At 41.5% G+C, this 246476-nt stretch overlaps 3 protein-coding genes and 2 long non-coding RNA genes across 6 annotated transcripts; all 5 read right to left on the bottom strand.

Annotated features, from left to right (window-relative positions):
- Window positions 1-19519: 19519 nt before the first annotated feature.
- Window positions 19520-32096, bottom strand: LOC134169995 (uncharacterized). 2 transcript variants are annotated; one of them, XR_009967087.1, is made up of 4 exons: window positions 31899-32096; window positions 30889-30989; window positions 28747-28947; window positions 19520-20316 (listed from the first exon to the last, which is right to left on the bottom strand). It is a non-coding gene; the product is annotated as an uncharacterized LOC134169995 (long non-coding RNA). The 2 variants fall into 2 exon arrangements; XR_009967088.1 differs by lacking the exon at window positions 28747-28947.
- A 10810-nt stretch (window positions 32097-42906) lies between these two features.
- Window positions 42907-80588, bottom strand: FAM171B (family with sequence similarity 171 member B). Its single transcript, XM_062631017.1, has 8 exons — window positions 80309-80588; window positions 56133-56366; window positions 55339-55431; window positions 54893-55051; window positions 52931-53098; window positions 49138-49254; window positions 48241-48364; window positions 42907-47984 (listed from the first exon to the last, which is right to left on the bottom strand). The coding sequence occupies exons 1-8, from the start codon at window positions 80478-80480 to the stop codon at window positions 46679-46681; spliced, it is 2373 nt and encodes a 790-aa protein (XP_062487001.1). The 5' UTR covers window positions 80481-80588; the 3' UTR covers window positions 42907-46678.
- A 2789-nt stretch (window positions 80589-83377) lies between these two features.
- Window positions 83378-84905, bottom strand: LOC134169996 (uncharacterized). Its single transcript, XR_009967089.1, has 2 exons — window positions 84114-84905; window positions 83378-83546 (listed from the first exon to the last, which is right to left on the bottom strand). It is a non-coding gene; the product is annotated as an uncharacterized LOC134169996 (long non-coding RNA).
- Window positions 84906-88772: 3867 nt separating this feature from the next.
- On the bottom strand, window positions 88773-136238 carry ITGAV (integrin subunit alpha V). The gene is made up of 30 exons (XM_062631016.1): window positions 135879-136238; window positions 131279-131406; window positions 119523-119614; window positions 118978-119092; window positions 117600-117661; window positions 115984-116029; window positions 114328-114453; window positions 113582-113626; window positions 113351-113394; window positions 113203-113259; window positions 112694-112746; window positions 111364-111566; window positions 109154-109345; window positions 108997-109042; window positions 108323-108424; window positions 107519-107577; window positions 106223-106377; window positions 104526-104663; window positions 103767-103834; window positions 102417-102564; window positions 101143-101235; window positions 99950-100029; window positions 98286-98366; window positions 97264-97369; window positions 96258-96416; window positions 95264-95377; window positions 94166-94279; window positions 93963-94070; window positions 93283-93405; window positions 88773-93011 (listed from the first exon to the last, which is right to left on the bottom strand). Exons 1-30 carry the CDS (start codon window positions 136034-136036, stop codon window positions 92916-92918), a joined length of 3111 nt encoding a protein of 1036 aa, XP_062487000.1. The 5' UTR covers window positions 136037-136238; the 3' UTR covers window positions 88773-92915.
- A 13735-nt stretch (window positions 136239-149973) lies between these two features.
- ZC3H15 (zinc finger CCCH-type containing 15) lies at window positions 149974-164790 on the bottom strand. Its single transcript, XM_062631015.1, has 10 exons — window positions 164644-164790; window positions 162998-163099; window positions 159445-159556; window positions 155352-155504; window positions 154164-154255; window positions 152919-153101; window positions 152118-152264; window positions 151740-151844; window positions 151379-151505; window positions 149974-150764 (listed from the first exon to the last, which is right to left on the bottom strand). The coding sequence occupies exons 1-10, from the start codon at window positions 164719-164721 to the stop codon at window positions 150571-150573; spliced, it is 1293 nt and encodes a 430-aa protein (XP_062486999.1). The 5' UTR covers window positions 164722-164790; the 3' UTR covers window positions 149974-150570.
- Window positions 164791-246476: the final 81686 nt, after the last annotated feature.

The raw sequence follows: 246476 nt of genomic DNA, 5'->3' as shown, positions 1-246476 counted from the left end.
GTGATGATGCTTCAAGTATCAATGCAACAGCAAAATAATACCAATAAACTTGGAAGAGATAAAACAGGGAAGTAAAGAACCTAACTCCCATGCACATTAATAACATACACAGAATTTTGTTAGGGACCCTCAGCCTCCAGAAGTCTAAAAATAAAAATAAAAAAAAAAACAAGATTCCAAATATGGATTTAGAAATCTTACAAGAGAATGGAACAAGTAAACATTTCAGTGTTCAACAACTCTTAATTTTAAGCCTAAAAAGTGTATGCAAGGGCCTTACAAGCACCCCCCCTCCTGGGGGCCTGTCTGCTCCGTCTCAAGGCCAAGTTAGAGAGTGCAGCTGCAGACTGTCCCCATTCCTCCACAGACATGCAGGGAAGCTCTCAGGCAGCACCACAGCCCAGGATCAACTTCCCTCGCTGTAGAAACCACTTCTAAGCTTAGCCTGTACCATTTGCCCCCTTGCCTGAGCTACACCTTCTGCTGTGATCTAGCTGAGCCTATGCCAAGGGCCCTGTTGATCCAGCCCACCTGCATTCTGATATCTTGGCCTGGCCTCAGTTTGTCTGTGTCCCTGCCCCAGTCACCCTGGGGCTGTACCTGACCCTGAATCCACTCACTGGGCCTGCCTTGCTTACTTCACGGGGTACTTCTGACTGCATTACCTTCTCTTGCGGAGCAGTCAGCACTCACTACTCTGTGACTGTCTAATCTTATATTTTCCCCCACGCATTCGTGAGGGAATATGAATCATAGAACATGATTTATAATGGTCTAATTACAACTGAGAGAACACTTACCCAGCTAACTTAATAAAGCTGAGAGAAAGCATAGAATTTTTTAGGTCAATCTGACATTTGTTGCAAGCAATATTATTTATGACAAACTGTGGTCACATGATCTCAAAATGAATATGGACAAGATTACATCTGTCATCATTGACGTGATTGCTAACATAACAGGAACGCTTCAGCTGTGCCTAGCAAGTGACATAACTGACTGGCAATGCATATGTATGGATAAACCTTTGACTCAGCTGTGATGGAATAACAGGATATCAAGCAGAACAGTGAGCCTTAAAGGGAGTGGATTGTTTACAACAGCTATAAATTTTATAAACATCAAAATAACTTGATAATTGTGGAGTGTGTGTGACACACAGACTGTGTTCTACCCACAACCATTTTGTCTGATCTCAAAAGTTAAGCAGAGTCACGTTTGGGTCTTGTCTGGGGTTAGACAACAATACAGGGGCACCAAGAGGTTTTCCCCAAGGCTGGACAGCCAGGAGTGGCAGGGTGTGTGTGACAGTATGGGCAAGTATCTAGTCCACTGGGCCCCTCCAGTGCTTTGGAAGCATCGGAGATGGAAGGCAGCTGTATGGAGTCCCCAGCAACAAGCTGCACAAACTGCTGAAGGGGACAGTGAATTATTTTGAGCCTGGTGGGCCCATGGCACTTCAGGCCATCAGAGCAGAGATGCAAAAGAGATGGACTCATGATCAAGGGGTGGACTTAACAATGGACACTATTGCCCAGGTTATTCACAAGTGTGAACACTGCACACAGTCTCTCCTGCTCTGGAAGACTGTTACAAGAGATGGAGCCTGACATGGACCAGATGGACACAGCAGCTTTATAGGGACTGGTCCATGCACTAAGATAAGAGTGGAGTGATGGTATATTGAAAATGTGGGATCTGAGCATGACGTGAATGGTATGGAATAAGGGGTGGATAATGTCCTGGGTTCAGCAGTAGCAGTCATTTTCCCCCTTCTTGGTAGCTGGTGCAGTGCAGTGTTTTGACTTTCAGCTCGGGAACAGAGCTGATAACAAGGATGTTTTGGTTTGGCCAAGGACTTTGTGAGCCTCATGCTCTGCCAGGGAGGAGGGGGAGCCAGGAGGAAGCAGAGACAGGACACCTGACCCAAACTGACCAAAGAGGTATTCCATACCACAGCACATCATGCCCAGGAGGTAACTGGGAGTTAGCCGGAAGGGCTGGGAGACTGCAGGGTTGGAAGAGGTATCGGTCGGTGCTTGGTCGGGCTGAGGGGGGGCAAGTTATCGGTCGGCTGGTGCTGAGGTGTTGTATTCTCTTCCCTTGTTATTTCCTTTATCATTATTATCACTGGTGGTAGCAGTAGTGATTTGTGTTATACCTTAGTTACTAAACTGTTCTTATCTCAACCCGTGGGAGTTGCATTCTTTTCGATTCTCCTCTCCGTCCCTCCGAGAGCAGGGGGAGGGCAAGAAAGGGGGGGAAGTGAGTGAACGAGTTACCTGACTGGGTTTAAACCACGACAACTTGAAACTCTAGGGTGAGTACTAGACTAATCTGGACAGCCTTCAGGGGAAATGTATTGAGCTTTTCTAAGGCTGCTCAGTTCTACAGTAAGACAGAATGGTAGTAAGTAACAAAGTAACAAAATACAAATAAGTATTTGTTAATAACAAATAAGTAACAGATACAAATAAAGAGGAAAATGGGGGGGGGGGGGGGTGTAATATTAAAGTGGCCATGAGCCAGAATATAACAGAAAAGGGGTATATGCAAAACAGAGAGAAAATAAGTGTATGGAGCAAAGACAGAAGGAAATGCAATGAGCTAAGCACACATAAACACTGATTACAGAGAATTCAAATTACTTCAGTTCCAGACTTTTATTTAGCAGTAATAACACTGATTCAGTTACAGGTATTAAAAATGAGTTGACAAACAATCTGGTAAACTCAGACAAAACTAACAAATTCCTGCAGTATGGCTGAACTGTATGTAGCTGGTAATCAATTTGGCCCTCAAAACTTTCATTGCTAAACACCTGCAATAACAACTAGCTTGACAACTCAGGGGTGATGCATGACCAACCTATCAATCCTTATTTAAATTGACTAACATGAGTGGCTATTAAAATTTCATGACAAAAACTGAAATCATTTCTCTTACATGTGGCTCAGGCAAATGTGTGGAAAATTTCAGCAATGCTGATGAAGAAGGAAATGGTGCTGGCTCACGATTCTCATTAAAAATTTCTGATAATTTATTTCTGTTCCTTAACAAATTTAAACTAGAAAATAATTCAAATATAATGCAGAAAGGTCTACTTAATTACTTTACAGTGTTCATGTCTATATTTCATGTATGCATGAATTTAATAAATACCACATTATACATATTTTTCTTGCATTCTTTCGTCATATCAGTGCTATCCTTTGCAAATTTAAATAACCTGCAAAAATGTGGAAAAAATAGGGATAAAATACAACTTACAGCTAAAATTAACTTGATTCACTGATAGCTATAATCTTGGAATTCCAAGATAAATTTTATTTCTTAATACTGAATTTATTCCACCTCGAGCAGTAAGTTATTTGTTTCCTGAAGTTAAATGTGAATCTAAGAAACCTGTAGTACTGCCCAGGTTCTGCAAAAGGAATGGAAGGAATTCCATTTTAAATTTCAGTTTATGTCAAAGTGCCATAAGCACTTTTATCTTCCTTATGAAAAACAGACCAAATGAAATGAGAAATTCTGATGGTTTCATTTCTTACAACTCTGTCCTCTGTATTTCTTTGCACTAACAATTTATACATAAAATAGTCCTGAATTTCTCTAGTTTTAAAATAAGCAAGTTAAAAGATTTGGAGAAGCAGCCTGAATTTAGGACTTCTAAACTATGAATATAATCTCTTCCTTCTAGAAACTAGAATATAGATGAGAAAACAACTTGCTGATAATTTTAAAGTGAAACTGGTAATATTTAAAGACCAAGAGAAACAGATGAGTAAAAGGTTTACTGAGGAAATATTTAATCAGCAGAGATTTGGCAAATTCATCTGTAAATGAATCCTTGAATGTGTGCTATTTTCATTACAGAAAAGCAATGTCCCTGCTGCCAATCATTTTGCAGCATTTGCAGTGCCCAACTGCACCTTACTATATATTGACCCAACAGACTTACTGTTTTAGCAACAGCCTCCTGTACTTACAGGCCAGATACTACAACCTTTTCATAAAAATACCGCAGATTTCCTATTTTGATGCCCTTAGGATACTTTTTTTCTTATCAACTTCCAGGTGTCGTCATAACATATATGTAATTCTGATAGAAATCTATGCTGAAATGACTGCTTTCCAGCCCTTACTGGGCTTGTAAAATGCAACAGGTTTTACAGTAACTGCATTTGTTCCTTTCCCTGTGATATAATCATGTGCCACAAAGAAACTGAGGAGCTCTTGCCTGCATTTTCCCAAGCACATTAAAGGAAGCTTTGCTGTGTACATCTCTGTTAGAAATAATAACACTAAGTTACATTCATTTACCACAACTGCCTTCAGTCTACTTCATATGAAACCATAATCACTATCCCTGTTCTGTCCCTTTAGGAAAACCTCCACTCACCCTACCTATAGCATTCAAATAACAAACGGATTTTGGGAAGTTACAGTGTAATTATTCCAAAGACTAAGGTGGTTAATGTCCAAGCCAGGATATTGCATATTACATTATCTGTTACATAGATTACCCAAAAAAACAAGTCCCAGCAACTGGATACTCTTTAATAGCAGATATGTGATTTTACAGGCCCCAAAATCTGAAAAACAAACCAAACAAACCCCAAAACACCCCAAACAATTACTGAAATGAGTAAACATGCTGATCTTCGCTCATGCTTTTGTCACCTTCAAGCAACCTGAATAGGAACAGTATAGTCATGGTTACACTCAGCAACACATTGAAATGCCTGGACTTCATAGCAGTTTCCATTCCAGATGCCAAAAGAACAAAATGAAGTTCATAATGTATGAGGAAAGCAGATTTTTATACTGATGTGAGAGTTTACCACAGTCCATAGATCTCTGCTACAAATGATGCTAGAACTTGTTTCATAAAATAGCAGCCAGCTTCCGTTCTGACAGCGAGTGCAAAGTCTCACCAACTCTGGCCCATGATACAAGGGCAATGCATTGGCTTCTGCCTTTTCTACCTACACATTAATTTAGGAAAAAAGGATATAATTGTTGGTTTATGTTCACAAAGCTAATAAAGAATTGTGTACTTTATGTCAGTCTATATTCTAATCTTTTTTACATTACAATGCCTACAGCAATTGGCTCCAAGGTATTGAACGTTGCCTGTTCTGTAGAGCAAAATGATGTGATAGTTCAAGTCATAAAAATCAGCTTTTTTTCAACACTCCATTGCAGCAGCTACAGTTCAGTATTTGTGAGGACTTTATGAATAAGGAATTTTAGATTAAAAGTCCAGTTCACAGAGCTCTTTAAAGGGTTACAAAAAAAACCATGTCAGCATCTCTTCCTGTCACTGTAAGATCCTCATCACTAGCCTTTTTATTACTATGATTGCTCTTTGAAGTATATTCAATGACGTTTTCTTATTATTTAAAAAATTATTGTACTTTCAACCCCCACAGTCCCTAAAATAATAAAGCACAGAGCAAAACAGGTATAAAAATAAACAGCTTTTAAACTTTCCAAATACAATTAATTTACAGCATGCATACATACACAGCCTGAAACTATGTATTCTTAGATCTTATGAAGTATTCTTTTTAGATGAAACTAGGAAACTTTAAAGTACTTGTATATTTACTTTAAAATCCAAGAGCCTGAGCAGCTATGAATCACACTTCTCCATACTATGGGCAGCTATGGGCTAATTGTTTATATATTAACCTCAGTTTGACTTGCCATACTGACAGCAATGTGGAAATACATGATTTATGAGGTAAAGAAAGTTTAATCCATTAGAAGAAAAATACTAAGTGAAGCACACCACTCTAAAATAAATAAAAGGGCTAAAAAAAATAAAAGAATCTTTCCCACTAGATTTTCATGCCTCTGGATTGAACCTTTCTGGCCACCAGATGTCCACCCACAAAGATCATGAAGGATATCAGCCTATGTCTTAATAAGAGAGAAGGTAGGATGGTTTATGCTGGCTTCTGAGCAAGGGCAAATTTCACCCAGAATATAAATCAGATTTTATGTATGACTCAGTTTCAGGCTATTACCTAATAATTCCTACTGCTGTCAGAAAGATCATGAAACAAACAGATTTTGTCAGGGGTATAGCCTAAATGATTTCATGAGGCCCCTGGCAACCCTATTTTTCTGCACTCCTATAATGCTAAAATTTTCATACCATAGCTGAATGTGAACCAGAGTATTGCTTCACTACTCTGAATGGCAAAAGTGGAGACTAAAGGCCACAGCATCAAAGCTGACCATGAAACCCCATGACAAAAAATAGAGGAAATGTTCCATCCAACTCTCCTGTGTCCAAGCTAGAATTTTTAAAAATCCTGGCATTGTTTTGTTGTTCAGACAATCATGAGATGGTCGAATTCAAGATTCTCAGGACAGTGAGAAGAGCGTGTAGCAAGCTCACTGCGCTGGGCTTCAAAAGAGCAGACTTTGGCCTCCTCAGGAACCTGCTTAGTAAGGCTCCAGGGGATACAGCGCTAGAGGGCAGGGGGGCCCAAGACTCTTGGTTGATATTCAAGGATCAACTGCTACAAGCTCAGGAGTCTTGCATCCCAACTAGAAGGAAGTGCAGCAGGAGGGCCAGGAGACCTCCTTGGATGGATAAGGAGCTCCTGAGGAAAATTCAAATGAAAAAAGAGGCTTATTATAAGTGGAAGCAAGGACAGGTGGCTGGGGAAGAGTACAGGGATGTTGTCCGGGAAGCTAGGGACCAGGTTAGGAAAGCTAAGGCCCAGTTAGAATTAAACGGCTAGGGGTATTAAGGATAACAGGAAGGGATTCTACAGGTACATAGCAAATAAGAAACAGACTAGGGAGAACGTAAGCCCCCTCAGGAAGCTCTCAGGAGAACTGGCTACACAGGATTTGGAGAAGGCTGAGGTTCTGAATGACTTCTTTGCCTCAGCCTTCACTGGAAAAGGCTCTGACCAAACCACCTAAGTCTTGGAAGGCAGATGCAGGGATTGTGAGAATGAAGACCTTGCGTCCACTGTAGGAGAGGATCTGGTTCGAGACCATCTTAAAAATCTGAACGGGTACAAGTCCATGGGTCCTGAAGCCTCTGGCCATCATATTTGAGAAATCATGGCAGTCAGGTGAAGTTCCCGATGACCAGAAAAATGGATATATAACCCCCAGGGAAGGGGAAAATGGAAGAACCGGGGAATTACAGACCAGTCAGTGTCACCTCTGTGCCTGGCAAAATCTTGGAGCAGATTCTCCTGGATGGCATGCTAAGGCACATGAAAATCAACAAGGTGCTTGGTGACAGCCAGCATGGCTTTACTAAGGGGAAATCCTGCCTGACCAATTTGGTGGCCTTCTATGATGGGGCTACAGAACTGATGAACGGGGGTAGAGCAGTTGATGTCATCTCTCTGTCACCTCTGAAGACAGGCTGAGGAAGTTGGGGCTGTTCAGCCTGGAGAAGAGAAGGCTGCGTGGACACCTCATAGCAGCCTTCCAGTATCTGAAGGGGGCCCTATAGGGATGCTGGGGAGGGACTCTTCATTAGAGACTGTAGTGATAGGACAAGGGGTAACGGGTTAAAATTTAAACAGGGGAAGTTTAGATTGGATATAAGGAGGAAATTCTTTCCTGTTGGGGTGGTGAAACACTGGAATAGGTTGCCCAGGGAGGTTGTGAATGCTCCATCCCTGGCAGTGTTCAAGACCAGGTTGGACGAGGCCTTGGGTGATATGGTTTAGTGTGAGGTGTCCCTGCCCACAGCAGGGGGCTTAGAACTAGATGATCTTAAGGTCCTTTCCAACCCTAACTATTCTATGATTCTATGATTCTATTTTAATACTAGGAAACCACAAAAACCCAAAGAACAGCAAGCAATATCATTGGCAGTATATTTTGCATGCTGCACGGTGAGTTCAGAAAACGGGACATAGTAAAAGTGATGCTCTAGTGTGTATGTCCTTTGGCACAGACAGAGGAGAGGGAACTGAACTCACTGTTTTCCTGGGTATCATGATTTAAGCTCAGTTAGTAACTCAGATCGATGAAGCCGCTTGCTCACTCCCTGTCCTGAACCCAGGACACTGCAACAACTTTGAGCAAATCAAGTTACATCTAAAATACCGATTTTATTATTTTGGATTGCTTCTGTGCTCTTAGTCAAAGCACCAGCTTTAAAGCTACTGGTCCATGCACTAAGATAACAGTGATGGTATATTGAAAATGTGGGATCTGAGCATGACGTGAATGGTATGGAATAAGGGGTGGATAATGTCCTGGGTTCAGCAGTAGCAGTCATGTTTCTCCTTCTTGGTAGCTGGTGCAGTGCAGTGTTTTGACTTTCAGCCTGGGAACAGAGCTGATAACAAGGATGTTTTGGTTTGGCCAAGGACTTTGTGAGCCTCATGCTCTGCCAGGGAGGAGGGGAGGCCAGGAGGAAACAGAGACAGGACACCTGACCCAAACTGACCAAAGAGGTATTCCATACCACAGCACGTCATGCCCAGGAGGTAACTGGGAGTTAGCCGGAAGGGCTGGGAGACTGCAGGGTTGGAGGAGATATCGGTCGGTGCTTGGTCGGGCTGAGGGGGGCAAGTTATCGGTCGGCTGGTGGTGAGGTGTTGTATTCTCTTCCCTTGTTATTTCCTTTATCATTATTATCACTGGTGGTAGCAGTAGTGATTTGTGTTATACCTTAGTTACTAAACTGTTCTTATCTCAACCCATGGGAGTTGCATTCTTTTCGATTCTCCTCTCCGTCCCTCCGAGAGCAGGGGGAGGGCAAGAAAGGGGGGGGAAGTGAGTGAACGAATTACCTGACTGGGTTTAAACCACGACATATGCCTTCCTCCTTCATATTCCAAATCCATTTCAAAGCAAAGTTCACACCCTCGATGCCTTGATCTTTCATAGAACCACAGCCACTAGGACTGCTTATTCTTTCACTGCTTATTCTTTCAGGTCAGCACTGTCCAGAGACATTCAAACTCCAAACCTGGAGGTATAATAGATACCTTAATTTGAGAAACACTGCTTACTATTTCTATTGTGGTGCTATAACAACACAACTGTATAATTTCCAGACACCAGATAGTACTTTTAATGACTTTATGCTGCATATTTCAACAGAAATCCTGAGATCTATCTGGGGATCTCAGGATTGTTCTGCACTGTGTAATGTAAAAAGGTCCTTTATAGTGTGGTTCTCCATCAAACATGGGACCAATACTCTACTTTGCAAAGGTGAAACTGCAATAAACATTCACTAAAAACACTGCACCACTCAAGTACTAAATTATCAGCAGTGAAGAGAGATACCCTCAAATGAGAAAACTGAAATAGAGTCATTAAAAAAAAATACACTTTTATTTTAAATGGGATAAGAGTAGACATTCAGATATATTTCTAGAAAACAAAACAAAACTAGACCCCAGTAACCATGGGAACTTCCTAGCACTAGATATGAGAGACAGGGGTTCTCTACACAAGTATTAAGAACACCTTTATCAACAGAAGGTAAAAGGATCACAAAGGGGAAAATGACATTATAATATTAAAGGAAACATCATGCACCATAGCCTTTGGTTAGCCAGTCATTGTTCTTTTAGTGCACTACACAGTATGGTCACAGATAGGCTGCATTTAGTCTATCTTCTGCCTCAGACTCTGGAAACAAGAGGTGGTATTTTCATTCCAGCTTTATGTTTCACCTCTCAGCAAAAACAGACAAACAACAAACAAACCCCCCAAAAAACCCCAACAAAGAATGCAGAAAAGTTTTGATCAAGACAGACTCCCTCTAACCACTGCCAAAGCCATGTGTATTTTAAAACCACCTAAGATCAATAGAGAGAAAATGCTAATGAAAGAACAGCACAGCATTTCATGCTAATCCATCTGCTTCCAGGAGCAGATGAAGCATTCACCTCTGTTTTCCAAGACTTCATAATGCAATATTAAAACTGTATGGTTGTGAACTGACTGATACAGCTCTTGTGGGATCAATTACTCTATGTAAATACACTGAATATATCAGAAACTCCTTGTACTTCAAGATACATTTCTCTGTATTGTAGACAGTGCTAATAAGAAAAGCAGTCCATCCCAATTGATGTACTTCAGCAATTTTAAACCACACTTATCCTTTTGTGTTATCATCAAGTACGTAAAGAATCTTCTTATAAAACTGTTGCAAGACAAAAAAATATTTCCCAGAAGGGAAACTGTATAGTCACAACATCTCATTGCTTTTAGAAAGAAGACAATTATTTGATGGTAACTTTCAGAACATACTGCATCAATCAAGTTCTACCTGAGTAATCATAACTTCATTAATTTTGTCTTCAGAACATGTCTCAGATTTCTTCCCAAAAGGACATTAGCCATCAGTATAAGTTCTTGGTAAATTGCTATGAATCAGATAAGAACACCTAAGTTGTACAGAAATCTTTATTTTCTGGACCAGGATTAGGATGTTGAGGTCACAGAAGGTATTGTCTACAAGATGGCAAGATTTCTTCTATGGCAATTGTTGTTTTGAAAGAATTTATAAATGTGTACAAGCTGGTAGGTGTAGGAAGGCTCATGTCAGTAAGCATTAAATTTCTTTTTCCTTCCAGTGGGAAGCCAGCTCCCTGCTTTCTCTTTATTGCTACTTGAATGCACATCTATGCATTTCTTATGGCTATATCTTCAGATTTCAAGGTATTCTCAATTCTTAATGTAAGTATCATAAAGAAAGGAATTAATTTCTCTACAGAAGTCAACCAGTGGAGAAGAGCTTTACTGTTACAAAAAACAAAATTCATTACAATTAGGCTTACTTTCAAAGAACAGAAATAGGAAAAATTAGATAAATAACTAGTTTGTTACAGACCATATAAACTTACAGTAGATTTAGAAATTATTACAGAGGTTCATATAAACTATGAACTCTCAAGCATTTAAAAAGAATAGTGAGAAGAAAAACGTAAGCTTTAAAGAAAGGCCAGAACTTGCATGAATAAGACATACTGAGGAAGACAGTGTAATGTTTTAAAATACTATAAAGGTGTTCTGCTGAGTGCAATCAGCCTGCATAATTCATAATGCCCTCCAATTGCTCTCTCTTGGACAATTAGAATCAATAAATGCAGTACATATTATAGCATTTAGATGCCTCTATAATCCCTCTCTTGCTCTGTGTACAATTGATCATTTTACATCAAAATGAGCTACTTTACTCAAATATTTAGACATCAGTTAAAGATAAAAATCTCATAAATGTTCAGTCTTCAGGTTTTCCATGTCACAGCTGGCCACTAAAATTACACACAGAGGAAAATGTATTTTTATTTCTGAAAGTCACAACCTTCTCACATTGTCTATCTGCTGTATCTGACAATAGATTTGGCATATGTAAAACAAGCCGAACTTTCTGATCACAATCTCTACAATCATGTAATTTGTGTATAAAATAGTTACCTTAGAATACAAACTGGAAGGCTATAACAAGAGATTCAAGTGATACTCATTGGATACAGGCCTAACATCTTCCTGAATATAAGGTTAAAAAATCCTTTCTTAGATAAGGTGAGCCTCAATCTGATGGAGCAAACTGAACAGGAGCCTCAGAATGTCTACTACTCAGTACTAGCTCCCAATAACAACTTCCTTAAGATAAAAGAAATATTTTTTTCTGGGATTATTTTCTATGTTTTTGTATTTGTTACTTAAATTTTGACTGAAAAAGTGCCACATTAAGTTTTTAACATTAAAAATTTAAAACATAATTGTCATTTGCAGCAATTCCAGTGATAATCTACACTTCTGTTTGCAAACATGTCTTGCAGTAGTTAGTTTGCAGCTGCCTATGAAACACCTTCTGAATAAGAAATATTTGTCCATGTTGTATTACCAGAATAAAAAGAAATAACTAAGATTTTCAAAAAGAGTAAAATTTCACATGCTCCTCATCATTTACCTTGAAGATACAGTCTCTGAGACTTGTATGTAAACCACAGTAAAACATTTAACCTTATTAAAAAAGAGTGAAATGTTTTAATGCTGATTATTTTTGGGTGCCTCAGTTGTATAAAAACAGTTGGAGAGCTTTTTTATCTCTGAAGCAACTCATAAATCTCAGCAAGGACAGAAGAAATAATAAACATCCCTAGGTTTAGGATCTTTAAATATGTAAAATATAACCCACCAGTGGAAGGGGTATGCTTCCTTTCCTACAAAGTAGCCAAACATCTAAACTTCGCAAGCAATCCTGGTGTTTCTTAGAAAGAAGGCTCCTGTGTTCCCTTTCAGTCCCTTGGTATAGAGGAAAAAAGACTCATAAGCTCTTGTGGTGAAGTCTGACACAGTTTCCACACCAGTATTCCACTAAGGCTGCATGACAAGGAAGTGGTAGCTGTAAGGTTAGGCCCAGAATGGGCACTGTGGATAACATCAGTGGCCTCCAAATGCATGAACCTGCAGATGCAAAGGCATCCACACACATACTATTTGAAGAAAAAAAGATGTGAAGGAAGACCTGAGACTCAATCACTTTGCCACCCCATTTGGTTAGCCACTGACTAGGCTACTCTCCTTGGGCACAGAACCATAGAAAAGTTTAGAGTAGGAAGGATGTCTGAAAGTTACCTGGTTCAACTTCCTGTTCAAAATGGAGCTTTATATTAGGTTACCCAGGGTTCTATGCAGCTAAGTCTTACAGATTTCCTGTGAGAGACGGTCCACCAGTTCTCTGGGTAACCTGTTCCCATGCCTAGTTGTTCTCATGATGAAGAGTGACAAGAGGAACTTTCTTGTCTATAAATCCCTTCCAGTATTGCAAAACTGGGACTAGATCCCCCTGAGCATTCTTTTCTCTAGGCTGAACAAACCAATCTTCTTCAATCTTTCTTCATTTTTTCAAGTCCTAAAATCCTCTTATCATCTTGCTAGTTCCCTGATAGATCTCCTTGTCCTCATTTATAGTTACTCCGGTTCTATTGATAAGTTACTCCATGTGGATTTTAGCTCTCAGTTTTGTGGGCAAATCACAAGAAAACTGCATCAGTAAATCTATCAACTGTATACTGAAAAACTTACCTGCGGTTTGAATAAAACATAATAATAATAATAAAACCCCAAAGTCAGGGGGGAAATATTTTCATCCTTTTAGAACTACTTAGTTTCGAATCACTTGTAAACAACAAACCAATACTAATTTCACAAATTACACTGGGAAGTGAAGGAGTGGGCCACAGTGTACTATTTCCAAAGGAGTATTAGTGCTACCATGGTAGTCCTAAGTCATTGTAATTCATTCTGTTCATTAGGGACTGTAGTGATAGGACAAGGAGTAACAGGTTAAAATTTAAACAGGGGAAGTTTAGATTGGATATAAGGAGGAAGTTCTTTCCTGTTGGGGTGGTGAGACACTGGAATAGGTTGCCCAGGGAGGTTGTGAATGCTCCATCCCTGGCAGTGTTCAAGACCAGGTTGGACGAGGCCTTGGGTGATATGGTTTAGTGTGAGGTGTCCCTGCCCACAGCAGGGGGCTTAGAACTAGATGATCTTAAGGTCCTTTCCAACCCTAACTATTCTATGATTCTATGATTCACAGCCAGTGACTAGTTATTAATGTTGTACAAAACAGAACAGCAGCAGAAAAGAAAGTATAGGAGACTTAGATAAGAATTCAGTATAGAATGATGGTTAGGACATGAAATCAGGTGATCACAACTGGAATTTCTAGTAACATAGACTAGCAGATTTATAGAAAGCTATTGTCAGCCTGCTAACATGGAGAAAAGAAATCATACAGCACCGCCCAAAGTATGTAGAATTGTGTCCTTGGAACATGTCATCCTTTCAATTTCAGTACATCCTGAAGCAGATGGAAGGTCTCCTGATGAGACTTTTCCTTCCTCTGTATAGGAGTCTCTCACATCAAAATAGAGTTGCTTCTTTCCTGTCACTCATTGTTCCAATCCTGAAGGGTCAGGATATCATTTTGCCTAGCAGGACATCTCTTTAATTAAAGATATCCTTTTAGGAGATAGTTCTACAGTATCTTCACAAGAGCTAGAATGGGTGGGGTTTGATCAGATATGGCTGATTTTAAAGAAGCATTTCCCCTTCAAATCAACACTATGGCATGTAAAAGGAATGTATTTCAAACTATTGCAGCTTTTGTAGGAGGACTGAGATTAGGGTCACTGACTTGCAAAAGTTTTATTTTGCTATTTATACAAATTTTTACTCTAAGTCACATACTTTGACAGAACAACCCACGGCTTGCACCAAGAGATCTGGATTAAAATGAACATAAAAACTGGAACTGTAAACCTAATAAAGACTATAGACAATAGAGATACCTGCTCAATCTTTGCCTTTGGCATTTGTGCCAAAGTTCATAATTTTGTCCTTTTCCTATAAATAATTAACAGATTTCCTTTTAAATTATTTAGCATTAAATGGAAGGTAGATTCCATTCATTCACTGATTTATGCTTTTCTGAATTTAAGTGGCTGGTTTAAAAACCAGCTGGAACTGGTTGGCTGGAACCGGAACTGGCTGTTTAAAAACCAGCAGGAAAAGGTCAAAAAGAACTTTAACATGTACTGATTTTTTGGATGACTTTACTGGAGCTTTTCTGAATAGTTGGTCAAATTCATAATACCAATGTATTCCCATATTTAAAAGTTTATATTCAGTGATGGATTACTCAAAATGGATTACTCACATTCCAAGTAATCTGCTTTTGAATTCTGTGCCTGAAAAAAAACCCCAACAACACCCCTCCCCACACACGCACACAAAAAAAAAAGCCCCAAACAATAAACCCAAAGCAAAAGTCAGCCAACTGTGACTGTGTCTGCAAGTATTCTGCAAAGCTGCAGTATTTAATTATGAAATTTAATCAGAAGGAGATTGTACGGCTTAATATCTAGTTATGCAATAAAATAATGCAACCCATTTTTTTGTGTTTTTAACATAAAAGTGGCTTGAAAGTGCTGAAGTTTTGCTGAAAAACCTAATCGTGTGCCTTTAATAAGATAAGCTAGCTTTATAATATAGGTCCTCAGGACAAAACTTTCTTGAAAAAGAAACAGATTCTTGTCCTTTAATGAAAGGAATCTGCACAGGACTTAACATTTAATATAATGACATCTAATATTTGACATGGTGAAATACATGACAGCCACATTTGAAAAGTAGGATATTATTATAGAAATTATACACGCAGTCAAGATAAAATGAGAAAAAATGTTTAAAATATTCTGATTACATTAACTGCTAGGCATAATCTTTAATGCAATAAGAGAGAAGCCAGTGGAAACTTACCGGTGATAAAGCAAAACACAGATGTCTTATCATTCTGGTCAAAGACAATCCTGCACTGATTTGCTTTCATAAGCAGTATAAATCTGTGCAGCTAAATAATACTACACAGCGCAGTATGAGTGGCATTTAAAAGTGGCTGTTGTTAGTTAAATAGATAATCCTAATACTGTGCCTCAAAAAAAGCTAGGGGCGATGTGGGGAAACTACCTGGCATTAGTGCTACCAGGACAAATTATTTCAATGACCAACACAAATACACTGAAATAATAACGGCCATAGAGCAAGCAGAGCAGTACGTGAGCAAGACTGTAACCTTTTCTACCTGCAATTATTTCACATACAGCTGCAGGTATTTTCTTTGGACCAGCTGAGAGTCAGTTCTCAGTGTACTCCTGTCTCTGCCCTCAAGTCATTTCAAAAGTGCTCAAACTATTTCTTTCTTCCAGGGAGCACAAAGGGAAAAAAAAAAACCACTCCAAAAAACATATTCTTGTCTCAGTCACAACAGTAAATCATATACTTGCTGTTGATCTTTATTAATGCCCTGGTGAAAATGAAAGCAAAATAGCTGCTTTGCAGAGTAATGACAACATGAACACAACATCTGCATAGAAACTAGCATTCTGGATACGTGGCCAAAGAGGAGGTAAAGAGAAAAGACTGATAATGAGCCCTACTCTGAACCAGTCAGCCATGCAGGACCAAATTCTTGGAATTATAAAACATGGTATGTACCCAGAGACTTCTAAGGGATTCTGAAGACTCGAACACTTCAAAGAGTGGCATTCACAGCTTGCAGAGCTGCACTCCAAATACACAACTCCTTCCAGAATTCCCCAAAGGCACAGACCCAGAAAATACCTTTATCATGATTCTAACTTACTTTGCAAATTGCGTTTTACTGAACAACAGCTCCAGACCATGGAGGATCAATGGTGCCATTTTCAACCTCTTAGAAAAAAAAAAACAAAACCTCCAGAAAACAGAATCAAAATGTAAACTGATGATCCATAACCATGATTTTGCCACAGATTATTGTGCATTTGGTACAAATATCATATAGTTGCTTAATAAACTGCAGACCAAAAAACACTCCAAAGATTTCCAGTATTAACATGAGACACCATCTCTTAACTTCAAATTGTAAGAGAGTTTTTAAAACACTCCAGATGTGCGTATGTCTGCAGGGAAGAAAAGAGGAGCAAACATAATCTATGCACTGTTTGTGATCCTGGAATATCACAGTAAGAAAGAACATTAAAAAAAAAGTGCATGGGTTTGGATTATTTCAAAATGTAATTAACTAGCCTTGACTCTCATGGGGGTATATTTTCAAATCTCTTTGAAAAATAAGCCAAAGGCTTTAGTGGATACTGTTAAAAGCAATCAACAGCTAATAAGAAGAACATTTTTGTTCCATTCATAAAGATCATCAAACTCATAAATTTTAATAGAAGAATGAAGTATCCCTTATGTATTGGTTTAGAGGAACTATAATTATTACTTCCTGTAAACTTAACATGATAAACATTATTTTATCATAAAGTGTTATTAGCTTCCTGGAAATGTCACACATACTAGAGAGTATATATAAACTAGAGAGTTTGTAATATATACTCTCTAGTTTAAGGGAAAGTACTATGGAGGCCAAAGAGAAAACAGATACATTAAGAAGTTAATTAACTGTTACATATATACTCTCCTTTAAGGTATTGGAGAGATGCATTTTTATAGGGCACATTAGGAAATGAAAGGGACACTTTGCGGTACTTAGTGATACTAATGTGTGAAGTTTACCTTGGCAAAGAAAAATTGAAATAAATTAGCCAATACAATTATATAATTATTAAACATAGCTGATATAATTATTTATGTGCATGAAATATTAGCAGCTATATTGTCAAGGAAAACAATCCACCAGAAACAATGCTTTTGAGCTAAATCCATCAAATTTACATTGCACTGTATTTGATTCAGGAACAGAGATTTCCTTTGGTGATGATAAAGGCAACATTCAAAACACTTTCTGCACTTTTCTAAAGCAAAATAATTCTTTTCAGAGGCCAGCACTTTCTCAGACCATTACTGGTTCCTTGCACATCTCACTGCAGTTAAAAGCAAAAGGTGAGTACTCAGGATCATTTCTAGTCCAAGGGGGTCCCAGAGGCCCACATAAGGAATGAACAACCTGCTCAAGACTCTAGACAACCTACAAGGTAAACCCTGAGTACAGTCCTAAGCCAGCAACAGCAAACAAGTTTGAGGGGAAGGAGATAGAAAGTCAACTTAGCACATGTACACTGCACACCACCATGTATAGTAAGCACCTTTTACCCAAAATTCATAATGCAACTCAACACAAGTCAGTCTGCTGTTGACACTGTTGTTCCCCCTGCCTTGCACACTCTTTTCATGCAAAAGCAGTAAGTTAGGTGGGGGTTTTCAATCATTCTGAATCACCAACCAAGATAAATCACTCATTATTACTTTTAAAGAGATGTTTGAGACTATGCAGCATGTGCCCTGAAAAACCCTCTATTACCTCTTCAGCTATCTTCAACTTTTCCACTTCAATACGCTGAGGACCAGCAGAGAACAAGGTACTAGTCTAGGGAGGACACAAGAGCAAGCAAGTGTGGTATCAAGATCTCTAATCTGCCTGGATAGATGTACTGACAGGCACAAGTGGCTTTCCAGCAGCAGGGATAGCATGTTTGCTTGTATCCACTGGAGATAACATGCTAGCCAGAAAACCTGAGTGTGTGTGAGTTCTAATGGCCATTATATACAACAGTCCTAATTTCCTAACTAATGGATCTATATTATTTACCCTTTTAAAAAAAATGAAATAATTTGCCTGCCTTGTAGAAGTAGCTAGCTTTAAGGAAAAACCATACGTGTCAGTGGAAAAGAATTCCATCATACATATCACAAACCAACTAGCTGAACCATTGTTTGGCAGACTGTGAAGCAACTTTTAAGCTACTGTAGAAGCTCTTGAACAAGAATAATGAGTGGATGTTTGCATTTTCTTTTTTTCTTTCTCATTACAACATACCGGTCTATTCTTACAACACTTGCATTCCCTTTTGTGGACTGCTCTTTCTGTTAGTGCTCTAACGTAAAAACATTAAAATGAAGACCTGCCAGCATATTATAGAATTCTATGCCTACTGTTATATCATAGAATCATGTGGTATTAAGAAAATATATACCATATAAATGTGGTATTTAGAAAAGGCTTAATGAAAAAAATCTGTTTAGAACTTAATGTTATGCAGTTGTGTCTATAAAACAATTTAAAAAAAAGATGCACATGTAGAATTGATGAAATATGTCAGTTTAGAAATTACTTTACATTCATATGTTGACAATCAATAGCCTGTTCTTAAATCAGCTTTAAAAGTTCTTTCAACCCCTTAGAATGTATAATACAATAACTGTAATGAGAGACACCTAAATTCATTTGGTCCAACTGGCTTTCATACAGATTTCTGACTTTCCCCCAGGGAACACCAGGAACAGCTGCTTCAGCAATGAAAGCTCTTCCAAAAGTCAGAAGCCTCCTCTTGTGTCTGCTGTAGCCTAACTCGAACCGTTGCTGCCAGCTGTAGTTCCTGGGGGGAGAAGACAATCACTGAAAGAAGCAGGTGCTGGTGAGAGAATGAGATGTTGAATCCTCCTAGAAAATATGTTGAAGAAATTGTGCCCAGAGAGATGGAAGCAGCATCTAGATTTGCCTTTCACTGTGTGAGAACCTTCATCTAAATGTCTGCAGGGCTTGGTCCTATGTTTTGTCTGAAAAGAACTTCTGAAGCATCTCTCATGACTGTAGGCATTTAAGTAATCGTTGTCAGACAAAATAAGCAGAACCTCTTTAATATGCAAAGATGATCAGCAGAGCCAAAAACAAGACAAAGAGCACTGTGACACTGCTTTGGGAGGGAGTGGGCAACAGCATGAGAACATCACACACACTCAAGGAAAATCAGAGAAGAAAGAAGTGATAACCTTGACCTCAAGGACTAAGAACCACCGAGGATTTTATCATCAAACTATACAGCATCAGCTCTGCAGTATCATATGCTCAGTGCTAATTAAGTGCTACAAACCAACAATTCTGTATGATTAATAAAGTGCAAGAATTAATCACTATCAATAAGGCTGGTGTTGATTAATTATTTTAGTAAGATTAATCTTCTAAATATGCAGTACAGCTGTCTGTAACTCCCTATGCTCTATCTATACATACTCACCTGCAACAGCATTATAATAAAGGTGCATTAGATGAGATTACAGAATACATTGGCTAGTCTTCAGAAAATCATTTAAATGCACATCAAGTTGTAAATAACATGACCAATCCCACTAAATACAATAGAATTACTTATCTGAATAGGTGCAGCATTAGGAAGTTTTGCTTATCATGTGAAGTTTTGATGTCAGATCTTACATTATAACTTTTTAATGTTTTGAATAATCAGGAAAAAAAAAAATCACTAGTACCATGGAATAGTAACAGTGACATCACAAAATTCCACCACGAGCCTAAAAACAAATGAACCCTACCCAGTAGAGTACAACCTATTACTTTTATCATCCTGAGTATCTCATGCTACTATGGTCTGTGATGCTATACTTTGATGTCTCAGAAGTCTCATAACTGTAGATGATTTATTCAAAATATCAAGGTAAGAATTAAGAAACTCATTCCAAAAATTTATAAGCAAGCTTTCTGCCCAATCTCTTGAGAATACTTTTTCAGCAGTGTCTTGTTCTAAGCAGGACCAGCATCATGAACTGATCTGAAGACCGAGTGGGCACTGAAGAAGCAAGAGCACAAGTTACAGGAGCAACAGACAGAAAACCACCAATCCCTATCCAGTCCAGCCTGCAGGTCACAGTCCTCATTAGAACTGGGAAGGAAAGTAAGGAGAGTGGCCAGTTACTCCTGGCTGCATGTATTTCTTTGCTCAGTTGCCAGGCTTGCCACGCAAGTTCAACGCACACAGTCAAAAATAGCTGTGGACAGAGCAGAGGCACGAACTGAGAGAGCCACTAACTACACCCTTAAATATTTCTCAGTCTGCAGTAGACGAAAAATATCAAAATGGTAACTGTGATTTTGAGAGAAAGCTGAAACAGTAGCTGTGCTCTAAGAATTTAAAGATTAAAGATGTTATTTTGATTTCTACTTCTTGCTGCTTTGATTTTTTTTGGAAATTCTCCCAGAACATTTCGGGTTGGTCTCTTTACATTTCCTCAATTGGTCTGTGGAGATTTCTAAAATCCAAGCTACAAATTAAGGCATGTATTTTATGATCACATCTAACACTGGGCACTATTAATAAAGGAAAACTTGATGCGCTTGTATTAGTCAGAATCACATAATCCAAAGAGCCAGTCTGGGTTGACTGAAAAACTGTTCTCTGTAGACAGTACACAGACTAAAACACTGAACACTTCTTACAACCTTTCATAGTATTAGGCAAAGTTCTGTCTTCAGAAGACTAAGCGGCAAACCGCTCAGTCCTTCATATTCCCTCATGCTGTAGTTAAACAGAGAGCACTAAACTGGTAAGAAATCACATGAAGTTATCTAGCTTATTGTTGACTAGCCATGAGAAACTAGGTAAGTGATTTGATTTTAAAATTAGTTCTTCCTTTCACCAAAATGCTGAAGCTTAACAGTTTTCTGTTTTCTGTTCCTGGGGGAAACTGGGATAAAAGGTACTCTCAGGCTTAGGAGCAAGTTTCTTTACATGTCCCTCTTACAGGATTTTTTTCATGTCATCTTGACCATTTAATTAATTCCTCATCTGTCTGATTCTATCTGTTATCTCTTCTCTTACTTGTAGATTACAAGCTTTGTAACACAGGGCCAATCACTTCTACTGTATGCTCCCCTCCATGGCACAACAAATGCAGGGCCCAGGAATAAGAGTTTCCAAACACTGCAATAAAACCATTGACAGTCACCAGTTAAGCTGCTTCTCATTGATGAGCATACTATAACAATTTATCTTCTAATGAATAAGAGAACACAGTCAAACCAAAGATTACATTCCACCTTCAGTGTAGTGCTCTGGGCCTTGATTAAAATCTGTCAGGTTCTAGCATTTTAATGAAGCAGTGCAACTATATACAGGTTTTCATAGCTTTGCTCATGCTGAAAATCCATTTACAGACTGAGTAGCCATATGTAATCATATGGTTCCCCATTAAGAAAAGCATCTTTGAGAAGCTTGCTTAGCCAGAATTACAGAAGAGTACCAAATATCCCACAGCTGGAGGAGCAGGCATGAATGAGAAAGCACTTTTCTTTCTCTCTCTGGTAATTAAAAAGTTAGAGCCAGCTCAGCCTCTACAATATGCATTTCAACACTGCACAGCACGATGAGCCCTGGAGTCCCCAGTTATAAAGTATCTATGCTACATCACAACAGGAATAAAGATGTATTGAATATATTCAATAGACATTAATTTGTCAAATAGCTTTGGGTGATTTTTTCTGTTTCCTAAAGAAAGAGGAGGGCTTGAAAGGCTGTAAACACGAGTTTATCATACTCTGCAGCCTTCTGAATTGTGTAACAACTTCTATTTTTATCCCTACCTGATTTATGGCATCATAGAAAGCTAAGCTGCTAACTTAAGTATATGTCAGCAGCATCAGAGGCTCCTTTTCCAGATTTTAACTCCATTCTCACTATGCCCCTCAGTGTCGATACAACAAATGTTTTCAGAAAGCAAACTGTTCTACAGATCAAATAAAGATCACAGCACTCAAGTCTGCAGTCAAGAGAAAGACATTTGCTTCCACGTTCTGAGGGTGTGCCTTCACAATGAAAAGAAACAAAAGTACAGAAGCAGCACCTCTAACACTTTTCTCACCCAAAATTCTATGGTAGGAAGGAAAATATGGCTTATGCCAGCATATCTAACATCTGAACTTTAAACTCAAATCAGTGTTAAGGCACCTCTAGCCTGATCATCTGTATTTTTGTCAGATAATAAAAACAGATGGTGATATTTGATACACAATAATCAGCTAACTTAGAGAAGAGTAGGGTATACATTTTTATAACAAAGTATCTGAAACTGATAGATAAAACTTCCAATGGAAACAGTATACTGGCAATAACACCCATATACGAGGAAAATAAAAATAATTCAAAAAAAGAGCAAGTTAAGGCACATTATAGAAACCACAGTACTTCCAACCTTTATGCTATTGGAATTACATTTGCAAAACAGAATTGCAAAAATGTGACTTTCCCATAGCTAATAAAATGCCAGCAAACTGCTCTTGAATGTCCTGTTCTTAACCTAGAGAATCATTTTGCAGTAATAAATGTATTAGCAAAAAAAAAAAAAAAATTGGAACTAAAGCTCTTCAGGAATTTTTTTATCAAGTGCTCCTTCTTCAAACTATTAATTTTTATTACCTTTAATACTGAGTATTTGGCAGAGAAGCCTTCATTGATTTCCCCCCCAAAAAAAAATAAATTCCTGAACTATCTAATTTCTCCAACACTTTTCACAGAAAAAAAAACTTTTTCACAGTAAAACCCATTTTTTCATTACTTTTTGATTTCAGAAGATTAGAACTTTAAAAAGCTTTATGCTAACAATAGCAATCTTTGATTGCTGATTTCTCTTTACTAACTTTAGAACTCAATTATATTACAGAGATTATTTGCACCCTTCCTTCTGAATGTATTCTTACTTAGGAAAAGAATTACAGCTATCATAATGGTATCTCAGCTGTGCTGAAAATGAGGAAAGAACCTAACAGAACAGGATATAACAAAACTTGCTTTGTTTTGTCTGATGTGTTGTGTATGAGAAAATACACATCAATGACAATGGGTCAACAGTGAGTTCAGCAATAAATCGAGTTAGCTTCAGCTCAGCACATCTTAGAAGACGAAACCTTTCTTTGTGCAGTCTTTAATTGAGCTTTCTCAAATACATAGTATAGTCTGTGCAATTCATACCATATGTGCTATTCATATTATATTCAAAAATAGTCCAGATTGCCCTTAGCACAGGATATTTAGGATTGTGGGATAACCTTGCTTTGGTGTCAATGCAAATTCACTGGATTGTGGTATTCCAGAGCTGAAAACTTTTTGTTGTGCCACTACCACTCTATTTTGTTCATCACTCAGATTGTACACAAATTTCACCTGAGATTAGCAGTATTGCACTATAGGCAAACCACCAAAAGGCAACATGAATGCAACTACATAACACAAGCAACAACTGATGGGCCCCATCTGGTCTTTTGTCAGGCTTACCTTTCTAAGATAAATGGATCACTCATATCATAGAGTAACTGTCACCAGCACAGAGTAACAGTCATTCAGGCTGGAAGGAATTCACAGTTGTTGTGTAGGCCAAACTCCTGCACAATGCAGGATGAATGGAGAAATAATTGTATCAGTCAAATATACATTTGTCTTAAAATATACACAAATATAGTAAATATATACAAATACAGTAAATTTCCCTGCTAGCTTTCATCCCTGTAGATTCTATAAAACTTGGCATCTTCACTATTAAAGACAATAAGCAAAACTAACAGCATCAGTAGAAAGGTCTTCCAAACAAAATGCTAGTCTGCTTGGTAGTCTAGCATGACACCTGTTTCTTTGAGCTTATGTACTGATTTCTCAGCAGGAAGACAAGAACTGAAAGTATGTTTATTTGAACAGCTGAAGAACAGTGCAAAGAGTTTACGGTGGGAAGCCTGTGACCTACAAGAATCTTATCTGCTATCAGCTGTTTTTAAAACCTGCATAAATTTGAAACTCTGTCACATATAACAAAGAATTAGGAATTTCTCATATAAGCAAAAGATCCAAGGTTTCAAACAGAAATTAAAGAAAATAAATATAGTATTTTTTTCCTTTTGTCTCTACATGACTTAGAGGTAATAATCCCTTCCAAAATAATGTTTTCTTGGTCTTCTTCACATCTTTCAGCTGGGGACCAAGCTCAGAACAAATAATAAGCTAGAACGAGGTAAATGGAGTGCAGTATACAATTCATGGTGGACAGGCAGTGCCTAACATCACATTTTGAATTCTTGGTCACAAGGAAGTAGTGCCGAAGAAAATGTGCATGTTCAGCCTGCATTTGAAAGAAAAAACACCACTAGATATAGAAATTTAAAAAAAAAGAATTTGAAAAATTCTTCAGTGGAGAATCAATTGCAAATGTAAGAAAAAGCACTTCTGACTTGAAAACAAGCGGAGGAAAGAAGAGTCCTTAATTTACTGATGAAAACAGTATCATAGAACTTCAGATATGACTTCACACCACATTTCGGTTCAAAAACATTTGTCAGATTTTAAATACAGACCACCATGATGGTCATAAGCAAGCTCTATATAGATTCATTCAAGTGTGGGAAAAAGCATGGGAAAATACAAATGGGAGGAGTAATGAAACTTGTGCTGACCTTTGTTCCAAGTTCCCAAGAATAAATACGAAGCAAACCGTAGCTCACATTGTGGCAAGTTTTATGATGCCCTACATTTGATGTGTTAACTAGGCTGTACTCAGTAACAACCACAGAAATGAGTGAGGATATAACCCCCCTTTAGTTGCTTGGTAATTCTAAGACAAAACCCACTTAAGTGTAAGCTATTTTTTTCACCAGTGCAATGCCCAAGACGTTTTTTTCTTTTCCTCCTCTTTTTCCCTTTTATGGTTGGGATTTTCAACAGAACATCAAACTAAACTAAACAAAGCTGAAAGGAAAAAAGCTGTGGTCTTTTTCAGGAACAAAAAATAGGTCTCCAAAATGCTGTTCCTCACCAGGGGATACATACAGTCTTAGGACTATATGCTTTTATACATGTTAACAATGTTTAAAAATTATTTTTCCTGACTTCACATTCATTAAAGTAGTGTTTCTCAAAGTATACATGCCGTTACCTTGAAAACCATTTATTTCTTAAAAATACTGCAATTTTTGTATTCTACTACTTTAAAAAAACTCATGTAATAAATATTCTCAGACACTGGAAACATAAAGGCATAAAATGAAAAAGCCACTGCCACAGCCCTGCAAAGACGCTCAGCTGTGACAGAGATCTTCCAGGAGCATTGCTGAAAATACTTGAACTGCTGCCAGAAATGCAAGATATGAAATCAGTTTATTCCTAAATGGTGAGATTTTCTAGAAAGGTTCAACCCTCATGAAGCTCACAGGCAGTTAATATAGATAATACAACACAACAGAAACACAGAACGTGGCTGATGTAGATATGAGTGAAAAAGTTTTTCTAAGAATTAAGGGCACATAAACAAATACTTCAAAGAGAAATGACTAAGTTTTTCCCAGAATTAGAAAGAACAAGGAGGTTTAGACTTCCCTGCAGACAGATACAGGATTTCTGCATTATCTTTCTTGCATAATAATTCACTACTGATCGAAATAAAACCTTTGCAATCATTTATCATTTGAGACAGCTCTTCTCTAAACCTGGAGAATAAACTTTTCCAAATCTTTTCTTCACCAAACATGAAAGACACCATCTCCTCAGTCACATCATCTTATTCCATTGTGAAAAGTAGATGTTAAGCCATTTTCATAACACTATGCTTTGTCCCAAGCATTTCCAAGAATGCACTCCTTCTTCTGGATTCTGCATGCTTAGAAGCGAATGAATGAGACAAGGATGTACTGAATCCCCTAACCTATCAGATTCTTAAGACACTACCTAAGAAATAAAATGGACCTAGAAGTCTATCATTACTTTTTCCAAAACCTGTTCACGGTGAGGATTCTGAAATAGGGGCAATAATATTTGCCGCTTTACCACAAAACAAGAAGAGAAACTTTATACAGATACCAGCATAAACAGGGGTAGTGTCACAGGCAGACAAAGTGTCATCATTTCATTTACTTCAGCTCGGTTAACTGGTAACTTTGATTCACCTTGTGATGGCTCCCTAAAGATAGGAAGTTTCTCACAGAGATTTCCTCCCAACTCCCATTATATGAATGTCACTGCTTAACAGTATGACCATGCCCAAGAATGCTTTTTACATGGTAATTTTTACTACATTTGCCATCGAAATAAGAAATAAAAACCAGTATGGAACAACTTCTTACTTACTGCCCATTGTTTTGACCTAGGCTTTTCAGTAATTTTACAGTCTATTATTTAAAAATAGTACAATCCAACAACAAGTCCAGGATGAGGACTTCTTTTATCCTCGAAAAAAAAAGAAAAAACCCAACCAAAACACCATCTCCTAGTGAAAGCCGAACATCAGCTCTTAGGAACTAAAAAGAACTCCAACCCCCTCTTGTGACAAAGGATCAGAAAACAAGTACAGTTTCACAATGTGATAGATGCAGTTTGGAGCAGCTTCTATTCAAATAAAATACCTGTACAAAGATCAGGAGACTGAAACGAAGTAACTTATTTTGAATTATTTTTGGCTAATTTTTTCCCAACTTCGTAACAGATGTCACATGAAGAAAAGCAACACAGCACAGTGACACTATTCTGTTTTGGCTTGCACTTTGGGTAACAGTTATCATGACTTCTTTTAGTCACGATTGTCTTAGAAAGGCAGCTGTCAGATAAAATTGCACAAGATAAGAACAAGAAGTGTTTATGAGTTGGTATGAATTCCTTCAGCCTTGGTCACTTAAAGATTGTTGGTATGCCTTACTGTACACCTCAAGCAGAGGATACGAAAAGCAGTTCCACCTGCTTTATGACATAGAGGAATTCTTCCATGCCGTGCAAATACTCAGGTATAATCAAAATCACTCATGGATATAAAAAGCAGTTTTGGTATAACTTCTTGTTCTGGTGGCACATAATAAACATAGCTTTCATGTCCACCATAATATTAGCAACTTCTCTTTAATCAGAGCACTTCTAGCATAAACTTCCTAAACATGATTTGCAGAAGAGACTAAAAATGGAAGAACATATGCGGCAAAATGCCTATTAAAATTTGACCTGGCCTGATATATCCCTGTATCTGCATCTATCTAGATACATATGTGAAACTACTCACAGACTTTGTATCTCAGGAATTACATTTCAACAGTGAACCCTTGGATCAGATGGAAAGCTTTACTGTGGTCTCTGAGCTTCAGTTGCTGTGAATACATCATTTCTTCTCTTGGTGTCCCCTGCTAGACATACAGGCAAACTAGGAACTCAGTGGGTCTGAGTTATGACACACTCCTACCTATGTCCTCATCTGTCACACTGTCACAAGTCTTCACAAGACTTTCATATCTGCTTACTATTTCCATTCGCACAGCACTCCAGTGTGGACACTTGGCACTGGATGCTGGAGCTATACTTCTGCATGGCTAAAACTCAAGTTCTAGTTTCACATTTAAAGTAATCTAGTGGTCTCAACAGAGGAAGCAAACCATTTAAGGGCCTTTCTGGAAGCATACTAACTCAGCATCGTCACTGAAAGTGTGAAAACAAAGATATAATGAATAGAGATGGGACAAATTGCAGTAAGTTCACTGATTCACTGCTGCATTCACTGGCACTGTCACTAGAAAAAAAGACCCCCACTTCTCCCTTTCCTGAAGTCATGAACAAGTAGTGAGCTCAAGTCTATTACTACAGTGCTCTACTCCTACAGATATCTGTACGTGTTATTAATGGTGTGGCCTAGCAGTTCCAGGCGGTAACAGTACATAGTAGCAGAGCTTCAACTGGCCCTTAGAGAAAGGAGCTGGAACTCAGTGTGCCTGACCTGATTTGTTCTGTGTTGAGCAAAAGCCAGAGAGGATGGGAACTAGTACGAGGTATTGGGAAGACTTTCCTGAAGCAGTAAACAATGTACCGGAAGCAGAAGACAAGCTGCTAATAGATCCAAATTTAGCACTAATGACCTTGGTTCCAGAATTACTAGCTATCAGTGCTGAAAACACAAAGCTCACATTAAGCTGTTTTCACATTCCAAAACTACAGAGAACTGCGAAACCCACATTTACCAACTCTGAGATGTCATGCCTCACAGCATTTTATGAGCTTGCTAATATATTGTACATCATTATAATTTGATATACAACATACTATATGTTGAGATGAGGGAATCTAGAGAAAATTTAAGGCAACTCACATCCTGTTTGTTAATTGGCAGTGTGAAACTGTATCTGTTCAGATACATATTGTGTTCAATTCATTATCACATAATTCCACTGCAGCTTCACTCTTTGCTGCATAAGTAATTATTCTTTCAACATTATGCATCCCCACCTCAGGATACGATACCAGCTGTAATATATTTTAAATGGATACCTGTACATATGCTGTAGTAGAATTAAACCAATCAACCATAGACAACCAGCCTTCCCTGATACTGAAACATACATAGCATATAGAATAGCATTGTTGGGTTATAGTACTATATTCTACCTTAGCAGAGCATCATCAGCTTTTAACTAACCAGACACTCTTCCTGTATTTGTACTTTGTTGACCATGAGGAAGCTCAGAGCTTCCTGTGTGATGGTGATAACATATGTCTGACTTTGTTGTTGGCAGCTGGAATGAAGGGGAAGACAATGCCCTCTGACCTGTGAAACGCAGTGTAAAGCTTATCAGATCCTCTCCAGATATCACTGAAGGAAATGGGCTGGAAGAGCTGGCTCCACATAGGAAATATATATAAAAACCTGTCAGTACTAATCTTTTCGTAATGTCATTAAAAACATACTTTTGCAAATCAGAGTCCCTGCCAGGCAATGTCATTTGTACATACTGAACTGCAGTAAGTAGAGAGGAAGAATTATATACCACACAGTAAATTTAGGTTCATATCACTTGAAGTGACTCAGTAGGTACCAAGATTACTTCACTTTCTGGTGCCAAAATAAATTTTTCTTAGTGATTATTTCTCTGTTCCACTTCTGAAATAGACATTTAAAGGCCATGTATTGTATAAAACATTATATAAAACTTTTCCCACTAAACAGTTCATTTGGGGGTTTTGTTTACCTGCAAGGCTGTCTAGACAAACAGTGGTAAAGGAAGACCATGGACTGACGACCCACAAAAACACCATACCTCATGAAAAACATATTTGCAGGTTATGTTAGGATAATATCCTTACTGCCCTCCCAGATATTGTAGACAGCATTAGTGTATTACGCTTCTAAGAAGAGTCATGCTGGTTTAGATTGGTAAAATTTAAATTTACCTTGCACTAGTTACTAGTAGTTACAGAATCAGTTAAACAGCACCAATACAATTAAATAAATGTACAGATATTTTTAAAAAAGGAAAAAAAAGGCACTGACTTTTTCATATGATTGATAGAAAAATAACACAAAACAATGACAACAAACACAGTTGAAAAGACTATGAGCAGAGATTCAGGAAGCCAAATTCTTCTTTCTGATGGGCTCTTTGTGGATATGACAACACCAGTTCAAAAGGTTATTTTTCAGTATCTCCACTGACATAACAGGGAACATTTCCAGTCATTTCAACTGGAGACGGATCCAAGGGGAAAAAAAAAATTAAAAAAAAAAAAATCTATCATACTCACATTAGGTAGCTGAAAGAAAAAACCCCGTATCTGCAATTGTTGGGTGAGGCATCATCAACTGCAGTGCTTCAAAATCTTTTGACTGAAACAATTTTAATGTGCTGGGGGTTTTGTTACCCCTATACCAGCATTAATATGTGCTAATAGATAATACAGTTTTGTGTCTCATATTCAGAGCCTTAGTCCTCTTAAATGACAGTATATGAACAATGTTTAAATAATTCATAAGTCAGAAAAATCACGCTGAAGATCATGTTGATTGTGTCAATACAAGAATGTTAGCAAGAGTAAATATTATCCCCATACTATTTAAAAATATCTTATTTTCAAGTAACATCCAGACAAGATTATTGACAAGACTGAACACGCAGTGTTCCACTGTAGATCTGCCCCAATTTATCACTGCTGTGCTCCATTCCAGGTATCTGTCAGAACCTAAGCTTCATACCTGTGGTAGCAGGACTTTCTGATTTGGGGTCTTTGATATTTTTTCTTATATTTATAGCTTCTGAAATCACAGCTAGCAGATGTTTGCCAGAAATTGGCACGAGTGTAGCTTTACTCATAAAGAACTATTCAATTCTGGAAGCTCACAGAAGTCAGTGTTACAGAATACCAGGTTGGAAAGGACTTCAAGGATCATCTCATTCAAGTTTTGTTCTGTTGAACAAATTCAAACCCCAAACTTATGAGCATTGCTTAATAATTATTAGTAAAGCAGAAAGCAGACAGATCAGGACTCCACTGTGTCACTATCAATATATACTGAGCCCTGAACTCTCCCTCCTAAAGAGGGAGGATCAGTCTAAACAGACAAGGCATGGAAAACAAGGAAACATTCCTACCATTCGAAATAACCTAACCCTGGACTATCTATTCTATCTGTTCTCACCTCTGGACTGATCTGGATCAGGGTCCTGCGGCTAGATGAGCTTCTTCACCAACACTTTGCCTTCACCATATGGTATGGCAGGCATCATTTCAACCAGGCACGGTGCCAGGCCTCTGACTCCCACTGCCTTCCCCCACATAACCTCACCTCAGCTCCCCGGCACCGCCGAGGGCTCCTCTTCTGACTCTTCCCGGCTTTCCGGGAGCTCTGCCCCATTTCTGCCGCTCCCTAGCACGGCTTAGCGACCTCTGAAATAAAATGCCACTTCAGAGAAACCCAGCACAAGCCAGAAAGACTTATGTCCTTAAAAAACATAAATTGGAGTTAGACATCCACTACCATATTATATCTGTTTACGCTCCAGTAAAAAACTACACAAATGACTTTTATGTTCTGAAAAGATTCGTAACTCAATTCTTTGGAAAACTCATAGAAATATTTAACTTGAAATGATGATCTCACTCGCACAAGACTATGGAGAGTGCAACAGTTCCCCCTAGCGCCTGCGACACAGCACAGAAACCCGCCTCTGGTAAATGTCTTCACAACTGCTTTGCTTTACAAAAAGCAGGTAATAAAACACGTGGCGTTACGAGGCCAACGCTGGGACACACTGTGGGCAGCCCTCAGGAACCCACGCTCGGCCCGGCGACCGCGGCAGAGTCTACCTGAGGGAGCAGGGGTACGGCGAGCCCGGCCTGCGGGTCGGCAGGCCCTCTGATAATGGCGGCCGCGCCGTTGCCATAGGGACCGGCCACTCGCGCGCTGCCCGCAGCCATGCGACCGGAGGGTGAGAGCGCCGAGCTGAGGCTGTGGCGGCAGGACCGGGCGATGAGCAGCGTCCTGCCGGAGCTGGATACCATCTTGCGGCTGGAGGCGAGCAGGGGCGGGCCATCGCTGACGGTGCGGGACGACGCTGCGGGGCAGCTTGGCCAGCAGGGCCTTTCCTCAGCTGGCGGAACTGGCGAGGCCAGGCCGCCCTTACACAGCATAGCAGTGCCGCTTCGCGGTTTCGGTGGCAGGCGCGCCTACGGGCACCTCGGCACCTCTGTGGGCGGCAGTTCTTCCATAACTGCACGGTCCTGCTTTAGTGTGAGGCGCAGCCGTGATTTCTGTAAACGAAAATCGAGGCCGAAGGCTGGGCAACATATACTTACACCAGTTTCTTCTCCATAACGTACTGGAGCTGTTGGCTGGGTGTAGTAGCCGGGTGGAAGCAAATTTATTTATGTATTAGAGCAGGTGTGTTTATATCGGAGCAAAGATAAACATCTTGTTAACAACAGTCACATAAGATCCATTTCAGACTCCAGAACAAACCTCTGCAGCTTCCACAAATGCCTGATGCACTGCAAAAGAAGTCACAAACTGCTGCTCCGGACATAACATGAAGTCTCATGCAGAAGTCTATGCTATCCCATTCTCACATCACTTGTGCTTGTATTACTTCTCTTGAGATGCCATAGGCTGAATCAAACCCCATCAAATTAACAGAAAATTACTAATTTTGCTAGGCTAGGTTGGTTTTTTTTGGCAGAACAAACCCAAACATCTTGTACATTGTCAAAACCTACCTTGTATTTTTCTATCTTAACTAGATTTTGGAACTTTTTACTTTCCAAAATTTTGTATAGGCAAAATAACTTCAGTAGAAACCATCATCTTAACTCATAACTAGTTTCTGGCTATGGAATATTCTGGCATGGTATCAGAACTGTACCCAAGCTGAGTTTCAGAGAACAGATTAATTTGCCAAAGCTGGCTGTTAGCAGAGGAATTTTCTACCTTGTATCATTTTCTCCTTGTGAAGATAAGGAAACCTCAAGGAACACCCTTCAGTGTTTTACTGAAGTGACAGCATTTGCTGATGAGATTAGCCTCCTGAACTGTGAATGAGAAGCAAAATACATTTAATTTACAAGCATCATGAATTCTACTAAGGAAATAATTTTATTATTTCACTTTTCAAAAGACGGTGGAAGGCTTAATTCTTTGGCTGTTGAAAAAGCACTTTTAGTTTGGGTTGGTTTGGGGTTTCTTTTGAACAGGCATCACTAGACCTCTTTGTGATTTTTTTTTTTTTTTTGCTGTTTCTTCTTATATGCTTCTGGAGAAATTACATAAATTGGTACTAATTTCCTGCAGCTACAGCTGTGGTAATAATGTGCACATAACATGTATGAAAACTTGGGCTCACCACCAAGATTAACTGGAGAATGACTTTGCAGTGATGTGTCCACTTTGTAGAGAAAACTTTGCACATATAAGGCTCATTCTAGAAGAATTTAGAAACTCTGTAAGCAACTTGCAACTGCAGCAGAGAAAACAAGACTGTATAGGCACCTTGGAACCCCAAGTAATAACTACAGAGTATTTCCAATTGTAGGAAGATGCTACCAGAATTTTTAAACCAAGATTTTGACAGTGCTATGTCTGTAAGTATATCTTGCAGCTTGTTGGTCGTTTCTCTGCTTTTATTGTAAGCAACTGATTTCACCTGCAGAATAGACACTATGTGCTTTGTAAACAAATATCCATGGTTAATAAGCAAAGGCTTTTATTTTTTAACTTGGCTTTTAGTGCAGTACATCTCCAAACAATTTTATAGTATCTATTTGGGACTGTCCTTTCCCAAATACTAAATTTAGCTACTTCTTTATGATAAAGTGTTAACTGCTTGTTAAGCTACCCTCTTATGGTTCTGTTTTTCCTTTTAGGTGCACTGAGCGTGTTGAGTATCACTCATGTCATGGATGCTTCACTGCTGTTGCCATTCTCTACATTTTTATTTTTAGACAGATGCTAAACAGGATTTCTTTTTTGTATCCCACCCTGACCTATATAGTATTGATCTCAATACCCCTTATACAAATCATGCAGACCTTGCACTGAATTAGACTTGCTTAGCTGTAAGTAGCTACAAAAAGATACTGAAATAAGCAAAAGGAACACCATAAATTAAGAAAACTTGATCGTACTCTGCCTGTATATGTTGCACTGTGGCACACTTACAGGGACAGCAGATGCAAATACATTGTGGCTTACTTAACCTACCTTTCTCATTTCTTTGTGTAGATATGCCCTTGCAGCTAACAGCATGATGCAAAAAGATGGACATAGTAACCAACATAAAATAAGATGATTTGGGAGATTCTCTGAATTCTGCTTGTCCATGGCATACGCATAATGCATGAGTAGTACGAAAATCTTCCCCAATTAAATCTAACTGTACCTTATTAATTGCTCAGTTGTATCATCCAGGACAGCAATCACCATCTGTAAGATGTGTATCCTAAGGCTGGGGTACTTCTGTCAGCATGTTTTTTTCTAAATTAGCACCCCATGAAATTTGCTAAGAGTCAGGCCTAGACCTAGAGCACAGAAACCACAAAACAAAGGAGCTGTGAAAAATAGGTATGTGCAGTTGTAGAGATAGCTATATCAGTATACAGATACTGAATTCAGATTACTATAGTAAGTATATGTCATGGTTTAAGCCCAGCCATAAATCAGAACCACGAAGTCTCTGTCTCACTCCTTCCCTTCCCGCCCCCCCCCCCTCCCCCGAGGGATGGGGAGGGGAATCAAAAGAACGTAACTCCCATGGGTTGCGATAAGAACAGTCCAGTAACTAAGGTATAACACAAACCACTACTGCTACCACCAATGCTAATAATGATAGGGAAATAACAAGGGAAGAGAATATAACCACTCATCACCCGCCAACTGATACCCCACCTGACCGAGCAGTGATCCAGCCCTTCCAGGTAACTGCCCCCAGCTCTGCATCCTGGGCATGACATGCTGTGGTATGGAATACCTCTTTGGTAAGTTTGGGTCAGGTGTCCTGTCTCTGCTTCGTCCTGGCTTCCCCTCCTCCCTGTCAGAGCATGAGACTCACAAAGTCCTTGGTCAGAGTAAACATGATTTAGCAACTAAAAACACCAGTGTTATCAGCGCTGTTCCCAGGCCAAAAGTCAAAACCACAGCACTGCACCAGCTACAAAGGAGAAAAATGACTGCTACTGCTGAACCCAGGACACTATAAATGGATATACTCATGTCTTAGAAGTTGATTTTGTTGCCACACTAGATTTCCAGAAATATCATTTCACGTTTTAGAGAGTGGTCTTACAAACAATGAGAATGTTCCCAAGTTCTAGCTGAAGACTTCAAGTAGACACAGTCTTTGGTCCAGGGTTTGTGAAAGTGTAATTAAGAGATTTCACTTAAGATGGTTAATTGTATTCGGCTTCTGTGCTTATTGGTATCAGTTAGCACCTTCCCAGTATGAGGCATATTTACATCCTCCAAGCAGTTTATAACTTCAGGCACTTCGCAGTGAAGCTTTGATCTGTCTCAGTATACTTTTTGCAAAAAAGAGCCCAGTTTGCCTGAAAGTTGGGGCGCTTTTGCAAGCCTGCAGCAAGTTTCATAATTTAGAAATACGTATTACTCACCCAACCTGTGAAGTTCATCTTTGCTAGTTTTTACCAGCACCGTGAATCATGTTCACACAAGATAGCCCTTTTCAGATTTATTTAACTCAAGCTAGCTTACCTGACGAGCAGTATTTCTTCACCAATGACACGACAGTAGTAATATAAATTCAAACTCCTTGGTCACTTGTAGGACCTTGATTACAATCTTGGTAGTTACTCCCCTTATAAGTCCAGAATTAACACAAGACAGAATCAAAAGAGGAATTAAGCTGAAAGGCTAGCAGAGTCACCACTCATTCCTTGGAGTAGCAAATACATGTGTACTTTTATCATCTGTTACATAAGTAACTTGGTATTTGCAAGACCTTTAAAAATGGGATTTAAATAACCAGTTTACAGCAGCTGGTAAAAATTTAAGTAACTTTCTTTAGCTTGCCAGTGCCTAAAACTTAAAATCTAATCATTCAATACATAAGCAGCATAGCCCCTTAGCAATCAGTGAAGCTTCTCTGGGTTTGCACTTGTAACTTCAGAGGCATCTTTGAATTTCAGACTGCTACAAGCAAGAATAATTGATTAGTCTGTATTTAGCTAAAAAATATTATGCAATATTATGCAACCTTCCTATCCTTTAAGTTTCAAAGGGAATGTATTTACAGTTGGCTACTGCAGCAATTTTGAATGTGTTGTATGTAATCCTCTGACTCGGAAGGATACACCATCCAAACATGAAAACTACCCAGCAGGTTCTCATGTGAATCTTAGCAAACCTGCAAAGCAAGTGAAACCAGAAATTTGTGTATCTGGAAACAGATTATTTCTCAAGAATATATCATCTGAACATGCATAAAAAAAGGTTCAAAGTAGCTTCAGAAAACTTTCTAACAAAGATGTACCAAAGTCCCAAATGGATTTAAGGTTTTTTTAGCAAGCTCCATTTAGGAGAATCTGGTAGAACAGCAGTAGAAAGCTAGTGATTTTTTCCCAAGCACAGCAAGGATTACTTTCTAAGCTCTTTTGAAAACAAGTTTCTGGGAAGTCCAGTGCCGTTTTTTAAAATTACGTTCATAATGCTTTGAAAAGCCAGCATCAGTTTGACTAAAAAAAATAGCAAGTGGCTATAATAGTTCCATAATTCTAAGATACCCAGGGAGCTGAATTTGAGATTGATTTGTGCACAGCAAGCCATTCCTCAACAAAGACAATAAAGGTGTGGAAATGACAGCCATCAACAGAGGTTCTTATCAAGACTACCACCTAAACATAATCATTTAAACTTTAAAACAAGAAAAACAGATTTATTTTAAAACAAGAAAACCAGGAAGGAATTACACTGCAAAACAATTCATGATTGTCGCAATTTAGATAACACAGCTATATTCTTGCTTTTATATGCCACTCAGAGGGTTTATTAGACACCAAGAAACAAATTAGAAGTGAACTGCAAGTTCTATAAAAGAACTGCAAGTTCTATAAAAATTAACTCAATGCTGCTCAATACTATGAGAAATGTTCATATTAAATCTTCTCAAATGATCAGAGGAACTGATTTTGCTAGTATAGATGTTATTTCAGAAAATAGCGATGTACTTGTAAGATTGTCATTCTTATTTGCAAGTTTCTAATCTTCAATCAAAAAAATTACTCAAATATAAAATGCCAAAAGCTTTTATCTTCTTGAAAGACCAGTTCTTATTCAGAGGCATAATAAATTAAGCCAGATTAATTTTAACATTATTGCTGAATTAAATGGTATCAAATGTGCTATTTTCATAGAATCATAGAAAGGTTAGGTTTGGAAACGACCTTAAGATCATCTAGTTCCAGAACACCTCACACTAGATTTATGTCGCCCAAGGCTCTGTGCAACCTATCCTTGAACACTGCCAGGGATGAAGCATTCACCACTTCTTTGGGCAACCCATTCCAGTGCCTCACCACCCTCACAGTAAACAGCTTTCTCCTCATATCTAACCTGAACTTTCCCTATTTAAGTTTGAACTCATTACCCAGTGTCATATTGCTACAGCTCCTGATGAAGAGTCCCTCCCCGGCATCCTTACAGTCCCCCTTCAGATACTGGAAGGCTGTTAGGAGGTCTCTACGCAGCTTCTGTTCTCCAGGCTGAACAGCCGCAACTTTCTCAGCCCGTCTTCATATGGGAGGTGCTCCAGTCCCTTTACTATCTTCAGGGCCCTCTCTGGACTTTCAAACATGCAATAGGAAAAGCAAGATGAAGAAAACTTTTTTTTCTAGTATCAGGTACATTCTGTAAGAGCTGCTACAATTTCCTGATAGTTAATGCTCAAATGAGGAGCTAAGCCTCCAAACAGTACACAAGAACCACTCAGCCCATTTTCAATCATGTACAGATGGCCAAGCCAAAGAATTCCTAAGTCTAGTAATTATTTCCTAAATGGTAATATAATAAATAAAATTAAACATTAGTTTCCTTAAAGTTCTAGATTCCCAGTAAGTGTAATGAAGAGTTAAACCTCCATACCTGCAATAAATGTAAATGTAAAAGCCCTGCTGAATGAGAAACACTTTTATTTCAACCCAGTTGCCAGCTGCTGATTAACCAGAACAGAGATGTGCAGTAAGAACCTACTATTTTTTGAAGTTTTAATCTGATAATCTAAGAAAAATAGGAACATTTTGTTGAAGCTTAGCCAGATTTGTGACTTTTTCCAATTATCTGCCCTTATATTTTAATAGAAATTAAAATGTGATAGCATGTCTTAACTTACAACAAACAAAACTGTATAACCTACTGACACACACTTTAATTCTTGAGTAATCTTTAGTTTGGATTTTGTGTTTTCTATGATGACATATAACAAGCTGAACTTCAGTCAGTTTTGACATATTTGTATTTACAGATCAGCTGATGACCCTGATATCTAATTTTTACATGGAAGTGAAACATGACAGAAAATACCATTCTCTTCTGTTGCATTGGAAATAAAATTCCTGAGATTTATTTAACTTCTTATAAAGTTCACTCCATCTATTTTAAAACAGCTAATGGATTTGAAATGGTTAAAAAAAAAAGTTTATTTAGCAGGCAGGTTGAAAATTAAAAGTTATTCTGTGAAAGTGAGAACCAGTAGTTTACTAGCAGAATGCAGCTTCTCAGAGGATTAAGAGTGATCATCCAACACATGCAGGTGCAATGTAGGAAGACCTTTGCAATGTGCTTGCCTAGACTCTTGCAGGTTTCCTAAACTATAGTGAAAATACTGAAATGTGGCTTTTGTGAAGCTTAGAAAGGCTTGAGAAATACTAGTGTTAGGTACAGTTAAGAATAGGATGTTACACTCTGAAGTTTAGCATAAGCTGTTCTATATCACAGCATTATGTTGTTCTTCTACGTGGATTTAAGTACTTTGAGCTTATTCATAGCTGGAATTGATGCCTCTGTCTTAAGCACTGTGCAGACATACAAAAATATTTTGTTTGTTCTTAGAGCCATGTGAAAGTCTCTAAATGGGAGAACAGAGAAAAGAGAGATTAAACATAGGACCACCACCTGATAAAATATTCTTCTCTGGGTACCCCCTTTCAAATTGCAACAAAATCAGTTTACACAAGGCAGAATCTCAGATGCACTAACCAAGAAACAGGAATCAGATTTAATGTAGATATAGAAGTCTTTCTTCAGCAGATCTGGAAAAGAAACTGTGACTGAATTAGTATTGGCAAACTTAAGAATAACAACATTCTTTTGTCATTGGAATGATGGTGATGACACAAATACACATTTTTAGTAATATTTAGAAAAGAGGTGTTAGGTGAGAGAGGTATATTCCTAAACAACACATAACTCCAGAGACATTCAAATAAAAGATAAAGCACTGATGACTTTTTAAAACTTTTATTATATTGCATAAGCTGTAACGTTTTACAAAGTTATATTTTCAGCAACAGACACTGATACTGTAGTAAATACAGAGATGAAAAGACACCTCTAACAAAATATAAAAAGGTAGAAATGCTTAAAACCAGGATGCTAAATACGAAGAATGTTTTGCAGCAATATCCTTATCAGAGTGGTTTTAAAAATGACTGCCAAGATAGCAAAGTGTTTGTTACATACAGTTTGAATATAAGGCTCCAATGTGCAAGGTGGTGAGCACAGTCCGTGCCATCACTTCACCCACCTTTCAGCATCTCAGAGACAAGCTTTTTATGAACTCTGTGTTGTAAGGATCACTAAAAAGTACAAAGTAAGACGTAAAAGATGTAGCATGGACTGAAGTTCAACAAGTGCTTCAAAGGAACTGTATCAGTTAACTGGGGAATAAAGTAGCAGTACATTTTGGGGAGGGGGAACATAGAAACGTTCAATACGTCTTGAACCAACCAACCAACCAAAAAAAAAAAAAAACAAAATAAAAATCACAGTTTTCAAGCTAACAGTGCCAATACTAAAAACAGTAACAGAGTTTTCCCTTGCTGATCCTAAGAAATATATCTGAAGCCTTTTTTTCTAATCAGAACACCCTGAACACTGTTTTTATAAGAAAAGGAGCTCAGATGAAAGTAATTTAAAGCAGCTTTCATACAAGTTCTTTAACATGTACCTACTGTTAGAAGTGCGGCAGAAATTAATACAAACTAATATAAAAGAATGCTCATTTTTAACTCTGTAGGCATAGTACTATGTTTTGCATAATTCCACTGAATTAAAAACAATACAAATTGTTATATAAACAATGAAGGTTAGTCTCCAAATTGAGATAAAAATTCGTTCTAGAAAATAGTAAGAGTACCTATCTCCATTCACTTTCTGCTTCTAATGGCAACGAAGATTAGCAGCTGAAAGAAAACATTTTTTTCCTTACAATAGTTTTTATATATAAACATATATTCATTTTTGAAGTTAAAATTCCAGTCAGCTTCATATCTGTAAATCCAGTGACTTCAAGATGCTTACTCTTGACTTACGAAGTTGACTCAGATCCCATATGTCACTTTTTAAGAGATACTACTGTTGAGATTGCTAAAGATACGACTTTTTAAAATTTCTTTTCAAAACATAAAATACAAAAAAAAACCCAGAGTTTACAACAATTACCGTCTTCATCAACATGCAGGAGTCAGTACTCCAACATAAACACTAGATCTGCCTTTTAAATTATTATAAAAGCTACATAATTGTAAGTATGAACTGAGGTGAGGTGCTTTTGGCTAACAGAAAGAAAACCCATAATGTGCTTTTCAGATCCTCAGGTGTCCCACTGATAAATCTCATGAAAGAGAAAGGCACTCCAGCAGGCTAATTTGTCTTCAGACTTCCTAATATGCAGTGCTAGACAACGAATGCAGTGTACTGCCTTTTAATTTACGCTGTGTTAGACCAGTAATATTCTTTACCTGTTTCACTTTTTAGCTAACAAGAACAGTTTAGACTGGTGCCCATTCATGTCATTCTCTTTGACACAAATTATTTCATAAAAAACAAAGCAGACAACTAGACATTCCTACATCCTGGATTATTTCTTGTGCATCATCTCCAGCTCTATACTGGTAAATTATGTCCCTAATCCTTGAATCAGCTTTGCTTTGAGGTTTGTAAGTAACAGAATTATTTTCTTTTCTGACAGTACTGTAAAGATTTTTCCTTTAAAAGGAATTTTAAAGTGAATTCCTCTTCCCTCCCCCCCCCCCCCCCCCCAATATGTGACATTTGGTAACTATCTGAAAGTGACTATTGATTAGCTTATTCTAGGTAACATATCCAGATTTATGTGCATACAGCTTCATATTGTTTAGCCTGATCACTTCCCTTAGTTTATGTTACATCAAAGTACTGACCTAAGCAAAGACCTGGAACTGGTACACCCATCTGCAAGAAGAATCTCAACATCATGTACTGCAACCATGGCAGGGAAACTCTTCTGAAGTTTAACTGCCTTTCACTCTAAACATATGATAAAATTTGGTCTTGAGTGGTCTGTATCTATCTAATACCTTTCACTTAATATTGTACGTACACGTGTGGACTTTTTGCAAAAGCTGACAGCTCAGTAAGTGTCTTGTGAAGAACAGAGACATACTTCGTACAAACATTTGTGTTCTGCAAAAAGAATCAATTCCACTGAAGTACCAATACAAATCAGTTTCAAAACAAGATCCAGAAAGAAAGTAAGTATCTCCTTTCCCATTTTCTCTACTCACTCCCCTCTCCTTAGAAGGGGCTTACTTAAAAGTGCTTCAGGCATAACCCATTTCTTATTTTCAAGGTAGTCACCCTCCAGATTCAAAGAAGTCAAAACCTCTGAATGTTTTCTTTGCCTTGCCAAGCGCAGTGTGCCACAAACCCTAACTACCTTTTGTATAGGCCTGATTTTCACACTAGTATTTTAGCACTGTCTTGGTGCTGCAATACTGAGCCAACAGGGAAAAAAAAAAAAAATCTTGAAAAATAAATTCAGTGATTCCTATAAATTCATATATTGAAATAACACATAGTATATAGAAAAGCTTTAATTTGACCACAAAGACAAATTTCATTATAAAATTTTGTCGTTTCCACATATGGCACACATCATGTACTGTTACCTTGGGAATTAAAATTTTTAGAACTCAGTGTAGTTAAACTATTTTTAATGATCTACAAACAAAACAAATTCTAGTCACTAACAGATTTCCAGTGCATAAATTCCAGTGTAAAGCTGGAATATGACAATTGATAATATATTCTGTAAATACTGAATATAAATATGACCTATAATTCTACTGATTTTAGAGTTATAGTTTTTTCAAATCCAAGATTTAATGCTCACGATAGGATCAAGGAAGAATTTCCTGTCATTGTGTGCTTAGAGGCATCAGCTGTTTTCATGTAGCATACAACTGCAGGAATGCTTTCTCTCTATAGAATAGCTTTCTCATATTCTGACACAGAAAGCAAGTAAATGTATGTATTTTTTAATATCAAACTCAACTTTAGAAAAGCCTTTTCAAGTGTAACCAGAAACATAAAGACATTATGTGATAAATGCTAGCAAGTTACACACAGAAAAGATGGCATATGGGTTCTAATTGAGACAAGGGTGCACAAAATCACAAAATGGAGTATAGAAACCTTTAGAATTAGTTTTAAGTAATGTTAAGTTTGATGGCTTTGTAACAGTAGCAATGGAAAATTACTGAGGTGCATGATACATAGAAAAAAAAAAAGAGTACAGCTAGAGAACATACTGAGAATTCTCACAAGATAAATCGTTATAGTTGTGACATAGTTTAAGAAAAACAGTCTAGAAGAACAGGACACAGGGATAAGGAGTATCTGGGAACCGCAGGTGTCCAGGATGGGCTACAGTTAAACTAACTGATAAATAGGAGGATAGGAGGATTATTATGTCTGTGGTGCTAAAGAACCAATTAAACTGGTATGAGCATCTACTGCGCATGCTTCAAAGGCTGCCAGAAGTGATGAAGATTGTTGGAAGAAGTAAACGACCCTCAGAGACCACCACCACAATTCTGTGCGCATGCGGGGAACTGGAAAATTATGTAATCCATACGTAGCCTCATGAATATGTATGCATGCCCAGTGGCTATAAAAGGACGGCTTGTGTGGCAGTTGGGGGACACACGTTAGGAGGAACTATCCCCCGTGTCTCCAGGCACCGCAATGAAGAATACCTGCTTGTCAGCTTGAAAACTTTGTTGGCAAGTTTGTTCCTGGAGTTTTCTCCGAATCATAATCTACAAAGCAAGCTGGCATGGATAGAAGCAACAGCCAAACACACATATATGATAAGAAACAATTAAATCTGACCAGAGACATCAAAAGCAACAAGAAAAGATTCTGTAGGTACACTGGTGATAAAAGGAAGAAAGGGAAAATTTCCTTTCTGGAAGGAAATGGGATACCTGGCTACCTGGCACATGAAGAAAGTTGAAGTACTCAGTGACTTTCCTGTTTAGGTGTTCACCGTCAAGTGCTCCAGCCACACTGCCCAAGTCACAGAAGGCAAACGCAAGAACTGGGAGATTCCTTCCTCTGTAGGAGAAGATCAGGTTCAAGATCATCTAAGAAACCTAAAGGTCCAAGGGACCTGATGAGATACATCTGCAGTTCCTGAAGGAACTGGTGGATGTAGTTGCGAGCCATTATCTATCATATTTGAGAAGTCGTGGCAGTCTGGTGAACTTCCCACTAACTGGAAAGGGGAAACATAACCCCCATTTTTAAAAAGAGAAAAAAGGAAAACCCAGGGAACAGTCTCACCTTGGTGCACAGCATGACCATGGAGCAAATCCTTCTGGAAACTATACTAAGGCACATGGAAAATAAGGACGTAACTGGTGAGAGCCAATATGGTTTGTTAGGACAAATCATGCCTGACAAATCTGGTGGTCTTCTACAATAGGGTGACAGCATTGGTGGATAAGGGAAGAAGAGCAACTGACATCATATACCTGGACTTGTGCAAGGCATCTGACAGTGTCCCACATGACATCCTTGTCTCCAAACTGGAGAGGCATGGATTTAACAGATGGACCACTCAGTGGGCAAGGAATTGGTTGAATGGTTGCAGTCAAAAAGTTGCGGTTAATGGCTCAGTGTCCAAGTGGAGATCAGTGACAAGGATTTTCCTCAGGAGTCAGTATTGGGACCAGTGCTGTTCAACATCTTTGTCAGCAACACGGACAGTGGGATCAAGCGCAACTACAGCAAGTCTGCTGATGACACCAAGCTGTGTGGAGCGGTTGACACTTCGTGAAAGATCTGTTCCACTTTTGATTTGCTTTGTCCACTAAAAGCTGAAATGCCTCACTGATGCACAGCCTTTAAAGGGGCCATTTTACACTGCCATATGTGGAGAGTAAAACAACTGTGACTGATCCAGACAGCCAAAAGCTCCTTTAGAATGATGGTATGGAGCTAAACTCACTTTGCACTCAATCAGAGCAGAAGAGAATCTGGACTACATCTGTACATCTTTTGGCACCATTACTCTGAAGTTTTCAAGTTATAACTGATATTTTCAACATTTCTAATGCTTTTTCTTTGGTGACCAGATACCTACTCTCATGCAGAACAAGAACACTGGAGTGCAAAACTTCCTTCTCTTGAACTCAAATGAATAACACCATGTGCGGTAAGTAATCTGTAGTTTTTAATCATACAAGTTTGAAAAATTAGGTGGTTTTGGCATATACACTGAAAAAATGCATTGAAAGAAATCTGCAATATATTTAAGTTACTGCAGGCGAACATTTCAAATAGAGACATATCAAGTTAACAGTAACATCTCAAAACCACTACTTAGTCAAAGATTTTCTATTATGTTCAACAGAGTATCTAATTCTTTAGTGTTGAAAAGGGAGCCATCAGAACTGACGGAACTCTTAAGAGCAGGGAAATATTAAGCCTCAAAAAATCAAAGCAGCTTTCAGAAGAAACGTGCATCTACAGAAAATATATACATTGATTCCTACTAAAGCAAAGGATGAAAATATTTGGGGCTAGAGAGTAAGTCACGCATCAAATCCAGTGGAACAGCATATAGAAAAAAAAAAGTATTGTGAAAATGCATTTGGTATAGGAAAAATTAACCAGTTACCTAAAAAAAGTACCAAAGGCATGCTAGTACAACAAGCCATCTTCACCTCCGAAATAGATAAATCGTGTAATTAAAGCTGATTCTTTTGGCCAATTTAATCATGGACTTACTTGCACACCTACCTCAAATTTGTTGTACACTTTCATACTTGCGAGCTCAACAGGAACATCATATTTTGTTTGTGAAGCAACTGCACAGCCTAAGTTGGACTGATGTACTGCTAGTACCATTATGGTTACCTTACATACTCTTTTACAACAGGACCAGACAACTGACAATTCCAACATAGCAGATATATTTCACAGTAATGTTTCCTGAGTAAATATTCCCAGAAGCCCAGCTGCATGGGGTATTTCCCAACTCTTAAGAGTACTATAGGGCAGACAACCAAGTGCACCTCACCCCACAATCCACGTACAGGCATTATATATTTGGGTCTTGGGACAGAACCTTAACCAAGCTCTAAGGGAAATATTTATAAAGCTTTTTTTAGGATGATTTATAATCAAACTGCCAAAGCCAAAATGCTGGAACTTATTTTATCAGGGAAACAGCTTCAAAGCCACCAAAAGTCATTCTATATGCTATATGAAGCACATTAAAGAATGCACGTATTTTTCTGTTAGCCAAAGTTGAAGCGATCATTTTGACAAAATGAATATTAAAAATAAAGAATATTCTGATGGCCTTTTCCTTCCTCTATACATATCTTAGTTACATTTCATGCATTCATGACTTTTGGTAAATTTAACTCTGAGTCATAAGTAGTATTTATATTGCACCAAATTTTGCGATCTGCTGTCTCATGCTCAGACCCCACACACACACTTTCAAAGCTTGTTTAACCCTTCTGCAATGCACACCTTAGACAAAAGCAGCTCAGGCTGGCAAAATGTAGGCACATAAACCTTTTATGATCTTCCACTTTTTTTAAACATTAAGAAGAACAACAGTGCCAAATTTTCCTGCTAAAGAAACCTATCTCAAAGGCATAATTTGTCTAAAATTGCATTACCTTTTAATTATGGGACAAACTCTGATTTACAAATATGCAGGGATTAAAGACTATGTCCTGGAGCACAAATGGCCCAACAGCATACAGAAGAAATTCTAACTGACAACAAAGCCAAAACAAGACACTGGGATAAACAGTAACAGCAGCTTCAAATGCTGCCAAAACCAGTCCTTTTCTGCTGGATGTGGACGCTTTATAGCAGATGTAAACAAAGTAAATTAGAGCAGGTGGGCAACATCTTAAAACACCAGGGACCATGAACTGCAGTGGCCACAGAACTTGTACACTTCCCTGTTCTGCCACTACTATATGGAACGGAAACCTTTTGCATGAGGATGGGCACACAGGGAGGGCAGGAATGCCATAGAGCTCCACTGATAAATCCAACAGAGCTCATCTGCTGGTGTCCTGGGACTAACTGATGAAACATTTTACATCATACAAAGAAGAAGTAACAGATCCCTAGAAAAGTTCACATATAAAATACTTTACAGAGATGGTCACATTGATTAGGAACAAGGCTGAGGAACTGATTTAACTAGTCTACCAGTGCATTATAACAATTATGAAAAAATTAAACCGTGTCTACATTTCTCACTGTGCACCCCCAAATGTGCATCCAAGAATGACAGGCTGATTAAAATGTGGGCTTTCCCCCGTACTGACAGCAAAATAAGGAACTGGAAAAATTTAGTAGTAGTATTTCCCGGTTTTCAATCACATTGAATATCAGTTGCCCAGTTGAAGTTTAATAACTTAATCTGTATACTAAAAAAGAAGTAACTTTTCTTGATACTAGAAAACATTTCCCTTGTAAACCCAACAATGCAGAAATACAGAAGCAGCCAAGAGGTCAATACCAGCAGGGAGAACAACAACACAAAATATACTGTGTTTTAATTTATAGGGAGAAGTGGCCTCTCCTCTCTTTTCTTCCAGATACTGGTTTTGCTATCTCTTCTCATGATAGATGGTCTATCCCTCTTTTTAGCAGAAGGGATACCAGATTCACGACTTCCTGATACAGTTTTTCTTTTCAGACCTTCTTCGTCATGTTGTTCTATGACTGGTCCATTCCCTCCATCCATAAGGTATCTCACAGCCTGCTCCTCTGGAGTGCAAACAGTGGTCCCACTTTCACTGCTACTCAGATCCAGGTCTTCCAAGTAAAGAATCTTAGAATGAGGCATAGTTTTAATGAAAGTTTTCTCTCTCTCCAGTTTCCTACCAGGATGATGCTCATTCATGTCCACACCGGAGTCCAGACTGGTATCATTACTCTCTGTTTTTCTGCCCTTTTTCAGATCTATGAAAGAATGCCTCACTTGAGCTATTGGCTTTCCATCCAGGGACACAAACCATGCTCGAGGGTGTGGACATGGTTTTCCTTTAGAGAGTTCCAATAATGTTTGTTCTGAAATACCTTGAAGTTCAGATGAAAACGGAGTCATTACAACTGCTTCATTCAATGTCCCAGGAACAGAGACGGATTCCAGCAAGCTATTAGTGTACCGCCCCCAGTTTGAAGTCTGAGATGGTAAGCACTCTCCACTATCTAACACACTGTTTTCATCTCTGCAGACAGAAGGCTGTGGATGAGAGTGCACTGGCATTTTCGGTAATGTCTGCATGTAACTGTCATGATTCATGGGGTCCATCATGGGGCTATAAACTAACTGCCCTTTTCTTGGCAAAGTTGCTGATTTAGCAGGATGCAATTGTTCTGGGGAGTGGAAAAGGTCAGAGGTTTGAAGAATAGCAATAGGTTGATTGTAAATATGCATCAGGTGTTCTGGGATATGGGAAAGGTATCTGTTTTGGTCTTGAATATCCCTGGGAGCCTGGGAAATAGCATTGCTACTATGCTTCAGCTGCTGTAAATGCCTAAGTCCAGCATTAGGCTCCAATGAATGGGCTGAATTTCTTGACTGACCAGTCTGACAGGATAAATGGTAAGAAGCATCCTCTGTGTAGATTTTAAAATTGTCTCGTGATTTTCCATCTTCTGTGTCTATGGACATCCTTCTTTGAGGGCTGTATGAAACCTTAGATGTGTATAGCTGTGACTTATCCTCCAACTTTAAAGACCCTTTGACAGCACTGATGTGATTTATGTGTGTAGTTGATGTAGTCTGGTCTTTTTTGATGACCTCCGGCTTAGTTGTACTTTTTTCCTTCTTTTTCGTCCGACCACATTTATCCCTAAGCAAAAGAGATGCAGGGTGACTGTAGAGCATACCAAGAAATACTGTACTGTTGACTTCCAGAGCTGAAGATCAGATTTTGTTAAGAACAGTAATGTGCCATCACAAACTTTAAACAAAGTTCTGTAATAACTGTGATTTTTAAAGAAATATTAGGCTATGCATTTTAGTTTAGCTAAAGAAACAAGCCTCAACTTCAAAAGACTGTTTTGTCAACCTGAAATTCCATTTATGCTGAGCTTATTTTTGCTTACCTGCAGTAACAAAGAAGAACAGCAAAAAATCCAATGATAATGACAACAGTACCTCCCAGGATAGCAGTAAGAAACACTGTGTGATACACTGTGATGTCCTTGGAAACCGCACTAATAATGGATTCTAGGTTGCCAAGCGAAAAAAGAGTTAGCTCTCAAAAACAATTCCACTTCATATGCAGAGCTGTAGCTAATAAATTAAACTATACTTTTTCAGTAATTTTGTGTTGCTATGGCACTATGTTTATCCTTTCCTTTTCACCTTGCTATTTCAAACTGAATTCAGTGGTTACAATGTAATACATCTTGAAAGGGTCATCTCAAATATTAAAGCCTTACATGACATCTACTCAGTTCCAGTCAAACTACACTTGTATTAGGTGTCCATTTAGAAATACGGTCCATATTTTCTGCATAGTGCTTCTGTCAGAAAGTGGTATGTTTTTGACATCCTAGTTCTCTGATAAGAAACCCTACATATGAATTTCCAAAACATTCCACAAGTTTACATAAAAGAGAATTCACTGGGGCTGTTCTACCCAAGATTAATTTTTTCACTGTATTTCCCATGATCCTCTACAGTAAGGGATACAGTCCTGTTGATTTCTAGCTCTCCATAGGCACAGCTCCCTTGCAGGCTTCTCCCAAAAAATAGAGACAGTATAAACATGTAAATTCAAATACAGTCTGGACTTTTCCCCCTTAAGTATCTGAACTTCTAGGAAACAGTTACATGCACAAAGGCACACTATCAGGATACAAACAGAAGTTACCCAACTGTTCAAACTGCATGTTGTTTTTCCCTTTCTGCTATTAAATAAAGCAATCAAACTGACAGCTTTACAGTGTATTATTACTTGGGTTAGCCAGTGATCTCTTTGCCAGTTGTTGCAATACCTCTTGCTCCAGGCAGTGGAGCTGCCATCCAGTAGCCTAAGTGTTGAGCAGTGTATGTCCATACTAATTGACCATCTGCTTCCTTTACCATTCCTAGCCCGTGGCTTACCCAAGCACCTGGAAAAAAAAAAAGAAAGACAAAATATTGCACAGGTCATGCAGCATTCTTCTATAGATCAAACCATTAGTGATTAAGCTGTTAGCAAAAATACACAAGGTCACAAGAAAAACAGAATCTTCTTACCTATGCATTATTACACAACCTTAGCTAAACATGCACACTTTCTGTCTTGGTAATTTCACTGCAGGAATCCCTGTGTGGACATTTACTTTGAGACAAAACATCAACATTATTTACCAGAATTAATTAATGTAATGTATTTTCTATAAATATCTTTCACAGGTAAGCACACAAATCATGCAAAAAATCCTGTTCTATGAGCTTAAGCATGTATGAGGTCCAAGACTTAAAAAAAAAAAAAATAAAAAATCAAGGAGCAGGTAATTTAAGCATATGAATAAAAGTTTAACATTAACTAGCAGCACTTCGAGGGAAAGCATTTTAATCTAATAAACTACAATAGGATAAACAATGTTTGTCTTGAATAATTCTCTGCCCCTCCCTACCGCAAGGTAGTAACAGTTCAGTTAACCCAAGGAAGGTCTATTAAGATGCAGATTCCACACCATCTCTTTAGCTATGCAAAAGACAGGTATTACAGTATGCCAGCTTCCACAATTAATAAAGCATGTAGTAGAAAAGACAGAGCTACATTTGAACACATTTATTGTGGCCCATCTGCGAAATTCCAAGGACAGAAAACAACCTCATATAAACAACCTTACATTTTCAAACTGCAAATACTAAGAAGGCACAAGAACCACCAGCTTTCTTAAAATAACACTAAACAAAGCACACAAAACGTATAATTCATATAAGCCCTATAATTTTGATTTTCCTCCAAGATCTTTCTTTCAGCAAAGTGAAAGGAAAAATCTACCATACAGGAGGAATCTGACAAGTGACACATGCCATGTGCATACGCACACACACACACACAAAATATCATTCGGCAGTAAAACTTGCAGCCTTCTGATAATTTGTGACAGCTGGCAGAGGCGAACAGCAGCAGCCACCTAGAGCCCTCAAAGAGGTGGTTTCTCAGTTACTCAGTTACCTGGAAATGCTCTTCTCCAGATTCAGGAGCAAAACCAACCAGAAAAGTCTTCTATCCCTAACTCTTATATGGCGGCAACAACAGGTCCCCAAATTCTGTCCTCTCAACTCTAAGGCAAGATGCTGCTATACTGTAAAACCATTGTTTTACAAGTCTTGAGGGTAGGCTACTTACAGACATATGTAAAACCTACGCAAACCACCACATACAAAAGGCAATAAAAAATTTTAGGTCTCCAGAAGTTCTATCTTAACTGAACAAACATGCAAGAAGCTATATAATCTCTGCTGTCGTCTTCAGCAGATTATCTCTTCCACAGTATACTGCATAGAAAATAATACATAATAAGAAAAACACTAAGATGTGTTTTATGAGTAAGCACATATCCTCTACCATTTACTGCCAAGCAGCGCAATATTGTTCTCAATTTAATGTTGCAATGCAAGCTTGCCATTTTTTTTTTTAATTCTATTAAAATCCACAAAGTACTTCTGGTACTAATGAGGCAAAATACTTAGAAAAAGAAGGAAGCCACATTCAATATACATAAACAAATTCTGCATTTACAGCAGCTGGAACATAATTAGAAAACCTCATTTTCCAGGAACAGTCTTAGTACTATTACACTTCAAGTAACCCCACGGAACACTGCACAAGCAGACACGTAAAAGCAGTTTCTATCTTTTTTTCTGATGCATATAGATTAGTCTACACAACTTCAAACACAGACCTGCTCCCTTACCACTATCATGGAAGCTCTGATTACCATTATGACATATTATCCAAGGACTTCAGTGTTTAAAAGAGTGTTTCAAGATACTGCTGGGGACCATCCCACACACTACATCTAGGATACCAAATCCTCATTATTCAGTGAAACAATAGGCCTCCATTCAGCTCAGGTGGAGGCCTACCGTTACTTACATACTCTCTTGAATGCTTGCTGGAGAGCTGAGGTGTTGAACTGTCTGCAGTCACCAGAACCTCGACTAAGAAATACCTTGCTGTTACTCAGTTATCTTAGAAAAAAGTTGTTTTGCACATCTCAAATCAAAGGTAAACATCAAAGAAACATATTTAAGAATAAACCTCCAGAACAAGAAATACAGTTCCAAATTTTCACTGCAGAGAAGAGATGAGGAAACAGAAGAAAAAGTAGAAGTTAGTTATGCCCCAAAAGTCCCTCTCCTTGTCCACAGCCCTCCTAGTCCTCTCATCAGCAAGCATCAATGAACGCTCCATGCAAACACTACACCTCAATGAGCACCCACTATAAACAATTCACCTCTATCAGAGAACACACCATCTGACAGCTAAGAAACAACTGTTTCAGTTGTATTGGATCAGCATGCCACGCTCCTGCTTTTGCTGTACCAAGGCCAACATGCCTACATAGGCCTGTTGAGTAGGTCCCTCAATACCCACATACACATCTTACACTGGTTTATACTCTAACCTGACCCTGCACTGAGCTGCTCTGTCAACTTTTTGTTTTAATAACACTGTGTAGTAACACCAGTTATCCATTTAGTGAGATAAAACAGCTCAGCACAGGTACAGATGAACAATGGAGCTGGCAAAAGTGGCTGTGGCAGCAAGAAATTAAACCCCCTTGTGCTGTTTCACCATGTCAGACTAAAATCCTTTCTTGAGTCACCCCTCTGAAGTCTTCTAGGTGTATAGATAGATTTAATCTATTCCAAAAGTTACTCTAGTCACTCTCATCCCAAGAGACAACCTAGTCATTTTTATTAACATAATTCAATGTTCTTTGCTTCTTCATTAAGATGATAGATTTGTTTCTTGAAGATGTAAACAACACTTGTTAGAGTCGGCATCCCCAGTTGTACTTCTAACAGTTGAATAACAGCTGTTTAACGTAAGAAGTAAAACACTTACCTCTTCACTCACTTGCATGTTTCAAGCCAAACTGTGATGGAAATTATAAGGTACAATGTAAGACTATCAGTACACTCGTCCTGTATTAGGTGTGTATGCACATCTAAATGGGATAAGTGTATCTACCTCATTACTTACTATGGACTAAAATTAGACGTGAACGGCTGACAAAAGGTTTAGAATGTCTGATCTTCAGGCTTCTCTTCCAACATATACTGTAAGAACAATGTTGTTCCCTTTGATAACTCTTATTTTGCCTTAATTTCATTTTCTGAAATGTTTTTGTTAACTGAAGTATTATCTATTCCAGTTTTAGTGTCAAAGGATCTTTACAGTTATACTCCAGGAAAAAAACATCCAAATCTTTAAGTCTGATTTTCTTTTAAAAAGGCATTTACAAAATTACCTGGCTTAAAATTTAACATCACCTAAAATGTATGTCCCCTGAATCCTTAGCCTCCCATCAAAATAAAAATCCATTTATTTAAAAATTTGTTCAATAGGAATGCTAATGAATTTTACCAAAGCTTTTTGAACTAATGAAAGCAGGGAAATTCATTTGAACAATTCAAGCTAATCAATCTAAAAAAATTTGCAACTATTTATCACCAGCTCAGACATTAGTGCAGTCCCTCTTCCATGACATACAGTGTTATGTGGCCAAAACTATATACATGTGCCAAAAGGCAGAATAACAAATAACTTAGTCCACTTACCAGTTTTCGCATCAAATGCCCATGCAGGTACAGCATCTCCTGATTTTACAGTACTTGTGGGAAGAGGAAGTGTAATCTGAATGGGACCATTTACTTTTAGTTCTTTCCCAGTTAAACGAATGTTTACACATATTGCAGCAAGAGGAGTTAATTCCATGCTTTTGAAACCTATACGTGAGAAATAGCTTGGCTATAATTCTCCATTCATAGTGTATTTAAAAATATATATTTATAATTAAGAATATATCCTAATTGTAACTAGAAGGAGCCCCCCGTTCACATCCAGCTACACAGTAGATATCACAACTCAGTGAAATAAAAATCAACATTTTTCTATTCTGGACTTTCAAAATGCGATTAAAATAAACCCCAGTCATTTCTATACCAAATCTGTAAAAGTGAAACAGATTTTTGACATACAGGTTTAATGATGACTGCAGAAACAACGGTGAGGCAAAATCTGGCTTGGGTGTGAGGGAAGAAGGTTTTTAGCCCTCAGATAATGTGATTGCAAAACAGCTATCCTATGATGAAATACAGATAAAGATTCTTTGTATAACTGCAATATATGTAACACTGAATCAAACTGAAGCCATATATAAATATATGACTGCTGCATTTTTCCTTAGTTGACCAGACCTCTGAAAACTTTCCTGTAAGGATTAACTTTCTACCTTGGCAGTTATAATTAACTGAATAGTTAATCATGAGGCTTGTCAGAACACACAAAGAAAATGTTGCATATACAGAGTTTTACAATGAAGCCTGAAAGTTTGTTTTGTTTTCCTTAACGCTAATTTGCAAATACTTCAGAATGCACCATATGACAGTATGATGAAAGAAGCCGAAACAGAATTATTAAGTACCAGAACACTGTTAAATTGATGCAAGCTGTAAGAAGCTGGCTGTGAGAAAAATCCTGGTGCATCAGATATCAGTTAGCTTCCACCTGCCCTAAAAGAAAGCTTATTCCTCTAGGAGTATATGAATAATTTAGAACACATGACAGATTAAAAGGAAAACCTGAAGGGAAGAAATGCTGTTTATTCTCTTATACTTTACATGTAAAGAGGTGAAATAAAAGTAAGAAAAGTTTTTAAAAAATTTGATTAAAATTAAATGAGCATGACAAGTTCAAACAAGTTATGTAGTGGCTTCCTTATGTGCTGCTATGAATTTAAGAGCCTCATGGCTTCAGTTCAACTGGGAATAGAGGAACAGAAGAAAGATGAAGCTGCACACAGTACTATCTACCAGAGACTGTATTTATGCAAATACTAAAAAAAAATCTGTAGAATGACAAATACTGAAAGATCCGACTGCATACAAGCATGAAACTACTTACTGCTTCTCCAGTGAAACAAATGCACAGAAAAGGTTATTACAGCTGTACTCTGTATACACAGTGACTACTTCATTTAAAACAGGCTCATACAGATTAACTGCCCATGAACTAAACATGAGCTTCCATACAATTTTTATGCTAGGTGTAAAGCTCCTAGGGGCAGCCATTTTAGTGAAGATGCAGAAAACCCCACAGCTGAAGTCAACTGCTGCAGTTCCTCTTATTTCTTTAGGTTCATCTAGTTTACACACTGACCATAACTGTATTTTTAAGGTGTTTACTAAACACCTTATATGTATATAAGTGTGTGTATATATATCTATACACATATATGTTTAGTAAACACCTTATATACATACATATATATACGTGAAAAGCAGATTCTGAAGGAGTATTTCAGTTTAGTAAGATATGCTATGTTCTAATACTGCATGGAGTAAGAGAAAAAGTGACATTAATTACTCACCTGACGTGTTTATAGAACAAAGCTTTAATGCAATGGAAGCAAGTTCAGGCCCTTTTTATTTAAGCATATGTTTTTCTGTTAACACTCATATTCATTATAATTAGAAGATTTCTTCCTTAAAAAAAAATTCTTCAACAACATATTTACATACCTGATTTACTTAGAAGAATTCCTGTTGAATAGACAAAGCTGTCTACTTTCAAAAACTGCTCTGGTACTGTCAGATAGGCAGTAACATTCGTAATATGTCGATTTGTTGGAAGCTTTATTAAAAATTTTGGAAACTGAACACTTGGTCGAGATTTGGCATCTATAAAAGAGTGAAATTTTGTCTCAGCAATGGTAAAATACATAAACACTTATTTTATTACTGTTCAGAAATCCATTTAGTATAAAAACCTGTTTTCACCCATTTTCTCCATGCTCTGTGTACGTCTAGCACTTGTCACAGCCACACGTACAGATGCACACTTAACTGAAAATCTGGTTTTGAGATAAGCATTACATGAAGATGTGAACATGCTTAAATTTTTTTTGTATATGTACAGATGGTTGTCACAAAGTGTTTAGATTATAGTCTGCATAGCCTGAACTTACCAGACAGTTTTCCAGTAATTAAGACAGTATCTTCAAACAGCCACATATTAGCTTGACTTTGTGGGAATAATGAAAGCGTCACAGAAGAGTATACTGTGGAAAGTAATAATATCTGTTACACTGTGAAACTGAAAAAAATCCTGCAAGATATCTGATTCTGAAGGAATAGTGAATAGAACGGTTAAAAAGTATATATGAAGACTAGATAAATAAATCAGTCCTGCTGTCCAGAGCAGGAATTTTAGTGGTTAGGCAGGAAGGCCTTTGTTGTATGTTTGCTACTGTCTTATGCCTTCTAGATAAACAAGTGCCTGGAATTCTTAAGATCCCACTTCTTTAAAAAAAAAACAACAAAAAACCATATAATTTTTAAGAACAAGAAATAGTTAAAAGGAAAACTCATGAGGAAACACTGCTGAAAGGAAGCTGCAACAACAAGGTTATACCCGCTACTCAGGACTCAAAGCACCAGCAGTCCAGGAATTACTAAAGACTGTATGACTTTTGTCAAAACACATTACCATTTGAGTCTAGGTAAACAATTTCTTGGAACACACACTACCACAATATAACCTACTGAGAGTTAAAAAGGGCTATTTTCTGTTTTATAGTAATGAGAATTTTGATTAGTCTAACAGAACATTTGACCTTACATCTGCTTTGACAGGCACCATCTCCCTTGACTGACATCAGTCATTTTCAGTTGACAGTAACTACCCAGACTGCTGAGAAGGAGAGACATTTAATTACTGACAGATAGGGTTTAATAATAGGACTATAAGACGCTTACGTACTTGGCATTCTCCCAGTCTTCCAAGGCAAAGGTGTTAACATGTAGCCATCCTTGTATGATACAATAGTTAGGCTTACTCCTAATTTGTATGGAACGTTTATTAATACTGCTCCATTGCTTCCAGTAAGAGTAGAATTTGTCTTTGTGTAGTTAACAAACACTTCTACAACTGCTTGTCGCAGGTACTGATGACTGCCTATGTCATTTACTTGAACTTTCAGCATAAAAACAGATCCTATTAAAAGAAAGAAAGGAGGTCATAAAACATCATAACTAAGGAAAATAAATTTATAAAAAAATCCTAGAGTTTATGCCTTGGCTATTAATTCACTGTACAGTGTCTCTCTCTCTCAACAAAGGTAAGCTGTGGCCAAAAAAAAGGGGTAATCACACAATTACATACCCCAGAGAATAAGGAAGCTCAAAGGAAGAAGGAAAAGATGATACACAAAGATACCAAAAATTGTTTACCAAGCTCAGAAAATATAATACCTGAGTTAAAAAAAAAAAAAAAGACCACAAACAAATCAAATTTACAAAGTAATTTTTCCCCTTTTTGTTTAAGCTTGAACAATGCATCTGTGACAACGTAAGATTTGATGTGCCTTTGCAAGTGCACTGCACTACTACACAGATAATACAGATGGGCTTGTCATTCAAGTGCAACCCTTGGCTTGGGTCACACATTTAAAGATGCACCTTGAATTCTACAGAGGTGCCTCATGTCTATGTACTGTGGGATGGCACATTTATTATTACATGTGTAAAAAGTAAACAAATGCATCCAGACACTTTGTTTTAATCACCTCCCACCAGATTTACAGTTCTGGCCTAGTTTTCACTGTTCTGTATTGCACCTTCTAAGTAGTATTTGTCTACTGCTAATTAGAGGATCTGACATTCCTTTAGGGTACCTAGAGTGTCTTACAAAGATCATAACCACAATGACTGAACAGTATGTTGAAAACAATAATTCGGCTTGAACAACAGTCTCAAAATGCTCAACAGTTGCAAATAAACTGTCATAGACAGCAGGTGCATTAAAACAGACAGAATACCATGTTATATCCAGTGTGAAACTAACTTATTATCACAACATAAAAGTATCACAAACCACTGTTAAAATGCTTCAAACAACATCAATTTTCCAGTATTTCAGTTACAGACATACTACTATTCAACACCACTGCACTACTTCATACCTGGATTTTTCAAGTACATTAATAATGAACATGCATTTCTATTTAGGTCAAATGTTAGGCTAAGTTTATTTGATATTTGTCTACCTAAAACCATAATCCAATTTAATTAACTCCTCTATAATTGACATTACACCAAGAGATTTCTATCACTGACCTTGATTTAAATGGAAAGGCCTTAAGAGGCAGAGAACAAATAAAAAAAAAAAAAAAACAAACAACAACCCAGTATATAGTGAAGACATGCAAGTACGGCCTCTCTGAGTATTTCTTTAGATCTATTATAAAGGATGCCATATATTCAAGCAAAAAATGAGCTGTACATGAGAAAAGATACACTGGCCTCAATTTGTTACTGTTTACTGCATACACAGCAAAAACTTATCAACCGTGCTCATTTGATTCTCCACAGTGTTACAAAAAAAAAGTCTACATCTCCTTGTGCAAATTCATATATACTTTCAAAAAACAAAAAAAGATCCCAGGGGTACTCAAACATATCTGATGGAATTAAACAGAAAATGCACAATAATCTTAGAACAATGTCATCTGCATTCCTTCTCTCTGCTATGGGATCAGAAATTCCCACAGCGTTCTTCAAAGCTGCCTGAAATAGTGTTGAGAAGATGCAGAAGCACAGTTGTAAATGCAGACTGAAATCCCAGGGAGAAGGTTGCCAAGACAAAAGTCTCCAATGTAGGACACAGTCCTACAGCTGCAAGCCCAGAAAGATTAATTACCTGCATATTACTGTCATATGTATGTAGCAGCTACTCAAGTGAAAAATGCTCACTTCACACTAGCTAACAATATGACAAAGATTACAGGAGACCTGAGCCCAGCTCTCATTGCTTCTGGCCTTATCTTTTGTGCTAACACAAGTCTTCCTGATAAGAGGAGGTATGCCAATCAGCTGGAAGTTGCTCCCTCCCTGCAAGTAAATACATGAGCAAATAATTTACATTTCATAATATCACCCATAATATACTCTGCCAACCAGGCACTTGAATTTTTAGTGCAATTTAAATTTATTAATGTAATTATTTTATATAAATTAAAACCTAATTAAAAAAAAAATTAAATATCTTTCCATTCCTTAACAGTAATAGTGCAGAAGACATGAGCACACACAATATTATGCCTCTGAATCCAAATGCTAGTGGAATAACAATATGTAAAAAAATCCCAGTTAAAAAAGCCACAACCCAACAGTAACAACAATTTTCCTCCCCCACAGCCACGTTTCACTGTTGATTTATATAAAACAACAGTGTACCAGAGCATCCTACAGCAGGCCAGCTGTGACAGCCTAGTTAAAAGCAGAACAATCACAAGGTCCTGAGAGCTTAAGCCTGTGTGTGTAGCCATGGTCCAGCACGTTTGACTGATCCATACCTTGCCGAACTTTATACCCCTTGACCAACTCCCTCCTCAAATAAATTCCCTCACATGACTCACATGAATTTAATTGCAAATTCATCAGGGATATTTAATGGCATCGAGTTATTAACAATGTCATATTAACACTCATGACATCTAATTTGCAGAGAAAGTCCTGCTTTGCTTTTTTTTTTCTACGTATCTTAATGTACAAGTCCTTAAGGGCACTTGTAGTCTCCAATATGATGGTGACTGCAGTAGGATTTTTTAATAGCAATAAAATGTACTGAAAATCATTTCAGATGCAAAAATGAACTGTTGGTTAACTTTAACAAAAGTTGATAAATATAATGTGTTTTTTTCTGGACACCAACACTTGCCAATGGGTATCTCAATATTAAACAGATCTGGCAGAACTTTTACAATTATAAGAAAGAACTCAGTCTTATCTGATTTGATTTGTACTGCCTCAGAGAAAGGGAGATTTGTCCCTTGGCAAGACCACTGGAAATGCCAGCTTCTATGACATTAAAACATTTGCCAATAAATCTTCATACAAATGCAGCAGTTACTTAGACAAAGGGACACTTCTACCACATTCAGCCACTTCAGAAATGTCACAGCCAGGAAAATGACACTTAATTTCTTCAAGCAACAATATCTAGTGCTTGGAATTTGGCTTCACATCATTGCCCTAACAACTGTATCATAAAATTAAGTCAAAGAACTGTTTGGAACTGCAAGCCAGGTACAAAATGCAACAGTACCAAAAAAATAAAAAACAAAACCCCACCAAAAAAAAAAACTCTTTACAATGCCCCTATGTAATTTATTCTTAATTCTTTACATGCAGATAAGCATCAGTATATTCCAAATTACACATATAATTAACTGTGAGATACAGCAGTAAACACACATACACAGGGCAATGCCTGGGAAGCGTGATAAACACATAAATGTATTGGCTTTCCCAAATCATACATGTGGCTATGTAGATATAACTCTATGAGTTCACAATAACAGAAACAAAGCTCGCTAAGGACACAAGATTAGACAAAAAGTTGAAAATGGCGAGAACTCTTGAGCAAAAAGGAGTCACATAGCAAAAGAATTTGTGAAGGTAAAAGCGGGGGGGGGGGGGGGGAGTTGATTTAAGAAAAGCTAGGGCCTGGAAAACATAGAGTTGAAGTACTTTTTAGCTTAACTTAGGTTGTAGAAAGAGAACACTGTTTGTCTTGTCTGTGGAATTTAGTGGCCCCACTAAACATGGGTAAATTGTTTCACACTAGTCTTCTAAAGTACCTTTAGCTTTAAAGAATAATGTGTTGTCTGTGGTGAGATAACAGGATTTAGTGGCCCCACTAAACATGAATGAGTTATTTCACACCATCCTTCTATTTATCAGTTAATTTAGAGACAGAGCCTCCCAAACATCTGCTAACTTGGGATACTCCTTGTCTGCCCATCCTGCAATAAATTTTGCAGGAAGGTCACAATGTTCTAAATCTTTGCTAGTTATTGCTAGTTGCTAATTGCTAGTTGCTAGTAAATTTTTGCTAGAATTACAGATATGTCTGGTTTCAGCTAGTTGTGTGATTACTGGGGCATCCAACTGTGCCAAAGGTGAAAAGTACACTGTGATGAAGACTGCTTACTTCATCCGCAAGACCCCTGCCCACAATCACCGGAGAGCAATGCGCAGAGGCCAAGAGGAGGAGACTTATGATTCCCCGCCTATATGAAGGAATTATGAATATGTGTATGACTAATGCAATAATAGTGAAAGTATATAAACCTGTAACAAATACTAATCAGTGCGCCTCTGGCTATGGTCATGCCCAGAGCTGTTGCTTTTGCTTTATTGACTTTGTCCCTCAATAAAACCTTGTTATCTCATTTAGAGGAGTGAGTTCACATTTTACAAAGTATTCCTACACATTCTGCAGCCCAGGTAGAAGCCCCTTTTCCTATTTATCACCAAGGTCCTATAGCAAATGAGGTTCTACACCTTGAAGCAGGCAGTTACTCTTCTCAAAGACACTGACAGGTACCCCATTAAGCAATTATGGGGTGAAGGGAACAGTAACTGCAATTAAATAATTGATTAGACCTTTCCTTCAGAGATTTTTCTCACCCATGCCAGAAAAGGCACATGCTTACATGTGTTTTATGGGAACTGCCCACACTGTATTATGCTCCCAGCTGAACAGACAGATGAAATGTCTGCTGTGAAATTTGCCTGGTCTTAGCTGATTGAAAAATCATTTTTCCATCTTTTACATTCACAGAACACCATATTTTTCGGCTTAATTAGGGATATGAAAGGTGCACTGAACTTTAAAGAGACCACATATTCTAAGAATATCAGGTTTTACTACACATGCAGTAGTGCAATGCATAGCAACATTGCAGGGGAAGGGGATCAATGAAATATATAATCTACACAGTCAACACACATCTGTCCTTAGTTTAAAAAGGTCACATAAAAGCAATCCTCGTGCCCCAAAAAAACAATCACTACTTCTTAAAATTTGCTTAAATCTACAGTAATGCCAGTAACAAACTACAAAAGCATATCTATAAAAAGTAAAAGCCTATTGTACCTTTAAAGCTCATTAAAAATCCACACACACAAAGATGAGCTGTGCCAGCAACTGACACAGGGATGATTTAGTGCTGAAGTAAGCCCTCCTCACCACAGTGCACCATCAGCCTGTGGTTACCTTTTAGTCTTTATTAAGGTACAATGCATTGACACAGTACAGATTTTTCTGCCTTGCATAGTGCATTAAAATGACATTATAAGTGACCCCTGAACACCAGTGGCTGTTTTATGGCTATATTCTGACAGTTATTGGCAGATACTAGGGTAAGTTCTCTGATCAGTTTTCAACTATGCTTCTCACAGCTATCAAATAATCTGTAAATCTCAATTACCCCTACATCCTAATGCATCGGCTAGCTATTAGTGTTCTTTAATGCTGTCTTATTCCATGAAGTCATTTACAGACCCTACATACAATGGGCATGTACATGTATAAAGACATTTCTAGCTCTACAATAATTCAAATAATTCTATATATTCAAAATTGGTAACAGAAGGTCTCATTTAAAAACTAATTATGCAATTCTTTAGAAAGATATTTATATGCTGCTCCTCTGATTTAAAAAAATAACATAAAATAAATGCAGAAAATATTTTTTCCTCCCCAAAATGACACAGGAATACTACTAAAATAATAAAATTCACACTGCAAATGTTTCTTCCTGTGCAATTTGACCTTTATTAACTACTTAAAGAGTACAATCTATACATTTTATTTTCAACATACTGTAAGTGAAAAGAGAAGCAAAGAACCTCACATAATTCACAAAAGGTCAGAGGAAATTCAGCAAACTACTTAACCCAGGTGTAAAAATCTATTTCTCTGAAGAAGACGTGGTTAGATTTTTGGCAAGAACAGCATAAACATAAGATAAGAAATATAATCTTTCTGCCTGGCTGAAAAGAGAACACAGCTAACAGCTAGCTAACAGCTTCATTCCTGCACATAGTACAAGGTGAAAAATTGTATTACCCCCTTGGAGAATCACTCTGGGAGTTACAACTTTCATCTAGTTAGCAAACAGTCATGTAACCAACTAAAACCATGAAGTGACTAGTTGTCCTGGGTTCAGCAGTAGCAGTCATGTTTTTCTTTTGTGGTAGCTGGTACAGTGCTGTGTTTTGACTTCCAGCCTGAGAACAGTGTTGGTGAAGTCGATATTTTCAGTTGTTGCTAAGTGATGTTTACCCTGACCAAGGACTTTGTGAGGCTCATGCTCTGCCAGGGAGGGGAAGCCGGGAGGAAGCAGAGACGGGGCGCCTGACCCAGGCTAGCCAGGGAGGTATTCCATACCACAGCACGTCATGGCTGGGGTGGGGGGTGACTGGGAGTTACCCGGAAGGACACGGGATTCCGGGTGGAACTCGTTCTCTTGGCCGGTGCTATCGTATTCTCTTCCCTTGTTATTTTCCCTTATCATTGTTGTAGTTGGTAGTAGCGGTGGTGATTTGTGTTGTACATTGGTTGCTGGACTGTTCTTGTCTCAACCCGTGGGAGTCGCACTTTTTTTTTCGATCCTCCTCCCCGTTCCTCCGGGAGTGGGGGAGAACCACGGGGGGGGGGGGGGGGGGGGGGACACGGACCTCGATTGCTGTCAGCTCGGCACCACTCACTGGGAGTGAGTGAACAAGTTACCTGACTGGGTTTAAACCACAACACTAGTAAGGAACACAGGTCCGTAAGGACAGACCCAGCAACAGCAAAACTTGCCCTCATTAAGTAAAATGGCAGCATGATTACTCTAATTCTAAAGCGAATATGGATTGCCCCTTGAAATGCACTTTGGAGAAAGCAGATACTGACTTTTTCCTGCTGTATGTCAAGGGTGGTGTTCCATAGTGTTCAACTGTTGAGCCTTACAGAAAACTGCTTCTAGGCAATGCATAGATACTGAGAAAAAAATAAATATTAGGTAAATTGGAGCCCAGAACTAATCAATATGGTTCCGTCTGGATCCTGTGGAGGTAAAACCACCACAATCTACAGAGTACAGCAGGGCAGCGTAGCACTCCCTTAAAATATTTTAATGCATAACTGAACATTAAGATGTATATTTAAAAGAAAAGCTTTGGCAAAAATTTCTGTAGAAATTAGGACACCACAGTATTCCCATTGCTCTGTTTCTAGTCAAACAATTTCCACGGAAGACAACAGCAGAATCCTCATTACGAAGCAGCTGAGGCTAGATCCTGAGGGGAACAAGGAGTGCCTTTTACACAGAGAAAGGCTGTTACAGTCATCTTACAGAAGACGGTTTAACCCAATCTAGTCAAATCTAGATGTCTCCAGCAAGCACTTGATTCATATATCCAAGAGAAACTGTAACAGATTAGAAATTAGAAAAAATTGCACACTCTATTACTTAAGTGGGAGATTTGTTACCCATCAGGCAATGCTAGTGAGCTTTTCCTGGGGAATTCCGAGAGCTTTTCAAACATTTTATCTTACGTTTACTTCAAATAAAGCATTATTTCAGATATAGAGAAACTTTCTTCAGTAGCATGTGCTGTGATAAGGACACACAGTCTAGTGTATGGTCAGACACAAGTGTGTCAGAATCCTTAAGCATCCGTATATTGTTAAGAAAACAATGGAAATTATTTATTAGAAGTTCATTCATGTTGATACATGCATTATTCCAGCACATACTGCAGTCTTCAGGTGGCCCTTTTTCCCACCTACTATGAAAACCAAAATCAGGACCTCACAAAACATTTCAGATACCATTCTGATTTCTCGGTTCCAAATCAAGGCTAGGCTGCATCTCTTGAAACAACTGGATATGTTTGCTTTTAAGAGCTGAACAAAACAGCAATGTAGGAAACATGTAAACTCAACAATCTTGGGTAAGCTAAAATAAAAACATGTCATCCTTGCTCCCATTGCTTTCTGCTCATTCACTACTTTCTGAAAACTCTTTCCCAGTTCCCGTTTTTCCATACCCTCTTTTCTTGGTGGAGCTCTGCCCAGTCTCCCTCCTCCCAGCATTTACCCCATCCCGGAGTAATCCTTGATGACGATTCCCTGTAATATTTTAGCCTGTGAGATCGCTGATCATGAAGAAGGATCAATATTTGTCTAAAAGATCAGTTTTTTCTAGAAGCTTCATAAACTACGACGAGAGTGAGAAATGCTTTACATTAAATTAAAAGCACTGAAACAAACCCATCAGGATGGGCACTTTAAAAGGAGACTTCAAATCTATCCGACTGAAATACTACAGGGGATTGCCTGTGGCAAATCAGCACCTGATCCAGAGCAAACTTCAGGATTCTAAGTAAATTACTTGGTCAAAACTAATTATTCATTTAGTTCAAAACAGACCAAAAACCCAGTTTCACATTATAATAAAACTGCAGTATGAAGAAGATGACCACCTGCTAAAGTACTGTTAAAAGCATTACATACTTTACAAATAAGAAGAAGGCCTCCTTCCTTTCTGAAAGGGATTTTAGCAGCAAAGAGAAACAAATTAAAAAAATCACACTACCTTAGAAATAGACTGTATTTCTCAGTCAAACATTGTAGGTTACTTCTCAGCAAAAAAATTTATAGACTTAGCACCATTTCTTTACATAGATTTAACACTGAAATTTTACTGCTTTTACACACACACAAGAAGAAAGAAAAAAAGTTGTTTATTTACTTACAACAATTTTGTTTCACTTAGAATAATGTCGTAGTTTAAACCCAGCTGGCAACCCAGAACCACACAGCCGCTTGCTCACTCTCCCAGCTTCCGCCCCCCACTCCAGGAGGGATGGGGAGGAGAATCAAAAGAACGTAACTCCCATGGGCTGAGATAGGAACAGTCCAGTAACTAAGGTATAACACAAATCACTACTGCTACTACCACCAATAATAATGATAAGGGACTCAACAAGGGAAGAGAACAGAACCGCTCACCACCTGCCAACCAATACCTAACCTGACCCAATCAGCAATTTAGCCCTTCCAGGTAACTGCTCCCAGGTCAGGTGTCCTGTGTCTCTGCTTTCTCCTGGCTTCCCCTCCTCCCTGGCAGAGCATGAGACTCAGAAAGTCCTTGGTCAGAGTAAACATTACTTAGCAACAACTAAAAACATCGGTGTTATCAGTGCTGCTCCCAGGTGAAAGAAAACACAGCACTGCACCAGCTACTAAGAAGGAGAAAAAATGACTGCTGCTGTTGAACCCAGGACAAATAATTATTTTCCTTTATACCAACACATACCATCAGGGGTATATATTTGTACTTATGTTTGTGCATATACAAACACAGCTGTTAAGCAAACAAGGAAAGGGAAGTTTGGTTTTTAAAGAGAAGGTAAACCAAAATTACATATTCTTAATAGAAATCTTGCCTTCAAATATTAGTTTACTGCATGTCTCATCTGTACTTAGGCACTGTAATGACTTCCAAACTAGTGAACAGTCATTAGGTCAGTGTAAATCAATAAACTGAATTCCCCACAAGTTCCTGAATTGATTCCTCCAAATTCAGAAGCAACTTAAAAGAAAGGTTAAATTTAACCAGGACTGAATATTGCCAGCTTCAAACTTCAGCTATCACATTTTGATAGAGGATGTACTTGCTTGGTGCTAATTCTTCAGAGAAGTGAGAGTTTAAAAACTCCTAATATTTTTCAAATAGACATTACCTAATATTGAAGCTATCTACCTCTGTCACACTTTTACAGACACAGACTGCAGCACTACCTTCAGTTCATAGAATCACAGAATTGTTAGGGTTGGAAAGGACCTTAAGGTAATCTAGTTCCAATCCCCCTTCTGTGGGAAGGGATGCCTCTCACCAAACCATGTCACCCAAGGCTCTGTATAAAAAAAATAATTACCACACTTCACAAACATGCAAATTTTTTACTGCTTATGATTATATTACTGGATTTGAATCATTTTATTATCTGGGCAGCCTTAGCCTTCAAAATCTGTACTATACCACAGGTAAATTAACATTTCAGCTTTTTCTATTTTAAGATCTGTTGTATGCAGGAGTGGACTGATAAATAAAAACAACAAACATAACAGCTCTCTTCTACAGCTGAGTAATACCATTGTAGTTGGTTACACTTCCAAAGCGAGATCTCAGACCAGATGCAGAAAAAAATGAGTAAGCATAGTATTCATTCCACAAATGCTGACACAAGCCAAATACTGATGAAATTAATGATCTGCAAAATCAACAAAATGACACAGATCATTATAGGCTGTACCCTTCAAGATTACTACTGCACAATCAATAAACACCCTCCTGGAATGATCATGCTTCCAAGAACTATGCAAGAATGTCACCAGGCTAATCCATAAAGCTGCTTAACAACTCACTTATCCAATGGCAATATACCCCTGAACACTTCCAAGTGCACCTAGTAAGACATATAAAATAGACAGAAATCAAGCACTACCCTTCAAACACTTTTCCAGACTACCTAAGAAAGAGCTATGAAATTTGAACATGAAATCAGCTATGACATTTAGATGGTACTTTTTTGCCCGTATCTATTTATCGCTGTGTGCTACACATGTCACTAAAAAACATCCACTAGAGTATTTTTAAGTGCGTATCATGTACTGCTGTAAGGTACTCATTGGGTAACTAGTTTCATGGTGGTTTTTCACTATTAAATGCCTTCTTTGTTCAACTCACATATTAAAATTGGAATGTTTCACCACTCAAGGCAAAACATGAGAACTCACAAGATACAACAAACCAGAATTTCAGTACAGAACTGTGTTTCACATCTTGCTGTACTTGTCTATTGGCATAAATAATAAGAAATTTCAACTAAATTCAGAACTGACACCTGCTAGTGAAGCTCTGACAACTACTGTTACAATTACCATAGCAACTTTGCCTTTTTATTTCCTGCTATTTTGTTGCATCAGCCAGCCTGGTTCTCAAAACTCTGGTTACCATGGAAGATGGAAGCTGAGAAATTCACCTTCCTGTGGCAAGGGACATATGAAGCAGATAAAATTAAATGCCGCAATCTGCAGCTTATTTAGGATTTTTTTTTTTTAAATATCATCTTCTGTAATCATATCAGAGATAAAATATTAATAGCACAAGATCAAAAATAAGTAAAACTCACATATCAATTAAAGATGAATTTGCAAGTGAAAGAGATTTAAATAAGCAAGTATATATCAGTAACAGAGCTCCTGAAGCCTATCAAATAGAACATCTTTGCTCAGGCATTTGCTCAGGCATTTCAGAGGCCATTATAAGTTATCTCAGCTTTCTCACTGTCTAATAATAAACCTGTAATGCTGCTCTTTCATTATTTCTTTTAATGACTGCCTGTATTTTTTTAAATGACTGATGCATTCTACCTTGCATCAGTACTGAGAGAATCAAAAAGTGAGTATTAAAATTTCACACTTCGTTATAGAATACCGGGAAAAAATAGAGAAGGGAAATATTAGTATCTGCATAATATTCTATTTTAAATATGCTACCTGAAATACACTGCATTATATACCCTTAAGACCTATTAGGGGATAAGCAAACAACATGCATTTCCCACTTACCACCTTCACAATCAAAATTTCATTATGTAAACAGAAAACAAATGAAAAAAAATCATTCAGCATCATCTCCTTGACAAATGAGACCATTTCTCACAGGGAATTTCTTCTGTTTCTTACAGAGAAGTTCTAATGATTTGTCAAATTTACCCTTTAATGGTCACTATATTTGGATAGCGGAAGAACATTCCAGTAACCCTATAGCATAAATAATTTTTTTTTATTTATTTTTTAACCTAATGGGATTGGTACAGGATTTGTCTCATGTAATTCTTAGTGGTGGAATTAGCTGAAAAAAATCTCTGCAAGTTCAAACATCCCCTTAATTTGGCAGAGTGGACAAAAAAAGCCCACAGGAAAAGAAAGCAGTACCCTCTTCAAGTATGACATTCAATGACCTGGAGATTTTAACCTTAAGACAGATTTGCCTGTATAACCCCACAGTGGCATAATACAACCTACAAACTAGTAACTCAAATGTCAGTGCATGTTACTCACCACTAACAAAGGAAAACTACTGCTGCATTCAGTGACATTATTCAGTAACATGCTCATCACTATGCTGAAAATACTCTCCCCCAAAAGCTGCAAAATCTCATACTACTGATTAAAGATATTTGAAGTGTTTATCTTTTCACTTATGCAAAAAGGCCCCTAAACCCTTGGAAGAATGCCAGTGTGTAAAAACAAATATGGAGAAAATACAGCTGAAAGGTTGCAGGTCAGCATGTCCTAACTGTAGTCCTGTACATGAGGGATGGGGATTTTTTAATGCACTAGTTAGGAAATACATACTGCAGCAACAAAACAAGAGCAACCTACAACCTAGCATCTCTTTCATACATAATTTTTTATTAAAGTTGAGTTTCATGAGGTAAACAATCAAAAATCACAAACTAACAATAAATGACATTAGTTTTCAGAAAAATGCTGATTAAAATCACTGCAGAGCCCTACTAATTTTAACTAATTAAAATTTCACAGATGCCATAAACAAAGTTTAAAAAAAGAGAGGGGAATGATAGATTCTCTTGCCCCACTCTGCACCAAAACTATGCACACAAATGTTTTGCTAGGTCTCTATCCCTGTCAATTTAATTAGAGGATTTTCTCAACATCCATGGTCCGTAATCCAAAGAAAATCTCCCCTTCAGCCCAATGAGAGCAAGTTTTCTCTCTTGTTCTCACAGGCAACGAAACAAGCTCCTGTGATATTTATCACAAGGCATAATTTATATTATTAATAGCTTCTATTGTTCCAAACATATGCTCCACTGATGTCCTGCATTTACGCAACATAAAACTACCAATTTCTCCTGTTCAGTCACTTAATGAAAGTCTTCAAAACAAAGAAAAACTATTATCCACAATGACCTGAAAAAGTGTTTTATAATTCCACTAGTGTCTATAATAGTTGGAGGGGTCAAGCATCTCCTTATTCATTCCAGCAAAGTAGCCTATACTTTGAAATATTTTGACATCATTGAACTTCTTCCTACTCCAGCTTACATTAGCACAGACAAATTATCAACCAGATTTGCTATCTCATAGAAAATAACTTACATGAGAATGTTCCAGTTTCATTTGAAAAGCTTTCCCATAAAGGTTATTATTAATAAGTCATAATAAATAATTTGGTTTCTTCCCAAATTTCAGAACCGAAAGTCCATGCTACGCACTAGTATTGATTTCAACAGGCTGAGCCAAATGCATACATCATATATATAAAACAACCCCTTATCTGCAGCAGAGAATACAATTCCACTTTCTTCTAATTTACATGCATTAGAGGAGAACAGTCCACCCAAAATGAAATGCAGATGTTTCAAGAGAAACAGTAGCAGCTGACAGACTAGTCACATACAAGCACAAAGTCAGTCATTTGAGGAGGGGACAAAATGTCTGTGGATGATAATGAGCTGAGGATGCAATCAATATGCAGAGATACAAGCCAACAAGAACCTTGTGAAATTCAACAGGGACAAATACAAAATGATGCATCTGACCCCTTCCAGCAATACCTGCAGGAGACTGAGCGACAGTGTAGTAGATCTGCTGAAAACTCATGGGAGTCCTGGTGAGCAAAAAGCTAAACATGCCAGGAGTGCACCTCAGAAGAGATGAAGGCAAACAGCACACTGCAGAGGTACCAAAAGAAGCACAACAAATAGAACAAGACAAGTAACCCCTTCTATTTAGCACTTGCTTGACTACATCTGGAACTGCATTCAGTTTCGGACCCACAGAAGAAGTTAGCCTTGTTAAACCTCACAAAGGAAAGACTTCAGGGGACCTAAACAACAGCCTTCTAATACCCATGAATTTAGCCAGAAGACAAGAGCCAAGTTCTCTGTCAAGACGCGTAGCAGGATAACAAAAGGCAACAGTCAAAAATTGCAGGGATCTGACTGGACATGAGAAGATTTTTTTTCTTTCTCAGGGTAAACAATCATTGGAACAGGTTGCTATCCTGGTTTTCACTGGGATTCAGTTAATTTTCTTTCTAGTAGCTGGTACAGTACTGTGTTTTGGCTTTAGTCTGGGAATAATGCTGATAACACATCAATGTTTCAGTTGTTGCTCAGTACTGCATACCTTGGTCAAGGTCTTTAATTTTCTCGTGCTCTGCCATTAGAAGGGACACAAGAAGTCAGGAGGGAGCACAGACAGGACACCTGACCCTAACTACTCAAAGGGGTATTCCATACCACCATGCATCATGCCCAGTATATAAACTGCGGGGAGTTACCCAGAAGGGACCAATCGCTGCTTTGGTTTGGCTGGGTCCCAGCAGGTAGTGAGCAATTGTACTGTGCATCACTTCGGTTTACTGTTTTTTTGCCTTTCCTCTTTTAGTTTTACATTTTCTCCCCTTGTTATTTCCCTTATCATTATTATTGGTAGTAGTATTATACTGTACTTTAGTTATTAAACTGTCTTAATCTCAACCTGTAGGGTTTACATTCTTCCAATTCTCCTCCCCATACCATCTGGAGGTGGGAAGGGGGAGGATGAGCAAGCAGCTGAGTGCTACTGAGCTACAGCTGTCCAGAGAGATTCTCCATTCTTGGAAGCTTTCATGGCCTGACATGAAACAAATCCCACGTGTGAATTCAGTGTTAACCATGCTTAAAGCATAGAGCACTCCTTATATCCCCTCCAGCCTAAATAATCTCCACAATTTCAGATGCTCACAGTTACTTTAAAATCACAGAAAACACTGAAAGAAAAACCCATACAGAATAAACATCATCTTCACTTGACTGCAGTTTATTTCAGATGCTAATTTTATTACACTTAGCAAACCTGGCTCAATATTTTAGTAGGAGTACAGCATCCTACCAATTTGGGGCTCACAACCTGATGTAAATTCTATATTCTATTATGGAAATGGGATGAAAAGATATACTTTATCTTGCATGGCCTTACTTGGTAACATTTGCAGTCAATGAAAACAGAAATACTGATAATTCTGAAAGTAAAATCAGTTTGACTAATGAAAGGATCAGTCACACCTGCAACTGAAGTAACCTGCAACATGAAACCTGAAAACTACATGGATACTCTAGTGGGAAAGATCAATTGTTGAATACAGGTAAAAGATTAACAAGAAATAAAGACACAAAAGGATGTAAACCAAAAGAAAACATTTCAGGAGAAGCAAACAAACTATCAAAGACCACCTAAAAACTAAAAAAAAAACAAAACAAAAAAAAAAAAAAACCAAAACAAAAAAAAAAAACTCACCCCTAATTCACCTTTTTCCTCCAAAAATAAAATGCCTCATAATGGGTCACTGATGGCTATAACGGAATTGTGTTCAGTAAAGGCACTCAGGCAAACACTCAGTTGTACAGGCTAAAGCACTCATTAATTGAGCAACACTCTACAGACCTTGGAGTGCTTTTGGGGTGCAGTGGTCATGTCAATAATGCACTTCCAAGAGAGTATGCTGGACACATATTGAAGCAGTTCCCAGAATCTCTGTATTTTGCTGCTTCATGACCTCCTAATGCACATGGCTCAGTATGTGCTTTGCACTCATACCTGTAACCACTGCATCATATTCAGCACAAAACCCCCCCCTCCCTCCCACAGCTATTTGCCGGTTAACCTGCTATAGCTACCAGCAGTTCACATAAGATCCACACCAAAACTACCAAATTTTTCAAAATTATACAAGGAACATCAGAAGGTAGAGGGATAAGATCTCCCCCCCCACCCCCCCCCCCAACCCACCAAAAGTAACAATTTATTTCCATGTAATCTCAATGACATGCCACCTCTTGCCTCTTTCACTGGTAGAACTGCACTATCTTAGGTACCATCAACAGTAAATGCAGAATGCTGAAGCAAGAAGGGTAATGTGGAAAGTCCTGCAGTACAAACTGACCTCAATCCATTTCCTTCAACTGTCTCATTTCCAATTTGTAAAGGATAAGAACTTGAAGTCCGATTTAGGTCTTTCAATCAGTGGAGACTGTTTTTGAACACACACAATGAAGCATAATCACAGCTTCGAGAAAGAAGGACAAGAATTCAAGGGGGAAGAAAATAAGGCAAATGAGACAGGAAAGAACATCATTCCCTAGCCCTGTCAATGCCAGCAGGTCACACAGGATAATCCCAGAAGCTACATCAGACAGGAGCACACATATGCTGCCCCAACAACTCCTGTGCAAAGATCCTTTTGTCTGTGCATGCTTTACCCCAAAGCTCATCAGGTGGAAGCATGAATCCTGTCAAGTTCCCATGCTACCTGTATTCTTCTCCCCTCAATTGCAGGGCTCCTTAAAAGAGCTTTAAATGAGACTGAGCAACATCATCTAATGCAAGGTGTCCCTGCCCATGGCAGGGGGCTGGAACTAGATGATCTTAAGGTCCTTTCTAACCCTAACTATTCTGATTCTATGAAAACCAAGCAAGCCTGGTGATAAGCCTGGGAGCAACACACCAGTGTTTGAGGGATGGTGTCGGGAGGTTCTGCAGGGAGAAAACTAAAAACACCAAAGCCCAACTATAACTTAATCTGGCTATTGCTGTAAAAGATAATAAAAAAGTTCCTTATTGCTGTCTACAACCACCTGAAAGGAGGTTGTAGTGAGAGGGGTGTTTGTTTCTTCTCCCAGCAAGCAATGCGACAAGACAAAATGGCCTCAAGTTGTGCCGGGGGAGGTTTAGACTTGATATTAGGAAAAATTCCTTCACCAAAAGGGTTGTCAAGCACTAGAAAAGGCTACGCAGAGAACTGGTGGAAGCACCATCCCTGGATGTATTTAAAAGTTGTGTAGATGAGGCATTTAAGGGACATGGTTTAGTGGTAGACTTGGCAATGTTAGGTTAATGTTTGAACTCTATGATCTTGAAGTTTTTTCCACCTCAACAATTCTATGTACCATAAACTGCAGACCTGTCAGCATTCTGTTTACAAGAATGCATAATATCTTTACAATCAGAGGGCAAGCAGAATTATTTGGAAGGTTATGGCTGATGGTCCAACAGGAGAAGGAGATTTTTCTTCACGTCATCTACAGAGAGCTGATAATTGCTCACAAAACTCACAGCATGCAATAGTGTTTTACTTGACAAAACTACTGGTGCCGTATGATAGTTTTGTGTTCTGCCTAAGAAGCCATGTTTAAGGTAACCGGTGCTTTTGGAGTGTCCTCCACACATACTGGACCATGCCTGTTGATGTTTATCTCCTAGTGACAAGAACCTGCTCACACTACAGTACATGTGTGCTCTCTCATATGGGAGATCTAAGCATTATCCCTTTCTGATCTATGTCCCTCCCAGAATAAGAGCAATACATTCACCAGAGGTTACTCTCTCTGCAGAATGTCTCTTCAGCGTATGTGAACAGATGTGATGGGACTGTACGAGCATATGTTCTGTCTGTGCTACAGCATCAGCCATGGTTTGGAAGACCTGCCCTTTCACAGGGACCCAGCTGTTCTGCTGGATGGATCTGGAGTGCCTATTCCAACTGAAAATAAGAGCTTGAGTGACATATCCCCTACAAGCTAGACAAATGGAAAGAGGGCACTCCTGAAGTTTAATTCATTCTCTTGAGCTTCCTAACCTTAAGTTCCCTAGCACAGGGTGTTTCATCAAATACGCTTTCATATTGCTGCTTGTAAAGCTGCGCATACTCACATCCTCCCCTCATCATGTGCTAGCATGAAAACTGCTTTCAAACTTCATGCTTTCTCTACAACTAGTGCCAGAAAAAAACAAAGCTAAAAATACAATAGCTGCTTTTCAGCCTGCTGAATGCAACTTCTTGTAGACTTGCATGGAAAAATGACAGTTTAGGAGCACATATGAGGTGTGCTGAACCACCTCTGGCAAGATAGGTAGAAGGAGCTGTATCTGGTAGTTTCATTCTACTGAACACAGAAGCATTATTCAAGAGTACACTAACCCCTATGATGCAATGGAGATTCTGGGTCATGGGATCTGGGTGCTCCTACAGCACACCAGATTGCAAATCTATGAATTAGGAATTCGATGAAGTACCAAGACTAATAAAGAGGACTCATCTGCTCTTGTCACATTGTGCCTCAAAGCCCCATTCATTACAAAAGGGTATAACAAATAACAAATATAACAAAAATAGAAATATGCAACTTTCAAGACAACAAAGTAATCTGCCCTATTTTTCTAAGTTTGACAAAAATTGGGTTTATTTCAAGTAAGCTTTCCTCTCAGATCTTTGCCTCCGTCTTCAAAGATTTCACCTACTGAGCTAGTTCACAGAGAAAGCATGCTACAGATCCCCAGGAGCCCAGACAGCAGCTGCATTCCAAATTCTGAAACTGCCTTTTTCTTAGCCTGACAGCAACTCTGTGAATGTTTTTACATATCAACTGGCTTTTGATGATATTCTGCCAACAGATTGACAAGAAGTAATGGAACTGACAAAACAAATAAAAACTGCAAAAAATACCACCTTGCATTAGGTAGCTTCCTCTCATTACTGATTACTCTTATTTCCTGCCACTTCACACTGCATAACCGTGTCCCATTTCTGTGAAAGCTAAATCACATTTCTGCCTTTGTCTCTCTCATTTTTTTCTAATGAAAGCTACTATTAAGTTTATTGAAATCAAGTTTTCTGAAGTACAGAGCATGATGCTGTATGATATATTACAAGCTCCCATGAAGCTTTGAACACAGAAGAGTTGCCTACCTCTTCAGAATTTCTCAGTGCCTTTTTGTTTATATTGATTCTCTTTCTCAAAAATAAAAAAGTGTGTGTTTTTTCATTTGTGATCTACCATGGAAAACCCCAAACTCCTTTTTTTCTTGTGTTAGCAACTGAGTGACCTAAATCATGGAACATGTGGACTAATAAATGAAATTATCTGTGACTATTTTGTTTTCATTATTCACTTCTGTATCAAACTTCAGATGCTTTATCACCAGTGTCCTAATGCCTATCCTGATACTCCAATGTACCATTAAGCCTTAGATCAGCACAGAAAGCTAAGTCACTTAAGAACATCAGCTCCAATAAATCAGGACAAGTCTAAGTCTTACATTCTTTCTCTACTTTCTCACCTAACTGAGAAACCATTCTCACAAATCCCATAGGCTGAGAATGCTGAGAAAACTGAACAGCAAATCAAGGACATTCTCTGAGCTTATTCCCACAGCTGGAGATAGTCGCATTAAACCTTTTTGCTGGGGTGCACATGTAACACTTTTGGAGTTCTATTTCATAATTAAAGAATTATTTTTTACCATATCAAAAGCCAGGTTTGCAAAATTTAATTAAGGTTCTTCATATAAGAAACAACATCGATTCCTAACAAAAGTTTACATCTGATGTATCAAATCAGAAGTTTTACTTTAAAGACTGCAATCCATCTCTTCCATGTCCAAATAGAAAAAAAATACTACAATTTAACCCATTAGCTTTGACAACCTAAAAATAGATCTTTTCCCTGACCAGGTTATATTCCAATACCTATTGGATAAGAAGGTTGTGTTGCCAGCTGTATAAAACAATTAACCCCAGTGCTGCTCAAAGCCCCTAGTTAGACAGCCCTTACTTCTTAAACAGGAACTGTATTCTATGTAATCAGTCAGCCATGAAAACTACTGAATTTCCTTCTTTATAGGAATGCTACAGAATCTCCTATATGGCTTTTAACTCCTCACTAATTTTCTTGACATTTGTATCTGACTGCTACAGAATCTCCAGAACAGAACTGGATTTACTGCTGCTGTACTAATCCCCTGCCCAGTGACTACTACAGAGACACTAAACTGTAAAAGTTGTTCCACCAAGTAACAAACAAGCCAGTCACACAGCACCATTTTTAACTGCATCATTATGTGTTATTGCTCAAATTCAAAAGCAGAACAAGGTATCAAAACCAAATACTCATCTAAATACGTAAGTGCCACCTACGTACCAATATACATGCCATTAGGAAAAATATTTCACAACTAGAAACATTGAAAACAAAGATGAGAAAAACAGTAAGTCACACAGAGATGCATCAGAGAAATATTTCTCTTCCAGTATCTCATAAAAAGGAAGCAGGAGAAAGGTATCTCCTCCTTGAATGATCAGGAAGAATAAGACAATGTACAAGACTTTAAAACAAGCTTAATTAGAAATCTCTTATCTAGAACACTGCTTTGCATTAGATAGCAACTTATCAACACATGCAAGCAAGTTATATTGGGAAATGGGCACAGAATCAATTCCACAGGTAGTATCCAGGCAGTGATTTTGTTCCAACATGAGTAATCTCTTATTCTCTTTTGGGTTTGCCAACAATCACGTATTTCTCATTTGTCTCAACAAACAGAACTGTATAAATATGCACAGTGATTGCCATTCTCTCCTCTCCTTTGTTCAGCACCATTCCTAGATGTTAGCACTTATTTAATTTCACCTGACAAAAATCAAGCTAATCTTCGCATTCTATGCAAAGCCACCTGCCTAGAATAAAATAAAATAGTGGCAAAATATTTTTTTTCCTGAATTCTGGAATGTGAAGCAGATTCGGAATGGTATATAACAAATATGATGGCAAGTCACTCTATGATAACACAATGGTGTATGTTGTCCTATGTGCTGTCTATACGTAACGTGACAGCTTCTGTTTACAGAACTGCTGTTTTTTCCAGAAGAATCTTGCTCATTCAGTGTACGTGAGATCTGCCATGAAGCTGATGCAGTGAAGCATCACTCGATTCGTGGTCTCCATGCTGTTTATTGCACAGTATCTGCATTATAAGGAGAGTAACAATGCATCACATCCAGAATATCTTCAAGGTTTTTAAGCATTAAAGAACACAACATATCTCCTATAAAGATAAGCAAAAGAAAACAAGGGAAACAAAGCCACCTTTGCCTGGATCAAAGCCAGGGCTATATTTACTGAATTCTGTGCTCAAGCCCGCTGACTTGAGTGCTGAGTAGTCAAAGCTCCTGGTGAGTATTCTTTAATCACTTCTGCACACCAGAGCGCAGACTTCTAAACTGCCACACAGAAAATGCGAAAACTCACTATGAATTTAACAGAGAACCAAGACAGGTTCTCCAGCAGTCACCCTAGCCACAGACCCATCCTTCTCTCCCCAGATATTTTTTCCTAAAATTTGGAAGAACAGTTACATCTGTTAGATAACATGAGTCAGAGTAACTCCATAAACTGTGACATAAGGCACATCTCTGCCTTGCCTTTAGAATTTACTTACTTCTTTTGGCAGTGGTAAGTTTGTTGTTGTTTTTAAGGAAGAAGAAACAAGAGATGAACAAAACCAATTCCTATTCAGTCATGATGTGCAACTATCTTCTCTCATTGCTGCATTTACACGGCAGCAATAGAATCTGCACTCCCAAATCTTTGCATCCAGCTGTGCTGACTTTAGCATTTCTTCTCAGACAGCATAATAGTAACACTAACCAAAGTCTGTTAATCCAGGAGGGAACTGATCTGTAAAACTGTGTAATTAGGCTCAACAGAACAGGCACATCCATACAGGAATGTCCTATGACAAAAGGTTGTTAACTCCAGCCTTAGCTCTGCACCTTCCCTATTTTAGGTGGATAAAGCTTCTTCGCTCCAGCAACACTGGGGTCACAAACACACGTCATAAATCCAAAATCAGCCAAACTTCCTCTTACTTCCAGAAGCTACTGCTAGCCTGGCAGTTCCCAGCACAGGACCTGCAGCTGCTTCAGGAGTGGCCTCTTCAGAGCATTCCCCTTAGGGATTACTCTGCTACCAGTCTTCTGCTGGAAAGGCAACAGCAATTTATCCTGCCTACCTTTCGGCTGTAAACCATCAAAAGATAATTTAATGGAAAAAAGACATTTAGTATCTCAAAAATACATGTCTGCAGCCAGGTTCTTCCTTTTTAAAATTTCAGAAATGTTCATTTAGCAAAAAATTACTTACATGCCTTACTGAAATACCATACAAAACCCAAAGGTGCTTAGCAGCTTCTTCAGAATAATGAAAGTTTTGTAGCAGCGATAACCTTGCCTTTTTAAAAGATTAATCACTTCTGGCTTTTACAAATTCTTTATTAAAGAAATTAATCAAGATCATTTAGAAAGCTAACCAAAAAGTGAAATAAAGCTTTCACTTGTATTTAAACATAACACAAACAAATGCTGAGCATAAATTTAAATGATAATTTTAAACATTCATAAATTGGAACTGATCATGAAAGCTGCATACTATAAAACACTTCCAGGACTCCAGTACCTCAAAACCTATGAAGCAAAAAAAGCAAATAAAAGAAAGCAACAGCAATGAGGCACATGTGTCTGCAGCAGCAACAGCAGCAAACCAATAGCATCAGCATCAAACCAGTACCAACAAAGATTTTAGCCAGGGCTGAAGGCAATAAGGTATTAGAGCTTCTTGAAAATAAAGCAGTATGTGAAACTAAAGAGGATCATCAAATTACAAAAACTGTCCCTTTTGGGAAGGCACTCAATTTTTAACCAGCAAAATGTTCACTGCCCAAGCTAGAAATGCTGCCAAATGCTGGGGTTTGCTGCTGGGTGATTCATCGTATATTCTCCTACAAGCACGGTTAGAAACAGAATAATGAAAATAATTAAAATAATGAAAAATCGTCAGTTCAAGAGAAAAAACAAGAACCAAGCTGTCCATCAAATACCCTCCTTTAAAGTCCTATAGTTCAAGCATTTGAAAAAAAAAACATAAAACCAAAACAACAAACAAATAAAAAAAACAACTAGAAACCCAAATCCACACAAGAAAGAAACCAAAGGGCAAATATCAAGGCATTTTAAGAATGTGTTGATATTCTACCAAATCTAGTTTATAGCTCTACATCAAAACATAACTCAAGACCTTTGCTTATATTTCCTAATAAACATACAAACTTTGGCAGCCTTGTAAATTTGCTTCAATTTAGCAAAATACTAACCATATGCCTAAAACTAAAAACAATTTTTACTTCCCTGAATTCAACTGGAAATAGAAACATGCATATATATCATTAAAAAGAAACATAGGCTCTAGTGATGTGCCCAGAGCCTCAGTGATGAAGGATCTTAAATAATTCATGATTGAAACCACTTTGAAATTCTTTAGTGAAAGGCAGCATGTCAAGAAAAATATTGGGCTTTTATCCTATTTTGAGCCAGTAACACTTCAAAATGCACACGTATTTTTTAAACCAGATGGCAGAAAACCTTATCACTTGACCCAGTTCTACAAGGGGTTTGACTGTAACACCAAGGCCTAAAGCTGAAATAAGCGCATTATTTTCATACTCTCAGCTGCTGAAAGATATTTCCTCATTCTGCAGGGGAGACACAAAAACTAATGAGCTCAGCAGCCCCATCTCTCCTTTGATAAGCTTATGACACTTCCCAATGTTACCAGCTAGGTTTCATTTATTTTTATATCGATATAAATAGATATATAGAAATGCATGTGTGTAATATTTTTGTACTTTATATATATATATAGATATATATATATGTACACACACACACACATCTCTCGCTCTGGGGACTCCTGCCAGCAATCGAGAATGGGTAGAGCCCTCCTTCCCCGGAGCCCTTCTGTCTGGCACTTGAGTATCTCCAGAGCTAGGGCACAAACACGACTACCGGTGACATGCTACGGCAGCTGCATACAGATCTTGCGATATTGAAGATGGATCCTGCTCTCCCCGCAGAAGCAGCCTCCACGGCTTCGCTACCTGCTTCATTAAAAACAAAGCCCGGCCCTCGCACGGCAGCGCAACGCCCCGAATGCACAGGCTGGCACCCGATCGAAGCAACACGCCCCTCCGCAACTCGGCAGGAGCTGCGAGGGGGGACGCCGGCCCCGGGAGAAGAGGATCGCAGCGGGGCTGTCCTGGCCAGAAGCAATCTCCACAGGGCAGGCAGGAAACAGAGGTATCCGCCCGGCAGTGGGAACGCGGGGGGCGGGGGCGGAGATCGGTACCTGAGGCCGCCGCGGCGGCAGGGTCCCCCATCGGTAGCGCCGCCAGCTGCTGCAGCGGGTGGGTGGCTTCGCCACCGTCGACGAGAGGCGGCCGCCCCAACAGCAGCAGCAGCAGCGTCGCGGCCGCCAGCCCCAGGAGCAGGGAGGAGAGGCGCCTGCAGGTCCCCAGCATGGCGAGCAGCCCGAGGGCAGCGGAGGCATATTGCGGGCAAGAACGCTAACGGGAAGCCGGGACCTGCAGCGGCTCCGGCAGCGGCGCGACAGGAGCTGCAATGGAGCCTCCCCGCGCACGCGCGCGGCAACAGTCGGCACAGCAGGCACCGGCCCGCCCCGGCTCCCGGATGTGGGGCAGGAGGGGCCGTGGTGTTGCTGAAGCGCGGGTCTGGAAAGGGCGGTGGGAAAGGGGTGGGGTGGTTCGTTTTCTGTAGCAACGAGCGAGAGCCGCGGTAAGGGGAGGGACAGCTGCCGGTTGCAGCCCGGCCTTGAAGCCCTGCGGAGGCGGAGGAGGTGCGGGCTGACTGCTTTCTTGAGGAGCCTCGCCGTTCGTACCTGCTGATGGCGGTTGAGGCCTGCTGCCGGGCAGAGAAGAAGGAGAACCGGGTTGTGGCCTTCGGATAGGTTACCAAGGGAAGGAAACCGCGCCGCGATCGCGACCATTCAGCCCTCCGAGCTGGGAGCACATTAGTTGTTTGTTGAAAGAGTGTTAAACCGCCTTACGCAACCCCAGTGCAGCACGTAGTGTATACCGGGTGGGTGCATATGGTGGCTTGGTGTCGCTGGAAAAGCGCTTTCACTCAGGCACTGGCATAGCTGTATTTTAGTGTCTCCTAAAGCTTTGATTCCACACACTGGCATGTCTTTGCCCTATCTACACATGTTTATTCTCATTAACGGCCCTAATAGCAAACAATCCACATTTTTTAGATTTAAGGATACACATAAATGTAGGTAAAATTGGAGTGTGCTTGCGGACGCAACCTAGGGATCATGGAAAAACTGCTCAAGTTGTTGACAGCAGGTAAGACTGCTGCACCTTACTAAAGACGGAACAGCTAGGTAAATCCAGCTTACCCACAGAATGAAACTGTGTGCATATTTAAGGGCTAAATGTGTGCCAGCACCACCTCACAATGAATTTCACAGTATCACAGTATCACAGTATGCTAGAGATTGGAAGGGACCTCAAAAGATCATCTAGTCCAATCCCCCTGCCGGAGCAGGAACACCTAGATAATGTTACACAGGAATGTGTCCTGGCAGGTTTTGAATGTCTCCAGGGAAGGAGACTCCACAACCTCCCTGGGCAGCCTGTTCCAGTGTTCCGTCACCCTCACTGAGAAGAAGTTTCTTCTCAAGCTTAAGTGGAACCTCTTGTGTTCCAGTTTATACCCATTACCCCTTGTCCTATCATTGTTTGCCACTGAGTAGAGCCTGGCTCCATCCTCGTGACACTCCCCCTTTATATATTTATAGACACTAATAAGGTCACCCCTCAGTCTCCTCCAAACTATAGAGACCCAGCTCCCTCAGTCTTTCCTCATAAGGGAGATGCTCCACTCCCTTAATCATCTTAGTTGCCCTGCGCTGGACTCTCTCCAGCAGCTCCCTGTCCTTCTTGAACTGAGGGGCCCAGAACTGGACACAATATTCCAGATGGGGTCTCACCAGGGCAGAGTAGAGGGGAAGGAGGACCTCTCTCGACCTACTAACCACCGCCCTTCTAATACACCCCAGGATGACATTGGCCTTCTTAGCCACAAGGGCACAGTGTTGGCTCATGGTCATCCTGTCGTCCACTAGGACTCCCAGGTCCCTCTCCCCTACACTGCTCTCTAACAGGTCGTTTCCCAACCTATACTGGAACCTGGGGTTGTTCCTGCCCAGATGCAGGACTCTACACTTTCCCTTGTTATATTTCATCCAGTTATTCCCTGCCCAACTCTCCAGCCTGTCCAGGTCTCGCTGGATGGCAGCACAGCCTTCTGGCGTGTCAGCCACTCCTCCCAGCTTAGTGTCATCAGCAAACTTGCTGATAGTACACTCAATTCCCTCATCTAAATCATTGATGAATATATTAAATAATACCGGTCCCAGTACTGACCCTTGAGGCACTCCACTAGTTACAGGCCTCCAACTAGACTCCGCCCCATAGACTACAACTCTCTGGCTTCTCTCCTTCAGCCAGTTCGCAGTCCACCTCACTACCTGATCATCCAGTCCACACTTCCTCAATTTAGCCGTGAGGATGCTGTGGGAGACTGTGTCAAATGCTTTGCTGAAGTCAAGGTAGACCACATCCACCGCTCTGCCATCATCCATCCACCGTGTTATTTCCTCATAAAAGGCTAAGAGATTGGTCAAACATGATTTCCCCCTGGTGAAGCCATGTTGACTGCCCCTCATAACCCTCTTATCCTTGATATGCCTTAAGATGGCACCAAGGACAAGGTGTTCCATCACTTTCCCAGGGATGGAGGTGAGGCTGACCGGTCTATAGTTACCCGGGTCCTCCTTCTTGCCCTTTTTGAAGACTGGACTGACATTCGCTTTCCTCCAGTCCTCAGGCACCTCTCCCGTTTCCCAAGACTTGGTAAAGATGATGGAGAGTGGTCTAGCAATGACTTCCGCCAGTTCCCTCAGCACCCGCGGGTGCATCCCATCTGGACCCATAGATTTATGGATGTCCAGATTGCTCAACTGATCTCTAACCCGCTAGTGTTGATGAGTGAGCCCATGCAATGATTTCAGTGAGCCAAACCCTCACTGCAGGGACATTCCAGAACTGGACAATACTACATTTTCAGTGTATGAGTGGTGTATATAAACTCCTTGGAAAAGTATAAAACCACTTTATTTGCCTTCTAATAAAATAAATATTAGCTATTAAAAATCTTTCTTTTAGACATAATGGCATATCAGGCCAAATTTTTTTAGTTTTCAGATCAGATAAATTTCTTCAAATGTAGGGGGAAGACTATAAAGGAGTAGAAATTTTCCCACACTAAAAAGAAGAGCTACCAGGTTACAGTCTGTATTTTCAACAGTTCTCTCATAAACTAAAGAAAACAGTACATTTTTTCTTACGATTTAAAGCCATTCTATAATGTAGTTAATTGCCATTAACAATGACTTCATATAGATTTGGGATTGGCATAGAAAATACAGTTCACTTTTACTGGAGTTGCTAATAGTCTGCTGGCACTTTTTGGAACTGCCAGAGAATGGACTGACTTCATCACTTGTTGTTGTGGTTTAAACTCAGGTAATTCGTTCGCTCACTTCCCCCCCCTTTCTTGCCCTCCCCCTGCTCCCGGAGGGACGGAGAGGAGAATCGAAAAGAATGCAACTCCCACGGGTTGAGATAAGAACAGTTTAGTAACTAAGGTATAACACAAATCACTACTGCTACCACCAGTGATAATAATGATAAAGGAAATAACAAGGGAAGAGAATACATCATCTCACCACCAGCCGACCGATAACTCGCCCCCCCAGCCCGACCAAGCTCTGACCGATACCTCCTCCAACCCTGCAGACTCCCAGCCCTTCCGGCTAACTCCCAGTCACATCCTGGGCATGACGTGCTGTGGTATGGAATACCTCTTTGGCTAACTTGGGTCAGGTGTCCTGTCTCTGCTTCCTCCTGGCTCCCCCTCCTCCCTGGCAGAGCATGAGGCTCACAAAGTCCTTGGCCAAACCAAAACATCGCTTGTTATCAGCTCTGTTCCCGAGCTGAAAGTCAAAACACTGCACTGCACCAGCTACCAAGAAGGGGAAAAATGACTGCTACTGCTGAACCCAGGACACTTGTGCATTATGAACCACCACTACCTGCAGCATAACACTAGTGGGAAATGGACAGCCTCCTCAGCAGGTTATCTTCAGTACTTTCCTTTAGAATGGTATCACAGTCTCCCTTTTCTTCATCAGCACAAAAAAATAAAAGAAAAAAACCACCAAAACCCAAAACCACCCTAAGTAAGCAAAGAGCACAAAGAACAGACAAATAAACCAATTATTTGTTTACTTGATATGGAACCCTCCTCCTGCATCTCACAGACAGATTCTGTTTTGATTAGAAAAAATTAGTTCAGTGTCTGCCTCCCTCCTTCACATCACGACACCCAGCTTCTTCATTTAACCTCGTATCTGTGCACAGCAAAAAGCTGCTTCCACACAGCCTCTGTTAGAGCTGAATTCATTTTGGAATCCCTACAACACTGCATCTTCTCAGGTGGAAGAAAGGGGTCTACAGAAAGCTAACTAATGCTTTGAGTAATTTGCTCCCTTTGTTCATGAATTTGTCTGATAAATCTGTATGTGGTAACAGGAGGTGTAGATATATACATAGAATCACAGAATGGTTTGGGTTGGAAAGGACCTTAAAGCTCATCCACTTCCAACACCCCTGCCACAGGCAGGGACACCTTCCTCTAGCCCAGGTTTCTCCAAGCCCCATCCAACCTGGCCTTGAACACTGCCAGGGATAGGGCAGCCACAGCTTCTCTGGGCAACCTGTGTCAGCGTCTTGCCAGCTTCATGGTAAGGATTTTTTTCTTAATATCTAATCTAAATGTACCTTCTGTCAGCCTAAAGCTATTCCCCCTTGTCCTATCCCTGCATATTCTAAGTAAGTGCTTTAAAGAGAAGTCTTGGTGATGGGTATCAGTGCTGAGCCTGCAGCCATGGGCAGACCTGAGCCCTATGTGGATTGTTTCTTGAGCAGCTGTTAAAGCCAGATGAGGGTTTCACAGTCTGTCTTCCCTAGTAACCATGTTAATTTCCAAATGTTCATAGGCTTGGGTAAATCAAGTTTATCCGGGGAGAAATAGTTGAACCAACTTGGCAGCTCCCTCATTTTAAACTAATGTTCTTGATACGAATATGCACGATTATTTATTTATAAAGTTCTGAAACAAATCTGTTAAATGTGCAGTAAGAGTTTCATTGAAAATGGCTTCAAAAGGGGAATAATGTGTGGAAATTAATTGTTTGTACTGCATTTAGATAAATTACTGAGAAGTGATTAAAGCACACAGTAACACCCTGTCGTGGTTTAAGCCCAGCCAGCAACCCAGAAACCACGTAGCAGCTTGCTCACTCCCCGCTCTTCCTCCCCCTGCTCCCAGGGGGATGGGGAGGAGAATTGGAAGAATGTAACTCCCACAGGTAGACATAAGAACAGTCCAGTAACTACCATATTAACACACAACCACTACTGCTACCACCAATAATAATAATAATAATAAGGGAAATAACAAGGGAAGAGAATACAACCGCTCACCACCCGCCAACCGATACCCAGCCCAACCGGAGCAGTGACCTAGCCCTTCTGGGTAACTGCCCCCAGTTTATATACTGGGCATGACGTGCTGTTGTATGGAATACCTCTTTGGTCAGTTTGGGTCAGGTGTCCTGTCTCTGCTTCCTCCTGTCTTCCCCTCCTCCCTGGCAGAGCACGAGACTCACAAACTCCTTGGTCAGAGTAAACATTACTGAGCAGCAACTGAAAACATCAGTGTTATCAGCACTGTTTCCAGGCTGAAAGTCAAAAACACAGCACTGCACCAGCTACTAAGAAGGAGAAAAATGACTGCTACTGCTGAACCCAGGACACACCCATTTCAGAAAAAAAAAAAATCATAATCAGTATTATATTTTCTTAACAAAATTTTCTGTGAAAAGGAATGAAAGCTCGTAAGTTACTTATATCAACTACCCAAGTATTTACTTGAGGAAGTATGTCCAGCAGTAACTCCTGCAGTCTTTAAAGGGTGCTCACTCTTCGAACAAATTACAAACAGCAGCAGCCACTGAGATACAACATGGCATCTGGTATTTTGTCAGGGATGGAAAAGCATGTACACAAATGACACAAAAATGTAAATATAGATTCTGAAAAACTGTCTGAAAAACAGTAACAGGCTCAGACTGCATGTGAAATTGTAAAGAAGTAATGTGGTGTTTGACTTTTTTTTGCTTCTCACATTTGGATGCTATGTTTAAAAAAGAAGTATTTTCAGTTTTTCAGGGTTCTTAGTCACTTGAACTGGCCATTAAAATATATTAACAAAGAACGATGTAACAAAGTATTAATGTATTAGTAATTAACTTACTAAAAGCATACAATAAAATATTATGTGTGTATGCAAAGAGTCAGAAAACCAGGCAACATCAAGCAGCATAACTTAAGTGGAAGCAGTGGAGTTGTGTTCTAAGTAACCTCAAGACATGGACCATCATTTTGTTTAAGAAGGTTATGGCATAAGATGGGAATTTGAAAAACCACTTTTGCCTTGTTGATGTAATGAGACAGCTGTTGTCTCTAATTTCTCAATAATGCATTAATTTGGAACTACTAAACAACAATCACTATGCTGATAACTAACTGAAGGTGTTTTATTTAACAAAACCTAGGTCTGTGTATACTGAACACATGGCAAGAGTCATGTTTTCAATATTGCTGTAATGTTTCCTTATGCACATTAAGTGTAGCTACTGTAAGGTCACTGGAAGCTGTTAATTAAAACACAACTATCAGTTTTTCTTCTTTGCAGTGTCCTTTTTTATTATTTTCTTTAGGTTAACAAATTCTCTACTAGCAATCCAGGGAACTCTGTAGTTCAGAGATTTTTCTAAAGGGTTCACAAGCACAACATTTATTTCTAAGTAAGTGTCCTAGCAATATAAAATAAACATGTCTTTATTGTGAGACAGAATATTTACTGTTACCCACTCACAAAGATCGCTAAATAAGAAGAATGTAATACTAAAGCAAAATTAGTCAAATAATACAAGAAACCCACCCTCCTGAGAATTTTCCTAAACAAAGGACAAAAATTCACTATTTCTACAGTGATGTGGCAGCTATAAAATAAGAAATACTTTCAATATACAAAATTTTTTGTAGGAAATAAGTCTTCTCGTGACACAGTATGATTTGTGACTAGATCTTCTTTCTTGCCTACGATTCCCATTTTTTTTAGACTCAAGTTAGTATTTGCTTCTTTAGCTGAGAATGTAAAAGTTGAATAAATGTGACCTTTTTGTACTTGTGGATTATAATCATATACTATGAAATATCTTCAGGTGAATTGAATGCAACTTTAAAAATATGTCCAGAATTAAAACAAACAAAACCCCCACAACCAAACCAAAACAGAATCCCTATTAATTAAGAGGTATTTTATTCAAAAATTCTAAATAGCAGAATCAACTCAATACTTATATTTTTCAGTTTATCCAATCATAACATTTTGAAATGGTATACATATATAGAAAAATACAATCTAATAAATCAAATTTGAATTAGGATGAGAAGAATAAGTTGGAAAAAAAACCACAGCTTAATAGCTATATATTTGATATCAGTACAAAATTACAGTGCCACAATAGCCGCTTCTTTTTACGAGATTTATAATTTAATAAAAATAAGGTGACTTCAAATGTATATTGCTCTCCTCAAATGTACTGAAGGCCTTTGAAACAAGTTCATAGTTACTGAAAATATTCCCATTTGTTACAAGTGTTTACTACACAACTAAGAAATCCAAAATCCAGCACTCTCGTATGTTAATTTTCTGCCTGTGAAAATAATCCTCTACTGATTCAATGCACAAGCAAAAACAAAAAAGGAAAAAAAAAATTATTACAAAGAAATAGTGTTGCATTTTTAACATCTTAATATCATAACACACACAGGTTTCCTTCATGGACTAGAAAGGGCCTCCTAAACCTGCAAGCCTTTTTGATGATGCAAATGCGACACTAATCTTCATTTACTTTGCAAAAGCCAAGGGTCAAGTTATTTAACCTTAATGCAGCATATTTTCATCACATGAAAGGTTAGATTTCCTGTCTCATATTAAAATTCTACACACTGGAAAAAAAAAAATAGACCAAAATGCTAAATACCATAATCACATGAAACAGTAGTAGTACTACAAAGTCAAACTCATTATTGTATAGGCTCTAGTCAAATTTTCCACAGTGGACCTAAAGAACATTGTACCAATTCTTAGTAACTCAAGAGTTAGTAATGGATGCACCTTACATCATGTTTCACTCAATGTGGGTGATGAAAAACTTGCTATATCATTCATTTATCACCTCAATTTAACACACTGGTTTTGTTAGTGTCCTTAAAAATACTGATGCTTGGAAATCAACAAATGCTATATTCCTTGTTCTTAGGCAAAGAAAAATAAGCAGACTACTAGGCAGTGAACTAGATCTGATCATGTTATATTGCACTTGGGAATTAGAAGCTGAAATTCAGTACCAATGATCCCACTCAAGGCAATGAGAGTTATTAGAGCTCAGCTTCTAATCATGATAGGAACTGTGGGATTTTTTTGTGACAGGAGGCCACAGCCAACAGAGAACTAACAGGTTCTTTCCATCTCTGAAATAGACAAGCTGTAAGGCTCTTCCATGGTCTGCCACAACCTTTTCAATTTTTGTATTTTCATTTTCCTTTTATAAAATCCTATCATTTTTTCAGCATTAAAAGCCAGCAGCACTGAATACAAAGGGTCACATTCAAAGCAAGTTGCATTGCATGTCAGGTTTTCTATGACTTCATTAGACTCTGGAATAGGTCTTTAGTCTGGACCAGAGACAAAAACTGACTAGATTTTCACCAGGGTAATGCTGCTTTGTGACTACTGGTGACAGTGTAAGAATAAACACTGCAGGGCCTTTGCCAGGGTAACCAACAGATTTTTGCAACAATTGGGTTTGCTAAGTGCAACATGAATCTTTAGGATCACCAAGAACATTCTGATTATAGTTGACATATTTTCAAAATACCTGTGAGAGTTTACCATAAAGATTATGTAAGCATCAAAGTTTAGAAATAACTAAATATTAAAAGTCTTTGCTTGGAAAAAATGCTTTATAAAGAGCGAGCATATAAAACTTTCTTAAAGTTTTCACAAGCATTAAGTGAATCAAAGATCAATGTGTAAATAATTTAAAACAGAAAAAATGGGACAAATAAAATGATAAACTTGATACTGATATCTGTGAACATTTCTTCAAAAATTTCAACTTCTGCTGATAAATGTATCCTATATTTGACTTTGCAGTCACTCTTAAACAAAAGCTATCTCCAAAATGTGTAGTTTATGGAAAGAAATGTAAACCTATAAATTAGGTTCCTTATTTTATGTTTTCTAAATATTGTCAGTCAAATTTAGTATTAGATAATACACATTTTGTAATAGAAATAACTTTTTAATAGTGATCATGAGATGCTACAGTAATGGCAAACTGGAGTACTTAGAGAATTTCATAATTCATTGTAAAAGATATATCTCTTAAAATGTTTTCATTGTCTAAATAATTACATAGCTGTTGAATTTATATAATAAAAAATAATGGTGCTGAAACATAACTCTCAAGAGGACTAGTTTTCTGTTACTGTACTTGTAATTCTTCAATACTTGCAGTATGCATCTTATGCCCATAATTTCTGACTCAAGGGCATTAATTTAATTTCAAAATAAATTTCTAAAAGTTTCTTTAAAAGTTTTAACATCATTCTACAATACTTGCTGTAAAAATACATCAGTGTCAGTATGTCAACATGAAATTTATATTGACACAAGTACATATATATTCTACAATCTTACTGCTGAATCTAGAACATGAGATCAAATACTTTCTGAACCCCCATTCAGGAAAACATCCTGTACAGAACCTTCCTGACAGAAATGTTACTTTAAACTGAATTTGATGTGTTATATTCATGTTCTCTAAGTAACCTGCGTTACCATTTACATATGGTACTGTTTTGTTTTGTTGGCTTTTAACCAAACTGGAAATTAGAGAACATGGAGAAGCAACTATTTGCTTTCATTCTCCAGTAAAATGCAAGGAAATAAAAATCATTTAAATAAGTCTTACTTTATATAGCTTAAGTAAATGGAAGAATCTTTCCATAGCTACAGCAGTTGTACCAATAAAATGTACCTTTTTATCCTGAAAATCATCAAAATGAGTTTCCAGTTGCCACAGTAAAATTAAGATGCAGCTAGCGCTGACAGTAACAATGCTATGGGTGCCTTTCATGTAAGCTGAAGAGATCTTGACTGTGCTTTTTTAAATTTATTTTCATTTCCTTATAATGCTTAGACATGCAAGCAGTCTAATGAATTTCAAGTCACCACAGTGTGTACATGTAATGAAAGCACACATGTAAGAATTAGAGCTGTAATCTGTCTGACAGTCTCTTAAACCTTTTAACCTACTAAGACTTGGTAAAAACAATCTCCTTACATATAGATAATCAGTTCAAAGTGTGTGAACTAGAAGCCTGCATAAATAACTGAAGTTCTGTTTTATAATCACATCTTGAGACCAGGATCAAAGCCTGACTCCTGATTCTTTACTATAGTACTAGTGACAATAAGTTATTTTATAAGACAAAAATAAAGTTCCCCACACTGAAGACCTTGAAAATTCAGTGAAGGCAGAATTATGCCCTATATCCTCTCATATAAACTAATTATATATAAACGAATTGTCTAAAACAAAAACATGTAAAAGGGTAAATATTCAAGCCTATATCTGATATATGTAACTGCTCCCTGCCCCCAACTTTGTTCTGTCTCTCTTAATGACTCAAATGCCATCACAGTTCAGTAAGAACGAACTTGACAACAAAAGCCATGTGCAGATTGTAAATTTTGGAAAGGATGCAGAAATGGGAGTTGAATCAAACTCTTCAGATAATTCTGGATTTATTGGGTATTGCAGTATTTATGGGAGAGATGCAGCTTTGAACAAAAAACCCTAGATAAAAACCCAAACCAAAGCAGAGGTTTTGTTGTTTGAAGAGTTTGTCTACATAGAAATCTCACTGGTATAATTACAGTAGGAGTCTTTGTTTTTATATGTGGCTGCATACAGGGAGTTCATAATGTAATTTATTCCCTTTTTGGAATAGAGAGTAAACAAATCTCATATAAGGCACCTTTGTAATAGTTTAAGTATGTCCACTCTCAGGTTTGTGCAACACAGCTATGCATGTTTGCAAGCCAAACCACCTCCCAATTTGCAACTACATGTCTACTGAAATGTACAAAGACAATGTTCTTCTATTCTCTCTTAAATATAAGAAGCTCAATTTTGCCACACCAAGCTAAGAATAACAAACACGTGCTTTAAACCACTGAATTTTTGGTAGGTTTAAAAAACAAACAGTGAAAGAAAATATTTAGTATCTTTTATGGTAATGAAATGTATTGACATAATGAAATGTCTTGTGCAATGAGATGTGTCTTGTGCAATGAAGCATACTATGAGAGAAACACTGAAAAAACAAAATAAAACAAGGCAAATTAACAGTCTCTTTACAAACAAACCCTCCTGCATTGCCAGCTACATACAGACTTCATTTGTCAAGCTCACTGGTCTCTCCGGGCAGGTGGCAAGGCAGGCCTGACAGTAGCAGAAGTACTGATGTAATCTAGTTATGTTTGGCTGGCAGATACTCTAATTTAAACAGTCCCTGTATTACTCCATCCTGCACTTGGACATGGTCAACCACAGGCTGTGAAAATTAATAACAAGTTTCTTACTGTGCATCAGGTAACCTGTCACAAAGTATTCCTTCCATTGTTTTGGAGAAACTGAAATTCAACCTGAGTAATATACAAACTTAGCTTTCAACCCTGTGGAGGTTTATCCTTGAATATAAAGGCTATGAGTTTTCTCATCAGACACATCTGTTGGCAGCCACAGTCCAACATCTTGTCCCTGGCAGTATCTGAATTAATCCATGCTACCAGTAATGCTGTGGAACACCTGTACCCTTCTCTGTGGAAATGCACAGCAGTCTTTGTATCTTGCCCTGAATCTTCTCACTAGATCTCATAGAAAGTACATCATCCCCAGCTTTCTATGGCTCACTTCTGTTTCTGTAAGCTCAGTCCCTCCTGTAAGAGACCTAGGCCCTGGAGAACAACTATTTGTAAAGTCTAGAGGGAAACCACAAGACTGAGCCAGAAGAGGAACAGGCATGCAGATGTGATTGATTCCACTGAATAAGCTCAAAGGAATAAGCACTGAATATTTTTTTGAGCAGGAGGAAAAAAATAAGCAGAGTTAATGGTCAAAGAATATTCTTCAGTTTTGTAAAACAAGCTATATTCATTTTTTTGTGCAACTACCTTTCAAGAGCTAGGAAATGTAGTATACACCAACAAAAATCAATCAAAATGTGTGTAATCCATCAAGTATCTATGGGAGCTGTTGGCTTCAAGAGCAAACACAGAATCTGTGTAGCAATTCATGTAAAGTTGGTCAGTGAATCAAAAAAGATGATGTCTCCTACGTCCCAATAAGCAAAATTATAGCACTACATATTATTTTAATTTTTTTCACACAAAAATCAGTGCAGATGCATTAGTCACATGTATGAACATAAGTAATACAAAAAGGAGGATTTAAATATATTGCTCCTATTTTGTACATGCTGATACATTCCAAGACCAGCAACTTTGCAGTCATGAGTGTTTTTTTCTTTGGGGGGGAAAGCAATGTCCATAACCAAGATGTAGACATTTAAAAAATTCAGAATGTCTTACAGATAAAACTCTGCTTAAGCTTCTGATGTTCCTTCCCCATTCTCATGTGGTTGCAGTTGTTCTCTTTCTTGTTCTTCCTGAGGTGGTCTCACACGTTTGAAAAAGCCCATCTGTGATTCAGAGAACAATAAAGAAAACTGTGCTGTGTTTTTCAAACATACACACATCCTTTCTCTTTCATAATCAGATTTTATTAGATATTTGATTTCCCACCCACCCCACCCCCACTCTCTTTTTCGTTTTTCTTGGCCTCCAAAGAAATGTAACTGATTCAGCTGATTAAGGGACCAAGGTATTTCTGTAAGCTGCTGGTACTATTTGAAGGAACACATCCCTAGTAGGGAAAAGAAAACAATACAAATCCCCAAATATGGTACTTACCCTGTACATAACAAATACTAGAACACCCAAGAGCAATAATCCTGCTAGGACAGCCAAAATTATAACCCACACTGGCACAGGCATAGGCTGTGGTTGAATGCCCCATGTAATGTTTGTAGTAACCTAATAGAAAATCACAATAAATCACACTTTGCACAGCAGTGACAAGCCAACTTCATTCATGCAGTTTCAGTCTGGTATACTTCAATATATTTAATATTTATTAATCATTTAATAATACTTAAATATGACATATTCTCTTTCATGTCTCTATGAAACCCTCCAGGGTTTCAGATGGTCCTTTTGTTCCACATTCACATAGTACTTCATATATATAATAAAGGTCCATTATTCAAGCTTTAAATGCTAATACAGTAGAAGACAATTTTCAAGTAAAATATTTCACTAACAATAACGGTATTAACAAGAACATTAGGACTGTTCATCCCGTTTTTCATTTTAAGTCTTTAAAGCTACAATTATTGTCAACTCTTGGTTTAGGGCAAAAAGTTTTGCTTTACCCTCAACTGTATGTGTATAACTGAAATTAATATGTGAGTCAAATATTTGGCAAAATTATCATTATACCAATCCACAGAAAGTTACTCAATCATCACTGGTTTTGTATTCATTTCAAAGTAATTATGTGTGGTAACTCAAGCTGGATGTAAATGACTTACTACTGTAGAATTGTGGATATCTTCAAAGGAAAGGTTCTTATAAGGAAATTCTATAACATTGAAAGAAGCAGAAGATTTGAGAGAATAGGAGTGATTCTGATTTTCTTTCTGTGTAAGAAAATACAAAATTAATATCGCGTGGATTAAAAAAAAAAATCACTTTTTATGTTTCAGAAGCAGAGACAGAATATTCAGTCACTCACATTCATGAAAGTTTGGGTCCAAAGGCGTGATTTTAAATACAATATTGCACTCTTTCCCCTTTCCAGGTGGCCAACTTGACAGACTATCTTTAAACAATCAGCAGTTCCACAACCCTGCATATAAAAATAAGGAAGGATATTCTGAACATGAAAATATTTGAAAAGTCATTAATGCCATTACCTTACTATAGACAATTTTTTGGCCTCTTTTCCTGGCAAAGCACTAGAAACAAATCAAATGTATTTAATAACCCCTAATATTGAATAATTACTTACAGTCTCCCAAAAGTTTACATTCAGAAAATTATTACATGAGCCACTTGGATCCCAAACATGAAACAGCTGGAAGTGGCTTTAAGGTATATACTTTATCTATGTACATAGCAAAAAAAGTCGGAGGGTGTGGGGGGCAGTTTCTGATCAGTTCACATTACCATCCTCCATATAGTTTTTGACAGGAAAACTTACGGCAATTATCTGCACTTGGTGCCAACAAAATATGCTTTGTTGCATTCAATGGAAGTCTTCAAAATTAACTGACTGCCCTGATCTATAAGCCATACTTAGGACTACACAAGTTCAACTGGCCTTTCTCAACCACATTTCCATTAAAATCCATCAGATAATACTGATGTTAAACCATGAGTTTTATGAAGAAAACAGATCAAAAGAAGGCTTCATTTTATAACTGTGATTTTAGCTATATTATAGATAAAAGCACTGTACAGTGAAAGAACATTTGCCAGTGTAAGTACAATACAGTGAAATTATTGTGAATACTGGATATTAGTCTGTGAATTAGTCACTGATTCTGAATGAAGTGCCCAACTTGACCTTTGTTTTTCAGGACTTGGAAACATAACAGCACAAAATCATAGTCATATGTCTCACTGGCTGACTACCCCAAGGAAAACTGATGCATACTGGGGGAAAACCCAACCAACAGCTCAAGAGCATATGACTTTTTTGTCTGGTAACTGTTTAAATGGAGGACATGGATTTTTTTGAAATTACTCTTCATCCCATGGAACTTTCATCTTCACCTTCATTTAAAAAAAAACTAAAAGTATTATCAACATATCAATGCTGAGAGCTTACCAAAGTATGCACGTCTCCTTCAATGGCAGCTATATCCCTTCGACTGATACGATGATGGCGATTATCTTCCCTGCTAATTGTTTCATTCTTATCATCATCTTTAGAAGCAGAAATCTAGGATACATGAAGGAAAACCAATAAATAATTCTTACATTTAGATACACTTGAAGAATCCTAAATCAACGTGAAGAAAATACATAATTGATCCAGTTTCTCTCTTCCTAACCTAGCTATTCTTCAGACTCTGACTTTACCTACTGCTGTGATTAAAATGTTACTCCTGCCTTTATTAGATCACTGATGCAAATTTCTGTTAAGAACTAACACAGAGCCTTGAGTATTTTAATTATTTTTCACCTCAAACCTTTGTCATGTATAGAAAACAAATACTCCTCGACTGCAATAAATAATTTAACTTTGCAATATGTTAAAGATTCTTCCTCAACATTTCTGGCTTTTACTCTGAAAAAATAGCACTAGTATGGTACTGATGTATCATATACCCCTGTACACATGTACACATGTCCAGACATACACAGGTCCAGGAGGAACTGGAAAAAGTGAAACACCTGTATTGACCTGTGTGGCATTTGGGTGAGGGCCTAGATAAATAAACTAGTAATAAAAAAATATGTGCCATTTTCTTCCAAAAAATAAACCCCAGAATATTTACATAAACAGCACAGAAGCATCTGGCATGTTTTTGTTCATGACCACATTCAATATAATTCCACTGCTTTGCATTTAGAGCTCATACAATACAGTCCTCAAGAGAAAAAAAAAAACAAGACAAATTTATTTTGGGGTTGACAATCTATTGTCTATTTTTTATTTCACCTGCTATATACATTGACAAGTGCTATCAAACAGTGCAGTCTCATTCCTCAGCAACAGATGAAAACTTAACCCAGATAGTGTTAGATATTCTCAGGGATTTGGGTATTTTGAGTGTGGTTTCAAAACAAATATACTTCAAAAGGAAAGTCCTACTTACCTTAATTTTTAATGGATTGATTTCCATATCAGAAGTGCAGTTCATGGGACCATCAATTTCATACTGAACGATATACAACAGTGTGTAGTTTTTGTATTTGTAAGGCCACTGCAGAGTCATCATCACCTTGCTGAATGCACTTGGACCATTGTTTCTTAGCTGATTATGAAAATAAAGGTAACAGATATAAACTAAAAACTGAATGCTGCCTTCTTTGTGCACGTACTTCTTATTTTAAATGATAAGGCCACTAACCTTTCCCCAGCCACTTATGGGAATAGCATCAACTTGACCTGAAAATGGTAGCTAAATTTCAGTCCCCCAACAGGCAAAACATAAAATGACTTCTGTATTCAATAAAAAATACTTTGAAGAAAAGCCATATGGAATTAGGTTTTTTTGGAAGTCTGTTGCACAAATCTCAGCTACTGTATGTGTCTTAGCCAAGAGACTCTGAGCACAGATACATACACCCTTAAATTTCATTAGATAAATGGTCTTCTAAGTTTTAGAACAACTTTTAACTATTCTTATTCACACAGCTCTCTCAGTAAATTTTGCTTAATTAAAGAATCTAGACTAAGGCTGTGATCATTCTTTTAAGGAACTTTTAAATACTTAAATTTTTTCAAGGCAAAAGAATTTACAATAATATTTCAGAACACTTGGAATATCAATGAGGATACTGAATAAATTACAGTATAAGTTACTAAGTTACTTCAAAAGTTTTATCTAGATTTTTTGAAAGGAAGTAAAGGGCTAGGAAGTAAAGGATGTGTAATGATGTAAAAAAAAAAAATCAGCCTTTTCTATTTGGCTGCTGCAAGCACTGCAACCCTTCTTGCAGACACCAGTTATTGACCCAGCATTAAAAAAATTAAATCTTTGTTTCCATGCAAGAACAAATTGAAGAAAAAAATTTGTAATTTACTCCAGAGAAAAGCTACACCAAAAAGATTTAATTTAACACAGAACTGTGTAATTGAAATGAGTAGTAACTGCACACCTCATAGATATGCTGCACTAGAGGCCCAATATCATCTTCTGTTTCTGGATTCTCTTTCGGCTGCCAATTTGCAACAGGAAGGAATATGTGATCAGGAGACGATACACTAAACAGCAGAGCAAACAAGTCATTATTATAAAGTATAAATGATGAACGTAATTCACTAGAAAATCTCACTAGAAAATTAACATGCTTAAAATACGATCTCCAATTTTTCTTCCTCTGCATGAAAAAAACAGAAGAGATCGAGTGGCCTTTATATTAAATGTTCAGTTTTCTTCAGCACATGAAAACATGAGCCTTCTAGTCAGATCTTTTTTTTTCCTGCCCTAAACTTTGGATTCATCCTACAGAATCTAGTAAACCATTAACAGAATTGATATATACAAGTCATCCAAAAACTACAAAGTGTGCAATACTTAGATAATGGAAATATTGATGATGCAGAGACTTATCAGTACAGTGCTGACTAATTCAGCATGCAGTGAAAACAGTGAAGCTAGCAGTAATGCTTTTCAGTTGTGCCAACCCACACCTCTCAAAAAGTAACAAAATTAGACCACAGTAATGAATGTATAATAATACAATATTAATATTATACTTCAGATTGATGAAGCTGAGAGCATTGCAAACTTATCTTCAACAGGATTTTCAACTTTGGTTCTAAAAAGGATTTTAGAGGTTTTTTGGATGAAAACAGAGTCAGTTCACAGAGGAGGAAAGTGACCTTGAGAAAAGCGTGCAACTGCGAAAACGAGGGGCAATTTTTATTTCTTCTCCTAAAGAAACCTCTGGTGAAAGAGGCACAACACTCCTTTTTGGAATTCATTTTGTAATTATTTAGGATTATTTATGATCTGAAAGTTCAACAGGTGGATGGAGAAAAACATAATTTCTTTACAAATTCCCTAAGGCTTCTTTAAAACTTACACAGATGTGAAAGAAAGTTAATTAGATATAAAGATGCAAACATACAAAACTTATCTGAGGGAGACAATTATTAAAACAGTATCAATGCTTACCCTCTAATTTCAACAGCTGCTAAAATTGCAAGGTCAGCCTGATAGAATGCTACTGGACTTAGATTATCATACAGGTTGGAACTGCAGAGAAAATAAAAGTTAATCACTGAAATGAAATAAGCTAAGTATTTAAAACTCCCAAACCTTAAAACAATTGCGTGTAACACCATATCTCTTCATCCACTGTAGGAAAGCACAATTACTAAAAACTAAGAAGCAGATTCCAGCAAATTCTCACTTAAATGCCTGACAGTCCCACCCTCAGCACAGTTTGGAGGTCACTCAGCGAGCGGACAGAAGTTAATAAAGGACAAAGAGCTCATGCTGACTCCATCCTTAGACTGCCACATGTAAAAAAATTCAAATGCCAGTGCTGTGGGATAACAGCATCTCTATAGCTAGCAGAGCCCTAAATTCCACAGTTACGACATGTGTTTTGCTCAGAGACTTGTTGGCCTCAAACTAGTCCCAGGACAGAAAAACACACTAGGGCTACTTTTGATTACCCCTCTTTACAGTGTTTAAACCAGTTTACATCTGATTCCTACACTTGAGATACACCAAGAGATGACAGATATCAAGGCACACAGAGTCATTCATACATAAAATTTCTTTGGACTTTCTTTGTAAACAGAGAAAAAAAAATACAGGGAACACCTATTCTCCTCAAAGTGGAGCTGGGAACAGAATCCTGATCTCCTTAGACACATATGATTATTCTGTCATTTTAACCAGCTTCCTTTGGAAAGATAGAAGATCTATTCTTCACTGCCGCTGTAATCAACAAATACATGCAACTGTGTTTTCTTCCTGACCTGTAAATACCAATATGTGCACTGGCACAGCTTACTAGCTGATGGAGAAGGGGAGAAAAAATTTGAACACACAGCAGTGTGAGATCAAAGAGATATTTAATGCTGCCAAGGCCTTTGATCAGTATGAATCACTGTATCATTAAAGTGGAATGGTAAGTTTAAACTTATTTAATCCTTGTAGCCAAATGTGGATGAGAATAATTTATTCACTAGGAAAAAAAATAAATAAAAGAAGCAGCCCTTAAGTGATAAGAAGATAAAAAAATCCCAAACAAACACAAAAAACAACAACAACAAAAAAACAAAACAACAACAACAAAAAACACAAGAAAAACAACCAAACACCAAAACCTTTTTCAACCATGGGGGGAACAACCAACATATATTGCCTTTTCTGAAAGGCTTATACCTCTCATCCTTAAAATACATAAAATTTGAAATTCTGGCTCTACTTCAGAAGGAATTCAAACACCAATTTTAAAACAGGGCTAGAAACCCAAAGGCACAGTCATTCTGTGGCACTGCACAAATGTCAGATGACAATGATATGCAGGTATTAAAATACAGGGTATTTTAAAATGGCTTTGTTCCTCATTATTAGTATTTCACTTGTGCCATGACCTGTCTAAAAGCTGTAAGCAAAATAAATTACATTCCAGCAGAAAATTACCTTTTCTTACATTTTCTCCTCTATTTTAGAACACAAAATTCATCTAAATGGTGTGTTTATTTTTTAAGCTAGTATGAAGCAAAGACCAGAGAATTAGTCCAGAGTATCTACTTAGTTCACAGTGTATTTACTTCGCATGTTTTCTACCAGGTGAGGTACATACTCCTAGATTTCCATACCTTCGAATTTGCAAGTCAAACTTCACAGAGGTATCCATTTCAGACTGCTGGTGCACACTGAAACGCAGGCCAGCTAATAGCTTTAGAAATAAAATCATCATGGCTCAGTGGAAGCATGATAAAATACATGATAAAAGCTTCTTAATACAACAACAAAATATACTTTATATATATACTTAATATACTACAACAAAATTGCTTGAGGCTTGTAGTCATAAGAGAGCACACACAGAGAACTGGCAAATAAAACTTGTCCACTTCATCAAGATTAGAAATGTATGGTCCTCTTTAGATTTCAGCCAGTGCATCACTACCACAAAACAGAAATGTAATGTTTACAATCATGCTCACCCCCCTTACTTAAGCCATTTCTACACAAAACTGAGTCTCCCTATGTGTTGCAAAAAGCACTGTAGCCTGAAGAAGAGGGCACAGTAATGATTCAAAATTCAGTTCCCAAAGTTTGTTCTATGTCAGTGATGATAGTTACTTCAACATATGTACCGTTCAGCTTGATGTATTTTAAAGACTTTGGGAATAACATTTATTCATCTATTAAAAATGAAAGAAATTTCTCATGAAAGAAAAGCACCTTCAAACTGTTTATAATCATGACTGATCTTCACATTATTTCCTCGGAAAATAAGACTTATTGCATAACATCATCTTAATATCTGCTAGGTCCCACTAATATTTATTTAATTCTTCAAATTCCAGCTACATTTGGTGGAAGTGCAGAGGTCTCAACTAGACAAAACTCTCTCTCAAACCACAAAACAAGGCAGAAGAGAGAAACATCATTAGGTTTACACTAAAAAAAAGGTGTGTTATGAGCTAGCTCTTTGTTATATACTAAAAATACATATCCAATAAATCTAAAGACAAACTGAAGAGACACGAGAAATAAATCTAAAGACAAACTAAAGAGGCACCAGCATTCATTAATTCCACTATTTAATTAACTACTCCTTTTGAGTTATGATATGACTCATGAACACGCCTTTCAGGCTTTAATTTAGCCAAAAAGCTAAAACAAATTACCACTGAACTAACCAAACATGTGGGTAGCTAAATGTCAGCTACATCTAATCTTAAATTCCTGTGAGTAAAAATCCTGCCCAGAACTACAGTGATTAAGAAAAATGCTGACTGTACTGCTTGAGATACCAGACACCTCTTGGACCAAACCTTACCTTAATTCCTGCTTTCATGGGATTTCCCAGGTCACAAACTACCATGCGAGTTTGATTCTCTGTTTTAAATGCACAAGACAGTCTTGCTAAAGCCTGCAGTAAAGCAGAAAAAAGTATTAAGGAATGGCATTCTTTACATCTGGATACCTGGATGAAAGTCTGGAGAAAAGTTCTAGATATGCTGTGTTAATTTTAATATAATTTCTCAGCCCTAACACAGTCAAGCACTAAAATTAAATAAAACCGAAGTATGAAAGTCTCCATGGAGACAGATATTTTTAATGTAAGATAGATGCTCTTTCCAAGGTTATAAAAGAAATTCAATACTCCTACACTGGGTATCACTGATGATTTTTGTGACCTAAAGCATTTCTCCATATGATTCTTTAAAACCTATATGAAGAAACTCTGGCAATCATGCAAACTCTGCATAAGAAAATAAAGATTCAAATGCAAAATAACATGAATTCTTACTAGCTTACTCAAAAAGATGTCTTAAGAGGAGCTATCAGATTTTGAACAAAGCCACATCACAAAGCACTTAGAATAGCAGAGGCAAACTGGAGAATCAAAGCAAGGCATGGTCCAACATGTATGAAGGATGTGGTTGTAGATCAAAGTTGGAATCTTTTGATATAGGGCAAAAAAAGTTTTCCCCCTAAGATTCTGCAACGTGATATTGATTCATCACAGATTAAATCAAATAAAAACAATAACAAAGAAAATCTGAAAATATATTACTTCTGTATATCTGTAATGGGCTAAACCAAAATTTGGACTATAGCCACGTGTATTCAGAGAAAGAGAACTTATACAGACATTTTCTAATACAAGGGAAAATTAGGAAACATACTTTAATATTCTGTGTAGTTAGAATAACTGACTCCCAAGACTTTCTATATACTTAGGTGAACAGAAGAGTAATACCCAATATCACTTTTTGCCTCACAGGTGCCTAGTTCTTTATCTAGCATGAGATGCTAAATCTAAATTTAATTAAGGGTACAATTCAAACAAAGTGTTGAAGCAGATAAACTTGGTGTGTCAAGCTCCAACACACAGATGAATATCGTTTGTTGTTAGCAGTAAGCTCTTAAATTGGAACCATCCAACCAGGTGTTATACAGCCTTGAGGCTTGGAAGAGCCTTACCATTTTTTCAGTGCTTTACTTTAGGATAAAAGCATAAAACCCACCACTGACAGGCCCTCTCCCACAAACTTCCATAGCAGCACCTGAAATCTAACTACTCAAAGAAGACAGTTGGAATTTTACCTCATTGTTACGAACAACACCTACAAAATCTGCTTGGGGTGGAACAATGACAAAGAGCTCTGCTTCATAGGCTCCTTCTCCTAGATTCTGGGCACTGACAATTAATGTCAAGGGATTGTCATCACCAATATAGATCTGCTTCTGATCACTACAAAACAAATGCAAAAATGAACTGTGCGTTCAGGTTTTCAACTGTATTGAACTGGTTGAACTTAGAGAAACAAGAGACATTCTGAAATTGCACAAGACATTAGAGAAATCTAGAGGCAGTACCTATGCTTCAGGAATATCAGGAGAGCTCTACACGATGTTTAAAAAGAAAAACCCTGTAGTATGTATAATCACAGAAATGGAGCAAATATTACATGCTGTTTTTTTAAAAATCTTTTGTACAAAGTTCACAGTAAAACACAAAACCACCAACATTCCTTTAACAAGGAATAAACAATTATGAACAGCTAAATCACTGTGTACATTTTGAATTACATGCCTACTTAGCAGAGGTAGAAAATTCATAATGTTTTGATGGAAGGCTCAACAACAGAATACACCCAAGACCTCTGTAATACATTTTTTCCAAACACAAAAAGAATATCGGTTCAATGTATTTTAATTCCACCAACTACAAGGAAATGTAACTGTATCTGCACTGATATAAAATGCTTCTGAAGTATTTGCATGAATTAGTATATTTGTGAACTGTACTAAATACACACGCATATGCTACAGCTCTGCACTAAGGGCATGGAAAACCCCACCAGATGATGTTACTGAGTAGAGATAATTCACTTAAGAATGGCTTTGGGGCATAAAAAGCACAAAATATCACATCTTATGAAAGAATTCTGAGTTGAAATTTGTTCCTTTTTTCCAGGTTTAGTAAAACATACACCAATACCAACAATTTTTTTCATAAGATATGACAACACAGCTCTACTCTACCCCTTGCTGGATAAAATCACACCTGTTCACATCTTCATGGTGGGTCTGTCTAGTATTAAATGACAGAACAGTGGCACAATTGCAGCTCAGTGGCACAATTGCAGCTAACACTGATTTGTGCTTGCCATGCATGTCCAGCTTAGCAAGCATACACATAAATCCTGTGTACTTACAATGGGGGATAGGGTGGGGGTATGTGCTGTCCCTGTATTACCCGCTAAAAACATTAGGTTACAAAGCGGAAAATGGGTTTTCTTTAAGACAAATAAACATGAGTTTAGATTGTATACACTGAGGAGGTCTACTTATTTCAATACATCATTTTAACAAAAGTATTACAAGCTCTTGAAGTTTAGAATTGAAGTAGGGAAGTTCTTTTTCCCTGTAGTATTTTTCTCATGTATTTACCTTTCTACTGAAACCTTCAGCTTTGGTTTGCAGACGTTATCATCACCACAATCCAGCAGAATATGTGCCTATGCAAAAATCAAATGCATATTGTTGTAAGAATTCCTGCATCTGTTCTAACATACATTTCCAATAATGCTGTTTCACCACCAAATAAAAATTTTCTAAATAGCTGGTTACAAGATATCTTCAACTCAGTCTCAGAAGAGAACAAATGAGTTTTTATAGAAGGAGGTATTGTGCCTTATCCTGACACACTGCAACTGCAGGACTGATGTCTACAGACATTAATTGTGTTTCCTCTGAATAATCTGTTCATTTGAGTTGCATCTCCACAATCCTCTTTACAAACAAGTGCAAAAATCTGTATAATGGGCAGAAACAGAAAAACTATGGTTATTACTGTAGGAGACTTATAGGAATAAATATAATATACATAGAGGAGCATAGTAGGAGCAATGGATGAAATACTTCAGTCCTTCAAGACTGACAACTTTAATACTACTCTGTCTACTCTTCTGCAGAAAACTATTCATTATATGCATGAAAAGGAAGTCCTGTCTAAAAAAAAAAGAAACCTGACACAGAGAGAAGGAAGACAAATAGACAAACATACAATAACCATCAGTGTTTCCATAATTAAAAGACTAAAGTCTAGATACATATTTTGGTATCTTAATTTTTCAGAAGTTCTAAGATGAACCTTAGTATTGAAAGCTGAAAATGTGTTCTGGGTTCTGTCATCACAGACTGTGATACCTGTCTGCTCATATTAGCAGGAGTGAACTGGTTGAGGATAGGCTGCAATCCTGTTGCATCTGCAGCTGTTCTGTAATCCAGACGATATTCCATGAAGATAGTAATGGGAGTTAGTTTGTCTCTAAATTCAGATTCATCCTGAGGAAAACAAAATTTGAATTACAATTAGAACATGTGAAGAAAACAGCAACAAAAAATATCCTTCATAAGTCCCTATAGGCAACAAATAGTCATCCCAAGAACAATACTGAGCAGTATTTTTATTTATTGTTCATGTTGTAATAAGAATGAGGAAGCAAAAACAACACTAAAACTTCTGAGCTGTTTTCACACTAGAAAATTTCTTGTTGGAAAATCTGCAGTGCCAACTTTGAAGATGGACAGTTTTGGCAGTAACATACCTGTTTTACAAACGCAAACTTGGAGCATACAGAAGTATTAAGTCCTAGAACTGTAACAGTGAGGAGCCTAAAGGGCTATACAATCTCACTTTTTCCTGTCAGACAAAATTCACTATGCTTTTAAGATCCCTCACAGATATTTACCATTGGACATGTGATTTTTCCCCTCCTGAAATTAGTACCTTGCACTTGGAGTTGCTGACTTTCATATTCATTTCAAATCATTCTGTTTATCAGATATTGATCCTGCCTTTTCGACATCTTAGAAACCATCTCTTTGCTTTATGCCACAGATTTTTATAACTGTAAACTCTGGTTCATTATTTTCAAAAATGAGAAGAATGAAAATAACTGACCCAGAGCTCATTGCAGGATCTTACTTCAGAAGCTATCTTCTATGAGCAGAAACCTATCGATAATAGTTTTCAAATGGTTCTGCTTTCAATTTAACATAATTTCATAGAGGTCATGTGTCATTACTTTCTTTATGAGAATGTCAGGTGGAAAAGTGTTAAAACTTTACTAATGATCTCGGAGGTGTATTTCCGTATATACCCCACTCACAAGGCCAGTCAAAGAAAGGTATTACCTATCCTCCATGAATCCTTAATGATTACTAGTATTTTCATTAGTTTTGCAGATTTGTTTTGGTTTGGGGTTTTTTTGTTTGTTTTTTTTTTTAAGAAAGAAATAAGTATTGTTTGTTTAATTTATAAGCACTCAGAGATAAATCTAAGCTGCAAGTACGTAGCTACATTTTCAGATGTCTTTGCTATTTCAGCCAGTGTTTCTTCTACTGGGTTACACTTTTTAATTGTGTTAGCATCTGTCCATGGGAACAGAAAGACTGAGAAAAAGCAAGCTTCCTATTTCAACCTTCTCTGTCCCCTTTGTTACTTGCTGATCTTTACCTTGTAGTTGAAGATCCATATTTTTCTTTACCTTTACCTCCAAAGTGAAAACACAACCTCTGCTTGCTGACTTTCACATTCCTTGGAAGTATAACTATAATTTTGTGCCAAGATGACTTGTCCAGGAAGTACATAACAATGCTCAGGATTGAATTTCTGATCCATTTAGTGACCAGGACCTTAGTCACAATAATACTTATTATTCATACTCAGACAGAAGTGATAACCCAGGACAGACATATAGTTTTAGTAATTTTAGTCTATGTGGGGCATGAAGTGTCTCTAGCACTTCTTTTTTTCTTTTTTTTTTAAACACCTAACACAAGGATTCTGTAATAGACAATGCACCAAAAATTATTTGCCTAAAACATAAGTGGCTACTTACCCTCAAAAAGGCATCGAGTTCTTCACAATTCATTTTCCCCCCCTTGGTAATAGTCATGTTCTTAGTGTGGCTAGGCTGTTTACTGTGGAGAAACAGAGCTCTCCTTATAGCTCCTTTCTGCTTAAGTTTATCCAACAGTAGCTCCACTTGGAAATCTGTCCAATCCAAAGCGGTTAGGTTAGGGATATTTCATTCAATTAAAAACACTACAGATTCCCATCAGAAATGGAGCTGAATGGTGATTTCAGTTACAATGAAAACCTAGTATTTAGAACTTTTAAAACTTCCCCTTCCTTCAATATAAGAATCTGTTTCTACATTAGTTCTCTGCATTAGGCACTGTTGTCCTAAACTGGTCTCTGCCTTTTCCTTAAACACTGGAAACATACAAGAAACATTCAAGGCCAGGTTGGGCAGAGTCTACATGGTCTAGGGTGAGGCATCCCTGCCCATGGCAGGGGGGGTTAGAACTAGATGATCTTAAGGCCCTTTACAACCCTAACTATTCTATGAAGAGCCGTGATACATTTATAGTTGCTATAGAACTGCATGAGCAAGTTAAACTTTCCCCTCCCCCAAAAAAAAAAATTTAAAGCAATCTTGCATGTAACACATTACAGCATGTAACTGTATTGCTAATCTAATTACTTTGAATATTTGATATAGATAATGAAATTTAAAATATGTAACAGCCATTTATATGAATCTTGCCAGATGATACCACCTCTATACATGCCATACAGAAAATAAGGAAATGAGTTTAGAATCAGTAGACGAAACCTGATTGTAGCAGGCAGTCTGCCACACTACAAAATCTCTTAGCAGTAACTTAAAAACCTGTTTAAAACAATCTTTTCCTAAGTCTGATCCAGAAAATCTGATGAAAAAAATTAACAGTATCAATCATAAGGTCATGATTTCAACAGAAATATGAGAAGTCCCTTGTTGCTTGTCCATATTTTTCAGGCCTAACAATATACATGCTTGAATATTCTTTTCTAAAACTCCCCTCAACAAGAGTTGATCTCAATTCTGTAATACAAAGGATTTTCCAAGACTAGTTACACCAAGTGGTTAAGCATATGTCTGAAGTCTCAGGTATGCTCAAATCTCACTGACTTCAACAAAACTTCAGCAAAAGACATGCTGAAGGTATATATAGATGTGTATGGTTACCAGACTGGCAGTATGGTGCTGTAAAAGGCAGTCAACGATAATGAAGAACAGTGACCAGTGCTCATGTCTGCAAACAATATATAAAAAGACTTTAAAAGTTTTTAAATTAGCAGAACTTACTGAGTGAATTAGGGAGCTTTCCTTTGCCATCTGCTTTTAAGCAGAACTTTACTTTGAAGCTGTTTTGGAGGAAAAGAAAATATTAATTTCATGCACTTTTTCTCTCATTCTAAAATTCTTTACTATTTTTCTCTGTTCAAAGGTATTCTCTTTTGAGACTCTAGTTCATTCCCAAATGCTATTTTCTACTAGTGGAGAAGACACTATAACCTATTAATAAGTAGACAACAATGCAAAGCTTTGTAATCTTAATACATGCGGGAATAGCATGTGAAGCAGAGTGTTTATTCCTGAAATCAAATGTGCCTCATCTACTTTTTTTGAAAACTAGAAGGAACTGGAATACCAAGTTAAAAAGGAAGTTAGCACTAGAAAGGAAAAGTGGGTTTGGATACAGTACAGGAGCAAGAACCAAAACCAGTTTGCAGAGATCATTTCCCAAATGTGTTTACCATGAGCTCATCTAAAAAGTAAGTTAATGGGTAAAAACACTACAAAAGCTGACTAATCCATTACCATCTTGGGAAGATCTTATTCTACTCAACACAGCCAATTGGCAGTCTCCGCAGGTGGGATGTAACTTGGTAGTCAATCTAGCATCCATTGAGGAGAATGTTGGACCTCCCACTGTTGTCCAAGTTCTTATTTTGTATTTATTGTCTGTTCTTTCAGAAATATCTATGCTTGATTGCCCTTTTTAATTAGCTAACTAGATTTCCTGAATCCTTTCAAAATTGAAAGTTTATGAAAATAAACACCAAAACCATCCCTCCCCGCAAAGGTAAACAAAGATATCATGCATACCAAGAAACCTTTACATCTGACAGCGAACAGGCTTTGTTCTCTGGGTTTAGAATGGTTGGATTAACTTCCAGGGCAGCATTTACTCTAATAACTGGTCTAGCCCTGCAAAGAAAACATCCTCTTGAACAGCATTCAACACCACGTTAGAAAACACCCTCCCCCTCAAATTGTGAAATATACACATGCACACTTAAGACAATATTTAGTGAAACTGCAAGAATAACAAATAATCATTGATTAGAGAAAAGCGGGAAACTGTTCTATGTCCTTTCATTACTATCAGAGGCAGAACACAGGCAATTGTGTTAAGAGGATGTTCTATCCCTTTCTAGCCCAGACAAATTATTTTCCCAAAATGAGCAAGTATGGATGCTAGTATCAGGACTGCAGTTTAACAGCAGCACCCTGAATGTGTCAGAATCTAGAAAACTGTCACTTGGAAAGCCTTGAAGACATCCTATTTATATTATCTCTTAACTATTGAGAAAGATATATACTAGGTAGACTGTAGATTCACTCAGTGAAAACAGCAGTATAGCCTTTTTTGATCTTCAGCAGTTTGGAATGTGGAGTTGCACAATTACAGACTCCCCTTGATGATGCTTGCTTTTGTAACTCAAGAGTGCCATTGAGCTTTGCTTGCATGTCATGTAAAAGCATAAAGGGATACTTACCTATACAAAACAGCTGTGTCAACACCAAAGGCTCCAACAATCAAATCTAGGAATAAGGGAGAAATATTACACATTACAATTCATTTTTTCAAATACACTGTCAGTGAGAGATGGGCTTCTATGAAGTTATTCTAAAGTGACATTTAGAGCAAAGGACCTGGGTATCCATTTTTGTCCACATCTGTAGCTCCTTTCAGCGAGTACCCAAAACTGGGTGGTATAGTGCGAGCAGCCCACTGCCCTTCAAGAATTTGAGATGGGACTGCATTCAAACCATTTGCTCTTCCATTGTAGATATAGACAAGTCCTCTCTTGCCCTCTCCACCATATGGTGCAGCAACTGCAATATCTGTAAACCAAAAGAACAATCACCAACATCTCCAGAGAGAATATATTTGTGCTTACATCAATAACTTCTAATTTTTGATATTACAGTTTCAGTATGTGTCAGTAGGGAGGAAATAAATGTTTAACAAGATCATATATCACAAACTTGGGGAGGAAGAGAATGGCAAGGAATAGTTCTACAAACACTTCTACACTTCAGTAACTGACTTATAGCCAAATCATACGGATTTGAGATGTTTTGGGGAATATTAAACACCCAGAATTGTTGGCACCAAATCACAAAACTAAGAGGGACTATAAGCCCATTTCATTAACACACTCATGTTCCTCCACAGTGTGTGACATTTTAATAATTCTGGAAAATTTAAATCAGCCTGTAACAATGGAAAATACCAAATTCCAGTCGGTCCTGATCATGGCTTGGCAATGTGTTTTATGGACAACTTTCAGTTAGTGTAATTGTGCTGTTGAAGTTTAATAAATTTGGGAGTACTCATTATCAATAACTAATAAAAAGTAATAAACAAAACGCTAATTGAACTATCTGTAAAGACACCTTTACAAGTGTATGTAAGATCTAAATTAAACATTTCCACAGTTGGTTCACAGACGAAACATGAAACAATATACAGAATAATTACATTACATGTTACTTTTTCTGTAAATTTGAAAAAAAATCATGAAAAGAACAAGGACTCAAAAGTTTACCGTTTTGTATTTTTGACTCATCTTTACAAACCTTATGAAAACAGTTAAAAATTCTTATCTTGCACCATACTGTGATGGAAAGCATTTTAATTAATACTCCCAAAATAAAACAGAACAGGAAAAAATAAGATTTAAAAGACTAGACTAAATAATGGCAAAGTAATTAAAAAGGAGACAAATTTTGCTATGATTTTCTCACCTACGGTGTATTTCAGATTGAAGTATGATGGAATCAAAACATTTTTTGGATAGTCTCATTAAGTGACTACATTTCTGGCTATCAGCTGTAACCTTCCCAATGGCTTCTGTAAACCGTTGCAGTGATATTGCATCTTCACACTAACTGTATAATTTTAGCAACTAAAGGTCTAACTCAACCTATTCTGTAATACGATGAATGCATGATTTCATTTTAAAAATAAATTTGAGCTGCCTGGGAATTTGAAATATTAGCATATTATAAATTTTTATCTTTCAGAAAATATTTAGCTTGCAAGCAGAATGAAGAACTAAATATGAGCATTTTCTTGCAGAACCCAAATTCCTACCACTCTAGGCAACAAATCTGGAGTATGATTTGAATAACTAAGTTCTCCCTAGTATTCCTGAAAGTTTCTGTCCCCAAACCACATGATTTTCTGTTTCATTGCTCTTCATTGCCAAATGAAAGTAACAAGAAGCACTGGCAATGGGTTTGAGAGTCTACAGCTTCAGTTGTATCAGACTCAAGACTTCCCATCCACATACTGACTCCAGACACTCAGCTCTTGGTACAGATGGCTGTTGTTGTTATGGGATATTTTCATCAGACTCTTCTATTTTGAAAAAACAAAACCAACCCAAAAATGTTAAAAAAATCTAGACTTTTCTCAGGAAAATCTCTTCTATCAGGTAATTTTAAAAACCAGCTTTCTGAAACAAAACCTTCTTTTCAGTCATCTGAAGGGGAAAATCAGCTTTAAGCAATGGAAAAAGGAAAATTATATTGGAGATGTCCTAACAAGTCACAGTAGAGAATCAGGTATTTCACCAAAGTTTCTACTGTACTTAAAGTAGTAAACTGATAACAGTATAACAGCTAAAATAATCCATGTTGTAGTTTAAATGGTATAGTCTCTGCTCGATGCATACATGTAACCCCTGTTAGCATTCTTGGGAGTAGCATACAAGCATCGAAAGGAGTCTAGACCTTAGTGTCCAACATTCAGTCATGGTTAGAATGCCTAAGGTTTGCATGCAGAATCCACATTCAGTGTGCTGTCTAGACTTCATGTTTGAATAGAAAATACTGATCAATAAATGATGTCCTACCATTGAAGCCATCCTGATCTAGATCCCCCAGAGGTGCAATAGAACTGCTGAATCTTGCAAATATCTCAAAACCATTCAGCTTTGTGATGTGAAACCCTCCAGAGGCTCGTTGAAGGCAAATGGAAACTTGGCCGACCTCTTGAAGTTTCCCATCAGAACTTCGATCCATAAAAAGAGGGGCTCCAATAAACAAATCTGTATAACTGGGACAAAAAAAAAAGATAAGTTTCTTCAGTAATAACATGAAAATTCAGCTTCCTTCTCTTCTGCATCTATTAGAAGGACTAATTCAGCACTGAAGTTAATAATATGAAAGTTACCCATCTTTAAATTGTAACTGAAGGCAAAAACTTATTAAGTAAGCACAAATATACTAGAATTTAATGCATCTAAAGCATATGAATGCACACACGTATTTGTGTAAATAAATACAAAAATAAATCTACAACTTTTTAAAAAATGTTATAGAATCATAGAATAGTTAGGGTTGGAAAGGACCTTAAGATCACCTAGTTCCAAGCCCACTGCAAGGGCAGGGACTCCTCGCCCTAAGCCATGTCACCGAAGGCTCTGTGCAACCTGGCCTTGAAAGCTGCCAGAGATGGAATATTTACCACTTCTTTGGGCAACCTGTTCCAGTGCCTCAACATCCTCACAGTAAAGACTTTATCTAATCTGAACTTCCCCTGTTTAATTTTAAACCCATCACCCCTTGTCCTATCGCAGGGGGGTTGGAACTAGATGATCTTAAGGTCCTTTCCAACCCTAACGATTCTGTGATTCTAAGAGTCCCTCTCAGGCATCCATGCAGGCCACCTTCAGATACTGGAAGGCTGCTCCATGCAGCTTCTCTTCTCCTGGCTGAACAGCCCCCAACTTTCTCAGCCTGTCTTCATACGAGAAATGTTTAAGCCCCTTATCATCCTTGTGGTCTCCATTGGACTTGTTCCAATAGCTCCAAGTCCTTCTCATGTTGAGGGGGACACCAGAACTGCACACAGTACTCCAAGTGGGTTCTCACAAGAGCAGAGTACAGGAGCAGGATCACCTCCTTCGACCTGCTGGTCATACTTCTTTTGATGCAGCCTAGCACGTGACTGGCTTTCAGGACTTCAGGCACACACTGCTGGCTTATGTTCAGTTGAGTGCTAGCAAGAAAGTGCGTTGCACAAATACATGTTAAACCAGTAATGAAGACAGAAATCTAGGAAAAGACTTTAATAAAGTAGGAAAGACCTCCTACTTTTTTTAGGAAAGACTTTAATAAAAGCTTTTTTTTTTTTCTTTCCAAAAACAAGCTGGGTGGCAGCTGGGAGAAGAGGGCACTTACTTGTCCCTATTGATATCTGTGGCAGCAACTGAATACCCAAAATAAGCAGCCATCTGGAAAACAAAATTCAAACCAAACTGGTGAGTTGCACTGATATAAACACACAAACAAGTTTATCTAAAGTTATATAGAAAAGATGTTAGTGAGATGATAATATATACCACCATTTTTGTCGTTATTTTCCTTTCTCTTCATTACTCTGTTAGAAAGTGAACCGATTAGTTACTTTCCCCATTCCCCATTTCATGATGCAGTCCTTTCTAATTCTAAAATAGACAGCATTTCCTTCATTTAAATAAGATTCCTTTTCTAAGTAGTACTACAAAGTGGGAACTCACAGAACACATACTTTAAGGATTCTTACAGACTTTTTATTTTTTATATTTGGCACATAAGCTAATAACATACAAAATATTATATATTCCAGTACCCTAAATACTGTCTCAACATGTCAACTTTCCATAAGAATAGCCTCCCAGTCACCCACTACACTCAATAAAGCTACATACCTGCTCTCCAGTGAAGTTGTACATGGAAGACATGTTTTTCCCATTATAAATAGACACCTGCACATGAAGAAATACACATTTCAGCGCACCAGTTATTTTTGAGGTTTTTTTTGATAAAGTTTAAAATTTAAAAATTTCAAATTCCTACCATGCCTAGAGTTCTTGCTGCTCTTGGGACTCCTGATACAAAGTCTGAAAGATAAAGAAAGACACCCAGATAACATCAGGTCACAAAGTGCAATGACTTTGATTGAACAGAGTAGTTCATTGCTAGTGCTCTAGGCATTTTCCTGTGCACTGCATCAGTTGTTCTACACCATTTATTTGAAAGACCTGCCCAGCCTATAACATGATTTTTTTACTGAAGCAAAGTACTTACCTTCTATGCCATCACTATTGAAGTCTCCAACAGTCACCGAATAACCTGATCAACAGACAAAATTAGTAAACCATTTTAAAAACCTTACTAAACCTTTCATTTCTTTACACTCTTCATAGGTCTTTATGCTTTACCTTTAAACACAACGGAATAAATACTGCCTTTAAGTAGCTTAGACTATGAACAGCTACATGAGTAGAATATAATTCATCACCATCCATGAATTTGAGGTCAGATGGAAATTTTAAAATTATCATCCTGGGATCTGTCTTAGTCTGTCCTTGTTTTTTTCTGAACCCGGTTAGACATATATAGAGGTAAATGATAACTTCCCACTCCTGTAAGGGACTCTCCATTATTTTTCTTCCAAAACATGATTCTTTCACATTTTATTTTGTTTTGGTAGATTATTTAGAAACAGCTGCTTTTCTAAAAAAATAGGTATAAAAAAATAATTTGGCACATAAGAATCATACCTCAGCCATTCCCAGATCCAACTCAAGTCATTGAGCACAAAAAAAATGGAAGTATTTCCATTTCTTTCGTCATCAAGTACTTTTTGAATCAAGCCTATGGCAAGATAACTAAGCTTCCATCATGCATAAATTACTGCATTTTCAGGTATGTAGCTCTTTAGTTATCTGTCAAGTGTTGAATTAATAGTAGTATGATTTAGACTTAAATATGGATACTGCAAGGGATTTTTTCAAGTACAGCTAGGTTTGCTTCATTTTCAAACTACGCACCCAAGTAGCTGTCATCAAAAGCAGCACTGGCAGGTCTGGTTGCTAACTGGTCATCATACTTTGCACTGTAGACTTTGGAGTCATATTTAGCTACAATCTCTGTTACTCGATCAGAAATAAGTTGTCCTAAAGAGAAAGAAACAGCTTAAAATGACAAATAAAATGTGTGCACATTCATTCAGTAAGCAACAGAACTCATTTACAGATCGCCTGCTTCTAAAGCAACAACTTTTCCCCAATACTGACCAGAAAATAGGCAACAGCAGGAGCACTAGAAAGGATATAAATGAAAATCTGTATCCAACTTCAGCAAAAATTTATGCACAGATTTAATCAGAAGCACACTAATAGTTTTCACTGAAAACAGAAGCTGCATGTAAACCAGGATTTAAATGGGTCTGCCCAGTTAGGTAACAGTAAGCATATGCTTACAGTAGCGCAGACCTGAGTCGTTGCTCCTTGTCTAAATATTATAACATGAGAGCTTAATACAGCAGCCAAGAAGCTAATGAGATGAGCATAGTGGATTACTGCCTTCTGTTCTCACTTCACCAGCATCTAAGTGGTGACTTCATCACATACTTTTCTTTGAGTTCAAATTAAATCTTGAATCACAAAAAGTTTTCAGAAGAGAACTTACTTCACATACATACTCATACATGTATGAAGTATAGAGAAACTAATCTTCCAGCATCTCAGAATGTGGAATAAAAATTTGGCACAAAAAATCTAGTTTTTAGAAGTATACTATTGTCTTCTATTCAGAGGCAAAATTTTTTTTTTTCTGTTTTTGGTGGTAGTAGAGAATAAGGTTGTTTTAGCAGATGAGATGTCACTTTTGGCAAAAAGCAATAAAATAAATTCAGGAACATAATCTATATCATACTGTACCTTGAGTTTCAATTATTCCATTTTTATCAGAATTTAAAATGTAGCACAGGAAACAAGCTTCCTGTGCTGCTGTTTCTAAGTGTAAGCTGGCGTAATACAGAAAATCTCTTATAAACTTAGTATTAAAAAAAAAAAAAACAGGCAGCAGAGTTTGGCAGCTATGTCCTGATGGCAGCAGCACCATCTTCTGAACAAAGAGCTATAGCAAAACATGGAATGATCCTGCAAATACTGACTGAAACCCACATTAGCAAAATATATAGGTAACGTTCTGTGTAACGGTGCAGTTAGAGGCAAAATATGCACCATGGCACAAAAAGATCAATATGAACAAATGCAATACATCTTTGCTGTCAAAGAAAAATAATGATAATTCTCTTTGGAGGGTACATTTCTCTTTGAAAATACACACTTCATGCATGCGTCAAAAATTACGAAGCATGTAGATTTTGAAACAAGAAAAATATCCTAATGGAAACTTATCATGTTCTTTTCTGGTGGAAACAAATTTCAGATTTCTGGAAAATGCCTTGAAAATGATCATAGAGTTATTTTTAAAAGACACATCTATACAATTATTACTTCGGTTTTAATCTGTAGTTGCCTTGATTATTCAGAAATATTCTGAAAGACAAAGAATTATTTCTGTTAGTTCTCTTACTGAGGAAGACTGACAGTGTTTGGAGGAGTGCAGATACAAATGACCAAGAGGCTAAAGACTAAAATCAAATAGTCAACTTCTCTGACTTAAATGATGTATCTCACCTTGCCAGTAAAAACTTCCAGGTCCTCCAAGCAGCACTCTGTCTCCCTTGGAGGGCAGGGAGAAAGAAAAAAGAAAACACATGAAGCATAAAGACAAGAGAACATGTCTTATGGGAAGTAAAGTTTATGGGAAGTAACCTCATGCATGTGTATCAGTGTAGCTTCACTGACCCCAATACGTTTTACTTTTTTAAGTAATGATTCATTGAAAATGCATCTTGTAAAATACTGAGATTAAAAAAAATATGCCTTCAGTGACTTGCTTCTCTATTTCACCCATTTAAAGTTCTAGGCAGAATTCTGCTTATATTGCAATAGACCCTTCCTCCAACATACATCTTAAGACAACAGAAATACAATTAGGAGAAATGTTAGGAATGTTACAAGATAATAACAACAACATGTTTTTAGGTTAGTACACAAACCTAATTTCATCTTCTGCCCCTGCCACATTCTGTAACATATCTTTAAAAAAGTTTAATTCAGAAAAACTGTAATGTAATTTCCCTCAGTCCATATTCCTTAGTACAACAGCAATCCACAAACCATTTTATGAAACTTCAACCAGATTAGCTGTCCCAGTGCTGGGAATTTGTTAAGTACTGAAGTGGATCATAAGCTTTGCTGCATAATTAAGCCACTTATTCAGGTTTTAATCTTAAAAACTCCTATATTCACCACTAAAAAAATCTAGGTCAGAGATTTGGAGGTACCTTATACCCAGGCTTGCCCACTCAGCTGGAGTTTTGGATTAGAGCCCAAGGCTGGTTTTAACTGGGACTGGAGTCTGCACAGTAAGGCTGAGAGGTGTATGCAAAATAGACACAGTCCTACACTGCACTTTGCACACTTTCCTCTGGAGGAAAACAAGAGTGTCCTTGGGCTAACAGTGAAGGGATATGACACAATAAGACATTATGAGGTGTGAAGAACTCAAAAAACTTTCAGATCACAAATAGGACTTGTGTGGTCTTAACATGTCCAGACTATGCTAAACAATTTAACTATACAATATAAAAAACTACAGTTAGCGCTCAGATTTGTGCACAGTTTTAACATGCTTGAATTTAAAAAGTAATTGTGAATTTAAAAGAAAAAATAAAAGATCTATAGAAGGCAGGGAGAACATAAAAGTACGAAAACTAAGACAGCAAAAAAAAAAAACCAACACTCTATCTGCTCCCTGATGAGAAAAACAAAACAAAATTCACAAGAACACTGTTTAGTAGTTCCCTTTTAGCAGTAAGTTATTCTTCCTCAGGAAATACACTAGCTATGCACCAATCCCTTCAAAATAAGTGTCTCAAAAGCCTGACTATTACAGATTATTTCATTTGAGGACTAGCTGCAACAAAGGTTTATAGTGGATTATTTGTTCAGGATATGATTCCTACAAGAAGTGGAAGTGTGCTGCTGTGAAGATGTAGGGAGAAACCAGTTCATAATATCTGAGTGGGTTGAAATTCTTTTGCTTATTTAAAAGAATGAATTTGGTCATGGTTCTTTCCCCCAGGAATGGTAGTTCACATTTAGTTTTGTCATAGCTTTGCTTGTATGTGGTTGTTAACTTGTAACTGTCTGCTGACTTGTAGGAATTGATGAAAAATATCACATACCTTTGTAAAGTCAATACTAAATCCACCTTGACAAAATCCCTGTCCATCAGCATCAATAGTGGCTACAAACAGGATGGATAGAAAAAAGAGAGAGAAAAATGAACAGAATAAATATTTTTAGTACTAGATCAGATGATTCTGTGGATACTTTCCAGTGCATCTTCCTAAGTAGCCTTGCACTCCTGAACTTGAACCTTGGAATTTTTTTTTTTCTCCTAAATCCATATTTTTGCTTTATTAACAATTCACAACCAAATGCTGTGCCAATTTTAGGGTTGGCCTGGTGTATACATAACATTAACATACGTCCTAGCCTAACACAGTCAAAGTAAACTGCAACTCCATATTCCTTTGTATTTAATTTTCAAAAGTTTTGGGGAAAAATATTTCCTATTTGTATTCAGGAAAAAAAGGTATTTGGAAAATAGGGAGCAAGTTTTTCTTTTGGTATGGAATGAAAGTCTGAAAGGTACATAATGGTAAGTTGCTTCAAGTATTGGCTTAAAACAAAAACAAACAACAACAACAACAACAAAGAATACCTGGCTGAACATCTCTACATGCTAAGACTGATCCCAGCAAGAACTGTTACGGTGGAGTTAATCTTATGAATATACAACTCCAGAGCAGAAATGTTGAGGCCCCATTATCTGGAAGTGTAACTACTTAACTAGCATGATTTAGTTTAATATATGCTTGTTTAACTTATTTTTATGTTGGACCACACTGGCTTTCATTCCTGCTGTTCACCAATGATCTTCAGCAAATAAGAAAAAAAATTTTTAAAAAATGTATCTTTTAGACTTCCATATTTTAAAAAAGGTTGTAAGTGTCTGAATAAGCTACCAACTCAACTACATGACAGGGATGCAAAGCTTCTGGAAAATAAAAAGTCAAATGTTCAACAATGAATATAATTAAAACAATGCATTGCTACGTATGTATGCATACATGGGAATCAGAACCTACTTGTGCAAAACCTTGGCTTCTAAAATGAGCTTTCTCTTCAAGTTACTTGAATAACAACAATTAAGCTTCAGAAAATTCTAAAGCTGGTCTTTGAATAAGCACTTGCTACATAATATTGCTCAAGTGATTACTACAGAATTGGTCCTTTAAAAAACTGAAATTCTCAATCCCAGTGATACTTGGATCTAAGATTTTCCTCTAACCTACAGTAGAGAATCAAGGTCTGCATCCTGAGCAACAACTGGAGGAGAATCCAGATGTCTGGATGTATCTTAGATTTTCTTCTAATTTCTACGAGGCTGCACATGGAAGGGGGAAATACGTGTAAAACATCCCACTTCAAATGTACACACGATATAACACAAGAAAAATTTCAAACACAAAAGCAACAGAAGGTGTCTACACTTACCTGACCTGCAGGGTGCATATTCCACAGATTTAGATCCAGCAAGCAGGTAACAAGTTCCTACGGGCTCTCTCTCTTGTTTTGTTTCAGTTCTCCAGTGGTACAGTGGAGCACAAGCCTAAGGAAGAGCACACAGCAGTGAAGAAAAACTCCTCTTCAAAATGCTATGGGTGCAGACTAATATCCAATTTATACTATCAGTGCTGGGGCAGACGTATCACTGGTTTGTATCTTTAGAAATAGCTGATCTATCACAAGAATTTCAGAAACAATATATTGTTAAAGCAACAACTGGAAAGAGTTCATGAAGAATTTAGAACATGTTCTAACGTCAGCAAACTAATTCTACTGCTTTCCTCAAAACCAGACAAAATCGCTACAATCTTTGTTTATACAAAGTTCAGAAAAGGTTAGCCAATAAATTCTGAAAAAGACAAGTCATGCTGATTAGTGGGATTTTAGTTACATTCTGAGTTATCTGGATCTTCTCACATTTTTTTTCCATTACAGTATTCCAGAACTGGGGCATTTCAGAGGCATCAACCTACCAGAATTTTATCAGTTTTGGATCTCACAGAGGCTCCAAACCACTGATGAGACTTAAATTCTAGTGGATCATCAGGAGCAAAATCTCTGTTGCCTAAAAATTAAAAAAAAAAAAAGAAAAAACAGAAGAATGATTTCACAGTAAACTGTACAAAAACAAAAACCCTAAATCATTGGTTTTGATGCATACAGAGAAAAGTGGAAAACAGTAACACTGGAGAAACACCCTTTCACAGAAATAGGCTTTAAAAATATCTATTACTCATTTTTACATCTTGGGCCAAATGCAGCTCTTTTTACATATGAAGCAGTAGCACGTTACTGATTTGTTGTGAGAACGCCAAGTTTATGGCATCTTTGACAATGACACAGTAAATACCTCATACTGGAGATATTTGACTTTTAAGTCAGATTACAGCACTGCTCAAGAATCAGTGCCAAAGCTAAATTAGGATTAAGGATTCTGGAAGAAATATTGCCCTAATTAAATTATGTAAATTTACCTTCGGCTAGAATCAGAATAGAAATTCTTCTGTTATTCTACCAAGTGTTAATTTCTATTCTGAATGTCACTGGAGTGTACAAAGAACAGCAACCAGCATTCTTAAAAACTACCAGTAAAGCGAAAGAGTCTTCAGTAACAAAAAGGTTAGAGAGTTTTTCATATAGCTGAATAAGTTAAATAAGGGATAATTTGCCCTGATGTTTTTATGTGAACTGTTCAGTGATCAAGGTTAGTAGAAACAACTTAATGAGTGGCATTCCTGCAAGTATGAATGTTAAAAGTCTTCAAATTATTTAATGTCTCTTATATACTTCCACTGGACCAACACTGGAAACTTTGCGAGCTGAGAGAATGAGAAAATGGATGGAACACTCTGGAAAACATCTGTTTTAAAAGAAGTCATCTAAATGGCTGGTTTATGGTGCCTAAAGATAAAGGAGTCAACAAAGCCAACTGTCATACATCAGTTCCACAAACTGCTGTGGAGAATCCCCAAACCCTGTGAGTCAGACTTGTGACCACTTTAATCGAAACTTCCTTGCTTGTCTTACACCCTGTAAAGAATGTTACTTCCATAAGGAAAATCCCATGAAAAAGACAACAAAAGTGATTCTAATCTGTAGAGACAAGCAAGTATACAGACTGTTTTTTGCTTTTAGATTAGAATGTGGAAATGAATGCCAAGGGCATAGCTTCACAAAGAACTACCATGTTTTCTTATAATTTTATTAAAGGTAACTAAAAAACCCACTTCCTACTGTCATACACCCTCCTCCCCCACTCTCTTATTGAACAACTGCTAAATACAAAGGCCTGATGATTAGCACATCTGCATAGATTTATGTACGCTTGAACATTTGTACTATCACCTTTGCACAGACAGAAATGTAGTCTGGAGACCTGCATGTCACCTTCTCATGATACAGAAAACAAAAACCAGATAAAGATGTATTCCAAATAGGGATTTGTCTTTAGCACACTTCTAAAATGTGTGGTTTATTGATATCTTTTCCCTTCTTCACCTTTAATTCATGAAAATCCACCCAAGGACAGTATTGCTCAAAGAATGCAGTTACATGACTGAGTTTCAGATGAAGCTGCCACCAAAAGGGGCAGCAGTTCCCATTTGCTAATGTCCACAGGTTCCTGCAGGAAATCTCTGTATTGGCACTACTGCCTTCTATTCATTTAGTCCCAACATGAACCACCTAATAAAGAACCCATTAAAAAAAAAAATAAAATCAGCTGAATCAGAGACCAGCCTAGATAACTGCATAGGGAGAGAAGTAGTGCTGTAACCTCCTGGGGAGAAGACAGAAACATATGGATGGGAGCAGTATCTTTTTTGGCAGCATCAGGGACTTAAAATTGGTTTATTCTGCTAGTAACCACATCCAAGGCTATGCAGCCTAGAAAGACAGATTTGGCTTACATCCTCTGTTTGTCTAGCTACTCTTGAATATAAAGAAATCTCTCAGTTTTACCTGCCAAAAAAAAACCTTAAATAACAGAAAATCTGATAATGGTTATGGCATGGCATTTTACACCTTTCTCTACTCATGGAAACTTATACAACAATATTTATGACTAAATTGAAATGTAATATAGCAGTTTTATTGTGTAAAGCAGAATCCTGTTGTGCTAGGTACACTAAAAATGTCTAGGACGTAAACTTCCCATGCAAGTTTAAACAACAGCCAGTGAGTAGAAGGAATAGTTTTGCTACAATAACAGGTAAGCAGCCGCTCGACATTATTAGCAATCTGATTTTATCACAGATGTTAAGGAAATTAGTTAGGGAGTTGCTGATCAGTTTCAAACGGTTGTAGCACAGGAAAATGCATGAAGACACAAAAACTAGATAAAATAGAAAAGTACATACATTAGAAAAAGGCTTTTTGGATAAAAAAATTGCAAACGCTAAATACAGGCCAAATTCGATGCTAACTCTGTCTTTAAAAAGTAACCTTTATTTACTCACACTCATTCAAAATTCTTCCCAGGAAAACACTGTGTAAATGGACTATGAGACTTTCCCTCAGATCTAGGAGAAAAACTAATTTCATGAGGAAATCTGGAAAACACCTTATCATCAAATATCCCCTTGCATTAAGTGAGAAACCATTTGGCTTTCTGATCCTGAATGGGGAAAACAAACTTAAAGAACACTCAAATGCAAGCCTTCATTGAAGCAAATTAATGTTAAATAACACGGTTTAACTATTCTTTAGATCTGTCACGGGAAGATACAAGACTGAGTTCAGCATCTGTGTTTTAGTGTAAGTAAAGGGCCTAACTTATTATTTTAGCATGGTATAACTTTTCATTGGTAGTTAAAAAAACAACGTGTGTTACCCCTACCCTTTAAAAACAGTACCTACATTAAACAAAGCAAATGGTAATGCAGGTAGTATTCAAACATATAGGGATTTATAAATGCAGACCAATATTTTGATGTATTATATGTAAGCCTTACTATTATAACAGTTCTAAAAGCCACTGCTGGTTTTCTTGTATTTCTAAAATTCAGAGTGTCTCAAGAATACCTTAGAAATGTCTTTAAAGCAATGATGTATGCAGCCCTGAGGAGAAGGACTTACGGGGTTGGTTGACAAGCTTACCATGAGCTGCCAGTGTGCACCGGCAGCCCAGAAAGCCAACTGTGTGCTGGGCTGCATCAAAAGGAGCGTGACCAGCACGTTAAAGGGCGTGATTCTACCCCTGTACTCCACTCACATGAGACCCCCACCTGCAGTACTGTGATTCAGCTCTGGGGCCCCAACACAAGAGGGATGTGGACCTGTTGGAATAAGTCCAGAGGAAGCCACAAAGATGCTTTGAGGACTGGAGCACTTATGCTATGGAGACAGGCTGAGAGAGCTGGGCTTGTTCATCCTGGAGAAGAAAAGGCTTCAGGAAGACCTTAGAGCAGCTTCCAGTGCCTCAAGAAATCTGGAGAGGGACTTTTTACAAGGGCCTGTAGGGACAGGACAAGGGGGAACAGCTTTGAACTGACAGAAGGGAGACTGAGATGAGATAGGAAGAAGAAATTCTTTATTGTGAGGGTGTTGAGGCCCTGGCACAGGCTGCCCAGAGACACTGTGGCTGCCCCATCCTTGGCAGTGTTCAAAGTCAGGCTGGACAGGGCTTGGAGCAACCTGGTCTAGTGGGAGGTGCCCTTGCCCATGGCAGGGGGTTGGAACTAGTTGAGCTTTGAAGTCCCTTCCAACACAAACCATTGTATGATTCTATGATTACTTGACTCTTATCCTTAAGGGAAGCTAGTGAGACTAACACTGCTATACAAGTATGTGGGATACTTCATTGGTAAAATAAAGTTTTACATACAGTAAAAAACATTTTATGATTCTATTATTTTTAAAAGGCATTTTAGCAAATGTACTAGGCAGTACAAACTATGATCTGACTATACTCAAGAAAATGTTCAGAATTTTTACAGAGTGCTATGTGTTGGACGAAAATGCAGCTACTACAGGGCCTTGTACTTGATGGATCATTAATTCCAGGATTATGTCATTTGACCACAGGGTATTACTTTATATCTGAAAAGACAGCTAATGCCATGGTTTTTCTTTTGGTCTTTCTCACTGTAGTAGACATCACATGATGATTTTATACAATCCTTTCATCAGGGAAAAAAGGCTGACACGCCAAGTCAACCGCGCTTTGTCTCACCAAGTACTTTCCAGGTGGGGTAATGGGGTTATCAAGGCAGGAATTGCTTTAAAAAGCCATTACATAGGTGTGTTGTTGCTGTTGGACAAAAAAAAAAAAAACAACAAAAAAACATTATCACTTTACTGTGTTACAAAGAACTTAAATTTATAAATTGAAACTAATGTGGAGAGATGCTGGGGATAAATTGTAGAAAAGGGAAAAAATAGTCTAAGCCATTTTCCAAGTAAAATAAAAAGATCAAAAAGTTCTTTCAGTGCTGGATTTTTTGTCTGTCAGCTTTGATTGTTTGTTTTTTTTTTCCAATGTAAATGTTATCACAGAAACAGTGGTGTTGTTACGAAATTACTGCAGATGAGTAAGTTGTAACTTCCTGTTTGCATGAAAAACCTGAACATTTGCCCCTGATCTTGAGTGCCTTATTATCACTTAACTGAGATAAACATGAGCCATGAGGCTGATGAAGCTGATGAAGCCTGGTTCAGTGTCATCATGCTATGAATACTTAGGAGGTCGTAAAATTTAAACAGTCATGGAATTTCCATTAAAATAAACCTCTCTGTAACTTTGCCAATTGAAAAGACAACGAAAAGTAATGTTGAGCCTTTTAGGTAAATGAAAACTTCATGCAGCTAGCCAAAAGAAAAACAAAATATAAGAGCCCTGTTTTCAAAATATGAGAAATTTACATAGTATGAAGGTATCTCCCATCCAAAATCTCAGCTTTAGTTAATGGGGCAATAGGGAGTGAGTACAAGCTTATCTTTACTTGAAACTCCCAACGCTGTTTAGCAATCTTGGTTTAGCCACAGTGTTTTGTTAATGACTCAGGGGGACAGAAATACAGAACTTCCCACTATTGCCCTTCCCTCTTAGGAGGTATGAATCCTACTTTTTTCCCTGGATGGTGCTGGAACAAAAGCATCTTTTCCTTTTGCCTAATATAAGACTTTTTTTTTTCCAATTAGTCATACAGTTGAGATCCAGCCACACACACGCAGAGCCAAGAATATCCATGCAGGAGGATACCTAATCACCAAAGCATGAACATTTTTCCACTGTCAGCTATAACAACATGCAGAGGAGGTTTCATACATTCCGCTGCCCTCTTTTGTATTCGGAGCCATAGCCAGAGTCCAAAGCAGACTTCAGTTATACCAGTACACATGATAAAACAACCAAATACAGTGAGACTGAGGTAATGATAGATTTAGCAAGATAAATATCAAATCATCTTACTACAAATGAATGAATGGTCTTTACAAGATTTATTGCCTTATTGTTGACTAAATCAATAGCCTTTGAGATTGAAATCCTCATACAGATTGCACCCTAATACCAATAAAACGATCACCTAAAAAGAAAGCAGCATATTTTCACAAAATACCAACCTATGCCACACTTCCTTATCCATCTCCTTACTCCATAAGTGGAAAGGATAGAGTAACTGCCTCATTTGCACAAATGATGAAAATCTTCAAGAGACAAATATAAGCCTGTGACACCCACTCCAGTCATAACTTCCCAACACTGGCAAATCTTATGCTGCACAATGCTACAGCACAAAGCTGTGCAAGGCTGTTAAAACACCCAGTTCAAACTAAATAGGTCAAAGATAGATACAGCCATACCAAACTGGTGGTTTAGGCTTCCAGACAAAGCCTCCTATTGTCTAGAATCACCCACTTCGGGATGGGTGGGGAGACAAATCTCACCATAAGGGGAAACATAAGGAGGAATCAGGAGAGGTTTTTATAAATATTTTCCTTTTCAAAGCTTCTTTCTCTTTTTTTTAGCACAGATCAAAATAACCAGTCTTAGAATTTCATCTAAAAATATTTAAGAACAAAACAGTTCTCTTAAATTACTCTGGTGCATCAAAACACATGGTGCGGGGAGAGGAAGGACAGTACAACTATCAAAGTGATAAAACCTTCTACAACAAGGGGCTACACCGAATTCTTTTACAATGCAATAAAAACACACCACAGAGTTGAAAACGTTTGAGATGCTGTTAGTGTATAGTATACAACAGCTTCTGTAAGTTTCCTCAATCCTGAATTTTGATACCTGAAACAGAGAATGAAAGCAGTAGGGAAAGCTGTTTCCAAAAGCAGTACTTATAATTGAGCATCAATGGATTTTACTGCATGTCTCAGAAGAGCAAAACAATACATTGCCTGACCAAGCAGATCTTCCTGTACTAAACCCAAAATCTGCAACTCATTAGCATAGAAATTCAAAATTGTTTTATGAGCATCTTTTCCTTTGTAACAGTTCATAGAGCTGTCTGCATTTCATCAGAGTATTCTAAGTGCAGGAGCTCTTTAAACACTCTCAGTACTACATTTTTCGATGCTGACAAAGAGCTATGCTTTCAAGCATTCTATGCTGGAGCAGGTACGGTTCTAGATCAAAGTTTTCTTTGTAAAACTGGCAGGTTTCTGCAAGAGAAACTTCACCATCACAAAACTGGGTTTGTTACATTTTTATGAAAAGCCATGGGAGCATGAAGGTATGCTATGTCTACCAACACAATTCCCACTTTTCTTGACCAAGGAAGAGCTAGGACCCCAAAGATGAAGAGTAAAATAGTATGAATAATGATGAAGATTGTTTCCTTTTGGAAAACAAGCACATAGAAAATTCAGTTGGTTTATATTTATTTGCTGCATATTGCTCAAATATGTACACTCTGATTAACTCCAACTGATTAGATAGGTCTCTGAAGAATTTTTTGGGTTTTTGTCAGAATGAAAATTCACAGTGATCCTGTTCTCTAAAATTCCATGGCCAAATAATGAAGATATTTATCTATATGTCAGACAATTAGCTGCTATTCCATGTATGCCAAACTATAAAATACATAAAACCATAAAGCACCTAAAAAGCACATTTGACAACCGCTCTGCTCACTGGTTTTGTTGTCTAGCTCAGTGAGCTTTTGATCCTTCTCTTGTACATAAAGACACATTTAATTGCATATACAAAAAATGGACAACTACGCAAAACAAATATAACTCACAAAACAACCTTTAACTCTTCAGTAATCTATTCCCTGAGCAAGACTGTGGAAATACTTTCAATAATATTGAGCTTTGCTGTGCTAGTCTGTGAAGGCTGTGAAAGGAGAAAAGGGAGAGAGAATAGATGTGTCTTTAAAACAAATGGGTTTGGACCTTTGTCTCAAAACTGATCAGAAACAGAAAACATTCTGCTATATTAAGAGCACTCCTTTTACAGTTTTTCCCACAAGAAATATCTTTTTCCTGGAAAAAGCTCCTAGGCAGCTGGCAGATGAAGCCAACTGTTAGGCTTTCAAAAGGAGGAACCACCTCTCCAGTCAGTTGCATAGACAGAGCAGTACTAGGGCTCAGCAAGCTGTAAGAGCAGTTTTTCCACCATTTGCTTTCCCAGATTGTTTCTTCTTTATAAGATTCAGAACATTCCCCTATTGCTATGGATTAAAGCACACAAAAACAAAAGTAAATTTTCAGTCACAAAATTATCTGGTGTGAAGAATGGAGACAAGTGAATACAAATACTTACCCACCTTGACCTATAACTCGTGGATTTTGGTAGTTTGAATATGAAATGTAAAACATCTTGCAAAGGAAAGGATTACTGATCTTGTTTATGCTTATGACAATCTTGAAGAATATACTATCTGGCAAATAAAAAATTCTTCCCCATGCTTGTCCTGAAAAAAATAGAGCCTCCTGCACATTCTGAAACTCTGACAGTTAACTGAGAGAGAAAAAAATCCAAAGTATTTTACATAACAGTTTCACTGGAATTGTGGGGATGCTGTGGCAATTGTAGTAAGAAGTCAAATACCAGAACTTTTAGTTTTGTTACAGTAGCACGTTCAGCTATTGAATTAACTAGATAAACAGGAATAAGGAAAAAAAAAAGTTCAGTGCTTACACAACATTTTTAATTCAGCTCTATTTCTATCTACAGTTGCAGGATAACTGCAGATAAAAGGACTGCTTCATACTTCAGTTTTGCAACAGAATCAACAAAAGCATGCATGTGAGCAAGCTTGCTCTGCAGTTGATTCCTTTTTAAGTTCATGTGCTTCTAAGTGCAAAAGCTAGCCTGAAATACATGCCTACTGATACTTGAAAGCCTTTAAAAAAAAAATTTTTATTCTAACTTTCTGGCCATAGCCATACAAACACATCCAGTACAGCTATATGCACCCCTGAATTTGAGGGCATTTTCTATCACACGTTTGTTTGGCAATTTTCACATAGTCATAACCATGTTAAATCAAATCCAACTGATTGCAATGCTAAAATGCTCAGAAGCCCCACAGCGAAGCATCTTTACATTTGGGAATTGTTAATGTGCTATATAAACATTTTGCCTTCCAAAGCCACCATGTATACCACAATGTCAAAAGCAGTATAATGTACACAGAAACACACACATGCAGACATCTCTACAGATTATTTTCTAGTGTATTTTTACATGAGTGTAACCACTGTGCTGGGAGATGTAGGACAAGGGGAGATCCCTATTCCCCTTCACAAATATACTGCTGTTTTAATTGAGAAAATATGTTGTGCAGGAACAGTAAAAGAACACTTTCAGCCACCAGTTTAAAAATTGTACTATATGGTCTTGCAAGGGTATTTTTTTTGTGTGTTACAGGCTGGTGAGAAGGGCAATACGTATTTTCAGCATGAAAGCTTCAAATTCCATGAATGAACTTCTATTGCCCAGCTTCTTTTCTGAAAGAGCCAAGTTGTTATGCACAGGAAAGAATAAACAAAGTAAATTTGGTACTACAAGAACTATCAGCTTAATATTTCTTTCCTCCAGAGGAGCTGAGGTGAGAGTAAATGCAAATAACAAGCAATGCTGGCATAAGGTAAAGGCTTGAACAACTCCTCCAAAGATTAATACAAAGCAGCTAGTATGGCTACATAATGGCTGTTGCATTTGTCTCACCTATATGACCATGTATCTGTGCTAATATGATACTGAAGCCAAAAGCAAGTGTTTGAAAATAAGACCCAATTCTGTACAGCCACTACCATGCAGCTGAGCTTAGCATGGCCTTTGTACAGATGGAGAAAAGGACCCGTAAAGCTGGAGGAAAGCTTAACTAAAAAAAAAAACAAACAAGTAATGTTTAAGAAGAAAAAATAATTGTGAAAGAAGAAAAACTCTTGCTTGCTGGACCTCTGTAAAACCCTACTCTTGCATTTATTTTGTGATACAATCATGAGACAAGCAAAGACAACCTCACAGAGTCAGAACTTTCCCTTGCTATGTTCACAACACAGAAATGTGGCCTTTTCCTCACACACACAGTGTGGAAGGTGCAGTGGCTTGGCCTTGTCTGGGAGCTGCCAGCTATGCTGTCTGACATGGGGAAGCAGGAGGAGGAATAGGGGCATGCCTTCTAGTAGTTATAAGTTTGCAACTCCACATATGGAGCTTGGCATCAACAGGTAAACAGAGAAAAGCCACAGGTACAAATGTCCTCATTTTCCCAGGTCAGATTTCTCACTAGTTGTACACAGTTAGAAAAGAACTCTGAAGAATACATCTAATTAATTGCACAGAACCTGTGCTGCTTTTTCCATTAACAAAACAGTTAAATAATCAGAGGGAAGGAGTGAGGGATGATATAAAAATCTGCCTTGTACTGCAAAGATAAGCAATACCTCTGGAGGAACACATCATATTGCATAAATGTTGAAGCAGTGATGGATGAACCTGAATTCTTTTAGAGGCTGCGTCTAATCATCTACCAAAAGCACCTCCACATTAGCACCAAAAATCAGTGGTCAAATGTGCTTTCCATTTCCTGCAACATGAATCACAAGTTGTCCCTAACCCTTGTTTCCTTATGAGGTAGGGGCAGGCAGTGGTGGGGGTTTATACTGTGCTAGCAGTAAGACACTGTCATCATAACACAGGGAATCAACCATTCTATTATACACAAAGAGAAAGACATTTTCTTTTGTCTTAGTGCATTTATTATTTTATTACACTGAAACACAATGCCCTTTTTACCCAGAGAATAATTGACAAATGCATTATTTCCCAATTCATTGCCACAAAGCTAGAATGAGTTAATACGTGCCTGAAAAATCCTGTTAAGCCATTATGACCTGCTGGTTTTACTGTTAAATTTCAAGCAGTTAACAAGTCCATTACTCACTGTACCATATACTCTAAGCACAGATGAACAGCAAAGCAGCCTGTCTCCTGCATCTATCTACTCTGCCTGGCATATGGAATGCAAATGTTCACAGCATAAGCAGATAAACGCACTGTAATTCCCACATGAAGATGCATCTAGAACCTACCCATGTGGTTTGTCTTTCCCTACCAGAAGTTTTTTGGCTATTAATTACATTAGTGGTGATTATTAATCAGAGACACAGCTTACTAGAGATCTTCAGTATCTGGCAGAAACATTCCTCTACAGTGAAATACAGAGACTGATAATGACTTATCAGCCTCTATATGTACTACTGTTAGATACTACTATTTTTATTTTGCAAGACAACTGTAACATGTTTCAGAAAAATATATGCAGATTTCAGAAATCTAATCACAGCATTTTGCGGTATATTTTGACAATCGAATTGAACGAAGAGCTTCTCCACTGTATTGTACACAATTTAAGAAGGCCACATAAATCTAACAGGCTTTAGATTGCTAAGTCAAAATTCCAATGGAGGCAACAATGAACTATAACCAGCTAGACCTTAAAAGCACAGGTGTTTCCTGTGCCCTGCCACATAGGTCTTGCTAACCCAATCCCATGACACAGAAAGGTTTTTCCTTCCATGCTGTAGAAAATAGGATTCAACACTAAGTGGCTTGAGCAGAAAAGCACATGCAATGCATTTTCATACAACTTGCCACAGTCTGTGGAAAATACTGTGTGTACGAGAGCATGAAGACTGCGTGAAGTGTTTAAAGTCTGCATTGCTGCTGATCAGCTATAGTATACTTCAGAAATCGGTAAGTAATGCCTCTGACCGGAGGTACCTTGACTGCTGCTATCACAAATAATACGAAGCTATATGAGGAGAAGAATTTAAAAAAAAAAAAATTAGTAAAAACTTCCACAGTTTGAAGTTTATACTCACAGTTTCAGATTAAACTTCCGAGTACTTCTGCCTATACCATTTTTGCTGATACTAAATAATACCTTTCCTCACATGACATGTTCTTAATAGGTAGTAACACCCATATGGTTTGTTGTGAATTAGGTTGCTAAATGTGTTAGGACTGCTGGGAAGTACAGAGGAGAAATATAAATAGATTAAAACAAAAGAAAAATAACATATGCTCACTCAAGCTTTCAGCACATAAGGACAAGAGAATTCTAAAACAGAGGAGAGAAAAAAGAAAAAAGAAAAAAAGAAAAACAAACACCAAACCTTGACAGGTTGCTAGTCCAAGAATGGCTGTATTCACATCAACTACAAAGAAATCCCATGTGATTCTGAATTTCTTCTGCTCCCTCACACTAGGATTAGAGCAGAGACAGCTCATCTCCCCTCACAGCAAGCTACATGTTACCTGTGGAGTCAAATACAATCGGCTGGCAGTTTCTGTTGGAATTCCAGTTACATTTGAGCACCTGGCCTCCTTCTACAATGTTGTGCTGGGTAGTGTTTGCTTTCGGAGCTCCCACCAGAAGAAATACCCTGCAGTAAAAAGAAATAAAACAAAAGTTTCGACACCCAAGGCATACACGTTGTTACTTTAAAACACCTGAAGAGTTACTAAATCAAAAGCCTTGCTCAGTCAACTTTAGATCAGACAAGAACAACTTTGAGTTTCAGAGAAATTCATATTAGGATTCAGGACTTGGGTCCCTTTTTTCTGTAAGCAAAAGCTGCCAAACAAACAAACCCCACCAACATTTACCAAAATAAGAGAAAAATAAATTATTCTGTCCTACTTAAAATGACATTTAAAAACAAGATAAACACTTCTATAATCGGGATTTTTCTTTTTTCCTTTTCAAATATACATATGTACTCAGCGGAACAGGAAATCATGTATTTCTGCAATGTAAAAAGAGTAATTGTCTGGCATTGTTTCTGGTTAATTTTGTGCATAAGAGTAATTCAAGGAACTCAGTAAAAAATGGAAACAATGTACAAACAAAACAGCAGTGCTTCTGAGCTCAGAAGCTACAAACTGGTGAGTCAGCCTAGTACTAGGCAAACACTTTTTAAAATAATCCAAGTACCCAAGTGATGGTCAAGCACAGGTTTGTACATTAATGCATCTTTACTGAAATTCATTACACAGTAATCATCTCTTATTAAAATCTGTTGTGCTTTTATAAATCTCTGCTTATATTAATATGTTACATGCATTCCAAGCAGGAACTGTTGAAGAGATTATGCCTGTGAGGTGGTAAAATTCACAAGTTGCCAAGTAAGCAACAGACCGAAAAAACCCATACCAAACAAGGCTCCTAGCATCTTCCAACAGGCTATTAACATCTTCCAGGGACTGTGACACCTCCAAAATATACTGGACTCATCGGCACTTTCCTGAGGGTAGTAAATTTGAAGTACAGACAAAGACATAGAGAAGATATAAAACTAAATACTTCATCAGCATCCGCTCTGTTGCTTCCATTTAGACTGTTTAAGATAGAAACTTGCTTGTAAGCACAAGTCTTACAATCAGGCACTATGGTTATTTAGTTTTGAAATTGCTGAATGCTGAACAAGCTGCAAGACTGGTTGAAGAGAATGTTTACAGGTAGGCAGATCCAGGCTTACCAAACTTGCTCTGGTTTTCACAGTCATCTCCCAGACTTCACTTTAGTACAGAGCTAAGTTTATATTTCTTAACATGTAAATATCAGGTATAAACAGGTGGTATCTCATCAAAGCTCAATTCATCTGCAGACCAACAGAAGCGCTAGTTCTCAACCATGCAATTTTTCAGAAGCTTAAAAATTTCCTGGTGTGAACCTGAATAGAAAATCCAGGTTAGTTGGCAATCCATTTGTCTTCCTTAGCTGCCATTCAAGATTTCAAGACGAATTTGAAATGCTTTAATCAAAATGTTCTCTCTGGGCATAACAGAAATGCTTAAAAATAAGCATCATAATGCCAAGTAAAAAAACACAGTCATTATTATAATTGCAATCTATTAAACAAGTGGTAGCTTGCCTTCCGCTTTACTCTTACGTCACTAGCTTTTGATAAGCCCCCCAAACTAAATATTTGTTAAAAAAAAAAACATTCCTATTCTAATCATGTACTTTAACAGTTTCTTACAATAATCTTTGATATGAGGTTTATTAAAAAGATTACCAACAAATAAATCGGTATGTGACTCCACAAAGGTTTAGACACTGCTTCTCCCAAAGCAAAAAAAAAAAAAAAAAATCAAGTATCTTTCTCATCACAGAACAAATGAACAGATCGTGGTAGGTCTTATAATAACAGACAAATTAGAGACAGAGAAGCTGCCTCTAGTCCACATATTTTGTGAAAGGGGCAACAGAGGGAAAACTGTTGTTTCCATAGGAATACACCAGCTATGATTTGATATTGTGCACTTCCACATGATGTGGCACAACGCTGCAGATGAAACTGGGAGCGCATTGACAGCTTCGGTCAAGGTGCTTACAGCAATAATCACTCACCAGTGCTTTGCCATGGGCCAATAAACTGGTATTTCCATGTACTTATAAAATGGAAGGCAGACTGTCAAATGCAATTCGTTTAAACCATGTCATGTATGAGAAACCTTTTCTAGTTTTTATAAGGTTATGTTCATCAACTTTGTATTATATGCCCTCTACCAGGCATCACACAGCACCCTGATACAAGACTACTGGAACAGGGCTTTAATACTGGACTCCTAAATATGCTTTATTTTGGTATCCAGCAGGTCAAAATACACTATGAAACAGCTGCTTGAGCATTCAGGAACTAGTAACTCTCCTTTGTTATCAAGCTAGTCAATCCAAGTAGCTTTAGCTCAACTAAATTCACGCAATCTCTAGTACTTATATGGAGAAAAAGCGACAAATACAATTTCACCTAATACCATTAGAGCCTGTTTCTGTAAAATTTGCAAAGCTACTTTGTTCCAATTATGAGCTTAAATTTAAGCACCAGGGGGTGCAACACCAGGAGTTCACTTAGCAGATACACAGTAACTTCTAATTACACACAAAAAAAAAAAGAGAGAAAAACATTCCTTCAAAGACATAAAGGAGTCTTCCATGCTGCCTGAAAACCACTAGTGTTCCTAGTTACTAAAAGAAAAAAGCCATCAGTGTTTTATTTTACAGCCATGCACTTTGAGATCACTACCTATTACAAAAATAATTGAAAGGTTCCAAACAGTGATTCCAATTACAGTTAGTTCACATAGGTACTTATCAGAAAGCAAGGAAGAAAGTTTATCACCCACATTTACCAGTCTTATGATAACTTTTTGCAGCCACACATGCCAGCTTAGAAATAAAGGGAGAGACACAAATAGAATATTTTTCTTAAGTACCAAGACTTAAATAGGATTAAGACAGCACAGAAAGATGTTGCAACACATGCAAGTCAAGACAGGATGACTTTTAATATTGTAGGCAATAAAGAAATGCAAATAAAGCTAGGCTGATATATTGCATAAAGGCTTGCTCAATAGCTATAAAATTTGTTCATAAGGTTTTATGAGTTAGAGAATTCCCCACAGCATGACAGAAGCTAGCAGCCTTTTCAGCTTTAAGATAGGAAAGGAGGAGGAAAAGTGACAAAAGCTGGATCTTAATGTAGCCCACACTTGAGAAATGCAGACTATGCAACACCATGACTTTGAAGTTAGTGCCACAACTATTCAAAAGTCTGAAATACACCAGCCTCTGCTCAGTTGTCATGTAATATGAAATGGGAACATATTCAGAAAGCAGATGCAGAGTGTTTACATGGAACTTCTTTTCCAGAGTCAGCAACAGCTTCGTGACATGCACAGACACAATGCAACCCATACGAGGCACTTCTGCAAAGAGCAGCCAAAAAAGAGGACAGAGGAAATTCTGAGATTTCAATGGGACAAAGCCCATGAGATATAATGAAGCAAAATGCCATACCTTCATCTTTCTACACGCTATTTATCACCACCGGTAGCTGCATAAGCAACGGACTAGGTAAGGCTATTCAGAAAACCTAGCAGTGCAGTTTGTGCCACGATAGGGAGCCTGCTTCCCAGTGAGAGGGCCTCAGCAGGCAGAGCCACTCCAGACCGGGAGCAGATGGAGCTGAGCTGGGGGTGGCGTGGCTCTGCCCAGCAGTGCCAGTGGCTGTGCACACCAGTGCCAGGGTCCTGCCACAGAGACCCCATTTTGTGTGGGCCACCACGGGCACTGGAGCTGCTAGCCCAGAGGGGACAGGCACAGCTCAGCATAGCTCGTTCATGAAATCATCACAGCTGTATCATGAAATCACAGAATGGTTTGAGTTGGAAGGGACCTTAAAGCTCATCCACTTCCAACCCTCTGCTATGGGCAGGGACACCTCCCACTAGACCAGTCTGCTCCAAGCCCCGTCCAACTTGGCCTTGAACACTGCCAGGGATGGAGCAGCCACAGCTTCTCTGGGCACCCTGTGCCAGCACCTCACCACCCTCACAGGGAAGAACTTCTACCTCATATATCACCTAAGTCTCCCCCCTGTCAATTTAAAATCATTCTCCCTTGTCCTGTCACTGCATGCCCCTGTAAAAAGCCCCTCTCCCGGTTTCTTGTTGGCCCCTTCAGGCACCAGGAGCTGCTCTAAGGTCTCCCCGAAGCCAGGGGAGCCTTCTCCAGGCCAAACAAGCCCAGCTTTCTCAGCCTGTCTCCATAGCCGAGGTGCTCCAGCCCGCTGATCAGCTGCGTTCGGCACCGGGCCCGAGCGAACGTCTCCCATCAATGAACCGCTCCGAATCTCTTCCGAGAACTGCCCAGGCGTCATCTCTGCCGTGTGAGCTATAAGGGAGCAGCCCGGCCGCTGACACGGGGACGGCAGCAACCCCGCCAGAGGAGAGAACAGAAGAAAGGAAGGAAAGGAGCCGCAGGGCCAGGGCCCCCTACTCCCAGGGAGCGGCAGCCCCGACAGACGCCGGCCGGTAGCGCGTCGGTGGGCAGAAGAGGGCGGGCACTTACGAGGACGGGTCGGGAGCGAAGAAGTCCACGGCGAAGCCGAAGTAGCTGCCCTGCGGACCCGAGTACACGGCCGGGCGCTCCACGTCCAGGTTGAAGGCGCCGCCGGGGACCAGCGCGCCGCCCAGCAGTGCTAGCAGCCACAGCCACGGCCCCGCCATGGCCCGACCCGGCAGGAACGAAGCGAAGTGACGGAGGATACGGAGGAGCCGCGCGTTTCCCGCGGTCGGCGGCGGCGCGGAGAGGGAAATCACTTCCTCTCGCCCTACGCCCAGCTCCCTTTTCTGCGCGGGACGGGAGAGGCAGGAAGGAGAAGCGGCATCATGTGGTGCCGGAGGCGGGCCTTGCCGTGCGCCGCACCGGGCCCGGCCAGGCTGTAGCGCCACTCCCTCTCGCCCTCCCTCACTGCCTGCTGCAGGCACGGCCGGGTCTAGCTGTGGGAGCGCCGGTGCCCAGCCAGGGAGAGGCTCTACCCCGCTCCGCTGCGGCTGGAGCGACAGGCGGCTGCGGTTCAGATGGACGGGAGGGAAAGCACCCGAGCCCTAAGCAGTTTGTGCTGGATCCCAAGGCCAGAGAAGCACTAAAAGCAAGAGGAGACGGTATGCATAGTTCGTCTTAAAACGTCATCCTTGGTAAAACCTTCTCAGTAAAGCCTTTCTTGCCAAGTCTTGAAACAACTTCTGTTGTGAAAAGAGTGAAATAAGTGTGGACTCATCATTGAGGAAAAAAAACATCGTTTTTCAAATTAATGGAATAGTAAACGGAGTAGTTTAAAGTCACACGGTCCCCACAGAGCCCCGCAGCAGCCCCAGCACTGATAGAGATGCCCAGCAGCAGCTGCAGGGCTGAGTCTGTAAAACCTCCCTCCTGAAGGTCTGGTCACTGCGCAGTCCACCTGGGAAACAGCTAGTGTCCAACTCGAACGCTTCGGACCAAGATTGTGGCCCTTCTGTCATCTGTCACTACGGAGAGTTTAGTGCTGCCATTGCAGTAGCTCAGAGAGTTGTAGGCTGCCAAACTCCCCGTGGCCTTGCCCACCTCAGCCTACAGCAAAGTTCAACATCTGCTTGGTCTAGCAGTGTTTCAGGAAAAAGCAAGCATACTGGAACACCTATGAAGTGGAATTAAATCCTATTAATACTGTTACTATGTTACCAGCATCCACACTATCGCTTTAAGTCTGAACTTTCAGCCTTGCTTCTCATGTGAGCGTGATAAAAAGAAGAGGAATAATGATGTTTCAAGCCCTAAATACAAGCTAAAAAATATCCCATACATATTTACCAAGGGATAGAATCAGAGTCAAGGGAATCCTAAAGAAAAAAGAAAAACATTAAGAAAACAAGTACACGAAGATCTGCAAAGATATGAAAAAAAAACCCAACAAAACAAACAAACAAAAAAAAACCTCAGAAAACACATCATGTTCTAGAGACATTATCCTGAGGCCTTCAACAGAAATGATGAATTCTAACACAATAGTTGTAACAAGAAGATGAAAAGCCTACCAAAAAAAGACTTGCAAGAATTGAAGGTACATCAGTTGGAGTGTCTTTCCAAAAGACTGCTATAACTCTCCCCCAAACTTTTGAAATGGATATGGGACCTACTAGTGACATTTTTGACTTTTAGTCTATGAAAGATCATTTTACTTTGAAATCTATTAAATTGACAGTGCATGGACTTTTACAGGCTCAGTTCTAAAAAAAAATCAGGTAAAGCCAACAAGGTTCAGAGCAAGCAGAATTAGAAGCTGCTTATTTAGAATGTTTTCTTTGGGAAACTATCACTAAAACAATCAGGAATATTGGGTAGGCAACTGAATACAGCCAGAAGCATAGTGTTTGTGAAAAAACTGCTAGTTAACCTTTTGAAGAGAGACATAATTTAACAACCATGAAGTATTCCTGAAGTTTTAACACAATTGGCTTAATTCAATAGATACAAAGTAGCATATTGAAACTTTGAACTAGGTGCCTTTAACATTGCCTGGTTTCATTTTAATGAATTGTTCCTTCAAAGAACCCAAGGACCTTTTTTTTTCTGAAAAAAAAAAAAGGGGGGGGGGGGGCATTTTTCATCACTTAAGGAATCACATATCAGAGTACCAGTTTCCTGTTTTCTCTTGGAGTGCAAATTTACAGTCACTGTTGGGTTTGGTTTGATCTTTCTTTTAATAATGTCTGATCAGCCTACATTCACTGGTACCATGGTATTTAGGCTTGCAAGAACAAATGTGTCATGTATAATTTATCCTAAGGGAAAGGACTGAACATTAATACTGGGTGATCATTTCAATTTCTTTTTAAATACATACAGGAATTTCCTTAAATTAAAAATAACTTCAACACTTATATCTTAATACAGCCAGATTTCGTGTTAACAGGCAAGATAAATTAAGTAGCCTTGAAGTCAACAGAAAATATAATAGAGAAAGAGGGTGAGTGATGGCAATATTTTAAAAGCCAGATGTAAAATATGTAAACTAGGTTGTACACCATGGATTCTTGACAAGCCTACTGACACTAACCTACTGTTAAAAGGCTTGGGTTTTCTTACAAGTTCATTTGGAAAGATTACCCATACAAGGAAAAAAAAGAAAACAAGTATGGAAAGAGAGAAAGGGGAATTCACAATATATTGTTCTCACTGAAAAGGGGCTGCAAGTTCAGTTTTTATGTATAAAATGCTTTAGATCTTGTTTCTTCCCATCTAGAAATACATCACCTCAAAACTTGCACAACCCTGCAGTGCTGCTGCTCCACTGTAAGCAATAATATTTTTCAAATTTATGCTTAAAAAATAAGTACATTTTAAATGTAGGTTTTTCAGCAATCTCATGGTTTTAACACAAAGGGAGAACCGAACCCCCAAATGTTTCCATTTACTCATTCTCATAATTTTCCTGTCCTCAGTAAAGTATATCACAGCTTGACAAATAGCAGCACACAGTGGTTTGTTCAAGTAAATCTGTGGCAGAGCCAGAAAGAACCACCAGGTAATTCTGTGCTCCAGTCACTTGTTCTTGATACCAAGCAATAATAGTAATTCCTTAAGGAAGCCATCTTAAGAATTCTTATTCTATCAAGAAACAGAGGAGTTCTTATACCTAGATTTGATACTTGTTGCTAATTTTCCTGACTTGGCCACCTCTTCATAGATAAAAATAAATAAATAAATCATTAAGGTGAATTTTTATAGTTATTTACTGACTTTCTTGCAACTATTGTACTACAGACCCAATCAATGCAAAACTGTAGATGAGTTAGTACGTTACTAAATTCTAGCAAGTAGGACAATAAAGTAGAGTGGTTTATATGTACTTTGATTAATAAGTCAGTAATTTAGGGAAAAGGAAGATTTTTTCTTGATTATACAACTTCACAACATTACACAAATAGTGAGGGATACATTATTTTTAAGGTATCAGAATTGCATTACCAAATAATAATTTCTGGGTTTCTAAGGATTGGCTGTGTGTAGCACTACTACTTGTTGTCAGCAATTGCTAAATAACAGGCCAGAGGAATAATTCCGGTTTTATACAGTCAGGGATTACTCATCCCCAGGGAAGTCTATCTTCAAACCATTTCCTCTCTTCAAGAAGATAACTGCTTTTTCAACAGCTGTTTTGTGCATATCTGTTCTTTCCATCATTTGACCCAAGGTGAAGATGTCTGTTTTTTTCTGACTCAGCACTCTACTCCACATTCCCACTGATTTTAGTCATCAGTCGCAAGCGGAAGCAGTGTCGTTGCTGCTGTCTAGCCTTAATGCAGAACACAGTCAGAGTCAGTCTAGGCAGCCAGGAAGCATAGGCACCCTATAGCATACCATATATGGTATCATATCAAATGAAGTGCACCAGCTTGGGATTACACTTCTAATCAAAGTAAATCTTGCTGTAAAAGAAGGAAAGTATTTTCTGTTGCAAAAGAGATCAAGTGATTGATTCCATTGCTTGCATTGAACTACTATGTCCAGCAGAATCACGGATGGAGGAATGAAAGCCTAAACCAGACTTGGCAGTTAACTTGAAGCAGGAAACACCCAGTGAAGATATGATTTTTCTTTACTAGCTTGTTTAGTTCTCAGCATGACTAAAATAAACAGCTACTGAGATCATATTACAGAATGTAAACATATGAACTGTATGTTTCTAAAATACAGAAATGCTCTCCCATCATCTCAAGTTTTCAATTTACAGGCTACTGATTAAGATATCCAGTGGTGAAAATTAACCACTAAGAAGTGGGCAGCAGGCACTTTTAACAAGGCACCAAATTTTTTCTTTGCATTTATAATTGAATACAATTATTTTGCAATTCTTTGAGGCCAAAAAAAACTGCTTTCCATTATTCAATAGATGAAACTAGTTTCCTGTTACAAGTTTTTAGTCTTGTTAGTTTTTACTCATACAGGTAGTTAGTAACACATCCAAATAAAAACTGCAAGATGCAAAGCACTTAGCACTTCTGCTAGACATGTACTCAGTTGTTTTACTGCTCCTAAATCTCTGGCCTGTAACATGGATGTAGTATTTCAGAATATTTTCCTTTACAATTATGCCTCCTTTTGACATTACGCTCATCAGCAAGAAGTGGACAAAATCCTATAATTTGCTAGATATTGCAGATGCACAAGCCACCATGGTCCTACTTGCAAAGGCGCAGCAAGACATCCAGCATACAAGCGATAAGCTTCAGCCTCTTAGGGGATACAGTGCTTTACAGTACCAGTGGTGTTAGTATCTGGAGCAAATAAAGGATTACCACTGATTTGTTAATGATTACTGCTATTAGTCACCCAGAAAAGCCTTTGTCAACATGAAAGTTTTAGTACATATTTTGCTCTTGTGACATCCAGACACTTGAACTTTTAAGGAGGCTTAGCTGCCCCAAACTTTTTAAGAACTGACTTGGTTTTTAAGAAGGTCATATAAAGCAAGCCTAACTTGTCCAAAAAGATGGACTTTACATGTTATTTTGGTTTGGTCAGTTGATGCCTTTTATTTATATTTTAATATTAATCTTTCATATTAATTTTCTTTATAATATTAAATCTAAAAAATATGGAAGCATTATTGGGTGAGAATCACAAAGAAACCACTACAGCAATGTTGTAAGCTTGATTTGCCTTATTGCCCCTATGAGCAATTCACCACATCAACAAAATCTCATTCTTTTTTTTTTTTCTGCAAAAGCTTTCTTTAGCCTAGGGCTATAGGAGTATGTTTTCTTTAGGACAATGACTAAACTTTAAAATCAGGTTCTACCTGGTGAGCAACTTTCAGTGGTGTTTGAAATCTTCCAGTTCAAAAGCAAGTGAAGCATATCAGGATTTTTCCTGATTTTTTCAGCACCGATAGCTGTATTCAGTCTTAGTCAGTGTCTTTCCACAAGCCCTTTTTTGTGTTTTATAGACTGCTTGTTACTCACCAGTTTGTTTTTTGGTTTTTGATTTTTTTTACGCTACATCTTTAGAGCATCAAATACAGGGATAACTTTTCTTGATTTACAAAAGGATTCATATTTCTCTAGTCTGACAAGGTGAGTCACTATAAATCATACGTGTGTGTGTCAGGTTTTGCTTCACAGAGCACTTCTGCAGATCTAGTAAATATATCCAGATGTTGCTCAGTAACACCCCCAGAGACCTAAATATTTTTTAAATATATTTTTAAACATCTTACTCTAGAGAAAAGAATCAACAGGAAATAATATAAAAGAAGAAACAGATCAGAAAAAAAACCTCCTGACCTCTGTAATATTCTCTGCAAAATCTCAGTAAAAATGCGTATACAAGATGTAACAGAGGCACAAAAAGCTAAATACCACCCTGTTCCATTGTGGAAACACCAGCCCAGAGGGGAAAGCCTGGGAAGTCACCACACCTACCCCCCAAACCATGGTAAAGGAGTTTTCAGGAGACAGGCAGGGAGAACCTGGGGTCTCATGTCTTCCAGTGGGAAAGGTCTTGGCAGAGCTATCTAGAAGGGGATAGGGAGAATTTGCTAATCTAGAGAAGATAACAGAGTTGGCTTTCTGCCTCAAGTAGGAAAACAAATGAAACATTGAAATCACAGTCTTGCTTTGCTTTTCCATCTCACATGGAGTATCCGTGCTGTTTACAGACGTGTTGCTTTATTTCTGCTTCTCCTACCCTACTGAAAGGGCTAACCTTGCATAGCACCTATGTAACCCACTAGATGAAAATGCTCCAGCTCTCTCTGAGTTACTACTGCAGTACCAGCTTATTTAAAGGCTGATACCATCAGACAGAACCACACTTAGACCTTTTGCCACATCCTAATCTACCCTTCTACTTTTATCCTGCAGAGCCAGTAAATACATAGCAGGCACAATCGACATGAGTGCTAATATTATGCTTGGTTAAGTAAAGAACCATCCTTACCTTCATGGCTCTCTCCTCCACCTTTTTCTACCTTTTGAGAGAAGGTAAATCACTTGCTGTACGCCATGAATTTAACTTTTTATATTCACAAAAGGTCCTCTTGAACACACTACTTTTATGCAGTTCCACAAAGCTGAGAAAGACACCATTATTTGCCCAACGCCTTAATGCTGATTCTTAGTTGCATCTAAATTTCTTTCCCAAGAACCTTTCCTTTCTTTTGCTTCACACTGCTTTCATACAATTCTGTATTTTCTGATGAGACCATCAGCCATAGCAAGTGCATACGGAGCAGGTTCCTGGAACACACATGCAGTCTTTATTTAGAAAGTGCCAAGTGACAACATCTGGCAAAAATACTCATGAAACAGCATTCTTCCTGGAGCAAAGAGAAACAGAACACTTCCCTACAACCAGGATCTGTAGGCACAGAGGACAGGGGTCACTTTCCAATAGGTTTCCATTTATGGAGAATTTTAGGAAGACAAGAGGCATTTTCTAGTTTTCTTCCATTCTTGCCTGCTTCTGGTTATACAGGAATACTGGAGATTACTGCTTCCTGTTATATAGCTATAACCATTCTGTCTTTAGTGCAAATGAGCTTTGATTTAGTAAAAGTGTGGCTGCTTATGTATGATTCACTTTCTCTTCCCTAGTTTTTGAGAACTTTTCACTAATTTTTCCTAGTTTTTTTGGTCATGCATTTTCTAAATACCCAAATAAAGCTCAGTCTTAAAGAGCAGTCATCACTGCTTTAACAATTTACTATTCCAGAAACATAATGCAACATTCTGCCTTGAAGTATCTGTACTCTAGTGCCCCTGTATCACAGTAACACTTCCACATTCCTGCTCCAGGAAACAAAACCAAGTTTAAAACTTACAAAGAATTCTCTGGTTAACACTTAGGGAAAATAAATTCTTCAGACTGCACTGTGCTTAGTAATGAATTCAGACTTTTATTGTGTTGAAAAATAGTAAGATGCAGAGCAAGTAGGATTGAAAGACAATGAGTCAAGAAGAGCCAAGCTCCTTTCCATCTAACACTGTGAATATTCTTTTACACTCAAATACAGAAGCACTAAAAGATTGCAATAAGGCAGATTGACATGGAGAAAGGTATTTCCCTCCCTTTCTGTCTCAAAAACAGTGCTTCAGGTGTTTAACCCCATGGCCTTGATAAAGCAGCTCAGCCATCAACTCTAGCCTTTAGGCTTCAGAGGACATCTTGCAGAACAAGCTTCCTTCCTCTTCCCCATGAGGACATCCCCTTTCTCCAAAAACAAAGAACACCAACTCACCCTCACTTCGAAAGCCATTATATTTTGATCCTCTGTATCCAAAGAATACTGTCCTGTCTGGAATTAATATAAAACCAAAGCATCTTGTTATCTACGAAACATTATACTAGTGACTATGTTTTTGTGGAGTTAAAGAATAAATGTTTATGTCAAGGAATAAAACTAAAGCAAGTGGATCATTACAGAATCAGGTCTTTAACCCTTCTAACAGAGGGTCTAGCCAGGAGGGTGTGTGTTTGTTTTGTTTTAGAGGGTTTTTTATTGTTTGCTCCCAAGACATTAGCCTGCAATTGCCAGGAGGTTGCTCCTATAAAATCCTGCGTCTAGACATGGGTACTGCTGGTGAAAGAACTTTTTTTTGCATCTATCAAAAAGAAGTCTGCCAGTTAATGCACTCATCAGTGACAGAAATAGCAGATGCTTCTGCTTTGAATAAAGAAAACATTTAAAAGCTCTTTCCTTTTTGCTACCTTGGGTAAAAATTCCTCATTCCACTTCTCCCTACCTTCCCGCACATCCAGAGAACAGGAAGTTATTTATGTATAAGCAAGTGTTCTGTAGAATTGTAATTTGGTATTTTTGTGGAAGACCCTGTGTGGGACAAGATCTAGCATGACTATTTATAAAATATAGACATTTTGTACTGGTAAGTAAAAGACTGAATAGCTTGTGGTAAAAGGCTGACACTACTGAGATGAAGTGTAGTTCTGACTCCTACTAGCTTCTCATCCAGTGGAAAAGTTCCTAAAGGTGAAACAAGAGCAGTTAAAGACATTCCTTTTGATCCCTTATAGTTTATCCCCTCTTATTTTGGCTTTTTTAGACAGATCTTTGCTATATCCTTTCTGCCAGGCTTTCCTAATCCTCCTTCTCTCCATTTTATAAATAGAACTCATGAGTGTTTAGGCCCATACTAAGAGCATGCGCTGCCAGGCAATGCTGTGCTTTGCTCTGTGTTTGGGGAGGTAGCCCAAAGGGAGAATGAAGCCAGCTGCTTTATACAGTCATTACTACACTAGTTGAATATGGATCAGAGAGGCCAGTCAGTAGGTAGTGTTTATACTTGGAAGACAGAAAGAAACAACCAAAAGAAAGCAATGAAGAGTAAGGATTAAATGTTACTTGACTAGAAGCTTTGCTGTTATGCGATTTTTAAGGAAGCATTAAGTTGCTCCTGTAGGATTTTCAAAGTGGAGAGCAATTAATCTTTTTCTTAAGTAGTCTACTGTTCCCAAGCCATGACAACTAAACTACTTGACATGTCAGACATTACTAAGACTGGTAGAAAACACTGACTGAAAGCTTGTGATGGATTTGTATTATTCTATGAAGAACAAACTACCATGATGTCTTCGATCCAATCTTTACATGCAATATTCAGAGCACAAGACTGACAGCCTCAGCAACAGACGGTAAACTAAGGAATAAATCAGGAATGGAGATGAAACATGAACAGCACCAAAGATCTCCTAGAATAGCTAGTCTGTTAACATACACTAGAGTCCTGAGAAATGTAAGGTTTAAGCCAATTTACTACAACTATAGAAAATATGCTACACCCAAGTTATATGCTGAGAAGGCAGTTTTATTTCAACACAGATCCAAGGATACAGCATCCATAGGACACATTTCCCTAGTGGCAGACTGTACAAATTATGTTGTTTTGCCTTGTGAGCCTTCTATAATAATTTGCTTCTGCTTCTTTTCATGCCTTTATTATTATTATTATTATTTTGGAAGGGAAAGCTGTGATGCTTTCTTTTCCATTTTATTTTCCTTTTAATTTAGGAGTCCATCTTAGTCTGATTAGGTATACTTAAGGTACATCTCGGGTATACTTCAGGAACTCCTCCTCAGTTTTAAGCCAGACTTGCTCAAATTAAGGTCTAAATGTATTACAACACTCTGTAACCACAAATGTAAAATAGATTACCTCTGAGGTCTCTTTCACTAAACAGAAAGGAAATGCTGCTATTTTATGATTGAAAGATGTGATTACTTTTGCCATTCGTTTCAATAATGTGCTATGAAAGAGCCTACTGTGCTCACATATGAGGGATATAACATCATAGATGAATAAAATATCTTGGCCTTATTGCCAATAGCAGCAACAGCCACTCTCCGTAAAAAGACGGAGAATCTCTTGAAATGCAACAACTAAAAGTGACAGACTAAGCCAAGGTCACTTCTATGCCTCTAAGGGTAGTGTGAGGGAAAGAGAGAAGGGTGATTTGCAGATAGATACCGCTGTAAAAGCACTTAAGGTGTTCACAGCTACATAAAATATGTCTGGTACATAACCAGAGGGAAAAATTAGTATTTGCTTCATTAAAGATTTCACTGATTAAGTCCCATTCACAGCAATGAATCAAGCACCTTAAGAGAGAATTTTTAACTAAATTAAAATTATTTTTAATTAAAATTTCTAATTCTGTAAAAAAGGTTTCTAGCACTGAAACACATCAAGGGATTGTGTTCTTCATATGTAAAATATATCAGCTCCTTTTTTTATATCCGTTTTCTCTACTTGGCATCAAATCAAAGCTAAGGAAGGCACAGGATATCACTTCCTTCAAGTACTTTTCCCTAGGGGTCCAATAATACAAGGGAGAAGGAGTCACGTTCAAAACAAGATGTAGCAGAGCTGTGGAACTGTTGGTTTTCCAAAGGATGCTAAAAATGCATAAGAATTCAAGGGAGAAACAGGGAACACACTCAGAAGAGGAAGCCATCACAGGCTACATCTACTAGAGTAAATTGTTGGAAGCAAAGTACAACAAGCTCCGAGATGTGCATGGGCTCGTGCTTCTCTTACCTTTTGCTTCCCCATGTGTCTGGCTTTTAGAGTGTGATAAATGGGTCTCTTGGTCAGATGCAGTGCAGCTGCTGTTATAGTGGTGTTTGCAGTTCCTCTGGCCTTCCCATAGCTCATTTTTCCAATTCTTGCCCTTTTTTATGTTATTCAGAGAGTATTTCTGCTGAGATACTTCAGGTAGATATACATGAGAAATGTTTGCGTATGAGAGCAATCTTGTTCTCTCAGTTTAAGACTGTAATAATTTCACTGTGAGGGAGACAGAGCTTTAGCCTTGTTAATATTTTCAGTTTAGTCACTCCATCATGCTACAGTTTCAGTAAGTTACTAAAACCACTCCACATAGCACAGAAATAACAAACACTGTTTATGAAACTTCTGTTATTTGCAAAATATAAGCTTATAAAATATTTAAGACTGCATTGCTTATTATGCTCAGGTCATTTTTAAAAAGGGGCATGCACATTACAAAATAAGCAGAAATCAGCATTCAGAATGTCTGACACTGTTTTGACACTTGTTATTCTACACATCTGATGAATGAGCTGTAAAAGAAAATCTAATACTTTGAAAAATACTAATTTGTATGTGTCACTTCTTTATGCACAATTTGCTTAATACACGTAATCTATTATGACAGCGTTGAATTGCAAAGAAAAGTACCACTGGTTCCAAAGCTTATCAACAGCAAAACCTCCCCTTGATAAAAAAAGCAGTTGGGAAGCGTTGTCCATTCCGTTACAAACAACTAATAGGTAATGTGATGTTTCATAGAATCATAGAATAGTTAGGGTTGGAAAGGACCTTAAGATCATCCAGTTCAAATTTTTTCCAGGCCTTTAACAGCAGTGTTGATTGTTACTCAGAGCTCCCCGAGTTTTATAAAGTAGTGGCAAGCATAGAATTCAATCACAGAGGTCTCAAAAAGAAACAAAACCAAAAAAACAACCTATAAGAATTTAAAGCTAACCAATTTAAGCAGTTCAAGCGTGCTACAGAAATGATATTTTAACATACAGCAGAATTCAAAGCCAACAAATACTTTATTCCCACAATAGCAAACACCAAGAATGAAAGGCATGGGTTTTCTGCCATGTTTTTTATATTGTTTTTGTCTAGTAACAAAGGTACTGTGAAGGCTAAGTGCTAAACTAGTGCATTGCCTCAGTGAATGTTAAAGCCATAGTTTTACTATGCCTCGCACACAGTGATCTTTTAAGATAGGTATAAAACTAGACAATGCAAGGAATGGTGGAGGCTGCAAGGAACAGGAATTACAGAGGTGTTCTTCCCCTGGCTTATGATCCTTTCCAGTCTGACCTCCATCCAGTGAGTGTCTCACACCAAGCCTTCCTGCTCCTTTAACTGTGAAACACTAATTTTGACCAATACAAACTGGACGGCCACTGAAGTGAAGATACTGTTATTTTAGAATTCAGATTCTCATTTTTCCATGACTCCCTTTTATATCAGGCTAATCTCAAGAAACTGGCATCGATAGCAATAACTTGGTGGTAAGTCACGCTGAAGTAGACTCAATTCTATCACAGCGTTCATTTCCAATATATTAATCCGTCACCTAGCTTAAGTCAGGCCTTGGCATTCATTTTTAATTGAGCATTAACTGACTGAAACGCCCAATCAGCTGCAAATTTAGGCTTCTTTAACCCACAAGATCAGGAACTTCTAACAGGTTATATTCAAGCCTATCTTCAAACAGAAGGAAGAAGTAGCAGCATATTGCTACTAATCCTCAAAAGCATGCCTGAATACTACACTAACAAAGACTTCTTTAAAAGCAGTCACCCTACTTTCATGGTTAGAAAGCTAGACAGACCAACCAAGCAAAGAGGCTGGAAGAAGTCCAGTTAGAAATGCCAAAGTTGAAAGTGTGAAAACCAAAAAGGCATAGCAAACTACCATTTCCAGACCACCTGAAGTAATCCACCGAAAACTACTGCCTACGAAACCAAGTTTTTCTTCAATTTACAGATACTCAAGATACTCTAATACCATGCAAAGCAGCTGTTGTAATGTTTAAATGATGCATGCATAGAATCCTAGAATAGGGTTGGAAAGGACCTCAAGATCATAAAGTTCCAACCCCTCACACTAAACCATGTCACCCAAGGCTCTGTCCAACCTGGACTTGAGCACCGTCAGGGATGGAGCATTTTCAACTTCCTTGGGCAACCCATTCCAGTGCCTCACTCAAAAGCACACACACGCACTCCTTTCCCTGCTCATTTACCTCTGTGTTTTATTATCTGAAATGAGTTACCCTGTCATTCCTCCACTGTGAAATGCAAATTAACAACACTGACTGGGCCAAGGATTTAACCTGTTTAGATGAGTGAAACAGATCAGATCAGCGTTATATACAACACACCAGCCTCTAAGACACAAAATATAGAAAGCCATTTTCATTCTTCATAATGATTACTTTTATTCCCATTTAAAATATACAACTTCAGAAAATTATGAATCATACATTCCAATGGTTTGCATTCTTAAGTGTCCTGATATCCAAGTATCCTAGTACTGGCCAGTATAATACAATAATCTGTCAGCACTGTTTACAGAGATTCTTCTAAGAAGAATCTATAGATTCTTCTTTCTATAAATAAATATTTGTATCTGATATTGCAGCTCTTCCTTAAACACTTACAAGTCAATTTCAGTAGGCTTCCTTCTCCCAACACTGCTTGTTGTTCCTATAGGAAAAAACAAATGCCACAGACCCCCAAAAGGGCAAAATAATTAAGTCAGCCAATTTAAAAACAGCATTCAAGATTCAAGAGTCAATTTAGTAGTGTCAGAAATAACCAATAAAGCTAATATTACCACCCAAAAGCAGTTTAAGAAAGGTCACTAACAATGCCACAAATCTTAACGACCTTTTAAATAGTAATTTAAAGGCTTTAGGGAAAAAAAATGATTATACAAATGATAGCACTAGCTCAGCAATACTATTGCAGATACTGTTTGTGTGGCAAGGAGGCATAGCCCTTGAAAAAGCCCCACTACTGAGAAATCTTTATGACAGGGATTCAGTAGATTTTTGAAGGGCACATTGACTCCATTTAAGCCTGACAGTTAAGTGCTGCCTACATGGTACACAATGCAGAGTACAACACTGCTCCACTTTGAGGCGACTTAGTACTGCAGAACTTGGTGTTATTTATAGAACACCAAAAATACAAAAGGCATTTTTTAGACTGCAATATCCCTGCTCTACAGAGCTTGAAGTCTTTGCTAATACACAAAACACAGCAGGGAAAGAATGAGACTCGAGTTAACAGTGAGTGATGTATAACATGTATTAAATCAGTTAATGGATGGGTAGGAGAAAAGAACAGCAGGGGAAAAAAAAAAAAAAAATCAGCAGATGAATTTTATGCTGCATTAAGTGTAGAAAAATAATTGCAGTTAACTGTAATTTAACAGAAGTCATTATCACTTCTGCATCAGAACTGAAGAGATAAGTGTTTATTGCTGTATTAGAAAATGAAGGTATTAACAGTTTGGTATGATAACCTAACTTAAACAGAGAAAAATCCATACACGTATTTTAAAGTTGACAGTTTTTATTTACAGTTTTGTTGGCAAAAGGCAGTGGGAAATTTTAAAACATTTTAAAGAAAGGGCACCATATTGTATTGTATAATGTACGACTTCACAATCTTCAATATCCAGCTGATCAAATAAAGCTAATCACCACTTGAAGCATAATATGCATCAGCTTCATTAGAGTATGCTGCCTAAAGAACACTTCGGGCAGTTTCTGAATCATCACAATCACTAATAAAAATGCAGTTCCGGTGAAGAATGTTTTATACTGTACCTGGTATCAAATTGCCCACTTACGCTTTCATACTGGCAAAGAAGTTACACTTCCTACTTTTAGTTGAAAGTTATAATCTTGTTTTCTGCAACTTCAACTGTCAGGTAATTCACAACTACTCTGAATATTTTACTGTGAGCATAGTCAAGACTGGAATAGATGACACTGAAGGAAAATATTCATGGTATATGATGTGCCCATCAGAATCAGCTGGGTAACCATAAACATCCTGTTTAAGAACTCTATTCAAAAAGGAGTAAAAAATTATATAGTCAGTTTTCATTTTGTCACATAGATTTAATTCATCACTTGAGCTTTTTATTCATCCTTCTAAGTCAAGAGTGTTTAGTTCTTCTTCTAGTTCATCCAAGTCCTCTCCAGTGAAAAGATTTTCATCAACTGGAACTGCATCAATTACTCCATTTTCCAACTCCTCATCTCCATCATTATCTTCCTCCAAGTCATTTTGCTCACTGCTGTTTATATCACCACCAGAAGCTTCACTTAACTTATTATCTGCAAGTAAAAATAATTCTTACACATTTCAGTGTCACAAGTTTCTTAATCACTAATTAACAATTCTACTAAACAGGCTTTAAAGTTTTGAAACCGTAAAGAAGTCACTTTATTTGTATCTAAGTAGACTTATATCACTTAAATTGCATGTACCTGATTAATATGCAGGTTTAGATCACCAATTATTAGAACAGGTTAAAAACCCCAAACCTTGGATTGCCAAACTCCTACTTTTGTAACTAGGTCAAGTTTAATAAGCTGCTCCTACTGAATGTCTGCACTTAAAAGACTCAGTATCTTTAAGATCAGCATATACATTCTGCAAGCACACAAAGATCAAGACTTTGATCTAAGAAATTACAAGCTAATGTAAGCTAGCAAGAAAATACGAAGAAAACCTTGGATTTTTGTTCATATAGCATATGTAAAGTACTTAGCATTTTCTACAAGCTTTTTCTTTAATAACTGCATGTAGCACTGATAACAGTTTCACTTCCCTGTCCTTTATAAAAGACAAGATCAAGAATCAAGCAGATCAAGAATTGATTTCTGTCTTTTGGGAAACTCTTATATTAATAATCTTGTATTAGTGATGCCTAAATAAATGAACTTACCATCTTTTTCTATTGAACTGTATGTGCTGAATCGCTCGGGACTAGCCACAGTAATACCAGTATCCTCTACAGCCTTTGGGACGTACAGGTTCAAATCTACATCATTTATACACACGGGGTCTTCCATCTGAAAAATAAACAAAAATGCTCTGTGTGAATTACTTCTCTACAGAAATTCTCATTCCTAAAGGATTTATACAAAAAAACTTTAATCTTCCTTTTGATACAAATTCAACAAAATCTACTCTGCAGTGGTGTTAAATTATGAACCAAGCTCACTAATTGCACTGTAAGAGCTCTCAAAAAGTTTTCAAACTTGAATGCAACTTGAAACATTACTCAAGTTAAAACAGTTCTTTACCTCATCATCTTCTCCTGTTCCTTGAATATAATGGGTGTCATCTGCTTCTTCATCATCTGCATCAACCAGCTCTGGGCGGAATTCAAATACTTCACGTCCACAGATCTATTTATAGGGAAAGAAAAAAAAAGAAAAAACAACCAAAAAACCCCCTCTTCATTTAGGACTTCACAGAATTTAGAATTTCTACTGCAATACACAAAAAAAAAAAAAAAACAAAAACAAACCACAGCCCCCCAGAAAAAAAAGCCAATAAAAAAAAAGAGGGGTGTAGACGGTATGGGGGCAAGAAAAGGAAAAAGCAATTCCAGGCCAGCTATCTTATTACAAGAACTTACACTTTTCTTCTTATGCTAAGAATTGGACTGGAGAACATACCACTAATGCTTTGCCAGCTTTAAAATCTGCTTTCCTCCTCTCCATATCTTGCTCAGCCTTATCAATTTTTTCTTGTCTTTTTCTTCTCTTCCATGCAATAAAACACTCTAGAGTAATTTTGGTAACATTTGGTCCTAAGGCAGCACGCTGTCAAGTAAAGAGACTAATTAATGCTAGAAATTATTTTCAAAGGCTATACCTATTAGAGATTTAATTACTCTTTTCTGGAAACTAATTAAAAACATGTCTTTTTAATTCCATCTTCACTCTCACCACTGTTAAACACACACCATCCATTCAGTTTGACTCAACACACAGATTTCCTTTTAGTGAGACAAACAGACATGAAAATTAACATGAAAAGTGCAGGAGGAAAGAAGCCAATGATAATTGCTCAGGTTCTTCTCAGAGCAACACTGCCAGGCAATATTGACAGAAATTAGCAGAGCAGCACATAAAAACTTCAGGGCCCCGTTCTCTTGGTGTTGCTTCTTCATTACAGAGTTATACAAAAACTATGGAGGCAATGAGCTGGGGATGACAAAGGCCCATAGAAGCAGTTGTAACAGATAAAGGATTATCAACACCTGCACTAAGTATGCAGCCACAGTTTAATCTATTTATTGGGTAGTAGTTTCTAAACAAAAACATGAGTCAGATACTACACATCCTTCACCCTAGCTCACACAGCTATAGAAACATTTTATACTTTGAGATTATTAATTAGGAAGTTATTTACAACTGTATCTTCAAAGTAATGAAAATAAATACTACCAAAAGGTACCTGAATGACAACTTTACCTCTTTTTCTATTAGATCTTCTAAAGAAATTTCATCTTGCTTTTCCTCCTTCTTTTTATCTTTTTTTAATACAAAACCTGGAGGAAGAGCATGGCGATACATGCAGTTGTCTCCTCCACCTGGACATACCCAAAACCATCCATATTTGTTGTTTTCAATAGCATCAAGGAAATATTTGCAGACCTGTTTAAAACAAGAGTTGTCAGCAGCACATTCTTTTTTCATCCCTAGCAACTTACACTAAATGTATAGCTACTACATGTCAGAAGTACATTAACTCAAAGCCAGCTGTGCTCAAAATAGAAGAAACATGTGAAATGCATTGCTACTAAAAAAAGGAGACAAAAGAAGTGCAACTACTTATGTAAAACTCATGTAGCTGAAGAGCTTTCCCCCGTTATTATAATCCCAATTTAGAAAGCCTGGATGACTCAGAAGACTGGCAAGTGCGTACTGTTTTAAAGTCAGCAGCAAATGTAGAAGCATGCTGACAGTCTCTCTCTTCCTGCTCATCAACACCACTGTAGTTTTAATAAATATAATCTGCATCAGATGTTAAATCTCCCAGCTCATGATCCTGAGTTTAAGATGTCATTCTGGAACTTCTAACAAGCAATTCATAGGTCACACTTAGCCATACTGAACTTTAACTTTTGCAAATTTAAGCAGTATTGAAGATATTATCTGTTTGGTATTGAAAACAAGGTGCAATAATTCTTAAGAATGAAAAAGGGTTAAGATATTATACCATTTAGAACACAAACTGAAGAATACTCTTGAAGTCAGGGGTCAGGAACTACAAGTGCCTCAATTAGTAAATTTCAGCTTACAGGAAAGAACTTTAAATTTAAACTTACATGCTTAAATGTCACTCAGTCCATAAATAAGCCAATATATATATATAGCAGTTGCTGGAATGCGATAACAGACCTAACTAATCACAATACTTGAATCTTCTAAGCAAGTGTAATGCATTAGATATATGACAAATTCCTTCAGCATTTCCATTTTGAAAGCACTTCATCTGCATACCATTTGTATTTAACATGAGAAAACACCTTATGATGACTGAAAAAGCTTTGGTTTTTTTTTAAATAAATACATTATTATAAGTACTGTAGACTCAGAATATTGCTATGATAACCCACTCGATCTTAAAGATAATGATAAATGCATCTAATACTAGTCTGCAGTTACTTCTCTCTACTGCAGCTCAGGTAGAGAAAAAAAAAAAAAGAGACATACTATTTGAGTTTTGGGTTTTTTCTTTTCTGCCTCACCATGCTTCTTGTTCACCACTTCTTCCAGCTTCTTCTCATCCCAGTTATCCATTGTATCTAGAAAAAGACAACGGAAAATACCAACAGAAACAAAAATTTCAAATACTAAACACTGCTGTTGTTTTACGCCCTAGTAACAGTTTTAATATGCAATTTTTACATTTTAGTTAATTTACAGAATGGAAAATAAATTCAGGCTTTTATAATGAAGTTTTCAAACTCCCCTGTGCTGCTCACAATACTGTTTCCTCAAAAGCCACAGAAATTCATATTTTGACAGGCATAAACTGTGTTTCACTGAAAGACTAAAAAATGGCATCATCCCACCTGTACATTAGCAAGCATAGACAAGGGAGAAGAAAAAGGTTATGACTGAGTAGAAGAAAAGGTTGAAGGCTATTGACCAAAAAAACAGGTAATAGAATTTGAAGATTGAACAAGGTAATATTAAATTTTATGTGTTAGAAGTTAAAAGTAGGTTCCATCAGAAGAAGCAAGATCACTGATGGCAACAGTAGTAGTGAATCTGTGGAAGCCCATCACATTTGTTTAGGATGACACAGGCTAAAATTCAAATGAAGACTGAAACATCACGAATTGAGGAAAACCAAAAGAAATTATCTTGACTATAAAATCTCTAACCCCTGCTAAGTAAAATCCAGAGCACATAGCAAACAAATGATTTTGGGAAAGAAGACAAGTCAGACAAAATAACTCCAAAGAGTATCCCGAATTCTGCAAATGTGCACATTTGGGCAAACACTAGAAATAATTCTGGAAAGCAACTCTGGTTACTCTTTACATTTCCTCCTTTTGCACTTTCATTCTATAGAACTTGGAAGAAACTAGCAACTACCAGAAAGACCAAACACTATGCAACTTGCTACCTCTATGATGTAAAGTGCTATACAGCAGAATTGAAAAAATACTATCCAGTGTCACTAGGTCAAAATTTTTTCTGTATAAGTTAAGAAGCATGTTCACAAGTATCCTTTAAATGAGCTTCACTGTTGTTCATAATTTTGAACATAGTGGTGTGGGTTGCTTTGGTGACTGAGCAGGCTCTTTAGGATCACAACCACAATACAAGACTCTTAAAAGTCCAGTTTCAGAATCAGAATAGTTTACTAGTAATCCTGTATAAGTTGTATACCTTTTTCAAGATCCTCATCTCTTGCATCAATGTAGACACTTCGCTTTTCACCCTTCCGTTCCAGAGACAAATCATGAGAAAACTTGCACTTGTCTCCTTTAGTGCACTGTCCTTGCTTGAAGAAAGCACAAACTACAGATTTGGGGTCAGCACCTGAGGGAAGAATGTTGTTTTTTTTTAAATATATTTTAATATTATTTTTAAGCAAAAGCTGTATATTAAAAGTTCTGAGAAGACACTCTTTAGGATCTGTTTTTAAAAACTGAAGTTGTTTTAATATGAAACTCATCACAAGTAAATACTTCATGCCCTGAAAATGTCTTATTTAGTTTGTATAGCATTATACTTGCATTAAGTATCAAAGCTGGCACTGCACAATTTAAAGAAATATGAACAGCAGTTTGCCTGAGCAAAGTATTTATTCATATAATGTAACACATACAAGACCCCACTCTGGGCAACTTCCTTCCTACACAGTAAAGTAATTCTCTTCTAATACAAAGTAAAGCATCTCCCAATTTCAGGCTTTCCTTAGCAGATCAACACCACAGTAGAACAAATTCTAATAATCTAAGCTGCACTCATTTACTTTCTTTAAAAACAGAAAAAAATGGTTGCCCATACAGTATGAACTATTCAATCAACCTAATCACAGTTTAAGTAACTATCATCCCACTAAAGGAATTATTTGACCCTTAGGAGGCAAGAGAAGAAATGAGAGCAGATAGAAATGTATTTATGAGACAGAAATCATTACTGCTACCACCAATAATAATCATGATAAGAGTAACAAGGGAAGAAAATACAACACCTCACCACCCGCTGACCAATAACTTGCCCCACCCAGCACGACCAAGCACCGACCAATATGTAGTCCAACCCCGCAAAGCACTAGCCCTTCCAGGTAGCTCCCAGTTACATCCTGGGCATGACATGCTGTGGTATGGAATACTTCTTTGGTCAGTTTGGGTCAGGTGTCCTGTCTCTCCTTCCAACTGGCTTCCCCTGCTCCCTGGCAGAACATGAGGCTCAGAAAGTCCTTGGTCAGACTAAACACTTGAGCAGTAACTAAAAACGCTGGTGTTACCTGCTCTGTTCCCAGGCCGAAAGTCAAAACCACAGCGCTGCACAGCTACTAAGAAGGAGAAAAATGACTGCTACTGCTAAACCCAGGACAGTATCCACCCCTTATTCCATACCATTCACGTCATGCTCAGATCCCACATTTTCAATATACCATCACTCTTATCTCAGTGCGCTCTTATCTTAGGGCATGGATCAATCCCTATAAACCTGTTGAGTCCATCCGGTCCTTGATGTCAGGCTCCATCTCTTGTAACAGTCTTTCAGAGCAGGAGAGGCTGTGTGCAGTGTTCACACTCGTGAATCACCTGGACAACAGGGTCCATTGCTAAGTCCACCCCTCAATCATGAGTCCATCTCTAGGTTGCATCTCTGCCCTGATGGCCTGAAGTGCCATGGCCCCACCAGGCCCAAAATTATTCACCCTCCCCTTCAGCAGTTTCTGCTGCTTGTCACTGGGGACTCCATACCGCTGCCTTCCATCTCTGATGCTTCCAAAGCACTGGAGGGGCCCAGTGGACTAGATACTCGCCCATACTGTCCCACACCCCCTGCCACTCATGACTGTCCAGCCTTGGGGAAAATCTCTTGGTCCTCCCATATCGTCATCTAATTCCATTCAAGACCCAAACCCCACTCTGCTTAAATTTCAAGATCAGACAAAATGGTCATGGGTAGAACACACGCTGTGTGTGCGCGCCAATATGCTGATCCCCATCACAATCAGCAGGCAGGTCCCAAGGGTACCCAAAGGCCATTCAAAACCTTCAGAACTCTCAAATGATGTTGCTGTACTTGTCACTGGGGCTGGTGTAGCTGCTGTGCTTGCCAGCTCTCCCACCACCAGCTTCTCTTTTTCCTAGTCCTGATCTTCCTCCTCTGCCTTGCTGGGAAATGCTGCATGGTCTCCTGCATCCTCCTGGGGCTTGACAGGGGGCTTCCAGGGGATGCTCTCAGCCATTGTGGGGCTGGGCTCAGCCATCGGGCTCAGCTCCTCCACCACCTCCTCTCGCTGCTCAGCAGCTGCCTCCTTCCACTCCTCAACAGCCCCAACCTTCTCCACCGGCAGCCGCTCCCTGCCAGCCTCCAGCCCCGCTCCCACTGCCACTTGGTCCCCGGGGCCACTCTCCCAGGCCACTTTGGCTGCCGACAGCTCCTGGGGCCACCCCCCCTCGGCTCCCTGCAGCCGCACGAAGAAAGAGCCGAGGTCAAGGGCCAGGACGGTGAAGAGCAGCAGGGCAGCCAGGTACAAGTCCATGGCCACATCTGTCCCACCCTGCTGCCAGAGCCCCCCCCATATTACAAGTCATTACCATAAAGTTCAATAAGTCAAGAACCTTAGCCCAAGCCCCACACTTGATTAACACAGCAAATACCGACTCCAAGTAAGGTACAACATTCTGAAACTGTGAGATCAAGAGAAACAACTTTGAAAACCAATAAATCAGCATTGCGATGAGTGACTATTAATCCAGTCAGATCCGTCGTTACCTCAACCCTTCATGCCCCACGTTGGGCGTGAAAAAGAACTGTCATGGTTTAAACCCAGTCAGCCATAAATCACGCAGTTGCTCTCTCACCCCCCTCCCCCCTTTTTGCCCTCCCCCTGCTCCCAGAGGGATGGGGAGGAGAATCAAATGAATGCAACTCCCACGGGTTGAGATAAGACAAATCACTACCGCTACCACGGATAATAATAATAAGAGAAATAACAAGGGAAGAAAATACAGCTCCTCACCACCCGTTGAACGATAACTCACCCCACCCAGCATGACCGAGCACTGACTGATACCTAGTCCAACCCCGCAAAGCACTAGCCCTTCCAGGTAACTCCCAGTTACATCCTGCCCATGACGTGCTGTGGTATGGAATACCTCTTTGGCTAGTTTGGGTCAGGTGTCCTGTCTCTGCTTCCTCCCCACTTCCCCTGCTCCCTGGCAGAGCATGAAGCTCAGAAAGTCCTTGGTCAGACTAAACATTTGAGGAGTAACTAAAGACATTGGTGTTATCTGCTCTGTTCCCAGGCCGAAAGTCAAAGCCACAGTGCTGCACAGCTACTAAGAAGGAGAAAAATGACTGCTACTGCTAAAGCCAGGACAGTGGATCCATAAGAAAGCTTGTTGGCAATCTCAATAGAAAGTCAAAGCTTTAATTAAAACAGTACTAGTCCTCTGAAATAACTGTAAACCAAGAGCTACTTTATTTGGAGAAGACTGACCACTGCAGCTCATATAATGAAAACTGGCCTTTGCTGCTGCTATGTGCCACAATGAGCAAATACCAGGTTTGCCTTAAAGACATACACGGAAGTCACACCTGTCTAGTAAAAAGTATTGCGCATAATTAGTTCCAGGAGATTAATAAATCAGAGAGTTGATAACATTTCATTAATTCCTAAAAAGTATGACTTTTTTCCTCCCACGTGGCAGTCAACTGCAGAGTTTCTCAGAGTTATCAAACACTTTTCATCACCAAACAAGTTTGTTCAATAACCAAGTTCAAGACCACACTTCTGAAATCAAGTCCTACTGTTAATGAGGCAGGACAGAAGTAATTGGAAAACTTACTGTTCTGATTTGAACATGATTTTTATATGAAGACAATTATATTAAACTCCTTGTAATATCTAGATGTTCACACTTCCCTGCAGACAGGCTGCTTTAAACAAATACCATTACACACAAAACCCCATGCCACTCATCCAGAAGCATCCAATTAATAAACCTGAAATCAAAGTAACTACAGCTGTCCTGTCAATATCAACGTACCTTTTGATATTTAATGATCTCAAAACCAAAAAACACAAAAAAAACCTACAACAACAAAAAAACCACACACAATAAAGAAACAAACCAAACAAAAACCCAACAAGTACTGGGTACACGAGAGAGAAAGAAATAGCCATATCTACTTCATTAAAAAAATGAACTGACATTTTTAAAGGATTCTTTTACCTGAAGTAGATACACGAGTAAGAGAACATAGTTGAAGAGAACTTAGTTACCCATACCTTTGCTAATTTTCTGTGCAGCAACCACAGGCTTAAAGAGTTCATTTAATTCTTGTAATTCTTTTTTCTTGTCTTCTTTTTTTAGTTTCTTCTCACTTTCTGACTGAGCAGCCTATAATGAACCCAAATTTGAAGTTATTAATATGAAATTAGAATGCCATTACTCACTTCACCTGAACTGTACGTTAAAAAAGCAAATCATTCTGGTTTATAACGAAGGAGGGAAAAACCTGTGATTTCTAAGTTTCTCAGAACTCATACCCTTGCACAAATGGCTAGTGCCATCTAGTGGTACTGACCTTTCAAACAGAAGATACTGCAAACGTAATTTGTCCGACATGTGAAATACTGGCAGGTCCCGTTATATCACTCAAGTTACCTTTATTGCACCTTTACAGACTAGGAAATCAAGGGAAAGATACTGAGAGTAGGAGAGGAAAATGAGTTACTCTGTCGTGATACATTAACAATGCAACTATTCAAAGCGGTAACCTCCAGATCTGTGCAAAAAACCTGTAGTGCCTTTACATGCTGCTCTTTGCTCTTTTTCTTCATGTATACCAGTATAATTCCAGGAAACTTCTGCAGAAGTTGGAAACTGCTTTAAGAACACTATTTGTCTGAATGGGTATAAATTCAACATATCAATGCTTCATTGAAAACCAGTGGTTTGTAAGACAAGAATATTTATTTTACAGGTACTACGAGCCAAGGACTAAAAAACAAGCTCACCTAGGAAAGGAAAAATTTGTGTCAAAGAAAAAAAAAAAAACTGATTCTGCCTTATCCTTTCTGGATAAGCCAGAAAAGGCCTGTATCTATACCAGAGCCACAAAGAGGGATGAAGGCAGATGAAAGAGGACATGGGACAAATGTAATTAGATTTTAGGGAACTATAAGCTGGTCAGTTTTACCTTGGTGCCTGGCAAGATCAAGCTGCAGATCCTCTTGGAAAGTATACTAAGGCACATGGACAATAAGGGGCTGATAGGCAACAGCCAATATGGCTTTACTAAGGACAAATCGTGCCTGACATTTGGTGGCCTTCTGCAATGGGCCACTGAATTGGCGGATGAGGAAAGAGCAACTGAAATCATCTACCTGGACTTGTGCAAAGCACTTGACACTGGTTCCTCACAATACCCTTGTCTCTAAATGGAGGAGTCATAGATTTAACAGATTGACCATTCAGTGGATATGAAATTGGCTAGATGGTCACACTGAGTTGTCAATGGGTCAATGTCGAAGTGGAGACTGGTGACAGTGACCCTTGGGAGTCACTGCTGCGACTGATCCTGTTCAGCACTGTTGCCAGTGACATGGACAGTGGGACTGAGTGCACCCTCCGCAAGTTTGCTGATGATGCCAAGCTGTGTGGCAAAATCAACATGCTGGAAGGAAGAGATGCCATCCAGAGGGACCTGGACACACTTGAGAGGTGGACCAACCTCATGAAGTTCAACAAGGTCAACTGCAAAGTCCTGTACCAAGATCAGGGCAATCCAAAGCACAAATACAGGCTAGGCAGAGACTGCAATGGGAGCAGCACTGAGAAGGACTTATGGGGTTGGTTGACAAGAAGCTCACCATGAGCTGTTATTGTGCACCTGCAGCCCAGAAAGCCAACTGTGTGCTAGGCTGCATCAAAAGGAGCGTGACCAGCACATTAAAGGATGTGATTCTACCCGATTCTCCCTGCTATGGAGAAAGGCTGAGAGAGCTGGGCTTGTTCATCCTGGAGAAGAAAAGGCTTCAGGAAGACCTTAGAGCAGCTTCCAGTGCCTCAAGAAATCTGGAGAGGGACTTTTTACAAGGGCCTGTAGGGACAGGACAAAGGGGAACAGCTTTGAACTGACAGAAGGGAGACTGAGATGAGATAGGAAGAAGAAATTCTTTATTGTGAGGGTGGTGAGGCCCTGGCACAGGCTGCCCCGAGGCACTGTGGCTGCCCCATCCTTGGCAGTGTTCAAGGCCAGGCTGGATGGGCCTTGGAGCAACCTGGTCTAGTGGGAGGTGCCCCATACTGAAAGGTCCTATTTTATGTAACATGCAGACCCATGTATGTCAACTACAAAAAAAGAGTACTTTAAGAATTGCTTTTGTTTCACCCTAGGGTTCAAAAGGCATGAGGATGACTTTTAAAAACCCTAAACAAATGAGAAGAAGGAAAAAAATAAACTCACAAAAACCCTGAAACAAAACAAGAAAAAAACAAACCCAAAAAAAAACCCAAACACAAAAACCCAAACCAGCCCAAGACACAAACAAAACAAGCAAAAAACAAAAAAAAACACAACAAAAAAAAAACCAACCCACAGTCAAAACCCAACAAAACCTTAACAGCAATTCCATTCGTATCTTGGAACTCAAGTAAAATTGCTTTAAATTTTCTTTTTTTCTAAGGGACAACCCTAACAGAGAACTATTTTATAAGGTAAGAAAGTATGATCCAGTCTAAAAATTAGATTCCAGCTTCCATCAGTCAATAGCTATGAACATTTGAAAGCAAAATTACTGGGGTAGTTTACATAGTGGTATTCCTATACATGCTACAGATTCAGGGATTTCATACAAAAATTTCAGAAAGAACATCTGAGCAACACCAGTGTTTCCAAAGGGACATCAAAGCAGTCCTCCTCTCCACAACAAGAAATTATTAGATCTAATGACCCAAATAGCAACTTTAAACCTGCACTTGACATGTTATTTCACCTTTATGTTACGTACAGAATTTACCATAAATTATTATATCATTAATTTAGCCAATGCAAATATTCCACAAGCTTGTTCATAAAGCAGGAAGCTCTGTAAATACTTAGCAACTAGCTCCCCCTAGCACTGTAGGAGTAAGAGACCTGGCTTGCTTCTCTAATATCGTTTCCATGAAACCCATGCTTTCTCATTAAGTATCTAAGTGTATCTCAGCCACATCACATTTTAATTCATCACACAGAAGAGCAGTGTAAAGACGGTGGCTGAGAATTTCATTTTTTTTTGAAAATTTCACCAAATAGATGCAGACTTGTTTCCACTTTAATTAATAATATACTTCCATAAGCAGAACAAGCACATACAGGCTTATACTTTTTCTAATCTTCCCCCAATTCGAGTTTTATTATTACTAACAGCTACTCATATTTTTAACTGTTGACCATTTCTTAGATTAGGTGGGAGTTACAGAAAAAAAAAAAGGGGGAACGAACTTACAACTGTACATCGCTGACAGCCAGTTTCTAGAGTTTCATTTGAGATACACCTTAATTAAGTTACTATCAAAATACAAAGTAAACAATAAACCCGCCCTTGCTGTGGGTTGTTTTTTTAAAACCAAACAAACTAAACTCCTGTGCTCTGTACTACCTTTACACAGGCACATCCTTCCCATCTAGACAAGTTTTGCAAGAGGACTATTAGTGAAATCTGTGCCAGTCACAACACATTAGACAAGTTACATCTTAACGGTTCTCTACTTCAAGATTAGACGACAATCTAGATGTCTAGTGAAAGACTATTTGACTCTGCGGTGGGAAAACATTACAGAATAAATGCTTACCTGACGTGGATTTTGCTGACCAAATTTAACCTGGTGTGTCACAGCCTTGATGAATTTCTGTTGTTTTGCACCTTTTTTATTCTTTAGGCCAAATGTTCTGTCCTAAATCAAGAGACACAGCCTGAAACTTTGTTACAAAAGGAAAAAATTTGACACTCCTCTCAAGTTTTCAGTTAAACAGACTCTAACACTGCAAACAATCCAAGCAGCAGTATGGACAATATTCAGACCTCTCACACCATTTTTTAATTCTTTTCAAAAGAACCTACTAAATGCTGCCACTCAAGTAACAACTGAGGGAAGTATGAAAACTGAGCAGCAGTAAAGATGCCTTATATTTTCCCATGTACCTGAAATAGCTTATTACTTCTATCTTCAAGTATTAATATATAAATGTTACATATTTGTTATGCAGGTGAGTATTGCCACATGTAACATATTACACTTTTTACTTTCAATTATTTCACACTTTTCATTTTCTAATTAACTTGAAGATAAGACCTTCCCCTATGTCATGTCCAGACAGATGTTTGTACTCCTAAACTCCACTGCAAGAACTTTCCATTTGCTGCCTGAAACAATTTTTCCTTTGCATCTCCATTTTTACTGTCAGAGAAGTTTTTACGCGACCTATCTGTACTTAAGAAAAAAAAAACCAGCCCACTAACACATGAGCATTTGAATCAGAAATTAATTATTGCCTGCAACTCAAATGCCTACATTACATACCTATCCAGGCTATTGACTTGATACCGACTCTTTTCTCCTTCAAGGAAAAAGTAATAGATGTTCACCCAGTTATAAGACCTCTGTTCAAACATACTCTTGGAAGCTCTAACAATCCAAAAATATATTATAAAAGAACGATAGAATAAACAGTTCCAACTTTCCAGAGTCACTCTGTTTTTAGATATATCCCCTATTAACAGCAGTTAGTCCTCAGTTACTTTATGCTAATTTGAAAAGTCTGTAATTTGTAAAATAACTATCTGGGAAAGAAAATACATTACTTGCACACTTCATTTCTGTGCAAATGAAACAGACTACATAATCACTGTGTATTTTAATTACATAATATTTGTTACTAATCAATGCAGATCTTTCTCCTTTCAGCTGCATGTTTTTGTATGTATCTGAATTCAGCAAGAACATCAGAAAATCTAAAGCCAATAGAGGGCAAGAACAGCCACGCTAATATTTTCAAATAACATAGAAACAATAATCCACAGTGCTAGATTTAAAAGAACACTTGCAGTAGACGGATATTCTGCCCAAACAGCAGAGCAGCTACTATCTTTCATGCCAGCAAATGCCCAGGCAGGAAACCCAAGCCCCAATCCAAGAAGAGCAGCGACGGTCGGTGATGTGACAGATGCGGGCGGCACTGGGGCCACCAAAGGAACCTGCGTCCCTCACAGACGCTTCGGGGCTGGACTCGGGCACCAGCGGCGAGTTTTCAGGGCGGGCGGCATCCGCCGGCAACACCGCCCGCGCCACCGCTACAGGGAACGGCGGAAGACTGAGGGGAAAGCTGCCCGCGCCCGAAGGGGAACAGCAAGAAGCGGCAGGCTCCGGCAGTCATTGAGAGGGCCGCGGCAGGAGAGCGCCCCGGCCGGTGCGGGCCGACGCGGCGCTGTTCGCTTTACCTCGATTATCTTCTCCTTCTTCTTCTGGTCCGCCTTCTTGCTGCCCCCCGCCGGTTGCTGCTGCTTCTTGGGGGGCATAGCGGAACGACTGGCAGGACAACGCTAGCTCTCGCTCGGCGGCTCTAAGGGTCGCAGAGCAAAAAACCCACCGCCAGGATAGCGCGGCCTACCTCACCTGTAGTGCCGGCGGGCGCGAGGCACGCTGGGAAGGCGGCGCGGGAGGGACCAATTAACCTCCCGGCAGGCAGCGCGCTGCTGGGTGATGGCCGGGTGCTCTGTCTAACGTCACGGAGGGGCGGGACACCCTAGCTGGTGCCGGGCCGGTGCCGAGCGCCGGTGACAGAGGGCTGGGCGTGGGGGCGTGGTCAGTGGAGCCTGCTGGCCCCGGGAAACTCTGGGGCCGGGGGGCGCTTGTCAGCGATCATGGGCGCGGACTACCCCTTGCCTTCCGTGGGGGTCGTGCCGCGCTGTGAGGAGAAATGGTTGTGTGAGGGGGATGGCGGTCCCCGAGGGACCTCCCCGGTTGAATCTCAGCCCAGCTCTGGGAAAGGCGCCTTGTAGTGGTCAGTGAGTGGTTACCCAGCGGGAACGGTGGCCTGTGCCCCGGTAGGCGGTGTCTGGGTGGAGGTGCCTGAACCTCCGCCATGCTCAGCGCTTGCACCTCCGCCGTGCTCAGCGGCAGGCCTCCCAGCGGGTGGCTGCTGAACGAGCTGGCATGATGAGCCCAAGCCCTGCTGAGCCCAGCAGCTGTCCTGAAAGTAGCAAGTTCAGATAGTGCCTAACGGGTTCAGGGTGGCTGTTGGCCATGCATTGGTAGGGATGAGGGTCAGCCTTGTGGGATCAGACACCCTTAGCACTGCTGCTGCACTTGCAAGGCACTGAAGGGGAAGGCCCGCTATAAAAGCGGTGGTGAAAGGTGGTGAAAAGCCTGCCAGCAGATTTGCAGGCAGCTGGAGGAGCACAATAAGCACCCACACAACCCTGTTTGTCTTCAGAGAGTGCCTGAAAGGTGCTGAATCTACTGGTCCACATGGGTTTCATGTTTTCGGGAGGGAGTGGGGATGTGTAAGGTGATAGTGCATCATTTGTATGTAGCTGTACTGCATACACGCATGCTATTTCTTTTCCAGGGGGAAAGCAACTGCTGTATGAGTATGCAGCACACCGATGCTTATCAACAGCAATGATTTCCTTAGGATCAGACTCTTAAAATCATAGAATACAAAGTTGGAAGGGGCCTCAAGAATCATCTGGTCCAACCTTTCTAGGCAAAGCATGACCTAGACTAGATGTCCCAGCACCCTGTCCAGATGAATCTTTAGTAGAGTCCAACACTGGGGAGTACACCACTTCCCTGGGGAGATTATGCCAATGGCTGATTGTTCTCATTGTGAACAATTTTCCTCTTGTGTCCTGTTAGAATCCCCCAGGAGTAACATCATCCTAGAGAGCCTACAGACTAGACAATCAAATGTCAGGAAAAAAAAACAGATTCTCCCAGGCTACTTCAACAATCAATAAATACAACTTAGGTCAGTTGCTTGCATGGTGCTCTTTTTTTCCCCTCTGAGTTCCACTTGACAGATACGTCTTTCTGTAAAGACTGTGATACCTGGGAATAAAGGGTTAACATTGTGCCTGCTTGCTTAAGCAGTCATTGTGCTTGGTGAAGCAGAACTGTAGGAGTCAAAGTTCCTAGAATGGTGAAGCAGAATTGTAGGACTTACAGCTGCTAGGCAAAATTGTAGTAGATAAGATTCATAACTTGTGTGAGGAACATTTAAGGCATTCTTGTTTAAGAAAGAAAAGGAACAAAAGATAACCAGAGTAACAAAATTTGCAAACTTGACAAGTTTCTGCTTTAAGATACATAAAACCGGCTTGTACTGAACCTGAGGTTTGGATAGGACCAAAACCCTATTGAGTCTGCGTGAAAGCAAGAGCTTACTCACGGTGATGAAGAGGAACTACAGGCCTTCATCCTCACGACCCCCTAACGACCACAACCAGGAGGCACTGTGCAAGCGCATCAATGGGACAAATGCCAGAAAACTAATTATAATACTAGACGGGAATAGGTTTTGCATATGTATTAAGCATGAAGTAATCTCATGTTTATGTAATCAATTTATGTAATATAAACAAACTGAGTGGCAAAGAAAAGGTGCACATACCTGTGGAGGAACAATCCCCCATGCGCCTCAGTGCTGAATAAAAGCATACCTACTTTACAACTTTAACGAGTTGTGGAGTCTATCCGCTTATAAACTGATTCCAAAAAGAGAATTACAGTGCTGAACTCTGATCCTATATTGGGTGCATTGACACACTAGCTAGGATTATGGGGAGAGAATTTGGTACTGCAAAGAGCTCGAATGTTTGAATATTAGCTTCCCACTGCCCTGGGGAACTCTGCTACTACCCCATTCCTTGTAAATAAGTAGACTTCCTGTGTAGAGAAGGTATGCTGTACTTCATATACTTTATGAGAATTGGGCCGGGTTTGAGTGTGTGAAACAAAGGTAGTCTGCCGGAGGGAAGATAGTTTCCTTTATCCTCTTTGTTTTCTTTCAGTGAGCCAAGGTTGGGTTTGGGTTCCACCAAGAATGGCACAAATCTTTCTGTAGAAAGGGTGAAACAAACCCAAATCACCTCCAGATGTCTAAGCAGGATCATGGTCTGAAATATAAATTCCATGGAGTTTCTTAGCCCTGACATACACTGCTAGTTTCTCATACTGTAGCTTGCATGCATGTTCTCTGACCATGCTACAAATGTGATTTTTACTTTGGTTTCATAAGATGGGCTTTCATGACTCTTTTCCACATGTAGAGGAGTTTGTGCAATAGGAGGAAGTGCAAAACTTTGGTACTATGTTCACTGTTTGTGAGAGATAGCCGTTTCTGCTAGAATGACTAGGACTAGGAAAAAAGTGCTTTATAAAAAAGTGGAATGCATAAGGGGATATGTTATCCAAATTTGTTAACTTTTGATTTCTGAAAAATGCTCCAGTATAATAGAATGGTTTGGGTTGGAGGGGACTTTAAGGTCATCTAGTTACAAACCTGCCTTGAACAATTTCAGGGATGGGGTAGCCATAAGTTCTCTGGGCAGCTTGTTCCAAAAATACTAGTTGCTGATAACAGGTTTAAAAAAAAATTAAAATGTTAACTATTTTAAACAATCTCACGAGTGGGTTTGCCTTTACCTGAAGCAGGAATAACGCAGACTGTATTCCCCCCCCCCCAATTCTTTATGTGCACCACAGGAAGTCTGTCCCCCTCTACAGTATGTAAAAGTTCTGACTGGGCTGGGCCAGCCCTGTTGGCAGATCGTCTGGTGTTGACCAACCAGGTGGCTTTTGGTAAATGTGTATCCCAATGTCTGAAAGTCCCACCACCCATTGCTCTCAGTGTAGTTTTTGGCACTTGTTCTGTGCTGCAGTGACTCCACATGCTCAGACACAGCAGCACATGAGGGACTTCACGCAGAGTGATGGGTTCAATGTTGGAATGATGGTCAGGGAAGTCAGGGCCAGTCACTGGTGACCTGTAGGAATCTAAATCTGTTTCACCACAGTAGCACAAATTTCCTTATTTTGAATAAGGTGCTTAAGTCTCACTGTGATATAGTTTCATACTTGTACAATAAGTAAAGATTTTTCTGTTCCTCACCAAATTAGCAGTTTCTGGTAGTCTGCATCCAAAAATATTTGAGTAACAAGGCATAATTTTAAAATGATCACATGGACTAAAGGTAAGAAAACAGGTTATTCTGTAGGCAACAGCAAGCTGTTCTCAAGCTATGCTTAAAGCACCCACAGATCTGCAACATGAAAGATCCAGCTAGTTCAGTGAAGTATCTTAATTTTCAGAATGCTTAGCTACGTAACTATACCAGCCATTTGTTACGTATGTCACTACCAGGGTGCTCAAGAAGGATGGAATATTTTGCTCCTACACAGTCTGCAATTTGATTTCAAGATGAGAATCACAAAGAAGCTCAAGGCAGTGGGAAGTCTAAGAGGCTGATTAACATGTACACTTATTACATTGGGTAAGATTGATAATGTGAGTTACATCAGAGTGATCGGTGTCAGCAACTCAGGGGTCCTAGTGATCATTGCACTTTGTGCGGAGGTGGAATCCCTTGTGATCATTGTGCTGTGTGCAAAGGGTATGATAAGTGTCCCTGTCAATACCACAGGGAGGAGGAAGAAGAAACAAGGGAATAATTTCCCTGGGTCAACCGCAATATTGTGCAAAGAAATGTTTTGTTCATTGTTTAAATTGTATGAATGTTCTTAGAAAAGGGGGGGGTAGGTAACTTAGAGACATGTCCTGTTACAGAACATTCTGAAATCTGTGCGCTGAACAAATAAATACAGAAGGAGTGGAATTTATGGGGGCTAAGATGGCAGTCAGACTTGTGAAAGACATAATATTTCTTCACCCGGAGACAAGACCCCAACAACAGGTGGAGAAGCCTGGGAAAAGAATACAACAGGCTTGGCTGAAGAAGCCCAGGAAAAGAAGACAACAGGACTGGCTGAAACCCAAGAAGCCCGGGAAACCAAAAAGTATAAGAGACTATCCCCAGAAGTTCCCCATGTGTGTCTTGGGTGGAGCGGAGACTCCCCGGCGCACCCAGCGCTGCTTGCTTATTGTCTCTCGATATTAATTATAATAAAAATCAATTAAATCAGATTGGCTAGAGTTTTAAAACAAAGTTGGTGACCTCAACGTGATCTCTGTGTGGCTGCCTGGGACTATAGCTCTTATGAAGGGTGCTCCCACAGCTTGTGGCTCAGGAGCGGTAGCCCCAGACAGTCTCGAGAGATCAACGAACAGAGAGGCAATAACCAAGGAATTCAAGCTCCCAGGAAAACTGCAGTATAAATTACCCATAATTCTTGTGCATGAAGACCCGGACAAGAAAAACAGACTGTAAGTATCATTCGGTTGGGTGGGAAGGCCGGTGTGTGCGTGTGACTGAGACATTTTCCTCTGAGAAGAGACGGAGTGCTTGGATGTAAGAGGCGAAGAGAAGCAAGACAGGCCAACCCAGTGTGGGTGATAAGCAAACTTCTACTTTATTTGTGGCGCACTTTGCTTATATCCATGTGGTGTTAACCACGCCTACTAGTCATAACAGTATTGGTTAGTTCTACACAGCTTCCTTCACATTCTCCTCCCACATCCGGTATCCGGTTACCTGTGAGGCCTACCCCTTGCCTTGCTCGCACAAGGCCTCTAAGGATCCATGGCCTTGCTCTTAGAGCCATTCTGCAACAATTCCCCCCTTTTTCTTTGTGCGAGCAAGGCATTGTGGGTTATTCTGTTCACCTGTTTTATCACACAACTATAAGCAAGTCTAATAGCTACGATGATTAACCTAACAATGATACATAAGTGCAGTACTTCAAACAGCAGTGTTTGACTCAACCTGTAATGCCCCGTGAAGACAACCATCTAGTTATTCCTAGGATATTGCTCATTTACTATTGCTGGATAAGCTGAGCCAGGGTTCTCAGCTGTGCGTGCATCGAATTAGCATAATCAGAGAGACTCATACAAGACATTCCATCAAACTCTTCACATCCATGTCCCTGTTCCAACAACAAAAGGTTCTGCAGTGTTGCATGTCTTACAGAGTCAACATTAAAACAAATCAGAAAGTGCCTTCAATGTAGAATTGTCTGCTTAGCAACTCAGCAACCCAGTCTGCTTAGTTCAGCCAAGGCCTCGGATGTAGCACTTACAGTGATTTGGCATATTATGATTGGATACATGTCTTGAAGACCCTTAGTGACTAACATATAATTGGTTAAACACAGGTGTGAGAACTCAACCTTGAAGGCTTGCCAACAGTCCACAGTTCTCACCAACTTGGTGAATTGCAGCCTCTTATCTTGCTTGCTTAAGCTTCTTCAGGCCTCTCATGGCCTTGCTGTATCTTTCAGGACTATTCAAAGTTTATGTACCAATTATGCACTCTCCCATGAGAACACTTGTCTCCACATCTCTCCCCTTTTGTTTTATCCAGTAACAAGTCGCTACTACAGCAAGGCACACACACATTTACATTAGCAGAGTAACTATTACAGGGTGCAGCAGCATGTTGAAGATGTTGATGGCAGTCAGGGACTAGCCAAAGAAATTTCTTACCAGTGGAATTCTCCCACCCTCTTAATTTGTTCTATCACCTGCTTTATAAGACTACCATTGTATTAGAATCTTACCAGCTTTTGTCTTAGCATTTTCTAGCAGCTACTGCAAATTTGCATACTCTAACATCTCTTTTACAAGTGACAAATCTATACAATACAAGGTGTAGTTTCTTATTAGCAACTAGCTAGTAAATACAGGTGGTTTTATACACAAAATCACAACCTCTAATAATAGCTACTTTACAAGCACACATATTCAGGATGTTACTTTGCCCCCAAGTGATGTTTTGCAGTTACTTGTTCTTTCTCTTCCTCTATCTCATTCTGCTTGGGGTATTCACAGTCAGCTCCTGTTGCTGAGGCATCAGGTTTTTCCATTCGTCTGTCCAGCTCATGGCAAGGCTTCACGAACTTTGCAGGCAGTCGCCATGGACCTGTAGGCAAGAGGACACAAATATACCCCCTCCACCCGGATATCAGTTCTTGAGAAGTAGACAGGTTAGACAGGTTAAATGCAGCACCATTACTCTCTCTCTCTCCCCCCCCCCCCCCCTTTTTTTTTTAAGTCCCTGTAAAAGCTGGCCTGCCTGCTTCAGCAGCAACCATAAATACCCACTGGCAACCGCACCTTTACATTAACCCTTTCATGCCCAAAATGTTAAACAGCTACCCGTTGAAAGCTTTTACATGAACCCAACAACAAGAAAAATACACAGAACACCGTCTGCCCTCAGCACACACACAAGCGTATGGGATCCCACAAGCACACGCCACACAACTACAATATTTGAAGCACAAAATCCAGACAATCATTACTCCATTTACAGTTCCACGTACAGAACGTGGCACAAGGACCCTGTGGAGACTAATAGCAAACCAGCTCCGAGAAGCACCATTGCAGTGCGAGGTGGCAGGCTCAACCTTAGCGGGCATCCCCGCAGAGGCTCTGCCTCCCCCACATCGTATGGGGGCTTTTATACTGACCAAAATGCACACTCATTCCGACACAGGTGGCCAGCCTGGGCTGGAAGAAGTGGCCAGCAGTATCTACAAAGGTCTCCAAGGGTTGATAGAAACCTGGACATACTTATATTTACCAACTTCTACTACATGAGTATCACAGAGAAACTGTATGGGCTCCCCCTGTCAATTGCAAGAAAAAATCATAACATATACAGCTTGAGTATAAGAGGATTTTAACCCATACGTGGTCACTGCTTGTCAGGCCTCCTTAACTATTTTGAGATCAAGAGCTTCCCGCTCTTCAGCCCCCTGCTGTGTAGTAAACACAGGGTGTGCAAAGATGCCCATTGCAGAAAATTCCCCAGTAATGATCGCATCCTTGGTTACCCATTGTTACAGCTGAGCGTCTCCAGGGCCAGTGAGTCTGAGCAGACCGACCCGGGAGACGAAGAGTCAGAGTCTGAAAGCAGAGGATATAAATCTGGCTCAGATTCAGGGGATTCGGGGGCTGATCCTGGGCCGAACTCAGGGTCTCCGTTGCTCGCAGCTGTGTCTTTCTTATCAGATGTCTCTCGTTCGGTATGTAGCCATCTGCAGACCTGACTCCTCCGTAACCGAGTTAAAAAATTCCACTCTAGGGCATAGTGGGTTGGAAAGGCTCGCAGTTCCTTTAAATCTCCCACTAGCTCATGATGTCTATTTTCTACTGCGTGCTTCAAAATGGTGCCGCAATCGATCTGGTGCCGAGGCACCGCCCTCTTTCTTTCGGATTCCTTGACATTTATCATGCGTATCCCTTCTAATATACCTCCTCCGCGGCATCTTTTGATGGAGGGGGAGAAAAGGAAGGGGGGGGGTGGGAAACCCTGTGCTCCCGCGAGTTGGGGGAAACAAGTTGTAATCTTCCCCCGGTTTCAACCGACCGGGGACGTCTGTTCCTAGTTTCTCCGTTGCTAGCGTGGCAGTTTTCTTTTCCGCATTGTATCTTTTTATACAGTTTATTACTTCTCTCCGTGGTTTACCGAGTTTCTTTGCCGTTTTATCATCATTAAGCATTGAGTCAAATAGTTCATCACCAAACTTTCGCCACTCACTCTCCTCAAAAACTGTATTAGGATCTACAAAAAGTCCCTTAGCCTTCCCTACAGCCACTAGACCTGCTAGCTGCTTTAGATTCTCAGGCTCAATTCCCCGCTTTTCTAAAAAGCACTGTAATAAGTTCAGGGCTCAATTCCCCGCTTTTATAAAAAGCACTGTAATAAGTCCAGGGCTACCTCTCGGTCCATTTTCATGGCCGGCCTATTCCGGATCGTCTTCTTCTGGGTCGTCCTGTAACCTCGGTCTCCGGATCGGCCTCCCGACGCAACAGTGTCTGGTTCGCCCCAGCGGCGGATTCCTTTCGGTTAGTCCAAGCACCCGGGTCTGTCACGCCACCGCAGCAGCATTGCCCGTGCTCCCTGGCCGCTGCCGCCGGCGCCGCTCACTCGCCGTTCCGGGTCCCTGATACTCAGTGCCCTGTATTCCGGGTCCCCGCTAACCGGGGCCCTGTATTCCGGGTCCCCGCATTCCGGGTCCCTGCTAACCGGGGCCCTGTATTCCGGGTCCCCGTATTCCGGGTCCCCGTATTCCGGGTCCCCGCTAACCGGGGCCCTGTATTCTGGGTCCCCGCTAGTTGGGGCCCTGTGTTCCAGGTCCCCGTTAACCGGGGCCCTGTAATCTGGGTCCCCAGCAGCCAGGGCCCTTTAATCCATGGTCCCTGTTCAGGCGCCATTTGTAAACGGCGAGAAGAAGCAAGACAGGCCAACCCAATGTGGGTGATAAGCAAACTTCTACTTTATTTGTGGCGCACTTTGCTTATATCCGCGTGGTGTTTAGCCACGCCTACTAGTCATAACAGTATTGGTTAGTTCTACACAGCTTCCTTCACATTCTCCTCCCACATCCGGTATCCGGTTACCTGTGAGGCTTACCCCTTGCCTTGCTCGCACAAGGCCTCTAAGGATCTATGGCCTTGCTCTTAGAGCCATTCTGCAACACTTGGAGATTTGTGTTTGTGCACAATTGAGACACGGACTGAGTATCCTGGACCTGTGAAATACGGGCCAGGGCATAGAGATCTGTGAACTGAGTGTGGACCTCTTAGCGCGTTTCCAATCTCCTGCGAGGGACTTGGCCGCTGAAGGAGGGAAGTGATAGTGATCGATTGAGGGGAAACACACCCGGCGGGATACGGGTCAGAGTAAAAGTCATAACTAACCCAGGAAGGGGCCCACGGAAAGGTCCCACGAAGGGTCTCACGGAGAGGTCCCAAACATAAGACAGGGAGCTAATTACCAGAAATACCCCCAGACAGTCCCTTGGGGGTAAGGGAAATGGGTCAGAGTGAAAGCCATAGATCTAGCCCAGAAAGGGGCCCACCAGAGCTCCCAGGAATAAGACAGGGAGCAAATTAACTTTTGACAATTGGAATTGTCAGGCTTTAAATTCATATGTAAATGGCAAGGAACCCTTTAATCAGGAGGAAAGTGATTATGCCACATTGTGGAAAGGATCCTCTGTAGTGGTTTTGCTATTTCCCCTGAGGGAAAGTAGAGAAAACAAACAAACCGTCATGGGAGCCATTGGATAATTTACCACCCCCCTATCCTTTGTTATCTCCCAATTCTATTCCAACGGCTTCCCCTTTTCCCCCTTCTCCCCCTCCCTCCAGTCGTACTGAAAGTAAGACAAAAATATGGGAGGATAAAAATCTACAAGAGAAAATAGAAGAAAGAGAAGCTTTCTTTCCCCTCCGAGAGGTTCCAATGGGAGGAAATGTAGGAGGGATTGGATTTGTAGCCGTACCTCTGAACACCGGCGATATAAGATTCTTTAAAAAGGAAATGGGCCGGTTATTAGATGACCCTTTGGGGGTTTCTGAACGATTAATTAGATCAATTCTTAGGTCCTAATATTTATACCTGGGAAGAGATGCAGTCAATATTGGGGATATTATTTACTGTGGAAGAAAGATCTATGATTAGACAAGCCGGAATGCGAAACTGGGAGAGACGACATCAGCAGGGTCCTCCCGGAGAGCAAAAATGGCCTAATCAGAATCCCCATTGGAATAATCAAAATATTCAGGACAGACAAAACATGACGGACTTGAGAGAAATTATTATACAAGGAATTAGGGAGGCAGTTCCGAGAGGACAGAATATTAATAAAGCTTTTAGTGAACATCAGGAGAAAGATGAGTCTCCTACTGATTGGTTAGAGAGATTGAGGAAAACTGCAAATGTATTCCGGAGTTGATCCGGCTTCCCTGGTAGGAGAAGCACTTTTAAAAACCCAATTTGTAGCACGATCTTGGGGGGATATCAGAAGAAAGTTAGAGAAATTAGATGATTGGCAAGATCGGGGATTGCAGGAATTGCTAAGGGAAGCCCAGAAAGTCTATGGACTGAGGGATGAGGAAAAACAGAAAGCAAAGGCAAAAAAAAAAGAACTAAAATTGGAAGAAATAATACCTGCCTATACTTTTACAACTTGTCAGTAAGAACTCTTTATCTACCCACTTTGAGCTAGTAATCTTGCTTCCATGTCGTGTCCTGTACTTGTACTTCTTGCATTTGTATGGAAAAAAATCTTAGTAGGCTTTGATTTCTTTCTTGCTGTATAATGCTCCATGTGTATCTTAGCTTGCTTCTTCAAATGCGCTATACAAAAATCTGTGATAAGTAAAGACACCACCTTAGTAGTAGGTGCAAAAGGGGAAGCCTTTAGGGTCCCTGTTATCAAAAACATAGAAATAGAATCTGAAAAGAAAATTTGTATAGGAGATTTTCTGCTAGTGGAGGAGGCAGAGAGTAACCTATTAGGATGAGATTTAATTATAAAGTTAGGAAAAAATTTAGAGGTGGAAAAGGGAGCGATTACTGTAAACTTATATCAATTAACAGAAAAGGATGAAGAACGGATTAACTTGAAAGTCTGGTATAATAAGGGAGAAATAGGAAAATTAGACATTGAACCGTTGGAAGTGGAAATAACAAATCCAAAGGAGCCCATTAGGGTCAGACAATACCCGATCTCCTTGGAAGGAAGGAAAGGATTGAAACCAATAATTGAAGAATTAGTACAGAAAGGAACCTTAGAACCCTGTATGTCCCCGCATAACACTCCAGTTTTACTGGTCAGGAAATCAGATGGGAGCTATCGGCTAGTTCAAGATTTAAGGTTAGTTAATCAGAGAACTGTTACCCGGTTTCCAGTGATGGCAAATCTGTACACCTTATTGAATCAGGTATCGCCAGAACATACCTGGTACAGTATAATTGATCTAAAAGCTGCCTTCTGGGCCTGTCCTTTAGCAGAAGAAAGCAGGGATTATTTTGCTTTTGAGTGGGAGGATCCAGAGACAGGTAGAAAGCAGCAATTGAGAGGGACAGTATTACCCCAGGGTTTTACTGAATCACCAAAAACTTGTTCAGACAGGCTCTGGAAAAATTGTTAATGTCCTTCGAAACTGAGGGCAATGTAAAGCTCCTACAATATGTGGATGATTTGTTGATAGCTGGAAAATTGGAAGAGGAAGTCCGGGAAAACACTATAAGTCTGTTGAACTTTCTCGGAGAAAAGGGATTGAAAGTTTCAAAATCTAAATTGCAATTTACAGAGGCGGAAGTGAAATACTTGGGACACTGGATTAGTAAAGGGAGAAAGAAATTAGATCCAGATTGAGTGGCAGGAATCATAGCCTTACCTCCCCCAAGAACAAAAAGGGAGGGTCGACTGCTGTTAGGATTATTAGGCTATTGTCAACAATGGATAGAGGGATTTAGTGAGAAGGTAAAATTTTTATATGAAAAACTTACACTAAATGTCATAAAGTGGCCTTCAGAGGATGAAGAGAAATTCCAACATATTAAAAACACTTTAATGGGAGCTCCTGTGTTAAGCCTTCCAGATTTGGATAAACCATTTCAATTATTTGTAGATACGAGTAATCAAGCTGCATACGGGGTATTAACCCAGGACTGGGCAGGCAGTAAAAAGCCTGTTGGATATTTCTTGAAATTGTTAGATCCTGTAAGTAGAGGCTGGCCAACGTGTCTACAAGCAGTAGTAGCAGTAGCCTTATTAGTTGAAGAAGCTAGGAAGGTAACCTTTGGAGGATCCCTAGTAGTTTATACCCCACATGATATCCAGGGAGTCCTCCAACAAAAAGCAGATAAATGGCTCACTGATAACAGACTATTAAAATATGAAGCTATTTTAATCCATTCCCCTGATCTGAAATTAAAATCAACAACAGCTCAAAATCCAGAACAACTCTTATTTGGAGAATGGGAGGAAACTTTAACTCTTGCTCACAATTGTATAGATATGATTGAATTACAGACAAAAATTAGACCAGACTTAGAGGAGGAAGAATTAGGAGAGGGAGAAAAATTATTTGTGGATGGATCTTCACGGGTAATTGATGGAAAATGAAAATCTGGATATGCAATTGTAGATGGGAGAAAATGGGAAATAATAGAGTCCAGACCATTGAGTGCAAGTTGGTCAGCCCAGGCATGCGAGTTATATGCCTTGTTGAGAGCGTTAAAAAGACTAAGAAATAAAAAAGGGACTATATTTACAGACTCAAAATACGCCTTTGGTATAGTCCACACTTTTGGGAAGATATGGGAAGAAAGGGGTTTGATAAATACACAAGGTAAAGGGTTAATACATGAGGAATTAATAAGACAAATATTGCAAGCAATAAGAGAACCTGAAGCAATAGCTATAACTCATGTTAGAGGACACCAGAAGGGGCTCCAGTTCAGAACCAGAGGAAACAACCTGGCAGATGAAGAAGCCAGGCGGGCAGCTCTTTTAGTTTTAACTGCTGGTGAACACCTAGAAGCAGGGAGAGAACAGATGAATGAACCCAAAACATACTCTCAAGGTGAGATAAAGGAATATGAAAAATTAGGAGCCAAATCCAAAAACAATAAATGGATATTACCAGATGGGAGAGAAATGTTACCTAAGGGTTATGCTAGAAGAATATTGTGTAGGTTACATCACAAACACATCAGGGAACAAGAGCACTTGTTGATCAATTTTTAAAATTCTATGGTTGTATGGGAATTTTTGATATGGCAAAACAAGAAGTACAAGGATGTTTAACATGTCAAAAAGTTAATAAGAAACAGATGAGACAGGCTCCCAAAGGGGGAAGACCTTTGGCCCACCGACCTTTTGAGAGGATACAGGTTGATTTCATTGAACTACCAAAAGTGGGACCATATAAATACCTTTTAGTGATAATAGATCAATTAACACATTGGGTTGAGGCCATTCCCACTGCAAGGGCTATGGCTCAGGTGGTGACAAAACAACTACTTGAGAATATTATTTCTAGATATGGGATGATCGAAGTAATAGATTCAGATCAAGGATCACATTTTACCTCTAAAATCCTTAAAAATGTTATATGAACCTTGGGAATCCAATGAGATTATCACACTCCTTGGCATCCCCAAAGTTCTGGGAGAGTGGAAAGGATGAACCAAACCTTAAAACATCAATTATCAAAATTAATGATTGAAACTAAAATGACATGGATAAAATGCCTCCCTTTGGTGCTGTTAAATATTAGAACTATGCCAAATTCGACAACTGGAATCTCACCTTTTGAGATGCTATATGGGATGCCCTACACTCAAGGGCCACCAGTAAGTCATCCCAAATTGGAAGATATGACTATCCAATGCTATATCACTATTTTGAATGAAAACATGCAAGAACTCAGAGCCAAAGGAATGCTAGCTCAAAGCACTACTTTGGAATTTTCAATACATAAAATCCGACCGGGGACAGGGTATTGATAAAAAGTTGGAAGGAAGGTAGTCTAACCCCTCGTTGGGAGGGACCATTTCTTGTTCTTCTAACTACCAAAACGGCGATAAGAACTGCTGAAAAAGGGTGGACACACGCGTCACGAGTAAAAGGACCCATAAAGGAATGGAGAGTTGTGACTGAACCTGGGGACACCAAGCTAACCCTCAAGAGGACTTAAACAGGTAACTGGGGGAATCCATATTGACTCCTATAGATATTATATGGGAAAAACAGGTGTAACTGAAAACATTTCCATAAATAATAGAATAAGGGCCAATACCAGTCCACTTCCTATCTGTAAACGTTGCAACCTATATATATATATATATTAGGACAAGGTGTCCCAATTGTTCAAAATATTATTACTTGGAGAGGAGACCAGGAACAATTTCTGAGGAACCAATTACAATTCTTTTGCATTCGATGTGAAACTACAACCTCATTAGAACAGTTGTTGTGGGTCAAATATTATTGCTATAATAGCCGACGGGGAATATACCTCTGATCTACCAGAGAGGGCAAGACCGGAGGGAATCGATGCTGCAGCTGGAGAGGTCTGCCAAGGGCTGCAACCCCTGGGGCTGTGACCGCTGAGCACTATGATCCTGACCGGACCTCTTTTGGTGTTGGTTCTGAAAGGAACCATATGGGGAAATGCCGTGGCTTCTAAGGACATTCACAAGAACTGTAGTGAATGCATTACCACAACTAGACAAGGCTCAAACACTGATCTATCACACCATGTATGAATGTAAAGGAACAATAACCGGCTATTGCATACATAACCAAACCCAATATGGACTTTGTAAAGATGTTTTGATCCAAAAGGAACTCCCTTATGGCAAATGGAAATCCTGGTTGCACCCCAATATTGGGAGGCCACCTTTGTGGATACGGATGGGACTGTGTATGTTGAGCCACCACAAACTGGGGTTATGAATACCATTAAAAATGGAAAATTAAAGAATTTGGAATTAAGATATGGGCTGCTGGAAAAGATCCAGGAGCTATAGTCCAAGTTAAAATTATGGAAAGTGTTAAGGAATCAATACAACTTCACTTATTATTCAATTCATTCTATCATGAAATGGAAACAGGAGTCCAATATGAAATTCCCACAGTTACTAAAAATCTCTTTGTAAATCTCGCTGAGAATATAGCGAAAACACTGAATGTAACCAACTGCTATGTTTGTGGGGGATTACTAATTATTCTTGTATAATCCCATGTTTCACCAGACTGATACATACGGTTGTACAAAACATGCAATTCACTGCCATGCCGTTGGAACCAGAGATAGCAAACAAGGGGGAAACCCCCTTGTTAATGATATTAAAAACTAAACCTCCAATGTTATCCGCGGCTTGCAAAGCAGTCATTAAACTGGAGGCCAAGACACGAATCAATAACTTACACAAAAAAAAAGGGGGGAATTGTGAGTTACATCAGAGTGATTGGTGTCAGCAACTCAGGGGTCCTAGTGATCATTGCACTTTGTGCGGAGGTGGAATCCCTTGTGATCATTGTGCTGTGTGCAAAGGGTATGATAAGTGTCCCTGTCAATACCACAGGGAGGAGGAAGAAGAAACAAGGGAATAATTTCCCTGGGTCAACTGCAATATTGTGCAAAGAAATGTTTTGTTCATTGTTTAAATTGTATGAATGTTCTTAGAAAAGGGGGGAGTAGGTAACTTAGAGACATGTCCTGTTACAGAACGTTCTGAAAGCTGTGCGCTGAACAAATAAATACAGAAGGAGTGGAATTTATGGGGGCTAAGATGGCAGTCAGACTTGTGAAAGACATAATATTTCTTCACCCGGAGACAAGACCCCAACAACAGGTGGAGAAGCCTGGGAAAAGAAGACAACAGGCTTGGCTGAAGAAGCCCAGGAAAAGAAGACAACAGGACTGGCTGAAACCCAAGAAGCCCGGGAAACCAAAAAGTATAAGAGACTATCCCCAGAAGTTCCCCATGTGTGTCTTGGGTGGAGCGGAGACTCCCCGGCGCACCCAGCGCTGCTTGCTTATTGTCTCTCGATATTAATCATAATAAAAATAATTTAAAACAGATTGGCAATATTAGGTTTTTATAACAATAATAGCTAATTTTCTGATGGATCAAGAAGCCATATGTAGCAGCACACAATATTTGGAACCTAAATAGGAGGAATTCAGTCTAGAAATTAGGGTATTTTGCTTGAGCTATTGGAACAACTTGCTGCCTTAAGTCAGTCAAGCTTGTACTAATGCCACTGTGATTCCACTGTGCAAAAAGCCAGGCCATAATGTTTTCCTCTCCTATAAACTGCATTGTGTTTGTGGCAAAAATTATCATATCTCCCAATGTCGTGGTTTAAGCCCAGCTGGTAACTCAGAACCACGCCGCTGCTCACTCACTCTCTCCCTTCTTCCCTCCTCCCCTGCCTGCTCCTGCAGTGATGGTGAGGAGAATCAAAAGAGTGCAACTCACACGGTGTTGTGGTTTAAACCCAGTCGTCATGTTAGCCATGCAGTCCACGTCTCCCACTGCCCTTTCTTCCCCCTCTCCCCCCGCTCCCGGAGGGATGGGGAGGAGAATCAAAAGAATGTAACTCCCGCAGGTTGAGATAAGAACAGCCCAGTAACTAAGCTATAACACAAACCACTGCTACTACTACCAATAATAATAATGGAAATAACAAGGGAAGAGAATACAATACCACCTGTCGAAAACCAGCCCGATCGAGCAGTAAGCCAGCCCTTCTGGGTAACTCCCAGTTACATCCTGGGCATGATGTGCTGTGGTATGGAATACCCCTTTGGTTAGTTTGGGTCAGGTGTCCTGTCTCTGCTTCCTCCTGACTTCCCCTCCTCCCTGGCAGAGCATGAGACTCACAAAGTCCTTGGTCAGAGTAAACATTACTTAGCAACAACTAAAAACATTGGTGTTATCAGCACTGTTCCCAGGCTGAAAGTCAAAACCACAGCACTGCACCAGCTACTAAGAAGGAGAAAAATGAGTGCTACTGCTGAACCCAGGACAGGGAAATAAGGGGAGAGAGTACAAAACTAACAGGGTAAAAGGAAAAGAAAACAATAAATGCTAGTGATGCACAATACAGTTGCTCACCACCTGCTGACTGATACCCAGCTTGACCCAAGCAGCTATCCTGTCTTCTGGGTAACTCCCCACAGTTTTTATACTGGGCATGATGTGCTGTTGTTACTGTAAAAGTTGGTCAGAGAAACTCTCTAAGACTCAGTTTGGAGTTTTAGAAAACAGGCATTCTTTATTGCAGCACTGGGCACATACACAAATTGTTTCAGAAAGGTGAGCACACCCGATACTTGTCGACAGCATATATATATATTTAGAATACTCATGCATATTCATAGCTTTTCTAGGAACTAATTATAATGTTTGCATCCTAATTATGCATGTGGTTTTTTTTCTGGATAGGGGTCTTTGGTGGTTGTTGATAGTCTTCCTCACTGTTTACTGAATGACCTGAGTGCTTGCCCAGACTTGCAAGGTCTTAGTGCCAAGTTAGCAGTTGGTACATCCTTGCTTCTGTTCTCTTCCAATCTTGCCATGCTGGGTGCTGCTCTGCTATCTTGAAGGCTTGCATCCTTGGTCTTATTTACTGTCTTCTTAGTTGTTATCAGTCCCATGATGTTCCTTTCCCCATCAGCCAAATATTTCTTTCTCTCTATGTGTTAGTAAGTTAGAACAGTTTTGTCTATTCTACTATGTTAAAGGCAGACATACTATTGTTAGTTTTAAGGATTAAGGTTACATTTCCCCCCTTGGAGACTTACTGGATATACATATATCCTGTAAGTCTCATTCTATACCCTTTACTCATATTTGATTCTAATACACCATCGTGACCAGCAATTAGAAAATTGAATCATGGGTCTTGCAAGAATAGAGACACAGATGATTATTACTATAATGATCACAAACTAGTTTTTTAACCATATCTAATTTAGTAGCCAAGATGTAAGTCTATGCCATAATTCTTCAAATACCCAGTTAATATCACCTCTAACAGCCTGATGTAATATCTTTCTTTGCTTCCAGATTTCTGCTAGATCTATGGATATTCTGCCATTCTGGTGTGCCAAGAGCCACACAGTTCTGCAATCTTACCTGGAATAGGCTACACACTTCAATCTGTAATGCCTGTATAGCACCTGGGAGTACAACACCCAACGTACATTTTCCAGCCCATCCTGAGGGAAAGGGCCTTCCTAGCAGTATTATTACGCAATCAATACCACCCTTCCCGTTCTGGAGCATTCCAATAGCCAGTTATGGGTCCCTTGATCTGGAGTTGCATTGTCCAGCTACAGCCTGGATAATGTCCTACCAAGATATTGCCAGAGCTAAGGGTTTTACCCAGTACCAGCATGTATTGTCTGAGAACCTGTTTTCCCTGCAAAAATATACCACCAGGAACAAAAGGCAATCAGTAAGGGTGCCCGTATAAGCAGTTCATTTGGACTCAAATGATTCCTTCCTGGCTGCATTTGTAACCTTAACAAAGCAATTGGTAGGGCTTATAACCAAGTTAAAGAAGTTTCTTGACATATTTTAACTGTACGTGGGAGAGTGTTAGGGAATAAAGAGGGTACGTGTAAGTGCCAAGGTGTATGTATGTGCATACCCTAGGTAGACCTCAGGCTAGTGGGGAAGTGGAACATATGAATCAAACACTCAAGTTACAAATAAAATATGTCAAGAAACTTCTAATTGCTTTGTTAAGGGTACGAATACATCCAGGAAGGAATCATGTGAGTCCATATGAACTGATACATGGGCAGCCTTTTGCTTCTGGTGGTATGTTTTTGCAGGGAAAACGTGACCTCAGTGCTTGCGCACACTTGCAAAGTCTTAGTGCCAAGCTAGCAGTTGGTGTGCCCTTGCTTCTGTTCTCTTCCAGTCTTGCTCCATGCTGGGTGCCACTCTGCTGTCTTGAAGGCTTGCATCCTTAGTCCTATTTACTGTCTCCTTGGTTGTTATCAGTCCCATGATGCTCCTTCCCCCATCTGCCAAACATTTCTTTCTCTCTACATGTTGATAAGTTTATAATAGTTTGGTTTATTCCGCTATGTTAAAGACACACATGCTATTGCTAGTTTAAGATTTAAGGTTACTTTTCCTCTTATTCTATACCCTTTACCCATACTTTATTCTAATATCCCATTGTAACCATCAATTAGAAAATTGAAACATGGGTCCTGCAAGGATACAGACACAGATTATTACTATAATAATCAGAAACTATTTTTTTAACATCTAATTTATAGTATAAAATTGAATCATGGGAGCTCTCTGTGTGTAGGTGATTCCCAGCACCATCTTCCTTTCCGGGGTCCTCCAGTGTGGGAGCAGGCGATGGAGGCTTCACTTTGTGAACTGTGATGCTCTGGGACACCTGAGAGAGGGCACCAGAATACAGCACACAGGTGGAGTTTTAGCTAAAATAGTGAGGGCAGATTGCCATGTTGGTAGCATTGTTGCAGAGCTCACACGGTATAGGTGATGCCCAGCACTAGCTGTCAAAGCTTGCTGCTCAGCTGTATAAACGGGAGCTGGAAGTTCACACTCTGAGAGCCTTGCTCCAGCATCTTGAAAAGGAACATCGAAGTGCAGTTTTAGGTAGCAAAGTGGGGCAGATTGTCATGGTGGTGACACCATTGTGGAGTTCACGCTCTGTTGGTGATTCCCAGCACCAGATTTCTGACCTGGCTTGGTTGCCTGTATATGCGTTAGCTGGATGTTCGCACTCTGTGAGCATTGCTCCTTAAACTGGAGAGGGAGCATAGAAGAGGTACTCTACAAGGATAGAGGTTTAAATGGCAAAGCTGAGGGGGATTGCCCTGCTGGTGGCACTGCTGCAGAGCTCACACTTGGTGGTGCCCAGCACCAGCTTTCTGACCTGCCTGCTCAGCTTTAGGAGAAGGCTAGATGTTTACACTCTGTGAGCCTTGCTCCAGGACACCCCCGATTGTGCACCAAAAGAGACACTGTAAGCAGATGGAGTTTTTTGGAACAAACCAAAGGCAGATTATGATGTTGGTGACTATTGCAGAGCTCACTGTGTGTAGGTGATTCCCAGCACCAGGTTTGTTTCTGGGCTCCTTCACTGTGGGAGCAGGGGGTGGAGTCTTCACTTCATAATCTCTGCTCTGGGACACCTGAGAGAAGGCACCAGAAAGACAGCACGCAGATGGAGTTTCAGTTAAAATAGCAAGGGCAGACTGCCATGTTATAGCACCATTGTGGAGCTCACACTCTGTTGGTGATACCCAGCACCATCTGTCTGATCTGGCTCCTCTGCTCTATAAGTAGGAGCTATATTCACACTGAGAGCCTTAATCTACGATCTCTAGAGGGCGCATCAAAGTACAGTTTTAGGTAGCAAAGGTGGGGCAGATTACCATGTTGGTGACACAATTGTGGAGCTCAATGTGTTTAGGTGATTCCCAGCACCAGCCTTCTTTGTGGGGTCCTCCAGTGTGGGAGCACGGGACAGAGGCTTCACTTTGTGAATCTTGCTCTGGGAAGAGAGATGGCACCAGAAAGACAGTGCACAGATTGACTTTTAGTTAAAATAGCAATAGCAGTTTGCCATGTTGGTGGCAGCGTTGTGGAGCTTACACTGTATAGGTGATGCCCAGGACAAGCTGTCTGATCTGGCTGCCCAGCTGTATATGCATTAGCTGGATGTTCGTGCTCTGTGAGCCTTCCTCCTGGATCTCAAGAGTGAGCATCAGAGCTATAGTACGCAGGTGGAGTTTTAGTTAAAGCAGCGAGGGTGGATTGCCATGTTGGTGGTACCGTTGTGGAGCTCACTATGTATAGGTGATGCCCAGCAGGAGCTTTCTGACCTGGCTCCTCTGCTGTGTATGCAGAAGCTGGACTTTTGCATTCTGTGAGCCTTGCTCTAGGATCTTGAGAGGGTGCATCAAAGAGGCACTGCAAGCAGATGGAGTTTAAGATGGCAAAGCTAGCAGGGAGTGCCCTGTTTGTGGCAAGGTTGCAGAAATCACACTTCATTGGGTGATGCCAAGTACCAGCTTTCTGTTCTTTCCCCTCCACTGTATATGCAGCAGCTGGACGTTTGCACTAGGATCTCTAGAGGGCACGCTGAAGAGACACATCATACAGATAGGGTTTTAGGTAGCACAGCTAGGGCAGATTGTCATGTTGGTAACACTGCTGCAGAGCTCATGCTCTGTTGGTGATACCCAGCACCAGCTTTCTGATCTGGCTCCTCGCCTCTATAGGCAGCAGCTGGACATTCGCACTCTGTAAACCTTGCTCCTGGATCTCAAGAGGGTGCACTGAAAAGACACAGCATATAGGTGGAATTTTAGGCAGCAAAGCTACGGCAGATTACCATGTTGGTGACACTATTGAGGGGCTCAGTGTGTGTAGGTGAGTCCCAGCATCAGCTTTCTTTCCGGGCTCCTCTGTGCGAGGAGGAGCAGTTCACTTTGTGAACTGTGCTCTGGGACGCCCGATAGAGGGCACCAGAAAGACAGTAAGCAGATAGAGTTTTAGTTAAAATAGCTAGGGTGGATTGCCATGTTGGTGGCACCGTTGCCGATTTAAAAGTGTGTAAGTCATGCCTAGCACCAGCTTTCTGACCTGGCTCCTCTGCTTTGTAAGCAGGAGCTGGATGTTCGCACTCTGTGAGCATTGCCCCTGGAACTGGAGAGGGAGCATAGAAGAGGCACTGTACGCAGAGGGAGATTTAGATAGAAAAGCTAAGGGAGATTGCCCTGCTGGGGGCACTGCTGCAGATCTCACACTTGGTGATGCCCAGCACCAGCTTTCTGACCTGTCTCCTCGGCTTCAGGTGGAGGCTGGATGTTTGCACTCTGTGAGCCTTGTCCCAGGACACCCGTGATCATGCACCAAAAGAGACACTGTAAGCAGAGTTTTAGGGAGCAGAGCTAGGGCAGATTACCATGTTGGTGATACTGTTGAGGAGCTCACTATGTGTAGGTGATCCCCAGCACAAGGTTGCTTTCCAGGATCCTCCAGTGTGGGAGCAGGGGATGGAGGCTTCACTTTGTGTATCTTGCTGTGGGACACCTGTGGGAGGGCACCAGAAAGGCAGTATACAGTTGGAGTTTTAGTCAAAAAATGTTGGTCAGAATGTCATTCTGGTAGCACCTTTGAGAGGCTCATGCTCTGTTGGTGATGCCTAGCACCAGCTATCTGATCTGGCTGCTCAGCTGTATATGCATTAGCTAGATGTTTGCACTCCTGTGGGCCTTGCTTCTGGATATCGAGAGTGAGACCAGAAAGAAAGGCTGGTCTGGGCATAACCTTTGATACAGGGTTAACCAATGTACAAGGGGGTTGTACAAGGGGGTTGTACAAGGAGGTTAAAGGAATTTGCTTGCTTAAACAAAAGTATTGTCTGCACCTATCATGCCTACTAAGCAGAACAAAGGCACTAACTATTGAAAAGGAAAAGCAGACACCTGGTTCTATTGACAAGGAAAAGCAGACGCCTGATTCTACTGATAAGCAGCTATTGATAAGGAAAAGCAGACACGTGAAGCAGATGGTTTATGGCTGGGACACCGACCAAACCCTAAGGCCATACGTGAAGACTAAAAGGTGAAAAGTTCAAGAAGAGGAAGACTCATTTACTTCATCTTGAGAACCCTGCCCATGACCAGAGGGTGCACTGCACAGGAGCAAAGAACCTTCTAGCTCATTATAATACGAAGCAGGGATAGGACATGAATATGTATAGGTGTATTGTACAACCTTATGAATATATATAACTTTAGAGAATAAATGTAGAGGGAAACAACATTGAGGCACGCATAACTTTGAGGAATTGTCCCCGTGCGTCTCAGCACTGAATAAAAAGCATACCTACTTTACAACTTTTAACAAGTTATGGAGTCAATCCACATATCACTTTCACACACTGAGCTCCTCAATAGTGTCACCAACATGGGAATCTGCCTTAGTTTTGCTGCGTAAAACTCCATGTATGTGCTCTGTCTTTTCAGTGTGCCTGCTCTAGATACGGGAGCAAGGCTCACAGAGTGCGAATGTCCAGCTGCTGCACATACAGCAGAGGAGTCAGGTCAGAAAGCTGGTTCTGGGCATCACCTATACACAGTGAGCTCCGCAGGGGTGGCACCAACATGGCAATCCACCCTTGCTATTTTAACTAAAAGTCCACCTGCGTACTGTCTTTCTGGTGCCCTCTATCAGGTGTTCTAGAGCAGAGTTCAGAATGTGAAGCCTCCATCCCCTGCTCCCACAGAGGAGTCTAGAAAGAAAGCCTGAACTGAGAATCAGCTCCACACAGTGAGCTCCGCCATGGTGGCACCAAGATGGCAACCCTCTGTGATGTATGAGGCATGGACTCCAGATTTGATGCAACCAGAGATGTTTTATTGAGTGAGCTTACAGGCTTTTATAGTATTCTGGCTAGCCATCATCAGCCAACGACTTTACTGATCACACACCTTTACAACCAATCATCTTTGCTTAAGCAACTGTTTTCTGGATAAGGCAAATGCTTGCCCAGACATGTTCTGACATGTTCTATCTGCTGCTACAAGCATTACAAGTGCATGCCCAAACGTGTTCCCCCTGCTGCTGCTACATTGCAAGTGCTTGTACAAACATGTCCTTGCTGCTGCCAAGCATTGTTACTTTTGGCCCACGTTTCCCCCTTTCTTGTTTGCTAAACTTTGCAAAGCCAGCACAGTATGTGTTTGTGCAAGCATCAGTTGATTTACACTTTGGTTTATAAGTCGTTGAATACAATAAAACAAACATGGCAAGCAGATCATAATAATCAATAATGCTATAAGCCCTATTACAACAAAGCCAACTATGTGTCTAAGCCAAGGACCAAAATTTCCCAACCAAGAAAACATTCCGAAAGGGTTCTGATGCAGAGGGTTGGCCAATGTACAGGGGCATTGTACAAGGGCATCGTACAAGGGGCTTGTGCAAGAGGGGATAAAGGAATTTTGCCTGTTTAACAGAAAGCATTGTTTGCAAATACCTGTCAAGCTTGCCATGCAGTACCGGGACAATAGGCTATTGATAAGGGGGAGAAACAGCTATTGATAAGGGGGAGAAACAGTCTCATAAGGGGAAGAAACAGACTGATAAGGGGGAGGAACAGTTACTTAGTTTAAGTGAAGACCAGCTTTGTGGTTTGGACTTTGAGCAGACTCCTAAAGAGCATGTGTGATGGCTAGAGGTGAAAAGTTCAGGATCAAGGAAGACTCATTTACTTCATCTTGAAGACCCCTACCCACAGGAGGAAGACTCATTTACTTCATCTTGAGACCCTCGCCCATGACCGGGGGGGCACTGCACAGGCGCAAAGGACCTTCTAGCTCATTATAATACAAAGCGGGGATAGGACATTAACATGTATAGGTGTATTGTGCAACCTTATGAATATATATAACTTTAGAGAATAAATGTAGAAGGAAACAACACTGAGGCATGCATAACTTTGAGGAATTATCCCCGTGCGTCTCAGCGCTGAATAAAAGCATACCTACTTTGCAACTTTAACAAGTTGTGGAGTCTGTCTGCATATCAGGTTCCACCCTTGGATTTGTTGCAATTCCCCAGACAATTCCTTCATATCCTGAGTGCTTTTGTGAATTGACTTGGAGTGACCACTCAGGTTCATGGAGCACATTCCATCAACATCTTCACATCCACTTCCTTGGGCTAATATAAAATGTCTGTCATTGCCTGATTCTGCAGTGTCGCATGATGCACAGAATCGACATCTGTTAACAACCCTGACAGGGCATCACTAGTGGCATTACTCTATAAAAAAATCCTCATTTTCCAGTTCAGTGCAAAAATATAGCATGCATTCACACAAAACAAGAGTTCTCCAGGCAAACATGCCTGCCATAGCTGAAAATAAAAGGTAGTTTTAAAAAATTGCAAAATCTTGTACAAGTTTAAAAAAAGATGCTATGCATGTAGTAAATTTAGCTGTATAAAACACTGCCATTCCTTTTATGCTATTCTAACAGGTGGATCCAGAAAGTACATTTGCTTTTATCTTGATATTTTGTGGGGGTTGGAATGTATCAAAACTGTCAGAGACCATGGGAAAGAGGCACTACAGCAGGCAACAAAGAGTAACCTGTCCCTGACTGGTACTTGGAAGATGTTGGAACTGGCAAGGAACAAGGACATTAGAACTGGAAAGAGGATGTTGATAAGAAAATCAGTGTCGTGGTTTAAACCCAGTCAGGTAACTTATTCACTCACTCCCCCCCTTCTTTCCCTCCCCCTATTCCCGGAGGGACAGAGAGGGGAATCAAAAAGAATGCAACTCCCACAGGTTGAGATAAAAACAGTTTAGTAACTAAGGTATAACACAAATCACTACTGCTACTACCAGTAATAACAATGATAAAGGAAATAACAAGAGAAGAGAATACATCACCTCACCACCAGCCAACCGATAACTCACCCCCCCCCAGCCTGACCAAGCACCGACCCATACCTCCTCTAACCCCACAGTCTACCAGCGCTTCGGGCTAACTCCCAGTTACATCCTGGGCATGACGTGCTGTGGTATGGAATACCTCTTTGGCTAGCTTGGGTCAGGTGTCCTGTCTCTGCTTCCTCCCGGCTTCCCCTCCTTCCTGGCAGAGCATGAGGCTCACAAAGTCCTTGGCCAAACCAAAACATCATTGTTATCAGCTCTGTTCCCAAGCCGAAAGTCAAAACACTGCACCGCACCAGCTACCAAGAAGGAGAAAAATGACTGCTACTGCTGAACCCAGGACAATCAGATAGACCTTTCAGCTGATGTAACCGCAAGGCAAGCACAGATGTGCTTGGCTAATTGCTTGGAAGCATATAAATATCGTGTAACCTTTGCAATAAACGATCCAGCTTGTACTCTACCTCTGGGTCCATGCCTTCCATCCTCACAATATTTTACATGCTTCTTAAGTAGCCACTCAATGGACCTGTTAATATAATCCAGAAATGTCTAATCAGGTAAGATTTTTTTTTCTAAGTACAAAAGAAAATTATTACAGAATTTTGTTTATGACTCAACAAATTGAACTTTTCAAAGACAAGACATTTGTTTCCTGAGATGGCTAAAAGTCATGTTTCAACTTCATGTTACACTATAATTAACGAAAACTACTATGCAGAAAAACAGAGGTAAACTTCAGCATACAAGCACATTTACAGAAATCACCTAATTTCACTAGTACTGTTTGTGTTCATGTGGGCACCTTAACAAAAGTCCTAAAATAATCTTTATACATTACAAAACAAGAATTTACAAAATTTCCATTTTATTTCCGAGTTATTCGTTCTAAAAATGTTGAAATATAAAAACATACTATTTCCTAAAGGAGTTTACAATAAAAGGCTAACAATCTGGCATGGAAGAGAGGTAAATATATGGAAACCTGCTTTAACAGTCACAAATCAGTTGCTGGTGATTAAAGAACACTTTGTTCTTCAAAGATGGTAGGCACTTCCACATAACCAGAAATGTAAGTTTTCCTACCACTCCTTTTCCCTCCCACACATAAAAATATCCAATGCAATAAAAAACAAAAGTAGGATAAAAGAACGGATATGGGATCAAATAAAACCATTAAGGTCTTGATTACTGTTCATCTTGGGTAAGTGTAAAGATTTTGCCCCAAAGTTTTCCTGACAAGATGGAGTTATTTGGTTTTTAAAAGTGTTAGCTGAAAACCCTCCCTTTTTAACTGCCTTATATATTTCTTTGACTGCTTCATATGGAAGTAGTTGCCATTCAGGTGGTCTATGAGGTTGATAAATCACAGGGCATGCCAAAGCAACCTGCCAGTCACCCTGCTTAATTGCCTCCTTTCTACAAACTTCCCAAATTATGTGCTGTGGTTTTCACCATTACTGGAGCATTTACATCAAAACGTGGAGAGAATAAATCAGGCTCCTTCTCAGGATCTGTTGGGCCTGGATTGAAAGGATCACTATCCTCTTTGGAGTTTGGCTCAGGACCCTTTTTAGCTTGTAACGGAAAAGGGTTGGTTGATGGGGATGGATTAGAGTTCATGGAAGGGTGATCTGCCATTTCCAGAGGTGCCAACAGTGTGGCAGAGGACGAGGACTGCTGTTAGACTTCAGCGTGGCCATAATCTGCCACCAGTTCTCAAGGTGCCATCCAGCAGCCATATCTCCTGCAGCAACAGTGGCTCATAATTGTGTCCCCACAGCTTGCCAGGCTGCTATGTGAAGAGCACCTTCACACAGGAAATCTGGCATATTCTTTTGGATCCATTCAAACAAAGTCACTAACTGAGGCCCCGTCACAGTTCTTTTATGAGCATCAAAGCATTTGCACAGAATTTCTGTACTGTGCTTCTGGTCCTGGGATAACTTCCCTCTCATGGTTCCCGACTGTTCACCTATCCAGTAGGTGATGGGTGTGCTTCTGTAATCCTGGTTCAGTCAGGCTACGGCACCAGTCCGGACTCTGTGAGCCTCCTACTGTAGTCCCTGTTCGAGTGCCATTTGTGGCATATGAGGCACAGACTCCAGATGTGATGCAACCAGAGACATTTATTGAGTGAACTTACAGGCTTTTATAGTATTCTGGCTAGCCATCGTCAGCCAATGGCTTTACTGATCACACACCTTTACAACCAATCATCTTTGCGTAAGCAACTGCTTTTCTGGGTAAGGCAAGTGCTCACCCAGACACGTTCTAACATGTTATTTCTGCTGCTATAAGCATTACAAGTGCTTGCCCAAATGTGTTCTCCCTGCTGCTGCTACATTGCAAGTGCTTGTACAAACATGACCTTTCTACTGCAGCAAATACTGTTACTTTTGGCCCACAAACAGCCCTCGCTTTTTTGACTAAAAATCCACCTGTGTACTGTCTTCCTGGTGCCCTGTCAGGTGTTTCAGAGCATGGTTCTTAAAGGGAAGCCTCCATCTTCTGCTCCCACAGAGGAGGAGTCCAGAAAGAAAGCTGGTGCTGGAAATCACCCCCACACAGTGAACTCCTCAATAATGTCACCAACATGGGAATCTGCCTTAGCTTTGCTAAGTAAAACTCCACTTGTATGCTGTGTCTCTTCGATGTGCCCTCTCAAGATGCTAGGGGAAGGCTCACAGAGTACCCATGTCCAGAGGCATGGTGAGGAGCCAGGTCAGAAAGCTGGTGCTGGGCATCATCTATACACTGTGAACTCTACAACGCTGTTACCAACATAGTAATCTGCTCGAGCTCTGCTATCTAAAATTCCACCTGTATGCTGTGTCTCTTCAGTGCACAGTCTTGAGATCCTAGAGCAAGGCTCCCAGAGTGCAAATGTCCAACTGCTGCATATACAAGCGAGGGAGTCAGATCAGATAGCTTGTGCTGGGCACCACCTATACACTGTGAGCTCCGCAGTGTGCCACCAACATAGCAATCTGCCCTGGCTGTTTTAACTAAAACTCTATCTGCCTACTGTCTTTCTGATGCCTTCTCTCAGGCATCCCAGAGCAGAGTTCATAAAGTGAAGCTTCCATCCCCTGCTCCCACACTGGAGGAGCCAGTAAAAGAAATCTTCTGGTGGAAATCACCTGCACAGAGTGAGCTCCTCAACAGTGCCACCAACATGAGAATCTGCCCTAGCTTTGCTGCCTAAAACTCCACCTGTATTCTGTGTCTTTTCAGTGCGCCCACTTAAGATCCAGGTGCAAGGCTCAAAGAGTGCAAACATCCAGCTAATGCATATACAGGCGAGGAGCCACATCAGAAAGCTGGTTCTGGGAATCACCAACAGAGCGTGAGCTATACAATGGTGTCACCAGCATGGCAATCTGATCCACCTTTTTTCAGAGTGCGTATGTGAAGCTCCTGCTTGTACAGCAGAGGAGCCAGGTCAGAAAGCTGGAGCTGGGTATCACCAACATAGTGTGGGCTTTGCAATGGTGCTACCAACACAGCAATCTGCCCTTGCTATTTTAACTAAATTCCACCTGTGTACTGTCTTTCTGGTGTCTTCTGTCAGGCATTGTGTCTGTGACACAATAATGGTTCATGATGAAACATACAAAAACAGGGCATTACGATTTGGCATGGACTGTGGGAACATAACCTTGAAAATAGGGGAGTTAACATCTCTGTTAGCAAAAGGGAGTCTTATACCAGTTGCCAGACACATGAGATAATGGTCCATGGTGGCTCCTCCTCAAAAATCCCCTAAGTCCCGCAGTCCACTTTGGAAATCCCCAGAGACCCCTTTGTACTAACTGCGCAGTCGTAGCAAATAGCCATAATTGGCCATTCCTTCCAATGTAGGCTGGCCCCCTGCGTTGGAATTAGTGTGCCCTTTTGTTAGCATAAAAGCCTGAGTCTTATGCAATGCAGAGAGGCAGACCCTCCTACTACCCAGGTCAACACTGCCTCCACAGGGATGCCTAAGGTTTAGCCTGCCACCTCACACTGCGATGACGTCCCTTGGAGCTGATTTCCTGATCATCATTACATGGACTTTAGGGTTGGTAAGATAAATACCCACCAAAAATATCCACCCCTGTTTCTTTTAACCTTTGCCAGTTCTTCCTCCCTATCTTTTCCTATAGTAATAAACTAGTTGGTTTTTATCCATTGTGTCTTGTCTCTCTCTCAACCTGGAATGCTCAAACTCTGGAACAAGCGTCCCAGAGCACAGTTTACAAAGTGAAGCCTCCACCCCCTGCCCCCACAGGGGGGCAGGGCCAGAAAGAAAGCCTGTGCTGAGAGTCACCAACACACAGCGAGCTCCTCAATAGTGTCACCAACATAGGTAATCTGTTCTGCTCCCTAAAACTCCATCTGCTTACAATGTCTCTTTTGATGTGAGCTCGAGTGTGTCCTGGAGTAAGCCTTACAGAGTGCAGAAGCACAGCCTCCTCCTAACCCCAAGTAGGCAGGTCAGAAAGCTGGTGCTGGATATCATCAACAGAGTGTGAGCACCGCAGTAGTGTCACCAACATGGTAATCTGTCCTAGCTCTGCTACCTAAAACTCCACCTGCTTACAGTGTCTCTGTGCGAGATCGTGTGTGTCCTGGAGCAAGACTCATAGAGTGCAAATGTCCAGCCTCCTCCTAAAGCTGAGCAGGCAGGTCAGAATGCTGATTCTGGGCATCACTAACAGACAGTGAGCTCTCCAGCAGTGCCCCAAGCATGGTCATCTGCAGTCACTGTTTTAACTAAAACTCCACCTGCATACTGTCTTTCTGGTGCCTTCTCTCAGGCGTCCCATATCACAGTTTGTAAATTGAAGTCTCCATCCCCTGCTCCCACAGGCCAGGTGTCTGTTTGCTTCCCGGGCAGTCTGTTCCCTTCCAGCCTCCCTGCACTTCCTGCTGTTTTGGACCTCCCAGGTCAGGGGGTCCTTGCTCATCCATGCTCTTGGCAGTCCGTACTCGACTCCCTGCACTTCAAACTGGCTTCCTCCTGCGCTTGGAGGACCTTGTCTCTGAAGGCTCGAGAGGTACCCACATCCCCTTCCATCTCCACAACAGTGCGGGCCTAAAATCAGCTCTTCCACAGTCCTGCACTGTCAGTCTGCTACTTGTCCTTTTTCTCCAGCAGCTCATGGTCACTGCAGCCATGGATGTCCTCCTTTTCCCATCTGTCCTGGGTTCAGTAGTAGCAGTCATTTTTCTCCTTCTTAGTAGCTGGTGCAGTGCTGTGGTTTTGACTTTCAGCCTGGGAACAACACTGATAACAACACTGGTTTTAGTTGTTGCTGAGCAATGTTTACTGTGACCACGGACTTTCTGAGTCTCATGCTCTGCCAGGGAGGAGAAGTCGGGAGGAAGCAGAGACAAGACACCTGACCCAAACTAATCAAAGGGGTATTCCATACCACAGCACGTCATGCCCAGTAGATAAACTGGGAGCACGTACCCAGAAGGGCTAGATCGCTGTTTGGGTCAGGCTGGGTATCTGTTGGTGGATGGTGAGCGGTTGTATTCTCTTCCCTTGTTATTTCCCTTATCATTATTATCATTGGTGGTAGCAGCAGTGGTTTTGTGTTATACCTTAGTTACTCTCAGCCCATGGGAGTTTCATTTTTCCAATCCTCCTCCCCATCCGTCTGGGAGCTTGGGGAGGAAGGGTGGGGGGAGCGAGCCACTGCGCGGTTCTGAGTTACTGGCTGGGCTTAACCCATGACACCATCCGTAGCCAGACCCACCTTGTCTGTCAGGTAGGGAAGCAGCAGTCGTGTCTACCCCTCCCACTTGCCTTCGATGGTGGGGGGGTGGGGGGGTGGGGGGCAGGTGCATGGGCATGAAGTTCATTATGTCACGGTCTCTGCTGCCATCTATTGACCTGTTACTGGAGCTTCAGTCCTCTGACGGTGTTTATTTCCTCAGGTGGTCTTTAGGATCATAGAATGGTTAGGGCTAGAAAGAACCTTTAGATCGTCTAGTTCCAACCCCTCTGCCATGGGCAGAGACACTTCTCGCTAAATCATATCACCCAAGGCCTCGTCCAGCCTGGTCTTGAACACTGCCAGGGATGGAGCATTCACAACCTCCCTGGGCAACCTATTCCAGTGCCTCACCACCCTAACAGGAAAGAATTTCCTCCTTATATCCAATCTAAACTTCCCCTGTTTAGGTTTTAACCCGTTACCCCTTGTCCTTTCACTGCAGTTCCTAAGGAAGAGTCCCTCCCCAGCATTCCTATAGGCCCCCTTCAGATACTGGAAGGCTGCTATTAGGTCTTCACACAGCCTTCTCTTCTCCAGGCTGAACAGCCCCAATTTCCTCAGCCTGTCTTCATACGGGAGGTGCTCCAGTCCCCTGATCATCCTCGTGGCCCTTCTCTGGACTTGTTCCGACAGTTCCATGTCCTTTTTATGCTGAGGACACCAGAATTGCACACAATACTTCAGGTGATGTCTCACAAGAGCAGAGTAAAGGGGCAGGATCACCTCCTTCGACCTGCTGGTCACGCTCCTTTCGATGCAGCCCAGGATATGGTTGGCTTTCTGGGCTGCAAGCGCACACTGCCGGCTCATGTTCATTTTCTCATCAACCAACACCCCCAAGTCCTTCTCCGCAGGGCTGCTCTGAATCTCTTCTCTGCCCAACCTGTAGCTGTGCTTGGGATTGCTCCGACCCAGGTGTAGGACCTTGCACTTGACATGGTTAAACTTCATGAGGTTGGCATCAGCCCACCTCACAAGCATGTCAAGGTCCCTCTGGATGGCATCCCTTCCCTCCAGCATATTAACCAAACCACACAGCTTGGTGTCATCAGCAAAATTCCATCCCACTGTCCATGTCAGCAACGAAGATGTTAAACAAGACCGGTCCCACCACCGATCCCTGAGGGACACCACTCATTACTGGTCTCCAGCCGGACACTGAACCATTGACCACAACACTTTGCTTGTGGCCATCCAGACAGTTCTTTACCCACCGAGTGGTCCATCCATCAAATTGATGTCTCTCCAATTTAGAGACAAGGATTTCGTGTGGGACAGTGTCGAATGCTTTACACAAGTCCAGAGAGATGACACCAACTGCTCTACCCCTGTCCATCAGTTCTGTAGCCCCATCATAGAAGGCCACCAAATTGGTCAGGCAGGATTTCCCTTCAGTGAAGCCATGCTGGCTGTCACCAAGCACCTTGTTGTTTTTCATGTGCCTTAGCATGCCATCCAGGAGAATCTGCTCCAAGATTTTGCCAGGCACAGAGGTGACACTGACTGGTCTGTAATTCCCCGGGTCATCCATTTTCCCCTTCTTGCAAATGGAGGTTATATTTCCCTTTTTCCAGTCATCGGGAACTTCATCTGACTGCCATGATTTCTCAAATATGATGGCCAGTGGCTTTGCAACTTCATTCGCCAGCTCCTTCAGGACCCGTGGATGGATTTCATCAGGACCCATGGACTTGTGCACGTTCAGATTTTTAAGATGGGTCTCGAACCAGATCCTCTCCTACAGTGGACACAAGGTCTTCATTCTCGCAATCCCTGCATCTGCCTTCCAAGACTTGGGTGGTGCTGTCAGAGCCTTTGCCATTGAAGACCGAGGCAAAGAAGTCATTCAGAACCTCAGCCTTCTCCAAATCCTGTGTAGCCAGTTCTCCCGAGATCTTCCTGAGGGGGCCTACATTCTCCCTTGTCTGTTTTTTATTTGTTATTTACCGGTAGAATCCCTTCCTGTTATCCTTAATACCCCTAGACAACTTTAATTCCAACTGGGCCTTAGCTTTCCTAGCCTGGTCCCTAGCTTCCCGGACAACATCCCTGTACTCTTCCCCAGCCACCTGTCCTTGCTTCCACTTATTATAAGCCTCTTTTTTCATTTGAATTTTCCTCAGGAGCTCCTTATCCATCCAAGGAGGTCTCCTGGCCCTCCTGCTGCACTTCCTTCTAGGTGGGATGCAACACTCCTTTCCTCCTTAACCACTTGTCCTTCAGTCACCTTTCAGCTTAAGCATGTGCAGTTTCTCTTCTGATTGTACAAGCTCCTTGGACTAGTTTCATCATTCATTGCAGTTGTTTCATATGGACAAAGAGTCTATTTTACAATATGGTTACATCCATCCTATTCTAGCAATGTGGTTAAGTGTTGCAGGCCTTGTTTACAATAGATTAGATATGTGAACAACCAGGTGAACTGAGCCCTCTGACATTTACAGGAGTTAAGTTTCAATGTAAAAATCTTAACTTCTTGTTTCAGGGTGCACACAAATACACGAGCACATTTCCCTCACCTCAGTCAGTTGAGTACATTCAAGACCTGGTATGTCCCAACATGACAGAAGGAGAAATTCCAGGCAGCGTATTAATGGCAGGAGAAGAAATCTTGATCTTCCCTTGTACTTGTATTACCTTTACTCCATCTATAATTTCATCACCTTCATAATGATGAAAGTTTTCATACCTCTCCTGATCAAATGGCAATGTCTAAAGACATCTTTCCAGCAGACTATCTGGACATGTGCCCTTCCCATTGTTCTCAGGTTCCCTCCTCCACTTGCTCTTTGGTCATTCAGCTCCCCTCAACTCTGGTTCGTGCTTTGATCTGCAGGGAGTTAGAAACTTACCCCTGCTTTCAGAAGTCTCATTAAACCTTTGGTCAACACCTTAATTGTGTTTATCTCTCTCCTTTCTTAGCTCTCTGTTTAAAATTGTTCTACCAAGTCCGTTGTTCAAGGTGGATCACATTAGATGCTGCTTGGACTTGTCATAGAGCAGAGGAGGTTTAAAGTTGATTAGATTATGTATTGTGTAACTTGTGTTTGTCGGCACTGAAGAGAAAACTCTGTGCCTGGTGCAGCCCAGTTCCCCAAGGAAAGCAGAAGGGAGCTGGTGCAAAGAAGCTGCACCATCCACCTGCAGACCTCAGTGGAGGAGTTGCATGTGAGGAAAAGCACTGAAAGTCCCAGAGACTGCTGAGGGAACTGTGGGTCTTGGGGAAGTGAGGAGCGAGGTTGCCCCTACAGTGTGGGACCTCAAGGGACTGCTCCTCCTTGATGCCCCATGGCCATGATAATGATGATGAAGACACATCCTCATTCTCTTAGGCCTTTGTGGCTGGGATATCAGACATAGCCAAGGGGGCAAAGACCTGGGTTTTGTCAGGGACATTTGCCAGTGCCCTTGGCCATTGCACTGCAGACAGTCCTGCACTGTCCCACACCTGTGCCTGTGTCTGTTCAGTCTGAAGACACCAAACACACTTCTTCAGCTTCTTATCACCTCAGTATGTCTCTACCTGTACTGGTGTTCTCCCCATTCTTGGCAGCTATTACTTTAACAACAAATCCTGGAAATCCCTCATTTGGATCCTGGCAAAACATGGACAGTTGATGAAAAATATTTCAGGTAATGAGAACATGCTTATCCTTTTAAACATGTGTGAAGTGCCTCATGCTCTCAAGCAGCGTTCCGCTCTCTGACCATATGTACCCAGTGCTAGCTCCAGAGGAGCCTGTGTCCGTGAAGACCACCCCTGGGGCTGACAGCTGTCACACAGCAGCTGCTGCAGACCAGAGCCCATTGGGAGCTGCAGCTGGAGCCTGGGCAGAGGATTTCTATGTTTGTGCGAATATCCACCCCCTAATATGAAGAAATCAGTCTTACAAGCAGTGGGGAAGTCATAATACATTTCTGGGGTTTAGCTCACTGGGTGGTTACTGCAGTGCTTAATGAAAGTAAGCAGTAGAACTGTGCACACTGGACACCAGTTCTGGCAGTCTGATCTCTGTGTTTGAATTCTGCAGCCATGCTGAAGCCTTGTCCACCCCCTGTTCAGGGAGTGCCTCTGGCACCAGTGCTGCAGCTCTGGCATACAATGATTGCGGCTTTGTTCAATTGAGTGCAGTGCAGAGAGAGCAGGGAGAAGTGGACGAAACCCCATGGATGGACTGCCAGGTTATGGACTTGTGGCAGGAAAGAGAGAAGTTTGAAAATGGTTTTGCTTTAAAAATGGAAAATAACATGGTTTCCCAATCCCCATTTCAAAGCACTGATGAACATGAGAGGGGCGGTGCTGTCATGCAAGTAAGGTCTCAGGGCAGAAGCATAACAGTGTCATCACTGGAGTGTTTTTTCCTGTAAAAGTGTCATATTTAACTTCATTATAATTTGTTTTAGTTAGCCAATCACCGTTTATCTCTGAGGAAAGTCCTTGACTGCACAAAAGTAGATACTGGGAAACAGCTCCACTTTTCTGTCCCAGACAGCTTGCTGCAGTCCTGAATTTCATTGGATGAATGAGAAAAAGTTGCTCAGAATGAGCTTTTGAAGTATCACAGTTAGACACATGTCTTGTGCAGCTGCAGAAGGATGTCCACTAGCTTGCTCCACGTTATTTAGCTCCTGTGGTTGTTGCTCCAAACTGGACAAAAGTTCACCAACTTCATTTTAAAAATGGTATAGATATTAAAATCCATATTGGTTTTCGTAGTGACTGTCTGGTGAGGAATCCCATGTAGGTGTTCAGGCATTGAGAAGAAATGGGTCTGATGACTTGACCATCTCAAGTTATACTTGTAACATTTAATTAAAGTGAACATTGGCCTAGATTTGATTTTATCAGGGATTTCTCTCTCTCTCAGAAGGACTGCAGATTTTAAAGCTTATCTGTTCTACAAATAATGCCTTATCTCTGCATGTCCCCAAAAACTAGTACCTGCAGAACACTGTGTCTTATACAAATCTCATTTTTGGAATAAGATCAGTTTCACTTCCATTTTTGTGTGAACATCTAGGCCCTTCCTATGTGAGTCCTTGTGTGGTATTTTGTTGTTCCAGAGTCTGGGGATTCCAGGTTGAGAGAGAGGGGAGACACAATAGATAAAAAACACACCTAGTTTATTATTATAGGAAAAGAGAGCGAGGAAGAGGCAGCAAAGGGTGAAAGTATCTGTGACGGATATTTTTGATGTTTATCTTACCAACCCCAAAGACTATGTGATGACGATTAGGAAACCAGCCCTGAGAGACATCATCACAGTGCAGGGTGGCAGGCTCAACTTTAGTGGATGTCCCAGCAGAGGCATTGTTGACCAAGCTTTTAAGTTGCAGAAGGCTTTTATGCTAGAGAAAGTGCACATTCTAGTGTAGGGGGCCAGCCTACATTGGAAGGAGTGTCCAGTTATGGCTATTTACCACAACTGTGCAGTTATACAAAAGGGTCTCTGTTCGTGGATTTCCAAAGTGGACTTTGAGACTTCTAGGGGATTTACAAAGTGGACTGCAGGACTTTCGGGGGATTTTCAGGGAGGAGCCGCCACGGATCATTACCTCATGTGCCTTGCAACTGGTGTAAGACTCCCTTTTGCTAACAGCGGTGTTAATTCCCCTGTTTTCAAGGTTATGTTCCCACAACCTGTGCCAAGCAGTACTGTTTTATTTTTGTGTGTTTCACCAAGGACCAGAATCAATAGTCACTGACACATGCCACCCCATGGTTCATGGATGGAGCACACAAAATTTTTACCATCCAGACTACAGTTTTGTATAATATATTGTCTATAAGGGAATGAATTAGTGCTGAAAGATAAGGAACACAATATAAAATACATAAAAACCCAATATCTATTACCACTAATAATATAACAGCCTTTTGCAGCCAGTTCCACCCCCATGTCCATCCCTGAAAGAGGTTCCACATGGTGTTTTCTGCTGGCTGGTTAGTGAGGGTCTTCAGGTTCTGTATTTATGCATGTATTGAACTGGAGTAGTCACTTCAATTTGGCAACATAACCCATCAAAGTTTTCACACCCATGCTTATGTACTAAAACCAAAAAAATGCAATTGCTACCTTTTTTTTTGTTTTGTGCTATCAAGGCATCGAGCACTTTGGTTTCAGTTCTTCACAAACTGGTAATAAGTCTCCAGATGAGATGGTGGATAAGCAAAGCAAAGTGGTGATGTCCAGGCTCCAAAACCAAGGTTTCACCAATGCGTTGTCTTGGTAACCTGGAGATAGATGTTGTTACTGCCAAAGACACAGTCCTTGGCTTTCTTTATCCTCTTCTATGCTTAAGGCATCTTAAATCACACATGAGCAGCTTCTTGACATTAGCCTTGGAGAATAGAATATTCAAATACAATAGTTACTATACATATAATACTTATGCTAATGGTGTCCCTGCTTGAGCAGAGGATTTGGACTAAATCATCTCTCGTGCCAACTGCAGGCTGCTTGGTCTGCCGTTCCCTCCTGGATTGCCCTCTTGTAACACAGAAGGCCATACCTCACATCAAGGTCTGGCATGGCATGTGTCCCCACCTCTCAAAGCCTGCTGGGTTGCAGCCAGCTGAGGAGCTAAAGGCTCTTCTTGGTGGCAAATGCAAAGGCCAACCCAGTCTTGCCCTTGGCTATGGTAGGAGGCATTTGGCCAACCTCAGTACTTGCACCTCGTTGTCAATGCAGAGTTTCACCTGCCTCACCCAGTAACAAGTTGTTCCTATGGTAAAGCACATGCAGATTTACATTAGCAGTATAACTACTACGGGGTGCAGCATTATGTTGAAGATGCTGGTGGCAGTGGGGGACCAGCCAAAAAAAAATAAATAATTCCCACCAGTGAGGCTCTCCCACCCTCTTAATTGGTTCTATTACCTGCTTTATAACGCTACTATCGAATTAGAATCTTTCTAGCTTCTGCCTTAGCATTTTCTAGCAGCTGCCATAAATTTGCATGCTCTAACATCTCTTTTGCAAGTGACAAATCCATATGATACAAGGTCTAGATAATTATTAGCAACTGGCTAGTAAATACAGGTGGTTTATACACAAAATCACAGCCTCTAATAATAGCTATGTTCAAGCACACATATTCAAGTCATTACTTCTCAGTTGCCCCCAAGTGATGTTTTGCAAATCATTCCTTTTTCTCTTCCTCTGTTGCATTCTACTAGGGGTCTTCAAGGTCAGCTCCTGCAGCTGAGGCACTGGGTTCTTCAGCTTGTCTGTCCAACTCATGGTATGGCTTGACAAACTTTGCAGGCAGCCACCATGGACCTGTAGGTAGGAGGACATAAACATCCCCCCTCCCCCAGGTTATCGGTTCCACTGGCTCTTCCCATTTCTGTGGGCCCAAAGGATCACAATACCACGTTCGCCTTTAAGCCATGAGGATTTACAAATATGGCAAATGAGGATTGAGCTGTTGACTGAGAGTCAGGGCAAGAACCCGCGAATTTGCTTTGCTTGAGAAGACAGGTTAAAATGTTTCTTTAAAGCAGAGGCATTCAGATGAAAAAGGAATGGGAAGCAGCTGCAGAAGTAAATTGCAGTAGTAACAGTGAAGGAGTTTGCTATGTCATTACCTGCAATTAAAGGGACAAGCAGGTTGGAATGTGACCTAATATAACCAATAAAAACAGAATAATTAGTGCAGCAGCCAATACAGAAGCCCTACGAGCCCCTCTCTGACACCTCGACATGCCCCAACCAACTTGCAAATGTCTGTAAATTTTTCCTCTGACTGGGGCCTACACAGCCCCGCAATCCCCACATCATATGCTAGCTGAAATAAAAGTGCATGAGCAGCCCCGTGACCATCAATCATTGTCCAATTGGTCTGTGAAAGGCACATAGGGTTCCTGAGACGCCCCGGTGAACACACGCGGAAGAAGACATCTCCCCCCCGACTTGATACAGGCACACACCTCCAGGCCCAAACAGCCGCACTGCCAGCCCACTGGAATACCACAGGGTTTCGATCTGAGCTATGAAGCCAAATAGAAACTACATCATTCACAGTGACTGTCTTAAGTCACTATAAATTCCATTCTATAAACAATCACTCCTCAGGCTGTTTCCCAGCCTGACCTTGCACCCATGCACACAAACACTCCCTGGCCTGCTCAAGACCCAGGTGCCCTATCAGCAATTGTTCTTCTTTAATTATCCGCATAGCAGAAGCAGGACTAGCTTGGAATGTAAATCTGCTACTTGTTGCTCCAACTCAGTGTTCTTATCTACCTGAGTAAGTTTCCCACTTATCCCACAGAGTACTCCATGGCTCAGGGGTCCATCCTGGCCTTTCCACTGGCGGTGCATCAGGAGCCGAATTGGAGGGCAGGTTCTTCTTGAACATTATTACACAACCCTATCACAACTAAAATGTGGTGCAATCCGGTAGCTGTGCACCCCCACTACACTGACCCACTCACACTAATATGGAAAACATGGAGCAACCCAGCAGCTGTGCACTCCGCTACCCGGCCCCACTAGTTCTTTCTATACCCAAGTATTTCTCACAGCCTCTCAGACCCGGAATCGCACCCTTATCGCCAGTTATGTTCCAGAGTTTGGGAATTCCAGGTTGAGAGAGAGGCAAGGCACAACAGACAAAAAAAACCAGCTAGTTTATTATTGTAGGAAAAGAGAGGGAGGAAGAGCTGGCAAAGGATAAAAGAAACAGTGACAGATATTTTTGGTGAGTGTTTATCTTACCAACCCCAAAGACTACATGATGATGATTAGGAAACCAGCTCTGAGAGGCATCATTGCAGTGAGAGGTGGCAGGCTCAGCCTTAGTGGATGTCCCAGCGGAGGTAACGTTGACCTGGGTGGTGTAAGGTTCTGCCTCCCCGCATTGCATGAGGCTTTGTGAACTGCGCTCTGGGTTTCCTAACAGAGGGCACCAGAAAGACAGTATGTAGGTTGAGTTTTAGTTAAAATAGCAAGGGCAGGTTGCCATGCTGGTGGCACCATTGTGATCACTGGCTGATCTCACCTTGTATAGATGATGGACAGCACTAGCTTTCACACCTGTCTCCTCAGCTGCATAAGCAGGACCTGGACTTTCTCACCCAGAGAGGTTTGCTCCTACATATTGAGCTGGCGAGCAGAAAAGATAGAGCATACAAGCAGAGTTTCAGGCAGCAAAGCTAGGGCAAATTCCTATGTTGGTGACACTATTAAGGAGCTCACTGTCTGTAAGTGACTACCAGCACAGGCTTTCTTTCAGCCTCCTCCTCTGTATGAGCCTCCTCCTCTGTATGAGCTCAGCCTCCTCTGATGAAGGCTTCACTTTGTGAATCGTGCTCTGAGATTTCTAACAGAGGGCACCAAAAAGACAGTACACAGCTGGAGATTATTTAAAATAGCAAGGGTGGATTGCCATGTTGATGGCACTGTTGCGGAGCACATTGTTTATGGGTTATGTATAGCTTCAGTTTTCTGACCTGTCTTAGCTGCTGCATTAGCGGGATCTGAACATTCACAGACAGCCTTGCTCCAGGATCTCAAGAGACCGCACGGAAAGACACATCCTAGGAATGTAGTTTTAGCAGGAAAGTTAAGGCAGTTTCCCATGTTGGTGACACTATTGAGGAGCTCACTGAGTGCAGAAGATTCCCAGCACCAGTTTTCTTTCAGAGCTCCTCTTCCGTGGGAGCAGCAGATGGAGGCTTGTTTTGTGAACCATGCTCTAGGATGCCTGAAAGAGGGCACCAGAAAGACAGTACACAGGTGGAGCTTTAGTTAAAACAGTGAGGGTGGAGTGACATGTTGGCAACATGTTGCTGATCTCACTGTGTACATATGATGCTCAGACCTAGCTTCCAGACCTAGCTCCTCAGCTTTATGTGCATCAGCTGGACTTTTGCACCCTGAGAAATTTGGTCCTGCATGTCGAGTGGGTGCAACAAAAAGACGCAGCATAGAGATGGAGTTTTAGGGAGCAGACATAGGTCAGATTCCTATGTTGGTGACGCTATTCTGGAGTTTAATGTGTCTAAGTGATTTCCAAAATCAGGTGTGTTTCCCAAGCTCCTCCTCTCTGGGAGCACGGGATGGAGGGGTTATTTTGTGAACCGTGCTCTCAGACTCCTGACAGAGGGCACCAGAAAGACAGTACACAGCAGGAGTTTTGGTTAAAATAGCGAGGGGGGATTGCTGTGTTGGATACACCATTGTGGAGCTCACTGTGTAGCGATGGTGCCCAGCACAAGCTTTCTGACCTGGCTCAACTGCTGCATATGTAAGACCTAAATGTTCACACTCTGAGAACCTTCCTCCAGGATCTTGAGCATCACAGCATAGTGATGCATTTTCAGCAGAAAAGTTGGGGCAGATTCCCACATGGGTGATGTTCCAGAGGAGTTCACTGTGTGGAGGATATTTCCAGCACCAGTTTTCTTTCTTGGCCCCTCCTCTGTGCAAGCAAGGGATGCAGGCTTCACTTTGTGAATCTTGCTCCAGGACACCTGGAAGAGGGTAACAGAAAGACAACATGGAGGTAGAATTTTAGTTAAAATAGAGAGGGCGAACTGCCATGTTGGTGGCACCTTTGCGTAGCTCACTGTTTATGGGTGCTGCTGAACTCCAACATTCCGACCTGACTCCACACCTTTATGTGCAGCAGTAAGACTTTCGCACTCTGTGACATTTGCTTTTGCATCTTGAGCGTGTGCACCGAAAAGACACAGCATAGACATGGAGTTTTAGGGAGCAGAGCTAGGGCAGATTACTATGTTGGAGACACTATTTCGGAGCTAAATATGTCTAGCATCAGCTTGCTTTCCAGTCTCCTCTTTGGGTGCATGGGCTGGAGGCTTCAATTTATGAACCGTGCTGTGGGACAGCTGACAAAGGGCACCAGAAAGACAATAGGAAGCTGTAGTTTTAGTTAAAATAGTGAGGGCAGATTGCCATGTGGTGGCACCATTACTGATGGTCTATAAACAGTGAGCTCCACAACGATGACAACAACGTGACAATCCACCCTCACTATCTTGACTAAAATGCCAACTGCATACTGTCTTTCTGGTGCCCTCTTTCAGGCATAGTAGAGCAAAGTTCACAAAGTGAAGCCTCCATCCCCTGCTCCCACAGAGCAGGAGCCTGGAAAGAAAATTGGTGCTGGAAATCTTCTTCATACAGTGAGCTTCTCAGGACTCTCACCAGCATGGGAATCTGCCCTAAATTTGCTGCTAAAACTACACCCCTATGCTGTGTCTTTCGCTGTGGCCACTCAAGATCCTGAAGCAAGGCTCCCAGAATGGGAACGTCCAAGTTCTGTTTATGCAGCTGTTGAGACAGGGTCAGAAAGCTGAAGTTCACATAACCTATAAACAGTGAGCTCCGCAAAGGTGCAGCCAACATGACAATCCGACCTCACTATTCAAGAAAAAACTCCACCTGCCTTCTGTCTGTCTGGTGCCCTCTGTTATGAATCCCAGAGCACGGTTCACAACATGAATCCTCCATCCACTGCTTACACAAAGAGGAGGAGGCTGAAAGAAACACTATGCTGCTAACCACCTCCAGACAGTGAGCATCTTAATAGTTTAATAAACATAGGAATTTGCACTAGCTTTGCTGCCTTAAACTCAATTTGTATCATCTGTCTTTTCAGTTCAATTGTTCTGAATCCAGGAGCAAGGCTATCAAAGTGTGAAAGTCCAGGTCCTGCTTATGCAGCAGAGGAGACAGGTCTGTAAGCTGGGGTTTGGCATCACCTATACACAGTGAGCTAAGCAATGGTGCCACCAACATGACAATCCACCCTCTTTATTTTGACTTAAACTCCACCTGCCTGTCTGGTGCCCCCGTTAGAAATCCCAGAGCACGGTTCACAAAGTGAAGCCTTCATCCCCTGCTCCCAGCAAGCAGGAGACTGGAAAGGAAACTGGTGCTGGGATTCTCCTCCACACAGTGAGCTCCTCAAGACTCTCACCAACATGGGAATCTGCCCTAACTTTGCAGCTGAAATGCCATCCCTGTGCTTTGTCTTTCAGAGAGGCATGAACCCTTTCTGGTGGCCTCCCTAAGGCGGCCGGTTCACAAAGAGAAGGCTCTATCCCCGGCTGCCGCAGGCAAGGAGCCAGAGCAGAAAGCAGCTGCTGGGCCTCAGCAGCAACCAGGGAGCTCTGCAGCATTGTCACCACCATGTCAGTACACTCCAGTGTTCTTGCCTAAACCAGTAGAAGCAAGGCTCTCAAAGAGAAGCATAAAGCTTCTGTTTCTCCAGTGTAGGAGACAGAGCACAAAGCAGCTACTGGGCATTCAGACAAAGGCTCAATCCCCTGCTCCCACAGTGGAGGTGTCAGTTGGGAAAGATGGTGCTGCGAGTCATGGGTACAGAGTGAGCCATGCTCCAGTGTAAGCACCATGGCAATGTGCGCTGCCTTTGTCTTCTAAAGACCATCTTCCTACAGTGCCTCTTTGAGGTTCCCTTGGCAGAGCCAGGCGTAGCGCTCACATAATCCAAACATCCGGCTAGTACATACACATTCGAGGAGCCAGAGCAGAAAGCTGCTGCTGGGCCTCTGAAGCAACCAGGGAACTCTGCAGCAGTGTCACAAGCATGTCAATGCACGGCAGCGTTCTCGCCTAAAATGAGCAAGGCTCTCAAAGAGATGTATTCAGCTTCTACTTCTCCAGTGTAGGTGCCAAAGCAGAAAGCTGCTGCTAGTCATTCAGCTAAAGGCTGCATCCCCTGCTAAAACGGTGGTGATGGCACTCCAGAAAGCTGGTGCTGGGGATACCTGCACAGCGTGATCTGTGCTCCAGTGTCAGCAACATGGCAATGTGCACTACCTTTGTCATCAGAAATAGATCTTCCTACTGTTCCTCTATGATTATACTAGCGCAGTGCTCACACAATAAAAATATCCAGCTAATGATGCAGGAGAGGATCCAGAGCAGATAAGTGCTGCGTGGCATTCAGCTGAAGGCTACATCACTTGCTACAACGGTGGAGAGGGTAGGGAAGAAAACTGGTGCTGGGGATCCCCTGCACAGCGTGATCTGTGCCCCAGTATCAGCAACATGCCAATGTGCACTAACTTTGTCATCTAAACACTATCTTCCCAGAGTGCCTCTTTGATTATTCTCACTTGAGACAGGTGCAGTGCTCACAGACTCTGAACATTCAGCTAATACATATACAGAGGAGGAGCCAGAGCAGAAAGATGCTTCTGGACCTCTGAAGCAACCAGGGATCTCTGCAGCAGTGACACCAACATGTCGAAGCACCCCAGCTTTCTTGCCTAAAATGGTAGAAGCAAGGTCTTCAAAGAGAAGTGTTCAGCTTCTGATTCTCCACCTGAGGAGCCAGAGAAGAATGCTGCTGCTGGGCTCTCAGATGCAGGCTCCATCCCCTGCTACCACCATGGAGATGGCATTCCAGAAAGCTGGTTCTGGGGATCACCTGCATGGAGTGAGCTGTGCTCCAGTGTCAGCAACATGGCAATGTGCACTACCTTTGTCATCCGAAAAAGATCTTCCTGCAGTTCCTTGCTTGAGCTAGATGCAGTGCTCCCACAATAAAAATGCATATGCATTCAAGGACCCAGAGCAGAAAGCTGCTGCTGGGGCTCAGCAGCAACCAGGGAGCTCTGCAGCTGTGACACCAGCATGTCAATGCAAGGCATCTTTCTTGCCTAAAATAGTATAAGAAAGACTCTTAGAGAAGCATTCAGCTTCTCTTTCAGCACTGTAGGAGACAGAGCAAAATGCTGCTGCTGGGCCTCCGCTGTAACCAGGGAGCTCTGCAGCAGTGTCACCAGCATGTCAATGCATGCTAGCTTTCTTGCCTAAAGTGGTAGAAACAAGGCTCTCAAAGACATGCATTCAGCTTCTGCTTCTCCACTGGAGGAGAGAGAGCAGAAAGTTGCTGCCGGGCATTCAGATGAAGGCTCCATCCCCAGCACCCACAGTGGAGATATCAGGGAAGAAAGCTGGGAATCACCTGAACACGGAGAGCTGTGCTCAGGTGCAACCAGGGAGCTCTACAGCGTTGTCACCTGTACGTCATAGCACACCAGAGTTCTTGCCTAAAATGGTAGAAGCAAGGATTTCAAAGAGAAGCATACAGCTTCTGCTTCTCCAGTGTAGGAGCTGGAGGAGAAAGCTGCTCCTGCGTATTTAGCTGAAGGCTCCGTCCCCTGCTACCACAGTGGAGATAGCATTCCAGAAAGCTGGGGATCACCAGAACAGCATGATCTGTGCTCCAGTGTCAGCAGCATAGCAATGGGCACTACCTTTGTCATCAGAAATAGATCTTCCTACTGTTCCTCTATGATTAGATTCACTTGAGGCAGGTGCAGTGCTTGCACAATAAAAATGTCAAGCTAATGCACTGTCCTGGGTTCAGCAGTAGCAGTCATGTTTCTCCTTCTTGGTAGCTGGTGCAGTGCAGTGTTTTGACTTTCAGATCGGGAATAGAGCTGATAACAAGGATATTTTGGTTTGGCCAAGGACTCTGTGAGGCTCATGCTCTGCCAGGGAGGAGGGGGAGCCAGGAGGAAGCAGAGACAGGACACCTGACCCAAACTGACCAAAGAGGTATTCCATACCACAGCACGTCATGCCCAGGAGGTAACTGGGAGTTAGCCGGAAGGGCTGGGAGACTGCGGGGTTGGAGGAGGTAGCGGTCGGAGCTTAGTCGGGCTGAGGGGGGGCAAGTTATCGGTCGGCTGGTGCTGAGGTGTTGTATTCTCTTCCCTTGTTATTTCCTTTATCATTATTATCATTGGTGGTAGCAGTAGTGATTTGTGTTATACCTTAGTTACTAAACTGTTCTTATCTCAACCCATGGGAGTTGCATTCTTTTCGATTCTCCTCTCCGTCCCTCCGAGAGCAGGGGGAGGGCAAGAAAGGGGGGGAAGTGAGCGAACGAATTACCTGACTGGGTTTAAACCACAACATGCATATACAAGAGAGGATCCAGAGCAGATAAGTGCTGCGTGGCATGCAGCTGAAGGCTACATCACTTGCTACAACGGTGGAGAGGGTAGGGGAGAAAACTGGTGCTGGGGATCCCCTGCACAGCATGATTGGTGCTCCAGTGTCATCAACTGGAGATGCCCAACACCAGCTTTCCTTCCAGGTTCTTCGGCTGTGGGAGTAGAGGCCACACGTTCTTGCTCTACTCACTGTGCTGTTGGGCACACGATAGCAAGCTCCAGAAAGGTTGAATTCAAATGGATTTTAGGCTTGAAAGTGAGGAGCGACAGCAATGATGGTGACACCATTGCAAAGCTGACTGTGTGCTGAAGAGTCCCATCACCAGCTTTCCCTCCTGGCTACTCGGCTGCGGCAGCAGAGGCCAAACGTTCATGCTCTACTGGCTGGTCTGCTGGGCAGCTGAGAGCAAGCTCCAGAGAGGTTACATTCAAATGCAAGTTTAGGCATGAATGTGAGAAGAGACAGCAGTGATGGTGACACTGTTGCAAAGCTGACAGTGTGCTGAAGAGGTCCATCACCAGCTTTCCCTCCTGGCTCTTCTGCTGTGTGAGCAGAGTCCAAACACTTGTGCTCTACTCAATGGTCTGCTGGGCAGCAGAGAGCAAGCTCCAGAGAGGTTGCATTCAAATGCACTTTCAGGTATGTTAGTGAGCAGTGCCAGCAATGATGGAGGCTTTCTTGCCAAGCTGACTGTGAGCTGAAGATCACTAGAGGAAGATTTCCCTCCTCACTGTTTGGCTGTGGGAGCAGAGGTCAAACATTAATGCTCTACACACTGTGCTGTTCGGTAGTCAAAAGCAAGCTCTGAAGAGATGACATTCAAATGGACTTTTAGGCTTCAAAGTGAGCACTGACAGGAATGATGGTGACACCGTGGCAAAGCTGACTGTGTGCAGGAGATTCTGAGGACCAGCTTTCCCTCCTGCCTCTTCTGCTCTGGTAGCAGAGCCCAAACATTCGTGCTCTACTCACTGTGATGCTGGGCAGCCGAGAGCAAGCTCCGGAGAGGTACAATTCAAATGGACTTTTAGGCTTGCAAGTGATTGACGACAGCACAGATGGTGATACCATTGCAAAGCTGACTGTGTGCTGAAGAGGCCCAGCACCAGCTTTCCCTCCTGGCTCTTCTGTTGTGGAGCAGAGGCCAAACCTTCGTGCTCTACTCCCTGTTCTACTGGGCATCAGACAGTAAGTTCCAGAGAGTTAGCATTCAAAGGGACTTTTAGGCATGAAACCGAGGACTGAAAGGAATCATGGTGACTGCTTTTCAAAGCTGACTGTGGCCTTAAGATTCCCATCACAAGATTTTCCTCCTCGCTCTTCAGCTGTGGGAGGAGAGGACAAACCTTCATGCTCTGCTCACTCTCCTGCTGGGCAGCCGAGATCAGGCTCCGGATAGTAGGCACTTAAATGCACTTTTTCGCTTGAAAGTGAGGAGTGACAGCGCTGATGGTGACACCCTTTCAAAACTGACTGTGTGCTGAAGAGGTCCAGCACCAGCTTTCACTCCTGGCTCTTCGGCTGTGGGAGCAGAGGTTAAACGTTCGTACTCTACTCACTGTGATACTAGGGAGCCGAAACCAAGCTCCGGAGAGGTTGCATTCAAATGCACTTTTAGTTAAGAAAGTGAGCAGTGACAGCAATGATGGAGGCACCGTTGCAAAGCTGACGTGTGCAGAATAAGCCCAACACCAGCTTCGCATCCGAGCTCTTTGACTGTTGGACCAGATGCCAAACAATCCTGCCCTACTCACAGTGGTACTGGATAGCCAAGAGCGACCACCAGAGAAGTTGCAATCAAATGAAGTTTAATGTATGAAACCGAGGAGGGACTGAAATGACAGTGACACCATTGCAAAGCTGTGTGCCAAAGAGGCACCAGCACCAGCTTTCCCACCTGGCTCTTCGGCTGTGGAAGCGGAGGAAAAAAGTTCGTGGTCTACTCATTGTGCTGCTGGGCAGCGGAGAGCAAGGTCCGGAGAGGTTGCATTCAAATGCACTTTTAGGTATGAAACCAAGGAGCGACAGGAATGATGTCAACATCACTGCAAATCTGACTGTGTGCTGAAGATTCCCAGCAAAAGCTTTCCCTCCTGGCTCCTCGGCTGCGGCAGCAGAAGCCAAATGTTCGTGCTCTACTCACTGTGCTGCTGGGCAGCCGAGAGAAAGCTCCGGAGAGGTTGCATTCAAAAGGACTTTTAGGCTTGAAAGTGAAGAGCGACAGCAATGATTGTGATGCCGTTGCAAAGCCGACTGGTACTGGAGATGCCCAACACCAGCTTTCCTTCAGGTTCTTCGGCTGTGGGAGTAGAGGCCATATGTTCGTGCTCTACTCACTGTGCTGCTGGGCAGCCAAGAGCAAGCTCCGGAGAAGTTGCATTCAAATGGAGTTTTAGGATTGAAAGGGAGGAGTGACAGCAATGATGGTGACACAGTTGAAAGCTGACGGTGTACTGAAGAGGCCCAGCACCATCTTCCCCCCCGGTGCTTTGGCTGTGGGAGCAGAGGCCAAACGTGAGTGCTCTACTCACTGGTCTGCTAGGCAGCCGAGAGAAAGATCCAGAGAGGTTGCCTTCAAATGGACTTTTAGCTTTGACACTGAGGAGTGACATCAGTGATGGTGACACTGTTGCAAAGCTGACTGTGTGCTGAAGAGGCCCAGCAACAACTTTCCCTCCTGGTGCTTTGGCTGTAGGAGCAGAGGTCAAATGTACATGCTGTACCCACTGGTCTCCCTGGCAGCCGAGAGCAAGCTCTGGTGAGGTTACAATCAAATGGAGTTTTAGGCTTGAAAGTGAAGAGCGACAGCAATGATGGTGACACCGTTGCAAAGCTGACTCTGTGCTGAAGATTCCCAGAAGCAGCTTTCCCTCCTGGCTGTGGGAGCAGAGGCCAAAAGTTCATGCTCTACTCACTGTGCTGCTAGGCAGCTGAGAGCAGGATCTATTTAGGAGGCACTCAAATGCAGTTTTTCGCTTGAAAGTGAGGAGGGTCAGCACTAATTGTGACACCCTTGCAAAAATGACTGTGTGCTGAAGAGGCACAGCACCAGCTTTCCCTCCTGGTTCTTCGGCTGTGGGAACAGAGGCCAAACGTTCATGCTCTACTCACTGTGATGCTGGGCAGCCAAAAGCAAGCTCCGGAGAGGTTGCATTAAAATGCACTTTCGTGTATAAAAGTGAGCAGTGACAGCAGTGATGGAGGCACAGTTGCAAAGCTGACGGGTGCTGAAGATGCCCAACATCAGCTTCCCCTCCTGGCTCTTTGAGTGTTGGACCAGATGAAAACATTCCTGCTCTACCCACTGTGCTGCTGGGCAGCCGAGAGCGACAAGCAGAGAAGTTGGATTCAAACGGAGTTTTAGGTATGAAACTGAGGAGAGACTGAAACGATGGAGGCACCATTGCAAAGCTGACTGTGTGCCGAAGAGGCCCAGCACCCTCCTGGCTGTTCAGCTGTGGGAGTGGAGGCAAAAAGTTTGTGGTATACTCACTGTGTTACTGGGCAGCCGAGAGCAAGCTCGGAGAGGTTGAATTCAAATGCACTTTTAGGTATGAAACCGAGGAGTGACAGGAACGATGGCGACACCACTTCAAAGCTAACAGTGTGCTGAAGATGCCCAGCACAAGCTTTCCCTCCTGGCCCTCTGCTGTGGGAGCAAAGCCCAAACGTTCATGCTGTACTAGGTGTCCTGCTGGGAAGCTGAGAGCAAGCATTGGAGAGGATGCATTCAAATGGACTTCTAGGCTTGAAACCGAGGAGCGGCAGCCCTGCCGGTGACACCGTCGCAAAGCTGAATTTGTGCTGAATATGCCCAGCATCATCTTCCTCTCCTGGTGCTTTGGCTGTGGGAGCAGAGGCCAAACGTTCATGCTCTACCAACTGTGCTGCTGGACAGCTGAGAGCAAGCTCCGGAGAGGTTGCATTCAAATACACTTTTAGGAATGAATGGGAGGAACAACAGCCATCATGGTGACACCGTTGCAAAGCTGAGTGTGTGTTCAAGGTTCCCAGCACGGTATTTCCCTCCTGGCTCTTTGGCTGTGAGAGCAGAGGCAAAACGTTCATGTCCCAATCACTGTGCTGCTGGGCTGCCAAAAGCGACCTCCAGAGAAGATGCATTCAAAGGGGCTTGAAGGTATGAAACCGAGGAGGGACAGGCATGCTGGTGACACCATTGAAAAGCTGACTCTCTGCTGAAGAGGCCCAGCACCAGCATTCTTCCTGGCTCCTCGGCTGTGGCAGCAGAGGCCAAACGTTCGTGCTCTACTCACTGTGCTGCTGGGCAGCCGAGAGGAAGCTCCAGAAAGGTTGCATTCAAATGGACTTTTGGGCTTGAAAGTGAGGAGCCACAGCAATGATGGTGACTCCGTTGGAAAGCTGAGTGTGCCCTGGAGATGCCCAAAACCAGCTTAAGTTCCAGGTTCTTGGGCTGAGGGAGTACAGGCCACATGTTCGTTCTCTACTCTAATATATGAGACTGCATTAGAATGAAACCTCTCCAGGGCTTGTTCTCGCCTACCCAGCAGCAGAGTGAGTAGCGCACAAAAATTTGTCCTCTGCTCCCACAGAAAAAGAGCCAGGAGGGAAAGCTGAGGCTGAGATTCTTCAGCACACAATAACATTAGCAACAGTGCCTCCATCATTGCTTTCACTGCTCACTTTCATACAAGAAAGTGCATTTGAATGCAACTTCTCCAGAGCATGAACTCTGCTGCCCAGCAGCAGAGTGAGTAGAGCACAAACGTTTGCCCTCTGTTCCCACAGCCGGAGACGAATGAAAAAAGCTGGTGCTGGGCCTCTTCATCACACAGATTTTCAATGGTGCCTCCATCTTTGCAGTTTGTCCTCGGTTTAATACCTAAAAGACAGTTTGAATAAAAATTGGTGGTCGCTCTCAGCTGCCCAGAAACGCAGCTAGTAGAGCATGAACTTTTGGCCTCTGCTCCCGCATTAGAAGAGCCAAAAGGGAAAGCTGGCGCTGGGATTCTTCAGCACACAGTCAGCTTTACAACATTGCCTCCATCATTGCTGTCACTGCTCACTTTCATACCTGAGAGTTTGAATGAAACCGATCGGAAGCCTGCACTTTGCTGCCCAACAGCACTCTGAGTAGAGCATGAACTTTTGGCCACTGCTCCCACAGCAGAAGAGCCGGGAGGGAAAGCTGGGGCTGGCATTCTTCAGCACACAGTCAGCTTTGCAACGGTGCCTCCATCATTGCTTTCACGGCTCACTTTCATACCTGAAAGAGAGTTTGAATGAAACCTCTTCGAAGCCTGCACTCTGCTGCCCAGCAACGCAGTGCGTAGATGCAGAAGGTTTGGCTTCTGTTCTCACAGCCGAAGAGGCAGGAGGGAAAGGTGGTGCTAGTGATCTTCAGAACAGAGTCAGCTTTGCAACACTATGTCCATCCTTACTCTCAGGGCTCACTTTCCTACGTGAGTTTGCATTTGAATGCTACCTCTCAGGAGCTTGCTGTCTGCCGCCCAGAAGCACACTGAGTAGAGCACGAACTTTTGGCCTCTGTTCTCGCAGCCGAAGAGCCAGGAGGGAAAGCTGGGGCTGGGAATCTTCAGCACACAGTCAGCTTTGCAACGGAGTCACCATCTGTGCTGTCTCTCCTAGCTTTCAAACCTAAAAGTGCATTTGAATGCAAGATCTCCAGAGCCTGCTCTCGGCTGCCCGGCAGCATAGTGAGTAGAGCACCAACGTTTGGGTTCTGCTCCCACAGTAGAAGAGCCAGGAGGGAAAGATCGTGCTGGGCCTCTTCAGCACACAGTCAGCTTTACAAGGGTGTCAGCATCATGCCTGTTCACTGCTCACTTTCATACGTAAAAGTCTATTTGAATTGTACCTCTCCGGAGCTTGCTCTAGGGGACCCAGGAGCACAGCGAGGAGGGCACGAACGTTTGCCCTCTGTTCCCACAGCCGAAGACGAATGAAAAAAAGGTGGTGCTGGGCCTCTTCAGCACCCAGCTTTGCAACGCTGCCTCCATCATTGCAGTTTCTCCTCGGTTTAATGCCTAAAAGACAATTTGAATAAAAACTGGAGGTCACTCTCAGCTGCCCAGCAGCGCAGTGAGTAGAGCACGAACGTTTGGCCTCTGCTCCCACATTAGAAGAGAAAAAAGGGAAAGCTGGTGCTGGGATTCTTCAGCACACAGTCAGCTTTACAACGGTGCCTCCATCATTGCTGTCTCTGCTCACTTTCATACCTGAAAGAGAGTTTGAATGAATCCTCTCGGAAGCCTGCCCTCTGCTGCACAGCAGCACTCTGAGGAGATCATGAACGTCTGGCCTCTGCTCCCACAGCAGAAGAGCTGCTTCTGGCAATCTTCAGCACATAGCAGCTTTGCAACTTTGTCACCAGCAGTGCTGTGGCTCCTCGGTTTCATAGCTAAAAGTTCATTTGAGACCTCTCCGGATGGTGTCTAGCTGCCCAGCAGCACAGTGAGTCACAAACGTTTGGCCTCTGCTCACACAGCCGAAGAGCCAGGAGTGAAAGCTTGTGCTACTAATGTTCAGCACACAGTCAGCTTTGCAAAGGTGCTTCCATTACTGGTGTCACTGCCCACTTTCAACAGGAAAAACCTCTGAATGCATTCGCTCCAGAGCCTGCTCTCGCCTGCGCAGCAGCGCAGTGAGTAGAGCATGAAGTTTTGGCCTCTGCTCCCACAGCAGAAGAGCCAGGAGGGAAAGCTTTGCTGGCATTCTTCAGCACACAGTCAGCTTTGCAACGGTGCCTCCATCATTGCTTTCACTGCTCACTTTCATACCTGAAAGAGAGTTTGAATGAAACCTCTCCGAAGCCTGCACTCTGCTGCCCAGCAACGCAGGGCGTAGATGCAGAAGGTTTGGCTTCTGTTCTCACAGCCGAAGAGGCAGGAGGGAAAGGTGGTGCTAGTGATCTTCAGAACAGAGTCAGCTTTGCAACACTATGTCCATCCTTACTCTCAGGGCTCACTTTCCTACGTGAGTTTGCATTTGAATGCTACCTCTCAGGAGCTTGCTGTCTGCTGCCCAGAAGCACACTGAGTAGAGCACAAACTTTTGGCCTCTGTTCTCCCAGCCGAAGAGCCAGGAGGGAAAGCTCTGCTCACACAGCCTTTGAACGGAGCCCATCTGTGCTCTCTGAGCTTTCAAACCTAAAAGTGCATTTGAATGCAACCTCTCAAGAGCCTGCTCTCGGCTGCCCAGCAGCATAGTGAGTAGAGCACCAACGTTTGGGTTCTGCTCCCACAGTAGAAGAGCCAGGAGGGAAAGATCGTGCTGGGCCTCTTCAGCACACAGTCAGCTTTACAAGGGTGTCAGCATCATGCCTGTTCACTGATCTCTTTCATAAGTAAAAGTCTTCAGCACACAGTCAGCCGAAGACGAATTTGGGCCTCTTCAACCCAGCTTTGCAACGCTGCCTCCATCATTGCAGTTTCTCCTCGGTTTAATGCCTAAAAGACAATTTGAATAAAAACTGGAGGTCACTCTCAGCTGCCCAGCAGCACAGTGAGTAGAGCACGAACGTTTGGCCTCTGCTCCCACATTAGAAGAGAAAAAAGGGAAAGCTGGTGCTGGGATTCTTCAGCACACAGTCAGCTTTACAACGGTGCCTCCATCATTGCTGTCTCTGCTCACTTTCATACCTGAAAGAGAGTTTGAAAGAGAGCACTTGAATGAATCCTCTCGCAGAAGCCTGCACTCTGCTTCTCTGAGCTTTCAAACCTAAAAGTGCCCAGCTGGGCCTCTTCAGCACACAGTCAGCTTTACAAGGGTGTCAGCATCATGCCTGTTCACTGATCTCTTTCATAAGTAAAAGTCTATTTGAATTGTACCTCTCCGGAGCTTGCTCTAGGGGACCCAGGAGCACAGCGAGGAGGGCACGAACGTTTGACAGCCGAAGACGAATGAAAAAAGCTGGTGCTGGGCCTCTTCAGCACCCAGCTTTGCAACGCTGCCTCCATCATTGCAGTTTCTCCTCTCCTAAAAGACAATTTGAATAAAAACTGGAGGTCACTCTCAGCTGCCCAGCAGCACAGTGAGTAGAGCACGAACGTTTGGCCTCTGCTCCCACATAAGAAGAGACAGGAGAGAAAGCTGCTTCTGGCAATCTTCAGCACATAGTCAGCTTTGCAACTTTGTCACCAGCATTGCTGTGGCTCCTCGGTTTCATAGCTAAAAGTTCATTTGAGTCGTACCTCTCCGGATGGTGTCTAGCTGCCCAGCAGCACAGTGCATTTGGCCTCTGCTCACACAGAGCCTGAAAGCTTGTGCTACTAATCTTCAGCACACAGTCAGCTTTGCAAAGGTGCCTCCATCACTGCCCACTTTCAACAGGAAAAGCCTCTGAATGCATTCGCTCCAGAGCCTGCTCTCGGCTGCGCAGCAGCACAGTGAGTAGAGCATGAACTTTTGGCCTCTGCTCCCACAGCAGAAGAGCCAGGAGGGAAAGCTGGTGCTGGCATTCTTCAGCACACAGTCAGCTTTGCAACGGTGCCTCCATCATTGCTTTCACTGCTCACTTTCATACCTGAAAGAGAGTTTGAATGAAACCTCTCCGAAGCGTGCACTCTGCTGCCCAGCAACGCAGGGCGTAGATGCAGAAGGTTTGGCTTCTGTTCTCACAGCCGAAGAGGCAGGAGGGAAAGGTGGTGCTAGTGATCTTCAGAACAGAGTCAGCTTTGCAACACTATGTCCATCCTTACTCTCAGGGCTCACTTTCCTACGTGAGTTTGCATTTGAATGCTACCTCACAGGAGCTTGCTGTCTGCTGCCCAGCAGCCCACTGAGTAGAGCACGAACTTTTGGCCTCTGTTCTCACAGCCGAAGAGCCAGGACGGAAAGCTGGGGCTGGGAATCTTCAGCACACAGTCAGCTTTGCAACGGAGTCACCATCTGTGCTGTCTCTCCTAGCTTTCAAACCTAAAAGTGCATTTGAATGCAAGATCTCCAGAGCCTGCTCTCGGCTGCCCAGCAGCATAGTGAGTAGAGCACCAATGTTTGGGTTCTCCTCCCACAGTAGAAGAGCCAGGAGGGAAAGATCGTGCTGGGCCTCTTCAGCACACAGTCAGCTTTACAAGGGTGTCAGCATCATGCCTGTTCACTGCTCACTTTCATAAGTAAAAGTCTATTTGAATTGTACCTCTCCGGAGCTTGCTCTAGGGGACCCAGGAGCACAGCGAGGAGGGCACGAACATTTGCCCTCTGTTCCCACAGCCGAAGACGAATGAAAAAAGCTGGTGCTGGGCCTCTTCAGCACCCAGCTTTGCAACGGTGCCTCCATCATTGCAGTTTCTCCTCGGTTTAATGCCTAAAAGACAATTTGAATAAAAACTGGAGGTCACTCTCAGCTGCCCAGCAGCACAGTGAGTAGAGCACGAACGTTTGGCCTCTGCTCCCACATTAGAAGAGAAAAAAGGGAAAGCTGGTGCTGGCATTCCTCAGCACACAGTCAGCTTTGCAACGGTGCCTCCATCATTGCTTTCACTGCTCACTTTCATACCTGAAAGAGAGTTTGAATGAAACCTCTCCGAAGCCTGCACTCTGCTCGTTCGTGCCCTCCTCGCTGTGCTCCTGGGTCCCCTAGAGCAAGCTCCGGAGAGGTACAATTCAAATAGACTTTTACGTATGAAAGTGATCAGTGAACAGGCATGATGCTGACACCCTTGTAAAGCTGACTGTGTGCTGAAGAGGCCCAGCACGATCTTTCCCTCCTGGCTCTTCTACTGTGGGAGCAGAACCCAAACGTTGGTGCTCCACTCACTATGCTGCTGGGCAGCCGAGAGCAGGCTCTGGAGAGCTTGCATTCAAATGCACTTTTAGGTTTGAAAGCTAGGAGAGACAGCACAGATGGTGACTCCGTTGCAAGGCTGACTGTGTGCTGAAGATTCCCAGCCCCAGCTTTCCCTCCTGGCTCTTCGGCTGGGAGAACAGAGGCCAAAAGTTCGTGCTCTACTCAGTGTGCTGCTGGGCAGCAGACAGCAAGCTCCTGAGAGGTAGCATTCAAATGCAAACTCACGTAGGAAAGTGAGCCCTGAGAGTAAGGATGGACATAGTGTTGGAAAGCTGACTCTGTTCTGAAGATCACTAGCACCACCTTTCCCTCCTGCCTCTTCGGCTGTGAGAACAGAAGCCAAACCTTCTGCATCTACGCACTGCATTGCTGGGCAGCAGAGTGCAGGCTTCGAAGAGGTTTCATTCAAACTCTTTCAGGTATGAAAGTGAGCAGTGAAAGCAATGATGGAGGCACCGTTGCAAAGCTGACTGTGTGCTGAAGAATGCCAGCACCAGCTTTCCCTCCTGGCTCTTCTGCTGTGGGAGCAGAGGCCAAAAGTTCATGCTCTACTCACTGTGCTGCTGCGCAGGCGAGAGCAGGCTCTGGAGCGAATGCATTCAGAGGTTTTTCCTGTTGAAAGTGGGCAGTGACACCAGTAATGGAGGCACCTTTGCAAAGCTGACTGTGTGCTGAACATTAGTAGCACAAGCTTTCACTCCTGGCTCTTCGGCTGTGTGAGCAGAGGCCAAAAGTTTGTGCTCTACTCACTGTGCTGCTGTGCAGCTTAGACACCATCCGGAGAGGTACGACTCAAATGAACTTTTAGCTATGAAACCGAGGAGCCACAGCACTGCTGGTGACAAAGTTGCAAAGCTGACTATGCGCTGAAGATTGCCAGAAGCAGCTTTCTCTCCTGGCTCTTCTGCTGTGGGAGCAGAGGCCAGAAGTTCATGATCTCCTCAGAGTGCTGCTGGGCAGCAGAGGGCAGGCTTCCGAGAGGATTCATTCAACCTCTCTTTCAGGTATGAAAGTGAGCAGAGACAGCAATGATGGAGGCACCGTTGTAAAGCTGACTGTGTGCTGAAGAATCCCAGCACCAGCTTTCCCTTTTTTCTCTTCTAATGTGGGAGCAGAGGCCAAACGTTCGTGCTCTACTCACTGTGCTGCTGGGCAGCTGAGAGTGACCTCCAGTTTTTATTCAAATTGTCTTTTAGGCATTAAACCGAGGAGAAACTGCAATGATGGAGGCACCGTTGCAAAGCTGGGTGCTGAAGAGGCCCAGCACCAGCTTTTTTCATTCATCTTCGGCTGTGGGAACAGAGGGCAAACGTTCGTGCCCTCCTCGCTGTGCTCCTGGGTCCCCTAGAGCAAGCTCCGGAGAGGTACAATTCAAATAGACTTTTACTTATGAAAGTGATCAGTGAACAGGCATGATGCTGACACCCTTGTAAAGCTGACTGTGTGCTGAAGAGGCCCAGCACGATCTTTCCCTCCTGGCTCTTCTACTGTGGGAGCAGAACCCAAACGTTGGTGCTCCACTCACTATGCTGCTGGGCAGCCGAGAGCAGGCTCTGGAGAGCTTGCATTCAAATGCACTTTTAGGTTTGAAAGCTCAGAGAGCACAGATGGTGACTCCGTTGCAAAGCTGACTGTGTGCTGAAGATTCCCAGCCCCAGCTTTCCCTCCTGGCTCTTCGGCTGGGAGAACAGAGGCCAAAAATTCGTGCTCTACTCAGTGTGCTGCTGGGCAGCAGACAGCAAGCTCCTGAGAGGTAGCATTCAAATGCAAACTCACGTAGGAAAGTGAGCCCTGAGAGTAAGGATGGACATAGTGTTGCAAAGCTGACTCTGTTCTGAAGATCACTAGCACCACCTTTCCCTCCTGCCTCTTCGGCTGTGAGAACAGAAGCCAAACCTTCTGCATCTACGCCCTGCGTTGCTGGGCAGCAGAGTGCAGGCTTCGGAGAGGTTTCATTCAAACTCACTTTCAGGTATGAAAGTGAGCAGTGAAAGCAATGATGGAGGCACCGTTGCAAAGCTGACTTTGTGCTGAAGAATGCCAGCACCAGCTTTCCCTCCTGGCTCTTCTGCTGTGGGAGCAGAGGCCAAAAGTTCATGCTCTACTCAGAGTGCTGCTGGGCAGCAAAGTGCAGGCTTCCGAGAGGTTTCATTGAAACTCTCAGGTATGAAAGTGAGCAGTGAACAGCAATGATGGAGGCACTGTTGTAAAGCTGACTGTGTGCTGAAGAATTTGAGTGCCAGCTTTCCCTCCTGGCTCTTCTACTGTGGGAGCAGAACCCAAACATTGGTGCTCTACTCACTATGCTGCTGGGCAGCCGAGAGCAGGCTCTGGAGAGCTTGCATTCAAATGCACTTTTAGGTTTGAAAGCTAGGAGAGACAGCACAGATGGTGACTCCGTTGCAAAGCTGACTGTGTGCTGAAGATTCCCAGCCCCAGCTTTCAATCCTGGCTCTTCGGCTGGGAGAACAGAGGCCAAAAGTTCGTGCTCTACTCAGTGTGCTGCTGGGCAGCAGACAGCAAGCTCCTGAGAGGTAGCATTCAAATGCAAACTCACGTAGGAAAGTGAGCCCTGAGAGTAAGGATGGACATAGTGTTGCAAAGCTGACTCTGTTCTGAAGATCACTAGCACCACCTTTCCCTCCTGCCTCTTCGGCTGTGAGAACAGAAGCCAAACCTTCTGCATCTACGCCCTGCGTTGCTGGGCAGCAGAGTGCAGGCTTCGGAGAGGTTTCATTCAAACTCTCTTTCAGGTATGAAAGTGAGCAGTGAAAGCAATGATGGAGGCACCGTTGCAAAGCTGACTGTGTGCTGAAGAATGCCAGCACCAGCTTTCCCTCCTGGCTCTTCTGCTGTGGGAGCAGAGGCCAAAAGTTCATGCTCTACTCACTGTGCTGCTGCGCAGGCGAGAGCAGGCTCTGGAGCGAATGCATTCAGAGGTTTTTCCTGTTGAAAGTGGGCAGTGACACCAGTAATGGAGGCACCTTTGCAAAGCTGACTGTGTGCTGAAGATTAGTAGCACAAGCTTTCACTCCTGGCTCTTCGGCTGTGTGAGCAGAGGCCAAACGTTTGTGCTCTACTCACTGTGCTGCTGGGCAGCTTAGACACCATCCGGAGAGGTACGACTCAAATGAACTTTTAGCTATGAAACCGAGGAGCCACAGCACTGCTGGTGACAAAGTTGCAAAGCTGACTATGCGCTGAAGATTGCCAGAAGCAGCTTTCTCTCCTGGCTCTTCTGCTGTGGGAGCAGAGGCCAGAAGTTCATGATCTCCTCAGAGTGCTGCTGGGCAGCAGAGGGCAGGCTTCCGAGAGGATTCATTCAAACTCTCTTTCAGGTATGAAAGTGAGCAGAGACAGCAATGATGGAGGCACCGTTGTAAAGCTGACTGTGTGCTGAAGAATCCCAGCACCAGCTTTCCCTTTTTTCTCTTCTAATGTGGGAGCAGAGGCCAAACGTTCGTGCTCTACTCACTGTGCTGCTGGGCAGCTGAGAGTGACCTCCAGTTTTTATTCAAATTGTCTTTTAGGCATTAAACCGAGGAGAAACTGCAATGATGGAGGCACCGTTGCAAAGCTGGGTGCTGAAGAGGCCCAGCACCAGCTTTTTTCATTCGTCTTCGGCTGTGGGAACAGAGGGCAAACGTTCGTGCCCTCCTCGCTGTGCTCCTGGGTCCCCTAGAGCAAGCTCCGGAGAGGTACAATTCAAATAGACTTTTACTTATGAAAGTGAGCAGTGAACAGGCATGATGCTGACACCCTTGTAAAGCTGACTGTGTGCTGAAGAGGCCCAGCACGATCTTTCCCTCCTGGCTCTTCTACTGTGGGAGCAGAACCCAAACGTTGGTGCTCCACTCACTATGCTGCTGGGCAGCCGAGAGCAGGCTCTGGAGAGCTTGCATTCAAATGCACTTTTAGGTTTGAAAGCTCAGAGAGCACAGATGGTGACTCCGTTGCAAAGCTGACTGTGTGCTGAAGATTCCCAGCCCCAGCTTTCCCTCCTGGCTCTTCGGCTGGGAGAACAGAGGCCAAAAGTTCGTGCTCTACTCAGTGTGCTGCTGGGCAGCAGACAGCAAGCTCCTGAGAGGTAGCATTCAAATGCAAACTCACGTAGGAAAGTGAGCCCTGAGAGTAAGGATGGACATAGTGTTGCAAAGCTGACTCTGTTCTGAAGATCACTAGCACCACCTTTCCCTCCTGCCTCTTCGGCTGTGAGAACAGAAGCCAAACCTTCTGCATCTACGCCCTGCGTTGCTGGGCAGCAGAGTGCAGGCTTCGGAGAGGTTTCATTCAAACTCTCTTTCAGGTATGAAAGTGAGCAGTGAAAGCAATGATGGAGGCACCGTTGCAAAGCTGACTGTGTGCTGAAGAATGCCAGCACCAGCTTTCCCTCCTGGCTCTTCTGCTGTGGGAGCAGAGGCCAAAAGTTCATGCTCTACTCAGAGTGCTGCTGGGCAGCAAAGTGCAGGCTTCCGAGAGGTTTCATTGAAACTCTCAGGTATGAAAGTGAGCAGTGACAGCAATGATGGAGGCACTGTTGTAAAGCTGACTGTGTGCTGAAGAATTTGAGTGCCAGCTTTCCCTCCTGGCTCTTCTACTGTGGGAGCAGAACCCAAACATTGGTGCTCTACTCACTATGCTGCTGGGCAGCCGAGAGCAGGCTCTGGAGAGCTTGCATTCAAATGCACTTTTAGGTTTGAAAGCTAGGAGAGACAGCACAGATGGTGACTCCGTTGCAAAGCTGACTGTGTGCTGAAGATTCCCAGCCCCAGCTTTCAATCCTGGCTCTTCGGCTGGGAGAACAGAGGCCAAAAGTTCGTGCTCTACTCAGTGTGCTGCTGGGCAGCAGACAGCAAGCTCCTGAGAGGTAGCATTCAAATGCAAACTCACGTAGGAAAGTGAGCCCTGAGAGTAAGGATGGACATAGTGTTGCAAAGCTGACTCTGTTCTGAAGATCACTAGCACCACCTTTCCCTCCTGCCTCTTCGGCTGTGAGAACAGAAGCCAAACCTTCTGCATCTACGCCCTGCGTTGCTGGGCAGCAGAGTGCAGGCTTCGGAGAGGTTTCATTCAAACTCTCTTTCAGGTATGAAAGTGAGCAGTGAAAGCAATGATGGAGGCACCGTTGCAAAGCTGACTGTGTGCTGAAGAATGCCAGCACCAGCTTTCCCTCCTGGCTCTTCTGCTGTGGGAGCAGAGGCCAAAAGTTCATGCTCTACTCACTGTGCTGCTGCGCAGGCGAGAGCAGGCTCTGGAGCGAATGCATTCAGAGGTTTTTCCTGTTGAAAGTGGGCAGTGACACCAGTAATGGAGGCACCTTTGCAAAGCTGACTGTGTGCTGAAGATTAGTAGCACAAGCTTTCACTCCTGGCTCTTCGGCTGTGTGAGCAGAGGCCAAACGTTTGTGCTCTACTCACTGTGCTGCTGGGCAGCTTAGACACCATCCGGAGAGGTACGACTCAAATGAACTTTTAGCTATGAAACCGAGGAGCCACAGCACTGCTGGTGACAAAGTTGCAAAGCTGACTATGCGCTGAAGATTGCCAGAAGCAGCTTTCTCTCCTGGCTCTTCTGCTGTGGGAGCAGAGGCCAGAAGTTCATGATCTCCTCAGAGTGCTGCTGGGCAGCAGAGGGCAGGCTTCCGAGAGGATTCATTCAAACTCTCTTTCAGGTATGAAAGTGAGCAGAGACAGCAATGATGGAGGCACCGTTGTAAAGCTGACTGTGTGCTGAAGAATCCCAGCACCAGCTTTCCCTTTTTTCTCTTCTAATGTGGGAGCAGAGGCCAAACGTTCGTGCTCTACTCACTGTGCTGCTGGGCAGCTGAGAGTGACCTCCAGTTTTTATTCAAATTGTCTTTTAGGCATTAAACCGAGGAGAAACTGCAATGATGGAGGCACCGTTGCAAAGCTGGGTGCTGAAGAGGCCCAGCACCAGCTTTTTTCATTCGTCTTCGGCTGTGGGAACAGAGTGCAAACGTTCGTGCCCTCCTCGCTGTGCTCCTGGGTCCCCTAGAGCAAGCTCCGGAGAGGTACAATTCAAATAGACTTTTACTTATGAAAGTGAGCAGTGAACAGGCATGATGCTGACACCCTTGTAAAGCTGACTGTGTGCTGAAGAGGCCCAGCACGATCTTTCCCTCCTGGCTCTTCTACTGTGGGAGCAGAACCCAAACGTTGGTGCTCCACTCACTATGCTGCTGGGCAGCCGAGAGCAGGCTCTGGAGAGCTTGCATTCAAATGCACTTTTAGGTTTGAAAGCTCAGAGAGCACAGATGGTGACTCCGTTGCAAAGCTGACTGTGTGCTGAAGATTCCCAGCCCCAGCTTTCCCTCCTGGCTCTTGGGCTGGGAGAACAGAGGCCAAAAGTTCGTGCTCTACTCAGTGTGCTGCTGGGCAGCAGACAGCAAGCTCCTGAGAGGTAGCATTCAAATGCAAACTCACGTAGGAAAGTGAGCCCTGAGAGTAAGGATGGACATAGTGTTGCAAAGCTGACTCTGTTCTGAAGATCACTAGCACCACCTTTCCCTCCTGCCTCTTCGGCTGTGAGAACAGAAGCCAAACCTTCTGCATCTACGCCCTGCGTTGCTGGGCAGCAGAGTGCAGGCTTCGGAGAGGTTTCATTCAAACTCTCTTTCAGGTATGAAAGTGAGCAGTGAAAGCAATGATGGAGGCACCGTTGCAAAGCTGACTGTGTGCTGAAGAATGCCAGCACCAGCTTTCCCTCCTGGCTCTTCTGCTGTGGGAGCAGAGGCCAAAAGTTCATGCTCTACTCACTGTGCTGCTGCGCAGGCGAGAGCAGGCTCTGGAGCGAATGCATTCAGAGGTTTTTCCTGTTGAAAGTGGGCAGTGACACCAGTAATGGAGGCACCTTTGCAAAGCTGACTGTGTGCTGAAGATTAGTAGCACAAGCTTTCACTCCTGGCTCTTCGGCTGTGTGAGCAGAGGCCAAACGTTTGTGCTCTACTCACTGTGCTGCTGGGCAGCTTAGACACCATCCGGAGAGGTACGACTCAAATGAACTTTTAGCTATGAAACCGAGGAGCCACAGCACTGCTGGTGACAAAGTTGCAAAGCTGACTATGCGCTGAAGATTGCCAGAAGCAGCTTTCTCTCCTGGCTCTTCTGCTGTGGGAGCAGAGGCCAGAAGTTCATGATCTCCTCAGAGTGCTGCTGTGCAGCAGAGGGCAGGCTTCCGAGAGGATTCATTCAAACTCTCTTTCAGGTATGAAAGTGAGCAGAGACAGCAATGATGGAGGCACCGTTGTAAAGCTGACTGTGTGCTGAAGAATCCCAGCACCAGCTTTCCCTTTTTTCTCTTCTAATGTGGGAGCAGAGGCCAAACGTTCGTGCTCTACTCACTGTGCTGCTGGGCAGCTGAGAGTGACCTCCAGTTTTTATTCAAATTGTCTTTTAGGCATTAAACCGAGGAGAAACTGCAATGATGGAGGCACCGTTGCAAAGCTGGGTGCTGAAGAGGCCCAGCACCAGCTTTTTTCATTCGTCTTCGGCTGTGGGAACAGAGGGCAAACGTTCGTGCCCTCCTCGCTGTGCTCCTGGGTCCCCTAGAGCAAGCTCCGGAGAGGTACAATTCAAATAGACTTTTACTTATGAAAGTGAGCAGTGAACAGGCATGATGCTGACACCCTTGTAAAGCTGACTGTGTGCTGAAGAGGCCCAGCACGATCTTTCCCTCCTGGCTCTTCTACTGTGGGAGCAGAACCCAAACGTTGGTGCTCCACTCACTATGCTGCTGGGCAGCCGAGAGCAGGCTCTGGAGAGCTTGCATTCAAATGCACTTTTAGGTTTGAAAGCTCAGAGAGCACAGATGGTGACTCCGTTGCAAAGCTGACTGTGTGCTGAAGATTCCCAGCCCCAGCTTTCCCTCCTGGCTCTTGGGCTGGGAGAACAGAGGCCAAAAGTTCGTGCTCTACTCAGTGTGCTGCTGGGCAGCAGACAGCAAGCTCCTGAGAGGTAGCATTCAAATGCAAACTCACGTAGGAAAGTGAGCCCTGAGAGTAAGGATGGACATAGTGTTGCAAAGCTGACTCTGTTCTGAAGATCACTAGCACCACCTTTCCCTCCTGCCTCTTCGGCTGTGAGAACAGAAGCCAAACCTTCTGCATCTACGCCCTGCGTTGCTGGGCAGCAGAGTGCAGGCTTCGAAGAGGTTTCATTCAAACTCTTTCAGGTATGAAAGTGAGCAGTGAAAGCAATGATGGAGGCACCGTTGCAAAGCTGACTGTGTGCTGAAGAATGCCAGCACCAGCTTTTCATCCTGGCTCTTCTGCTGTGGGAGCAGAGGCCAAAAGTTCATGCTCTACTCAGAGTGCTGCTGGGCAGCAAAGTGCAGGCTTCCGAGAGGTTTCATTGAAACTCTCAGGTATGAAAGTGAGCAGTGACAGCAATGATGGAGGCACTGTTGTAAAGCTGACTGTGTGCTGAAGAATCCGAGTGCCAGCTTTCCCTCCTGGCTCTTCTACTGTGGGAGCAGAACCCAAACATTGGTGCTCTACTCACTATGCTGCTGGGCAGCCGAGAGCAGGCTCTGGAGAGCTTGCATTCAAATGCACTTTTAGGTTTGAAAGCTAGGAGAGACAGCACAGATGGTGACTCCGTTGCAAAGCTGACTGTGTGCTGAAGATTCCCAGCCCCAGCTTTCCCTCCTGGCTCTTGGGCTGGGAGAACAGAGGCCAAAAGTTCGTGCTCTACTCAGTGTGCTGCTGGGCAGCAGACAGCAAGCTCCTGAGAGGTAGCATTCAAATGCAAACTCACGTAGGAAAGTGAGCCCTGAGAGTAAGGATGGACATAGTGTTGCAAAGCTGACTCTGTTCTGAAGATCACTAGCACCACCTTTCCCTCCTGCCTCTTCGGCTGTGAGAACAGAAGCCAAACCTTCTGCATCTACGCCCTGCGTTGCTCAGGCTTCGGAGAGGTTGCTGGGCAGCAGAGTGCTCTTTCAGGTTTCATTCAAACTCTTTCAGGTATGAAAGTGAGCAGTGAAAGCAATGATGGAGGCACCGTTGCAAAGCTGACTGTGTGCTGAAGAATGCCAGCACCAGCTTTTCATCCTGGCTCTTCTGCTGTGGGAGCAGAGGCCAAAAGTTCATGCTCTACTCAGAGTGCTGCTGGGCAGCAAAGTGCAGGCTTCCGAGAGGTTTCATTGAAACTCTCAGGTATGAAAGTGAGCAGTGACAGCAATGATGGAGGCACTGTTGTAAAGCTGACTGTGTGCTGAAGAATCCGAGTGCCAGCTTTCCCTCCTGGCTCTTCTACTGTGGGAGCAGAACCCAAACATTGGTGCTCTACTCACTATGCTGCTGGGCAGCCGAGAGCAGGCTCTGGAGAGCTTGCATTCAAATGCACTTTTAGGTTTGAAAGCTAGGAGAGACAGCACAGATGGTGACTCCGTTGCAAAGCTGACTGTGTGCTGAAGATTCCCAGCCCCAGCTTTCCCTCCTGGCTCTTGGGCTGGGAGAACAGAGGCCAAAAGTTCGTGCTCTACTCAGTGTGCTGCTGGGCAGCAGACAGCAAGCTCCTGAGAGGTAGCATTCAAATGCAAACTCACGTAGGAAAGTGAGCCCTGAGAGTAAGGATGGACATAGTGTTGCAAAGCTGACTCTGTTCTGAAGATCACTAGCACCACCTTTCCCTCCTGCCTCTTCGGCTGTGAGAACAGAAGCCAAACCTTCTGCATCTACGCCCTGCGTTGCTGGGCAGCAGAGTGCAGGCTTCGGAGAGGTTTCATTCAAACTCTCTTTCAGGTATGAAAGTGAGCAGTGAAAGCAATGATGGAGGCACCGTTGCAAAGCTGACTGTGTGCTGAAGAATGCCAGCACCAGCTTTCCCTCCTGGCTCTTCTGCTGTGGGAGCAGAGGCCAAAAGTTCATGCTCTACTCACTGTGCTGCTGCGCAGGCGAGAGCAGGCTCTGGAGCGAATGCATTCAGAGGTTTTTCCTGTTGAAAGTGGGCAGTGACACCAGTAATGGAGGCACCTTTGCAAAGCTGACTGTGTGCTGAAGATTAGTAGCACAAGCTTTCACTCCTGGCTCTTCGGCTGTGTGAGCAGAGGCCAAACGTTTGTGCTCTACTCACTGTGCTGCTGGGCAGCTTAGACACCATCCGGAGAGGTACGACTCAAATGAACTTTTAGCTATGAAACCGAGGAGCCACAGCACTGCTGGGGACAAAGTTGCAAAGCTGACTATGTGCTGAAGATTGCCAGAAGCAGCTTTCTCTCCTGGCTCTTCTGCTGTGGGAGCAGAGGCCAGAAGTTCATGATCTCCTCAGAGTGCTGCTGGGCAGCAGAGGGCAGGCTTCCGAGAGGATTCATTCAAACTCTCTTTCAGGTATGAAAGTGAGCAGAGACAGCAATGATGGAGGCACCGTTGTAAAGCTGACTGTGTGCTGAAGAATCCCAGCACCAGCTTTCCCTTTTTTCTCTTCTAATGTGGGAGCAGAGGCCAAACGTTCGTGCTCTATTCACTGTGCTGCTGGGCAGCTGAGAGTGACCTCCAGTTTTTATTCAAATTGTCTTTTAGGCATTAAACCGAGGAGAAACTGCAATGATGGAGGCACCGTTGCAAAGCTGGGTGCTGAAGAGGCCCAGCACCAGCTTTTTTCATTCGTCTTCGGCTGTGGGAACAGAGGGCAAACGTTCGTGCCCTCCTCGCTGTGCTCCTGGGTCCCCTAGAGCAAGCTCCGGAGAGGTACAATTCAAATAGACTTTTACTTATGAAAGTGAGCAGTGAACAGGCATGATGCTGACACCCTTGTAAAGCTGACTGTGTGCTGAAGAGGCCCAGCACGATCTTTCCCTCCTGGCTCTTCTACTGTGGGAGCAGAACCCAAACGTTGGTGCTCCACTCACTATGCTGCTGGGCAGCCGAGAGCAGGCTCTGGAGAGCTTGCATTCAAATGCACTTTTAGGTTTGAAAGCTCAGAGAGCACAGATGGTGACTCCGTTGCAAAGCTGACTGTGTGCTGAAGATTCCCAGCCCCAGCTTTCCCTCCTGGCTCTTGGGCTGGGAGAACAGAGGCCAAAAGTTCGTGCTCTACTCAGTGTGCTGCTGGGCAGCAGACAGCAAGCTCCTGAGAGGTAGCATTCAAATGCAAACTCACGTAGGAAAGTGAGCCCTGAGAGTAAGGATGGACATAGTGTTGCAAAGCTGACTCTGTTCTGAAGATCACTAGCACCACCTTTCCCTCCTGCCTCTTCGGCTGTGAGAACAGAAGCCAAACCTTCTGCATCTACGCCCTGCGTTGCTGGGCAGCAGAGTGCAGGCTTCGGAGAGGTTTCATTCAAACTCTCTTTCAGGTATGAAAGTGAGCAGTGAAAGCAATGATGGAGGCACCGTTGCAAAGCTGACTGTGTGCTGAAGAATGCCAGCACCAGCTTTCCCTCCTGGCTCTTCTGCTGTGGGAGCAGAGGCCAAAAGTTCATGCTCTACTCAGAGTGCTGCTGGGCAGCAAAGTGCAGGCTTCCGAGAGGTTTCATTGAAACTCTCAGGTATGAAAGTGAGCAGTGACAGCAATGATGGAGGCACTGTTGTAAAGCTGACTGTGTGCTGAAGAATTTGAGTGCCAGCTTTCCCTCCTGGCTCTTCTACTGTGGGAGCAGAACCCAAACATTGGTGCTCTACTCACTATGCTGCTGGGCAGCCGAGAGCAGGCTCTGGAGAGCTTGCATTCAAATGCACTTTTAGGTTTGAAAGCTAGGAGAGACAGCACAGATGGTGACTCCGTTGCAAAGCTGACTGTGTGCTGAAGATTCCCAGCCCCAGCTTTCAATCCTGGCTCTTCGGCTGGGAGAACAGAGGCCAAAAGTTCGTGCTCTACTCAGTGTGCTGCTGGGCAGCAGACAGCAAGCTCCTGAGAGGTAGCATTCAAATGCAAACTCACGTAGGAAAGTGAGCCCTGAGAGTAAGGATGGACATAGTGTTGCAAAGCTGACTCTGTTCTGAAGATCACTAGCACCACCTTTCCCTCCTGCCTCTTCGGCTGTGAGAACAGAAGCCAAACCTTCTGCATCTACGCCCTGCGTTGCTGGGCAGCAGAGTGCAGGCTTCGGAGAGGTTTCATTCAAACTCTCTTTCAGGTATGAAAGTGAGCAGTGAAAGCAATGATGGAGGCACCGTTGCAAAGCTGACTGTGTGCTGAAGAATGCCAGCACCAGCTTTCCCTCCTGGCTCTTCTGCTGTGGGAGCAGAGGCCAAAAGTTCATGCTCTACTCACTGTGCTGCTGCGCAGGCGAGAGCAGGCTCTGGAGCGAATGCATTCAGAGGTTTTTCCTGTTGAAAGTGGGCAGTGACACCAGTAATGGAGGCACCTTTGCAAAGCTGACTGTGTGCTGAAGATTAGTAGCACAAGCTTTCACTCCTGGCTCTTCGGCTGTGTGAGCAGAGGCCAAACGTTTGTGCTCTACTCACTGTGCTGCTGGGCAGCTTAGACACCATCCGGAGAGGTACGACTCAAATGAACTTTTAGCTATGAAACCGAGGAGCCACAGCACTGCTGGTGACAAAGTTGCAAAGCTGACTATGCGCTGAAGATTGCCAGAAGCAGCTTTCTCTCCTGGCTCTTCTGCTGTGGGAGCAGAGGCCAGAAGTTCATGATCTCCTCAGAGTGCTGCTGGGCAGCAGAGGGCAGGCTTCCGAGAGGATTCATTCAAACTCTCTTTCAGGTATGAAAGTGAGCAGAGACAGCAATGATGGAGGCACCGTTGTAAAGCTGACTGTGTGCTGAAGAATCCCAGCACCAGCTTTCCCTTTTTTCTCTTCTAATGTGGGAGCAGAGGCCAAACGTTCGTGCTCTACTCACTGTGCTGCTGGGCAGCTGAGAGTGACCTCCAGTTTTTATTCAAATTGTCTTTTAGGCATTAAACCGAGGAGAAACTGCAATGATGGAGGCACCGTTGCAAAGCTGGGTGCTGAAGAGGCCCAGCACCAGCTTTTTTCATTCGTCTTCGGCTGTGGGAACAGAGGGCAAACGTTCGTGCCCTCCTCGCTGTGCTCCTGGGTCCCCTAGAGCAAGCTCCGGAGAGGTACAATTCAAATAGACTTTTACTTATGAAAGTGAGCAGTGAACAGGCATGATGCTGACACCCTTGTAAAGCTGACTGTGTGCTGAAGAGGCCCAGCACGATCTTTCCCTCCTGGCTCTTCTACTGTGGGAGCAGAACCCAAACGTTGGTGCTCCACTCACTATGCTGCTGGGCAGCCGAGAGCAGGCTCTGGAGAGCTTGCATTCAAATGCACTTTTAGGTTTGAAAGCTCAGAGAGCACAGATGGTGACTCCGTTGCAAAGCTGACTGTGTGCTGAAGATTCCCAGCCCCAGCTTTCCCTCCTGGCTCTGGCTGGGAGAACAGAGGCCAAAAGTTCGTGCTCTACTCAGTGTGCTGCTGGGCAGCAGACAGCAAGCTCCTGAGAGGTAGCATTCAAATGCAAACTCACGTAGGAAAGTGAGCCCTGAGAGTAAGGATGGACATAGTGTTGCAAAGCTGACTCTGTTCTGAAGATCACTAGCACCACCTTTCCCTCCTGCCTCTTCGGCTGTGAGAACAGAAGCCAAACCTTCTGCATCTACGCCCTGCGTTGCTGGGCAGCAGAGTGCAGGCTTCGGAGAGGTTTCATTCAAACTCTCTTTCAGGTATGAAAGTGAGCAGTGAAAGCAATGATGGAGGCACCGTTGCAAAGCTGACTGTGTGCTGAAGAATGCCAGCACCAGCTTTCCCTCCTGGCTCTTCTGCTGTGGGAGCAGAGGCCAAAAGTTCATGCTCTACTCACTGTGCTGCTGCGCAGGCGAGAGCAGGCTCTGGAGCGAATGCATTCAGAGGTTTTTCCTGTTGAAAGTGGGCAGTGACACCAGTAATGGAGGCACCTTTGCAAAGCTGACTGTGTGCTGAAGATTAGTAGCACAAGCTTTCACTCCTGGCTCTTCGGCTGTGTGAGCAGAGGCCAAAAGTTTGTGCTCTACTCCCTGTGCTGCTGGGCAGCTTAGACACCATCAGGAGAGGTACGACTCAAATGAACTTTTAGCTATGAAACCGAGGAGCCACAGCACTGCTGGTGACAAAGTTGCAAAGCTGACTATGCGCTGAAGATTGCCAGAAGCAGCTTTCTCTCCTGGCTCTTCTGCTGTGGGAGCAGAGGCCAGAAGTTCATGCTCTACTCACTGTGCTGCTGCGCAGGCGAGAGCAGGCTCTGGAGCGAATGCATTCAGAGGTTTTTCCTGTTGAAAGTGGGCAGTGACACCAGTAATGGAGGCACCTTTGCAAAGCTGACTGTGTGCTGAAGATTAGTAGCACAAGCTTTCACTCCTGGCTCTTCGGCTGTGTGAGCAGAGGCCAAACGTTTGTGCTCTACTCACTGTGCTGCTGGGCAGCTTAGACACCATCCGGAGAGGTACGACTCAAATGAACTTTTAGCTATGAAACCGAGGAGCCACAGCACTGCTGGTGACAAAGTTGCAAAGCTGACTATGCGCTGAAGATTGCCAGAAGCAGCTTTCTCTCCTGGCTCTTCTGCTGTGGGAGCAGAGGCCAGAAGTTCATGATCTCCTCAGAGTGCTGCTGGGCAGCAGAGGGCAGGCTTCCGAGAGGATTCATTCAAACTCTCTTTCAGGTATGAAAGTGAGCAGAGACAGCAATGATGGAGGCACCGTTGTAAAGCTGACTGTGTGCTGAAGAATCCCAGCACCAGCTTTCCCTTTTTTCTCTTCTAATGTGGGAGCAGAGGCCAAACGTTCGTGCTCTACTCACTGTGCTGCTGGGCAGCTGAGAGTGACCTCCAGTTTTTATTCAAATTGTCTTTTAGGCATTAAACCGAGGAGAAACTGCAATGATGGAGGCACCGTTGCAAAGCTGGGTGCTGAAGAGGCCCAGCACCAGCTTTTTTCATTCGTCTTCGGCTGTGGGAACAGAGGGCAAACGTTCGTGCCCTCCTCGCTGTGCTCCTGGGTCCCCTAGAGCAAGCTCCGGAGAGGTACAATTCAAATAGACTTTTACTTATGAAAGTGAGCAGTGAACAGGCATGATGCTGACACCCTTGTAAAGCTGACTGTGTGCTGAAGAGGCCCAGCACGATCTTTCCCTCCTGGCTCTTCTACTGTGGGAGCAGAACCCAAACGTTGGTGCTCCACTCACTATGCTGCTGGGCAGCCGAGAGCAGGCTCTGGAGAGCTTGCATTCAAATGCACTTTTAGGTTTGAAAGCTCAGAGAGCACAGATGGTGACTCCGTTGCAAAGCTGACTGTGTGCTGAAGATTCCCAGCCCCAGCTTTCCCTCCTGGCTCTTCGGCTGGGAGAACAGAGGCCAAAAGTTCGTGCTCTACTCAGTGTGCTGCTGGGCAGCAGACAGCAAGCTCCTGAGAGGTAGCATTCAAATGCAAACTCACGTAGGAAAGTGAGCCCTGAGAGTAAGGATGGACATAGTGTTGCAAAGCTGACTCTGTTCTGAAGATCACTAGCACCACCTTTCCCTCCTGCCTCTTCGGCTGTGAGAACAGAAGCCAAACCTTCTGCATCTACGCCCTGCGTTGCTGGGCAGCAGAGTGCAGGCTTCGGAGAGGTTTCATTCAAACTCTCTTTCAGGTATGAAAGTGAGCAGTGAAAGCAATGATGGAGGCACCGTTGCAAAGCTGACTGTGTGCTGAAGAATGCCAGCACCAGCTTTCCCTCCTGGCTCTTCTGCTGTGGGAGCAGAGGCCAAAAGTTCATGCTCTACTCACTGTGCTGCTGCGCAGGCGAGAGCAGGCTCTGGAGCGAATGCATTCAGAGGTTTTTCCTGTTGAAAGTGGGCAGTGACACCAGTAATGGAGGCACCTTTGCAAAGCTGACTGTGTGCTGAAGATTAGTAGCACAAGCTTTCACTCCTGGCTCTTCGGCTGTGTGAGCAGAGGCCAAAAGTTTGTGCTCTACTCCCTGTGCTGCTGGGCAGCTTAGACACCATCAGGAGAGGTACGACTCAAATGAACTTTTAGCTATGAAACCGAGGAGCCACAGCACTGCTGGTGACAAAGTTGCAAAGCTGACTATGTGCTGAAGATTGCCAGAAGCAGCTTTCTCTCCTGGCTCTTCTGCTGTGGGAGCAGAGGCCAGAAGTTCATGCTCTACTCACTGTGCTGCTGCGCAGGCGAGAGCAGGCTCTGGAGCGAATGCATTCAGAGGTTTTTCCTGTTGAAAGTGGGCAGTGACACCAGTAATGGAGGCACCTTTGCAAAGCTGACTGTGTGCTGAAGATTAGTAGCACAAGCTTTCACTCCTGGCTCTTCGGCTGTGTGAGCAGAGGCCAAACGTTTGTGCTCTACTCACTGTGCTGCTGGGCAGCTTAGACACCATCCGGAGAGGTACGACTCAAATGAACTTTTAGCTATGAAACCGAGGAGCCACAGCACTGCTGGTGACAAAGTTGCAAAGCTGACTATGCGCTGAAGATTGCCAGAAGCAGCTTTCTCTCCTGGCTCTTCTGCTGTGGGAGCAGAGGCCAGAAGTTCATGATCTCCTCAGAGTGCTGCTGGGCAGCAGAGGGCAGGCTTCCGAGAGGATTCATTCAAACTCTCTTTCAGGTATGAAAGTGAGCAGAGACAGCAATGATGGAGGCACCGTTGTAAAGCTGACTGTGTGCTGAAGAATCCCAGCACCAGCTTTCCCTTTTTTCTCTTCTAATGTGGGAGCAGAGGCCAAACGTTCGTGCTCTACTCACTGTGCTGCTGGGCAGCTGAGAGTGACCTCCAGTTTTTATTCAAATTGTCTTTTAGGCATTAAACCGAGGAGAAACTGCAATGATGGAGGCACCGTTGCAAAGCTGGGTGCTGAAGAGGCCCAGCACCAGCTTTTTTCATTCGTCTTCGGCTGTGAGAACAGAGGGCAAACGTTCGTGCCCTCCTCGCTGTGCTCCTGGGTCCCCTAGAGCAAGCTCCGGAGAGGTACAATTCAAATAGACTTTTACGTATGAAAGTGAGCAGTGAACAGGCATGATGCTGACACCCTTGTAAAGCTGACTGTGTGCTGAAGAGGCCCAGCACGATCTTTCCCTCCTGGCTCTTCTACTGTGGGAGCAGAACCCAAACGTTGGTGCTCCACTCACTATGCTGCTGGGCAGCCGAGAGCAGGCTCTGGAGAGCTTGCATTCAAATGCACTTTTAGGTTTGAAAGCTCAGAGAGCACAGATGGTGACTCCGTTGCAAAGCTGACTGTGTGCTGAAGATTCCCTGCCCCAGCTTTCCCTCCTGCCTCTTCGGCTGGGAGAACAGAGGCCAAAAGTTCGTGCTCTACTCAGTGTGCTGCTGGGCAGCAGACAGCAAGCTCCTGAGAGGTAGCATTCAAATGCAAACTCACGTAGGAAAGTGAGCCCTGAGAGTAAGGATGGACATAGTGTTGCAAAGCTGACTCTGTTCTGAAGATCACTAGCACCACCTTTCCCTCCTGCCTCTTCGGCTGTGAGAACAGAAGCCAAACCTTCTGCATCTACGCCCTGCGTTGCTGGGCAGCAGAGTGCAGGCTTCGGAGAGGTTTCATTCAAACTCTCTTTCAGGTATGAAAGTGAGCAGTGAAAGCAATGATGGAGGCACCGTTGCAAAGCTGACTGTGTGCTGAAGAATGCCAGCACCAGCTTTCCCTCCTGGCTCTTCTGCTGTGGGAGCAGAGGCCAAAAGTTCATGCTCTACTCACTGTGCTGCTGGGCAGCTGAGAGTGACCTCCAGTTTTTATTCAAATTGTCTTTTAGGCATTAAACCGAGGAGAAACTGCAATGATGGAGGCACCGTTGCAAAGCTGGGTGCTGAAGAGGCCCAGCACCAGCTTTTTTCATTCGTCTTCGGCTGTGGGAACAGAGGGCAAACGTTCGTGCCCTCCTCGCTGTGCTCCTGGGTCCCCTAGAGCAAGCTCCGGAGAGGTACAATTCAAATAGACTTTTACTTATGAAAGTGAGCAGTGAACAGGCATGATGCTGACACCCTTGTAAAGCTGACTGTGTGCTGAAGAGGCCCAGCACGATCTTTCCCTCCTGGCTCTTCTACTGTGGGAGCAGAACCCAAACGTTGGTGCTCCACTCACTATGCTGCTGGGCAGCCGAGAGCAGGCTCTGGAGAGCTTGCATTCAAATGCACTTTTAGGTTTGAAAGCTCAGAGAGCACAGATGGTGACTCCGTTGCAAAGCTGACTGTGTGCTGAAGATTCCCAGCCCCAGCTTTCAATCCTTTTCACCCTTGTACACTCTCAGGTATGAAAGTGGGCAGTGACAGAAATGATGGAGGCACTGTTGTAAAGCTGACTGTGTGCTGAAGAATCCCAGCACCAGCTTTCCCTTTTTTCTCTTCTAATGTGGGAGCAGAGGCCAAACGTTCGTGCTCTACTCACTGTGCTGCTGCGCAGCTGAGAGTGACCTCCAGTTTTTATTCAAATTGTCTTTTAGGCGTTAAACCGAGGAGAAACTGCAATGATGGAGGCACCGTTGCAAAGCTGGGTGCTGAAGAGGCCCAGCACCAGCTTTTTTCATTCGTCTTCGGCTGTGGGAACAGAGGGCAAACGTTCGTGCCCTCCTCGCTGTGCTCCTGGGTCCCCTAGAGCAAGCTCCGGAGAGGTACAATTCAAATAGACTTTTACTTATGAAAGTGATCAGTCAACAGGCATGATGCTGACACCCTTGTAAAGCTGACTGTGTGCTGAAGAGGCCCAGCACGATCTTTCCCTCCTGGCTCTTCTACTGTGGGAGCAGAACCCAAACGTTGGTGCTCCACTCACTATGCTGCTGGGCAGCCGAGAGCAGGCTCTGGAGAGCTTGCATTCAAATGCACTTTTAGGTTTGAAAGCTCAGAGAGCACAGATGGTGACTCCGTTGCAAAGCTGACTGTGTGCTGAAGATTCCCAGCCCCAGCTTTCAATCCTTTTCAGCCTTGTACACTCTCAGGTATGAAAGTGGGCAGTGACAGAAATGATGGAGGCACTGTTGTAAAGCTGACTGTGTGCTGAAGAATCCGAGTGCCAGCTTTCCCTCCTGGCTCTTCTACTGTGGGAGCAGAACCCAAACATTGGTGCTCTACTCACTATGCTGCTGGGCAGCCGAGAGCAGGCTCTGGAGAGCTTGTATTCAAATGCACTTTTAGGTTTGAAAGCTAGGAGAGACAGCACAGATGCTGACTCCGTTGCAAAGCTGACTGTGTGCTGAAGATTCCCAGCCCCAGCTTTCAATCCTGGCTCTTCGGCTGGGAGAACAGAGGCCAAAAGTTCGTGCTCTACTCAGTGTGCTGCTGGGCAGCAGACAGCAAGCTCCTGAGAGGTAGCATTCAAATGCAAACTCACGTAGGAAAGTGAGCCCTGAGAGTAAGGATGGACATAGTGTTGCAAAGCTGACTCTGTTCTGAAGATCACTAGCACCACCTTTCCCTCCTGCCTCTTCGGCTGTGAGAACAGAAGCCAAACCTTCTGCATCTACGCCCTGCGTTGCTGGGCAGCAGAGTGCAGGCTTCGAAGAGGTTTCATTCAAACTCTTTCAGGTATGAAAGTGAGCAGTGAAAGCAATGATGGAGGCACCGTTGCAAAGCTGACTTTGTGGTGAAGAATGCCAGCACCAGCTTTTCATCCTGGCTCTTCTGCTGTGGGAGCAGAGGCCAAAAGTTCATGCTCTACTCAGAGTGCTGCTGGGCAGCAAAGTGCAGGCTTCCAAGAGGTTTCATTGAAACTCTCAGGTATGAAAGTGAGCAGTGACAGCAATGATGAAGGCACTGTTGTAAAGCTGACTGTGTGCTGAAGAATCCGAGTGCCAGCTTTCCCTCCTGGCTCTTCTACTGTGGGAGCAGAACCCAAACATTGGTGCTCTACTCACTATGTTGCTGGGCAGCCGAGAGCAGGCTCTGGAGAGCTTGCATTCAAATGCACTTTTAGGTTTGAAAGCTCAGAGAGCACAGATGGTGACTCCGTTGCAAAGCTGACTGTGTGCTGAAGATTCCCAGCCCCAGCTTTCCCTCCTGGCTCTTCGGCTGGGAGAACAGAGGCCAAAAGTTCGTGCTCTACTCAGTGTGCTGCTGGGCAGCAGACAGCAAGCTCCTGAGAGGTAGCATTCAAATGCAAACTCACGTAGGAAAGTGAGCCCTGAGAGTAAGGATGGACATAGTGTTGCAAAGCTGACTCTGTTCTGAAGATCACTAGCACCACCTTTCCCTCCTGCCTCTTCGGCTGTGAGAACAGAAGCCAAACCTTCTGCATCTACGCCCTGCGTTGCGGGGCAGCAGAGTGCAGGCTTCGGAGAGGTTTCATTCAAACTCTCTTTCAGGTATGAAAGTGAGCAGTGAAAGCAATGATGGAGGCACCGTTGCAAAGCTGACTGTGTGCTGAAGAATGCCAGCACCAGCTTTCCCTCCTGGCTCTTCTGCTGTGGGAGCAGAGGCCAAAAGTTCATGCTCTACTCACTGTCCTGCTGCGCAGCAGAGAGCAGGCTCTGGAGCGAATGCATTCAGAGGTTTTTCCTGTTGAAAGTGGGCAGTGACACCAGTAATGGAGGCACCTTTGCAAAGCTGACTGTGTGCTGAAGATTAGTAGCACAAGCTTTCACTCCTGGCTCTTCGGCTGTGTGAGCAGAGGCCAAACGTTTGTGCTCTACTCACTGTGCTGCTGGGCAGCTTAGACACCATCCGGAGAGGTACGACTCAAATGAACCTTTAGCTATGAAACCGAGGAGCCACAGCACTGCTGGGGACAAAGTTGCAAAGCTGACTACGCGCTGAAGATTGCCAGAAGCAGCTTTCTCTCCTGGCTCTTCTGCTGTGGGAGCAGTGGCCAGACGTTCATGATCTCCTCAGAGTGCTGCTGGGCAGCAGAGGGCAGGCTTCCGAGAGGATTCATTCAAACTCTCTTTCAGGTATGAAAGTGAGCAGAGACAGCAATGATGGAGGCACCGTTGTAAAGCTGACTGTGTGCTGAAGAATCCCAGCACCAGCTTTCCCTTTTTTCTCTTCTAATGTGGGAGCAGAGGCCAAACGTTCGTGCTCTACTCACTATGCTGCTGGGCAGCCGAGAGCAGGCTCTGGAGATCTTGCATTCAAATGCACTTTTAGGTTTGAAAGCTCAGAGAGCACAGATGGTGACTCCGTTGCAAAGCTGACTGTGTGCTGATGCTTCCCAGCCCCAGCTTTCCCTCCTGCCTCTTCGGCTGTGAGAACAGAGGCCAAAAGTTCGTGCTCTACTCAGTGTGCTGCTGGGCAGCAGACAGCAAGTTCCTGAGAGGTAGCATTCAAATGCAAACTCACGTATGAAAGTGAGCCCTGAGAGTAAGGATGGACATAGTGTTGCAAAGCTGACTCTGTTCTGAAGATCACTAGCACCACCTTTCCCTCCTGCCTCTTCGGCTGTGAGAACAGAAGCCAAACCTTCTGCATCTACGCCCTGCGTTGCTGGGCAGCAGAGTGCAGGCTTCGGAGAGGTTTCATTCAAATTCTTTCAGGTATGAAAGTGAGCAGTGAAAGCAATGATGGAGGCACCGTTGCAAAGCTGACTTTGTGCTGAAGAATGCCAGCACCAGCTTTCCCTCCTGGCTCTTCTGCTGTGGGAGCAGAGGCCAAAAGTTCATGCTCTACTCACTGTGCTGCTGCGCAGGCGAGAGCAGGCTCAGGAGCAAATGCATTCAGAGGTTTTTCCTGTTGAAAGTGGGCAGTGACACCAGTAAAGGAGGCACCTTTGCAAAGCTGACTGTGTGCTGAAGATTAGTAGCACAGGCTTTCACTCCTGGCTCTTCGGCTGTGTGAGCAGAGGCCAAACGTTTGTGCTCTACTCACTGTGCTGCTGGGCAGCTTAGACACCATCCGGAGAGGTACGACTCAAATGAACTTTTAGCTATGAAACCGAGGAGCCACAGCACTGCTGGGGACAAAGTTGCAAAGCTGACTATGTGCTGAAGATTGCCAGAAGCAGCTTTCTCTCCTGGCTCTTCTGCTGTGGGAGCAGAGGCCAGAAGTTCATGATCTCCTCAGAGTGCTGCTGTGCAGCAGAGGGCAGGCTTCCGAGAGGATTCATTCAAACTCTCTTTCAGGTATGAAAGTGAGCAGAGACAGCAATGATGGAGGCACCGTTGTAAAGCTGACTGTGCGCTGAAGAATCCCAGCACCAGCTTTCCCTTTTTTCTCTTCTAATGTGGGAGCAGAGGCCAAACGTTCGTGCTCTACTCACTGTGCTGCTGGGCAGCTGAGAGTGACCTCTAGTTTTTATTCAAATTGTCTTTTAGGCATTAAACCGAGGAGAAACTGCAATGATGGAGGCACCGTTGCAAAGCTGGGTGCTGAAGAGGCCCAGCACCAGCTTTTTTCATTCGTCTTCGGCTGTGGGAACAGAGGGCAAACGTTCGTGCCCTCCTCGCTGTGCTCCTGGGTCCCCTAGAGCAAGCTCCGGAGAGGTACAATTCAAATAGACTTTTACGTATGAAAGTGATCAGTGAACAGGCATGATGCTGACACCCTTGTAAAGCTGACTGTGTGCTGAAGAGGCCCAGCACGATCTTTCCCTCCTGGCTCTTCTACTGTGGGAGCAGAACCCAAACGTTGGTGCTCCACTCACTATGCTGCTGGGCTGCCGAGAGCAGGCTCTGGAGATCTTGCATTCAAATGCACTTTTAGGTTTGAAAGCTCAGAGAGCACAGATGGTGACTCCGTTGCAAAGCTGACTGTGTGCTGATGCTTCCCAGCCCCAGCTTTCCCTCCTGGCTCTTGGGCTGTGAGAACAGAGGCCAAAAGTTCGTGCTCTACTCAGTGTGCTGCTGGGCAGCAGACAGCAAGTTCCTGAGAGGTAGCATTCAAATGCAAACTCAGTTATGAAAGTGAGCCCTGAGAGTAAGGATGGACATAGTGTTGCAAAGCTGACTCTGTTCTGAAGATCACTAGCACCACCTTTCCCTCCTGCCTCTTCGGCTGTGAGAACAGAAGCCAAACCTTCTGCATCTACGCCCTGCGTTGCTGGGCAGCAGAGTGCAGGCTTCGGAGAGGTTTCATTCAAACTCTCTTTCAGGTATGAAAGTGAGCAGTGAAAGCAATGATGGAGGCACCGTTGCAAAGCTGACTGTGTGCTGAAGAATGCCAGCACCAGCTTTCCCTCCTGGCTCTTCTGCTGTGGGAGCAGAGGCCAAAAGTTCATGCTCTACTCACTGTGCTGCTGCGCAGGCGAGAGCAGGCTCTGGAGCGAATGCATTCAGAGGTTTTTCCTGTTGAAAGTGGGCAGTGACACCAGTAAAGGAGGCACCTTTGCAAAGCTGACTGTGTGCTGAAGTTTAGTAGCACAGGCTTTCACTCCTGGCTCTTCGGCTGTGTGAGCAGAGGCCAAACGTTTGTGCTCTACTCACTGTGCTGCTGGGCAGCTTAGACACCATCCGGAGAGGTACGACTCAAATGAACTTTTAGCTATGAAACCGAGGAGCCACAGCACTGCTGGTGACAAAGTTGCAAAGCTGACTATGTGCTGAAGATTGCCAGAAGCAGCTTTCTCTCCTGGCTCTTCTGCTGTGGGAGCAGAGGCCAGATGTTCAGCTTCCTGAGAGGATTCATTCAAACTCTCTTTCAGGTATGAAAGTGAGCAGTGACAGCAATGATGGAGGCACCGTTGTAAAGCTGACTGTGTGCTGAAGAATCCCAGCACCAGCTTTCCCTTTTTTCTCTTCTAATGTGGGAGCAGAGGCCAAACGTTCGTGCTCCACTCACTGTGCTGCTGGGCAGCTGAGAGTGACCTCCGGTTTTTATTCAAATTGTCTTTTAGGCATTAAACCGAGAGAAACTGCAATGATGGAGGCACCGTTGCAAAGCTGGGTGCTGAAGAGGCCCAGCACCAGCTTTTTTCATTCGCCTTCGGCTGTGGGAGCAGAGGGCAAACGTTCGTGCCCTCCTCGCTGTGCTCCTGGGTCCCCTAGAGCAAGCTCCGGAGAGGTACAATTCAAATAGACTTTTACGTATGAAAGTGATCAGTGAACAGGCATGATGCTGACACCCTTGTAAAGCTGACTGTGTGCTGCAGAGGCCCAGCACGATCTTTCCCTCCTGGCTCTTCTACTGTGGGAGCAGAACCCAAACGTTGGTGCTCCACTCACTATGCTGCTGGGCAGCCGAGAGCAGGCTCTGGAGATCTTGCATTCAAATGCACTTTTAGGTTTGAAAGCTCAGAGAGCACAGATGGTGACTCCGTTGCAAAGCTGACTGTGTGCTGAAGATTCCCAGCCCCAGCTTTCAATCCTTTTCAGAGGTTTCTTGTACACTCTCAGGTATGAAAGTGGGCAGTGACTGAAATGATGGAGGCACTGTTGTAAAGCTGACTGTGTGCTGAAGAATCCGAGTGCCAGCTTTCCCTCCTGGCTCTTCTACTGTGGGAGCAGAACCCAAACATTGGTGCTCTACTCACTATGCTGCTGGGCAGCCGAGAGCAGGCTCTGGAGAGCTTGCATTCAAATGCACTTTTAGGTTTGAAAGCTAGGAGAGACAGCACAGATGGTGACTCCGTTGCAAAGCTGACTGTGTGCTGAAGATTCCCAGCCCCAGCTTTCAATCCTGGCTCTTCGGCTGGGAGAACAGAGGCCAAAAGTTCGTGCTCTACTCAGTGTGCTGCTGGGCAGCAGACAGCAAGCTCCTGAGAGGTAGCATTCAAATGCAAACTCACGTAGGAAAGTGAGCCCTGAGAGTAAGGATGGACATAGTGTTGCAAAGCTGACTCTGTTCTGAAGATCACTAGCACCACCTTTCCCTCCTGCCTCTTCGGCTGTGAGAACAGAAGCCAAACCTTCTGCATCTACGCCCTGCGTTGCTGGGCAGCAGAGTGCAGGCTTCGGAGAGGTTTCATTCAAACTCTTTCAGGTATGAAAGTGAGCAGTGAAAGCAATGATGGAGGCACCGTTGCAAAGCTGACTGTGTGCTGAAGAATGCCAGCACCAGCTTTCCCTCCTGGCTCTTCTGCTGTGGGAGCAGAGGCCAAAAGTTCATGCTCTACTCACTGTGCTGCTGCGCAGGCGAGAGCAGGCTCTGGAGCGAATGCATTCAGAGGTTTTTCCTGTTGAAAGTGGGCAGTGACACCAGTAATGGAGGCACCTTTGCAAAGCTGACTGTGTGCTGAAGATTAGTAGCACAAGCTTTCACTCCTGGCTCTTCGGCTGTGTGAGCAGAGGCCAAACGTTTGTGCTCTACTCACTGTGCTGCTGGGCAGCTTAGACACCATCCGGAGAGGTACGACTCAAATGAACTTTTAGCTATGAAACCGAGGAGCCACAGCACTGCTGGGGACAAAGTTGCAAAGCTGACTATGTGCTGAAGATTGCCAGAAGCAGCTTTCTCTCCTGGCTCTTCTGCTGTGGGAGCAGAGGCCAGAAGTTCATGATCTCCTTTCCCTCCTGGCTCTTCTACTGTGGGAGCAGAACCCAAACGTTGGTGCTCCACTCACTATGCTGCTGGGCAGCCAAGAGCAGGCTCTGGAGATCTTGCATTCAAATGCACTTTTAGGTTTGAAAGCTCAGAGAGCACAGATGGTGACTCCGTTGCAAAGCTGACTGTGTGCTGAAGATTCCCAGCCCCAGCTTTCCCTCCTGGCTCTTCGGCTGGGAGAACAGAGGCCAAAAGTTCGTGCTCTACTCAGTGTGCTGCTGGGCAGCAGACAGCAAGCTCCTGAGAGGTAGCATTCAAATGCAAACTCACGTAGGAAAGTGAGCCCTGAGAGTAAGGATGGACATAGTGTTGCAAAGCTGACTCTGTTCTGAAGATCACTAGCACCACCTTTCCCTCCTGCCTCTTCGGCTGTGAGAACAGAAGCCAAACCTTCTGCATCTACGCCCTGCGTTGCTGGGCAGCAGAGTGCAGACTTCGAAGAGGTTTCATTCAAACTCTTT

Source organism: Pezoporus occidentalis, unplaced genomic scaffold (assembly GCF_034315485.1).
Source record: "Pezoporus occidentalis ecotype Australia unplaced genomic scaffold, CSIRO_AGI_Poc_V1 ctg363, whole genome shotgun sequence".
Classification (NCBI taxonomy): Eukaryota; Metazoa; Chordata; class Aves; order Psittaciformes; family Psittacidae; genus Pezoporus; species Pezoporus occidentalis.
This window is presented reverse-complemented; position numbering and strand designations above follow the sequence as displayed.

What these genes read in the sequence shown, in the direction of transcription:
- FAM171B (XM_062631017.1), bottom strand. Translation starts at nt 80,480, where the DNA reads ATGCTGGGGACCTGCAGGCGCCTCTCCTCCCTGCTCCTGGGGCTGGCG. An exon ending in GAAGACTGGGAGAATGCCAA is followed by an intron (nt 55,432 to 56,132) that starts GTACGTAAGCGT and finishes TACTTTCCACAG; the next exon opens with TATACTCTTCTGTGACGCTT. An exon ending in AATTCTTCTAAGTAAATCAG is followed by an intron (nt 53,099 to 54,892) that starts GTATGTAAATAT and finishes TCTCACGTATAG; the next exon opens with GTTTCAAAAGCATGGAATTA.
- ITGAV (XM_062631016.1), bottom strand. Translation starts at nt 136,036, where the DNA reads ATGGCGGGGCCGTGGCTGTGGCTGCTAGCACTGCTGGGCGGCGCGCTG. An exon ending in TAGTGCAGCATATCTATGAG is followed by an intron (nt 96,417 to 97,263) that starts GTGTGCAGTTAC and finishes TTTCATAATCAG; the next exon opens with CTAAGAAACAATGGTCCAAG. An exon ending in TCAATCCATTAAAAATTAAG is followed by an intron (nt 95,378 to 96,257) that starts GTAAGTAGGACT and finishes CATGTATCCTAG; the next exon opens with ATTTCTGCTTCTAAAGATGA.
- ZC3H15 (XM_062631015.1), bottom strand. Translation starts at nt 164,721, where the DNA reads ATGCCCCCCAAGAAGCAGCAGCAACCGGCGGGGGGCAGCAAGAAGGCG. An exon ending in TGCACAGAAAATTAGCAAAG is followed by an intron (nt 155,505 to 159,444) that starts GTATGGGTAACT and finishes TTCTTCCCTCAG; the next exon opens with GTGCTGACCCCAAATCTGTA. An exon ending in AAGATCTAATAGAAAAAGAG is followed by an intron (nt 152,265 to 152,918) that starts GTAAAGTTGTCA and finishes TTTACTTGACAG; the next exon opens with CGTGCTGCCTTAGGACCAAA.